General features: G+C 39.6%; 16 protein-coding genes, 1 long non-coding RNA gene and 1 pseudogene across 23 annotated transcripts; 11 read left to right on the plus strand and 7 right to left on the minus strand.

Annotated features, from left to right (window-relative positions):
* The first annotated feature begins 8,202 nt into the window (after nt 1–8,202).
* Nucleotides 8,203–34,600, plus strand: naa15b (N-alpha-acetyltransferase 15, NatA auxiliary subunit b). The gene is made up of 20 exons (XM_084715818.1): nt 8,203–8,387; nt 18,975–19,059; nt 19,167–19,271; nt 20,895–21,052; nt 21,828–21,962; nt 23,580–23,733; nt 24,366–24,485; nt 24,613–24,708; nt 24,860–24,966; nt 25,174–25,246; nt 28,124–28,293; nt 28,392–28,544; nt 30,032–30,160; nt 30,302–30,515; nt 30,638–30,831; nt 30,977–31,085; nt 31,184–31,282; nt 31,430–31,573; nt 32,648–32,745; nt 32,935–34,600. Exons 1-20 carry the CDS (start codon nt 8,334–8,336, stop codon nt 33,130–33,132), a joined length of 2,595 nt encoding a protein of 864 aa, XP_084571944.1. The 5' UTR covers nt 8,203–8,333; the 3' UTR covers nt 33,133–34,600.
* Nucleotides 34,601–36,620: 2,020 nt separating this feature from the next.
* Nucleotides 36,621–42,622, plus strand: LOC146330299 (ras-related protein Rab-33B-like). Its single transcript, XM_084715819.1, has 3 exons — nt 36,621–37,048; nt 39,802–39,980; nt 41,964–42,622. Exons 1-3 carry the CDS (start codon nt 36,830–36,832, stop codon nt 42,292–42,294), a joined length of 729 nt encoding a protein of 242 aa, XP_084571945.1. The 5' UTR covers nt 36,621–36,829; the 3' UTR covers nt 42,295–42,622.
* Nucleotides 42,623–46,938: 4,316 nt separating this feature from the next.
* LOC146330300 (uncharacterized) lies at nt 46,939–56,346 on the plus strand. Its single transcript, XM_084715820.1, has 4 exons — nt 46,939–47,125; nt 49,964–50,064; nt 51,087–51,159; nt 54,658–56,346. Exons 1-4 carry the CDS (start codon nt 47,053–47,055, stop codon nt 55,170–55,172), a joined length of 762 nt encoding a protein of 253 aa, XP_084571946.1. The 5' UTR covers nt 46,939–47,052; the 3' UTR covers nt 55,173–56,346.
* Nucleotides 56,347–58,080: 1,734 nt separating this feature from the next.
* Nucleotides 58,081–62,164, plus strand: LOC146330301 (uncharacterized; annotated as a pseudogene). Its single transcript, XR_014769860.1, has 3 exons — nt 58,081–59,369; nt 61,642–61,704; nt 61,991–62,164. The product of XR_014769860.1 is annotated as an uncharacterized LOC146330301 (transcript).
* Nucleotides 62,165–64,537: 2,373 nt separating this feature from the next.
* Nucleotides 64,538–85,479, plus strand: elf2b (E74-like factor 2b (ets domain transcription factor)). 4 transcript variants are annotated; one of them, XM_084715822.1, is made up of 10 exons: nt 64,538–64,725; nt 73,566–73,723; nt 73,832–74,084; nt 79,508–79,621; nt 80,463–80,654; nt 81,018–81,104; nt 81,228–81,420; nt 82,342–82,755; nt 82,855–83,032; nt 83,331–85,479. In XM_084715822.1, the coding sequence occupies exons 2-10, from the start codon at nt 73,649–73,651 to the stop codon at nt 83,934–83,936; spliced, it is 2,112 nt and encodes a 703-aa protein (XP_084571948.1). In that variant the 5' UTR covers nt 64,538–64,725; nt 73,566–73,648; the 3' UTR covers nt 83,937–85,479. The 4 variants fall into 4 exon arrangements, with proteins under 4 accessions (XP_084571948.1, XP_084571947.1, XP_084571951.1 ...); XM_084715821.1 differs by having other exon boundaries at nt 64,539–64,725; nt 81,225–81,420; XM_084715825.1 differs by lacking the exons at nt 64,538–64,725; nt 73,566–73,723; nt 73,832–74,084 and adding an exon at nt 76,303–76,767.
* Nucleotides 85,480–87,156: 1,677 nt separating this feature from the next.
* Nucleotides 87,157–107,239, minus strand: LOC146330303 (nocturnin-like). Of its 2 annotated transcripts, XM_084715828.1 has the most exons (6): nt 107,118–107,239; nt 101,128–101,393; nt 89,833–89,963; nt 89,567–89,726; nt 88,044–88,375; nt 87,157–87,960 (listed from the first exon to the last, which is right to left on the minus strand). In XM_084715828.1, the coding sequence occupies exons 3-6, from the start codon at nt 89,953–89,955 to the stop codon at nt 87,439–87,441; spliced, it is 1,137 nt and encodes a 378-aa protein (XP_084571954.1). In that variant the 5' UTR covers nt 89,956–89,963; nt 101,128–101,393; nt 107,118–107,239; the 3' UTR covers nt 87,157–87,438. The 2 variants fall into 2 exon arrangements, with proteins under 2 accessions (XP_084571954.1, XP_084571953.1); XM_084715827.1 differs by lacking the exons at nt 101,128–101,393; nt 107,118–107,239 and adding an exon at nt 92,690–92,893.
* On the minus strand, nt 104,344–107,124 carry ccdc175 (coiled-coil domain containing 175). The gene has a single exon (XM_084715826.1). The coding sequence runs from the start codon at nt 106,697–106,699 to the stop codon at nt 104,483–104,485; it is 2,217 nt and encodes a 738-aa protein (XP_084571952.1). The 5' UTR covers nt 106,700–107,124; the 3' UTR covers nt 104,344–104,482.
* A 992-nt stretch (nt 107,240–108,231) lies between the features above and the next one.
* Nucleotides 108,232–119,093, plus strand: LOC146330305 (uncharacterized). Of its 2 annotated transcripts, XM_084715829.1 has the most exons (8): nt 108,601–110,591; nt 111,820–111,950; nt 112,396–112,727; nt 113,732–113,796; nt 113,980–114,137; nt 114,248–114,766; nt 115,917–117,397; nt 118,359–119,093. In XM_084715829.1, exons 1-8 carry the CDS (start codon nt 109,483–109,485, stop codon nt 119,037–119,039), a joined length of 4,476 nt encoding a protein of 1,491 aa, XP_084571955.1. In that variant the 5' UTR covers nt 108,601–109,482; the 3' UTR covers nt 119,040–119,093. The 2 variants fall into 2 exon arrangements, with proteins under 2 accessions (XP_084571956.1, XP_084571955.1); XM_084715830.1 differs by lacking the exons at nt 108,601–110,591; nt 111,820–111,950 and adding an exon at nt 108,232–108,590.
* A 1,445-nt stretch (nt 119,094–120,538) lies between these two features.
* Nucleotides 120,539–134,013, minus strand: slc43a3a (solute carrier family 43 member 3a). Its single transcript, XM_084715831.1, has 13 exons — nt 133,835–134,013; nt 129,299–129,651; nt 127,985–128,114; nt 126,590–126,636; nt 125,789–125,865; nt 125,578–125,670; nt 124,683–124,822; nt 124,454–124,593; nt 123,679–123,822; nt 123,438–123,545; nt 123,153–123,339; nt 121,877–122,000; nt 120,539–121,631 (listed from the first exon to the last, which is right to left on the minus strand). Exons 2-13 carry the CDS (start codon nt 129,486–129,488, stop codon nt 121,482–121,484), a joined length of 1,530 nt encoding a protein of 509 aa, XP_084571957.1. The 5' UTR covers nt 129,489–129,651; nt 133,835–134,013; the 3' UTR covers nt 120,539–121,481.
* A 1,692-nt stretch (nt 134,014–135,705) lies between these two features.
* LOC146330307 (uncharacterized) lies at nt 135,706–140,920 on the minus strand. The gene is made up of 3 exons (XM_084713632.1): nt 140,630–140,920; nt 138,616–138,710; nt 135,706–137,145 (listed from the first exon to the last, which is right to left on the minus strand). Exons 1-3 carry the CDS (start codon nt 140,850–140,852, stop codon nt 137,056–137,058), a joined length of 408 nt encoding a protein of 135 aa, XP_084569758.1. The 5' UTR covers nt 140,853–140,920; the 3' UTR covers nt 135,706–137,055.
* Nucleotides 140,921–148,120: 7,200 nt separating this feature from the next.
* On the minus strand, nt 148,121–149,194 carry LOC146330308 (uncharacterized). Its single transcript, XR_014769281.1, has 4 exons — nt 149,034–149,194; nt 148,804–148,902; nt 148,557–148,689; nt 148,121–148,207 (listed from the first exon to the last, which is right to left on the minus strand). It is a non-coding gene; the product is annotated as an uncharacterized LOC146330308 (long non-coding RNA).
* A 9,983-nt stretch (nt 149,195–159,177) lies between these two features.
* LOC146330309 (CD209 antigen-like protein D) lies at nt 159,178–161,625 on the minus strand. Its single transcript, XM_084713651.1, has 5 exons — nt 160,988–161,625; nt 160,800–160,898; nt 159,688–159,762; nt 159,453–159,598; nt 159,178–159,352 (listed from the first exon to the last, which is right to left on the minus strand). Exons 1-5 carry the CDS (start codon nt 161,163–161,165, stop codon nt 159,239–159,241), a joined length of 612 nt encoding a protein of 203 aa, XP_084569777.1. The 5' UTR covers nt 161,166–161,625; the 3' UTR covers nt 159,178–159,238.
* Nucleotides 161,626–167,202: 5,577 nt separating this feature from the next.
* Nucleotides 167,203–209,068, plus strand: ctnnd1 (catenin (cadherin-associated protein), delta 1). The gene is made up of 23 exons (XM_084715833.1): nt 167,203–167,277; nt 178,645–178,792; nt 183,442–183,516; nt 183,600–183,725; nt 184,814–185,088; nt 185,735–185,825; nt 186,032–186,222; nt 186,528–186,780; nt 190,702–190,773; nt 191,633–191,783; nt 192,931–193,132; nt 195,322–195,439; nt 196,735–196,891; nt 197,853–197,870; nt 198,164–198,229; nt 198,560–198,687; nt 199,249–199,399; nt 199,508–199,703; nt 199,805–199,998; nt 202,897–202,944; nt 204,707–204,789; nt 205,834–205,888; nt 206,935–209,068. Exons 2-23 carry the CDS (start codon nt 178,652–178,654, stop codon nt 206,991–206,993), a joined length of 2,850 nt encoding a protein of 949 aa, XP_084571959.1. The 5' UTR covers nt 167,203–167,277; nt 178,645–178,651; the 3' UTR covers nt 206,994–209,068.
* A 139-nt stretch (nt 209,069–209,207) lies between these two features.
* On the plus strand, nt 209,208–221,365 carry LOC146330311 (uncharacterized). Its single transcript, XM_084715834.1, has 8 exons — nt 209,208–209,347; nt 211,142–211,257; nt 211,378–212,387; nt 214,282–214,381; nt 214,577–214,597; nt 216,522–216,989; nt 217,262–219,142; nt 220,790–221,365. Exons 2-8 carry the CDS (start codon nt 211,149–211,151, stop codon nt 221,182–221,184), a joined length of 3,984 nt encoding a protein of 1,327 aa, XP_084571960.1. The 5' UTR covers nt 209,208–209,347; nt 211,142–211,148; the 3' UTR covers nt 221,185–221,365.
* An 886-nt stretch (nt 221,366–222,251) lies between these two features.
* Nucleotides 222,252–226,953, plus strand: timm10 (translocase of inner mitochondrial membrane 10 homolog (yeast)). The gene is made up of 2 exons (XM_084715835.1): nt 222,252–222,470; nt 225,574–226,953. The coding sequence occupies exons 1-2, from the start codon at nt 222,400–222,402 to the stop codon at nt 225,767–225,769; spliced, it is 267 nt and encodes an 88-aa protein (XP_084571961.1). The 5' UTR covers nt 222,252–222,399; the 3' UTR covers nt 225,770–226,953.
* Nucleotides 226,954–229,240: 2,287 nt separating this feature from the next.
* Nucleotides 229,241–242,633, plus strand: unc93b1 (unc-93 homolog B1, TLR signaling regulator). The gene is made up of 13 exons (XM_084715836.1): nt 229,241–229,252; nt 231,027–231,143; nt 231,310–231,451; nt 231,538–231,691; nt 233,214–233,375; nt 235,662–235,791; nt 235,915–236,008; nt 238,329–238,453; nt 239,319–239,501; nt 240,409–240,682; nt 240,772–240,893; nt 240,998–241,120; nt 242,107–242,633. Exons 1-13 carry the CDS (start codon nt 229,250–229,252, stop codon nt 242,371–242,373), a joined length of 1,896 nt encoding a protein of 631 aa, XP_084571962.1. The 5' UTR covers nt 229,241–229,249; the 3' UTR covers nt 242,374–242,633.
* Nucleotides 242,634–247,000: 4,367 nt separating this feature from the next.
* Nucleotides 247,001–256,010, minus strand: cryba1l2 (crystallin, beta A1, like 2). The gene is made up of 6 exons (XM_084713664.1): nt 255,932–256,010; nt 255,555–255,631; nt 254,035–254,153; nt 249,355–249,496; nt 248,977–249,119; nt 247,001–247,235 (listed from the first exon to the last, which is right to left on the minus strand). The coding sequence occupies exons 2-6, from the start codon at nt 255,627–255,629 to the stop codon at nt 247,088–247,090; spliced, it is 627 nt and encodes a 208-aa protein (XP_084569790.1). The 5' UTR covers nt 255,630–255,631; nt 255,932–256,010; the 3' UTR covers nt 247,001–247,087.
* An 8,304-nt stretch (nt 256,011–264,314) lies between these two features.
* On the plus strand, nt 264,315–270,500 carry crybb1l2 (crystallin, beta B1, like 2). The gene is made up of 6 exons (XM_084715837.1): nt 264,315–264,431; nt 266,200–266,294; nt 266,777–266,895; nt 267,651–267,783; nt 267,892–268,034; nt 269,753–270,500. Exons 2-6 carry the CDS (start codon nt 266,205–266,207, stop codon nt 269,922–269,924), a joined length of 657 nt encoding a protein of 218 aa, XP_084571963.1. The 5' UTR covers nt 264,315–264,431; nt 266,200–266,204; the 3' UTR covers nt 269,925–270,500.
* The last annotated feature ends 17,858 nt before the right edge of the window (nt 270,501–288,358 follow it).

A 288,358-nucleotide genomic window follows, 5' to 3' on the forward strand; every position in this document is an offset into this window, starting at 1 on the left:
GGGTCTCTACAGAAACAGCCACCCCTGCATACTTCAAGTGGGTCATAAGTGATGACTGAAAGAGATTGTTTAAAGGAGTCTATACACTGTTTTCTTTTGTTTCTAGGAAAATGTTGCAGAATATACCTTTAATGGATCACCAGAGTGATTATAAATGTTTCTGAGGGGGAGATGAACCAAATTTCATGACAATCCATCCAGTAGTTGTCAAGATATTTCATTAAAAAAATAAAAGTTTCAGCTGCACTTTGGAGCTGGAGAGAAAATCAGGAGAGCCACAACTTCAAAATTGAAACAAGAATATCAGTGCCATGTTTTATGACAATCCATCCAATAGTTGTTAAAATAATTTAGTCTAGAAAGGGGTCTACAGCTCTGAGGCCGCATGCAGGTCTTTTGCCCCTCTCCACTCTGACAAACAGTTATATAGAATTTTAATTTTCATTTGTCATTGTTGTAGGTCTAAAGTGATTCCATTCTTGAATTGTAAATCGTGTTCCTGCCAGACTAGAGAGTACTCTGTCAATGTACTGTACACGGTACTTCTTTTTTGGCTCTTCTGATAGCAAAGATTGTTGACCCCTGGTCTAGGCCAAAGTGGAGGACCGACTGAATGCCATGGCTAAAAAGCTAAATAAATTTGCAGTGCTAAAGTGCTGAGTGATTTTTGCATGAAGAAACGCACCAGCAGAAAGTCTAACCAAGCCAATCCCTGCACAGAGCGGGTGGCAGGTAAAAAGCCTCACACACACACAGACACACACTCACACAACTGTCCTCAGTGCTCAGGAGATCGTCTGTGGCACAGACACAAGTCCAAGTTAATGACAGGCAGTTTCCTCCTGTAGCCAAATACTTACCACACACACACACACACACACACACACACACACACACACGCACACACACATATTCACACTCCAGAGGCACCGTTATGTGCTCTAATCAGAACGACAAATGATGTGTCACAAAGAGTGGGAGATGAGTTAGAAGAATCATTCACTCTCTCTGCCTCTCTGAAGAGAGTAATAAGGTGAAGAAATGTAGCTGCAGAAACGTGGAGTGGAAAGACATACGGAGGGAGAGGGAGCAGGGGATGGGAGAGTGTGGAGTGAGAGAAGAGAGTGTGTGTGTGTGTGTGTGTGTGTGTGTGTGTGTGTGTGTGTGTGTGTGTGTGTGTGTGTGTGTGTGTGGTGTCAAGGTGATGAATGTGGTAGCAGAAGCCATTGTGGTGGTGGAGGAGTAGGAGGCCACCAGATAACAGCAGAGCAAGGCCTAAGCTGTCTCACACCATGAATAAAACACCATGAAAATCTCTCTCTCTCTCTCTCTCTCTCTCTCTCTCTCTCTCTCTCTCTCTCTCTCTCTCTCTCTCTAACACACACACACACACACAGATTTATAATTACCTTCTTCAGATGACTTTATCTTTCTGTTTCACTGAGTTATTTAAATTAAAGTATCGTGCCGTGGGGTAACTGCTTTGTAAGCTGCTGAAGCTTGTTTAAGATAACCAGCACATGTATGTGAACTGTATACAGCACAAATACACACACATGCTGAGAGAAATGTACATTCTCCCTTACAACTTAAAAGTAGTGCAAAGTTTGCTTGTTGGCCATTAATAAGCACCAGATTGGCTTGTTGGGAGCAGCGACATGGTTTCACCACTTTTCTGTCAATATGGCGCCCTCTAATGGACGTTGGCTGGAACTGAGAAAAACTTCCTCCAGCTCTCTGTACTGCTACACTTACTTTCTCATCTTACAGTTTATTATATATGCATTGGTTTAAATTAGTTTGTGTAGTTTATCATTATTATACCACATCAACAACAGTTTTAAAAAGTGAGATAAACCTATCCATTACACCATCATTACATTATTACATTATTATCCATTACACTGTGGAGTAAACCAATAGGGGGCACACCACAATTTTGCACATCAGATTAAGTTTACAGGTACTACTCTGCCTGCAGTGGCAAAATAATAAAAAGGGGACCAACTATAGCTGGTGGGCACAGCACAGTGAAAATTATTATGCACTTAATGAGAAAAAGTTCCAGTTCCTGGTTTAGATCAAAAGAAGTGAAGTGCACCCTACAGACCACAATTTGCCCACTAGAGGGGCACAACAGTGGGCATTTTGTCATGTCACCACATTCCACTGCAAGGGCATTTTAGACGGCACCTTACCACATTTTGTCCTCTAGACAACCAACAGTTGTGTAATGTCCTCTTTGGCTCTGGATGAGCTTTTCACAGTCTGAAAATGATGCTGTCAAAGTGATAGCTATCAGGGTTATCTTGACATGGACTGGAGGACAGACAGGCAGTGTTGCAAACTCAGGGGATTAAATTTGAAAGAGAGGGGTGTTAACTGTCAGTGGGGTGTAACAAAAAAAAAGAGGCCACTGAGTTACAACATGGTCAGTGTAGGATTCAGTGTTGTAGGAGTTTTGCCCACACTAATGGAGTCAAATTTAGGCTAGTGTGATGTCCACTGCATCAACAACCCTGTCTCCTTTAACCTGTCTCTCTCATGAGATCCACAACTATATGTGAAAGTGCCGGCACTCTTTTAAAATATGCAATAAAAATATGATCAATATAAAAAATAACAGAAAAACATAACAGTGTTGGTTGTCATAAATATTCATGTGGTTAGTTTGATATTGTACATGAGGATTTAGCAGCACATCCCAGCTAGGAACTGTACACTCCTGAAGGTGGTTACAGGAGAACATTCTCATCTGACCTACAGAGAACCATATGGGCTCATTTTCTTTATGTCCTAGAAGTCCTCTTTGTAATGTTGCCATGTGACCATAAAATAGTCAAAATGGAAGGTGCCCCTGAAGTTATGTAAGGAAGGTTATTATATGACCCACAACCCATTTGCTAACATTATGATTAAGTCCTCAACAAAACATTCTCACATGATCATAAAATAAAGCAAAAGGGAACATCCTTGACCAAACTTACAGGAGCACAAAGAAGACAAATCAAAGGATGATTAAAAGCCAAACAAAATGAAAACATATTGTCAGTGATAACAACACCAGCCAAGACAAAAAAAAGAAGTTGAGAGGATAAAAAAAACCCTGCATGGATGTGTGTGTTTGTGTTTTAGAGGGGGAGAAAGATGGAAAAACAAGACAGACTCTAACAAACAAACAGAACTTTTTCCACAGCAACCGTCTCAATATGAAACAGTAGGGTAAACACAGGTGTTACCAAGGATACTGATTAAGGTCTTGCTCCATTCAGGTCAAACAGGGTCAGTGTGCTGTCTTGCCTCACTGAAAAAAAGCTCTGCCACGCTAAATGGAATGGGACCTTAATAAGTATCATTGGTAACACCTGTGTTCACTCCTTCATATCAGTATGGCTGCTGTGAAAATGGTCTGTTAGTTAAAGATGTATTATCCAGGACTGTGAAAAATAACTTCCATTTAATATTACTTTAGTATGTTCTTACGTACGGTCCCTCTTCATTGTTGAGTCTGTATTACTCCCAGTTTTGGATTATGGTGATTTAATTTATAGACATGCAGCTGGATGCAATATACCACTCATAGTATATAGTACCAATCATTTGTACATATTTGGTATATATTTATCTATAAAGCATTCCTAAACAAATTAGCAACTTACATTACCTCACTATTACACTTCAAGACAGGAGTTTATCAAACCTACTCTGAGGACTGGATTATTTCTGTCACTCCTGAACATGAGAAGACTGTTTTCAGGTTTAGTGCTCTGGACTCATAGAATAACTTAAAATGCACTTTAGATGCTGAGTCCCTGATAACTTTGGGAGACTAAACTAAAAAAGAAATCTTAACATTTTTACATGTAATTGCGTTAACTAGGAATTATCCTAACCAAATGTTGTTATTGAGCTCTTACTGTCTTATTTTTATTATCTTTCAGTTTTTTTTCCTGTTTTTGTTTATAATTTATTTCTGCCTTTGTTGCCCAATGTAATTTCTGCATCACTGAAAATGAGAGTAACCCCGATGAATCCCTGAGAAGTAAATAAAGGCTAAATGAATGAATGACTGTTCTTTCATACAGGATTGTCTTTGCCATTCTCACTGAGAAAAAGCCACATTGTAACCTAAATGAAAAGAGTTTATCCTAGAGTCCAGAAGTCTGTCAGGCAGACATGCTTACTTTCTGGTCTGGAAGGTTAACTAGGAAAGTTTATGGATAAGGGCCACATACGAGTGACCTTACATGGGGCCCATTCTCAAATGCTGAAATGCACATTAACACACTGCTATTACATTTAGAGCTATCTTACATATAACTGTCAGCCTTTGACAGCTCAAGCTGTCAACTGAATTACACTGAATACTGAAATTACTGTAATTAAGTAGTTTTTTGGGGGACTTTATCAGTAGATTTTCAAGTCTATACTTTTATTCGTACTTGCATTACACTATGTAATCTACTTAGTTACTTTTAAAATCAGCATACTGAGTACAATTTGAATTAATATCCAAACCTTTCATCTGCCTTTTTGTAGCCAATAAGGTAATCTGATCTCAAACAGGTCATGATGTCTTTTTCTCCAGTCTCCAGTCTTCAACTTCTTTTGTCATTCAATTCTTTCTTTTCAGACATCTTCATCTCCTTCTCCACCTTCTCATTTTGTTCCTTCTCCGTCTTTTCTTTCACCTCTTTCTCACCCTTTTTTCTCATCTTTTCCTGGCTGTCTTTTATCAGTTTTTTCTTTTTCCTCCTTTTCCATCTTTCTTTTTCCTTTACTTCATCTTCTTTTTCTCCTCTGTTTGCAACTTTACCTTTTCTTTCTTCCTCTTCTCCTCCTCCTCCTCCTCTTTCATTTTCTTCCCCTGCAGCTTATTTTTAGTTTTTTTTTTTTTCCTCAGCTGCAGCACCTCCTCTGCATTGTTAGTGAACTTCTGAAAAGAGAAAAACAGTTCATTTCTGTTTTACTTTACAATGCAAAAAACTGATTCTGGACCAATGTAAAACAAAACGTGGTGAGAATCCAACGTGTCATTATTGTGAAGTAAAGTGATGAGCTGAGGCGGTGTACCTGAAGGTGGCTGGGTGTAGTGACAAATCTCCCCATCAGAGTGAAAAACATGCTACTCCACTGCTTGTCACTCGTCTTCATCTGTTTTTCTGTCTGAGCCAGCAGGCCCAGGGTCTCCACATGGACTCTGGTTCTGGCCCGCCTTTTCTTGTTGGCCCTTTTGAGGAGGTCATCTTTTTGTTTCAGCTCCTCCTGGATCTGCGTCACCTCCACCTGTCTGTTTTCCAGCAGGCCAATCTGCTCCTTCAGGGCTTTATTTTCGTTTTTGAGACTTTATCTCAGTGATGACAGAGTAGAGACCATCTCTGAGTCCCTGCACAGCTGAGGGACAGCTGAGGGATATTTTCGATGGGGACAGAAATGATATAAGGTCCTAATAATGGCCAAATATCTAATAATGGAAGGGTCAGAAGTATTCTGTATGGGGCACTTAAACTGTTAGTCACCCTCTCTGAACTGTCATGTGATGAACTGGGGGCTAATTTTCTGTTGGCAGTGTCCAAAAACTTGATGTTTTACGGTACATCATGCATGATTCATACAGGTTGCAATGATAGTAGCAGCAATAGTAGAAGAACAACAGCATAAACAACATGAGAGCAACATGTTGGCACAGAGAATAACTTAAGTTCATACATATTTAACAGACTTTTGCATCTGAAAGTAACAGCAGAGATGAGACGGTGTTTCTGGACAGATTTGTATCGTGTATTACTACTTACACACCTGAGGACCACATTGTTAAAAACTTACAGCAAATCAGGAAGCACAACCAGACATAAAGATCAAAACCATAATAGCCTTCACTTCAATGACTGTTCATTAGAGGTGCACAGAGGCCTCATAATCTCTATCTGTTTACAGACTGAAGACCAGAAGAGGGCGTGGTTTATATCGGGAGTCACATTAAATCAGATAAACGTTGCATTTTCAGTGTTGATGTGTTGGTTTAATATTGGCAAATAAATGACATATTTCCACATCCTCATATCATACTTTTCATCTCTCTCTCTCTCTCTCTCTCTCTCTCTCTCTCTCTCTCTCTCTCTCTCTCTCTCTCTCTCTCTCTTTTTCATTTTTATGTTTAACTTAACTAAGTTTTATGACCTGAATCTCATCACCTCCACATTTCTGTGTACCCTCTGGGAACAGTGAGTAATAAGAAACTGTAAAAAAAAAAAAAGTTTAAGAAATTAAAAGATTCTGTTTTGTATTGGAAATAAACAATCAATTCCTTCAGTTGAAGAGATAAATCTTAAACTGCAATGATACTGCATTTAAGTTTCTTGATGTGTTAATTTTACTTCAGTTCATGGTTAATATGCTATACTATATTATATTATTATAGTATTGAATGCATACTTACAGTAGATAAATGTAGAAAGCAGCACTCTTAATATTACTGTGTTACATTTTGATTTATTTTTTCTCCTGAATAATCACGAGCAACTTTGGGTAGAAGAAATATCTGTTTCCAGTGTATTATTTATGACTTGGGTGCTCAAAGTCCATGATACAAAGTTTGACACTAGAAGATTGTTTTTATTTTTATCTGCAGAGGTGGGAAAGTTTCTCTGTGCTCATATTACATCTAAGCAGGTTTGGGGAATAATGGATTACATGTAATGGGATCTTGTAATTAGGATATAAAAAAGATCACAGATACATTTCGTAAATATGGGGATTATTAGCATATTACTATAGATTTTAAAATACATAACGACACACTACCATGCATTCACACATTACAACATTTCACAAGCCTCATAACACCAATCTGGCCTCAAGAGAAACCAGCCAATCTCTGTCAATTCGTTATTTCTGAAAAATTCTTTCATTGGTGGAAGTTTCACCATTATTTTGTCTTTAAACCAGGAAAGAGGAACAGCACACCTCAGCTGTGAAAATACATCTAACTAAAAATAAACATTTAACATTAATGTTACAGACAAGATTAACTGTTAACATTAACTACACAGAAATACAGTAAAATGGCTAAACTGTCAATACTAGCACTACTACAACTGAGAAATATTTTGGAAACTTGAATCCTCCTTTTCAGGGAAGCAGGAGACATCTTGTGTCCAGCAGTTAAATGCACAGTATGTGATTTCTGTCTCACTAGAAATAGTCCTTGATGACATTGTGAAAAGTAAATGTCTTTTCAGCCCCTCAGATTATCATTAAGATGTAGGAATTTACAAACACATAATTCATATAATTCTTTTGTCACAAATTCCTCTCACAGTGGCGGCTGCACTCTCTGTCATCTGGTTTAATACATAAAATGACCTCAACAATCAATGATTTATGACAGCCTAATCAGTGCAACAGATGAGCGAAAACACAACAGCAATAATATGTTTACATATTTTGTTAAAATTGCATTTTTCAATAACTACAATGACAATTACACCCACATAAGTGATCTGATTGGGATATTTTTTACAAATTCACATGTTGTTCATTATCTATTACTATAATGGTTAATTTCTGGGACAAAAATGAAAGGGACAGCTGCTTGTAATGAGGGACAGTCTGGGGCATCTGCTCAGCCTATGGGATTAAGGGAGTTGTTGTCTTTATTGTCATCACCATTGTCACTGCAAATCTATTTGTAACTCAGGCAGAAATCATGTTTATGGACGAGGTAATGTATAAACCATAGGTGTGACAACTGGTTTCCATTGATAAGTGAAACATACTTTTACCTTGAATAAAATTATGTATTTCTCATAGTTTAAACATGTTGGAAACAATGGCAACTCAATAAAATATAGTATAGGTCTAGTCATATTTATTTATTATTTTATTGCTAAAATGTGTAGCTTTAAACTTTCCAAATGAACAATATTTGTATATTATAAGTTTCTGGGGGTTTTTTCAACTTGGGAGAGAGACCAGGTGTAATGTTACTACTTTTAAATTAACTTTTTTTGTGGAAAACCCATATCAGGCACAAATTCCTGGTCCAACTCTTGTTTTATATGTCTTTAAAAACATATCTGTAAGATATCTGTAACTGTGTTCGTCTTCCAGCTTCTGCTGTTCAATAGCCAACCGCCGCCATTTTGAAAGGTATCGGAGCTTCCGTCACCACGTGAGGAGGAAGCGGCTGAGGAGAGAAGACGGAGCAATCGAGCGGAGCGGCAGAAGCAGGCGAGCCGGGGCCATCACTCAACTCTACTCGTCTTGACTACCTGGGCTAACTTTAGCTACATGTGCTGAGGTCGAGGGGGAAACTGATCTCAACTGCAACAATGCCGACAGTTACTTTACCGCCGAAGGAGAATGCTCTCTTCAAGAGGATTCTGGTGAGTGGACGGTTAAAAAGATGCATAACGGTAGCTGTCGGTGATTCAGACAACTGACGGTTTAAATCATCGGCGGCACTCTGTGTGTCACTGTAGCTGTCCGGCAGTTAGCGTTAGCTTCAGTTTGTTAGCAAAATGGCATCATTGAATGGGTTAGTGCGATATCACTGTAACGCAAAGCCAAAATGGTTGTTCGTGACTTTGTTGTGATTCTAACAGGCGTGTTCATGCCCAGTAAAACACAGCACCGCTGAAATACTCTGGTGGTTGTTTAAATATCCTAACTTGGCTAGTTAGTTGCGATAGGCCTCACCGCTTGTCAAAAACAACCAGTGGCTTAACGCTAGCTAGTTTCCACGATGGCTAAGTCGCTAGTTAATGTAACGGCCATGTATACTGCGAAGTTAGCTTATCAAGCTACTTTTATATATATATCATGGCATTTGTTTGTTGATAGTGCAATGCATGGTAGGTGTCTTTACCGGAATACGACTGCACGTTTTATTTGTGGGCCATGCTCACCTGCTAATAAGTGAGCTCAGCCCACTGGCTGGCCATTTGACGTTAGCTAATAGGCTAACGCTAGCCAACTAGCGGTAGATATATTGGTTTAGCAGACTTAGATAATTGTCAGTCTCAATCTGTCAGTGAGGGACCTCGGCCTGTATACATCACCAGTCAGATTGGCTCAAACTGGTAGTGCTTGTGTGAAAACGAGGGGAAGTAAGGGAAGGACCGGTGTGACTGTGTCAGCAAATCTGTAGCAGCTTCAGGCCTGCTGTGCTCTGGCAGCTAACTGCCCACCCATCCATCCCTCTCTTCCATGTTTTAGTCCTTATGTCGCCATGCTGTTTATTTGCGATCCACACACAGTTCAGTGTGGGTCACAGGAAAGGTTGAACAGGTGTGGATGAGGTCTAAGGATGTGATCTGTTTATGAACTCAGTGTAGTTTGCTGCATGTCAAGCAAATCCCCTTCTTCTGCCATGCTTATTGGTTGTCAGTGTGTGTTGTTAAACATCTCTGCATGGGCACAAATCTGCATCCTTTCCAGGTACTGTGTGTGAAGTACGTGGGTAGTGACCAGTTTAATGTCACTATCTGGCTCAGATAAACAACACTGTTTAAAAAGGCAGGGGCACTCCTGGGACTTAGTGGATGTTTATCAGCATGTGGGCAGACGGCTGGCATTCAGTCACCCTACCTCTGGCAGGAAAAACAGACCTGTGACCTGCACCTGATCTTGAAAAGTTGGACCCTGCTGTATTTGCTGCATACCTCAGAGGGAGTATTGCTTTTCCTTGAACTGTTGTTAGTTGAGGGACACTGTTTCTGATCCCACACTTAATGAGAAAAAAAAAACCAATAAAAAAAGCTTATGGCAAGTTTTATGTCACTGTGCACAGTTTATGCAAACACTACAATTCACTTAGTGAATAATAGCTATTAATAATAGCTGAAGTTTTTTGTATTGGGCGAATAGGGATGGGCAATATGGCCCAAAATAACATCACAATATTTCAGGGTTTTCTGTGATATGGCAAAATACTGATTTTTGGTTTAGAACTCATGATAGCTGGTGAGCTCTCCTCACAGGGATTTTGGCTCTCATACTCAATTGGGTGCTTCTGTTAGAGGTGGTGAAATAAGTTTGTTATATCAACTCCTTTGTTGTTTAAAGTCTTATTGCCCTTCTAGCATATTACTTAAAGCATCACTGAGCTTGCTCTCCTCTTTTGGATTAACTACTCTAATGTGGAGCTTGTAGCAGTGTTAATTTTGCTTTAAGCCAGGCTTGTTGTTGCTGAGTATAACAGTGGGAAGTCATTCTGTTAACAAGTCATAATATTGTCATTGTCACAATATGATTTTCTAAACTTTCATGAGGGAACAGTATGAAATAAAAGCTTTCAACTTCACACTTAATAATATACTGTTTAACTTGTGCAAATCATTGTTTGATGTATGATACTGCAGGTTCAACAGGCTTCTGATAGTCTCAATATCTACACAGATGGCATCTATCAGAGATGAATGCATAGACCATATATTAATCAATGGATGAAGCTTCCTGGTCTAAGAAGTGAAGCCAGTGCCCTAAACCTGCATTGTTTTGAATGGCCAGTGGTGGCGTGCGTGCACCTTTTAAGGAAAAAATGTACATGAATTCTCACTTGAATTATTACCTCAGCAAACAATTGAATGAGTTTATGGTCTCAGTTGCTAGTTTCAAATGTTCTTCGATACAGCACAATGTTCAGTTTGTAAATTCTGATTCTACTGAGAGTAAAATAGACAGTGTATGCTTATGGCAGGGTTAACGTGTGAATGACAAGTCATTCACACGATCTGAATCTGTCCAGTGCAACACACAGGGCTTACAGAAGTCAGATAAAACTGTTATACTTTTCAGAGACATATTTTAGTGTAGTGTTTAGTTGCATTGTCCAACTCAGTTTGTCACCCACCATCTACACTCTCATCAATGCGCATGCTCTGGTTGCAGTTAATCTAGATGGTTACCCCCATATTGACTAATTCAAGGCCTTTAAACGCTAGTTCACCAACCAATGGGTGATGCCACAGGTGGTTGACACTTAGTTAAATGTCACTTTTTTCAGTTAAATATTATCATTCAAAACTTCTTCTTTAGGTTTTGTTCCTAGTAGGGTTGGGTGATTTCTACCTAATTGGCATATGATTGTGTCTACAGTCAGACATTCCAATGGATGATGATCTCGTTAACAGTGGCCTACAAAAAAGAAACACTGGTGCCACCAATGTAACTGAGTGTCTTGGGTTCACTCAACTGGGCAGCTTTAATAAGAAAATAATGCACAGGACATGGAGATGTAAAGTTAGTGCCATAACTAGGGTTCAGCTATTGGATGAGTATACCGCCCATTGACAATCCATGTCAATGGCTGAATCCATCAGCAGTTGGTTTTTTGGGAATTTTGGGGGCGATATTTGTCATTTTATCTCACAAATGTTATGGTCTGCAGAGTGATAGGTGCTGCTCCGTGCAACACACTCATCCAGCACCACAGTACACACCCAGTCAGCTGGATGGATGAGGAGTGAAAAGAAAACAGCCTGACTTAGACTATTAGGCCTCTTTTCATGCAGTGAATTAAGAATTTAATTCAACCAAACCAGAGTTGGGGGTTTCTGGAAGAATGGACAGACTAACAAAGACAGTTATGGTGAGTTTTACATGGTTTTCTGTCGAGTTTGAATAAAGTGTGTGTTATGAGGAGTTAACGAACTCATTAAGTTCATCTTAGTTTGGTAATATAGAGAAACTTGAAACTAGAAGGTGAACAGTAGTATTTCTCTGTTTTGAAAAGGAAAATAGTTGAGAGAATATTCAATTTCTTGTGAGTTTATTTTGTTTATTGGGAACAGTGAACATACACAGCGTATGTAACCTACTGAACTTGCTGCTTGCGCACATCTCTCAGCTGAGACTCAAGTGGGTGGGAGGGGGGCGAAGATATTACCAATCACTGATGGATGGGCTGATGTTGGTCAAATGGAAAATTTTAACATGTCACCCAACCCTAGCCATGACTAGCAGCTACAGTTTTTTTTTCACTCCCACGTGTCAGAAACAGGAATTTACCAACAGCTTCTGCCTTATGACAACTCTGAGGGGACACACTACTTTAAATAGAGAAGACTTTTAGTTCACTATGTTACAGTGGTAGAGGACTCAGTGATCAATGACTGCAGGTCTGACATCAAGGTTTTTTCCTACTTGCCCTACAGGGCAAGTACTTCTCAAATCTACTTGCCCCATCAAAATTTCTGCTTGCCCTGCTTAGGAGGTCCTTTTTCTGGCTGTGTGGTGCATACTTTCACTTACAACTTATTTCTAACTAAAATCCATTGACTGTTGACTGTATAAAACACTACACAACACTTATTTCTTTAGAGAGCAGTATTTATTAGCTATATTATAGCCAACAAAAAAGAGATTAAAAAAAAATAAAGAAATTGTTAAGAACAGATGGGGTAGGGCCAGAAATGTCTTTTTTTTTAAACTTCCTCTTACCCCTATTGAACATGAACAATATGTTCTGTCAAATTTGAAGTAAGTGTGTTTTCTGAGGACTTAGTGAGCCAATTAAGCTCATCTTAGTTCGGTAAAAGAGAGAAACCTGAATTCAGAAGGTGTATGGTTGTATTTCTCAGTTTAAAATAAGTGTGAGAGCATGTAATTTCTAGAGAGTTTGTGACCCGAGAGGACAGGAGGAGGTGGGAGAGGGACGAAGTTATCGCCGATAGATGGGTTGACAATGATTGTTGGGAAAATTTAAACATATTGCCCAAATCCACCAGTTACACCCTCCATGCCTCTCTGAACAGGTGAGCCACTTGTTTAACGCTTTCATTGCTGTGGAAAAGATCCATTTTTATCAGCTTTAGCCGGGAACTCTCTGCGGACAGTGCAATACATAGCCAGTACTGTAGCATCGAACTCCACCTACAGATGTATTTCTTTCCACAAAGGGACAAAAGTTCTGCGTCTCGTTTTCTGTCTTGTAAGCTAATTTAGCTAACTTGGCTGCGAGCCTTCTGCCATGATGTTTGCATGAATGTTTGCACGTTAGCAGAGACGCTCAACCATTGGAGGCAGGTGTACACTGTAACTGGCCACTCCGGGGCTCTATAGTAACAGAAACGAGAGAGGAAAAACATATTGATGATGATAATTTAAAAAAAATGAGCCGAGGCGGCGCTGGCCCGATTGGGCATGTATCCGGTTAATGTTGTACCCTGGACTGTCAGCCATCACGATGGACGATGGTATCATCTATTTGCCTAATCCTAGTTTAGAAGAGATCTGAAAGCATTTCGTCTGGTTGATGCTGTTGTTGTGTGAATTAGAAAACTGAGAATAAAATTACTGTCATTAAGCTCTCTGTACAGGGGATATGATAGGATATTTGAAGCAGTTTTCTCTCTGGCTGTAGTCAGAAGTAGGCCACACCCTTTTTATTTCTGCTTTCCTAGACTGAGTGCCCAAATGCGTTATTAGAAGTTGGCTGGTCTCCAAGTTCTGCATGGCACTGGTGGTGGGTTTCCATGTTGTTGTTCTGTGGTAAAGGTAAACACCTTTTCTTGCTTGTAGCTCCATCTAAAGTTGGACCTTGCACCATTAATCTCATTAAAAGTGTGATTTTCACAAATAGTGCATTTCAGTGTTCTTGCATGAAAAATTTCTGCTGTATTTGAATTTGCAGGGCAACAAGTTGTAACCAGGTGCATCTATTTTTTTCCTTAAGCTGCAGTAAGGAGTTGACAGTTCACAGTTTTGACATATGATAAGGCTTCAGAGTGAAGGATGTATGCTAATTCTTTCAACTGGACTTCCAGGTATTTCATTATCACCTGTACCTGTAGCAACACGCCCACACCAAAGGAGAGCCAGCATGCTGTGGGACAGGTTCAGTTGAGTGGGACTGAGTCTTACTGTTGAAGTACTTTATACAGGATTGTCTTGATGTATTATGGACAGTATTTTGTGTGTAGAACAACATAGCTGCCAGGAGCTCTAGGCTCTTACAGAAGTGTTGATTAGGTTAAAATACTCTTTTTATTGAAAGTTTATGGACATGAATGCCCTAACTTAGCCGAAGCCCACCTCACTTTTAATTGAGCTACTTTCTAAGGTGATAGAGTAGGTTGACACCGCAATACTGGGTTGAAAGTCACAGTGCAGTTTTTGCACCATCATCATCTTCAATTGACCTTCACAAATGCAAATGCTTGCAACTTGAAACCACAAGAATCTTGCTCGTCACTACCTTCCCTAAATCATGATGCGAGTGTGGTATCAGTGCTTCAAAGTGTTTTCCCTAAATCTGACATTTGAACTCCTCGCAGCGAGCCCTGCAGCTCGGAGCCTCTGCTCTGACAGATTCTCTCTGTAACTCAGGGGGCTAAGTTATTTTGGGTGAGGAAGAGAACATGCTGGATAAGCACAGCTGGTGGTGTTAATGTTGCTAAATTTACATTAAATGTAAAGTACTGTGTGTGTGTGTGTGTACCCACTAGCATCTGTTTACATGCATAATGTATGTGTAACATTTTGAACTGACACTTGTCGTAGGCTTTGCTGACAGCATTGTCTCTTGTTGCTGGTGTCGAATTGTGTTGAAATAAATAGTGTCACAGCTGCCTCTTTCATACAGTTTACACATGCAACTAGGCCTGGGCGATATAGCTGAAAAACCTATCACGATAGTGAAGTTTCATATCAGTCGATATCGATAAATATTGATCATGTAAGTTATGACTGAAGATATGTTGTGTACTCCAAAGGGTGGAAGTGGCTGAGGGGATTAAATAAATTTGTTGTATTATATTGCAACAAAATTACAGGGATGTCTATTGGTGCTTTCACAAAATGTGAGATTATTTTATAAATAATCATCAGTAATGTGGAAAACAGTCTGGTAAATTGTCAAAATTACATCACTTAACTGTAATGCAGCATTTAAAATCAGGAAAAGACAACACTTCTGACATATCACGATATAACGATATTCAGAATCTATCACAATATCTAGTGTCATATCTCAATACAATATAATATCCATATATTGCCCAGCCCTACATGCAACACATCCTTGGAATGTTAAGGATAATTTACTGCATGGGGTCATGCTAGGGCTGAACGATTTTTAGCATTATTGCTAGCAAATAAACTGCTTCCAGCCTCACACCTTTCAACCAAATCTTTATTGACAATATCAATAGCGGAACGGTCTGCAGGGGTTGACAGGCCATTTTATTTTAGATTTTACAAGTACAGTGATGTGTGCGATTAGTCGACTGTGCAATTAAATGTCCTCCCTCTCGCTAGTTGGCACTAGAAATACTAGTCATTTGAACTATTTAGAAATATTTCAGTCATGCATAATGCAAGTTAAGTAAAAGTAATACTGTAAGCACATATACCCCCCGGATGTTTATATCAGCAAAGTCAGACAGATGACAGCTCGTAAAACCAGCACTGTTTGTCAGTATTTTAATCTGGAAAATGGAAATAATGTTGAATGTAGACAGTGACAGAATAAACTGATATATAATTACTCGACTGGAACAACGTGACCACATTAAGGACAGACACAGACATTAACCTGCAAGCAGAGCAGCTGCTGTTGTTAACTCTGCTAACTTTAGGCACACTGTGTAGCAACTAACATTAACTCTGGGTTGTTTACTTGCAGACACTGTGATCCACTTCGGTCTGAAAAGTGAAAGGCATTTAGTGAGTTGTTGTCATGTTTTGTAGATTAATGTGTAATGTTTGTATTGCACAGTGCAAAGTGGCATGCATTTCATTAGCATTTAAAGTATGATTTGGTGATTGTAAACTGATTAACAGCTTCAGATGGCTTCTAATATACATAGTTTTCGCAGATAGTGTTTAACATAATAAATTGACAAATTCTGATAAATTTTAACTGCTTTCTGAGTGTTTTCTTACTGTTAGACCAGTCGACTAGTCAAAATAAAATTTTGCATTTAATTGACAGGGAAATTAGTTGCCAGGAACATCCCTAGTACAGTGTGAGCACATAAATTGTGAGCTTTGGCTTTACATTGCACACAATTGATTCTTATAGTAGGAGTTGGAATTAAACAGCAGCATGTCTAATATCGTTCAGTGCATACCCAGCTTAACCTGTCTGATGCAAAACTTGGCATTATTTATCTTGATAATAGTGAAGGTGAAGTGGCTTCACCTTCACTATTATCGAGCCACTTATCTAGCCCAAATATTGTGAAATTCCTAGTAGTTTCTCATGTTACATGACATATCTTCCCTGTAGTATTTCCAGTTGTGAACAAGTTGTTGTTTTTGTGTGTTTGCGCACAAAGCAGGAGCTCAGTTTTGTTTGTTTGTTTTTTTTCAGTAATGGGACAAAGAGTTATTGTTAAAGACTCAATGCAAAGCTCAGACTGTATGTATGGCTGTCATTGTTATGTTGATTATGGAATGAATGAGGACAATGTAGTACTGAGCTGGATACATCCTAATGTATCCAATTACTCTCCATTAGCCCTTTGACTCCCTGAACAGATGCAACTGTTTTGTACCAGTATGCCAATTTTGCATCACAATGTCATTTATACAGTTCAGTTAGAATACAATATGTTTATAAAGCATCACCACCCAGCAACCAACAAGATATGAGCCTGTGTTGTCTAAACCCACGTCTCTACTAATGGTACAGTCCTCCACTCTGTTCAACAGTGAATTGCTTGTCATTTCATAACCAACCTTGGCACTCGTATGTGAAGTTGACATCTTTTTTTCATCATTAGTGAAGTCTGCAGTGGGACAACGAAGTGCCATCTGCCGGCTTGACTCTTCCATCTCTCTCTTATTCAAATACACACACACGCACACACACACATGCACACGCACACGCACACACACAAACATACACATACACTCTAAGTCATGACAGTCAGTGATCAGCTTAAAAAGAGAGGTGGTGTAGTTTTGATTGTGCAGCTGCATACCTAAATATAACTTGAGGGCAAAAAGCGGTAATTCCTTAAAGGTGGTGGTTTAATACTTTGTGTGTCCCAATAAAAAGTCTGTTTCAGGCTTTTAAGCTTGGCTGTGTGCAGAGGGCTGATAAATGTTAACAGTGAGTTTTTGGAGGGGCAAAAATTCTGGAGTACATGGACAGATAATGCATTGCTGTTGTAATAACATCATTGCTGATGAAGTTAAACTGCTGGTGTATTTAATAGACTGTCATTCCTTGTTTTGTTTTTTTTTCAAGATCTTTAAGGCTAGAATCCTGCTTCCATGTACCATGCACTGTCTTGCCATCAGTATAGATCACTAAAAAGTAAAATTAAGGCATATTTGCTAAGCTGAGCTTGTTGTTGCTGCAACTAAAGATTATTGCCAATGTTAAAATTTCAATCAGCGTTTCCTTAAGCACAAGATTATGTACTCAAATGTTGTGTTTAGTCCACAGCCCAAAGATATTCAGTTTACTATCACAGGAGTAAAGAAACCAGGTAATATTCACATTTAAGAAGTTGGAATCTGAAACTTTTTACTTCTTTATCTTTCAACATTGCTGTAACCGCTTATAGTGTCCTGCACTGGGTCATGTACCAAAGGGGACCCTATGGGTGACCCACAGAAAAGCTATGTAAGTAAAAACCTATATATTTATAACATTTGACCCTTTGCTAAACCCCACCCCAAACAGTACCTGTCCAATCACAGGTTAGCAACCGTGACTAAAGCTGACAAGCTTTCCATTTCTCTATATGTTGACGCAGTGTGCTGGAGGCTCTGGGCAGCAACATTCAGCGTTTCATGAGTCTGAACAGTGGGGTCTTTTTTGTAGTCTCTCAAAAACATGAAACACAATAGCATGAGTGGTAAATGGATTAAACTCTGTCTTCACCTGCTCTAACATAAACTGTTAGCATGTCTGGCTTACTAATGCTAGCTTACTAGCTGCAGTAACTTTACTTCCAGCCAAACTTGTTAGATACCACTGCATCTGCATTTGCTCTGTGGGGACTTGAGGAGGAGGAAGTGGGCTGATGCAGAATCAAAGTGGGTCGACGACAATGCATTTCTCTCTGGCTCACTGGCTCAGGTCAAAGCCAGGTTAGCTTAGCTCTTATCCTGGCTCTCTTCCAGGATCGTGGTTGGCTAGTCTGGCTGGGTGACCCGTCTCAAAGTCTGCTCCACTGATCGAGTCCCTGCATATCCTTTTCCCATGTTAATGAGTGTTTTACTGTCATCTATCATAAATATACCTACTATATTTCACCACCTGACCAATGTTTGCTGAGATGTAAGCTAGCTTTAACCTTGTTTAGCATTAATGTTATATCATGTATGCAGCTGCTATATAACTTTACACAAACACTTTCACAGGGACCTTTGACCCCACATCCTGTCAAACAATGGGGCATCACTCTTTGATCTGATAGTAATGTAAGCTAGCTGCCGGCTAAAAAGGATGACATAGAGGCAAAAATAGCCAGTGGAGTGTACCAAATTGTGGACAGTACATAATTGAAGGCCAGATCAGACATAATGTTGTCAGTGACTTTGCTGCTTTTAAAAGGTTAAAATATATCCCTTTTGATAGACACAGGCTAGGCTTTTTGTCACTATGGAAATGTATCAACAGCTGCAAGAGCACAGACACTGCACCAGTTGAGAACCCAAGTCGGTCACAAATGAGTGACTGTGTATGTGTGTTTAATCACAGGTCTGCTTGAAGACTTATATTCATGGCTCTGTGTGGGTGATGTTGACTTTGAGATAATTGCTGGTAACAGGTCAGTTGTGTTTCTCAGCTTCACGGATGCAGGCAAGGCTGGGTTTGCAAAATTGAACCTGTGCAGGACTCTGATCACTTATCACAAGAGTTGATGATTGTTGTACTAATTTATTAGATTAGGTAGTTGTCAGTCGGAAAAAGGCAGTGAACCTCAGGATTAGTTTTATTCTTCTGTCTATCTTTGTAATATCAGTCATGTTCTCTTGGTCTAATGTGATCTCTCTGCTTCCTTTGACAGCGATGTTACGAACACAAGCAGTACAGAAATGGGCTCAAGTTCTGTAAACAAATCCTGTCCAACCCCAAGTTTGCCGAGCATGGAGGTAAGCAGCAGACGTCTGGATGTTCTAATGGGCATGAAAAAGTTCTTCTGTCATGGGCAATATGCACTGTGTCTCTTACAGTCTTCTGTGCCATTGTTTGTCTCCAGAGACGCTGGCGATGAAGGGCTTGACCCTGAACTGTCTGGGGAAGAAGGAGGAGGCCTACGACCTGGTGAGAAGAGGCCTGCGCAATGACCTCAGAAGCCACGTCTGTATCCTTACTCATGTCAGGGCGCACATCATTCATGTGTTAGTGTAGGACATATGCTCTGTGTTCAGCTGTTGACCTTCAGCTGGTGTGCCTTTTGTAAATTGGGTGAATGTGTCATAGAACCTTGAGATGCCACACATTGTGCTGAGAAACTCTTGTCTTTTGTGGAGTATAGTCAGCACATCCTCTTGCTATTGCTCTCTTTCTCCCTCTCTGTGTGACTCCCAGGCCACGGTGAAATCTGTGCACATTTCCAACAGATAAGTGCTATCTCAGCCTAAGCCCTAAAGTCAACATATCTGTAAGCAGGCAACACACTGCTATCTCTTTCTGCTTCAGCAGTCACTTCTTATCTTGAGAGTTTGTGGCAAAAACTTGTCTTGTTTATGTAGTACTTTGTATATCAGCACCCTTCTGTCAAAGTGCTTCGTTTCAATGAGCAGCAGCTTGACGACAAATTATTTGAATTCATAGTAATTTTCACTTATCAATTGATAATAGATTATTGTAAACAAATTATAGTCTCTGTGTAGATATAATTTACTCCTGTCTTTTTTCTCTTCTTGCTCTCCCTTTATTTGACTCAGTTTCAGTACATTTTCTGGACAAGCTAAGCTATTCATAAGTAGAGCTAAAACAATTAGTTGCTTAGTCAATTAATTGATTCACCAAAAAATGTGAAACTTTAGTCAGTTATCAAGCAAAAACATTGAAACCTTCCCTGGTACCACTTTTTCCAGTGTGAGGCTTTACTGCTATTCTTTTTATTACATAATTAAAAATGATAAGTTTGGGCTTTAGACTGTTTGTTAGACAGAACAAGCAATTTCAAGATGTCAGCAGTAACAAAGCAATTAATTAACATATAAAACAATGAAAATACTAGGTATTTGCAGTTAAATTTAAAACCACCTTGGACATGACAGCACCCACAGCATACTGCCAACTTAAATCTATGCCACTGTACTTTTTATTTTTTTTCCTCCGACTAATTACAAAAGTAGAAATTCCACCAGGCACGGGTGCATCATGTTCTGGCTGCGATGTGCCTGCCAGAACTGAATGCATCCATTGAAGACAGTGCTTCCGAGTCCAGCACACTTCAACTACTGTTTTTGACAAACACAGGAATGGCAACAAGAATCTGGCAAATTTTCGGAATTAAGCACCCTGTGCAGAGTCCTGATGGTATAAACAGACATAAAAATAAACAACATAAGTACATAGCCTATTTACCCATGGTAGAAGCACAAAAATCAAGGAAAATGACCAAATCAACAAAATCTGAACAAGTTGACAAAATCAGGTGCGTTTTTTTCTGAAATTTAACTGATGGAGCATGTGGAGGACAGATAAAAACTGCACCATAGACACAATGTCATCACTGTTGCCGGTGGAAGCAAGGTGTACGTTTGACTGTAAGAAAAACTGAAAAGAATAATCATCAATAATTGATACATTAAGGATCATCTAACCAGGAGAGGCTCATCTGGTCCCATTTACCTCACCAGTAACCTCTTTGTCTTTGTGCACATCGTTATACATTTGGAATAGTAGTTTTGGATGACAGCAGGTTCTTTGGAGGAGATTGTTCCTATGTTCCTTAACTCCATGTGCCTCCCAGGCTGGCATGTATATGGCCTACTGCAGCGCTCGGATAAGAAGTACGATGAGGCCATCAAGTGTTACCGCAACGCTCTGAAGTGGGACAAGGACAACCTGCAGATCCTCCGAGACCTGTCCCTGCTGCAGATCCAGATGAGAGACCTGGAGGGCTACAGGGTGAGGACCGACAGGGGAGCTATGAGTGGATAGTTTTTATCTTATTAAATAATTATCATGAGCTACGTTTTGGATTATCATTGCGAAAACCAATTTTCAGTCATCCTGCCCCTCCGGGGGGGGGTCACGACACATGGTCAGCCCTAGTGTCCACAACCAGTTGTGAAAAGCAGATTTAAGAAATATGCCCACTTTTCTTTTTAATACAAGAATAAAACAAACTTGAATACTTCGTGGGCAAAGAACTTTCCAGAATCCTCACTCCCATCTGCCGCTCTGCCTCGTCCAGGATGCAGCATGGCACTGATTTTGAGAGGACAGAGCCTATCAGCAAGTGGATATCAGGTTGCAGTCAGTCTTCACAATGTAGAACAGCTCTCCTGGGACACAGCCTGGGATTTAGATGCTTATTTAGTGAGAGGTATGAAATGGCAAGATGAAAGTCTGGTTGAGAGGATTAAAAATATGGATGAGAGAGGGGAAGGGAGGGGCTGTGTATTAGTTTTTTTTTAGTGCTGCCTTAGCTGGCTAGCTACAACCTGGTGTTAAAACCATGAATCAGCAAAACGTCTTCTCTCCACTTTGAGTTGCCAGCCGTGCTGCCTCATCTCCTCCTGCTTTATCTTCCCAACTATACATCACAATATTAATTCATTAGGCCTCATATGAGGGAGTGATATGGAGGACCTGAGCTGAGTTTGTGCTTTTTTCAACATGTTGGTTTTGATATTAATCTTGCCTAAACAGACCTGTGGTTGCATATTGTTTTCTGTAGGAGACACGGTACCAGTTGTTACAGTTGCGTCCAGCACAGCGGGCCTCCTGGATCGGCTACGCCATTGCCTATCATCTTCTTGAAGACTATGAGATGGCTGCAAAGATCATTGAGGAATTCAGGAAAACACAACAGGTTGGAGCAAATAAACATCTCAGCATTTCTCTTACTCCTTCTCTTTCTCTAGGCGATTGTCATGTGGTAAAATCAAATTCTGGTGACTGACAAAAGTTCATGCAGTACTTCAATGTTTCTCATGTGTATATTTATATTCTTTGGTGTCACAGAGAGCTCACACAGAAATCAGTAGTATTGCCAGTAATATTAGACTGAAAAATTCCTGAATAATGACTAACCACAGGGACACACAAGAGGCAGAGGTGCTGCAGAGTGCTGCATCACATCAATTCTGGAGTAAGCAGCAGCATAGCTGAACACAACAGCAGCACAATGCTCCGCAATGAGCAACAAGTGATTCTCTCCACTGTTGTTCTCTAATCACACTTAAGATTGATCTTTATAATAAATTCATGAATGTATAGCTTTTTATGTGTTTGATTAAAAAGCCAACCATCGTCTTGTATGATGATCCGTGAGGAGGGACTTCCCTCTTGTCTGCTGGCTCTAATGGTCTCTCTGCCTCTCTGTAGACACAACTGACAAAAATGCGCAATAATTACACAATTTAAAAAATCACAACCAGAAACAGCACTGATGCTATTTCCAGTAAATATAGTGGATGGGCAGATGTTTTTTTAAATTATTCTTGGAACATTTTATGCCTTTATTAGCTACGACAGCTGAAGTTAAAGAGAATGAGGGGACCACATGCACCAAAGCGCTGCAGACTGGAATTGAACTTAAGGCCATTGTAGAGGACGCAACCCCAGTACATGGGGTGCACACTATACCAACTGAGTTCCAGAGCATTCCTGGATGGGCAGATATCCATATTTCTTCATGTGGTGGTCAAAAATCAGCTGAATTCAAGCTCCAGGAGAAGAGCAGGGAGAGAGGAGAGAAATAACAAGAGTTGAAAAAAAAGAAATAACAGCGCCGACATGATTACCAAGTTACCATGGTTACTAAATGATTCACATAATGCATGACTTATACAAATCAATTACAAGATCGCTTCTTGGTCAGATTTCACATTCCAGTTTGCAGCTTTCACCCCAGCCAAACCGAACTGTATTAACCTGGTAAATGCACCAGGATTCATTCTAACCAAACCAAATGGGTCAACTGTGAAAGCATCCTCATCCTTCATACATGAACTGAGATGTGAGAAACGTACGTAACAAAGAGCCATGAATATAAAGTGTTTTGTGTATCGCAGATGCAATATGTCACACTGTAAGATGAGCAACTGAATTACTCACATTTGTCACATAGTAGTGAGTTACAGTGGGTGCTTTGAGGTCAGTCAGTCATCAGCAGAGGTTCAATATGGTTGTTGTAGTCTGCATCAGTCACAACTACAATAAAGATCACTTTCTCTCTCTCTCTGACTGGCTCCTGATAAGACCAGTCTGCTTCCTGTCTTTGTGCCATGTATATAATACAACAAGCTGGTGTGACCAGGCGACTACACATACACACCAAAAATGATGCAGAGTTTCCTGAACTGCGTAGCTGCAGAAGTGTTTCCTGAACTGTGTAGATACAGAAGTCCACTCACCAGCTCCAGTAGCTTTTCCATTGTTCCCTGTAGAGAGCGTTGGGTTCACTAACACCTCTTTGTTTGACCAGACGTCTCCAGACAAAGTGGACTATGAATACAGCGAGCTGCTGCTGTACCAGAACCAGGTGCTAAGGGAAGCAGGCCTGCACAAGGAGGCCCTGGAGCATCTGTCCAACTATGAGAAGCAGATATGCGACAAGCTGGCTGTGGAGGAGACTAGAGGTAGGTCACTGTGCTCCAAAATTACTCTGTCAGTGTCCCACCCAGTGTTGCACGTCTCAGAAGACAGTAGGCAGTAATCAAACCAGGGCCACTGCAGAGGACTCCACTGACAAGGGGTGTGCACTCTATCAAGTGAGCTACAGGGGTGCGTGTCAACAAAACTCATAGGTATTTCAGGGCTTTAATCACATTTTGCAGCCATTTTTGAAGACAGTGCTACTAAATTTTATAACTAGGAGCACCGGTGCATCTTGAAAATATTTTTGTTTTGTCAAATTATCACCAAGGTATCAAGTGAAACATGATTTTGATTATGTGATTTTAACATTGTTCATAGGTCAGGAGGGTGCCTTAGGAGAATTGTGCTTATTTCACATGTTTATATAAGTGGTATGCCTAAATTTTGTGCTAGTGCTCTAAAAGTTTTCAGCAGGGAGCCCCAGTGTCAAAAAAGTGTATTCAAGATATCAATAAGGTATTCAACAAGATTCATAGGAGTTTATTATTTATCAAGGTATCAGCAATTTGCAGCGTTAAACTTCTCCAATTTTCTCTTCAACTTTAAACTGTGGGTTGTCTGTGACTCTTTCCATGTACCTTGACACCAGAGCTCTGCACTCATGTTTCTACAGGAGAACTACTGTTGAAGTTGGAACGTCTGGACGAGGCAACAGAAGTCTACCGTCGTCTGCAGGAGAGAAACCCAGAGAACTGGTCCTATTACCATGGCCTGGAAAAAGCCCTAAAACCAGGTATGACACCATATCATCATCATCATCACTGGACACTTCACTATTAAAATATCCAAATTCATTGTATGTGCCCCAGTACCCCAGTTGTCAACACTGCTGAATATTTGTTTTGTGTTTTTCACTCCAGGCAGTGTAGAGGAGCGACACAAAATCTACGAAGATGCCTGGGAGAAGTTTCCTAAAGGACTGGTTCCTCGCCGACTGCCCCTCACCTTCCTCTCTGGTGAGGCCAATAATATGTCTCCTGTCTATTTTTGTTTTTTACTTCGCTTTTATTTTGTAATCATTTTGGATCATGAATGAAGTTGATAGAACTGTGATAGAAGTGGAGTGAAGTTTTCTGATCTTCTCCATCTGACTGTATTTCTCTGCAGGTGAGAAGTTCAGAGAGTGTCTGGACAGGTATCTGAGGATGAACTTCAGTAAAGGCTGTCCACCCGTCTTTACCACCCTCAAATCACTGTACAACGACAAGGAAAAGGTGACAGCACTGCTGCCAGACATGTCAGACAACTGATTAGAATCTAAATAACAACACTTTACTTCCTTCACTTTATACCAGCTTATATAATGCACTGGAGGTAGAGGTCAATCTGAGGAAAAGATTCAAGTGTGCTAGATTACTTTCACAGATGTGTGCTTCATACTGCAGGTGAGGTAATGTACCGTTTCCTTTTTCTCTTTGCAGGTGGCAATAATTGAGGAGCTGGTGGTCGGCTATGAAACCTCATTAAAAAGCTGTAGAATGTTCAACCAGAACGGTGAGGAAATCAGGAGGAAGATGATAATGACTTTGATGTCTTTCTAATTTGCAATGGAGTGTGCAATGTAGTGTAATGGACAGTTTTTACAGTTGTAGTCCTAATTTTTCAGTCCTGGCTGGTATGGCGACACCAGTGATTACAGGTGGTTATAACAAGTGCAGTTTAATTCTACAGTAAAAACTCTTTGAGCAGCTATTTTGTCAGAAATACAATAGAGGAGTAACTGGTGTATCTGTTTACAGTGCAGCCAAACAAATTGCTGTTCTGTAGAAAACTACTTGCATTGAGTGAAGCATGTATAATATGAATGAAATTATTCTCCACTGACTTTCTTACTAAAACCTGAGAGTGCTTAGAAGTTGGTGTGCAGCCTTCTGCAGCTTGTCATTTAACAGCTCACTGTTGCTGCTCCTGATGTTCCCTTTATTCCATGCAATATGTGAAACTCATCCAACGACAAAAAATGTAGAAAATTACAGTTCTGTTAGGCACAGTTTGAATTTATGATTATAGTCAGCCCTAATTGCAGTAGCAAACACATTGTGGTTCCTGTGGCTGCTTCGCAAAGAAAGGCACACTGAGTTTCTCCAATTGAATACTGTGTGGCAACAGCAGAGAGAATGTTAAGTTTGCATTAGCGCTAATTTAATACAGATCTGAGAGCTGTGAGATCTTTTGTGTTTATTAGCCACAAACAGCCAGGATTCAAAGCTGTAAGCTCGCGAGCAAGGGCAGGGACAAAGATGTGTGTTCAGACACTCCAGTTCTGTTTCCCTCCAGTCTCTCTTTTCTTTGCCCTCTCCTCTCTGTCTTGAAGATATTCATGAAGATATTTCCCCTCTAGTCAGGAGTTAACGTGGCCGGCTTGCTGCTGCAGACAGATTGTGAAGCAACAAATCCATATTTTAAGCCAAAAAGTTTTTAAAAAATTAACTCGCACAAATTTTTTAGCCACGTTGAACGTTTCCAACTTTAACGAATACCCATTGTGTATTTGTCCTGCATCATTTGCATTGCCAGCTGCAATTATTGCATCTATTCACATCTTTGCATTGACTATGTACGTAAATGCACTGCTTTTCTTCACTTTTGATGCAAACACACAACCACCATAACGCAAGCTAATAAATAAAAGAGGTAATTACAAAATGTGAACACATTGAATGGCTATTGCAGAAAAATATCCGCTTAAAAAAAGAATCCAAAGTAGGCTTTGATTTAATTAAAATTGTCAAGATGGTAATTTTAAAATGTTATTAAACACAGTGTCTTTTTTTTGTAATAACTTACAAGTTTAATTGTTGCAGTCTAGGGCTGTCAAAGTTAATGTGTTAATAACATGTTAAAGCAAATTCCTTTTAACGCCACTTTTTTTTTTTTTTTTTTTTATGCACGATTAACACACATTCTGTTATATTGGCTGACCCATAATTTGAATCAGAAGCGAGCTTCCCTGTCACCTGACAGTTACAGGCTTGTCTGTTTAGGCAATTGGCTCAACGCAAAGAAACACAAGTATAGGAGGAGGGAAATGAGCGAGTGCTGATTGAGTGGTAGCTCCACCTGAAACCAGGTAAAAGTAAAAAAAAGGCTGACCGACAGCAGAGAGAGAGAGAGAGTGTGTGAATATGGACAGATGTGTTGTGGTGAGTGATTTTTACACCAAGGCTGCTTTTTGTGTTTTTAAATGCTTAATTATTTCATGCTGATTGATCACAACTGTGAGAGAGGAGAAATGAGCTGCAGAGAGGAGGGAGGGAGAGGAGCGAGTGTATGAACTACCGACCAATATAAAAATTTTATTGATGATGAATCCTGATGTTACTGTGCAGTTCTGTGGTTTAAACACTACAGATAAAAATATCTGGCGTTGCAAAGAAAAGACCAAACTGACGCTTGTCTCCTCCACAAAACATTTGTCACTGCGCTGCATTATTGTAAGTCATATAAAAAATAAATAAAATTAAAATAAATAAAATTTTATTGATGATGAATCCTGATGTTACTGTGCAGTTCTGTGGTTTAAACACTACAGATAAAAATATCTGGCGTTGCAAAGAAAAGACCAAACTGACGCTTGTCTCCTCCACAAAACATTTGTCACTGCGCTGCATTATTGTAAGTCATGATGAAGAGTCCACACTCTGTCTCTCCTCTTCGTCTCCTTGGTGTGTGTCGGTGTGCAGTTTGCTGTCTGCTGTGGTCTAAAACATCCTCACTGATGTAAACTGTCAGAGTGACATTGATGTAAATAATGCTGCTGCCTTAATACAAAAACATGAATATCCGTTTCGTCATTATATAGACTGAGCTGAATATAGTTGAGGATTTTTCTACTCAGTTTATTTCCTTCATACAATATTTTCCTCTATTACCAATAATAATCCTAAATAAAGAAATAAATGCATATAAATAGCAACCTTTTCTTAAAATACTGCTGGTTCTGTTGTGTTTGAATTTTAAATCTGAAGCCTGTAGTGCACCATAGAAGCTTCTATTGACTTTTCTATTTAAGTTCTTAGTGTGTTTTGGCCTTAATATTAAATTGAGCAGGTCAATATGCTCATCTGTGCCTGATGAATTTTTGTCATGTTGTTAGTTGAGCATATTTTTTTTATGCCAAATGCAGTGCCTTTGAGGGCCTCTGGACAATATTTGTCATCGTTTTTGGTTAATGTATTTTATTTAATAAAGTTACATTTGAATTACATTTTAAATACTCGAAAAATGTCCCTTTAAGGTACATTTGGAACAAATAAAAAATATGTGATTAATTGTGATTAAATATTTTATTTTTTTTTTACAGCATTATGGTAGTCTTTTGTTTGTAACCCTGAAGATGTAAACTCACACTGTCTTCCTGTACTGTTGTAGATGATGGTAAGGAGGAACCACCAACCACGTTGCTCTGGGTGCAGTACTTCCTGGCACAACACTACGACATGATTGGCCAACAGACGCTGTCTCTAGAATACATCAACGCAGCCATCGAGAGTACACCTACGCTCATTGAACTCTTCCTTATCAAAGCCAAGATTTACAAGGTAACATGCGCCACACATTTGTACGTGTGTTGACTGAAGTGAGGAACGTTGTGTCGCTGTGCTGTTCTGACGACTGGTTGACCTTTCTCCTTCTGCAGCATGCTGGGAACATCCGAGAGGCTGCTCAGTGGATGGATGAGGCCCAGGCTCTGGACACTGCCGACAGATTCATCAACTCGAAGTGTGCCAAGTACATGCTGAAGGCTGGCATGATCAAAGAGGCCGAGGAAATGTGCTCCAAGTTCACACGGGTGAGACAAACTGTGTGTGGGTGTGTACACACTGCCAGCTGAGGAGCTGAGGAAAATGTTTAAAAGCGTCAAAACAAAATCATGTTTGTATTTGCTGTGGAGTTCATTTTCAACAATCTGTTACAATCTGTGGATCCTGTGATGTTTATGCATCACTATCATATAACCCTACTACGTGAGGGTGAAATTCTGTCTTTACAAATAATTCACTTACGGTAGATTTACACAGTATGAAAATTGAAAAGCAAAATAGCAAGTCATTTACAATATCTAATATTATATTTACAAGGTAGTAATATTAATGATAAGAGGACTCTTATCTTGTTTATTTACTGTATGTGTAGGTTGTGTTTGAAGTTGTAAGATTAGTGGTGTCTCTGTTTATTGTGTGGGTGTTTGTTTATGCGTATGGTTGCAGGATATTGCAGGAGGCTGAGAAGAGTAAGCTAAGACACAAAACCAAGTGAATGATAATATAGTAAAGAAGAGACATTGACTTGTAAGATAAACATCCAATTACTTGGTTATTTATTGAAGGTAAACATAATTGATCAAATTTACTTGAATACAGTTAAAACTGGGTAAATAAATTGGATTAAAGTCCAACCATTATGGAACTTCTGTGACTGATATCCATTTCAGGGGAAAACTCACAGTTTACCAGTATTGTGGCCAATACAGTAAATTTTTGAGCTGGAATGAAAGTAGACCTCTTCTATTTGGGTTGTGCACAAGTACAGTAAATGTGGTTTGGTAAAGGTACTCAGAAGACTGTTTTCATTATCAAATAACTTTATTATAGAATATCATATATTTTTTTAAAATGTTAAATAAATTAACATGTACAACCAAATGTAGAAAGGTAAATAAAAGAAATGGCTAAAAAAACATAAGTACTGTTCAGTCTGTATTTAGTATTTTAATCCTGTTAGTCAGTAAAGGACAGGTTATAAAACAAGAAGCAGCTTTTCAGTATTTATACCTGCAAGGTAGTTTGTTAGCTTTTGATCAACATTTGTCATTTAAACACTAAGGAAAATCTCTAAGTACCTGAATCCAGATTTTGTCAGTTGAATTGGATTTGGATGTTCAATACAAATATTCAACTCTTCTCTTCTCTGTTCCTTTTTTGTCCTACTGATTTGAGCTTTCAGGGGGCAGCCTTAGAAATTCTAATTTCCCAAAGCTAAAAATGAGTCATCTTCTCTTTCTAAAAGTCTAAATATGAAAACATTCATCTCTTGGTGCCTTTAATGAAATAAACAGTCATATCTGCAAATGAGTTCACACACACAGTGAACTTAAACAAGCCTAGTCATGAGTGACAACATAATTCTAGAAATAAATCAGTAAGATTTGTAATTACACTAAAAGACTAGTCCAGTAATTTGTTAGCAGCAGTTGATACAATAATTTAGCACACTGCCTGTCTTTGTTTACTTCGCTCATACATGTCTCTCTTTTGGTGTTGCGTTGTCTTCACCCAGGAGGGAGCGTCAGCAGTGGAGAACCTCAACGAGATGCAGTGTATGTGGTTCCAGACAGAGTGTGCACTCGCCTACAAGAGCATGAACAAATTTGGGGAGGCCCTCAAGAAGTGCCACGAGATTGAAAGGGTGAGCTGAGCTTTTAGTATCAGGGATTATACTTGGTGTATTATTATTGGCCATGTTTAAATGAGACTAGCTCCCCACATTAAGTCCATTTATGTTCAGGTTCTCAAATTCCTGATTGTTTCTTCTCCTCACTTTCTGTAGCATTTTGTGGAGATCACAGATGACCAGTTTGATTTCCACACCTACTGCATGAGGAAGATGACGCTACGCTCCTACGTGGACCTACTGAAGCTGGAGGACGTGCTCCGGATGCATCCCTTCTACTACAAGGCTGCCGTCACGGCCATCCAGATCTACCTGAGCCTCCACGACAATCCACTGACTGACGACAGCAAGGAGCTGCAGGCTGACACTGGTGAGGGCCTGAGAGTGTGGACATGTGTCTGTGTAGAAGGAGACACACACGGAGTCCCTTTTGAACCACTGAGTTTTCCAACCATTAACCCCCTACTTTTTTTTCACCGCTCTCTTCTGTAGCTAACCTCTCTGACAAAGAGCTGAAGAAGCTGAGGAACAAACAGCGGAGAGCCCAGAAGAAGGCCCAGCTGGAGGAGGAGAAGAAGAACGCAGAGAAGGAGAAGCAGCTTAAGAACCAGAAGAAGAAGAAGGAGGATGACGACGAAGAGATCGGAGGTCCCAAAGAGGAACTAATTCCTGACAAACTGGTCAAGGTTAGAGAGAGAAACATGAGGAATTTGAATTATAAAAACTTAATTGTATGTCACAAGAGGGTGGAAAGTTGTCTTTGTCAGAATCAGTCAAGGTGATGTTAACCGTTTTCTTGTGTGTCCCCTCTCCATCACCTCCTGGTTACAGGTAGAAAATCCACTGGAAGAAGCTGTCAAGTTCCTGATGCCTCTCAAACACCTGGTCAAGGACAAAATAGACACACACCTATTGGCCTTTGAGATCTACTTCAGGAAAGGTTGGCAAGAGTATTCATACACCTAAATCATACTTCACTGACTGTTCTTTACTTTACCATGTTGTCTCTGTCTCTTACAATCCATCTTCTCTTTACAGAAAAATACCTGTTGATGCTCCAATCAGTGAAGAGAGCGTTGGACATTGACCCAGACCACCCATGGTTACACCAGTGTCTAGTACGCTTCTTTAAAGGAGGTACATGATAGACATTTTTTAACACGCCTTTGTTCTTTCATTCATACATTCTTCCTCGTTCTAACTTAATAGCTAGTTCCTCCTTTTGTTCCTTTCCCCACCTCTTCCTTGTTCCAACATTGCTCACATCTCCTCATCTTCTTTCAGTCTCGGAGAGCAAGGAGCTGCCAGAGGTGGTCAGGACAGTGCTGAAGCAGGAGATCACCCGGCTGTTTGGAGACAGCAATGCTAAGAGCTTCAACCAGGCCTACCTCACCAAGCACTCGATCTCCATACCACACCGACTGGCTGGTAGGTCTCTCTCTCTGTCTCTCTGTCTCTCTCTCTCTCAGTCTCTCATTCTCTCTCTCTCACACACTCTCTCTTTGCATCTAAATTTTGCACTTGCACCACCTTACTCTTGCAACTAATTTCAAATTAACTAAACAGTCTTACAGTTTGATGCCTATTTGCCTTTGCCTAACAAGTTCATACATATAGTTTTTTAAATATAATATATAAGAGACAATACATTGTTTTACTGTTATCACCTCTTTTTATTTTTAGTTTTTTAGTCTTTTTGTCTTTCTTTTAGGGTTGTGCCACCCTGACATTTGAGAACATACACATTGTTGGTCAAATGTTTTTCAATCATTCCAACAGCTTTAAATCTAAGAGTATTGTATCTAGTTTATTTGAAAGGATTCAAACATGAAATCATGCCATAGTATTTTGAATTTACTAACATTAAAATAATATTTGAAATACTCTACTCAGTCTGTTCATTTGCTTTGTCGTACCACCTGATACTTTGAGGCTTTGAGATGTCAAAACATCAAATAATATGTATTATTTCAATGTACTGAAAATGTATTTAAAATTAGCACGTTGTATAGAATAAATTGATACATGTCATGAACTGATTATTAATTATTTTAAAAGGAAATAATACGGTCAGACACAAAGATATGCATGTCATGTCACTGACCAATATACACACACACGACTGGTTCATATGTAGTTGGTGAGATTTTTGCAGCGCTCCACCTTTCCCCATTTTTCATGAAACTTTACACTGTTGAATTCTCAGTACATGTGTGAGCCTTTCACTGTCACAGATCTCTTCCTTCTACTTAATGAGCCATCTCCAGCATGCCTGTAGTATTGATGAGTCTTTGTCTTGAGTGAAGAATAATGAAGAATCTGACTTTATTACGGCATTTAAAATTTTTTTACCAACTCTCTTCCTGTATGCATTAAGCTGTCTCTCACTTTCAGATACCCCAAAACAGCCTTAGCTGTCCAAGTCATTTTGTCGTTAAGTTTTTGTCACAAACACACCTGCTTTCATTCAGACTCACAAGAACTCTTCTCTCTCTCCCGCAGCTGCTAAGATGATGGTGTATCTGGACTCATCAACGGAAACGAAGGCAGCAGAGCTGGCCACTGCACTAGATGAGTCGCTTGAAAATAGAACCATACAGGTACGCATTTATGGAATTGTGTGCTGTGATGACCATTTGAAAAGTCTGAATACATACAGTATCACCCCTATATCCACCAAGAGTATTACATGACGCCCCAAATCCATTTTATCAGAAATTATATTGGATAAAAATAAGAAATAAAACCCTGTAAAAGTGTTTTTCTTCATCCTTTCGTTCTGTCTTCAGATCTGCACAGAGGTCCTGGAGTGTCTTCGGAGCGGCGTCCTGGGCGACTGTAAGGAGCACGTGGAGTCGTACCGTGCTGAGTGTCACAAGCTTTACCCCTACACGTTAGCTTTCACGCCCCCTGGATACGAGGAAAACACCAAGATCGCCAATGGAGATGTTTCCACGGAAACAGAGGAGCTAGCCAATGAGATGTGAGCACGACAGAACAACAGCGGATGAGAAAAGGAATTGGGCCGAGCATGGAGCCTTGTGGTACGCCTGGCAGCCATTTTGTAGAGCCAGACACGGGAAGCGAAAAATGTGGGTGTTTCGTTCTTTGGCTCAGCTTAATCGGGTCTGACCTGGCATGACTTGGCTCTCTCCCACATGGTGAAAATCAGGACTGTGTGTGTGTGCGTGTGTGTGTGTGTTGAGAGTATGTGTGCGGTTGTGTATATTTGTGGGAAAGAGGGGGGAAAAGAGGAAGATATAACAGAATGGCCATTTTACTTTTTTAATAGAGCTGACAACAACGCTGAATATGAAAAAAAACAATAGTTATTGGCAAACTGTCGGGAGAAACTGTGACGGACTGACACAGACTGTCGGTTCCCTCAGAAAACGATGCCGGCATCCACTCAAGTTTGACTCAGTGCTGCTCTGACACACGCCTATTGCATACTGTGTTCCCCTTATTTTAAAAAGCTAATTTAAATGAAAATAGGACACAACTGTCACTGGGGGACAGGAGGCTGAGCTGAGAGGATCTGATCGGTGACGGATCTGCAGGAAGCTGAGCAGGAAGAATTACTTAGGACCCGAAGTAGACACAGGACATCCAGCGACAACAGGTGTTATCTGTATCTGCTGCGACGCTCCAGGAAACCGCTGATCTACGTGTGGTAGTGCAGTGGAGAGAGTGAGGAAGGCCCGATCTCTGCGAGGGCACAGGACGAAGAGAGCCGCCTCACATGTGAACAGTTTTTGGTTTGTTTTTTTTTTGGTCAGACTGTGCTTCCCTCACCATTCCTGGTTAAACTTGGGAATATGTAATCCTTTGTCTGTTATTATGGAGCACCTTGTAGCACAGATAAAAAACTGTAAAGGTTGTGTGTTGTGCTCCATTTCAAATACACTGCTACTCTTAACGTTTTTACATAGTTCTAGAGAGAGTTGGATAGATCTAAGCAATACCATAGACACCTTCCTGTCCATAATGGATCAACAAAACTCTTCTTATTGATGATAATGATTTGTAGATCTGGTTGAAGTGGTTACACTGAGCCTCCTGGCGGAGTCACTTGTGTTGTTGCTGTTGTCACTGTTAGAAACGGTTTTATCTGCATGCACACAGGGACTCTAACAGTCAAAGTGGAAATGAGCCTCCAGTGCATCCTACTTCGGAGGGCTCTTCTCTGCCAACAAATGACTCCTCTAAAGGTCAGAGTTCAGCATCCAGGCCCGTCACCTGAGGTGACAGAAGTGAAAATGTTACAAGGCGAGTAAATGTTCGAGCACCTGGAATTTGTTGTTTTACCTTTTCTGTTCCCCCACTTTTTTTTTTTCTGATAAACTCTTTTCTTCCCCCTTTTCCTCTAATTTGGGTTCTAATGTGAAAGGTGAAATCTGAGATGGCGATGTATGATATCTCTGGATTTTTGTATTAAAACCAAATGAAAGAAAACAGTTGACTTCTTTGAATCTGTGTGTTTTAAGAACGAGCTGCCTCCTCTGAGCGAAGAATGGGACTCGGCTGCCATCTGAGAGCTGATTTCCTTTTTTTTCTTTTCTTACTCATATTTTTTCTTGTACATTAATACAATAGGATGATCTTCTCGCCACACTGCTCTTAAGACACCTGCAGTACAAGTAATTTAGTGCTGCTAAACCTCGTCCACAAATGCAAAACAGTTATATTGGTGGGATGTTGAAGTTTGAATTTGATCGAAATCTTCCCATCATTATGCTAGTAATTACTTTGTAGATGAACTTCGCAAACTTGATGCTCTAACCAAAAAAAAGAGGAACACACAGCACTTAACTTGGTTGTATCATTTTTTTTATTACACTTTATGTAACAGATTAATTCTGTTACCTGTTCAGTTTGGGTTTCTGGGATTTCTTTTATAATGTTTTATGTCAAAGACACAAGAATCCTACAGTTTAATAACATCTGTTCTGATTTGTTGAGTCACTTGAAATTTGGATTTTTACAAACTGTTTCACAGGCGAAAACAGATCTTTACTGTGTCCTTTGCTGCCCTGCAGTTCATATATTTGTGAGCTCGATGGAAGGAACTCTTTCAAATATTTTTTTTAATGGTAACAGTACCTGGCTGTATCAAGATATTGGCACTCAATATACAGTATAACACAAAGTTACTACAGCGTTGTTGCCTGCTGGGATGCACTCAGTCATAATCATTCCTTGGCTCATGTTTGATTTTGTGATCTTTTGTGTGGACTGTTTGTAAAATGCCACAACTTTACCTTAAAATGTTGACCCTCATATAACTAGATGTCTTTAAATTTTCTAGAGACAAAGTTGTGGTCCTTTCAAACAGAGGAGCATCAACTGCTGTCAGACTCAAATATGATCTCTTTCATAGACTTTATTATCAATAGTCTTCATAATTAGCTAATGTTGTCACAAGGTTAGCACCACCACGACAAATGTATGACATGAATGAAGACACAGTGCTGCTGTTGAGCCAAACATGGTTTAAACTAGGGCTGGACAATTTAGAAAAATACTTATTTGGTTATTTGGACTAATGTTGACTGATTTTTATACTTTCCTAATTTTCATTGAAAAATGCATTAAAATGATTATGGTGTACGTGGATCTGTACCAAACTGTTTTGTTAAGTCTGTAGAATATGACATGTAGGCCATGACAACTCTGCAGCACAGTAATGTTTAAATAATACATTTTGCCTTTGACAAATATTGTGCCTCCTGCAATTTCAAAATTGTGGTTGCCCATGTTGCAATTTCAATTAATTGTTAAGCCTTAGTTTAAATAAAATGTATGAATTTGAAATGACACCTTAAAGGAGAGCAGAGCCTGAAGGGGTTAGTGGGACAGCAGGATTGGTCCAATGTTTAAGACATGAGTAGATTTATTGGAAGAATATGTCAGAAATGGACATAAGTATGTTTTCATAAGATAATACCTAGTCTCATATCAAGACACTCACCATTCCCAGTTTCTCCTACAGGTTTGGAAGGGTAAGGTGAGGCAAGTGATATTCAGTTGGCTGCAATCTACAACCTCAACACTGGATGCCATTAAATCCTACACACTGGTCCTTAAGACAGAAACGTGGCTTTAAAGTAAATTTACCTGTAAGAGGCAGCAGCCTGTTCCTCTGACAGGACAACTGAGTGAATAATGGAGTCACTGAGACTGATTGAAACAAAAAATAGTGCCATACATACAAAGTTTCATTCAACATGTTGGTGAAAAATCTCAGCAGCAGCTAATAAGTAGAACTTTCTGTTCTTCTGCCTTCTGACATGAATTAAACTCTTTTTTTTTGTCAAATTAAAGAGTTTGAGGATTTGTAACACATGTATATTTTCAGAAGAGCTCTTCGGGTTTATCTGCCTAGAAACAGAGGCCATATGCTGATGCCTGATGGTCATTTGATCAACTCTCCACCCTCAGACACCATCATCACCATCCTGCCAATGACACGCTGGAGACTCACTCTCCTGCTCTCACTCAGCGCCGTCAAGGGGCATTTAGGCGGAGAAGTTCCACTAAAGTATCAGACAACAGTGTGTGTTTTTCTGTTTCTGTTCAGACCTGGTGAAGCTGCGTCTGGAGGAAACTTCCCTGAGAGCACCGTTTTGCGCAGAGCGCGTTTTGCGCTTTGTTTTCCGGTGAATCGAGTAGACAGGTAAATACATGGAGTCATCTCTGGAGTTTTCCAGCTCTCTGGGCAGCGTGTCCTCACTGCTCACTCGTTATCGGACCTTTAAAGTGCTGGTGATCGGAGACTCCGGGGTCGGGAAGACCTGCCTCACACACCGGCTCTGCGCCGGGGAGTTCCCCGGGCGAGTGGAGGCCACCATCGGCGTGGACTTCCGCGAGAGACTGCTGGACATCGACGGAGAGAAAATTAAGGTAACTGGTGAAGATTTCACATTTAAAACAAAAGAAACAGTGGACAAATGAACAGAATGATTGTACGCAGGACCGTGCGCCGAACAGCTGTTTTTACGCACAGAGCCAACTTGTTCTTTCGTTTTCTGATGTTAATAAACTGACTGCTAATAAAGTTATCCACTGATGTTGGCATTTTCAGGTTGTATGTCTGTAAGGTTGTTTATGTCAGCCTGGACAAACGAAACAAAGTCCTTCAAAACCACCAGGGACTCCATGTGTAAAGAAGTCAGAATATTCCCGACCTGCAACCATTAATCGATTATCGACTATTAAATTAATCGCCTATTTTGCTTATCGTTTTTTCATGGAGTCATTTTTTAAAATGTCCAAATTTTCTGATTCCCAGCTTGTCAAATGTGTATAATTTCTTTATTCCTCTATGACAGTAAAATGAATATCTTTGGGTTGTGGACAAAACAAGACATTTGAGGACATATTCTTGGGCTTTGGGAAACACTGATCAATATTTTATGGACCAAACAAGTAATTGATTAATCAAGAAAATGACCTACAGATTAATTGATGATGGAAATAATTATTAGTTGCATAATATTCCTCTTAGACTCCTGCAGGTTTCTGACTTTCTCATGATTTATGCTGCATTTTATCTCCTCTGTTGACTTTAAATATTCCCAGAGGTTCCTTCAGTGGTTTCGTGCGCTGCAGTGTGGTCTGCAGAGTTCCCACAGAGTTATTTGTTCCACACTGAATGACAGAAAATTCTCTGCATGTCAGAAAATCAGCAGACCCGCCTGTCTTGGCAGAACTAATGCAGAATGTAAATCACTGTGAAGATGACATGCTTGATATTAGTAGCATGTTTGCTGTTAACATGAAGATCCTCATAACTTCATCTGATTGTGAATCCTGAAGTGTGAAGTTTGATTTTAGCAGTAGTGGAATGAAACTACAGTGAATTTACTCATACTGTACTTAAGTACAAATTTGAGGTACTTGTACTTGAGTATTTCCATTTCATGCAGCTTTATACTTTTACCCCACTACATCTCAGATGCAAATATTGTACATTTTTCGCTCCACTACATTTGTCGGACAGCTTTGGTTACTAATTACTTTGCAGATTTCAGTTTGTCATACTTTTCTTGTCCTCTGAAAGCCATGTATCCCCAGATTTGGTGAATCGTCTCTAGGATCAGCTGGAAAATGTATTGTCATAAAGCTGAAAACAGGGCTGTTTTTCTGACACCACGGAAAGTTGACTTTTTACAGATACTATGACACTATGAACATATGATCTTGTAGAATATGAAGCATTGCAAATGTGCTCTAACTTATAAACAACCTCTGTGGGTGTAAGTTGGTTCATGCTGTTTCCTGAGTGTTTTGAAACAACCACATGACAGAGGAAGTCTGTCTGTCAGTGGTGACAGAGAATGTCACTGTATGCCATTGTTTATAATTGGTTAGATGAGGTTTCAAGCTTTTTTTTTCAGTGTTAAATTGAGAAGGAAATCAGACAATCCTGTGTGTCTGTTGTTCAGAGTGAATGAGTAGTTTAAAGGCATAATATACAATTTTTCTAAAAACAAACAAAAAAAAAAGTCAATGTCTAGACTAATCATAATTCCTTTTAATCGTCACATATGACCGACTAGAGGTGTGTGGTGGTGGCTGTACCTGCAGTAATTCTGTCCTCTGAATTTTCGGAATTTTCTTGTTATTTTTCCGTGCTTGAGATGCTTTACCAACCCAAAATGTTGGTATTTGATGTGCTCAGAATGAAAGTCGGCAATCAGGTTTCTAAAAAGTTTTTTTTTGTGCGTGTGTGTGTGCAAAGTAACAGATCATTTTATAGTGTGTATAGTTATGTCTCAAGTCGATCAAGTTACATCTAACATTGGTCAACATCAGTCAAAAGACAAGTCTCAACTTAACCAAGTCAAATCTCAATCAAAATAAAGTCCAGTCAATCAAGTCTCATGTCTAGCAAGTCAAGTCTCAAGTCCAAACCATGCTTGAAATCAACAAAAACAAGCCTCGAGTTAATCAAGTCTCCTGTCAATCAACATACATCCCAAGTCCTTTAAGTCTCGAACCAACCATGTCTCACATCCAGCAAGTCAAATCTCAGTCCAAAACGTGTCCCAAGTCAATCAAGTGGAGTCTCACGTCCCTGGCGGCAGGTCCAACTCAATCACAAGTCTCCATAAGCAAATTCATTTTTTTTCCAGTCTTTGATGGCTGGCAATTAAAATGACTTAAAAACATCTGAAGACTTTTCTTTCAAATCTGTGTCCACAGTGTTTTATACAAAGCTGCAATCGAGTCCTTTCAAAGTACAGATCTGATAATCAATTATTTTGAGGCATGTGTCCATGCAATCAAGTGTGTCAATTATTTTAGAGGGTCATGTGGTTTACTGTTAATTTGAATTGACATTTAGATTTATCTTATTCAGACTATTACAAAGACCGGTAGAGAGATCAGACTTCCTAACAGATAAGCGTGTTTATTCCTTTTCTTTGTTCCCTCTCAGTGATGACTCATGGCATGTCTCTGTGCATGTTTTTCTTTTTTGAGGTCTTTCAACACATGATTTCTTTTCCTTTCTGTGCCTTCCAACTCATTCATTTCCTCTTTTCTCACTTATTTGTCTCGGCCCCCTTCCCCTCACCGTGAGCTGTCGAGAAGGGCCAATATGTCCGTCCAGTCTCTCACTTTCTCCTCTCGTTTCTCCCCCTCGCCACAAGCTCCAGCTTTGGGACACGGCGGGACAGGAGCGTTTCCGAAAGTCCATGGTACAGCACTACTATCGTAACGTGCACGCTGTGCTCTTCATATATGATGTGACCTGTCCAGCCAGCTTCAGGGGCCTGGTGTCTTGGGTAGAAGAGTGCAGGCAGAACTCCCTCGGACAGGAAATACCCAGGTAACTACCTCAGCTTTCTGTATGTACTGGTACTTACTGAAAAAACAGTTTTGCATCATAACGATCATTTCTAGTTCAGTCAACATCCTGAGATCATGTGACTTTTTTGTGCATACAATATGTAAGAATTTTAATTTAAAACATTCAAACATTGCCTTTATTTAAACTTGTATTAAACAGTAGATAATTGTCATTAATATATATATAAATCATTCTGAATTTCTTTTTTATCACTCTAATTCCTCAGTTTCAGTACCATACATCGTTACATGTAGCATAGATCTCCAGTTATATTATTTCTGTCTACCATTATAGGTCTGTCTTCTGTGCTGTACTGTTGGAAGAAGCTTTAAAAAAGAAGATTTAAGTGACTGAAAATAATTTTCTAACAGACGCGCAGACGAGCGCAATTTCAGTCTCCAAAATGACACTTCATCATCATCATTTGCTGCTCAAATTAGATTTAGAAGAGAATAGCCTTATAATAAAATCAAATAAATCAAATACATATATTTAAATATAACATTTTTGACGTCACATCATAAATGCCTATGTATTGTGTTGCAAAGATATCTATTAAGGTTAACATACTGACCAGCGAGCTCCAGCCCGTCCTGTCTCGTATTAACTCGTAGTAGCTTTGTACCTCAAGATGCAAGAGAGAGTCACTGTAACATCCAGTCTGCCCTCAGTCCAACAACTCCAGGGTGTTTTTCTTGCCAGGTTTGGCTGCTGGCATCGCAGTGGAAGCCCTGCTCAGAGGTCCTGAGTCCTGGTTGGCACTGCTGTAAATCACCTCGGTACTGTATTCCCTGTCACCAAACTGGCCTCTGTAGCTCCTGGAGGCTGTGTTTAGTAGGGATGTTCCCATACCAGTATTAGAAAATGCCTCTGGTACTGACTGAAATGTGGAATCGGGTATTGGCAAGTATGTGAGTCTATGCCCTGATCTGATGAATTGTTATGTATTAGTCCCGAAATGGGACACTGCTTCCTAGCAGCTTTAGCACATCACATTGCAAAGTCAGCGTTATTGTGGCCATCTTGTGGTGAGGAGAAGGTCTTTGGAGGAATAATCTGGTGGATTGTGTATTTCCCAGATGGAGTTTCTCATGGGGATTTTTTAGCTAGACTGGGTACTATGAGTACCTAGTGTATATTCATTCATCATTCATTTTCTGTAACCACTTATTCCGTAAGGGTCATTGGTTGCTGGAGCCTATCCCAGCTGACATTGGGCGAGAGGTGGGGTTCACCCTGGACAAGTCGCCAGTTCATCGCAGGGCCCTAGTGTATATGTTGGACATAATTTCTGTTATTGAAATATGCTGTCCTTTCAATCTTTATTTCCTGATTTTGTTTGTTTTTGTGGGAACTCTTGGTAAAACCCTGAGGGGACTTCCTGGGTTGTCTTCCTTTTGTGATTGTGAGCTGGATTGGACAGAACTGCTTTGTGGTTTTGGGGAAAACACTGGTTGGATTGAACTTTTTTTTTTAAACACACTGGTATCTGATCTGTACTCTGTATCAGCTGATACCCAAAGTTCAGGCATTGCAATCGGTATTAAGAAGGAAAAAAACTGTATCAGAACATCTTTAACGTTCAGTCATGTCCACTGGGATACTCCTCAGCACAAGTCTGTTGCCTGCTCGCTGGGTTTTGGTGCCCATTCCAGCTTCGACACTCCCTGCTGGATCCTCCACACCACGGACCTGATAACCTCCTCCTCCCGGTGGTCCAAAGCTCCTGTGATAGCACTGTAAAGTAACTACACTGACTAAACTAAGTAAACCAGCTAACTGTGCTAACCTTGCTAACTAGCTACTGGCAACTACAGTTTACAGAAGTTAGTGGTTACTCTGATGAGACACTGCCCCCATTTGTTTTGAGCAGAAATTCAACAGAGGGCTAGTTCTTACATGTTGCACTGTTAATGTCATTTTCCTTCATTTGTCCCTTTCCTCTGCCCGTTGTCCTCTCAGGTTCCTGGTGGGGAACAAGAGTGACCTCCGTGACCCCCGCAGGACTGACAGCCAGGTGAGCCAGGAGCGGGCGGTGAGCTTTGCGAAAGCCCATGGCATGATGTGTTTTGAGACGTCCGCGAAGAACCCGCCAAACAAATGCGTGAGCGGTCGACAAGGAGACAGGGAGGGTGCATATCAGCAGAATAAGGTGGAGGACATTGTTGCTGCTGTTGGTGCCAAACTGAAGAGACAGAAGAAACCCTCAGCAGCAAACGCCCTGACGTACAGCGGGTCCTTTAAACTCCTGAACAAGAAAAAAACAGAGAAAGACCTGTGGATCTGCTGCTGACAGAGACAGAGGGAACGGTGGCCTTTACAGATGGAAGACTGTAACTTTTTAACTCTATGAGTACATGACTGTGTGTGAATGTGTCTGTGTGTGTGTGTGTGTGTGTGTGAGAGAGAGAGAGAGAGTAAGAGAATGACCATAGTTGGCACAATGTACATTTTTGACCAAAGATCAAAAATGCAAAACTTTTACATTTAAAATACAGTTGCTGTCATTCGCATTAATATTTATACTCTTAAAAATGTGAGCTATCCTATTTGGAAATGTTTTGTATATTTGTGATCTTACTGTTTACAATACATGCAAAATAAAATACTGTGAATGTGAACATTATTTGGTGGAGGCTCTGATCCAAGTGACCTTTTAGTGCAGTGATTGTGATTGTCTCACTGGGAATTAACTGTGGCTGTTCTCATAGTGTTTGGTCAGGCTCAGACACTTTACTTTTTGTAGCATAACAAGCATAAATCACCCGATTGTGTTTTTTCTCACAGCATCTAAACATTATTGGATCATGTGAGGGCTGAAAATACTACATTAGCAATGCAGCTCTATAGCCTATGACACACAGCAAAGGGCTACAGGCTGGACCCTAACCGTAACCTGGAGGATAACAAGATAAATTAAACGGTTTTCATGAGAAAATGAGCTTTGTTATGTCGAGATAACAAAATAATTAACTTAAATAAAACAATAATTGCAAGTGCAGCTGTTCTCAGCTTCCATACTCCAGTGCACCAGGCTTTACTTACCAAACGTTTGTGGCTATCTTGCCTTCCCAACAAATTGATGGGGAGCTAAAAGCATCAGATAAACTGCATCAGTTTTCACCTGGACTGTCTCATGTTTCACAACCAGAAGTCTGTGCCTTCATAATTATATGAACAGCACTAAAATCAAGAAAACATTCAAAAGCTTTGAAGTCATGTTGAAATGCCAGTTAGAACATCTTTAGCTTCTGTTATTTGATTGTTATTTGATATATTTCTGATCATTTTAGTAATTTTAGGTATATGTTCCTCATACAGATTAAATGTTCGTATATACCCCTGAATGCAGAGTCAACAGAAGTAGTTCCTCTTCCTGCATTTTACAGGAACCGAAAAGAAGATTAAAAAAAAAAAGTGTCTCTTCTGACATTGAGAAAGTAAGTGTTACTGCAGGGAGACAAGATGAAAACTTGTGTTTGAAAAAGGAAGAAAAAAGTGTTCTTTTATGTACAAATGAATTAAAAGTTGTTTTTAAAATGTCTTTATATATCTTTGAAAATTTAAATGACGACAGTTTCTTCACTCACTGACAGTCCTGACTCACTACATCCTGCTCTGTATACAAGTAACTTTTAAAACAGTGGTGTTCAGACAGAGTACAATCTGATCCTGGCTGTTGAGGGTTTCCCACCACAAGACTGAGCCCAGATTCACAAAACATCACAGCGGTCATGCACCAGTCTTGTGCATGAGCAGTGTGGGCGATGCTGGAAAGTGTATCACGTGTTATGATTGTGCATCCAATCGATGATTCAGAGGTTGTCACATGATTCTGCTCGATGGTCTTGATGACTGTAGATCCTGTAACACACAGAGGCACGGGCTGCTGAGTGTGTGTGCGCACATGCATGTCACACTGATGCAACATTCAACAACCAAACGGTAGATGACTTTCTCTGGACTCAGGAAAGACAACTGGAGGAGCAGCGGTTCATTTTACTAATTTGCCAAAGAAAAAATCAATAAATAAAATGCACTGTAGATTAAGTGGGAAAATGGGAAATAACAACAGAACATATAGACAATAAAATGTTAGTGACTGTTTACCAACAGCCTGCTTAAAGGGGCATTCCACCAATTTTATGCAACAAGATCAACTGACATAGCAGAGAGAACACTGCTTAGCTTGAGAAAAGAAGACCCAAAGTGATGTCTTTCAGTTTGGACATTACAACAGTTGAGCATTAAGTTTTTACAACAGTGGTTTTCAAAAAGACGTTTGTGAAAAGTTGTCATTCATTAAAATGATCATTATTTTTTACATTTTAAATGTATTTATTCATTACTTTTTTGCAATAGGCTTTATATTTCATTATAATATTTCATCATAATACTTTAATTTTAAAGTCTAAAATTCATAATTCATAGATTATTTTCCAAGGTAACAATTCATACCACTTAATAAATATACAATATACAAATATAACTCTCACTAGTTTTGCATGTGTCACAAACATGTCACCCATTAAAGGTGGAAACTAGCTCTCTCTAATCTAGAAGATTGACATGAGGGGGTCCCTGTTATATTCTCTATCTTGTATGGGGTCCTTGGCTGAGACACAAATTGAGAACCTCTGCCTACAAACTGAGTGTGTGGACTTGAAAGACAGGAAAGTTTACCAGACAGGGAGGGATTTTTGACTACACACTGGAGTTGCATTTTGGGAAATGAGGGGATCCAGTTGATTGCTGAGTCTCATTCCCAGGAAGTCAAAGACAGATGTTTTGGGTTGGAAAACCATCCCAAGGACAAATAATGAGAAAATAAGAGGGTCTCTGCAGATGCAGGCGCCACCTGCATCTGAGAGACACTTTTGGTTTTTGAGAAAATCTGGCATTGTTTGTCTTTATGGGAGTGCAACACTAATGGATTTACCATGAAATCAGCATGGATTAACTCACTTTAAATGACAAGTGTGTAGGATTTAGTGACATCTAGCAAGGTGACTGCAGATTGCAATCTCTTTCAGAGCGTGTAGAACCTACAGTGTCTGCAGAATTCAATATATGCAATATTGCATATGTTACATACTCTTACTTTAGAATTACTTGAGTAAGTGTGAATGTGCTAACCAAATACAGTAAGAACAGAGTTAAGAGGTTGTCACAGATGGCTGCATTCACAAATGCATCTGTTGTATACACTACATGTGTAATCTGTTGGTACATGTTGTAATCGCCTCCTGTCTGTTTAACCACTAGAGGGCGACAGAGACACTGCATTGTATTTGTAAGCAATCTGGGTCTTGGATCAGCTGTATTCAAACTAACAAGTGCAGCTTCTAAAAGTTGATGTTTAGACATAAAGAGAGAACAGCATCTAGTCCATCTAGTTTTGCCTTTGGCTCTTTCATTTCAGAGCCATACATGATGCAGGCTCACAATAGCTCTGGAACAGAGTGTGTTATGCAACCACTGTTCACCGTCTCTTTCCATGCAACCACATGGGACTGTAATCCACTTGAAACCAGCGTGAGGGATGTCTGATCCTCCCCACAGTCACAGCAGTGTCAACATGGTTTCATCTCTTTTTAGGAGGGACTACATCAACTGGATTATACAACATGTAACTGAAAAACTGCTAGATCTGACCCAGAGAGGTCTAAAAACAAGCTCTAAAAATATATCACTATAAATTCATAACAGAACAACAATGCTACTTACAAATACTTTCTAAAGTGACCACCGGCAAAACATGCAATTGTGAAAGACCAGTTTCACCAGTGTGATGTGGGTAAAAAGGTCCTGTGAGTGATTATAAAAAATCTTGTGTTAGAAGGCTACCTCAGAATAATGACATGTCACTATTTCTCTATATTCCTCAACAAAACATTACATTGTTTGCTAGCTGGCTAAAAAAGTTAGTTAACCTATTTAGACTCCTCATTTTGGCTCTAATTTCTCCTCCTTTTACAAAAAAAAAAATGTTGGCTAAATTATTAACTGAAGTGATAAAAAAGAGTTTGTCCTTAACTTTCTTCAAGAAACTTAATTACTTTCTCAATGCATCTCAAATAGGCAGCTATTTCAAAAGCTGAACATCCTCAAGGCTCAGTTTAAAGTTAATACTGAATCACATTTTAATAAAAGTTTAAACTTTTGGTGCAAGAGAACTAAGTTTAATCTAGGTTTAAAGTAAAAACTTAACTGAGATTTGAGTGAGGTTTAAATTTAACCTGCCTTAATTGTAATCTAATTTGAAAGTGTGATGCAATGCAATGTAATTTAAAGTTAAACCATGACTTAATCAGGTTTAAAAATTAATCATCATTATTTTGAGAAAGTTGTTTTTTTGTTTAGTGACTTTCAGGGTGTTTTTTAATCAGATTTGCAGACTTCATTTTTTAAAGATTAATTATTTCACATTTCCTTGTATACAAGTAGCACAAGTAGTACAGTAGTATAAGAAAATATATAGGAAAAATAAAGATTAAAACACAACAAAGAGACAATGCCAGGGGTTACAGACAAATTATGATGCAGACAAATAAACGACATACAATAAAATTGTAATAACATCCTAAAATTTTGAACACAAAATTATAGTTTTCATAGCTTTTCTGCTGTTTGAGGTACATAAAGTTCTGATGTAGGACTGTGCTTCCTTTTTAAAGGTACAGGAAGAGGGGTTGATTTTTAACACCTTACTTTTATGGATATAAAACTTGTCCGGCAATACGATGACATCACACAGAGAAAGTTTTTCTTAAAACTTGTAAACCCAAACAGTATTCTTAAAGTAAAGTACAAAAGCATCATAGATAATGTGTAAAGACTTCATACAGACTTTAGCTCTTTAAAGCCTGACATCACTGTGACAGTTCTCCTGTAGGGGGCGCGCCAATCAACTAATCCTTTTTGAAAGTGGGTGTCTCTTTGCAATCAGCAATCGTCTGCAGCTGAGTGCTCCTCCTCAGTCATCTTTATTTAACCTGCTGCAAACTCACGGTCACACACTCGTTTACCTGCTACTGACAACCGAGCCAAGATGTTCTGCAGACGGGCATGGCAGAGAGTCGGGCCGCTGGCACGGAGGGCTTTCCAGCCAACATCCAGAAGCGGTGAGCCAGGTTATCAGTTAATCACTTTTTAATGTATTTATTATTTAATTAATGAGTATTTAAAAGTGATGTAAAGGCCGCTGCCTCGTGCGTTTTCAGCACGTCTGGATTCGAATTAATGGACAAATTTAGGCGTTTTTTTGTTTGTTTTTTGACTTGGTGTCTCCTAGATTGTAAAACTGTCCCAAAGCGTGATTATGCGTGTAAATTCAATGACCACAAACGTTACAGCAAACAGTCTTTGAAATCTTTTCATTTTCTTTATTTTAATTTTAGTTAAAGTGTGTGAAAGTCCCATAAAGAGCTACATTTCATTGTGCAGTCATTCAGTCAGGAGGAGGTGTGTCCTGCTTTGGGAACACGCAGTTCTCGCACTTCGGTTATGAAAGAGCGCATCACACACTCACGACCAAAACTCCTCTATATTTACGGCTTTTAAAACTGGTTGCATCAAGTGCGCTCGGTTTTAATGCAAATAACTGCAGTCTAAAGCGTTTAGTCCGGTTTTTGTGTAGAAATAACATTTTCCGAGCGATTCTTTGTCATGGTTACACGTTGTCCCAGGACACTTTATGTGAGCTGGACCACATGGAGCTCAGCTGTGCACTGCAGGAGTTTCAGCTCTCCTGAGTGCGAAAACCATTTTAAAAAATGCAATTAACGTCGAATATGAAATATGCAACAACCCTTTACACCTGAATCAACACAAAACATTATTTTTGTGGCGCATTTTTGCTTTAAACCTCCCTCTGCAGGGTTTGCATGCAAACTTAATGGGATTTAGACTTGATCCTTGTATTTTTAGGACGTTTTTCATGCGTCTCTGCTCTGATCATCCTTTCTCCAGGATCTGAGCATGTGGAATTCAACCAGAGGGCAAAGTGCTGCTTTAATTTCCTGTTGTTTACAAAAAAAAAACAAAAAAAAAAACAAAACAAAAAAAAAAACCCTTGGTGCAGAGTAATAAATTCTGCAAGATCTGAGTTGTTCTTGACAGGGTCACAGCAGGCATGTCCTGGTCGTCCTACATGTCTGCATATTCTCCTCCCTCATTTTGAGCACATGGCAGTTGACAGACAGTAGCAGGAGAGCACATGTTCATCCAGCATAGTGTACATCTCTACACACACACACACACACACACGTCACTGCTACCACAGCAGCCATCTTGTCTGCTGTTGCCTGACATGTGTGTCCATTTTTACAGGCTTGAACCTCAGTGCAGGGATTAACTGATTACCTGTCCAGTATAAATAACCTGTACTTGGCCTTGTCCCTGCATACTGCTGCTGTGTCATAGGTATTAGAAGAGGCAGCTCTTAGTGACCCCTTGGCTCAGCATCCACAACTGTTTTGGTTTCATACACAGAAGCTGTGTCTATGTGCATTTCCATCGCTTGAGGCTTGTCTTTTTCAAAAAAGTTAATGTGCTTAACAGGAGATGGAAACACTTTATTGATGTAGCATTTAAGTCACATGATCAGCTGTTTAGGCTCTGACAGTCTCCTAATTGCTCCCGTGGCTCTATAATGCATTTACGGTTGCTCCACACAAATCTGATGGCAGATAAGTTTCTCTGCACCACTGGAGGCAGGAAGAACTCAGATTTTGCAGCAGAGGAGCTGTTTTCTGGGCTGCTGTAGTACCACTGAGGATTTCAATTTTCCCTTCAATGAGGGTCACAGAATATGGTAGACTGTAACACTGTACAGTTAAACAATGAGTTGAAAGTTATTATAAAGCTTAAACATGTGAACGCAACAGGTGCACAATCATCTCTTCATATAGAAACATGTGGGCAGTGTAAAAGTCACAGGATGAGTTATGGACACTGAACACACACGAAACACTAGAGGGACAAAAAGGGGAGGAGTGCTGTACATTGTGTTCCTTCACCGCTTCAGATGCCGACTCAGCTGCTGAGTAACCATGTGCATGCACATACACACACACACACAGGGTGTAAGTCATGCTAAACATATATGTACTGTCAGTGTGTGCATGTACACACTCTTTAGAGTGTGTGTGTGTGTGTGTGTGTGTGTGTGTGTGTGTGTGTGTGTGTGTGTGTGTGTGTGTGTGTGAGGTCTGAGTAGGAAGAGATTATCCTGAGGCAGTGTTTGGGATGCAGCGTGGTTTTATTTATGGCCTGTTTTGCATGCACCACTGGCAATCCTTTAAACACCAGCAAATCTTTTCACAGGACGTACGGCCGCGCTTACCTGTCCACCACAACAACCACAGCTTGTTGAGGAGCATTTGACGCATCCTCAATTAAGTCCTGATGTGTGCTGAGGGGCTAGTTTACATAAATGCAAGCCCAGCAGATCATGTTGAGATTGTTTGTTGATGTAGATCTGATATGATGGAGCAGGAAGTGTTTGTGTGTTCATGTTTCCTGGGGATTTAATTTAAGGGACAGTTTGGTGTTTAGCTTGGCTGCTGCTAAATCTTTCCATCTCCTCTGCTACAAATGACCATGGCTATATTGTGTAACTGGATTAAGGGATGAAGACATGTTGACGCTATCAGAATGCAGTGGTCTTTGTGGCAAGTTGTCCTTCTGATGGGACACTTTAAAAAAAACAAAAAAAAACACCCACAAATTATCAAATGTATCATACTTTTCTCTGATTTTCATCATTCTGGATTTTATTACACAGAGAGCAAATGTTCAGTCAGCAGTTGAACAAGGGTGCAATTAATTATTCATCCTTGTCCAGAATTACAATCCATTCCTAATTTCTGATGATATAAATGTCAGTAAATGTAAACCTGTTTGCTTCCAATCACATGTCCAAACTCACACTGTAACTCTGCTGTCCTGCGTCTCTGCAGCAGTTCCAGTGCGACACATGGCCTTTGGGATTCCTGGTGGCTCTTCTAACATGGCGTACTTTGTTCTGTGTGGAGGAGGCCTCACTGCTGCTGTTGTCTATGTGAGTATCTGAGTTGAGACTTTTTTTGTGGTCTATGACCTGCATTATTACCCTGTTTGTAGTTGTGCTGTGATCTCAAAGACCATCGTGAAGCATTATTCCACATAATGAATGACATTCATAGTAAATGACTTTCACACTTTTTTGGCTTCTGAAGAACAGCATGCCAGAAAGTTTGTTAAACATAATGCAGATTATTTTTGTATGCACCATTTTGTGCATATTTGATACCTTTCCTTTTTTGATTAAACTTTTTACTGCATTTTCTTATCTAGCTTTGCAAAACAATATTACACCTCAAGTTCACCCACTGAGCATAAACAATTACATGATGCACAGCAAATAGAGGGCATCACCATGACAACTCATGTTCATATGTCCCATCTCCATCATTTCATTTTAACATTAGTTCCGTGTTGGTAATTCAAGTTTAACTCTATTCTAAGTTTCTTAAACTGTAAAACGTGCTGCCTCATTACATATCTAATATCTGCATTGGCTGCAGAAATCCAGTATCCACCAGCCTTTAATGTATACAGATTGAGAGTTAAATTTGTTTCAGTAAAAAAAAGTTGCAGTACAATTTGTTAGTAGTGAAGAGAATGGAAAAACTAAATGGTTTGTAAAGAGATCATTAAAATAAAAAACAAATGGGAAGCAATGCATACTGTCTTTACTTTTGTATAACTATTTTGCAGCAGCTTTCTGGCTGGTGTAAAGAGGGAGCCAGTTAACATGCAGTCTGAGGACAGACTAGACTCTGTGTAGCAGACATCACCACAGCTCAGACTCACAGGGGCCTTTGTGCTTTCTGCACACAGCAATTGTCTGGGCACAGTCATTTCTGTGGACTGTCAGCCTCTTGGCCAAGCTCAAGTGTACAGTGTATCAGCTGAGTTGGTTCATGTAAGACAGAATGTCAGAGAGAGGTGGCATTTTGTAACACTATTACTGTTTTGTACTGTTATCATTTGACGTGTGCTGGAATGTAATAAGTGCATATCTGCCCTCTTTTCTCTCAGGCCTACAAGACAGTCAATGGAGATAGTGAGCGCTATGAGGACAGGCTCGCCAGCATGGGCTCCGCTGCGAAGGGTCAGTTGCTGCCACACAAAACAAACACAACACACAGTCAAGGTCTGAAAACAAGTATGAGCAGCCCATATTACCTGCACAGGCCTTCAGTACAAGAAACCACAAATCTTCATCTCATCTTTGTTGCTTATCTTGTAAAAAGTAATTAAAATATTAAACAATCATGTCTACAGTGAAAATTATAGGTTTATATATGCGATGTCCCACTTTTTTAGTTAAAATACTGGCTAGCTAATCTACATTAATCATAACTAGCGACTTAGCTAGTGTTGGGTTAAATTGGCTAGCTAGTTAGCTAGAGTTTAGCTAACATAACATGATCCTTTACATGAGTTTTACAGGAAAAGTAGAAAGTTGACCAAGGTACCAAGCTTGCTCAACTCTTACTGTAGCTCGGAGCAAAAAGTAGACTTCGGCAAGTAAAATTAAACAACACAAAGGGCACAAACATGGTTCATGGTTGAGATATGTTTACCATGTTCAGAAACTTAGTTTAGTTTTTCTGGTATTTGGTTATAAACTAATGTAATATTGGTGCCAATCAGCAAATGTTAGTATGCAAAAGTCTTGGACTATTTTTTTTCACTGGATGTGGTAGTTTATAAAAGTGAAGGGATAAAGCTAAAATGGTTCATCCTCTGGGGACGTTGAGTGTTTGTACAAAACTACATCATGACTTATCCAATTTATTGTAGAGCTGTTTCAATCTGTACAGATATCGTCATCCTTAAAGCCCTGCTGCTTGACCGAAAATTAAGACACACAAATATTTCTGCACTTGGTTGAGGCATTTCACCCCCCACCCCCACCACCCCCAAGATTACAGTTCATTCAGTCTTTTTTTCTGTAATATTTTTTAATTTATCAATCTGAAAGGATTGTCATGCTCTAGATGTGCAGTTATATTTGTCTTGTAAATAATATAAAACTATAATGTAACTGGACCAAAATGGCTCTGAGAAACAGAAAGCAGAGGGGTTTGCTGTAGTTCTGAGTTGGTTTCTGGCTTCACAATCCAAATAACAAACATGGTGGAATGATCACTCTCAATAGCTTTATCTTGGCTGTCTGTTTTGATTGCTGTCTACAAATTATTTGTCTATTCAGCCAGTTTGAGCCCGGAGACATCATGGCTCTGCGCCCAGAGCAGCAACTAGTCTGTAACTGGGATGAGCAGCGGCTGCCACTGGTTCAGTGTGCATTCTGCCTGCAAGCGTTGTTCTCATCACAAATGGGGCATAAAGCTGTGCTCACTACAGCACAGGGCATTGTACTGTACTGTACTGCATTGGCTTTAAACTGATCAAATTATGTAAGCAAACTAAAATTTCCAGGAAACGAAGTCAGAAACATCTTGATGCATGTAGTAATTATGACCAAAGTGACTGAGCTCAAGAACCATATTGTCCTAACACATTAATCTGAGTGTACATCACTGTGTATCATTGCATTGAATTGTTAGTTCTCGAGCAGCCCAGTCAGTAGGGGCATTTGATGTAAAGACAATTATAATGGGCCTAAATAGATATTCAGCTACTGTGTCTCAAGGGCAGCATTAAAAGTTGAGGCAGACATTGACACAGGACTGCAGCAAGAGCTAAATATGTCATATTTCTTAGGAGAGGTTCTGAACTGTAGTATCATATTAAAGCCTGGTATCAAACCAAATGCTTGTGAAGTGCTACGGTTTCCAGTAATAATTAAATCCTATCAATTGCTACTAATGTTAGTAATATTTAGCATGCTGTGACTTTCCATTCTGATATCATTTGCTGTACTGTACTGTTGTATTTATCAAAGGATGAGGTAAATCTTAGTTGACCCCACAATGGAAACTAGGTAAATCCATCTTTTCCTAACACACATGGACTTGGTTCATGTGTAAATTCATTAACTGTTATCATTGTCATTTCACAAACAAGACATTGGTTGGACATGTATTGCAGCCATAATTGATTAACTTTTTAAAAATTGCCTGGGGTTTTTCTCACAACTGTACCAAGAACTAGTGAAAGTTAGAATTAGTAGAAGTAGGACTTGTCAGATTCATTCGTAAATGCACCATAAAGATACTTTATTGCTGTGTCTCATTTCCATGATGCCAAATACAGATGTTCTGGGTTGGTAAAGCATGCCAAACAGCAAAATGATGACCAAAAAATGACATACAGGCACAGAGCAATGTCTCTGCAGATACAGACACCACCACACATTTCTAGTAGGTTGTAAGGGATGATTGAAAGGGATTATGTTTGAGTCTGTACATTGTTTTATTAGGACAGTATTGCATATTATGCCTTAAACCACCAAGTTGATCAAGTGTCTCCTGAAATCCCTAGCACTCACTACTTCTGCTTAAAGGTCCCATGCACAAAATTTATGGGAATTTATCAGAGAATGGCAGAAATTGAATATAATATTCATAACTGTTGAGCATAATGACAACACTTTGAGCTATTTGCTAACCTCATCACAATAGCAGTGCTAACATGCTAATATTTAGCAGGTATGTTAACTGTGGTCACATATTAGTTTTAGTATTCTTTATTAGCACTAAACAGTGCAGAGAAGAGCTGAGGCTGATGGGATTGTCATTGATTTGTTTTAAGTTTGTTGATCATCTGACTCTAAATCTAGTGTCACCATTAATTTTGCTGGTATTTAGTCAAACTCTCTTCAGTTGGCTCTAATGTGTGTAGCAAATTTCATGAAATCCATTCAATAGTGGTGATACTTCAGTGTGGATCAGCACAGTCATCCCTAGAGTTATGTTGGCATCGTTGTAATTTGTTTAGTCTTCTCTGCACTTCTATCTGCATGTTTAAAAAAAAAAAAAAAAAAGCAAACCATGTTTGGCTTTATTTTGCAGGTATATTCAGTCATGGCACATTTCAACTAAGATTAGATAATATGTGGGGCTGTACTTTTGCACAGCTTTTAGCCTGGATTTTGTTTAAGCCATTAAACTTTGACTAAAGAGAAAAACTTGCTTTAGCTCCAAAGTGCTCCTTTATTAGTATGTACTAATAACTCTGCAGTACTTACAGTATTCTGAATGTTATATATACTTTTTGTCTATTCTTTAAGGATAATGGGATCTGCTGTAGTTATTGAGAACGCTGATGTCAGCAGTTATATTTCTGTCTGAGGATGACATGTTGGGATTAAGGATTATCCTTCACTTCACACATATTATGCTGCTTTACCTTTTAGACCTTTAAAGACCTAAGCTTTTGACCTTTAACCCTGTTACCTGGTGTTGGGCCAAATTCAAAACTGATAACTTCAGGTGTGTTGCAGCTGTGACCAAATCATTACCCATTGAACTACAGGGGTTATTTGCATGTCTTGACAGCCAGCATCCATGGTACATTGCACTGGCTGTTTTCTTTAAATTAGTTTGGACTGGATTTTCCTGCTGCACACTGATTAATGAAGAGAAATGAGTCAAAGGTTGCGGTCATTGATTCTTTTTGTTCCCAACATCTTGATCTACAGCACCAGAAGCAGCGGCACCAGAAGTAGCAGCACCAGAGGCACCAGCCCCTGCAGCTGAGACAGAAGCACCAGCCCCTGCAGCTGAGACGGAAGCACCAGCACCTGCAGCTGAACCCGCCCCAGTGGAGGAGGTGGCACCAGCCACCGAAGTCGTTGCTGAGGCTGCGCCTGCTCCTGCAGAGCCAGTAGCGGAGACTGCTGCTGAACCGGTTGTAGAGGCCGTTCCAGAAGAAGCGCCTGCCGTGGTTGCCGAGGTGGTCGTCGCTGAGGCTGCAGCTGAGCCAGCAGTTGTGGAAGAAGCTGCCCCTGTTGCAGCTGCAGAGGTGGCTCCTGAAGCCGCACCGGTCGCCGCGGAAGTCGCCGCCACAGAGGAGACGCCAGCAGAGGCCCCCACAGCAGAGAGCGCTGGTACGGCAGCAGTAGACGAAGTCCCTCCTGCTCCCCCCGCTGAGGCAGAGACTGGCTGTGCAGCCCCGGAGGCTGAGGCCGCCCCTGCTGCAGAGGTGGCTGCATAGACCTGTGATGCCTCCGTAGTTCGCCCAGAGAGGAGGGCTGGGAGTTAGCTGTGCTGTGTCCCACCTCCCTGGGCCAAGGAAAAACGGACTCATGAACCCCAATTTTTATTAAAGGGGGGGGGGAGAGTTGGTTAATGAATAGCAATTAGGGGTTCATCGGTCCAGTTTTCAGGTGCCTTCCTTCCCTTACCTCACCCCAACCTTCAATCCCAAACCTGAACATTTGGCATTAGGCTGTCTACTTAGATTCAGTGTGGAAAATTGTTTTTCTATAGGAATTCTTACATCCAGAGCAAATCCAAATCATGGTTTGGCTGCTGTACAGTTAATAGACGAGTGTTGAACTAGGTGATATGAGGGCTAGAGCCAAGTTTGTAACTAATGTTCTCTGTAAAATGATAATCTGGAGTGCCCTTAAATCAGGACAAGCCTGTTTTCTTCCTTTACTTATGTAAAAATGTCAGCGCAGTGAATGAATGCAGCCCATTGATTGTTGAAGTTTGTCATCATTTGCACTTAGTCTTCCTGCTCAGCAAATGCTTAGTCTCACTTATATCCCATGAGTCTTTGCTTAGGTTAGGATTATTATGCAAACAGAGTCGGCGTGCTTCATTCAGTGTCAACTGTCTCAATGTCTCAAGTTTGACCAAAAATCCAGTGAGCTTGTCCTCCAGCTCTTGTCTTGACTCATGACATCCTTTTTTGCACATCTCTTCTCAGAGTGAGACAAAGTTGATAATGTTGGTCTTGCCCTTTTTTTACACATAACCATATTTTTTCTTGCACTTTCAACTACTACAAACACTAACTGACCCCGTTTCAGCATCGGTTCAGTTTTACCTACCATGTACAAGACTGTTTGTTAGTGTTCAAAGGTAATTCTGGAATTCATAAACCTTGGCCCTATTGCATATTTTACATATGTCTGAATTTGGCTGCCATAAGTGGGCAGCCATAACTGCAATGTAATCCCTGGGGGCAAAATATATGAGCAAAAATAGGGCCCAGGTTTAAAAATACTGTAATTGCCCTTTAAACTCACTTTTGCTGTGTCTTCACTCTTTAAATGTGAAACTTTCAGGGAACACTCCAGAGAATTCATTCACCTGTTTGAGAAAGATGTCATTATAATAATACAGTTATGTGTTAAAAGAATAAAACCTCACTGGTTAATGTAAGACAATGTTTCTCTTTTTTTCTTTGCTAAATATTGCATTTTTGAAATGTACTCATTTGTTTTTTTTGTGTTCAATTTCTGCAGGTTGTTAAATCACTTTCAGAATAGGTGTCTGATTTGTGTAGGGCCAAACGTGGTCTAGAGTTTATTTGGGGATTCTCTCTGCTGTTTGATGCTCTGACTGTAGACTGTGACATACATATTGTAATAACTGTATTGTGGGTATAGAAACACCCAGTTCCTGTAGAAATGCTCCTTTCCTGCAGAATCCCTCTTCCTTGTTCATGCTCCTGTGCCTTCAAGGTGAACAGTGACATCGGCCTATTGCCCTCAATACTGTGTTCACTAGGATATTGTTCAATTGAGCATATAGTCACTTTCACATTGATAAGCAATGTTTTTTTTTTCTGTGCAACATAAAACAATCTACCTACTCTACCAATGTGTCTAATATTGGTCCAGTGGCATAAGGTAGTTATGATGGGTCCTAGTGCGCATAGAAACTAGTTACAAAGCGTGAATAAACACCCAAAATTATGTGTAGGATTTTACAGTTAAATAAGTTACTGAGGCTATTAGGAAAATAGAGGAGTCAAAGAAAAAGCTATCAAAACAAAGTATAAACTCTGGTGGTCAGTCATCATATGATCAAATAGGCTTGACATTGGATACAACATAGTACCATTACATCTATGGCAAAAAAATGGCAATAATTTTTTAGTTTATGTAGATAAGCATATAATCTTGTCATACATTGCTACTGACTTTTAGTTTTTTTTAAAAAAAAACATGACAGAGATGAGTTTGAGTTCTTTGAACACAGTTGTACTTCCAAGGGGATAATCAGAATCGCATCCAAGGGCCTGTTCTCCGTCTGACACTGTGGCCTGCAACCCCCTCAGGCCACAGTTCACCTGCACTGCATTATGTATATTTATACCCTTGTATTGATCTGCATAAATATAGCCAAAATGTGCAACAGGTAGAAAAGAGCTGCAGGTAGCCCTCAGTAAGAAACTAGCATGTCCTGCTCAACAGGTTTTTTTTTTTTTTTTGGGGGGGGGGGGGGTTTGCACATTCTACATGCATGCAGCATTTTCTTTTTTCTTTAAAAAGTTTACATCAGATTTGATTGTTAAAGCACAGATTTGTATTATCCTTTTATTTGGAGTCTTGTTACACATGCTGTTTAAAGCGGCCTCAGACAGGTTAAGACTAATCCTAGATTACAATGCTTGTTTTAGGGTGTTGTGGTGGCTTTCCAGGATGGGGTGAAACACAGGCTCATGGGACACTGAGGGTGGCCACCCAGGGATGTTTACTGATTTTTCAAGTATTTCACACTTTTCTAAAAAAAAAAAAAAAAAAAAGGTTACACCAGCAGAGGGAGCATGAACTGAGCAGGTAGTCTCCTGTAGAGTATTTCCTGAACCTGTGGTGACTGTAGAGCATCCAGTGGTAGACACTCACTCAAGGTAAGTAAAATTAACACAAAGTGGCACAGCGAACCACTGTGTATACAAAAATTATCTTGGCATTTCTGAAGTGCTGCACATGGCTCGTGTTCACAGTAAGGTAAAATAATTTCCAAATTTCACATGAGGAAATTCACTGGAGATTATTTTCATTATTGGATAAGCTGACTACTATTTCTGACCATTTAATCAGCTGTTTAGTGTGTAAAATGTCAAACAATGTTCACATATTTTCAGAGCCTAAGAGATGTGTATTGTTTTGCTAACCAACAGCCCAAAACCCAAAGATATAATTAACAGTGGTATAAAACACCAGCAAATCTGTACATCTGAAGAGCTGCAAACTACAAATTTGTCATTTTTGTTTGATTAACAAACTAATTAATTAGTTGTTTTTACAAATCAATTAGTTGACAAATTGTTTCAGCACTGAGGTAAACAGTTATGGTTGCTGTGTAGGAGGATGTTATAAAGATAAAAACATCCTATAGTATGATGCAACAGAAAATTCAACACAGTTGTATGGTATTGGGCTTCAAATATAGTTTAAGTTGATATTAAAGTGGTTTTACTGTACATGAAGCTCATGTCTAAAGCTGTTGGGATGTGTAAACTGTATTTCAAATCTCCTGTCTTCCCTCTGTCCCTCAGAGTCAATACCAGATCTTCTCTCAGCTGTGAAGATCTTGGCAGGGTCCACAGTTGAAATTGCAGCGGCTTCTGTTGGTGAGACGAGTCTGGTGAAAGCTGTCCGGATAATAGAGGAAGATGGGAAAGTTTTGGACTCCACACTGGAGGTGGGGGAGCCAGAAGTCCTGGAAGCAACCACAGAGATTGTGGCTGAAGAGGCAGCAGAGAAGGTGGCTGAAGAGGTGGCTGTTGTGGTGAATGAAGAGGAGCTAAAATCTGTAGAGGCTGCAGAAGATGCAGATGCTCCAGCTGCTGAGGAGGAGACAGCTGCTCCTATAGCAGCAGCAGGAGAGGAGGAGAAAGAGGAGGGAGCTGCATCTGTTCCCGAGGAACCGACAGCTTCAGCCCCGACAGTGGAGGAGGTGACTGAAGTCGAGTCTGAAGATCAGGCTGCAGTCCCTGAAGCTGCTCCAGAGGAGTCTGTCTCCTCTGCGGAGGTCTCACCTGAAGATGCTGCTCCTGCTGAGGAAGCAACACCCGCTGAGGAGGCCAAACCAGCTGAGGAAGCCACCGCCGTCACTGCTGACGAAGCACCTGCTGCTGAGACATCAGTGGAGGAGGCAACAGCTGAGCCTTCAGCAGAGGAGACGGCTGAAGCTGCAGCGGTTGTGGACACGATTCAGCTGGCAGCAGCCTCCTTGGGGTCAGACCTGGAGGTTCTTTCAGCTGCAGAGCCAGAATCCACATCAGAGGCTCCAGCACATGAGGCCAAGCACTGCCATTCCTGCCACTCTGCTCAGTCAGCAGCAGAGGAGGTGGCACCACCTGCTGCTCTGGAAGAGCAGCTGGCCAGTGAGGGAGCTGTGGATATAACACATGAAGCCAAAGAGGCAGTGTCACTGGTGGAGGGACAAAGTAAGAACACATTGTATGAAGCTTTTGCACTCCCATTCCTACTTTACATGATCTATAATGCCACATAATAGCTACATTTGTTTCCTCATTTTGTTAAATGTAAAGTATATGGAAATAGTTTGGGATAATAGAACTTTATGTTTTATTTTTTAAAAGCAAGACCTCTTTCATTGTCCCCAGTGCTGAATAATAGTTAGATAGTTATAAACATCGGGCAAGAAAAGCAAAAGACCCGCAATATATGTGTGTTTAATTCTTCTTCTTTTTTTTTTTTTTGAAGAAATACATAGTAGCACCAACAAAGACCAAGTTAGTAAATCCAAGTTTATTGATGCAAACCAAAATCAAATAGTTTAATTAGTGTGGAGATGTTTTCTAGCCCAAATAAATTAATAAAAAAAATAATTTGAGTGCTGTTGGGGCAACTGACTGTTGCAGATCAGCTGGAGGGTAAAGAAAGAAAAAAAGCATTATAAAACTCATTTAGGTTGAGTTTGTCCCTTAACCTTCTTCACTAAGCCTATTACTTTTCTTAACCCATCTCAAATAGGAAGCCATTTTTAAAGTTAATCCTCCTCAAGTTTAAATTTAATGTCAATACTGGATTACATTTTAAATGGGAGTTTTAAGTTTTGGTGCAAACTTTATGTATTAACTCTATGTTTAAAGCAAAAACTAAACTAAGGTCTAAAGAGAGGTGTAAATTTCTTTCTTAATTCAAAGGTAGGGGTAAGATTAAGCTATGATTTGAGGGTTAAATATTAACTCTTGTTGGTGCAACCCAGCCTTAAAGATGAATTACACCCAAAGTCTCAACTGGTGTGTCCACCTGTTAGATAATACTGAAAGAATAATTGACAAGGTAAGTAGGTTAGGGTGAGGAAAGGTTGTCCTTAGATCTGAAAGACAAAATAGTCTGGTATCACAAACTGTAGTGTGGGCACAGTGGAAGGTGCAGATGTAAAACGGCAGTGCAACAGACTTTTTTTCACAGCAGCCATATTGATATGAAATAGTAGGGTAAACACGGGGGTGTGAGGTCTGGTTTCATTCAGTGTAGCAGAGCCTTTCCAGTGAGCCAACATGCATGATTGACCCCTCCTGCCACTTTTGGAACCTTGGTCAACATTCTCCTTTCCTGTTTCCTTTATTTATAGATAGTTATATGGCGTTTTAACCAGCTTTTAACCAAAATTCAGTTTTCTTTTCTACATAGACAAGCCTATTGCATAGCATATAAGTGCAATAAACAGGAAAAGAGAAAGTTGACTAAGGTTCTGCACAGTACTTTACCCTACTATTTCATGTCAAAATGGCTGCTTGTTATGAAAGTCTACAAATGTTTGTACCAACACATATGCTGATTTGTTAAACACATGCGCAACTAATAACAATCATCACCTCATTCCATTAATGTGGGCCAGTGTCATGGTTCTGGTACTGTACATGCTGGCTCACCAACATCGCTTAATGATACACTTGACTGGAACTGACCAGTTGTTAACATCATTAGTTCCACCTGTGCTTTTCTGTAACTAAAGTAATGGTGGACATGGATTAATGTCTTACAATAATCAATATATAAAAGGCTTACAAATATTATACACTAAAAAAAACACAAACATAATTATTAACCTTTAATAAAGGTTTTGGTGGTCCCCTCTTCCAGAATCAGAGTGGAGGTGGGCAATTTCTTATGCTGACTTTTCACCTGTGTTTCCTGACAGCTGACATTTACCATTAACCTAAGACCTGAATCTTACATAACATGACTTTTCAATAGACCTTTTTCACGTCAGGTCCTGTTCCATTTAGTGTAGCAGAGCCTTTCCAGTCAGCCAACATGCACAATAGCACCCTGACTCTGTTTGACCTGAACCATAATTGGTATCATTGGTTATACCTGTGTTTACCCGTGAATCAAGCTCTCAGATCCTTTAGCAGTGGTTTATGACAGGCAGATGCGCTGAGCAGACCACCTCATTAAACCCAATTAAACATATAGACTGAGTTTACAACATAAAAATGTAAAAAAAAAAAACTACGTTTTGAGTCATGAGACGATTAGGAAATAAATTTAAATGCTACAAAAATAAAGAGTAAAGGGTTGCTAGATTTCTAAATTCACATAAATTTGAATTATTGAACATTGTACAATAAAGAAAACACTGTGGTTGAATGATTTACCACTTTCAACTTTGCATGTGAAAAATACATTAAAACCTTCCCTGTATTTGGCTCTGATCACATGTATTTCTGCCTATATCCACAGAGCCAAAGATGTCTATCTGGACTGTAAAAAGCTGCTCAGTGATGTAATAGTACAGTTAATAAGGTAAATGGTTAAAAGCAGCACGACTAGAACTAGAGACAGTAGAATGGACACCTTCAGGGTATGCATAGATACCCACATTTTAGACCCTCAGAGTTGATGAGAAGGGCAGTGTGACTACTACTTACTACTTACTGCTTTTCTTTGCACTCTATTTAGATTCTACATCAGGTTCATTCTTCCAAATTAATGATAAAATGTTCTTATTTAAAGACAAGTATGTTGCAGTATAACATGTAAAGTCATGCTTTTCTGCCATATAAACCAGTGTTGTGTTTATTTGTTGCAGCCACAGAGACTACGGTGGTGGTGACAGCCCAGTCATGACATTAGAGACAGTGTGCCTTCCACAACACTCGCTTATCTGTCAACCGAGCCAGGACGACTGATGAAGACAACACGAGGAGAGCTAACCACAGGTTTAACTAGCTGATGTGTCCTTTTTGAAATGTTATCAGAGTTTTTTTTTAATGTTTGTTTCTGACCCATCCGTTTTTAGCATTTGTAAAATGATTCCCATTATTGTCCACTAGGTGCCACTGTTGTAAAGCTTTTCATGACCAGTTGAATTAATCAAAAGTTTCTTTAACAGTGTTGTAGTAGGCAGTGGCAGTGGTTTCTTGTCATTGTAATGTGATAGACTGCTTTCCATAGACATCGCCAATATCTACAAACTGGTCCAAGATTTTTAATGTCAGGGTGCACCTGTATGTTTTGTTTGAGCTCATATCAGGTGATATAATGGCATGAAGACATGCATTTTGTTGCTTTTATCATAAATGCAGGTGCACACTGATATACACTGATTTGCACCCTTTCACTTAAGAGCTTATCTTCAACAGTAACATGCCTCCAATTTTCAATCATAGATGGATGCTTTCTTTTAAATATATTTGTAGGTGCACTGCATAAATGATCATATATTAACTATATATTATATTAATATATTAAATAGTTAATATACCAGTGTTTATGTAGTTAATTATGATGTTTCTGTTGTCATAATGATGTGCTTACATAGACACTTTAATAAAGAGATGTATAAACATTTGAACTCCAATTTCCTGTGGATGAAATTATACTTGCATTACTCAGTGTTATGAATCAACATGATAGTGTGTGAGTTAAAGTCAACACATTGACCACCAGAGTTATTATAGTATTGTATTTTCCATTGCTTTTATTTTTATTTTGTTCTTAATTTTTGTTTTCAATTCAGTTTAGTTTCAGTTAGTTTCAAAAGTGAGTTTACTCATTTCAGTTTAGTTTGTATTGTTTAAAAAATATTTAGTTTTAGTTTAGGTCTCATTAGTTTCAGTATTATTTTTGTTTATTTCATTATAATATGGGCCTATTTAATATTATTCAGTTTGTTTTTTTCTAAAGTCTGGATTTTATTTTATGTCAGTTAACTGAAATGCTTTTTTTTGTTGTTAAGTTAATTACAATATTGACCACTTGGTGGAGACAGATACCTGTTATTGGATCATAACCTTATGCACTGTAAATCATTAAAAACAAGTTCTGCAGCCATCTAAAAATGTCAATTAACTGAATTCAGGTTAGATAATTACTTCAGAGTTCAAGAGTACTAATTCACCAAGTAAACTCAGTTCTGAGGTGGTTTGAAAATAAGAACTTGAACTTTCAAGTTGAATTGAGATAAACAAATCTTATATATTTATGTTAAGTTCATGAGAAAAGAGTAGTCAATTCCACAAATTCCAGTATGATATTTTAGCTATTAGCTTTTCAGGAACTTTTTGGGATAACTTGTGACCATCATGACATCTTCTTTGTTGTCTCAAAATAAAGAGGAGCATGAAAACAACATAACAATATCTAACATTATATAGATACATATATATACAATGTATATATGGTGGGACAAGAGATTGCATAGGATTGTTTTCAAACAAACGAAAAACTGTATCATAGACAAATTACACTGAACAGGATGAGTTTATTCTGGTGAGCTTTTTGTGTTTTAAAATCATATATACTAACAATTCAGACGTGCTTTGCCATTGGTATTCTGGGGACATTCAGAGAAAAGAAAGTAGATAAATTAAAAAACATACAAAATTAAGCAATCATCTAAATAAATAAATATTAGTTTGAAAAAAAAAAAAAAATAATATGGGATACATAAAATTTGTAAACATGATAAGAGAAAAGAAAATGGGGGAAAAATGCATTCATTTTCATGGAAGAGACTGTTGTATTAATTATAAAGTCTCAAATATAGTCCTTGAATTCACATAAGAATTTTGCAAATTTGTGTGTATTATTATCCATTCTGCACTTGTGTATATGGAATTTGCTGTTCAGGATCAACAAGTTTTCAGTAAAAATCAACTCTACAATCAACGTGTCCAGAGAATATAATGACATTTCAGAGATATCATTTACATCATGGTAACTTTTTCTCAAAATAGCCTAGAACCTTGCATGTGTATTCAGTGTCTACACAATGTAAATACAAATTAGTTGTATATATATTGTGTAAAATCTCGATGTGTACTATTTTTATTTATTCTGGTGAGCTCTGGTTGTTTATTGAACGGCGTGACGTCATCGATGTAATTTGCCTGAACGAGCGGAGTAAACTGACGACCAGCGGAGTCGGTCTCCATTAACAACAGAGGTGCCTGAACCGACGGCTGCGTGTTTATTCATGCGCTGTCCCACAGAGGACACCGAGCTCCGTACTCCAATACAAACAGCGAACGTTACCGTCGATTAGCCGGCGCTAACGTTAACGTTAGCAGCGGGACTCTACAGCCTGTGACAGTCGACAGCAACAGAACCTACGTCCGTCCGTCCGGAGAGGAGGAGGAGGAGGAGAGGTTACTGGATGTCACACACGTACAGTACTCTCTCTTTCTCTCTCCCTCACACACACACACACACACACACACACACACACAGAGTAAACTCTGATTAGCCAGCCAGCTAACGTCAAGTTGCTGCCTGTGAACTAAGTTGGTCAACAGCGGAGAGCGACGGAAGAGTTTCAGCACGGTGAGTAAGCTGAACTGACATTAGCCAGCATTAGCCACATGGTTTGTTGTGTTTCTCTCCTGACAGCTTGTTCTTGTCTCAGGGCTAACTTGGCTAGCTAACGTTAGCCAAGTTCATGTGCATATTCACTTTCTGTTTCTGTGTTGTCTATGACAGTTGGCTTCTTGTGTTCTCACATATAACAGCTCTTAACATGCGTTTACCCCACACTTTAATAACCACCTCGGCATACTAATATAAATAACTATAAGTAAATGATGCAAGAGCTGGCTAATAATTCATTGATAAGGTTAGCCGCTCTGAAGAGCAAAGGTATCATTGCAACAGTGAATTCCCCCTCCTGTGACTCGCCGTACATGCCCGACTTGATCTGATATTTGCACTGAATCAAGCGGTCAGCCAACTGTGTGATGCAGGAGAGGGTTTATAATCTTCATTAACTCTGATCTTGGTTGCTTTTTTTTTTTATGTCACATGATTCACCACAAACGCGCAACACAAGTAAGTGCTTATTATTTTATCACTGCAATGTGTAGTATGCTTCTGACATGCTGTCTACATGGTTGAGCTAAGGATTTACTGCCCTTCCACTAGGGTGGCAAGAGTATGAGATTTTTACGGTATACTAGCCAGCTCAGAAAATATCAGGGTATATATTATTACACAATTATCACTTCCACTGACCCTGAAAGCCATGAAAACAGACACAGCAAGTCCCGACTGGAATGACACTTGGTATAAACTTGATTTTTTTTTTAATAACAGTAATATGAAAGAATTCAATAGTGCAGATCAAGAAGTTTAATATTTTTTTGTGCCCAAGACACACCAAAGGGCAAACCAAAATCTAAAGTCACACCTATATAGGGCTACACATACCATATACTTTTCCCAAGAGGGCAAAATCATTCCCTGCTCTACCAGAGAACAAAAGAGGACTGGAGCACACTGATTAATTGACCACCTTGTTTTTAAAAACTCATTTCAACACTACAGTGCCTTCATCAGAATCCTCTGATGGGTGTATTTTGCAGTAATCATGAATGGCTGTCACAAAATCTCAAGGCACAACTTTACTTGTCTTACCACACACCAGTGTACCTCGGCACACCAGTTGGGAGCCACTGCTGTTAATATTAGTCAAAGTGTCTTGAAATTGCTTACCTAGTTGACTGGAAAGCAAGACATTATTCAGTGGTCAAAAAATATTTGACATAATTTTTTTTTATTACTTTTTGATGCATTGTAACAGATAAATTATTCAAATGATTAACCAGTTCTTAAAATTAGAGTCAATTAAGGTTCTGTCAGTCAGCTAATCATATAATTAAGTAAGTTAAAAATGCAAACAAAAACTTCCAACTTGTTCATCAGCACCGCCACCTAGCCTACCTCTGTATCTACCTTTGAACACACTGTAAATTTGTATAATCTATTACTCTCTAATACTTAGTGTAGCAGTCCGTTTTTGGTCTGCAGTGTACTTTAGTGGCTGCTGGTATTTATAGCTTTTGATCTTGTGTAGTGAAGTTGTGTTGTCTAGTTCATGGAGACCAGAGGCCTGCTGTCTTCATGGTAAATGATTGACCAGCCTGTCTTTTGCTCAACTGGTATATCCTGCAGACTGAGCAACAGTTGAACTATTGTCTGAAGGTTTCCACCGGGCGGCCACAGTCATGCCTGAATGTTCCGTAATAGGGCTAACTCTCCTCATGAGAAGCCTGTCTAGAAAGGTCCAGATACAGATGGTTCATGCACAGTGACCCACACAGTGACCCACACAGTGACCCACACAGTGACCCACACAGTGACCCACACAGTAACGTTATTGCCGTCAAAGAGTGCTGGTCACAGCCACACACATGCTAGCATTTTGTCACCATTAAGAAAAGCGATAGACTCCAAGAACAGGATAAATATAATCGAGACAGTCTTCAAATCTTACCTCCAGTTCTTGCTGAAGAATAAATAGCCCATGTTGACTGTCTCTCCCCAAGCATTTTTTATCCAGACTCATTTAGCATTCTGCTCTTGTTTTTTTTTGTTTTTTTTTTTCTCACTACAAAGCATTACTACAGCAAACAGTTTGTACCATGTGAATCTCTGGTTTGAGCACTTTTATAGAAAATCTAAAAGTTATTAAATACTCAGTGTTTTTATTATCAACATACCATTTAATTTTCCATTGAAGAAAACTTACAAAAATGTTTCTGTATTCTGTCAATTATAGTTCTTAGAAAAAGAAGAAAATCAGAAATTGGAATCGGCCAAGAAAATTGCAATTGGTGCATCTCTACTCTTGACCTGCCATGGCTAAAGACAATGTCATGTCATGTAGTTAAAATAATATTTAAATTTGTTTTAGATTACTTGTTGACATATGTTACTTATGTATTATTACACAGTTTGCTGCTGTTCTTGGCTGTTTGATGGTTTCCCCCATCTCTTTCTAGTATATCAGTTTTGAGATATTAGGCAAGACTGTTGCATTTTAGAACATACTGTGAAAGATCAGCCTTATTTTGACACCAGATGCTAATAAACTAGTATTGCAAATTGAACAAAGGGAGTGTTTGACCTAAAAATGCTAACCCACATGAGGCCTATTTTTCAAATCACTGAATGGCAGGAGATTGAAGGTGACATTATAACACTGCAGAGAATTTATGACACAATTTCATGACTTTATCACTGTAGCTACTGGATTATAGTTGAACTTGCCTGTGTGTGCATGTGTATGTGTGTGTGTATGTTTATGTGCATGGGTTGGGTGGATGTCAAGCAAATCCTGAGGTCATTCTTGCCATGTATTTGCTCGTTGTGTCATCACTCTGTGTGTGTGTGTGTGTGTGTGTGTTGGTAGAGGGCAGGGCACAAGGCAGGGCGTTGTATCCACCAACAGCCCCAGTTACTTGGAACAAAAGCTCTGTTGTTGAAAGATCATGTGATTCTGTGTGTGTGTATGTGTGTGTTCCACCCTTGTCATGTGATCTGAGCTCAGGGCAGGGTCTGAGAAGTGCTGAGTCGCTCTGAGATGTTCCTTCCACCCAGAGAACAGGCAGACAGCATGCAGCCAGGAGAGGAGATGGATGGTCAGAGAATGGATGGAGGGATGTCAGACAGAGAAGAGATGTGGGAGAGAATCAGAGACAGAGGAAGACGCAGATAACGTTCTGTTGCTATCTCTTACCATGGCCAGACAGCAACAGTTCTTTCATTCTTTCATTCTCCCCCTCGTCTCTTTGTGGATTTTTAAGCGGCAGCCAAGTAAAAATGCAAGCCTGCATTTTGACTCACATCAGCTTTTCTGTGGCAAGGCAAGTCTGGACTTCTTTACTTTTAGTTTGGATGTGTTTGTCGGGATCTTGTGGTGGGAAAGTTGACCTGTCATGATGACTCTGCTGTATCATGTGAAGTCTCCAGGCTGCTACTGACTCACCATGAACTAGAGAAACATTTGTAGAAGAAGCTAGCTACTCGTCTGCTCTTCCCCTGGTAATCAAAAGATAAAAAAGAACTGAATTTGAGGCATTTGCAGTGTGACATGTAGCTCGAAGTCTTTTCCAGAATGACTTTCATTGCAGCAGAAATGGTTTCAATTCCTGAAATACCAACACGACTAGTAGTTAACAGTAAGAGGTGAATAGGTCTGCTGACTGCTTTTAACCTTTAAAATCATTAAATTTCTTTACTTGTAAATGTGACTGGTAGTCTCTCAATGATGTAGTTTGTTGAAATGATAATAATGCAGCATCTTAACTCTGAACTTAATGTTTGAGCTAAGAAGCAACAGGGCAGCCACGTGTTCGCAGTCGTCCAGTAGGACCTGTAATACTTGTTTGATTCAATGCAGCCTGTTTAAGAGACTCAACTCCAAACAGATCTTGTGTGTGTTTGATTAATGCGTGTCTGTCTGCATGGGATTAACCCATTTTGGGAGTCTGCCTATAGCATACATGTCACATATTCCAGGTCTGTATTTATCCATTTAAACATATTAGGTTCTCAGTGTCTTAGTAAGTGAAAGAGAAGCATTTAAAGAGAAAAATAGCATGTACACAGCTCTGCAATGAGATGTTTTTGTCCAGGCTCATCCATACTGAAGTGTGCTGTCAGTTTAGTGCCAGATCATTGTGAAAGTGAAAAAAGGTATTTTCACACCTATAGATAGTTCGCAATGGCCCAAATCAGTTTGTACCCCTTGATTTGGTGTTCTTTCACACAGAAAAAAATCCAAACACATCCAAAATCACTAAAAGCGATGTGACAATGTTGACTCTGCTTATTGGTCAGATGTGTGTGGGGTGGGAGCTGGAAAGTAAATACAAGAAGAGGGTCTGTGTTCTGGTAATGACCGAGATAATATACCAGGAAGAACTATAGCATTGGAATAGTAACAGCACTTCAAGGAATACTATGTTGCTGTATACTGCTCTGCTACTACACTCAGCTCATTCTCCGGCTAGCTGGCTGCAACTACTAATATGCAAGCTGCTAAATTTTGCATTAGGGTTGAGCGACTGGTTGTCAAATTGGCATATTATGATGTCCACAGTGAAACAAAAATGGACTGTAATATAGTTGGTGGGTTTAAAAGGGTCTTTGTCTCCATGCCACATATCTGTAATTTAGTTGCGTTTAATAAGAAAATAATACATGGGGCATGGAGATGTAGTGCAATCATCAGCAGCAGCTTCTTTGTAATTTCTCTCCCATGTGTCAAAAACAAAACTTAGGCAATAACTCTATGGAAACTCTGAGTGGACACAAACTCAATACAGAATGCTTTTAAGCAACATCACAATGGTAGAGGACTCAGTGGTCAATGATTGTTAAACATCGCAATAGAGTTTGGATACTATGCTGCCTCCCAGAATGCAAAGCACACCTGGCTACTGTTGTTTACTGTTTGCAGAGTAAACTGGTAGTGGGGTTGAGGTTGGATCACATTACCACTATTTAAAAAAAAAAAACACTCTAGAATTCATTAGTTGTCCAGTTAGACCAGTAACCCATCCATCTATCCATTTTCTGTAACTGCTTATTCCCGAAGGGTCGCGGGGGGCTGGAGCCTATCCCAGCTGACACTGGGCGAGAGGCGGGGTTCACCCTGGACAAGTCGCCAGTTCATCACAGGGCTGACTCATAGAGACAGACAACCACTCACACTCACATTCACACCTACGGGCAATTTAGAATCAGACCAGTAACCATTCACTTTAATTTAAAAGTCCCAAGATTAAAAAGTTTATTTAAAAAGTATGCCCTGAATCAATTCATTTCACTTCATTTCCTGAATCAATTAATGTAATGGTATTCATTCTCAGCAAACTGACACTTAATTCCCAGAACCACTTTGTTTGAACCAATACAACACCATCCAATGACTTTGCAGGAGAGAACCATGAAAAACTTTTGTTACTGAGCTTAAATTGTAAAGAACGGTAAGTTGTAACTTAATTGTAATTTGCAAAACAATGATTTAGTCCCACCCCTGCTGTGTACTTATTTGCCCTAAGAAATTGCACCAAGGAGAAGAACGAGCCAGAGTTCGGTTTAACCGGACTAAAAAGCACAGGTGTGAAAACAACCATACAGGCATCACAGACAGGACTTTGCACTTTGTGCCTCCCTTTTACTCAATTATTGTCTGATTGACAAGGAGTTAGATGGCCTTGATAGATTAAAAAAACCCAGTGTGTCACAATCTTCAGCTCCTCGGTGAACTTGCATAATAACCTCTGTCAGTTTAACAGCAAAATAGCAGCACATACTGCAAGGCAGGAACACACCTTTCTTTGGTTAGGCTGTTTCTGTGCCAGAGAACATGATGCATGAAACCTACTGGTCAAGTTTGAAATATTTAAATTATACATGAAGGATGAGAAGAAACAGAGATATGAGGGATCTGATTTAGCTTTAACATCAGAAAATGAAACTGCTCATATAAAGTTTCTGCCAACTCTGTCCTGATTTCCTGGGTCTCAGGAGCAGCACAGGCCAGTCAGATATCCTTCTGTGAGATCCGTGGATGTGTCACATGGTGGTTAAACAATACCCCATGCATAGTGCAAAAGTAAACCCGCCCCTCCAAGACAGAACGTACAGCTCTGTAGATGAGCTGTATGCTATTGAATAATTGAACAGAAGATTTGCATCTGAGCTCATGATCATGATGGTCTCTGTAGTGGAGGGAACAGCGAGTATGGCTCTTCTATTATACAACAGCTAGAGTAACTGAGTATGCTCTTAACATGTTAGAGAACATATGGTCAGTAGGTTTGTACAAAATTGTGCCCTGGATCATGCATGAGTTTTACATGTGTTCTGGTTATTTTTAAACATTACATTTTGCATTGAAAATGTGGAAAAATCTAAGTGTCATGAGAAAGAGTTACAACCAATCCTTGTCTTTGTGTCTTCAGAAGAATTTGAAGAATTTTGTGCAGGATTATCTTTAAGCAGAAGGTGGGCTCCCTTGGTTGGATACGTGGTGAGATGCTGAGGTCAGTGAGGAGAATAGATTTTGTTCTGTTTGGGGTATCCAAACGTGTAAAGGCAAAAGTGTTCATAGCTGTTTTTAATGGTCAAACTTGAAGCTGGGATGAAAAGCCTGTCATAATACAGAGTGCACAAACGTGAGGAACTGAACAAATCTGTATGTATAAAAAGACTATTTATATTTACCTTTCAAGACATAGTAACAAAATGCTTAGCAATAAAAACAGAACATTTTAAAAAAAGAGAATAAAATGAACTAAAAGCCTTAAAGAGTAATCATAAAACACAAAGAAAATGAAAGTCATTTCACCTTGCAGAACACAGGATTTGTTCGTTTCTGCTGTCTCAATCAATTAGTTTGAGTTATGGTGTTACTTTTGTGTTTTAAAAAAGCTTACTTTTGGATTCACCAAAGTAACACAATAACACAAACGGACTGAGGCAGCAGTAGACGAGCAACTCCTGTCTTCTGCGACATAAAATTACTGCTAATGCCAAGAAGTCTGGTGACTTTGAAGATATTGATATTCGGCTTTAATAAAACAGTGGTTTCCTGTTGGAAAAGGCTATCTGACAGCAAGATAAAATGGTGAAAATATTCTAAATATAGTGTACACTTAAACTAATATTGATTTTCTTTAGGCGAGTCTTTTTTTTTAGGTGCCTAAAATATGTTTTGCTAGTGACCCTTTTTTGGACATAACCTGTAACCCCAAACAAAACAAAATAATGTAGTATGAAATGCTTCTTGGCCTCGGAAGGGTGGTTCAGAAGACATTTCATGATCCAATAAACACGTCTGAAGTTTACTTCCACCTTAAGTTGCATTTACTCTTCTCCGTTCTTTGAACACTTACCTAACTCCACAGTGAAAGAACAGATCAAATTCTAGTAGGTCAGTGTTCAAGTCAGGCCTCTAAAAACTGATTAAAAGCAAGAGTAGGTGGAACATCGTTTAAACAGTGTCATGCAGTTTGTTTATATCTGTCTGCCTCTCCATGCTCCTGCCTTGCCTTTGTCTTATATCCTATTGTCACCCTGCAGAGTAGCACAGGAATAGGAACTAAGGGCCCTGTGGTTCTTAGCAACTGTTACCATGGCTCCAGTCTGCCCTGCCTAGATTTTTCACTGGACACTGTGTTCATGTTTGAGGGACTGAGTAGGCTTCCTGTCAATTCATTTCTTCCTGTAATAGCAGACAGGCACTTCCTGCAGACTAAAGCCAGAAGAAAAGAGATGAAAGAGATACAGGAGATTTCTGCCTTTGTTGGGGACTTGTTCTGCATCCAAAATCACATACTATGCAGTGCACTACATACCTAAAATGTGCACAGGTGCACACACAGTATCCGTATTTATATCTGTTAAACCAACAAAATTCAGAAGTAGTTGTGTTTTATACTGGATGTCTTGTTAAATAGGGTAATACTCGTTGTAATTGTTCTGCCTTCAAAGCATCAAGTTAATATAATATTGGCATATAACAAAGTATCAAATATAATCCCACATCCTCTTGCAGCAATTTTCATCTCTCTCTCTGTCTTTTATTATTATTTCTAATTAAACTAAGTTTTCTGAACTGAAACCCACCACACCCCCCTAATGAGAAGAAACTGAAATAAGAAATGTTTTAGAAATTGAAAGATTATGTTTTGCACAATTATGTTGCATATTCAGATAGCAGATCACATTATTTATGCTTTCTCCAAACAACTTATTTTGATTCTGTTGCATCTGTACTAAATAGCACATAAGTTTGGAATTTCAGACAGCCATGGTCTACAGCTAGGACAGATGAAGGACAGTGTAGTTGCATCTCACCCATGTGTGTTTTTTTTATCAGTTAAAGAATTCATGATACTTTTGAAGAGTTTGACATTTTGGGAAATGTCCTGTTGAAAGGTACATGAGGAGAGTGGATACCAATGCCTTGTCTGTATAGTGACTCAAGCCACAGCCGGCAGCCAGTAAGCTTAGCTTAGTATAAAGACAGCTAAGAAACAGCCACTCTAGCTCTGTCCAAAGGTACAAAAGTTAAGCTCTAAAGCTCTCTAAACATGGGCAAGAATGCAGATGAACATTGAACAATAGATGAACAATAGATGAACACTTCAAAACATCGAGCAGTAAATTTTTCAAAGCACATTCATTCAGACAGCAACAACTGTGGACGTGTTGGCCTTTCGTTCAGGGACACAGCAGAAGGCTGACAATGGGAAATGAGCAGACTTCTGTCATCATCAAAGTCACTGTGGACAAAATATGATCATATGCCTTTCTTGCATCACAGATTTTATTGTGTTAAAGCTTTGTTTACCAAGTGTGTCGTTTCTCTCCAGGGGCCTTTATTTACCAGACTGGTGGAGGCCACCAGACGGAAGTACTGTGGCGAACCACTGGCCGTGACTGAGGAGCATGAGTCATGACCTCAGTGGTGCTGGTTGACACTGGTGGGACGGTCGTGGAGTATGTCACAGCAGAGGAGGACCCTCAGCAGGTGGGTTTGGAGACAGACACAGTCTTTCATCTTCTCTCATTTCTGTCTTATTCTCTTACTGAAAACATTTTTTGACTCCGTCCCACCCTCGGTCCCCTTGCCCTGCAGGAGGGAGAGTGTGAGGTGGACCTGGAGCTTGAGGGAGAGGTAGAAGGCGAGTGTGAAGCTGAGGAGGCCTATGAAGAAGTCCAGGACAGAGAGGAGTTCGAGAACTACCCAGCAGTCATAGTGGAGGAGGTACCTGGCGCCCGCTTGGCAGGGGAGCAGGGTTACTCAGCCCATGTGGTGGTGTATGGGAATGAGGCCTACCTGATGCAGGAGGTGGGAGATGAGCAAGAGGTGGAGACAGAAGGGGAGGCAGGTGAGGCTTAAATATTCCTCTATTGATCAGAAATTTGATTCAGTGGTATTCCTTTTGGCACTGTAGATTAGTGCAGGGGGCTTAATTACAGAAAAAATTCTTAACTGCTTGTCCTGTCTTGACTTAAGTTTAGGAAAAATCCTATCCTCGTATTACAAAAGCAATTCCTAAATTCATGGCTGTGTCCTATTTCAGACCTTGTATCTTGTCCTAGGAAATCTTAACTAGAACAGAAAACCTTATTCCTCAATCAGCACTCATCCTGTCATTCCTGTAGCTGTGTTTAGGATGTACACAAGTTTACCAATAGCCATGACAACAGCTGTCTCATGTCACTTGTCACTGCCTAGCTAACTTGCTAATATGGATAAGAAAAGAGAGTTGTTCAACTTTAGCTTTGATGCATTGTGGCCTTAATGGTGGAGAGAAAACCCCACCTGTCTAAGATGAAGTATTTTTTCCTAAATGCTGCTAGGGAACATGTTTCTGTAATGAGACAGCACTTCAAGCTTTGGAGGTTTCTGTAATGAGGATGGCCATCATACAGTTGCAAGACATTCTTAAATAACTACCTGGAATGCCCAGAGTAAATCTAGGTATTTAATCAGTGTGTTTTACCCTTTTACCCTTGCTGAGAAATTTGAGTCATGTTTCATTTCTGTGTCCTGTTTCTATTGCCGATGCACAGTTCCCACTCAGAGCCACTAAGATATTGTATTATTAGTAAAAGAGAGAATTTTTACCTGCTGTTGAAGTGTTGACATTTATGGGCTGCATATTTCAGGAACTAGACATTGGTTGTAGTCTGTACAGAGAAATGTGTGAGTTCCCACAATTCAAGATACAGGGTCCACACATGGGCTTCTAAAAATCAAGTGTTTTTGTTTCCTGTGTTTCAGCTGACATTGTTATGTATGTGCATAAGTAGTATATGATTCTTTTCCCAGCACCAGTGACAGTCTGGTAAAGTAGGCTATGAGGGTTGCAGGTCTCTGTGTTAACACACTGCCATCTTGTGGATATTTTTTGTACCGGAATTGTTTCACGACCAGAGAAGTTATCCAGTATTAGCACTCTAAACATCCATTAATCCTTTAGTACGGTGACAAATGTTTAATTTAGTGCAGTGTTCATAAGCGTGAAACACACTTAATGACAAAGCCAATATTATTTTGAATTTATAAAATCTTTATTCATGCATGCTGCTCTGGATTACATCTTTAAACTCTATTCCACATTATCTGAATGCGATATTTCTGTTGGTAAAATGAAGAATTTGTCATAATTACCAAGAAAAGTTTTTCAGCCACCATGAATAATTACCCATAGCTGAATAAACTAGTGTTCAAAATGCCCCACTAAAAATACATAATTATTGTTTTTTGCATAATTCTTTACACTGTGTATGTTTATAGAGACAAAAAGACAACACCTAACAAAATATGATGCAGAGATTTTAAAAAGTTTGAAAATGCTGTAGTAGATACACACGCCACACTTACACAAAAAGTATTTTCACTCTATTAGTGCAAGTTGCATGTGCTACACATTAGTGGGAAACAGTTCTCAGAGTTTGGGTCATGTCTTTTGAGTCTGTTTAGGAAACACATTAATGTTGCCTCAGCCCTTAAATTATATTTCACACAAAGTTCTAGGAAAAACCTAAATAATATTTTGCACTTGTATTTTGTAATTGTTATTTGCACTTCAGTAGTTATTTATTTTGTGTTGGCTGATAATATTTTAATTAACATAATTTATACTTTACCTCCCTCAATTTACAGTATATTTCACACATGTAATTAAGATTGTCAAAAGTATTCCTACTTAGATACTTTTTCTATACCATGTGTAAAACCAATACCTTTCTAAAATCTGGCCTGCAGCATAGCAAAATCAAAACAAGTTTGGTAACTTTATCTGCACTATGTGCAGGTTATTCATGTATTAATTGAAAAACAGTCATTAATTATTATTATTTTGTGTAGCCAAGACTTTTTTCTCTTTTTGCTGTGGTATTGCAAGAGGTATCAAATGATGTTTTTTATGCTAGTTATTGTATCTTGGTTTGAAACTATGGTATCACGACAACTGTTATGGAATTGATAGTGACCTATACTATATTAGATTTAGTAATTAAATTTGTTGGAGCGCATATGTCTTGTACAGAAATCCAGAACAGAAAACAAGTAAAAAAAAAAAAAAAAAAAGACAGCAACAAACATAATCAGTCATGATAAAACGTGTTTTGTTTATTGTTTGGAACTGAAGTGTGTAAGATATCTCGTTTAAGTTTATGGTTCTAAACAGTCGTTTCTCAAATTGCAAATTTGGTGAAATATTGACGAAATATTTTTTTCTGTGTGTTTATTAAAAAGCAGTTAGCAAGTTAGTAACAGTAAAGCTTTGTTATACAAGTATCTTTGGATTCACGTAGTCACTACGCAACTGAGGGAGGGCTAAGGAAGGATTTCCTGTGTCGGCGGCGGAGGGATACCTTTCTGCCGCCGTAATGTGTCTCGTTGAATTCGAGGAGATTTCCCATTAGCGGCGGAGTGATACGAGCTAGTAGCTTCCTATACAATTCAGTGAGAAGTCAATGTGAATCTGCAGCAAGGGGAAAACATGGCGACTTCGCAGCATGAGGGACACGCAAACCAGCTCGATCTACTTATCAGAGCCGGTAATGTATCTTTGTGTACTTATAACCTCGACCCGGGAGCCACGGTTAACGCACGACTTGTGTTTTTAAGCACGACCGCTGAGTCTCAGTCCGCTGAGTAGTGTGGTGAAGTAATGGAGGGCAATCAGGAAGTGATCACCTTGGTAGCAACCTGCATGGCGTTGCTACACGGTTTATCAAACCCGGTTTAAGAAGTGAAAAACTTTCCCAGGGCTCGCCAGTCTGCACAAACAGATAGTTATCTGCACGATGTGTGTTTTGCATTTTGGAGCAGATTTTTCTCACCGCATTGTGGTGTAGAATAACGGTTTGCAGGTCGGCTCTGCACAACCAGGAAGTGTAAAGATGTTGTCTTTCCTACGTCTTTGCCACGCTGTCTGAGTCGGAAGGACATGTGGGTTTATTTTTACCAGGATAAATCCGGTACACACTGTCAGATATCACCTTTGTTGTTATTATGACTGGTGGATGTCGCAGTATTTAACCGTGGCTGGCTTCAGCTTGTTCCGTATGTGGGAATTATGTGAAGTAACAGTCTTCACACATTGTCCCCCAGTAACAGCCTGAAAAATAATGGCCATAGTGTCGTATTTTTGTGACTTTGAGGAGTGGGAGAACATTTTACACATTTCCAGCGTCAGGGGAATTTAAATCTCCGTTTCATGATTTCCGTTATCGTGTTGTGCAGCCTGTGATTGAAGCGTGGGATGGCCTGGCTCACTCGCTTTCTTCCCTGTAGTTGTTTCAAGTGCGGCTTCAGCCGTCGACCGCTAAGACCTGAAAATACGAATATGTGTGATTGTACTCGCTTTTTAACCATGTCTGCTTAATGGATACTGTATTTTCAAGTCACCGTGTCGTTTCCACGTCTGTTTAATCGCAAATTTCAAAGTATTTTTGTCCCATATCGATGGCGGAAGCATTGGAGATGTAAGAGGGCGGGGTGTGTCTTTGATCGACTTGGCCGTTGGTCCAATAGCGTGCACGCTGTTTTAGAACGTCAGCAGAAGGCCAATCAGATTTAACTGGGGGCGGCGTGTTAATCGAGGAATGAGCCAATAGTTAGTGAGGCGGGTGTTGAGTGACAAGAGGATTTGTGAGCTCCTTCGAAGAGAACTGGAGGGAAAGGATGAGGACTGTAAACACGGAAGTTATCAAAGGCAGCACTACTTTTTGTCGGACTCGCTTCTCTTCTTGGCGCCGTTACATAGTTGTATAGGTTAATAATAGGCATTTTGTTCACTTATGGAAATACTGAAATACTTAAACTAGATGACACCCACACGTAATGCACATTTGTTATAAATTGTATATATTTGTAATTTTCTACTATTTAATAATTAAACATAAATCAAAATCCTGATATTCTGGTCTAGAAATGAGGAAACTGTCTATAAGTAGTTATATAGGTCAAGCTAAGCTACAGCTCTCTGACTTCACACCTTTTGGTGGTCTTATTTCAGCACGGCTGTCTGATGTCAAGGGCAGCTCGGTGGGCTATAGGGTCTCTCCTGTGAGGGCTACCAACCAGCATGTCCTGTTTGTTTGTGAGAGGGACTGAATGAGTGTACAATCTAAAGATAGTCCATTTCACTCCCCTATGCAGTGCTGTTGCCTCAGTGAGATAGCCAAACATGGACAGGGCAGGGTGTTACTGCGTCTCATGTTTCCCACCATTGATTGACACCAACAGCAGGTGTCCTCTGTTCCCTCTCATGGTCCTAGATGGGCCACGTACCATTTCCTTTACAACAGGCTGAATCCCCTTTTTGGTTTAAACAGCACTGTGTCTTTTTGTGCTAAGTTTTAACACATTTGAGATAGTAAATCAAGAGTGTAATTTAAGGATTTAGGGTTCTTCTAGCTGCCTATCAATGACATTTCTGCATGTTGATATTCAAAGGCAGCTGTAGGTGTAGTTGAAGCATTTTACTTGATCTCCCTGCACTTTTCCTCATGTCACACCTGTTATCTTACAACTTCACACAAAAACAAAGATGTAGTGTGACACTATTGGATAACTAGTTTAAGCTACACAAAGAAGCAGATAATGAAAACATTTCATACTGTTAAGGTTGCATTTTATATCAAAGCATACTATGTCTGGATCAAAGTGAATATTTTGTCAGCTGAACTTAATATCAGTGGTCTAACAGCAATTTGGCTTTTCAGTAGGGAGTATATAGGTTGTGATCGACATGGCAGACAGTTTATAGAAATATTATATTATATTTTTGGAAAATTATTAGGGCTGCATGATATGGTTAAAAAAATCGGATGGCAATTATTTTGATTGATATTGTCATATCATTCACATTTAGTGGGAACGATCACTTTTGTGTCACAATTTTAATTTTAACTGTAAAAATTCATAATATTGTTGTAACATTTGTTGGGGCGCTTCATTATAATGCTGTTTGGCCACACATTTTCCCTTTATCAAAAAATTACAGCTTCTGTAATTTTAATATTCTACTTGGCCATATTATGATTTTGATAATATTTCAATTAATTATATTGTGCAGCTGTAGAAGTCATACAACTAACTGTGTAAATCTAGAAATTATGTATTTGAAGCTTACATATATGAAAAAGCAAGGTTGAGAAGTATTTTAGTGTTTTCTCTTTGGGGAATAATAAAGTATAACTCATGTATTTGGGTAAACAGACTGTACTTGGCTTAATCAGTAACTTTATGATTCCTGAACTATTTGCTAATTGATTCTGTGTGTATTTTCAGTGGAGGCCTCTGTTCATGGCACCAGCATTCAGTGCTCTGACAAGACCTTTGAGGCCGCAGAGGCTCTGCTACGCATGGATTCGCCCTCCAGCCTCAGAGAAGACCGGAGCCCGGGTAACACTCACTAACTAATGCACACAAAAATATTGGTATTCACACAATTAGAAGTGGTTACACTTGAAACTGAAATTTGTAATGTTTCATAATCAATGCAATCTAATTGTATTGATCTAATGGTGGAGCATGGCTAAAATAAAAATCTGATTGATGATTTGATATTTTCACTGCTCTGTTATAGAGCTGCAGTGATTAGCTAGTCTGGTAAGTTCAGAAAATTACATCACTTTACTGTGTTGCACCTTTAAACCCGGAAAAAGTCATATCACAGTATAACAGTATCCAAAATCTATCACAATATCTAGTCTCAAATCACAGTATGATAGAATATCAACATGTTTCCCAGACTTAAGTACAATAAAGACATAACTTTGAGTTCTGGGATATTGTGATTCAAAAAGTTTGACCCTTTGCACAAGTTAAATTGTGAAAATAATCAGACTAATTGCTAATTAAAATAATCGTCAGTTGTAGCCCTACTGTGTTATTGTTGTAGTTTGACCATGCAGAAAGTAATGTATTCTAGCTTAGACATTTCTTCTTACAGCCTTTACAGAAAATCCTATGAATTATACAGATCTATTTTCTTAACCTTTAGTAAAAATCAAATACTATGAGCATTAGTTAATCACGTTGATTCTTATTGGTATTGGTCATTGGTACATGGTGTAAAGGGCCAAAATGCTAACAAAAATTATTTTTAAAGCCTTGTTTCCCTCAATGAGCTGTATTCCTTAAGTATCAATATAATGTAACCATGAAAATTCAACCAAACAGTTACTAAAATGTGGCTTCAAAGCACAATTGTAACTCTTCCCTCTTTAATTCCTTTATCCAGAAGCTTTTGTCCCGCCTTGTGTAGTGACAACACCAGACTTCCTTCACGCTGCCATGCGTCCTGACATGATTGCAGAAACCGAGGTAGAGATATCGACAGAGGAGTGCTGTGATGAGGAAGATGAAGAGATGGTCACCCTGCTTGAGGAGCCAGAACCAGAGCTGGGCCACGAGCCTGCTAGAAAGAGGAGAGGTAAACAGAAAGATCTTGTTTGTGTTTGTACCAACCCAGAATTCATCAATAAAGTGAGGAAAGTGAACACTCAGTGGTCCAGAGCTGTGAAAAACATAAAACTGTTTAAAACTTAATTTCAGAGTGTGTAGAAGAACTGTGTTTTGACTGTTTTAAACCAAGTTTTAAATGGAAAACATCTGGAAGCTCTGTGATTATCTTGACCATACAAGCCAGACCACAAACCTCAAACCAAAACCTCAAGTTACACTGTAAATTACAGGTACTGAGTTTATCCAGGAGCACCATCTAGTGGTAAACTGTTACTGTTACGGTTTACATTCAGTCCCACAAGTGAGTGATCTGAATGTTTCCTTTCTTTAGCTGGAAGGAAGCCAAAGACACATCAGTCGGCTATTTCCAATGGCTCACCAGACCTTGGCATCAAGAAGAAACCCAGGGAAGGAAAAGGTACTTGACAGTAGTACGATAAACATAGATGTATACATAAATCTATCTCCATTTGAATGTGTAAAGGACCAATTAAATGGGTTGCCATTTAGCAGTCCATTAAATTCAGTTGATTTCTAGCAGGGAGCACCACCTACCTATGGGAGTTCCTGTTGGACCTCCTCCAGGACAAGAACACCTGTCCCAGATACATCAAGTGGACCCAGAGGGAGAAGGGCATCTTCAAACTGGTCGACTCAAAGGCTGTGTCCAAGCTGTGGGGCAAACACAAGAACAAGCCAGACATGAACTATGAGACCATGGGACGGGCACTCAGGTGAGGAGACTCTGTCTGTGTTGGGAGATTATGGATTGTTATTTCATTTTTTTGTTTTTAAGTTCAGCGTTGTAACCAGTACTTAAAATGAAGGATGTCTTGTGCTGGGGACAATAAAAGACACCTGGGACACCAAGATATGGTGTCTAGGACAATTTTGGGACAGTAGATGATTACAAATGAGAATATTACGTTTATGTGTCATGGAATATATATCATTTTAATTGTTGGGTGTTTATATTCAGCTCAACACTACATGACACACACACTTACACACTCACTGTGTTTAAAATGGAATTGTGACATATATTCATAGTGTGAAAGTGTAAATTTCCTTCACCCTATATCAGTCTGAAACAGGTTTATATTTGCACTGTATTTTGCAATAGGGACATTAATGATTAATTAATCGATTAACCACCATCAAGATTTAAATTTAATTTAAACTGATTAAAAATGTATTATTCAGTAAATTGATGTCTCAGAGCTTTTTGTTGAATATTGAAACGTAAAAACTGAGAGAAAAACAAGAAAAAAAAATGGAAATGAGAAATTACGGAACTGTAGCAATGCATTCACTGATCAAACTGTTAATAGACTAACAGTAACTCAACCTATGACTAAATGAACAGTGAAACCTGATTCTGGCCCAACACCCAGGATGAGTTAATTTGTTATTATTTTTTTAATATAGTGAAGTGCACGGAACAACTAGCAGAACTTCCATCGTGGCCCAGAGATGTAATCATGCAGGTTACTGAAACAAAGTTAGAAACTATATTTAATATGTAGAATGAGAAAAAGATCTTCAATTTGGGATGGATGTAAAGTCTTAGACAGTTGAAAGCAGAATTCAGGACACTAAGGAAAAAGTAAATTTGGAGCCCTGATTGTAACTCCCAGTAATCTTTCTTCCCTCAGATATTACTACCAGCGTGGCATCCTCGCCAAGGTAGAAGGCCAGCGGCTGGTTTACCAATTCAAAGAGATGCCCAAAAACATAGTCATCATTGATGATGATAAAGCAGACATGCCTGCCCCCGATGACCTGATCGGCTCAGAGACCGCTGCATCCTACGAGCGCGTGCTACCCTCGCCGGACATGCTGCTGCAGGCAACCGAGCTGTCGACCCCCAAGAAGCCCAACATCCTGCGGGGCGGGAATAGGGCCAATGTGATCCATGCTCCTGTCGCCACAGGCAGCAAAGCGGTGCCAGGAGGTGGTACGGCGGTGACGGCGGGGATGCCAAGGATAATGTCAGTTTCAGGAACACCAGATGGGAGTCAGAGCCAGCAGTCTCACACGGCGATCATCTCCAACCCCACTGGACCCAGGTTACACTCCTGCAAAGACCACAACATTCAGTTTTACATTTAAGGCTATCTCAAGTATTGACTTTTGACACTCTGTCCTGTCTTACCTCTCATCTACAGGACAGTACGGGTGGCAATGCAGGTCCCTGTAGTCATGACAACATCGCTGGGTCAGAAAATCTCCACCGTAGCTGTGCAGCAGCCGGCAGGAACAACGGGCACACCTGGCCACACCACCCTCCTCACCAACACTTCGGCTATCGGTGCTGCCACTGGTAATTCAAACTCACAACAGAAGGTGTGTACCAGCTACAGCAGCTAGGAAGCTCATCATCTCCTAATGTACAAAAACTGAAGTGCTACATGTAGTTAAAAATCCGCGTGCTGTTATACTCTATATCATGCACTCCAATCAAATTACTTGGTTAGAACTCACAGATGTATAATTAGTCTGAAATTAAACTTGGTGAACCCTACAGAATGCCTGTACAGGCTGATAAATTAAGGGGATTGTTTAGATGTTATATTTTTGGTTTTTATTCTTTCTTTGTTAACTTTGAACAGTTTTTAAACTTTTTTTGTTTTTTGCGATGCAGGTTGTGATCCAGACCATCCCAACCATGGTCCCAGCCACAGCAGAGAATGGGGACAAGATCACTGTTCAGCTGGCCAAGATCATCACAATCCCCGCCCACCAGTTGGCTCAGTGTCAGCTACAGACCTCCACAGGCACGAACAAGCCCAGCGTCGGGGTCTCCACGGCGGGCATCAGCCTCCTTGGGAGCCCCCTGGCAGTCCGGGCCCTGGCACCTGTCAACGTCACCCCAGGTACGCAAGTGATGAGGCTCACCGTACCGACACAGACGCAACAACAGACTATGGTGGTGTCGCAGCCGGGTAGCGGGGCGGGGGTCGTGACGGTATCGTCGGCCAGTCAGACGGCGACGGCACAGCCTCGGCTCTTAAGCGGCGTCATTAACGGTTCTGAGCTGGTCATAGGAGCGGCAGCGAGTGGAGCGGTGGAGAAGCTGAAGGCTGCTGGAGTCCAGGTCCAAGCTGTGCAGGTGCCGGTGGCAGTCCCACAGAACCAGATGAGCCCCAAAACTGTCCAGAACGTCCAATCAGAGGCCATGGATGCCGAGGTGGTTATCAAAATGGAAACACCCGACATGCCGATAAAGACAGAAGAGCCCGAGTGTTGAGATAGACATATCTACCAATACTCATCGTCTCCTTCTTAGCCAGAGATGGTTAGTTTGTACATGTCTGACATCATTTTTATTCTTGTAATAACCAGCAGCAGTCTGAGAGACTTAAAAGACTCCTGAAGGTTGTTTTTAGTCCTGAACCTGTCCTCACATCTTCCCTGTCGCTGCCTAGAACTTTGCTCGACTAAGCCAGCCTCCCTCAGAACCACACTGAAACCTATCTGAAGTTCAAACTAAGGAATCCACACAGACTGATGGAACTTGTTGGGAGGGGGAAGGGGACCAACCTTGATCACTACAATTGGGAAGTGGGTAGGGGGCGGGGGGGAAGGAAGGAACCTTGAAAAAAAAAAAAAAAACACTACAAAATGAGGCAAATAATTATGACTAACCAAAATGTGAACTGTCAAATAAAAACCAGGCAGTGTGGGGTGTAATGAAGCTTTTGTAGAGACCATTTGTTTAGAATTTTGCCTCGACGGATGCTAAAACCAGCAAGTTTTTTTTTTACCAATAATATCACTGTGCAGATCAAGTGTGGGTGGTGCTACGTGAGTCCTAAATGAGTGCGAGAAAGAAAAAGTGGGGTTGCAAGAAGCTCTAACAAGGAGCGATATCAGACAGAAAATGGTCATGTATGTACATCTATATAAATATATACAGTATATTATCTACTATACAGTTTACGGAGCTAAAGTTAACAGAACAGCCTTAGATTTAATTTTTTTTCTTGTATTGTCTGAACAGTAAGCTGAAAAATTGTTTTTGTGTTTTGATACCTTGTACCAAGCACAGTATTATTTGAAATGAGGGGAGCTGATAATTGTATTATTTTTATTAGTTCCTCTGTCTCTTATCAGGCTGTTAAAGTAGATCGAGTCTTACAGAAGAAACAGCAACATGTTGTAAATCTTTGACCACATTGCTCGCAGTGTGTCCTCCAGCACCTAGAATAATCTCTAGGCTTGAATTTCAAACTTATTTGACACAAGGATTTTGGCTATTACTCAATTCTTTATCTATATCTTATCCTTATTTTTTGACAAATGTTTGCTCTTTTCAAAATCCTGAGCAGTCTGAAATGCAAAGAAATATGATTGAGCTGAAGCATGAGCTCTGAGCTGTGCCATGTCATGAAAAAAGAATCCAAATAGAGAAAGGAATGTATGTAAACTCAAGAAATAAAATTAAGCAATTATTTTTAATAATTAAAAGACGTTCAAATCACAAGTTTATGCAATATGGCTGTGAGAATATGACGCCACTGTGGATCCCAGATCACTTCACTTATGGCTTAAAACAGAGGGTCAATTTGCCAGCATATTTTTTTTAAAACTGCCCTTGTGGCCCTGCCCCTATCATTATTGTTGTTTTGGGGATTTTTTTCTAAAAAGAGGGAAGGTGAGAGAAAGATGTTTGTGTTCAGACTGAACTGTTTGTATATTCAACATTTGAAGTATATTATATTTTGCTGTACTCTTGTTTCAAAGTGTATTAGATTTTACTGATATATAAAAAGACATTTGAAACCTGAAAATTGTTTTCATCATGGTTTTATTTTGAATGTTCTTACATTGAAGCTCAGAGGTTACTACTAAAACAGAATCTGAGGGTCTGATGGCAGTAACCTACATTTATTCTTCCCAGTGAATCAGAAGCACACTGAGTGCAGATTGTTCTTGTGGTTACATTGCACATTTCATCACATCCGGTTACTTGAGTTAACAGTACGTATTGTTCCACTGGAGAAAGGGCGATATTTGGCCGTGCTGTACCTGAAAAGATCATGAACACAGTGGAAAGAAATTGTTCTTTTAAAATGGTGCAATTGTTGGTGCAGCATGTCTAGTTAAATAGACCTGTTCCCATGAGAACCTTCACCGTTAATGAGTGATCATCAATGCTGGTAACATGAGAGAAAAATGGTTGCATGTTTGTCACACCAGCTGATTATTTTATTACTGATGCTAGTGTTCACACATTTAATATCTGAGGTGTCAGTGTGATAGTCTTCTGTACCTGAGTGGGTACTGGAAGTTGAGCTTATAGTATAGAGGCATGACATTTACACAAAATGTTTACCTGCTAGCGCCAGTAAGCTTTAAAGGGTCAGTTCACTCAAAGTACAAAATGCATTTCCTGGTATTTAACCATCCAGATGATTTTGGTTTTACTTGTGCAGAATGTCAGATAACCTGTCTGCCTCCACTCTGATAAAATTGACATGAATAGAATTTTGTGTTGCTCAAAGCATTGAAAAATTGCATTTGTTAAATTCAACAGCAAGATGCCCTTTCAGAAAAAATAACTCAGGTAATGTGGATAAAACAGAGCACACTGTTGACAGTTTTTACAGGCACCATTTCTTCCAGTAACCAGGACATTATTTCTTAATAGACAAACTGCAGGAAATGTTTTTACAAAATTGAATTCACCTCCATTCAACTGGGATGGACCCCTACAGAAATCTCAAAACCTGGATAAATGAAAACAGAACTATGCTCATTGCAAAGATATCCCTTATCCCTCATGTCTTCAAGATTAAGAATATGCTTGACTTTGAATTTAGGTGTGTAATGTGTAATCCTTGAAAAATACTTGATTTTCAGTATAATCTGGTGCTTCATCTACACAATCACACATGTAAACCAAAAATCTTTTAATATCGTTGCTCTTGACCAGAAACCTTCTGTGTCCCAAACCACTGCTGTTAAAATAATTTAATAGTGTCAAAGTTGGTAGTTCTTTGTAAAAAAGTTTCATTGTTTCAATATTTGTAAAACCCACATATAGAAGTAAAGTGTGACCAGTGGCACTGTCTGAGGAAAAATAGACAAAATGCAAATATAAGGTTTCTGTCTCACGATATTTTAAATGAAACTATTCCGTCATCATCATTTGTTTGTCCCAGCGTCAAAATTAGCAAGCATTAAATAATCTTGATCAACATATACAGTCAAAGTTAATATGAACAGCTGGTAAACTAAACAAAATGCATTATATGCATTGATTGCTGTGGATATAAAGGAATTTTATAGTAACAAATAAGGAGCTCTGTGATGTTTAGATGTGAAGATAAAGGCTTAGAGTTTTTGGAAATGTTTGGTTTAGGTACCGTGGAAGGGCTTGAATTTTAAAAAACATGAACCCTAGATACTTTTGTTAATTTAGGTGAAATTACCCTGTAATTCCAAAACCACCAAATGATCAGCAAACCAATGACAGCGTAGTTAGAGAGAGTAAATCTATGTAACACTACCACAACAGCCATCAAACCCACAAAAACACTAGATTCTCAGACGCTCTCTTAACACTTTGGCAGTGTGAACTCGTGTCTCTTGGCATCCTGTCTTCATCATTTTCCTTTCACTCAAACATGGCGTCTCCTCTGTGCACCTTCTTGTTGAGTGAAGCCGACCAGGAGTCAGTCTCTTGTCTCGACTCTTGTCTCCTCATAGCGTCATCCCTTCCTGTGTCCTGGCTCTTCATGTCTGTCTCATTCTTTCTCCTTAAAGCTGAAGTCACAAACCAGAGACAGATGGTCAGACGGATAGCTAAAGGACGGAAGCCTGTTTGGCCCGATTTGTTCCTCAGTGGGCATGTCCAAAACTTTGTCCACCCTCAGTATGTCCCGACTGTACCAGATATAGTCCAGAGTGGTACAGCACTCCCCTGTGGGACGAATCTTCCACGTCGTGTACTCCGGCTCAGTCGAACCATCCTGGCCCAGTTTCTTATAGGCCGAGTCCAAACCGAGCTGCGATGCTGCGAAACGTCGGTACACCTCCTCGGTTGGGACTGCGTTGAAATCCCCACATATGAGCAGAGGAATGTCGGGGGAGGGGGCACCCGAGGGCCCACTGTCATGTTTCTGAACCAGATTCTGCAGGTGTCGCAGGAGGTCAGAGCCCTGGGCACTGCGGAGCCACTCCCAGCCGGAACGAGCCTTCAGGTGGGTCACAGCCACACACAAGCATTTCCCTGTGCTCCGACAACGTAGCATCGTCACCACGGCAACCTGTGACAAAACAGCAGCATGTTAGAGGTGCTCATAAGGGGATTTTTATGTGTCCAAGAGTGGCTTAGACAGATTCTACCCACCTGGTTGGTTGGAATCCTAATGGCAGAGAGACGGATATTCACGCTATCCAGGAACTCGAATCGAGCCTGATCGAAGAACAGCGCGCAGCCGTCGGGGCCATTGTTGCCCTCCACGTCCAGGCACGGTGACCACGGTTTAGGGCAAAAGTTGCTGCTGTAACCCAAGCCAGCCAGGACTGGCTGGAGAGTGTCGTAATAGTGGTCGACTTCCTGCAGACACAGGATATGAGGTTGGTAGGTGAGGATCTCTTCTAAGATGAGGTACTTCCTGCGGGCCCAGCTGAGGGCCTCTGGGGGACACTGGACAAAACTGTCCAGTCCCTCACCCAGAGCTGAAGGACGGGAGAGAGAGAGAGAGAGAGAGATTTGACTTCAGTATAGAGTTAAATTCAAGTAGCTAAACAAGCTCCATTGTTTATATTTGACCACCGTTACAATTTCCTACTGTCTATGTTGGGTTCTCAAAGTTTGAGTGACCGAGTACCAGTTTAGGAAGCCAGCATGTGACTGAGGACTGCACAGGAAAACTCATTCAGTTGTTGTAGGATTTGTGGTTAGTCTCATAACATTCAACATTGAATTGACAGGTTAACAGATAAGGCAAAACACTATTTGTCCCAAGGTCCGACGAAGTAAAAATTCATCCATTTTTCTTGAAACCCTCTCATCTTGTCAACTGTACAGTGTTGTGTTGATTCTGTGATGGCTTTTCCATCTCACTTCAACAATACTTATTCAAAACTGCAAAGTTGCCCAACAATATACAGCACTTGCATTGGAGGCCAAATATAACTTCTGCGATATTCACAAGTGGTCACTATTTGCCATGCAACCAGTAGTTTTTTACAACTTGTCATTCCTAATCTGACAGACAGGGGGAGTGCAGTCTGACACAGTAGTTGAGTAGTGTTCACATAATTAAATATTAGATAATGGATGGATGGATGATTGACAGCAGAAGCAGCTATATGCACAACAGCACCTTGTAACTTTATACAATGGACATGTTAACAAACATGCTGCTTTTTACACAACCTGTAGACTCAGAGCAACATTAGCATTCTACCTCAAAACAGAGTCATTTTGATGTCCCTCTGTTATTTTTACTCTGCGCCCCGTACACCTGTCCTCACTCTGTGTATCTTTGTTGGCCAGGGTTGCGATATGTGCGAGTCACACACCACCAACTATGTCACTGCTTTTGGTGAAACTGGGTCATATTTCATGGAGAAAATGCTGTCTGGTTTTCCATTTTGGCAAGAGCTTCAGGAAATAAAAGGCAGACGCCGCGCTGTCCTTCTTGCTGTTTGGTATCCCTACTGTTTTTCTTCTACTAGTCAAACTGCAAAAATACCAATGCATGTGTAATGTTACTCTAAGCACTACGTTACTCTCCACCAACTGCTGATGGAAAGATCTGTTTTTTTTAGATCTTAAGTTTAAGCTAGTTTATCTAACTGCTAACTTTGTCTGCCGTTTGGTGCTGAGTGGGTTGTGTACAGTGGGATTGACAAACAGTCTACCTTGGGCCAGTATGTTCCACTGCATCACCCTGATGGAGCTGCTGGGGGCGCTGTCTCCATCACTGAGGAGAGTGAACTTCCTGTGGAGGCGAAGTGGTCTGTCCCTGAGGGCCTCCTCACACTGTCGAAGCAGCTCCACTGAATTGGACACCTTCTGCTCCTGCAAGAAGGACAATATACTTAACATTTATTTCACCTCACCAGGTGGATTACTTATGCTACGTATCTCCCGAAATCTCTACTGTGAACAGAAGAGAAGAAGTCACCTCACAGAAATCTGGATCCAGGTTTGTATCAGCAGAAGGGTGGGATGGTGGAAGTGGGAGAGGAGAGCTGCTGCTGAGGGTCTGAGTCAGGGTGCTGTACAGCCTAGTGGCCCCTCCACCCATCGGACACACTGATCAGAGAAAAAAGAAAAACAGGGTGAGGTGTGTGTGTGAGAGAGGATGGAGGAAAATGAATTATTGAGCATATTTGTAACTCTAATGCCAAATCTGTGATGGAGTAACTAGAGTTATGGGATTTTTTTATATTCCAAACACACATCTGTAAATTAATGGCAGGGGATACCTCTGAGGAGCTGTTTTACAAACCCTCACATAGTTTTCTTTTCACTGTTTGTTGATCTTCAGTTCAGATTATGAGACGAGTGGACACCTGTCACAGACTCGACTGTCTCAGCTGCAGGGTCCCCTGTAGTAGCCTAACTGTGACAAACTCCTGCTTTTTTATATTGCACGATGACTTAAATGTTCCTACTTCACATCCCATAATGACTCCATGGGTGCAGCTCAGGCTGCCTTTTGTCCCCTTTTAACATCTGTCCACACACATGTGAACCTAAAAATAACACTGATGTTTGCCAGTGACGGTCACAGACTGTGAGCATTAACAGCTTTAACAAATGACTTAAAAATAAATTGTGTTCCACATTACACTCTGAACTCATCTTTGCATGGATAGATTAGGAGACAAGCCTCTTTTTACACATTTGCAAAAAGCCCCCTAGCCAGTCATTTTGTGTCCCTTTGTAATCATATGATTGACTTTTGCACAAACATTAACATTCACTTCAGACTGACTCTCTGGCCTACTGAGCACAAGCCCAGGGGCCCAAGGTGGCAGGGGGCCCCTGTGTAGATGCTTGCCCAGTAGGCTTGTTTTGTAGTCCATCCATGCATCATTGATGGAGAGTACCTCTGCCTCTGAGATGACACAACTTAAACCAGCAATAGTTATTAGAACACTGACACTAACCTTATGACCTTCTCTTGGCTAATGTGTAACAATTGGTTCTTACCACATCTAGCAGATATAGAGCAACATTAGGATTTATTCTGAGCTGTGTTTCTGTCCAGTGTTTTGATAGAGGTCCAGCATTCACTCTTCTTTTAACTCAGTTTTGGTCTTCATTAAGTCCTGTCCTGAGGGTTATACTGTATGTGGCTTTTTAATGCACTAAACTCACCAGCAAGTTGCTCAGTTTGACTATTAGCCATTTGGTGCTGAAAAACTGTAAACAGGATTTTTATTTCTAGCTTTGTCTCTGAAAACAGCAGCCTGCTGTGCCTAAAACACCCATGAGACTAAACATTAAACTAAAATATTTAAGTTTCAGGCCTGAAAATCCAAACAATCAACCTAAAGAGGATAAAATGCTCCACAGAGCTGAGGGGAGCTGCAGAGTGTAATTAATGTGAATATTAAAAATGTAAGAACCACGATTACAGCAGTGTTAATGAACCAGTGTGTAGAATTTAGTGGCATCCAGCAGTGAGCTTGCAGATTGCAAACACGTCACATCACCTCACCCTCCCCCTCTAGAGCCGGTGTTTAGTTTGTCCATTCTGAGCTACTATAGAAACATGGCAGTACAACATGGCGGACCACATAGAAAAGCACCTTCTGTAAATATAAAAGATCAAGCCTATCGCAACAAAAACACAATGATAATTATTTTCAGGTGATTATACACTAATGAAAACAAACTTTGGAAATGTAAATCTTAAACTGTCATGAATAAACTAATGCGGTTACCCAACCAGGCACTCTTTTCTTTCAACAGCACCAAAGGGCGGCAACTTTCAATTTTAAATGACAGGTTTTAGTTTGCAGAGGTCACACCCTGTTGATAATAAGCACTGTCACATGTGCGCAAAGCACACGTGCACACACACACACACACACGCACACACACACAGGCACCATCTGTTCCTCTAGTTTATGTCTCCACCAGTATTTATCATGGTGGCTGTTTGTTTATGAGAACTTAAAGTGCAGCAGGTCAAACCAAAGTGGGTCAAACTGGCTGCTGGTTTTGCCAAGAGACACCAGACTTGTTCAACTCCAAATGTTGCAGACAGTAAACAATAATATTAAAAATACTTGAGCTATTTTGAATTAAATGTTATAAATAGTATTAAGTCTGCTACTGTTCTCATTTTCACCAAGGACATTACAAACTGTCACCCACAAATACTTGTGTTATCTAGTTTGTGCTTTCATCTTCTAAAAGCACAAATATTCCAACCAATTTAATTCCAGCTAGTGTCCTCTTTTCAAACAGTATAATGCACACTTCTCTGTAATGCTATGCCACTATTTGCTTAAACAATTTATGTTCTGCAAGTCTGGAGGAAAAAAAAATGTGTGTGTTAATATTCGCAAAACTGAGAGTGACCTCTGCTGTCAAACAATTCAGACCAAATTCTCCATGGCTCCGCTGGACCAGAACTATATGACTATAAAAGGAGAGGACAGACCACTTTGACCACTGATGTTTAGGACTTGTCCAATTCTATGTGTGTCTGAGAGATAACAGGACTTCAGTGATAAGAACCAGCCACCACTCCTGTCCATATATACAACAAACCTCAGTGCATCTAGATAAATGTAATCAGACCCTCTGACTCTTTCAGACATTGTTAATAATTATGTGTGTCCATGTTTATCCATATATAAACCAGCACCAGCCAGACTCACTATGGAGATTAAATGCATGTTTTCTGCTCCACGGCATCACTGTAACACCTTCTACCGCTGATCTTCAAAATTACACCTGTCATGTATATTCAGGAGAAATTACACCTCAACAACAATAAATAAAGAATAGCTGCCTCTTACCCATAGTCTCCATCACTGTCCACAGCTATGTCCACTTTGCACTAGAGTAAATTGTCCTGATCGCCTCCTTTTGACGCTACTGTCACGGATACTGTGTGTTGCTGTCAGCTGATTTAAGCTTCCCGTCTACACTCAAAGTGTTTTCACTGCTGAAGGAGACAGTGACAGATGTGTTGGTCTCTGTGTGAATGTAGAAATCTGACGTCTCACTGCTCCCTTTAAAGCCTCGGGGAGGGGGAGAGAGAGAGCGAGAGAGATTAGGAAGCATGGACGTCATCAGGCCATATGGAGTATTACAGGTCATGTGTTGGTGATAGAGGAAGAGGGATACACTGCGCAATCCAAACCGCTGCTCTCTCACAGTCACACGCACACACAAGCCGAGTGTGTGGCAGATGTATTACAGATAGATATACTGCACTGACTTATCTGGAGATCATCTCACCCTCGCCTAAACAAAAGCATTAAAGCAAAGCATCATGGATGTCACATCCTCACAAATACAGGATCAGAATGGCGAACAAGTCAATTTCAGTGGTTCACAGTTACTGATTTCCAATAGTAACTACAGTAAGAGTCTGCGTGTGTGTTTTGCAATAATAACTTCCTCAGTTTGCATGTTGAAACAACACCCTGGTGACTTTGATCACAATTTATCGTCACTTAAGTTACATCAGTGTTCAGTGTTCTTTTCCGTGCATGACACTGTACTTTTCCCACACTGAACTAAATTTATCAATGTTTTGGGCACGAATCAAATTTGTACAGTGAGACGGTGTAATTACAATATAAAGCAGCAGTTCCCAACATGTGGTTCAAGAACCCAATAAGGTTTCATGGCATAAATGTAAGTGGTCATGATATTATGAAGAAATACCTGATGTTTAAGCCACGTTAGCAGTGTGGCTCTGGGCATGGCAATGTCAGTCAGTCAGTCTACCATTTTCATAGATTAGGGATGTTCTTAAAATAGAGGTGTCACAGTTTCAATATGAAATCAAAAAATGATCAAAATGAACTTTTGATTTCAATAATCAAAATCAAAAGGCATAATCAACGATTCTCATAGTTGATCAGCCATTTCTAACTCTGTTGATGTAAAGTTAAGGTCATTTTCTTGAAAACAAAAGCCCACTGCTCTGAAAATACAGTCTGGAGTCAGAGTTGAGTGACTGCCTGCCTTATTTCCAGCCAAACCCCTTTAACATATTGCTCAATTTCAATGTTATAAGTATCTGCTTCTTATAAAAGATTATTAATGATTTCTTACAACTCAGAAACAGACACTAACACACTCAGTGAACATTAAATATAATTTGATATTAATTTTAGCTCTCTTTAAAATTAATAAATGGGAAATAGACAGTGTGTAAACTAGAGAAACTCCCGCACACTGTCTCGCTTTCTACTGATATATTTACTGAATATTGATGTTTCTGTCTAAACGACCTTTATCGGGTATACTGGGAGCATCCAAACATTTCTACACATATACAAACAGAGAGACTGCCTACATTTTCAAACGCCCAATCAGAGGTCTGCTGTGACTGATCAACACCTGAAACAGATTCATGTGTCATCAGCCAGACAACAGGGATGAAAAAAACTCACTAGATCACAATAAATCTTTAATATGCATTTTATCTTCTACACCCCACAAGTAAAAAAATAAATAAAAAAGCAAATGTCATCATATATCATCTTGACCATCATCCTGCAATAAATATACCTATCTGGAAAAAAAAATTAAATGTTTTCAACATTTTTGAAAATCGGCAGTGTGTGAAATCAAATCACCCTGGCCAAAACAAAGCAGATGCTCCTCACCAGAATGGAAATTTTAAAGGAGAACATGCTGCTTGTAGCGTTGTTGAAGCCAATATTTCAACTTAGCACATTTCCACAATTTCTGACATCATGGTCATTTGAGGACTTAGTACAGTAAATAAATTACATATTTGTCCTTTAATTTGCATGCAGAGATATTGAAAAAAAAAAGTCTTGTGAAGAATTATTTACATTAGAGTTTGTCTTTATTGACCTTAACAGCTTATTGTCTGCAAACTCTTGTTTAATGCAGCTACTAGAGTGTCATACAGGTGAAGCCTAGATGTGAGTCCTTTGTAGATCAAATGAATGCCAACAAAAATGTAGATTTTCTGTAGGTGATTATGTTGAACCAAAATGTGAAAGTGGCGGTTAACAGTGTTTGGGTCTAAATCAGCATTCTGCAGAGACCTCTGCGAAGCATCCACCTGTTCCTCTATGAATATAAACGAGACAAATTCCTGCACTCAAGTGCTCTCCATGATCAAGATAACGGATATGTTATGAGCAGAGACAAAGCCATGTAGCTTCTCTCTGCCTGGATCCCTTAATCCAACAGAACAGATTCAAGGAGCAAATGTTTTCATGCTTTGACGTCAGTGTGTCAGCCCACAGGTGAGCACACATACTAAAAGCTGTAAGACTTGTGAGTGATGACTCACGTCTGTAGACACAAGGCTCAGGCTGTGCACCACGCGCTACTACAAGTCACGACACAGCAGGGCAGGCACCGGTGTGATACTGAAATACTGATTTCTACAGCATGCGGGTTGTTTTTAAACAGCAGGAGATCAAATCATCTTCTACAACAGCCACAGATGTCTAACCAGGGTGAAACCTTCATTAATAATGTATGCATGCGTATGTTTGTGTGTTCATTGTGTGTGTGCATGCTGCTGTGAGGGCAGTGTGACTCATATCCTTTAGACAACCTCTTGTGCATCCAGTCAGAATACTTTACTGTAGTGGAGTGATTAGGTGCATGAGATGAGAGCAAGAGAAGGAGAAGTGTTTGCGTGTGTTTGCGTGTGTGTGTGAGGGGAAAAAGAGAGAGAGAGTGTGTGTCACTGTATCCTTTAGTGCCATATTGACATTTCCACATTGAAGGGCAGCTGCCTCATTACATTACAATGTGTGTATGTGGGTGGGTTGTGTGTGTGATGTCACAGCAGCTGAAAAAAAAATTCACCGCAATATATATGGAAATATTTTTGTCACATCTTTTAATATTGGTGCTACTGTATCCAACAGGTCATACAATTTTTGTTCTGTTCATCAATGTTCAACATCGTCTGCTGTTGTTGTACATGTTCAATTATGCAGTTATATAGAGTCATAAGTATATGTACTGTATGTGGTCAGGTATATTTATGTTCAGATCAACACATAGCTGCAATCTGAGATCTACAGTAATGCTAGTAGCTCTGTGAAGTTGTACCATAGACTCTAAATAAAGATGGACAACGCGTCTCCACTTCCTCCCACTGTACAAAAATGAAGCCAAAATATCCCAGGTATGCCCTGCTATCTTGCACTGGTGATGTTATTTGGAGTCAGAGTCTGCACAGTAGTGAACAGGGTTGAAGCGGCACTTGACTCAACTGTCCATCATGATGTTATTATTGCATGAAATCATTAAAACCAAACTTATCAGGAAAATGAACACTTGAACATGAAAAATTTATTTGATGTGTTCTTTGATTTTTTTTAGTTTGGCCCACGCCTCCTTTGCTGACACAGTGGGGGGGCCCTAAACACCAAGTCCCGCTGAGGCTAATGAAACTGTCATTATTTTTTAGGTATTTCATCATTAATTAAGGTATTGGAAAAATTAAAATTTGACCTGATGGTGGCGCACGGGGAAAAATCAGAGGATCACCAATTCATCTTGAGTGGGACATCTGAATCAAATTTCATGACAATCCATCCAATAGTTGTGAGTACCGTGTTGAAGTCCATAGCATTTGTCTTCTGGGAAACATACACTGATCAGGCATAACATTATGACCACCTGCCTAATAATGAGTTGGTCCCCCTTTTGCTGCCAAAGCATCTCTGACCGTTGAGGTATGGACTCCACTAGACCCCTGAAGGTGTACTGTGGTATCTGGCACCAAGATGTTAGCAGCAGATCCTTTAAGTCCTGTAAGTTGTGAGGTGGGGCCTCCATGGATCGGACTTGTTTGTCCAGTACATCCCACAGATGCTCGATTGGATTGAGATCTGGGGAATTTGGAGGCCAAGTCAACAACTCAAACTTGTTTTTGTGCTCCTCAACCATTCCTGAACCATTTTTGGTCAGCATGGGCACCCTGACTGGTCTGCGGCTATGCAGCCTCATACACAACAAACTGTGATGCACTGTGTATTCTGACACCTTACTATCAGAACCAGCATTAACTTCCTCAGAAATTTGAGCAACAGTAGCTCGTCTGTTGGATCAGACCACACGGGCCAGCCTTCGCTCCCCACCTGCATCAATGAGCCTTGGCCGCCCATGACCCTGTCACCGGTTCACCACTGTTCCTTCCATGGACCACTTTTGATAGATACTGACCACTGCAGACCAGGAACCCCACAAGAGATGCAGTTCTGGAGATGCTCTGACCCAGTCGTCTAGCCATCACAATTTGGCCCATGTCAAACTCAAGCTCAAATCATTTTCTTGCTTCTAACACCAACTCTGAGGACAAAATGTTCACTTGCTGCCTAATATATCCCACCCACCAACAGGTGCCATGATGAAGAGATAATCAGTGTTATTCACTTCACCTATCAGTGGTCATAATGTTATGCCTGATTGGTGTATATATTTGTACCAAATTCCATAGCAATCCATCCAATAGTTGCTTACATATTACAGTCTGGCTCAGAGGTGGAGGGGCCATAGCTGTTAGCATGTCTAATAAAAAACAAATCTGACATTTTTTTTTGCTGAGCAGTTAAAAAAGTGTTCACATTTGTCATATACTGTAAGTCAAAACTGGGAGTAAAAGCATAACTTGGATTATATAGCCTATTAACCATGCAATTAAAAATCAATTAAAGCCATTTTTACAACAAAGAATGACAGTTCTCCAAAAATTATGCCACCTCATTTCAATATTTTTTTCTTAAATTGTACACTAATGTGTGTGTGTGTGTGTGTGTGTGTGTGTGTGTGTGTGTGTGTGTGTGTGTGTGTGTGTGTGTGTGTGTGTGATATCTTGCATAGCCCAACATCAACATCATGTACTGTATGTTATTGAATTACTGCTTCACTCTCTGACCTTTAGACAGACAGCCTTTTCCAAAGTTCCAAAACTAACTACAACCTAAAGGAGCCACTCGGTGCACATGCACATGTTGTATTAGTAAAACTGGCAGCAGCATGAGTTGGAAACAAACAGAAACTTGAATCCCATCTCAAAGTACAGTTTGAAACAGTTCTGATAAAGAGTTTACATACACTTGTAAAGAGCACGTATATCATGTCAGTTTTGAGTTTCTAATTATTCTTCTAACTCTTAATTTTCTGTGATGAACGCCTGAAAAATGTGTGTCTTTGTCACAAAAAACAATCATGCATTTTAGTTCTTTCATAAATGTATAACTTGTCTTCTGGAAATATAACAAAATCTGCTGGGTCAAAAATATACATACAACATGAATTATCCGTTTTGGTGATGTAGAAAGTTGCGCTAATCAAATTTTCGTAGTGGCATGACTTTTTAACTTCTTCTGAGTCATTACGATCGACTACAGATGATGATTTTTCTGATCTAATTTAAATAGGGCCCATTTCATACTTATTGCACTCAGCCACAAATGCTATGAAGGAAAAGTCTAAGAGATCAGCACAGATCTGACAAAAAACAAATTACTGACTTGGACAAGTCAGAAAAGTCACTTGAAGCCACTTCAAAGCAGCTACAGATCCCAAAATCAACTGGGCAAACAAATGTTTATAAGTATAGAGAGCATGGCACAATCGTCACTGCCACGATCAGGAAGAAAATGCAAGCCATCACCTGCTGCTGACAGTTGGTCAGGATGGTCAAGAGTCAACCAAGAATCACCAAAACGCAGGTCTGCAATGAGTTAGAAGCTGCTGGTGTTAGTGTCCACAGTCAAGTGTGTTTTACATCGCCATGGGCTGAGAGAAGAAGAAAGCTCTTGCTTCAGAAGTGGACGTGAGGCCTTTAACCCCAAGAGCACCATACCTACTGTCAAGCATGGTGGTGCTAGTATTATGCTCTGGGGCTGTTTTGCTGCCAGTGGAACTGATGCTTTACAGAAAGTAAATGGGATAATGAATTCTTCAGGAAAACCTAAAATCATCAGCCAGAAGGTAAGGTCTTGGATACATTTGGGTGTACCAACAACAAAATTATCCTGAACACACATTCAAAGTGGAAAAGAAATGACTAAATCAGGCTAGAATTAAAGTTTCAGACTGGCCATCCCAAGGTCCTGACTTAGTCTTTGTCAGAAAGCCAACAAATTTAGTTGAACAGCACCAATTCTGTCAAGAGGAGTGGTCAAATATACAACCAGAAACTTGGGGATGGCTACCCAAAGCACCTAATTGTGGTGAAAATGGCCAAGAGACATTTAAGCTAATATTAGCATTGCTATATGTATATTTTTGACCCAGCAGATTTTGTCATATTTCCAGAAGACCTGTCATAAAATCTGTTTTTATACAAAATGTATGATTGTTTTTTGTGACAGAGACACGTGTTTCAGTCATGCCATCATAGAAAACTTAGAGTTACAGGAATTATTGGAAACTCAAAACTGCCATGCTCTTTACAAATGTATGTAAACTTTTGACCACAACTGTTAGTTACAAAGAATCACTGTAAGATAACAGCAGTCTGATTAAATTTGTCACATCATGCAAAATACATGTCAAGGTCATTATTATATTGGAAAGATACTTAATATTTGGTATCAGAGCCGAGACTTGACCCTGTCAAATGTAAACAGAAGCATCGACCCATGACCCAAAATCAGAATACAAGATGGTAACCTGATATCACTGCCAAAGTGATCGCTTTAATAACCTTAATATCTGCAGTGTCCTACTTACAGTCACCAGGAACATCAGTGTTGCAGCTTATTACAATAACTTTAATCTTGCAGTTATAATAAAAGTAAACAATGTAACCATCTTTACGGACTGACTTTGCTACATATGAAGAAGTGCTGCAAGACAGTATTGTGTTCTCAACCATTTTTCAGAGCCCGCTTAATATTTTTTGTGAGATGAGAGGACACACTGCAGGCCTCTAAAATTTGAACGGGTATAAAATTCACAATTCACATTTTCTGATGTGCAGAAGCTACATTTGAACTACCTGAAATGCAGACACGGCATAGGTGTTTAACTCAACTACAACTACCTCAAACAAAGTATGGGGGAAAACCGGTTGTCATGGGCAACTGCTTCCTAATTCTCTAAGATATAACATTGAGGAACTACTGGGACTTGAATGAGGTCAACCAATGCATTGACACACATCACTCAGGAAATGAACTACTTCATTGTGATGTAGTATAGCGTTAACATGCCTACAAGTACTAGGCTCACAGGAGACAATTAGTCCACACTGTCAGACCCTAGTATGGCTTCAAAAACACTGGATCCTATGAAGCATTGTTTATTAGACCCTTCCTGTCCTGTAAACCCCAAATTTGTGATGCAGGCTTTCTTTCATAAATTATTATTTTCTCAAATTATATACCTTTCACAGACTTGAGCAGCACTCAACATTACTAGTAAACTGATTCTTGTTGTTGGCTGTGACAGGACGATGTTAAAAGGGATAGTTTGTATTTTTTGAGATGGGGTTATACTGTTGCTTGCTGCTCCCATGTTCTCCAAGGTAAAATGACATGGTAAAATGTAGTCTGGTTGCTTTGGAGAGAGCAATATTTGACTTATATGAATACACTTCAAATGATATTGATTGTTTTTAGGTGGCTACGTTTTGCTGCTGACTCTGTCCACAGCAGTATATTGTGTAAGTGTGTGACTGTGAGTGTGCCAACCACCATCTACTGTGGCTAATACACTGACTATGGACTATCCATTTAAAATTCATGAGAAATGATGCTGTGTTACTGTAATGGATAAGGTCAACATTCAGAGACCTAAAGGCTTTGTATATTTCTCAAAATACTATTTAAGACTAAAAATCAATATGAAAACTGGTTCACTGGCATCAAAAAAGGTCACAATGCACTGAAAAGCTGGAGTCTTTAAAATGCTAACTTTTCTGAACCTAAACATAAGCTATCTTCATCTCAGCTAAGGTTTTCAACTTGACAGTAGCATGTGTTCTTTAACTCAAGATAACAAGAGGCAACCAGCAGCAAAATGCACTGATGAAGAGCTGTGTGTGGTGGGAAAAAACAGTCGTGCTGACACACGCTGATATAGTAGAGCAGCCACAGCCAGCACACGGTTATAACAATCCAAGTCACTTACAAACAAAAACCAGTTTAAAACTTGTTTTAAATTACAGCCTAACCACACCGTAGAGCCACAGCCTCTGTAGCTACCAGATCACATGACACAAGGGAGTTCAAAGCAAAGTTTACTTTGTGTTTTTCTAATAACTTACCTTGTTTTCTATTATAAACTTTGATTTCCTTTCAGCTCCACTTCGTTACCTGCTGCCTTGTTCTTCAGCTATCTTTCTCTGGTCCTGGACGGAGGGAACGTACGTCTCTCTGCATGTGTCTGGGTGTTTTTCTTCAGAGGGAAGTGGGTGGTTGCTTGACCCTCTGGCTACAGGGCAAGGTCACAGCAGAGTGAAGCCTGGTCCCTTCTGCCATCTGCTGGTTGGAGCCACACAGCAACCAAGTGTCCAACTTTATACAGTGAAGGCTGAAAAGACAGTAGAGTTGATGGTCTTTATTCTCTGGGTTCAATTATATTTACCCACCAGAAATTAATGTGACTGCTAGAATTAAAAAAACCCTGATGGATTAACAGGCAGCAATTACAAAAAGTGACTTTTCACATGCTTATTTTTTTTACTGTTCTCCTCCTTCAAACTACTTCAAACCAAACAATTATCTTCTTTTCAGTTTTCCATCTTATTTTGACATCATTATATCTGTTTGCTACACTAAAAGTATTTCACAATAAATATATTGCAAAAAGGAACAAGCAGGGGAGAAAAGCAACCTGCAACCTGGAATTGTATGTATGTATATTCTGTGATACTAAAAGTAAATTGGTAAGCAAGTAAGTACAACTAAAAGCAAAAGTCTCATTTGACCAACTGAGCATTACAATTACAGCAGAAAAAAGTTAAAAAATAGTAGCAGTGATATAATCTTGTGATGCCATTTGCAGATCTGCGACAAAATTGTGATCCATTAATAAAAAGAGACAGCAGCAGAGTGGAGAAAGCATCCCAAAATGCTGGGTTTATCTAATGAAGTCAACCACATTAGGTTAAAGGGATAGTTCACCCAGCAATGAAAATTCAGTTGTTATCTACTCACCTTCGTGCTTGATTGAGAGTCAAGAGACTGTTTGTCTGGCATCATCCAAGTCTCCTAAAGCACTGACATTCCATTTGCATACCATCACACTACATACATTATACACTACTTCAGGCTAAAAACATGGTGTAAATAACATTTTTTTGTCAACTTGGCATGTTGGGGCTTTAGGAGACTTTGATTACACCAGATGAGCAGTATGGAATCATTTTATGTTTTTATTCTGTTGTTTTTTAATGTTTGAAAACTGGACACCATTCACTTCCATTATTTGGGAGATTCTGCAACGCTGTTTTCCTGTAAAACTCTAGCGGTGTTTTGTTGATTAAAAACTGAACCTGACTTTCAGTTGCAATGAATGTGAGTAGATACTGACTAAATTTTTATTTTTGGGTGAACTGTCCCTTTAAGTGCAATAGCTGCCAAAATGTTCAAGCAATGAGTTGGCCAGTTTTACTGGCTTTATCTGTGCACAGAGAGTGAACATTTAACTTTGAAAAGTGGTTAAAAACACTTACAGGTGAGCGTGTCAAAAACCACAACACAAGTATATATATTAGTCAAAATGGACACATTCTACTAATTGTGATTTATGACTGACAAATTTGGTAAAAAATTAAAAATACCTAAGCATAGACTTTAAATTAATAGACCTTTTTCCCACCATGTTGGCATTAATTAGTCAGGTAAACACAGGTGTTAATGATGATACTAATTTAGGTTCCATTCGGGTCAAACAGAGTAAGTGTGCTGCTATTGTGCATGTTGGCTGACTGGAAAGGCTCTACTACACTAAATGGAATGATCCCTGAAGTCAAATCACTGGGAAAACTGTGTTTACCCTACTATTTCATGTCAATATGGGTGTTGTGAATAAGGGCTACTGATAAAATAGTAAATGATTAAACAGGCTATTTTTACAGCACAGGTTTTGACTTGTTATGGTAGGAAAGACATGGGTGTGACATGGATCTGTTCTGTTCAGGTGTCCAAGCCAGCATGCACAAGACCAGGAACCTAAGGCAGCTAAATGGAATTCAGCCATTCTGCCATTGTAACTGTATTATTTACACATGTGCTTGTTTTGATGTGTTAAAATGTCATGGATAAAAAAAAATGCTAAGTCACACAAAATCAAGTATGATTAAAATTCTCACTTGAACCAGTTTTGTCCACCTTTAAATAAAACATATTCAATTTTCATATGCATAAAATTGATTGGGATCTAGCAAAAACAAAACACAGGTTATATTAGTATTCGGAAAATCACAGGCAGAACCATTAACATTAGCAAGAGCTCTGTTCCAGCAATTAAGGCAATGCAGAAATCAGGTATGTTATTAGGGACTTGTGAATTTGATAACAAAAGAATGAACATGTACCTGTTTGGAAGGTTTTTTATCCTGCATTCATGTGGTGTGGAATAATTGGAAAATTTAGACTACATTCACACTACAAGCCTTAGTGCTTAATTGTGATTTATTGCTCAGTTCTGATTTCTTATTTTGGCAGTTCACATTATCTTTTAAATGTGGGCAGTATCAGATTCCAGTGTGAACTGGTCAGGAAAAACAACAAAGACTTCACGCACAATAGCGTGCAGAGGTAAATAGGCCAATGAAGTTCACAGTTTCATTTATAAGTTGATGTACAGTGGACGAGAAGGACAATGGTGAAGAGAAAGAGAGGCAGCTTTTCATTTATGGCTCGTTGTGGAGCAATGACTGCTACTTCTGTACGAAGGTGTGAATGTAGCCTTCGTTCCTGACCAGGAAAATTCATGTGAATGACCCCCTTAAGTTGGAACAACCATTTGGAAAGTCGGCAAAAAAAAATTTTGGTATGTGATTTGCAAAGTTGCTGTTTGTTGACATCATTTATGTGGATACATGTCAGACGAAAGGGAAAAAAAAGTTTGATTGATAACTTTTTACTCAATTCTTACTTGTAATTTGTAATATGGCATTAGATTGTAACTGCTAGTAGCTGTTCACATGTAGAAATCTAGATTAATTATAAAAGTTATCTATTTGCATTACCATGATAACAAATCAGGCAAAGCAATATTTTAGCAGTTTTAGGGAATGTGCTGGTGCAGCATCCATGTTATTTCCACCACTGAGAATAATTATGCATTGTATGCTTAACCATTCATTTAGTCGGCAGTATACAGTACTGATTGAATATGTAGTAGGCAGTATGTTAGCGTGTGATTCCAAACACAGCATAAGACTTCAAAGGCCATTAACACATCAACTGAAGATTGAATTTTATGTATAGGAGCCTGTATTAAAAATAAACTTAACAGACATAACTTTGTGTCATTTTGTTGCTGTGAGCTTTATTTAAAGTTTCAGACACAAATCAGTATCAGCTCTGTTCCATGCATGCAGTTAATCTGAATTCATATTAGACACTAGAGGTCAGCAGATATTTAACTCTTTCTGACACAGAACTGTCAACTCAACTCTGCTGTTGTTCAGTTGCTTTATCTCCCAGTCGTTTGCTGAAGTCTAACATTACTTGGTGTAGGAGTGTCTTCACGTTCCCTAACTGTTGACTCCTGGTGTTCACATGGTTTACCAAGGCACTTATTTGCTCCAACAGCTCACCATCACTGCTTTGACACTCCCGAGTTAACAGCAAATCCTCCCTCCATGCCTCCTGTAAAGTGTCAAACAAAGCCTTTGTGTCCTGCTTGAAATCGTGAGTCTCCTGCCAGTATCTGTCTTTGTCCTTCCTGGCTCTACTAACACCCTCGGTCATCTGTCTGATAGAGAGATGCAGCCTGCTGTTCTCCATGCTGACCTGCTCCAGTTTCACCCTACTGTCATAGATGCTCATCTCTATAGCTCTCAGCTCCAAGGCCTGTTTGTTGAGTACATCCATGTAACTTTTTCTCATCTCTTGCAGCTTGGCCTTCATTTCCTCTTTGGGCTGAAGCAGAGAGCTAGTTTTCTCCCGCAGCCCCTGAATCAACACTTCCAGAACCTCCTTCTTCCCTCTCAGCTTGGAGGACAGCGTTTTCAGCCTCTGGTGCTTGGACTGCTCTTTGTTCCACTTTTCCTCCACCTCCTTCAGAACCTCCTCTTTTTCCTCAACCTCCCTCTGCTTCTCCTTGTTGCTCCTTGCGATGCTCTCGGTCTCTGCGATGCAATTCTCTATTTCCTGACGGTGTTCAGTCTCTTTTTGTCTATACTCCACCTCACACTGAGTCACATGGCTCATCAGCAGGTTAGCGTCTGCACTCTTGGGCTGACGCTGCTGGATTGTGGCCTCCTCTTGTAGAAGCTCCTCATACCTCCTCCTGGTGCTGACAATATCAGAGGTCATTTTGGCCATGTGCCCCTCCTGCTTCCTCTTCGTCTCCTCCAAGAGCCCAATTAGACGCCTTTTCTCCTCCTCAAAATGGCTGATGTTCCTCTTTTCTGCATCCATGTTATCGCAGATCTCTTCCTGATTCCTCTCAAACACACGCTTGTTGATGGTGTCCTCTTCCAGGAGGTCTGTAATCTGCTTGTCCATCTCCTTGATCTCCATGCTGTGCTTTACTATGAAGGCGATGGACTCCTCCAACTGCAGCTTGGAACGCTCCAGCTGCTGTGAGACAAGGAAATTCTCTGCCCATACTTCATTCTCTTCATCGTGCTGGTGCTTGAACATCTCATAGATATGAGCCAGGGAGTCTTGATGGAGCAATCTTGACGCTTGGCACTCCTTTATATTACCTTCCACTGAGGCAATTTCTTCTTTAAGATTCTGGACAGCAACACTGAAGTCTTCCCCTAACTTATGCAGCTCCTTCTTCAGCATTTCTCTCTGTTGTCTCAGTTCTTGATGCCTTTGGGTCTCCCCCTCCAGCTGTTTCTCACACTGGCACCGAGAGGCCATCAGTTTTTCTACATTGCTCTCCAGCTCGGTGATGTGAATAGTGAGCTCGCCCAGATTGGCATGGGTTTCTTTTGTCTTGTCTTTAACTCTGTCCAACTCTCTTCTCCTCTTCCTGGTTGCTTGTTTCAGCAGTTTAAGCTTCCCCTCAACCTGCTCCAATTCTTTCGACAGGTTGCCTTCTTTCACAATGTAAGCCTCTCTCTCCAGTGCCATGTTTTGCCGCAGTGTTAGTTTGTCCTGTTCGACAGCAGCGACGCAGGACTTCAGCTCCTCTATCTGCTCCCATGTCTGATCCAGTTGCATTTGCAAGCTGTACTTTAAGATGATTTGATTGTTCAGAGCAGCAACAACACCCTCATGTTCAGCCGTTACCTGCTCTCGCTCTGGATACAACGCTTCATTTTGACTCAACAGGGCTTCCTGCCTTTTCACAGCTGCTTCCTGCAGCTGAGGAACAGTGTTGAGGTCTTTGTGCAGCTGCTCTATCTCCTCGGCGTTAGATGCCCGTGCTGCTGCTACATCAGCCATGATCTCCTGAGTCACCTTTTCTCTTATATTGTTAATCTGGTGTCTTAGCTTACTGTTTTCTATGCTCTCCACTTCTAAATGTTCATGAGCTGCACGCCGGTCCGCCTCCAGTTCAGTGATAGCAGCCGTTATCTCTGTCAGGTGGAGGCTGGCCTCAGGTGAGAAAGGTACTCCGTCCTCTTTCAGCTGCTTGTCCAGCTCCTTCAAATGCTCCAGAGCGACTGTAACAGCCGGGAAGTCGGGCACCAGGCAAGAAGCCATTTTTTTTTTTTTAAATCCGTGAGGGTTTTGTTTATAAGTGTTTGTTTGTTTGTGCTCGAAGGTATGTCTTCCGTTTTAACTTCAGTTAGTTTCTGCAAACGGTAACTTGTGAGTGGGGTCGCCATGGCAACAGCTGCCCCACCAAGACGGCATGCTACGGCAAGTCAGCCAGGCCATTAGAGCTATACTGTTAGCAGTGGCTTCCCATGAGCTAACCGCCAGTAGGTAAAATCAATCAGCTGCGATCACTGAAATATAACTAGCCGCAATAAAAAAATACTCAAAAGCTGTCTACGTTTAAATAAACAGACGAGTCGGATGGCATTCAAAATATGAAAGTAAACGTTACGCGTGGTCCTACCAGAGACTTCAGTCTTGAAAAATATAGGGATATAAATGTTGGAAGCTTAGTGCTTACCTGAAATATGTAACCTTAACTTTCAGCCAAAACACTAGATGATATTAAGGAACAACCTCCGTCTCAAGATGTATGTATGAGCTGAACACGCAGGTCAGACTCGCTCTTTAGTTGACAGACTTCACGTAAATCAGTTAAAAAAAAAAATGTGAAGAGGTGGTATGAGATGTAGCTCTCTGCTGCACAGTTTTATAGTTTTGTATTTTTCATTAGCTTTTATTTGTTTGTTTTAAAGTCTGATTAGTTTCCAGAGTTTAGTTTTTATTCTTTTAAAATGTGTAGTTTCAGTAATAGTTTTAGTTGTTTTTTTTTAGTTTGTTTTTGTGCAAAAATAATAGAGATACTACAACTAGATTTTAATTAGTAATCCATTATGATTGGTATTTTCTGTTTAATATAACAAGCTACCTTTCTTTAAGGTCAATTAATGTTACTGTAATTTCCATAGTTTTTTTTCTCCCCACTCGGCAGTACTGGAGAACAACACATGAATGAAATGTTCCTGCTACACAAGAGGCAACAGAAAGATAAGATGGATTGTATCCTGGTGTACAGAGCATAAAGTGATGAAACTGAAGCTGCTGGTGGGGATCTGTTCAAACGTTTTTTCAAAACAGCATGATTACAAACTTTTCAGATTATTATTAATACATTTCAGGTGTGACAAAAATGAAAATTAATCAGAAATTATTGGGTTTGAATTTAAATAGGACCTGAAGGTTTGTACAGGACCATAGATGTATATACAGGACTATTATCAACAGGACCTGGCAACCCTGACCCGTCGCAGTGTGTTGTCGTCGGTCTACAAATAAAGACGTAGAGCGCATAGATATAGGGCAGGTAGAAAGTGCACCATCAATTCAATGGTTTTATTATGTTTTTTTGTTGTTGTTATTTTGCGAAGCCCACTGATAGTGTTTGGACTGTTTGTTACAGTGTTTGTTATTGGCACATGTCACAAAACTGAATACAAAGATATATTACTTTACAACAGCAGACTTTTATTTTAATATGGTCACAATTATGCACTGGGCACGATGATGTGAATTTCAGTCTCGTGTTTTGTCTCATAGAAATTTCTTATCATTATTGACGTGATAATACATTTAAAATGGCAGATACAAAAAAATGTGTGTAATTTCCTTCAGGGTGTCTTTTCTATCCACTGCAATTCTTGCAGCTGTGCTGCATCCAGCGGACAGCCTGCAGAATAGGGCCACCACAGAAACATGGATCTTATCAGTAAACCAAGAAGCAAGTCCCTGGTGTGGCTGTATTTCGGCTTGAAAGCAGATGAAAAAGGACAACCTTTGAACTCTGGCGAGGCTGTTTGTCGTTTGTGCCGAAAAATAGTGCTTGCAAAAGGTGGAAATACCACGAATTTAAGAAGTCACCTGAGACGTCGACATCGTGCAGATTTTTTCGAGACCACTTCTTCCACGACCTCTGGAGCTTTGTTTGAGCCTCAAGGTAATAAACTGCCAAACTCAGCGGTTTCAGCAATAATAGTGTATCTTAAGTCTGCATCAAAAATTGAGTACTTGCACGACTGCATTCATCCGCCCCCTTAAAACTGATATAATGCACTTGCAGCGGAGCACTATTACGGGTTCTTTAAAACAGCAGTGCTTTGGGGTGCAGTTAAGGGTAAAAAAAGACAGTACCTTACTAATTCTGTTTTTGTATGTGCCTACGCTTTGTTAATTTATAACCATCTCTTACTTTAGAGCGCAAACCACATGGTATCGTATGACGTCGTTTGAGTACACCGACCAGCAAGTTTCTATTATAATGCTTGCTATTAGCAAGTTCTGTCACACATATATTCACACAATACTGATAAACTGTACACTATATAATATAGTGTTCATTTCCGCCATGTTGTTACAAACAAAACTTTGAACTACCTAAAGATTCGTGTACGCATGCGCAGAGAGAATACGACCCCAGGGCTAGAAGTCTGTTTTACGGCAGCTTCATACCGCTGTTGTTACCATGGTATCACCTAAACAGTCATTCACCCAGTCCATTATAGGGAGCCGACGAAGGCATCTGAGGATGTTTTGTTATTTAAAATATCATTTGCTATGAGATGTGGTACTGTTATCCCGGTATGATAGGTCGTAAATAACGACAGTTATGCGTTTGGTGCAATGATTGGCCAGTAGAGCCGCCATTTTTAGCGTGTTAATATCCCTTTCTTAAATCGACGGACCCCGTCTCTTCAATACAAGCTGATAATGGCTGTGGTATAATCGCCATATTGCACCGTAAACCTGACTACTGGAGCAGTATTACTCCGCTTTGTTTACACGGTCAACCTGAGCTCGCTTCATTTTACATTTATCACAAAGCAGCGCTGATGGAGCTAACAGCTAACAATATGAATGCACATTTGAAGGATTCTCCTGAAAAAATGGATTTGTTTGAACCTGATTTTAAAACTAAAGAGGAGATCATTCTGAAAGAAGAGGATGAGTCACCAGAAGAGGAAGAGTGTGAGGTGAATATCACTGACATTTCTAGACATGCAATGTTATCTGACATGGAATTAGATGAACTTGAAGACAGCAGGGGTGAAATAAGTAAGCTTACAAAGAAGCAGACGACATGGGCAGTGAATTGCTTCCTTGGCTGGTTGGAGTCACAGGGGCTCCAGGTGGACCTGCCTACAGTGGAGAAGACTGAGTTGAACGGGCTGCTGAGACACTTTTATGGGTCAGTGAGAAACAGCAAAGGGGAGCTGTATGGGATTTCTAGTTACATTGCACTGAGGGCTGGACTGAACCGTTACTTCAAAGAACCTCCTGTCTGCCGCCCCGTGAGCTTAATGAGAGACGCTGAGTTCAACTCAGCCAACAAGGTCTTCTTGGCGATGCTCAACAGAATAAGGAAGTCTGGCCGAGACAGAACCTCACACCATCAGGCACTGTCCCCTGATGATATCCGCATCCTCAGACACTCACGAGTGATGGACACCAGCACTCCAAGGGGTCTTCTTAACAAGGTCTGGTTTGATATACAGACGCATTTCGGCCGCAGAGGGAAGCAGGCCAACAGGAATCTAAAACCAGATTCATTTGTAATTAGAAAAGACGACAGGGGACTGAGATACTGCACTTTGTCCTTTGGAGATGAGGCGAAAATTCATAACGAGAAGGACCGATGCTCAATGTTTGAGAGGCCAGGCAGTGAATTCTGTCCCATTAATTCTCTTCTAAAGTACCTCAGCAAACTCCCATCCAACGCAACAGCCCTTTATTTGCAACCAAAGAAGGAGGTGACAGATGAAATGTGGTACAGCCACATCCCTCTAGGAGTCAATTATTTGGGCTCAATGCTTGTTCGCATGTGTAAAGAAGCCGGCACATCAGTCATCTACACCAATCACTGCATCAGAAACACACCCTTTCTCCACCTGTGTGATGCAGGACTGGAGGGGAGAAAAATTACTCCTGTCAGTGTGCGCAGGTAGGATGTGTTCATTTATTGGGGCAGTATTACAGAAACTTCCTAATTTGTAGATCCTGTCTTGACTGTTTGGTTACCATAGTGATTAGTTAGTACCTGATTTAGCAATAAAGCCATTACAGATGAACACACACAAGTCAATGTTCCTATCCTAAATTCATTCATTCATTCATTTTCTGTAACTGCGTATTCCTGAAGGCTCGCGGGGGGGTTGGAGCCTATCCCAGCTGACATTGAACGACAGGCGGGGTACACCCTGGACAAGCTGCCAGTTCATCAGAGGGCTGACATATAGAGACACACAACCACGGGCAATTTAGAGTCACCAATTAACCTAGCATGCATGTCTTTGGGCTGTGGGAGGAAGCCGGAGAGAACCCACGCAGACATGAGGAGAACATGCAAACTCCACACAGAAAGGCCCTGCCCCAGCCAGCTGGGGGATTTGAACTCAGGACCTTCTTGCTGTGAGAGAGCAGTGCTAACCACTGCACCACTATTAAAGGAGAAATAAGTGATATATTTACTGTACTACATGGATACCCAACTTGCTCTACTCGGGGGCCACGTTTGCAAAATGAAAAGCAGCAGGGGTCAGTTAATAAACAAACATTAATAATTAATGATAATTACTTGTCCTCCACTGCACCGCTCACTGTCTGATCCTCTTACATTCTGCACAGCCCGAAAGGTCATCTCACAATCATCAACCATCTCTGTTGACTGTCTGTTATCTTAGCCCACTCTGTTTCTTTCATTTCTACAGTTAACATTACTGCACATTACATCTTTAGATTTCTCCACAGATATTGACAAAAGTTCTGATTCATCTCTTTTGAAGTTAAGTGCTCATTGTTGTTTTTCCTCCACATTTTGTATGTTTAGAGGCAGTATGTGTTAATGAGGGGAAAAAAACAACACTTACAAAGAGGAAAGTAGCTAGTAGCTGTTGCTAGGTAACAGATGTAAAAGTTGGACCAATGATGGATTGAGTATTTAGGGTTTCCTAACCTGAGATAAGATAGGATGAAGTAAGATAAGACAGAAGTTGTTTAGGATTTGCTTCTTTAATACCAAATTGGGAGAAATCTGACCTCAGACTCTTCTTATGTTACCATAAAATTTAAGATGGGAAGTTTCTGTAATACGCTCCATGTTGCTCTCTGAATTTACATGTATCTCATGACACCTGCTGAAATGACTTAAATATTTTTAACTTTTACGACAGGTCTGAAAGCTCCCTCCAAAGTCAACAGATTCCATCCCTCGGGAGCTGTAAGCAGCCAAGCGAGATATTACCAGAGAGAGCTTCAGCTGGCCCAGCAGGTCTGCTGGCCCAGCAGGTCTGCCACCAGACAAGTGGGCACCCTAACAGAGGCACACACATTCTGCACCACTGCTGAAATGGATTCATTATCTTAGTAATTACAGTCTGAATGAAATGTTCAGATAAATGTCTACAGAAAATAGAAAGACGTAATACTGGATACAAGACACTAAAGAAACACATATTTTTCTTGAGAGGGAATCAAAATAAAAACAATTAAAACAATCTCAATGCTTCCGTCTTCACTATAAATAATGTGTAAAATGTGTGTTTACTATAATGCAATATGTCGACTGTTGAATAATAACCATTACATTCTAATGGAGAAGCATCCTCAAAAGGTTTTGTCTCTATTTCCTGTTTTCATTCCTTCCAACAAAGAAACAGTAAACATGTCTCCTCCACTGGACTGTCAATGACAATATCTCATTTAAATTTCATGTTTGACTGTCTATTTTTTTTTTTTTGCCTCTCCAGGTTTGGATTTAAACCATGAAGAATTCTTTGAGGATTTTCCGTTTCTCCAGACTGCTTCAAACCAGAACTATGTACCAGATGCCGTGCTCCCGCCTGGAGAGCCGTGGCTCCACAGCGGCCCCTCCCGGGCGGTGCTGTCCCTGCCTTCCTGCCTGTGTGTGTGCAGGGAAGTCGGGTCTGGGATGTCTGGTCCAGGATCCTCCGGTGAAGAGCAACTGGGAGAGATGAAGGTGTACGCCAAGTGCCACCTTCAGCAGAAAGTCATGTTTGGACCATTTTTAGGAGAAGTGTGCAGAGGACAAATGCCGACCAACCTTAAATATGCCTGGGCTGTAAGTAGAAATAAAATCAATTTATGTTGTTTTGTAAAATGTTTGATGTAATTTCTGACTTGTGTTAATAACCAGCAGAAATTCTATTAGTGTTTGGTCATATATCGATATCATGATTTGAGACTAGACATAATCTTAGATTTTGGATACTGTTACGCCGTCACATTGCATACATGTTGTCTTTTCCTTGTTTAAAGGCTGTATTACAGTAAAGCGATGAAATTTTCTGACTGTTCTAGCTGTTCTGTTACATCCCAGATATTTAAAAAAGTTGAGACACTGTAAACTGTAAATAAAGACAAAATGCAGTAGTTTACAAATTATTTTTGACCTATATTCACTTGAAAAACAAGAAACAAGATGGTTAATATCCAAACTGATAAACTTTATTGTGTTTTTTTGTAAGTATACACTGAATTTGATTAAAATGCAACATATTCCGAAAAATTTGAAACAGGGGCAACAAAAGACTGGGAAAGTTGTAAAATGTTCAGAAAAACCCACCTATTTTTAACACACCACAGTTAAACAGTTTAAGTTAAATGGTTAAACTTAAGCACACAGCTGCAAGTCTAACACTGCATCTCAACTTTTTTGGAATCGAGGTTGTATTTGCCTTGACACGCTTAGTCATTATATTGACATTGCAGATGATTGTCAAAAAATTAATTGTGTTAATATTTTGTGAAAACACCAGTAGTCATGCCTATAATATTATTTCAATATTGATCAAGGTATTTGATCAAAAATATTGTGGTGTTTGATTCTGCCCATAACACCCAGCCCTGTCTATTGGATAGTTCAGTCTATATAAATGCATCATATTCTACAAGATCATCATAAGTTTGTACTCTTTGAAAATTTACAGACTGCTATTTTACAGAAAAAAATGTATATTGACATATAACGAGGAATAGCCAAAAAATATCAGCATATAATTTACAAGCCATATCACCCACCTCTAAATTAAAAATAGCTAAAATACACATTGCTCCCCTCTCCAGATCAGGGATGATGCTTCCTTTATCTACGTTGACGCCTCTGATGAAAACAAATCTAACTGGATGAGGTGAGCAGTTCTTACTGATTCAAATGAACTTTCTCACAAAGTAGTTTTTCTCCCCGCTATATTTTTTATAATGCAGTCTGAAATTCAGTCTCTTTTTTTTTAACACAGCATTTGTTTGACAGAGAATGGCTCTTTCTTTTCTGGTCACAGTTACATACTGTAGGTGTTTGCTCTTCGTTTCAGGTATGTAACATACGCCCGCAGTGAGGAGGAACACAACCTGGTTGTCTTCCAGTTTTACCGTCACATCTACTACAGGGTTTCCCAGCCCATTCCAGAGGGAACAGAGCTCAAGGTCTGGATTGGCAAGGATTATGCCACCTTGCTCGGCCTGGGAATGGGTGAGTTCACTCACAGAAGCATGGAACAACTTTCACATTTCACATTTCAGCTGACAGTAAATTTAATTTTGCTAATATCGTATGTGTTTGTTTTTGGTTGGGGGACACAGGTGACAGCGTGAAATGTGAAATTGGAGACAAGGAGACAGTTCTGCGCCTCTTGCAGGATATCCAGCTGGTCACCCTCCCGGAGCCTAGCAGCTCTTCCCTTGGTTCAGACCACAGCCAGTCACAGAGCCCCATGCCTGTGATCAGTGATGTGACGACAATGTCCAACCCGGATGCAGCCAGTGATTCAGGCTTGATTTATGGCTCTGCCTTCCCCTCCTCCGCCCTGATACCCTTCCCGTCCCCTAGCTCTCACCCTGTGGAACGTACGTATGATTTTATACCTGGAACTGAGAAACTTCTGAGTAACCCAAACGTCACGCAGCACAGCCCCTGGTACTTTTTTGGGTTTGAGCCGGACCCAACAGGTCGGCCTCTGGACCGGAGCACTGTGGTGTGTAAGCTGTGTGGGGAGCGTGTGGGCTGTGGAGGAGGAGCAGTTGATATCCAAAACCATCTGACCACCAAGCACCACATCAAGACACGTGACGGTACCAAGGACCGGACTCTTCTCCCAATAGGTAACTACTGCTGTCTGCTGCCTGTTGACATTGCACAATTAATAACAGTATGTCCAAGTTACAGTATTAAAAGAAAGTTCTCGTTTATTACAACTTGGGTCAGGTTGTTATTTTCATAGATTTCACAATCATTTCTATCAGTTATGATAACTATGTACTCACCAGAGTAATTGCTGCTATCTGGAAACATACAGTAGTAACATATTGACCGCAAAGTCTTAACAGACCAAGAATTACTTGGAAATTCTTGTTTTCTGGACACATGATCCACATTGTTAGATCAAGTTTTTAAACAATGTATATATAATTATTGTTAGAGTTATCATTTCTGGTGTGGATGGCCCATTACACTGGAAAGTAACTATGACAAGTAGAGCAGGTCAGAGTTAAACCAGGAAGACTGTAAACTGTGATCTATATTTAGAAAGTATAGTTTTGGTAATCATTTTACTGTTTATCCTCGTTCTCTATTCCAAATAAGTTTAGTTAAATTGGGGGTGTGTTTACAACCTGCTCATGTTGTATGTTCAGTCAATATTTCTTTTAAGTAGTGTTTTCTCACATTTCAGTAATTAGTTTTGTGAGTAAAAAATTATAATTAACAAGTGAAATGATGGTCATAATTGCAAGACTTTAGAGTCTACATCCATACCAGCCACCTTTGACGCAATGCATTGAGCTAAATGCTAACGCTATCATGGCAACATGTTCACAATGATGATGCTGACATGCTGATGTTTACAATGTTTACCATATTCACCATCTTATTTTTATGTGTTAGCATGGTAACAATTACTTACTCATACACCATGACACTGAGTAACCAGGGGGCATGCTAGATGAGTATTTTTTCATGTAACACTTTGTTTCACCCAACCAAGTAATATCTATAGGCTAGCGTGGGTAAACACAGCAACTTGGGCGTGGGCATCAGACTCTTGCACGCAATACATCCTGGTACACTGTTTCAACTGACTACATTTACCATTAACACTGATTGGATATCTGCATGGTTTAGTTCTACATCCACACAGGTTTAGTTTAGTTCAGAATTGTAAAAATGTATTATCAAAAAAAGGCATTGTAAAAATGTATTATCAAACTGTTGAAGCTTATTTACTGATCAAAAATGTATTCTTTTTCACCAAAGCTCAACGCCCACAGGCAATGATGATGAACAGCGGTCTGGTCAGTACGGTCCCCCTGGTATTGTCTGCTCATGTGACTAACGCCATCGCAAACTTTCTCATCATGGATCTTCAGCCCCCAGCTCTGGTAGAGGGCAATGGCTTCAAACAGCTGATCCACACCCTCCTGCCCTCTTACAAGGACCTGCCTTCACCTTGTCAGCTGGAGAACCTCCTGAAGGAACACCACGCTAAAGGCAAGACAAACCTAGCTCAGCTGCTGTGGAGGAAAATGGGAACTGGAGAAACCGAAGAGATATGCGACTACACTGCTCCAATCGAGTTTGAGCCCAGGAGACGTGGGCGACCCTCCTACCATCGCAGTGAAGTTCCTCACTTTGTCACTTTAAGTGTGGATGTTTGGTTCCATAACTGGCAGGGCAACACTGAGCGGTACCTCACCCTCTGGGCTCATTACATAGACTGTAATTTTGATTTTCAGAACCTGGCCCTGGCAACCCAAAGACTGACAGAGAGTGGGACAAAGGACTACAGCCTTCGAGCAGTACAAGCTCAAGTGAGAGTGATGGCCCAGGAGTGGGGAGTCTCACAGCCTAACATGGTCTTGCTGGGAGGGGAGGGAAGGAACAAGATGAGGATGGGGCCACTGAAGAGCGAGAAAGGTGGCGAGGCCACAGGAAGCGTCCCTCACCCGAACTCAACAACATTTCTTGAGAGGGATGACTCTGTGTCTCCCGAGGAACCACATGGCTCAGAACACAGCCATTCTAATGAAGGACAACCGTCTGTGCCGTGTTTCTTCAGCGCTGTGCAAGGCTGCGTTGAGGAAGTGATGTCACACCCCGTCATCTCCAAGGCCCTCAGCCAATTCCACGATATTCTCTCAGCCCTGTTTCTGCCGCCTGCTCAAAACAGAGGCTTTTATCTACACCACACCCAGAGTCTGCTACAGACCCTGACCAAGCAAGAGCAGGCAGAGCTGAAGTCCTGGGCTCATAGCCGGCCAACGTGGAATAAGCTGTACCCTCTACTGAGCATGCTTATCAAACATAAAAGCCTTTTCTGTGATATGATTAAAGAGATTAAAGGTGAGGGCTTGTCAAAAGAAGACACTTCTTCAGAGTCCAGTTCATCTGGCAGCTGCCATGCAAACTCCACTTCAACAAGCAGTGCAAGTTTGCGATCTGAGTGGAAGGTTCTGGAGGAGCTGTGTTTGGTTCTCAGACCTCTGGATGTGGCATGTAGAACTCTCGCCAAGGAGGCCTTCCCCCGTCTGTCCCTCATCAAACCCATTCTCACTGGCCTGCTGTCTCGACACCTGGTGTCACGACCGGGGGAGTCATCGTCCATCCTAAAGGAAGTGAAGAGGATGATGAGGCGGAACTTGACGGCCTGTTACAACAACCCTGTTGTCAACAAGGTTCTGTGTGTGGCGTGTTCCCTCGACCCCCAGTTTCATGGGCTGGGATTCATGGAGGAGAAGGTGAGCCAGAGAGTTAACATGCAGGAAATTGAGCCTGTTTAGTTGCTGTTGATTCATATGTTAAGCTTTCTGTTCTTGCAAAGCACACTCTGCAATGATAACAGTGGCAGATTTCCTATCAAAATGATCAAAGGGAGAGTTTACCCCTCTTCCTCTGACCAGTAGTGCAATGTATCCATCTAGATAGTTTTGGTGTGAGTTGTCAAGTTTTGGAGATATTGGGCATCCCATGTAATGCAATTACAGAAATAAAGACACAACCCTCCAAATGGTACGATTGCTAAACTACAGCTGGACGATCACTGTTTGGGACACTAGTTAAGAGAATGATCATAATTGGTGGGTTGGGTATTATACTATACTTGAATTTCAATACAGATGCCAAAATTGCTTGAAACTTACAAGAATAGAAGCTTGTTTTCCTACAAAATCTTTCATTTAATGAAGAAGCCAAAGTTGAGTTTTATTTATGTAGCCCCGTATGACAAGTCACAAAGTTGCCTCAAGGGGCTTTGCAGTTGTTGCAGTAGATACCAACCATCCTTAGGAGCTAAAGCTAATGTCTCAACACAAGCACTGTATAAGAAGTTTGCCAAAATAAAATAGTCCTATCTTGTAGATATTGTAAGTTTAGATATTAATCTGGAACTATGTGATCACAGATATCCTGCTCTGTGAATAGCTCTTACCATGCCATACCATGATGCACATCTGATACTGAACAATAAGTTATAACATTAAGAGGTTTCTGTCAACTTCTCAGACTAATATGCTTGAACATCATTGGCGAGGTAGACTGAATAACAAACTTTTGAGCCTTCCTTCTTGATCTGTTCTTCTAAAAATTCTTCTATATAAATTGTCTAATCTCTTTATTAATCCCCAGTCATAGTTATAATAATGTGCAAAGCAAAACTACTTTGGAGTACAAATTGTCTCTTTTTGTTGTGTTTACTTATAGGAGCAGACAGCCACTTTTGATTGGCTGAAGAAAGAGGCCGTCAGGATAGTGAAGGAGGACAGGAGGAGAGGCCAAGTGATGAAGCAAAGCCAGATCAAGAGGAGCCCCTCACCTGCTTCACCAGAGTCAGAGAGTGACTTCCTGCGGAGGTCCAAGCGCCTCAAAGAATCCCGCCCAATCAACTTCAGAGAGATGGAGTTATATGAAGATGAAGAAAGTGATGTAGAAGAGGCTGATGAGAGAGAGCTGGCAGATCCTGGCTCTCAGGCCGGGCTCTCTGGTATGGAGTTCCTACTGGGAGACCTGTTCAGCTCCGCTCCCAGGAGCAGGCAGAGCTCCGTGGAGGAGTCCGTAGACATGGAGATGTCCGTCTTCAGAGCCGACAAGGGGACTTCTTTGGGAGTGGAGCCGCTGCAGTGGTGGAGGACAAAGGCAGTTCAGTTTCCACTGTTGGCCACGGTGGCTCGGGCCTACCTGGCCGCCCCTGCAGTGGCAGGTAACGCTGCGCAGGACTTTGTGCAGGAAGGAGCGGGAGCCACATACAGGAAGAGAGCCAACATCCCACCAGAAAGTTTAGACTCAATCTTGTTTCTGCACCACAACCGCATGCCCACCACTGAGAGTGGACAGGCAGCTGGTAGGAATGACGACAAGAACAGTGGGATTGAAAAGGTCCCGTAAACACTCGCGCAACATTCATTCCTTTTTCTGCAAGCTCAGAATTTCACCCTCTTAGCTACACCCTCATCCAAATTTGAACCTGATTCAAACCGTTAACCAAAGTCCTGACACAAAATTAGCCTGATGAAAAAAGAGGAAGAGCACAATATGCCCACCTGACAGATACTGAGGTTGGATGCAGTAAATACAGAGGTCAGATAAAATTGTAAAATAAATGCATTAGCCAAGCTTTACATTGTGAAACTTTCACAAAACTTTAGTTGGCTGAAAGTTGCTGTTGAGTTGCATAGTTTCATGCAACAGCCAGTCAAAGAGCTGATAACGTGTCAGATGGTTAAAACAGTTTCCCATTTCAAACAAAAAAAATACAATTATGTATTAAGCTACAATTTCACACTAATGCCAGGAGGTGGCAACAAAGAGCTATTTATGTATTTATTTATTTATTTTCCTTGAATCACAGTGAGGATGCACTCACCAGAGGTTCATTGGATTAAACTCCTTGAATACAGTGTGAAACCGCCAAATTGTTATTATCAGGCAAGAAAATTATACAAAATCAGATGACAATGGCACTTCCCTCTGGATATAATATAGTGAGATAACGGTTATTATTAAAGAAATGACCAAAGTAGCTAATTTTAGTGAAATTAACTGTTAAATTGTGTTGCATGAGACTGATTACTTTTTAATTGCTTCATGTAACTGTCAAGTTGCCTGGAAATTATTTTTCATGCAGTTTGCAACTTGCAACTGTTTGCTTTAAAGTTTCACTGTGTAAAGCCAGCCTTAGGAGGAGAGTCTTTGAGTGAGATTGACGGTTGAGACTAATGATAAGATAGAGACGGAGATAAAGAAAATATTTTTTTTATTACTGTGTATAGTTTGGACTGTTATACTTACAGTGAACTTTGCTCTGTGTATTAAGTACCTTGTAGCGCCTAGTGCCTTACCTCTTTTGAATATAATCATACAATAGACTGGTATTAGGTATTCCTAATTTTTATTTTTTATCCTTAATGCTGATTTCTAATATATGTGCATAACTGTGATTACAAGTGTGTAGATTGCCTGTTAAACCGTTGACTGTATAAAGCTGGACGGCACATCTCCACTTACTCCCACTGTACAAAAATGAAACCGAAATACCCTTGATACAAGCACTGGTGACATCATTTGCTGCCAGAGTCTATGCAGTAGTGATCAGGGTTGGAGCCCGGGTATCAAGGTCCCGCCCATACACCCAGCTGACTCAATCGCAAGCAGGGCTCAGCTGTCAATCCTGATGTGAAACCTGCCTTTTATAGCATCAAGTAACGAATTAAAACCCAACTTATAAGATAATCAAACACTTGAACAACCATCAGCATGATAAGAACTATCTATAATTACAGAAACCAGCTTTTGGGAACAATTTATTCGATGTGTACTTCAGTCTTTTAGTTTGGCTCATGTTCCCTCTGCTAACATGGAGCAGCAGGATTTATGACCTCTTTTTTTTTTTTTTTTTTGCTTCACTTTTGGGGAGCTGTCATGTCGTCCATTTTTATACACAGTATAGTGAATGGTCAAAACATAGGTGGAAGTTCTCCATGGTAGCATTGTGAGAAACTACCATGTGCCTTTGTTTTTGGATTAGCATTTTGATTTCTGCATTATGATTCAGTGCATTAAGAAAGAATACTCCAAAGACTGATTATTTGATTACTTAATTCTGTTTTTTTTTTTTTGGTCAGCAAATTACTAACAGAATTTAAGAAAGTGTTTAGTGAAACCTAAAATGTTTTACATAGTATGATCCACTTTTTCAGCACCATTACATTGTACACTGTTAACACAACGGATGAAGCTTATTAGCACAATGTCTGTATTGTCTTAGACTGTGATGTTCGTATTCATGTTCATGCAGACTAACTGTTTTTTGTTTTGATGTCTTACTGTACTGTAAATATATATTATGGCACATACTTTTTCAAATTAAATATACACAATTTAAGCTGCTCTTATTTTAATCATTAATAATATCCTGTGTATCAACATAGCACACAGCACAGTAGTGTTATGTGCTCTGTGATTAATATATAGTACAGTATCTAGTATACAAGATATTACACCTCAGAAAAGTCAGTAGAGTACTCAAATAATTTGTAGTCCAGTCACTATACTTAGTTTAAAATTTTTAATAACTACACTGCCCTCCACCACCATATATTTTAGATTATACAAAACATTTTAAAAAATGTATCTGTTACTCACAAATATTAAAATGCACTTAGACTTTAAAAAAAGCAGTAGTTGTACAAAATACTGCAATATCTATTTTCTAGTTTAAAAAAATCTGAACAGAAAGAGAAAGGCAAATGAGATGTGTTTTCTCAGTATATAACAAAGTGTAAAGTAAAATTTCTAGACAGAGACTAAAACTCTTATTTATCTTTATAACTACAACTTAGCGTCAGCCATGTTGGAGCCATTAGTGACCTCAGTCTGTGCCTTGTCCTCTCTGTGGCGGGCTGCTCTCCTGCAGTGGATGAAGACGTAGACAGGATGGATAAACACCAGCAGTGTAAGAAGAGTCAGAGCAATGTCCACCTGTAACAGATCAGAACAACAGGTTTCCATTTGTCTAAAGTCAGTTACATTATCAGACTACTCTTTAGTTTGACATTTTACATGTTGACATACTTTGAAATGAATCCGCTGACCATAACAGTGGGACAAACTAAGATTGTAAGCACTCATCAAAATGTATTCATGTGTCCACCGCAAGGATATCCATGTCCATATCCATGATATCTACCCATTGGTTTGTTTGTAAAACTTTCTTGGGCACTTACATAAAAGGGGTCTCCATTCAGAGCTCCTTTGACGAGGGCAAAGCAGGGGTACTGCAGCAGAGAGACAACAGCAGACATGGTCATCACCAGGCCGAACAGTTTCCCGAAGTGACAGGCTGGAAAACTGACAGAGAGAAAGAGACAAAAGTTTGGATACACTTCTCATTCAGTGTTTTTCCTTATTTATTATAAAAAATGCTTCACATTATATGAACAGCATGTCATCAAAGCAAAGGTGACTACTTTGAAGAATCTAAAATATCAAAGGGGAAAAACTTTTGCATGCTTATAGGTTGACAGGTGCGTAGAAGACCATGGGTTGATAATAAAAAGCAAAAAGAATCTTGCACAGTGTCCTCTACACGTTCAATCAAAGATTTAATAGCAACGATGATACTGAATCTTGAATTGCAAGTGCAGAAGACAGTGTATAAGACTATTTTATGTTTTTAATTCCAAAAAAAAGCAAAAACACATTTTCTGGAGGTTTTTTTTTGTTTGTTTGTTTTTTGTTTTGTTTTTTTCATTTTTTTGCTTACTACGTAATTCCATATGTTATCTCATAGTTTTCATCTCTCCAGTTTTAACCTACAGTGTAGGAGAAAGAAACACTGAAAGAGAAGATGTGTCCAAACTTCTGACTGGCTTGCTTGATTGTTTAGGTTATTTGTGTTGTTGTGTGACTTTATTGAATCCAAGTTCCCTGAAGACACCAAAGTCACACAAACAAACCGACACATCAAGGTAACGGTAGCAACTGCCTAAGAGCTAAAATGACAAATTTCCAAAGGAGTACCGTTGCTTTGAAGAGAGAAAATATTCAAAATGTAATGTAGACATAAAATGACATTGCCTTTGTTAGGTGGCTGAAATACATTAGGTGCTGATCCTGCCCACAGAAGTACATTGCTTAGCTTCCTGCAAAGGTTCTCTTCTCTCCTCCAAACTAGGGGCATGATATCTGCCATCCACTGTAGGTAATACACTGACTATTGATGTGTTCCAAACACACTTCAAATTACCCAAACTATCCCCAAGAGATACTGTATGACGATATATAGAAAAACTGCATTATCAAAGAGAAACACTGTTCATAAGTCACCTCTGAAAAATATTAAACTGTAAATGTAACAACACTGAAATGACCAAGTCATGGCTGTCACATCTGACTATTCTGTTGTAAGGTTTTTGTCTTATATTGTCCATCCCCTCTGTGTGTGTGTGTGTGTGTGTGTGTGTGTGTGTGTGTGTGTGTGTGTGTGCGATTGCTACTCACACAATGCTAATGAATGCTGCATTTCCCCCATAGAGGAAGGAGCGATTGAGGACTTGCAGAACAAAGGTGAGGTACTGCAGTGGGAGGGAAGGAATGGAGGCACACACAGAAAACAGCAGGCACTGTAGGGAGGTGATTAACAGGGACAGAGAGGAGGAGCGGAGGTCTGCCTCCTGCTCTGTTTCTCCTGCAAGAAGAAGAATGGATTAAGAAGTGATCGGTAAAGATGCTGTATTTGCAAACACACACACACACACACAGTTGTAACAGCGTTCATTTATTTACCAGGAGCCAGAGGCTTTCCCTTGTGTCTATCCATGATGAGTCCGTTCCAGGGAGCACACAGCACCCCGCACAGCTGGGTCATGGCGAAAGCATTGGTGTACTGACTCACTGAGGAAGATGGGGTTGGGGTTGGATGGTGAGGATGAGAAGACGGAGTAAATATCAGTCAGTTACAGAACAAGGAGAACGTTTTAAAGGAGCAGTCATTGATCAAGAGTCATGAACATTTCTGATGAGTTACCCAGGTTGGGGTCATTGTCGGCCAGCCGGTTGAGCATGGGGTTGAGCGTGCCGATGAAGAGGTAGTGCCTCAGCTGCATTATGGACAACCACAACACGTGCCACAGGAAGAACCAGGACAGCACACAGCTCCGGAAACTCGCCACTAAACACATGGCAAGGCAACTCAGTTATTGTGGTCACCTTTTCACTGCTCCGAAAACTACAATGTCCATTAAACGCACAATATGTAAGCTCTGCAGCCAGGGGTCATGGGAATTGTTTTCGTCTTAGTTAAACAACCACCATAGCGGATAAAAATCTGTCTGGCGTGACTCAGTCAAGGACAAGGTAATGTTTTAAAGTTTTATTCATGCTGCATTTAATCACACCCACTGACTTCCTTCCTCACTCTCTGATGTACAGTATGTCACACACCATTACCTTGACTAATTGACAGATTTCTCTGGGTTTGATCCTTTTTGGAAACTTTTGGGATAATGTAAGTAATTAAAGTAAGACATTAAAGTTTTGCAAAACAATAGACCTTTTTCACAGTAGCCATATTGGTATGATATAGTACAGTAAACACAGGTGTTACCAATAATACCAATTGAGGCCCAGTTCCATTTAGTGTAGCAGAGCCTTTCCAGTGGGCCAACATGCACAGCAGCAGCACCCTGACTCTGTTTGACCTGAATGGAACAGAATCTTAAATAGTGTCATCGGTGACATCTGTCTTTACCCTAATAAGTCAGTGTGAATGTGGAGGTTACAGCAGCAGGGAGGATAAAAACCTTTTCCCGAGTCTTGGGCTTCTGTCTCGTCCTCAGGTGTATCGTCCCTCTCACTGGACTCCTGTGAAACTGTCATCTCACCGTCCCTCATGTTCTCAACCTGCTCCGCATTGTAAGTGTTGCCCTGCCCACAATTCAATCTGTGCGTCGGGAAAAGTGAATGTCATGTCTGATCTGTGAAGATGACCTTTGTGAAGTGATACAGTAGCTGCTTCAAAGACAAGCTCACCCGTAGGTGTAGTGCTGTGGCAGAGAGTAGGGGATGTGGGTTCTGGGCATCAGCAGGAAGGTCCTCAACAGGTGTATGATGCTGCAGAAGGACAAAACAAGGAAGGAGGTGCGAAGAGAGACTCCCTGTTCATACAGAATCTGAAAAAGCAGAGAAAAACTGCATTTAAAAACAAATTATCTGGCATGCCAGCATTTTTGCCTATTCTCTTTTCCACAAAAAAAAGATATGATAGCAATCACTTGGCCACTGATATTCTGCAGATATTCCATCATACCCATTGGGATAGAGAGGTACTACAGTTTCTTAAATTTGAAAACATTCAACTAATTTATCTGGTTCCTCAAATAAATTTGAAAAGATATGCAACTTTCAAGTCAAGAGCTCTGTCATTCACTGTCTTTGAAAGTTTTTTGGCTTCTGAAGGAGGGTCTGCTAGAAAAGGTCTGGGAACCACAAGTCTAATTTATTGTGGTTTTATACTTTATATATGTTTGTATTTATCATAGTTGTTTATAGGTTTTTTTTTGTAACTTCAGGGGAGGTATGCACCATGGGGAGAGGGGATGTGGTTATGTTTGCAATTTTTTATTGAGTGATTGCACTTTGCTTTTTTGTAATTTTGTGAGAAAATCAATAAACAAAGGGTGTGTTTGATGTTGAAATGTACATGCTTTTGTTATTTTGAGAAAAACTACTGCACCTCTTATGATACCTGGTAGAAAAGAAAAGGATTTGTGCTGAAAATGATCAGTGACCAATTGCAACCATCCTGCAATGTGAATATATTATACTGATATTATATTTTGACAACTAGCCATCTGGTAAATGATTTAAAATGTGGCCAGAACACTGCATCATAATGGCTCTACTGGCATATGTGCACTCCTTTTACCTTGATGATGAGAAACACAGCAGAAGACGAGTCAAAGGCACCGTTGTAGAGGGTGATGATGGTGGAGCGATGAGCAGCGAACAAGTTGCCAACCTTACCGCCACACAGAGACACAATTCAGCCATACAAAAACATTTTAGGAAATGTTAAAGGGGTTTGAACACACAGTATGTTCCTATGCCAAAATATCTAAACAAAAATCAGAATTCACCTGCATGTTAGTCAGGAGGAGCAGGATTCCTCCCAAAGCGATGCAGGACAAGGCAGGAAAAAGCAGCTCTGAAAGTACTACATGACAATGGAAGATTAAACTTCAATCAGCACCTTCAGACTTATGGAAATGACATGATTTACACATTGCATCCAAGTCACCTGGGTTTTTAGTATAACTGCCATGTTTTTTCCTGTGCTGAACAAGGAGCCATTAACTTCACACTGAGGATGGGAAACCATATATATATATTGCTCTATCAATTAATGTATCAATCAATGTGTGAAGTAACTGTGAATTAATATTCCTTAACTAATTGTTCCTTAATTAAATGTGGTGTAAATGTTATTTTATGCAAACTAATTGCATTAATTTGTCAGTAGTGGGCAACAGGAATTCATGATACATCCTGCGTTACTTCATGCATTAGTTAACCCTTTCCAGAAATCTTGACCCGGTTACTAAAAAATAATCCAAGGACCTTGTTGTGAGCAGTTTCATGTAGGGAACTATTTTATTTTCAGTACAAAGCCAAGTGCCATTTAGGCCCATTATAGTGGAGAGAAGGCAGACATTGCTATGGTCAGTATCTCCAAAACTCTTTAGTTCACACCAAACCAATCTGGATTGATAAATAGCACTATAGGCTATCGTTAAAAATATGTGTTTTTGATTTGGGGGTGAACTGTCCCTTTTAAATGAAGTTATTTACTTGCTTTTAATATTGAAAAGGTTTCGTGAACTGCCTGAAAACATCTTGATTACTTGATGTATGCTGTGAATGTTTGTGTATGCACCTACCCGCACTGGAGAAGGCCACAAGGAGGGTTCCAGTCGTGTACAAAAATCTGGAGAGAGAAATATGACTGAATTTAGAGCAGCTACATTTATCCACCAAACCATACATACACTCAGACACAGTAGCTGAGAAGTATTTTCACAAAAAATAAGTACAACATTAAAATCATAAGTACACTATGATGTGTATTTATTATATTTTGATGGGCAAATCTCACTTTCATCTGACTGGCATGAGATGAAATAACTGACGCATTCTACGAGTGAAAGATTTACTTAATTTATTTAATAAATAAGCAGTAAGACTTGAAAAACACGTTATCTAAGTGTGGGCTCTTGATAACTTCTATCACATGGTCTAAAGATATGCACCATGCTCACTGAAAAATAAATAAGTAACCTAAATTGTCAATGTGTAACACTGAAGCTGTAGAAATCAAAATTCCTGACTGTCTCAGAAAAGCGAGAACAAGTCCATGTGTGATACCATAAAAAAAATGTCTGATACTATTATTGGTATCAGTGGGACATATTTGCTTTGAGGAGCTTTTTATGCACCAACATCCATGTGAATGTGTCGCACATCTGCAGGCACGTTATCAGTGAAATGTATGATTTATGAACAGATGGCTGTGGGTCAAAGAGAACTTTGTTTGCCAGGAAAACGATTAGTTATATTGTAAAGTGATGATATTGTCAGTGTGAATACAAAGGCCAAACAGGGTCAAAGGAGGTGGGCTCTGCTTGAGTGTAATCTCTCTACCTCTGCTAGACACTCCCTACTTTTATCTCTGTAACTCTGAAAGATCCCCCTTCACCCTAACTGTAAACTGCTGCAACAACTGAACTGAAGTACACTTTTGAGCTCATGGTTCCCGTACGGGTATCATCATGAGTTTAATCACACGTTAATAAACCCCTTGTTTTGCCTGCCGATCTTTAAAATCTTTTGTTTCATTATGCAGTCTTGGGCCTGACTATTGTCTCGTAAAGTACACACAAGGAAAATATGAATGAAAAGCCATTTGCCAGTTAACTATAACCTGGACTTTAAATGTTAATATAAAAAGAGTATATGAAAAAACTCTCTAGGTGTGATATTAGACTACAAATCTGCTGGAAACCTCGTATAGGACATCTGCAAGTTAAGCTGGCAAAGAACATTGCAGTTCTGGGAATAAAGGTGCATTCTTAATCAGAAAACATTGTACATTCTGTTTTGTTTTGTTTTGTTTTAGGTTTTTGTTTATTATTAATGTATTTTTCAACAGATTTTTTTAAATGTTTGATATAAAACTATTTCACTTAAACAACATGCCCATGGCACTGCAAAAATGGATCCTGGCTTGGTTGTCAATTGCAGTGTTGCTTGTAAAGAGAAAAATAAGATGAACTCACATTCCCAGCAGCCTCGTCACCATGGTGCCAAATCGATCAAACAGGTAGCCATTGACCAGACTTAGGAAGTTGTTGAGGAACGAGGCGATGGTGAAGACCAGGGAGAACTGCTCATCCTGTCTACTGCAGTCTGTGAGAAAGAGAAACGGAAAGAAAGCTTGGGACGTTATGGGATGTTAAGAAAACTGGACCTGAACTGATGAGAAATTCCACATTGAAGAGAACACCTCAAAAGAGCAGTTTTCACTCAGGATATTGGCAGTGCTCAGCATACTACTTCATGTGTATACTGCAATTTCTAGGTTATTTTAAAGTTGCATTCTTATCATTAAAATGATGAATTAAATGACATTAGACCCTTTTCCATACACATGTGCTCGCTTGGCCTGACTTTGTTTGACTTGGCAGGTTAGTCAGCCAGTGCCAGCGTTTTTGACAAAATTAACTTTTTTTCAACACCCACAGAATATTCAGTTCTATGAAAACTTTAGAAAGAACAAAGAGAGTGGATTTTAAATGATGACGGGCTTTGCTTCTGTCAAGTAAGTGTAAATCAGTGGATAAACAAATGTCATTTCCTGTAAATTATTCACAATAAAAGCCCCCCCCCCCCCCTATTATTTTGTTGTGATAGTTTTTTTTTATTATGAAGCAGCAAAATCAGGAAATGTTTTCATCCGCAGTAACTTAAAATGACTCCTATCAGCTGAAAGCAAGTTTAAAACAGGGAAATCCACTCTGTTTACCTGCATGTTAATGCTTTAAAGGCTGGTCCTTTAAAACACAAACATGGAGTGTGTAGGATTTAGTGGCATCTAGTGGTGAGCTTGCATTGTAAACATGTTGCCTCACTCTCCCCTTCCAAGCATGCTGGATAATAGACATTATATGTGTACAAAGACATCACATTGACCACTTTGGGCCATTGCTGCAATACGTCAGTGTCCCTGCCATATTGGACTGGGCAAGACTAGCCTGTGAGCAAATACATGTAAACTGAGGGAAACTGGGGAAAAAATCACTATGACGTTTACATTTCAATAAGTCATGTTTTATTCAAACGTTCATGATCTACTTGAAAAAGTTAGAAAAAATAGTGATGTATGATCCAAAGGCCAATGCAGCATCTATGTATGCATGTCTATGTGTAGGAGAACCTCTGGAGCGAAAATGAAAAGTGAAAGGTGATATCTAGAACCAGTGTTTAGTTTGTCTTTTCTGGGCTACTGTAGAAACATGGCAGTTCAACATGGTGACCTCCATGGAACAGGACCCCTGCCCTGTGTAGTTATAAATGGCTCCAGAGCTGCTCACCTCTACTGGCCAGGGTGCTGTTGGTATCTGGGACATCGTCACACATGTGACTGAAGTAGCCGTCCTCCTTCAGCACAAACATCAGAGAGGCAAAACCAAACACCACACCGGCAAAACACAGACATTCCAGCATCCCTGAGGCCAGAGTCAGCCTGTAGCGCAGCCTGTTGCCAACCTCGGATCCCTGCATGCTTCACTCCCCTTCTCCAGGTCGCCAACAAGTTTATTTCCAGTATGAGTTCAGTCTGCAGAGGAAGTTGGTGTCGTCTCTCTTTTTCTCTTCAGTTTTCTGTTCCTGCGATTCCTCTTAAAGCAGTTTTATTAAGCAGAAGTTCCCTTTAGCAAGTATGGTGCTGTGATTAATGATTAAAGACAGAGAAACAAAAACAAGTGTAAGAGATTTTCAGCAGTACAATACAATTTGATGCGACATCTTGTTTCATGCCCACACAACAGATGCTCCAGGATTGAGAAGCATTAGTGAAGCAGTTTCAAAGGATAAATACCACACTCAGTGTGCTGGTGTAATGGAGTCGTTTTATTAGTTTCAGTTGTGAAAATGACCCTGAAACAAGTTCTTGAATTTTCTGAGACCACTTAAGCCAAGACACGTTGGAGGGAGATAACAATGAATCAGTATGTGATAAGCAGAATTAGTGAGGTCAGTGTCCAGTTTACACAATGTCACACCATGTATGTGGCCCTAGATACAGTAAGAGACTTCACTGTCTCTGTTCATGCTGGTAATTTAATGTAAATAGCGTTCAGATTTAAGTAATCTCACCTCTCCAGACCGTGGTGACATGAGCTTTTAACCCACATGCCCTTTAAGATCAAGTGAGTAGGATTTGTCTGAGCTGTTTCCTAAATGTATGACATCAAATATCAACATTTCTTGCTGGGGAAATGTCCAAAATAATGAGAAAGAAAAGAAAATACAGGCAGAGGGCAGGGTTTCTTCAGATACAGCCACCACCAACACTTCTAGTGGGTCATAAGTGATGATTGAAAAGGATTATGTTATATGAGTATGTACAATGTTGGTTTTTTGGAAAATGCTGCACATTATACCTTTAAATTGTTTTATAAATAATTTCATTTCAGATTACGCTCTTGATTTCACAAGAGACAAAGACATTAGCTCTCCTTTGTTCCCTGTGCTCTTGAAAAGATTTAGAAATGACTTATTTATTTTAGGGTTTATGCTCTGTTATGTTTGACACATTTCAGGATGCACTGTTTTGTGAAGATGAGTTCATGAAACAAGAAGTTCATAAATACAAACTGTTATTGTAAAAAGTCACCCCCCATATTTTATTTAATGTAATTGCCATTTAATTTCATTTAATTGTAATTTAATTTCATTATAGCAATATAAAACACACAATGTTCCAAAGGTAAAATGTCCTGCCTGCCAAAATCCTGCATATCAAGACACAAGAGGGAGCATCTCTTAAAGTGAGCATCTCTGCCAGATGTAAATAAAGGCACACGAAGATACTTGGGTGTATTGTGTTGCATTGGTTAGAGACTAATTTGTATAAAAGCCAGATGTAAATAAAGGCACACAAAGGTAATTGTGTGTATTGTGGTGTTGCATTGGTGAGAGACTAATTTGTATATGGGCCAGATGTAAATAAAGGCACACAAAGGTAATTATGTGTATTGTGGTGTTGCATTGGTTAGAGACTAATTTGTATATGGGCCAGATGTAAATAAAGGCACACAAAGGTAATTATGTGTATTGTGGCGTTGCATTGGTTAGAGACTAATTTGTATATGGGCCAGGTATAAATAAAGGCACACAAAGGTAATTATGTGTATTGTGGTGTTGCATTGGTTAGAGACTAATTTGTATATGGGCCAGGTATAAATAAAGGCACACAAAGGTAATTATGTGTATTGTGGTGTTGCATTGGTTAGAGACTAATTTGTATATGGGCCAGATGTAAATAAAGGCACACGAAGATACTTGGGTGTATTGTGGTGTTGCATTGGTTAGAGACTAATTTGTATATGAGCCAGGTATAAATAAAGGCACACAAAGGTAATTATGTGTATTGTGGCGTTGCATTGGTTAGAGACTAATTTGTATATGAGCCAGGTATAAATAAAGGCACACAAAGGTAATGGTGTGTATTGTGGCGTTGCATTGGTTAGAGACTAATTTGTATATGAGCCAGGTATAAATAAAGGCACACAAAGGTAATGGTGTGTATTGTGGTGTTGCATTGGTTAGAGACTAATTTGTATATGAGCCAGATGTAAATAAGGGCTCTTTGTGCTGAGTTGGACAGAGGTGTGTCAGAACGTGATGTACTGTTTCATCTGTGTATTTTCAGCAAACAAGCTGGAATTGTAAAGGAAGAAAATCAAAAATCACACTGACTCTTTATTCAAGTGTGCAACAGTTCTAAAACAGTTTTTATTCTGTTGTACTCTGCCTTGAAAAACTTTAACAAATGAAATCTGAAACTGTCAGAGAAATCCTGGAGCTACTCAAACACTCATTAATATCAAGTTTATTTGACTAGAAAAGTCACCTCAACTTGTCTTTTCAAATTTAGCCAACTAAAATTTTAAGACCAGACACTGACTTTTTTAGGTTAAAACATTTTCCCCACAATGTTTATACATAAGAGCATTTTATTGTTAGCTGTCAATGTGGAGGAAATCTTAGATCAGGCATATTCAACTAAAATGCAAAGTGGTCCAGTTAGAGAAAATTTCCTAAAGCAAAGGTCCAAAACATCATAATATCTAACTTGTGTTATGAGAGTACTGAAGTAGTGTAGTAGTTGTATCGACGTCTACATCAGGGGCGTGTCAAACTCATTTTGGTTCAGGGGCCACATACAGACCAATTTGATCTCAAGTGGGCCAGACCAGTAAAATTTAAGTATAATCTATCAATTATTCTGCCGATTAATCGAGTAATCAGATATGAAATATTGCATGTTCTGCATTTTTTTCTATTACTTTTGCTTTATTTAAGAACAATGGTAATATACAAAAGAGAAGATAAGACAGGTCTATTAAATGAACAACTAAAAATTACTAAAGTAAAAATACTCAGTAAAGTAACTTTACTTTTACTGTAGATTTATTTTTACTGTTTTTACTTTACTTTCTACTTTTACAAAGGTAAAAGTAAAGGTAGTAATGTCTGCAGAAACCGCAAACAGAAGATGGAACTAACTCTTTTAACTGAAACAGTCACCAGAATGTTTTGTTCACATGTTAAAATCACAACATGTTTCTTCTGGAGCAGGACAGACGCTCCCAGACTACCAGAGGACAGGGGACTGGTTTACCAACATGCCACCTTTTTCTCCTCTTACGAGTTTGCAGGTCTGTATTTAGTCATCAAAAAATGCCAATAAGAATACCATTAAAGTACAACAACAGCAATAAAAATGTTGATTTTTCAAAAAAGGAAACAATAACATGCAAGATTTTTAAATTGTAATTAAGTAAAAACACTAATACCACGGTGTAAAAATACCTAAATAAAGAATCTGAGTATTTTTTCCATTACAGCAGGTCACATTAAAAACATCGACACCACGACATGATTCTCTATTTTTGGAGCTGCGCACCTTTTTCGGTCGTGTCTAGAAGGTAACTCTTTATTTGCACAATTCTCGCGAGATTTGTGTTCGTTATTTCTACTAAAATAATCAAACTCGCGCGATCTTTCGCGGGTCTAGGATTCCCTTCTAGACACGACCCTCTCTGTCTCTCTCTCTGTCAAACTAATGACAGCAAACTGTCTGTAAACAGCACGATGTTTCAGTCTGCAGTGTTTCACACAAAGACTTATTTGTGTGGACACCCAGGTTTGGTTTGTCACCAATTTTGTCTTTTTTTTTTTTTTTTAATCAGTCCGAGGGACTGTTAGGGACCCCTGTCTTAGATGCTTTGTATATTACTGGCTCGATTAGTAGTATAATACCTGATAATATATTATCATATAATGTCAGCGCAAAATAAACGTAGTGGAGTAAAAAATACATTATACAGATTTACCTCTGGAATTTAGTTCAGCCTAAGTATTAAGTCGCAAAAAATGTAAACAGACCTACAATTATGTCAAAATTGTAGATTCATTAAGAACAGTACTTGAATAAATATACCAAGTAGGTTTCCAACGCTGCTTAACATACACTATCCACAAAAGAAAAAAAAAAAGTTTCTTAACTTTTTCGTCTCATGTCCACCTCACAACATGAGGACAAGTTGGACAGTTATCGCCAGGAGGTGCTGACCATAATCCAGATTAGTTCATTTAATCTATGCGCACATGGCACAACGTGGACACAAGACACAACAAATTACACCGTAATAACGGGACCCTCACATGGCTTTTTATCATTTATCAGTAAACACAACATGAGTGGACATTTGTTACCGTAAATATGAGTATAATGCCTACAAACAGTCTCTGTGTGAAGACATATTGACTCAACTCACCTGAGTCCCGTAACCAAACACGCAAACACCTGCTTTATGATTGATATTTAAAATGATGTTTACCTTGTATCTCCAGCTGATCCAGACACCCGGTATGTAGTTCTCTTGTGCAGGGGACTCAGCAGGACAGTGATGATGATGCACCTCACACCGACAGAACCGCAGTTTGTCTGTCCGGTGAGCAGAGTTGCACCTCACTGTCCCAGTCTGTCCGAGATCCATGTGATAATGACAACAGGTGGACACAGGGCGGGAACACACATTAACATATGGGTCTATTATACGCACTAATTCTCACTAACAGTTTACTTGTGGATTACGGGATAACTCTGTGTATATTCTATTATTCATCCAGATGATAATATGGTGGGGAATTCTTCCTTTTAGTGACAATTGTGATAAAGTAATAATTTTATTTAACTTATTTTCATTAATCTTCATTTGTTAATTAATATTCTTTTTCTCTCCAGCAGCTCTAGCCTCTGCCTGTTTTATTACTTTACCATTTTATTATAAATTTTTATTAATATTAGTAGTAGTAGAAGTAAAATAAAACATTTGGTTTACAATACAACCTCACTGAGAACAGGAATATTATGAGTAGTATCTTTATAATAATGATGGCATTAGAAACATTATGATGAATTTGGCTTTTTTTTTTCTTTTTGTAATCACCCTTGTGATCCTTCTCATTCATGTAGAAATAAGTTTGATATGGAATAAATGTGTAGGAGAAATCAGTTACTTATGTAAGAATATTTCCTGAACAGTTCGGCTTCAGTCATTTAAGTTTGTCAGGTTTGTCATGTGCTGGAGAAGACTTAACACAGCAGACTGACTCTCCCATCATCAATACAAGATATTGGTGAAAAATTAATGCAACTCTGAGTCTGGACAGAAATTAATGTTGTGACACTGCATCAGCTTGTCCAAATGATGCATGGCAAATGTGTGCCATAATCAAAACTAAAGGCGGTCCAATGAAATAAGAGTGTGTGACTTTTTTTTGGCCAGGCAGTGTATAAAGCAATTCTTGGTCTGCTCCCACACTACCCTTATGTCTTTATGACACAAAAAGTGCCGGACAGAACTGTTTGAGTCCAAACAGGCAAACATATCAAAAAAGCTTTGGTTAGGAAATCCAAGGATCAGGCACGTCAGTCAGACAGACATAGTCCTATATTTATTTATCCTTTATCTCTTTGCAAATGACAGGGGTTTGTGTCAAGTTTCTAGATGCTTGAAAGCCAGGGTTGTTAGCATATAGCTTAGCAAAAGAAACAGGGGGAAATGGCTCACTTGTTTTTGTCCAGAGGTAGGCTAGGCAGCTGCTAGTGGTAACTTCATATTTACCAAACAGACAGGGGTGACGCTGCCACAGGGATGAATACAGGCAACAGGGATTGGACCCAAATGAAGTCAAAAGGAGGCAGACACGATCAGTTCAGTGAGTCTCAAGGCAGATCAGGGTCCAAACCAGGAATACAGTCCAAACAGGCAAACATACCGAGAAAAGGTTAAGCAAAGAATCTGTCAGGTAGGTTAAGATAATTCTTTACTCCTAAAGGTGACAGGGAAGAATGGTTAAAAAAAAATGCAAATAATCTCGTTTCTCAAAATATCAAACTCTTCCCTGACAGCTGCCTTAATTTACTTTTGGTCACAGGATCAGTAGAGCTGTGTTTTTCATCTGATTCCACCTGATTAGAGGATGAAAGTCTAATATTCACTCTTCTTTTAGCTCTGTTTTGGTCATCTCCTGACAAGTTATCTGGCTCTTCAATGGCTAGTCACTTACTTTTTCTGCTATTTTGTGCTGAGCAGGGTTGATCAGAGAGAATATCTGCCTGTCACTGATGGTAGCAGGGTGAGAGCAGCACAACGTACACAAAGCAAATATTAAAAACAAAACAAAACATAAAAAAATATATAAATACATGGTAAAAAATATTTATTTATTAAACATTTAAGAGCAAAAAAAACAGATGAGATACAGCTGAGCTGTCTGTCATTAACACGAGCATGATGGTACATGCACAATTCTTATAGCAACTTGTAGAAAGCCCTTTAGAAGCAAATTAGTGCTGGTTCTTGAACCTGTTACTTTGAAGATTCTTGGAACCTTGCTACTATCTAGTGAACCAGCACGTGTTTTCACCAGTTTTGAGCGGAACCATTATAATCAAGTATGTCATCAATGCACAACAACCTGTAGAATATGACAGGCCCATTTTGGTTCCCAAGGGAAATATGCTGTTTTGGTTTCAGCTCGGAACAACCTACTGAGTTCAGAACCAGGTTATTTTTGGTGGAAGTGCTCAGAAAAGTTCAAAATTAGGCACAGGAACTGGAGTGGAGCAGGTTCCATGCTGGTGGAAAAGGTGTACAGAGATCTCTTATGTTCACCTGGAGTGGGTCTTCATGTGTGCATTGAGGTGGGTGCTACGAGAAAACTTGCGGCCACATATGTGGCAGATAAATGGCCGGATGTCCAAATGCAGCCTCTCATGGCGTGTCAGGTGGCTCCGTCTAATGAAACTCTTCCCGCAGTGTCCACAGACCTGTGTCCTCTCCCCTGTGTGTGTGAGCCTGTGGCCTTTCATCATGCTCAGGAAAGGGAAACCCTTCCCACAGAAATCACATTGGTACCTGAAACGCCCAGTTATTCGACTGACACCAGAGGCTGTGATATTGCAGCTTCGGCTTCCCCTCTCAAGTGGGTTTCCTTGGTGGCTGGATGTGTCTCTGTCTGCAATCTGCTGCCTATTTAAGGAGAAGCCAGGGCTGTCCAATGTTTCTGAGATGTGCTGGTTGTCTGATGGGTGTAAGCTGCTGGAACATGTAAGTGCTGGGGTGTCTGGCAGACTGCTGCCCACAGGGAGCCCTCCACAGTCGCTGTAAATCTGACACAGAAATCCTTGTTGGAGCTCAAAGCTCATACTCACATCTTCACTTGGAGTCTGAAGGTCTGGACTTTTTGATTCGCTTTTAATATGAAATCCAAGATCAATGAACTGATCTCCACTTGGGGAGATACTCAACTGGCACCGCGTTTCCACAGACTGCTTGCAGTCTGTGTGTAGATCTTTGCTGCCCTCTGTAGGTTCACTGCAGAACTGTGAAGTCTGCCCTGCTGCATTCTGATGCTGAGGATGGTCTCCCACCTGAGAACAGGCGGCTGAGGCTACAGGAGAACCTACTCAAAAGAACAACAAAAGGTAATCACAGTCATTAGAATGAACATTACTGAGGCAATAATGTTATTTTAGCAGTAATATTGTATATTAACCTCTCAGCTCTGGTTGCTCTTCAGGTGTGTCTTCATGTTTGACAGTAACTGGTTCAAACTTGCAGTCTGCAAATCTGAGTGTTCTCTGTGGCACACAACAAAACATATCATATTGTTTTAATTGTCCCACAGCTTACAATGACCATATTAAGACTATATCAGCTGTGGATATGTTATACGAATGGTCAGTTAGTACAAGTCACTCAATAATTATGTCAGTGCATAAACTTACCAAGCAAAACTTAACTTAACAATTGCATTGCATGTGGTATTTTGCTCAGCAGACTTTCCAAAATCAGTCTTGATATGCCAAGAAACAGATTTGATCTGGCAGTCTGAACAAGGCAACACTGCACTCATTTACCTTTATGTGTACCACACTAAGACCTTGGAGTCACTGAGAAACCTGTACTAACTTTTAACAGACATACTGTCTTTCTTCTAGACAGTAGATGCAGCTGTCTTCTCCTTTCAGATATATGGGGGAACAAGTTGCAACAGCACCTAAGGTCAGAGTCCTGTCTCTCTGATCGGAGAAGACGTAACTGTTATCATGTCATGACATTTCTGTGTTTGGATTTGCAGACCAACTGACTAATTCTATATGCGGTAGATGTGTTGGGTCTAACCTTATTTGGGCATAGATTCACCATGACCCTATCTGTGAGTGTTTAAAGAGTATCCCGTAGGACTGAAACTCCAGAATTGAAGGGAACAACAGGACAAAGTGTGCACTGATTATTTCTTCATTCTCCTTGACCAAGTATTATTTAAACCAGTGTCAGCATAAGACATATTGAACTCCCATCTACATCCTCATTTTGATGTATGAGCAAAAAGATAAAAATCAACAACAGAGGGTATAGCTGAAAAATGTGTCACTATGAAATGTAAATGTTTCTGTTTTTGTGTAACATATTGATGGTGTAATTGAACCTCACTCCTGTGAAAAGATTGGCTGTTTGTGTGTCACTCGTAGCATGCTCCATTATCAACGGATATGAAAAGCTGCTATGAACCAGGGTGCATTTGTTGTGTGCTTCAATTGCAGTTTGCATTTAATGAATTTAAGTGAAACTACTGAACATTATTCATTACAGGGGTTTCCAAATTATTCATATAAGGAACCCCATAACAGATGCACATTAGATCATGGGCCTCCAATTTGTTGTCCTAAGGAATCCTTAATTGTTAGGCTTGAGGATACTTAAGTCAACATATTCAATCAATGATCGAACTAGGATCACTATAAATTACAGTCAATCTAAACATCCACAAGGTAACAAAGTAAAAGAAAGTCTTTTTCAGTACACAAGAGAAGTCTAGTTAGCAAAAACATCTGGTGTCACAAGACATTTCAGCCATAAAAGGACAATTAACTTTGTTCACAGCCAGAAAGCTGAAAAAGCAATAATCAATTGTACAGTTTGTCCTCATGAGATCTGATATCTTCAGGCAATGTCTCGGTTACGTCTCTGCTTAAAATTGACTACAGTGTGTAGAGTAAGAGAGTGAGAGTAAATTTAGGCCTGAATGTCTCAATGAAAAGCTTCACCTCCTCCTGCTCCTCTGCAGTTTCTTCTTCATTCCTCCATCCTGTCTTGGTCTTCATCTGATCTGCATGCAGCTGTGCTCCTGCATCACCGTGTCCTTCAATTTGGAAAACAAAAACTAAATGAATGAAAATGTGTGTTCCACAACAAATCCCTGGATGACATTTTTAGGCATACCAAAACACAACCAGTTAAAACCAATAATCAAAAATACACAGATTAACATAACATAGTATTACATAATCAGAGTATGGAGCTTCAATCTTATTGTCACTTATATACAGTTCATGTAGCTATTTCTGTTTGTCATGAATTAAATAACAGCAGGGTCAGACCTGAAAGAACAGTTGAGGAGGCAGATTCATTTCCTGTGATTGGGTCCTAAATGTCTATTTATGACAAGTAAATCAGGCAACTCACTTACCCAACCAGGCAAGTGGTAAAAAAAAAAAAAAAAACTTGAATAATCGATTAATAATTTAAGTAATTTTTCATATGAAATGGTAGAAAATGCTGTTTCTAGTCTCTCACATATAAAAGAGATATAAATCAATAAATTGCACTGCTTCAATTCAGCAACCAGGCCATTAAAGGTGCTTCAGTCCTTCAATTCATCACAGATGGAGACAGAGCCTGTGATTTAAGTATTTGTACTCTAAAATCAACTGTTTCAGAATTAAAAGTATTTGTAGGCCTTACTGTGGACAGTGGGGTGGAGGTGTGGGGGATATGGCTGTCGTAGGCATAGTTTGCGGCGAGGAGCAGGGGACACATCCCCCTCAATATTTAGAACACATGCATTTGTTTCCCCTTATATAACCACTGAAGTAGCAGAGGACTTTTAATTTTGAGGAACAGCTAGAACACTACTCATGCACCGCATATACAGCTGGTATTAAAATAATGCCACAATTTTTTATCAATCATTAACAATAATTGAGGAGGGAACTGATAAAAAAGTCCAAAGATTCAAAAGCTGAATTTTAATGAAATAAAAGTTAGCAGGATATAATCAGAAACTCTTATTTATTTCTCCTACATAGATTATAATCAATTAACTTTGTTTCACTGTTTATTTCTCCCCTGGTCTGCCATGGCCCTCCTGCAGTGGCTCACCACCCCCTCAAGGGAGCTAGCTGCCCCAGTTTGGGAACCACTGCAAATCCAATCCAAATACAGATCACATTTTAATAAGTAAATGAGTGGAAAGACGCCACAATGTCTCTGGTAAAGTAGGTGGTGATTGTGTGCAAGTCAAACGCAATCTGGCATAACACAGAAAGAAAGAAGCAACTATACGCACGGTTGATGACTGTCGAGGAGCCAGAAAGGAAGAATGAAGAAGTCAGATATTTTTTTTCTCTAAAAGCATCAAAATTAAATAAGCTAAGGTAAGAGGGTGTCTAATGAGGTACCAGGTAATTATTTTTTATTTACTTTTTGAAGCGTTGTATGATAGTTTTCTAACTGTTGCTGTAGCTGTTGACCATGCTGGTTCACTGGAAAGGCTGCTACACTGCTACACTAAATGGAACAGGACCTTAATTAAGTACCTGGGTTTACTCTGTCATATCAAAATGACTGCTGCAAAAAAGGTCTTCTTAAAATAATGAGATTTGATCAGTGCTTTTAATCACTAAACCAAAATGTATTGAATTCTTGTTTTCAGTGTGCTTCAGTAACATAGTTCAGATGATTTCTATAAATCATTTCAAAACACAGATATGCCAGATATATGTTTTTCTGCACAATTTAAAAGAGATTACATTCCAAAACAGAAGGACAAAAAAGAGAGAAAAGTAAATCATGCCTAAATGTGTATTGACTCAGCAGGGATAACAAAAACAGGCTACAGAATACCTGAGAGCCTCATGTGGTGTCTGAATATTGTTTTATGACATTTCCACGATAAACTCATGCAAAACCAGCCCAGAGTTGAAATGCAGTCTGCCCTTTATTTTTTTTCATTATTAATCATTATTGTCTGTGTCACAGTGTAGCGCACATACATCTTACCTTCGTGGCAGGTTTGTATGAATCCGTTAACTGGACGGTGCAGCTTCAGCTCCTCTCTCAGCGCGCTGTTGTCCTGCTTCTCTCTGCTCAGCTCCACACGGAGGGCGGCACAGTACTCACACACTAACTGCTTGATCTCCGTCACGGCACAAACGAGCAGTTTCTCCATGATGGAGGACAACTGAGAGTGAAGCACAGTCATTTCCTCCATAGCTGCTAACATATATTACCAGTCACTGTCTGTTTGCAGAGCCCTGCTGTAAAAAGAGGCTGCTGCATGGATGCTTGGCTGCTGCTGTCTCCAAGACAATGAGAATCACTTCCTGTTGACCCCTTTACCGTAATTACACGTGTGATGCGCACCAAACTAGCAGACAGAAGCAATAAAAAATATAGCTTTACTTGGCTCCAGCATTTCACAACTCTGTGGTTGTTTACTACAGTCAGTTTTTCATTATGATATTTAAATGTTTTGTTGTATTGAAGTGACCAGTGAACAGCCTGTTATGTTTGGTCCAAGGCAATGAAAGTGCAGGTCCATGCTTTACAGTTAACATGGTAATCTGATGAGAAGTTGTTGTAGGTCAGTCTCATTTAAAGGCACAAACTGTGAATAAAATGTAAACACATGAACAAAAATGAACCAGTAATACCCTTTTAAGAGCAGACATGTTCCCGTGAAATAGTAAACGCAGGTGTTACCAATATAGATCCAGAAAAGGGACATTAAATGGGTTTGTGCTTACTGTGTTCTCAAGAGGAGTCCACATGAACATGTCTTGTGGTATATGTGGGAAATTTTCTGAAAGCTCAGCATTCAAGAGTGGTGTTGTGTACATGACCTTCAGTGTCATAGTCACACATTCTGTTTTAAAGTGTGAACCAACCATGACGTCACCCACTAGTTTATGGGGGTTGTCATGCAGTGTTGCCACATGGAAATACAGCAATATTGTACTGAGACTTTAAAATTACAGTATTTGAACAAAAGCTATAGTATGTACTGAAACAAAGGGGAAGGGGCCGGGACTGAATGACAAAACTTGGTCAATTGCACTACATCAGGCTCAGTTGTCTGAAGAGGACAGTAACTCTGTACTGTTTCACACAGAGTTAACCACAGCCCATGATATAAACACTCCTTCAGTTGTTGTGAAAATAGAAGCCCAGATCTGCACATTGTGGCACTGCTTTACCAGCTGCTTGATCAGTGCAGTGCTGATATGACTGGTTGCTCTAAAATCAAACAAGGTTTTGTTGTGGATTTCATGAAATGGTAAGATTATTGCACATTCACGCTTGTTTTGGAATTATTGATCATGTATTGTACAGTTGTTAAAATAATTTTGCATATATAATTATCAAACATCTGGCAACACTGCATGGTACTGATGTGAGCATGGAGCTGGTGAGAGACTTCCGAGGAGTTGGGTCTTCCAGCGGGAAATAATGGCAGCCTACCTGGTCATGATGTTGCTTGTATTACAGGTTGTATACTAATGTGAGAAATAGGCAATGTAGTGACAGTATATTGATCCATATTTGATCAACACTGCCTAGTTTGACAATTTGATCTGAGTTTCATGAGCCCTGAGTGCTGCACTGGAGAGACTTACTGAGATGACTTGTCAAGCATGAGGTTGCTCAACCCAAAAGCATACCCCAATTTATTTATATTTTACTCTAAATATGATCATTATCATTATCATTATTCTTGCTGGCATTGTTTACATTGGAATTGTGTACTTTTCAGCAGTTTCAAATAGTTTCTAGCTGTTCCCACAGCGGACTTTGACTTGGCCAGTCCATCAGTTCCAGTACTCCAGATTCCTTTTTCTTGGTCAAATAGTCTCTGCACAGCTTTGAAGTATGCTTGGGGTCATTGTTTTGTTGGTATATGAACCCACGACCAATCAGATTCAGTCCAGAAGGGATTCCATGATGCCCTAAGATGTTGTGGTAGACAGTCTTGTTCATGATATCATTGATTTTCACTAATTTGCCCATGCCGTTTCCACAAATGGATCCCCATACCATAATGGAATCTCCACTGTGTGTCACTGTGGGTGCAATGCATCTGGCATCAAAATGTTCTTCAGCTTTTCTGCAGACATAAACACGATGATGCTGACCGAAAAGTTCAAACTTGGACTCGTCTGTCCAGAGTACCTTCTTCCAGTCATCAACAGTCCAGTGTTTGTGCTCCCTGGCAAATCTGAGGCGTTTCTGGATGTTTGCAAGCCTCAATAATGGCTTCTTAGCAGCTAGTCTTCCCTTTAAACCTTGTTCTGTCAGTCGTCTGCTTATGGTCACTCTGGAAACTTTCTCAGACTCTGATCTAAAAGCATTTATCTCTGACTGAAGATCAGCAGTGGTCTTCCGTCTGTCTCTAGTACTTAAAATCTTGAGGTGTCTGACATCTGCTTCAGTTAACTTTCGTTTCCTGCCTCTTTGCTCGGCACATTTTGTAAGTACCAGTCTCGGCAATTGACTCCAAAGCACACTTGACCACACTGTGAGAACACTTTATGTCTTTCCCTGTTTGTCTCAGAGACCATCCAGCATCATGAAGTGCTTTAATGAGGACTCTTTCATTTTCAGTGAGCTCTCAGCGTTTGAGAGAAATCAGGAATTTCAAACTGAATTCACCTTTTTATACCCAAATTTGAGCCATTTCACTGGGCTTTCTGCCTTAATTAGTTAGTTTGTGTTATTGTGTGCCTTTTATGTTTTAATTCTTTAGTTTGGTTCAAAAGTAAGGTCACTTGCAATGGTAGACCAGCAACTCCTGTGTTCTGTGACATAAACTTGTGCTCTTCCTATTTTTGGCAAAGGAGTCTGAAGTGATATAACAGCTTCAGTTCTCTGCTGTTGAGTTTGCTCAGACTCAAAGAGGCAGATTGAGTGGGAGCAGAGAGGCTTTGTTCCTCCCTTTGCTGCTAGAGTCTATGACTCTTTCTTTTGAGAGAGGATGAGCTGAAGTGTGGGGACGAGCTGGGTGTTATTTTTGTTGCCACACAAAAGAAAAAAGAACTCCCTGTAATGTTACTGCAACGTGTTTATGTACTCTTTAAAAAGTCAGGCTAAAGGCAGTTAAAATAGCCTGCAACCAGAAGTCTCTCGGATGTGTTTGAGAGCTGTGGAGCTGGAAGCCCCTGCTATAGTAACAAACACAATCTGATGACTGACCACCTCTTCTTTTGGTCGTGGACTGCCATGAAGTTAGCTCGTAACACTGGCTCTGCTGCTGCATACACACATTACATAAACAGGGACTTTTTATTTATTTTCTGTGGCAACAAACACGACACAGTCTTTCAGTAACTATTATACTACAACCTGAGCTACACACTCTTAGTCTCAGTCAACTTAGCCTCAGCGTTGATCACAGCATCTATAGCAGTAGCTATTGTTGTTATTACTCCTCCTTGGTTCCAGTGCACAGCTTGAGATTGGCCTTAATCCTACCCTGTGGTGCTGATTGGCTGATCATTAATCCCCCTTCATTTTTCATTTATTTTTCCAGTTGTGAAACCGCTGTTACATGTCACAATGCCAGACCAGAGAATCAGTCAACTCAGAGGACTGGACAGATTTGAAGGTATGGACCCAGGCCCAGGCTCATCACAAAATCTGGCCACTTACATAGAGTGGATCACCGTGCAACCGGTGCTGGATGAGGTGTTGGACTGGAAATTGGAGAAGTAGTGCCAGAGCTGTTAGTGACATCACCAACCCTGATATCGTCCCAAAATGAGACATAAGAAAGCTAGAAAGGAGAGGGAGACAGATGAGAAAATATTTAAGAGGGAGAGGAGTGGAAGAACAAGGGATACAAAAAGATATCATTGAATGACTTTACTGTTCGTTCTTAGGTGTGGTGGAATTAAGAAGGATATGCGAATGTACGCAAAGCTGATGAAGGAGTAGTGGCCTGAGTGGGTTAAGGAGCTGTTGACAACCTGCAGGATGAATGTGAAGTACTGCAGAGGGAGGATGGGACAGGTGAAACACACACAGAAGAGGAAACACTGCAGGGAGGTCAGGAAGAGGGCAAGAGAAGATGAATGCAGGTCAGCTTCCCACATGATCTCTCCTAAGAAATAGACAAAAATAGAAAATGGTGCAGTTAATGAATGCACAGTTTTTTCCCTCACCAACCAATTAATGAGTTGAAGAGCAGGTAGAATTTAAGTCGACCAAGATATTCTGACTAATGCCCGAGATACAAGATCCCGTTAGCTTTGCTATGCATATTCACTAACCATTATTTGTCTGTGCAGTTGCCATATTGTCAGCTTACACGTTAATATATTATACAAAAAAGTTGAACATCAACAGGTCACATGATCACGCCTGAGGCTGCAAGACAACAGCACCCTTCATGGCTTCACCTTCACCTCAATATCAATCTTGTGATGCTATTGTAGGGATGACTATTGGTGGTTTCATAACATATTTGCATACACGATTTTTGATAGACAGTCATTAGTAGTTTGGATATGATGACCAAAGGCTAGAGAAAAAATATTAGAATGGCTGCAACAGTTTCAAAAGTTCAGAAAATTGCTTGTGTCGAATAAGTAGAATACTCACCTATAGATGGTGGATAAATCTCGCATATCTCTCTGGCTGTACAGAAGAAAACAGTAACCTGAAAGAACATAAAACATGATGCAAGTCAGGATTAGGGCTGGGCAATTTGGAGAAAATATCTATTTGCAATTTTTCTGACTAATATTGTGATTTGCTGTGTAATTTAATTTTAAGTCAAGCTTCAGTTCAAGGCTGTCAAGCTTTTGATGAAACAGAAAAACAGGAGTGCTGAGACAAGATCAGGGATCGAAGGCTGTGGTGAATATCCGGAAATCAAGCAAGGCAGGAGAGTCAGAGACAAGCAGGGTAGGCAATAGAGAAAACAAACCGGGAACAAGGGCTGGAGAGTCTTGGAGGGAAATACTGAAGAACAGTCAGGCAAGGAGTGAGAGTGCTGGGGAGGCTTTATACTGGGCTGATTGAGGATGAGCTGCAGCTGAGCTCTCAGGTGGGTAGAGTCGGGCTGATGAGGGGAGTAGCTGGCAGGTAGAGTGGAAAATTACTGAGGCAGAGTGAGAGGAGGGAAACTGGGAGAAGAGGGGACAGGTCAAGGGAAACTGGGCCTGCAGAACTGTGACACCATCTATATGACTTACAGGCTTTTACCCTACAATGCAGTATTATGTTGAGAAAAACAACGATTATAATAGGAAGGGCTGTAGGATACATCGAAAACATGAATCATATTGCAATTATCTTGACGTTGTGATATGACACATTATCAGTGTTGATCTTTTTTGCAAGACAATTTTCATTTTCACACACAAAAAAAAGTTTCAGTCATGATGATGTGACATTTTTGGAGGTCTGTACGAGGATTTTTAGGCCAGGGCATCTCTGCAGCACTACTCTACTTCATTATAATACATTCATAATAAGGTGCTTCCTGATAAGCAATTTGTAGATTAGATTTTGATGATAGAAATGACTCATTTGTGGTAATTTTATGTAGTTTTATTTTGTTATGTAATGCTTAATGTCTTTGGAGGAGCACCTCCTATTGCCTCAGATGGCATCCCAACCCAAGCAGCACCACATCATGGGGAATGATGGTGAAAAATATTGATCAGTGTTTCCAAAAGTCCAAGATGACATCCTCTTGTTTTGTTTTGTCCACAACTCAAAGATATTAAGTTTACTGTCAGAGAGGAGTAAAAAAAAATCAGAAAATACTCATATTTAAGAAGCTGACCATAATATATGTATTATATTGTAATATGTAATATATATGATTGCCTTGGATTCATGGATGTGGGTTTGTTTGTTATTTTTTCAGACACCTCAGGAGCACACAGTCTGAGCTGCTGGTCCAGCTCCTTCAGCAGCTGTGGGCTCTGCTGCAGTTTCTCCATCTAATGCTGCAGCCTCTTCTTCTACAAGTCACTTTGGACCCAAACTAAGCCTTCAAATGGCACTTAAAACTGCTCTTCTCTGAAAAATTAAATCAAATCAAAATCAGAAGCTTACACAATGATTAAGTTTCACTTTTTAAGTACATATATTTAGCTTTGGTCTGCACATATCAGTGGTTGTTTAATTTGTGATATTTTATCATTCCCCAGTTTGTCAAGTGCTGCACTCAAACCTGACCTCAGCCTCTCCAGAAACCTCAGGTACAATTCCATATATTGGCTTATGAATGTGGTAACCATTTTCTAATGTTATTTACAATACTTAAAGAAAAACTAGGATCTGCTGTTGTGAATCTCTTCCCAATTCTGTGAATCTCATAGTGTCTGGTTTCATTTCACCTCACTTTATTATCCCTTGAAGAGGAATTTTCTTATCTTATGTTTTTTTATTATCTTATCCATTGTGATACATGAAAGTTTATATAATATGGTAAATGACTTTGTACTGATTTTTTTAAAATGTGTTTGAATAATTTGTATTGTTATGCCTCTCATAGAATGTCTCATTTTGTATCACACCATATATGTAATTTCTCTTTTCTCCCGGCCCCCATCCAGCACCGTCACCATCTCATCTGACAGTTTGACCTCAACAAATCCCAGTGTCCCTGGGACAGTGTGGACAGTTTGGGACTGCAGAGACTGGGCACAGCCAGTATCAGGAAATAAACATGTTTTAAGACTTATAAATTATTAATGATTAATCAATTGTAGGATAACACAACATTTGCAACCCTAGTCTGGAGAGGTGACATGTCATCAACAATTAAAAGTAACTAATACTCTGAGTAGTTTTTGCAACAAGTACTTTTACTTGAGTATTTTTCTACTTCTTCTTGTAATTAAGTAATATTTTAGCAATGCAACAGTACTTCTATTTGAGTAAAGATTTTCAGTTCAGTTCAGTCCCATAACCCATTTTTCAGACAAATAAATTCAACACAAGAGGTACAAAAGGCAAGGCAGATTTATTTACAATTATACAACACAGGGTTGTATAGCGAGGTTTTGTTGTAGTTGGATGTTGCATGGCAGAGAGGAAGAAGCTGCTCCTCAGTCTGGGAGTACAGGAGCAAACACTTCTGTATCTGTGAACAGGCTGTGCATTGTTCCTGTAGAATGACACACATGGTTTCAGTGGTGGGGGCACAACATCATTAATTAAATTATATCAGACACATATCTTTGCTTCTTAATGAATGTAGGATTAAACTTAAGAATCTAATATATTAGAATATTACATAGAATATTATTATTCTAGAGGTTTAAAGGTCCATATTAAAATAACATTGGTTCTCTCCGTGTTCTGCTTGGAGAGAAAAGAGGCAGATCTCAGAGAGCTGAGCAGAGGCACCTTAATAAAAAGACAGTGGACAAAAGAAGAGAAAGTGAGACATACAGGCCACTTCTCAAATCAAAACCATAATTTCTCAAAATGATGCAGAAAATATTAACATTTCACAGGTAAGGCTTTGGCATACTTACGAGAAGAATAGTGGAGTGGAGCACAAAGATTTGGCAAGGTGTTGATGGTGATGATGATGATGATTGGTGCCTGTTGTGGCATCAACTGTGGAGACATACAGCACAATCCTTATAGTTTTTCTTGAACCAAAAACATTATTTCTCAAAACGATGCAGAAAATTTAACATTTCACAGGAGAGGCGTTTAATACTTACAGGAAGAGGAGGAGGGCAGAAGCTCATAGTTGCCAGTTGTGGCAACAAGCTGCTGTGTTGTAGTATGTGAGCACAGTGAGAGAGGCGTTCAAGGTGGTACCTTAAAAAATGGTAGAATACAAAGAAGAAAGATAAAGTGAGAGATACAGTCCAGTCCTTAAGGTTTCTCTTAAACCAGAATTTCTCAGAACAATGCAAAAAATCTTCACATTTCACAGGAGAGATGTTTAGATACTTACATAGGAAGATGAGGCTGAAGGCTCACTGGACACCAGTGTCAGATGATGAGGAGCTGTCAGATGTTTTGAGGAGCTGTAGCTGCTGTCTTTGCTGAGGCAGCGGGTTTGGTGAGGGAGGGATTCAAGGAGGTGCCTTAAAAATTAGAGTGGACAAAAGATAAAGTGAGACATACAGCCCAAAATCTTAATTTATCAAAATGATGAAGAAAATTTTAACATTTAACATGAGAGACTTGGAGATACTTACAGCAGCAGGAGGAGGCCAGAGGCTCACAGGAGCTTGTTGATGGATACCAGTGTGAGAGAAGGTCAGCTGAGGTGTTTGTGGAGGAGCTGTAGCTTGTGTCTGTGCAGAGAAAATGGGTATGATGAGGAAAGCCAGCCAAATCATTAAGATGTTTCTCAAACCAAAACCATAATTTCTCAAAATGATGCAAAATTGTTAACATTTCATAAGAGAGGCATTAAGACACTTACAAGAGGAGGAGGAAGCCAGAGGCTCAATGGTGCCTATCGCTGGACACCAGTATCAGAGGAGGCCTTGATGTGTATTCATCAAGGTCAGAGGAGACGTTTACAGAGGAGGCATAGCTTTGTCTTTTCAGAGGCGATGGGTATGGTGAGGATGGCATTCAATTAAGTACCTTAAGAATTAGAGTGGACAAAAGATAAAATGAAACATACAGTCCAATCCTTTTTTTTTTTTCTCAAACCAAAACCTTAATATCTCAAAATGATGCAGAAAATCAAACAGAAAACAGAAACATTTCATTGGAGAGTTATTTTAAGATACTTACAAGAGGAGGAGGAGGCCAGGGTCTCATTGGTGCCTGTTGCTGGACACCAGTATGAGAGGAGGCCTTGATGTGTGTTCATCAAGGTAAGCAGTGACGTTTCCTGAGGAGCTGCAGCTTGTGTCTTATTAGAGGCAAACGATATGGTGAGGGAGGAATTCAAAGAGGTACCTTTGAAATTGAAATAGACAAAGAAGAAAGATAAAGTTAAACATACAGACCAATCCTTAAAGATTTTCTCAAACCAAAAAGATTATTTCTCAAAATTAGGCAGACGACAGAACATTTCGGTTCTGACATACTTACAGGAAGAAGGGATAGTGGAGTCTCCAGAAGAGCTGCAGCAGTATGACTGCAGCTGCAGAGGCGATGAGGAAGGAGAGGCAGGACTTTATCTTGACTTTTAACAGTAGGAGAGCATGTAGTAGGACGCTGGATGGATTGCAGTTTCTGTGGTTGCTGAGGTGAGAGCTGCTTTGTTCTTTGTTCTGGCACAGAGGTAGGCCTTTCTTCATAGTTGGTCGGTGGTAGGAGGATTTGTCCGACCAAAACGCCCTTTATGGCCTTTGCCTTTGATCTTGGAAGGCTTTGAGGTAGAAGGCCTTCATATGGTCAAGGCATCTCTAGTGCCTTGCAACCACTCCCAAGCCCGGGCATTTTTTTTTTGGTAGTCTATGCCTTACCAGACTACACTTTGTGAGTGAGAGCACAAGGTAACTGAGGAGTTGGTACAGGATATATCTTTGCCAAAGCCAGCGACTGACCTGGTGCTGGAGAGGCTGGCGGTGGGAAATTAGAAGCCAGCAATTAATTAGACAAAATGCATTAAACCTAGCAACCCACTGGATCAGCTACTGGCTTGACTGATCACGACTGGCTTGGCCGGTCACTGTCTTCTGAGGATGGTCACAAACAAGCCAGGATTAGGCACCTGTTGAATCAGCTACTGGCTTGGCTGGTCCTTAGCTCCCGAGGCTAATGGTTGCCTTCTTCTCTTGTATTCATGAGAGCAGGCATCGTTTCCCTGCTCTCATGTCTGTGAAGATTCACAGTCACCCAGGTCATGGCATCACTGTTTCTCCTCTCAGATGCTCCATCGTCCCGCCTTCATCTTCACCAGTGCCGCCAGCCGCCAGAGGGGTCCCACCTTCGTCTTCGCCTTTGCCCCCGGCCTCCTGCCTGTCCACCTGAGGGGTCTCGCCTTCGCTGCCGGTCTCCTGCTCGTCACCCGTCTCCAGAGGGTCTTCGCCTTCATCGCCAGCCTACAGAGGGTCTTTGCTTTCATTGCCGGCCTCCAGAGGGTCTTCGCTCTTCGCTTTTGTCACTGGCCTCCAGAGGGTCTTCGCCTTCATCGCTGGCCTACAGAGGGTCTTCGCCTTCGTTGCTGGCCTCCAGAGGGGCTTCCCTGAAGGAGGCCAGCACTGAGACGATGGAGCATCCGACACTGATCCAACGGGTTGCACTTGCTTATCATTGGCCAGATCAGTAGCTGGCTTTAGCCTTAATTTTTTTCCTGTACCTTGTATGTCATACTTCCTCTGTTAACCCTCCATTTAATCCCTTTATTCTGGGTGCTCTCCTTTTTTTTTAAAGAAAGTCTACCGGGCGTGTAAATAGTTAGTGGGAGTGGTAAAATTTAGGCCTACCTCTGTGCCAGATCCCTGCTCTCCTCCTGACTGTGTTTACAGTCTCCTCACGACCGTCCAGCTCCATTGCTCAATGTCCTGCTCCTGGTTAGTTGTGTCAGCTGAAATTAAAAATGTATGAAATGTTAAGTCTGATGTTCAGTTGCACACCTGCACCTCAAACCACAGCAAATTTGATTCTCTTGTTTTGTAGCAGGTCTATTAAGCACACATCAAGAATGTAAATTCAAATAAAAGACATCCCAACTCAAAATCAAGCAGCCTGCCAACAGCAAAAGACTTCAATATCAGACAGCCAGCAGTAAATAAACAAAGAAGAGGAAAGATAGCAGAAGCAGCACAAACAACTTTGACACCCTGAAGAAAGCTGTTTGTGTCACTATAAGTGGGATGTGACCCACCTCCATTTTAACCTGTACAAACATTTTCAAGGGTTTTAGAATTTCACAGTGAAACAGCCCTCTGAATGAACGCTTTTTAACTTTTTGCCAAAAGAGTGACTTGGACCTTTCTTCTTTTTTGAACTTTTGCATTTAAAGAGCACCTTTGTTAACATTTTTAAAAACTTTTTCTTTGTTGAAGTAACTGAACACTTTTAGAAAGGCTGCAGGGTTCTCTCTGGCACAGGTTAAAAACCCACAGGTCTGTGCTGGGTACAGACACACTGAAACATTTTGGAAGCAATTTCTTTTAGAAGCAGTGTGTTTTCTGGTTAGTTGGGCTGGTGGTAGATGGGCTGGTGTTGTCCCAGGACAAAGGGCTCTCACCCCTTTGCCCGGGTGCCCGTGCGGTGGTGGACGGGATGGTGTCCTCTGGAGGCAAAGGGCTCTCACCCCTTTGCCTTGGTGCCCGTGCGGTGGTAGACGGGCTGGTGTACTCCGGAGGCAAAGGGCCCCCCCCCCCTTTGCCCGGGTGCCCGTGCGGTGGTAGACGGGCTGGTGTACTCCGGAGGCAAAGGGCTCTCACCCCTTTGCCCAGGTGCCCGTGCGGTGGTGGACGGGCTGGTGTCCCCTGGAGGCAAAGGGCTCTCACCCCTTTGCCCTGGTGCCCGTGCGGTGGTAGACGGGTTGCCATCCCATGGCAAAGGTCTACCACCCCTTTGCCATGGTGCTCTCATGGTGGTAGATGGGCTGGTGTCATCGTCCCAAGGCAAAGGTCTGCCACCCCCTTGCCTTGGTGCCCTCACAGTGGTAGATGGGCTGATGACATCACACGGCAAAGGTCTGCCACCCCTTTGCCAGTGTGCCTTCACGGTGGGAGTTGCGCAGATGTCATCCTCTGGCAAAGGTCTGCCACCCCCTTGCCAGTGCGCTCCCAGGGTGGTATAACAGTTTGAGCCTCCACGAAACAAAGGTCTGCCACCCCTTTGCTCGTGCGCCTTCATGGTGGTAAGAAGGACGAGGCCTCCAGGACACAAAGGTCTGCCACCCCTTCCTCCAGGCTCCTCCATGATCGTAAGAGGGCCGAGGTCTCCTGGAGACCGAGGTCTCTCAATGGAATGGAATCCAGAACTCATGCTCTTAGTACTCTCACGAACCGACTTTGAAGAACTGCAAACACAAACACACACACTGATTATTTCACTGATAAACAATTTGCAAACATCCTGCTTCACTTTCCTCTTCCAACCTACAGTGACTGTGAAACAAGTAAAAAACGAGACAGGTAGTATCTGAGGCCAGTGTTTGTTTTGTCTGTTCTGGGCTACAGCAGAAACATGGCGGTACAACATGGCAGCCTCCACGGAAGAGAACCCACAAACTCTGTACATATTACAAATGATTCTTATGTTCAGGTTATAATACCCTAATGATAACATGATTTTAAAAAACATAATACAATTTTTTCCCAAGGAAGTTCACAAAAGTACACTTTTCAAATTTATTTAAATGCAAATCCTAATAAGACACAGTCCCAAGAATTAACAGCACAGCTTTGAGGCAGCTCTGAAAGAGTTTTATTGAGGTGAATTAATCTGTTTCAGAGATATTATAGATGGTGGCTATGGTCAAAGCAAATTTCTTCATTTATATTATTGAAAAGGAAATAACAAAACAAATCGGTAGAAAACACTTTTTATGTGAGATAAGCCAGATTTTACTATACGTATAGACCTATTAATCATGCACAGACTGTTTTTAAAATACTGGCAATAACAGAATTGCATGCATGAATGCATTCTACAATATTTTGTCATTAAAAATAATAAAAAAAATAAAATATAAATAAAATAAAAATAAAAGCATATTATGTAAAACAGTCACAGTTGACTACATTTTTAAAATATGTTGATAATATTAGTCTGTCAAGTTTCAGACTATTCTGTGAGCTAAGTGGAGCCAGACACTGGAAGAAACACTAATACAAACAGCATTAGTAATTTTTAATTAATCAAACATGAAAATCATTGAAAAACTGCAAACAGGGATTTAAAATTCAAATTTTGGAGTAATATTTACTTAAATTTTCTTCAATTCATTTCACTCAACATGAAATAGCAAATAAAACAAGATTACTAGTTTAAGTTGTGTTGTGTGAGACAAAAACTGCAGTTACATTTCTGTGATTACAGACAAAAAAATGTACATTTTGCTGCAATGTTATTTGGAAAGCAACTCATAAAAATGTATTTACTTCACATAATGATGCAAAGAAAATACATTTACTCCTTTGTGAGCAGAATACAGTTCAATAAAACCAAAACACACGAGCAAAGAAAATCAGGTCTTACCTCATCAAAGGTTGGTTTGGGAATGAGGCCCAGAGTTCTTGGAATTCTATTTGCAAAAGGTTCCGTAGTGATGTCACTGACCCTGACGTGATGTCACAGTCAGAGTTCTAATTCCTTTTAAGGACCGGCAGCCATCTTGTCACAAATCCATATAAAATATATTTATTTTTTAAGGACTTTTTAAAGTGTACTTGCTATATTAAATCAGTGTTCCCTGACCTTTTTCCCTTCATCTGTCTTTGAGTAAACTGTCAGCTCCTGACTAATTGACATATTTAAGCGTGTTTCATATTATATTCAATACATAACACTAAGTAGATATAACAACTGTTTAACTTTACAATTAACCAAAATAAAGAACACAGTCACTGCAGGAAGTTTAAAATGAGAGATTTTATTGAAATTTGAGCATATATTTTCCAGTGAATATTGCATCAGAGATGTTTTTTTCCCTGACATCGTAGGAACGTTTTCTCCAATTCAATAATGTTTTTGTTTTGTTTTTAGGCCTTAAAAACTTAGGTTAATAGGCCTATTAAGTATTTTTAGTATATTTTCTTCTTACAAATTTAGTTTTTTCTTTTTTTCTTCTTTATTTTCTACTGTTCTGATGCAGGATGAGGCTGTTTATCAGAGTGTGAAGGCTCTGTGAATATAGTTTATGTTCAGGTCTGCACCCCGTCTTTATCCTTTTAGATATTTTTTAAGTTTATATCTTAAGAGTGCACTTTAAATTTTAAAGATAAATTAATTGATTTGTCTTCTCAAGACAACGGCAAGTTTTCCCTTTAAAATCAAGAAGACCTTGTTACCCTCTGTGACTCTTTGGCAGCCCATAGTGGGGTTCAGGACCCACAGGTTGGGAACCAGTGTACTAAATCACCACTGTCAGTGTCTGAATCAGTAGCTTTTAAAAATGGAGTCAATAGTTGTCTTTAAAGGGCTAGTTCCCCCCCAAAATAAAAAATTCATCACCCAATCATGATACTCGACGTCCAATGTCAAATTGGAAGGAGACCAATCATGCCACGGGGTGACATTGGACGCAGCCAACATAACTTCTACATAGCCAACTTAACTTCATTTTCTTTGTGTACGTTGCTGCTAACAGATGGAAAGCTGCCCCCAGCAAGTGAATCAGGAGACAACTCAACGTCAAAGTTAGTTAATTAACTACTTCATGTTTTCAGCCTAGCTCTTAAATAGTCATAAATGTTATATTTCCATCCATTGGTATTTTTTTTATCATTTTGTTTGAGTGCCATGTTACTGTTATATGGCAACCACAGCATCGTTAACGCTACCGTTATCACTAATATTAAATAACTAATAGCCTGCTTTTTTCTTCTTAAATATTTGGCCACATTATGCAAGTTATCTATCTATCTATCTATCTATCTATCTATCTATCTATCTATCTATCTATCTATCTATCTCAGAAAGTCGTTTTATCATCTTCAGTCAGCAGACAGCAACCATTTTCGCTAGCTTTTTGGTAATGCCCGCTTTTTTCTTTAGAAATAGTGCCTGTCACATAAAGTTGTTTTATCATGTAGTTGTCGGGTGTCACAGATAGCTATTGTTAGCGCTACTAACCTTAATACTTGTAATATTACTGTGAGTGGACAGCCATGTGTAACTCTTAAGTTACTGTAACCGTCAAAGTGTTACCATAATTCGGGAGACTCTGGTTCAGTGAGTTAACCAAGAGTTGTGGCGCGGACAGTCACGGACTGAGTGTTCGTTAACAGTAGCGCCAGTAAACTTGCTAAGCTAACCAAGTCAGTTATCCTGGTAAAAAGCCCGATTATCTTTAATAACCTCTTATCCAATGAGCTAGCGTTAATTAATCACCTGAGGATGTCGGTGAAGTCGTCAACAACTTGCGGTACATTTAGTAGGGATTAATTTACACGATTTATGTGTGTTAGGTGCAGCTGCTGCTGTGGAGGATGTTGATACTGTTCGCTCATTAGCTTTTAGATAAACTGTATTTTCTGTTTGTTGCCTTTGCCGTATTGACAGGAGCGAGTGCTGCTTGCGTCAAGTTTTGAAAAGTTGCGACCGTTTTCGGCTCCGTCGTACTTACTGCCCACTCTGTGCCTGAATACCACTGTTGGCTCCAACACGTCGCTCTCTGTCACCCTTATGCGCTCCTGCACATGAATTAGTTAGTTAGTTAGTTAGTTTGCAGTTATCTAATTGCAACATTTCATATTGCGATTTCTGAAATTCTATTATAGTTATAGTAATAGTTCAGGATAGTACACGCAAATTTCACCAGACAGATAAAATATACTTCAACTTAGCGTGTGATTCAGGATTCAGATGGATGATCCTCGATTTTCTTGTAAAGTGCAGCATTCAAATAGATAATCCTCAAAAAAAAAGTTTGTTGGCTTCGACTGTTCTGCCCGCCACCTACAGAAATACAGTAGTGTTCTGTATTTGTGTGGCCTCTTTAACGTGATTTCTGGATCACTCTCAGAATGTAACGTTATTAATTTAATGGAAAACAGTATGTTACTGTCAGAATTTGACTGTTTTCTTACAGCATTTTGTTACAGTGTAGATTTGATCTCCCTAAATGCCACTTTTTTTGTGTCCTTCAAATCAGGCATTTCATTAAATCTAAATATCCCCATTTCCCAAATCACCCTCCCAGGTCCCTGATTCGCTCTCTTCTCACTTTGGATCCTGCCCAGAAGTGCCTCACCTCGGTTATTTATAACTCCATTGGCACCCTTAACCCCAATCTGACAACCCATCTGAAGCAGATCTAGGAGCAGGAGTTTGGTGTGTCAATACCTGACAACCAGTGGGGTCTTATTTTTGACCTGGTACACTCTTCTTCTGTGTGTTCCAGCCATGGCTCATTGCAGTGCAAAGTTCTCTTCAGGGCACATTACACAAATACCCGCTTGACAAAAATTTACCCAGATACTAGTGAAAGTCTCAACAGGTGCAAACAGTCACCTGACAACCATACTCCCATGTTTTGGTCCTGTTTAAAATTTAACAGATTTCTGGTGTGAAATATTTAACACACTTTGCACAGCGTTTGGCTTGAACCTTAACCCTGAACCTCTCACAGCTCTATTTGAAATCCCACCACTTACTGCACCTAATTTACCATCCACAACTGGCACGTTCTGGGATTTACAACTCTGTTAGCTAGACGCCTCACTGTATTTAAGTGGAAACATGCTCTCCCCCACTCACACAACAGCTGGCTCAGGGACACTCTAAATCACATCAAACTTGAAAAGATTAGATTTTCACTTGCAGACTCACTTACAAGCTCAAGTAAATTCTTTGACAACACCTGGAGGCCCTTTATTGAATATTTGAAGAAGGCTATCGTCCATCCAGATGGCAACTAGCCCCAACCCTTTTTTAATTATTTATTTAATTTTTTTACTTATATTAATATTTATTTATTTCTGTTGATTTAGTTGTTTGTATTTTGTTTTGCTCTAATGTTTGCCATTTTGGCTGTCTTGCCTGAATGTTCTTATTGCTAGTTGGGGGTAATAAGGGTGGGTATGTGGTGTTGGGATTGAGTTCACAGAAGTGAAAGTTTGTTCCTGTTCTGGTTATTACTAATACGCCCTGTCTGTGATATCAGAGACCAGTACACTGTGGCATCCTGGATTTATTACTATTTATTGTCTGTTATACTGGTTGAAAAATCAATAAAAACATTTGAGTAAAACAAGCAAAAATAAATAAAGAAATAAAATAAAATAAAACAAATGAAATTAAAGTTGAAAATAGAGTATACAGAATACATAAAGTCAAGGAAAATATAACATTTTGAAATAAGTACAGCTGTGTGTAAATGCAAAGCAAAATGCAAAGCAGAGTCATCGCTATAAGGCTGAAGTGAAGGGATACATTGTTAGCTTTCTTTTAAGATTGATATAATATGAATAGTACATTAATTATATTAATATTAACAAACGTGTACTGTTGTGGTATTCACCTCCAATTTAAATTAGTTCAGCAGATTTTGTTCTTGACATAAAAAAGCACATAAACAGAGAGGGTCTTTGTCTTAATCAGTCTCTCTTGCCATGTACTGGTCTAACTGAATCAACACTTCTGACACAGTCTCGGTGAGCACCAACATTATAAGCTTCAAAAAGTTCATATTTATTGCATTGCTGTTGTATTGTACATTTTATTTATATGATAATATCACCCTCCATAACCAGGACTTTTCACTCTCATTCTTCACCACACCCTCTGTCTTTGCTCCTCCTCAGCTGACTACCAAATTAAACTCTAACTACTTTCTGCCCATGTCCTCAGCAGTGAGTGGAATATTACACACACACACACACACACATGCACACACACACACACACACACACACACACACACACACACATGCATGCACACACACACACACACACATGCATGCACACACAGACACACACCTGCCACAGTTGCTACCACATGATTTACAAATGAGGATGCAAGCATGATGTTACATTGCAGCTACATTAACAAATTATAATTTATAGTTACGTTAAAAACTATTTGTTTCAACTTAAAAAGCAAGTGTCTGGACTGTCTTAAAATCTTAAGTTGACTGAATTTGAAAGGACAGTCTGAAGTAATTTTATAATGATTCAAACCCAATTAACTTTTCTAGATAAATAAATTTGATAAAAAAAAAAAAAATTGGGGCTCTTTATTTACCCATTTGTAGTCCCTTACAGTAGTTACTTCACATAGGTATAGAAACAGAGGCATCAAACAACTTCACAGTTAATCCCAGCACCCTAACAAATAATAATTAAAATAAAAAAAAGAGCAATAATAATAATAATAATAACATTCACGGGAGTGATTGAAAAACAAAAAGGAGAATCAAGCGAAAGAAAGAAAAAACAATTCATTATATATGCAACTTAAAAAAACATACAAATGAAAATAAAATGAAATGAATTTTGAGTAAAACAGAATGGGTATTTGGCTCAGGGCATTTTCAAATACAGTTTTTATAGTCTGTATCCTCTTCCATCCCACATCAAAAAATGTATTTAAATTCCTAATACAGTGATTTATTTTCTGTGTTTTATAAATTTCATTAGTTGTGTCCTTCCATTCATTCAGTTGTGGCACTGCTATTCGTAGAACTCTTGAATTTTCCAAGTGTATTCTCTCCAAATTAGTCAGCTTGTAGTTTCCCAAGAATTATTACTTATGTCCGTCTAGTGATATAATATAATCTAATTTAATCTAAGTCACTTTTTCACAGATCCAAACATTTGTTGTGGCACAGTCAGCATCATTCCAGTTTCTCCCCACAATGAACTCAACACAGTTCTCCTCCGTTTCTTCATATATCCAAGTGGGCTGATGGTCTGCCCAAAACCTGTTCAAACATGGACAATCAAATTCCAAGTCTTTTTTTTTTTTTTTTTTTTTTTTTGCAGAATCCATAATGTACTATTAATCCACTAACTGGCTATCAAATAGTACTGGAGATGAAAAAATGTCTTACCCTGTGTCTTTCAGAACTGAACCATCTACCCATTTCCATGTTCCGTTTTCGTCTATGTCATTCAGACCAATCCAGAATTTGTCCTTTGAGACAAACTGACTGATGAACGCCTGCAACAGTACCCAAAATCAACAAAACTATGAAAATGTGTGTTCTTGTGACCAAACTAAACACTCTGAGGGAACAAAATCTTGAACGTGTTTCTTGTACCTGCTCTTCTCTGCTGTTCACAGTGACCAGATCTGCCCCTTTGTCTTTGCAGTCCTGTCTGCTGTCGATCCAGTTCTTTGCTCCATTTGAAGAAAAGGAGTAAAAACTGTTGTTGAAATATCTGCATCCATCCTTACAGAACATATCTGCAAGTGATGACACTTAAATGAGTAAAAATGTCCATTTCAAACACACAGAAATTCTCAGATGCATATGAGCCAAAGTCTATACTCACTGAGGTCAGTCCAAGTCTGTTTTCTCTCTTCTGTGCAGCTTTTGTTGTGGGTTTGGTTGGATGGTTTGATTTTACCTGCATGGGGCAGTAAATCCATACAGTTGACCCAGTGTTTATTTAAAGCTATAATATATGACATGAATGAGGAAGGAAGTCTGTGAATGTGATGAAACATAATATGAATAAAACGTTAACACTGTTTGGTGCATGAACATGATTTCTGCCTAAGTCAGGCCAGATTTTCATCTGTGGTGGTTGTTAAAAAGTGAAGAAACCAACTCCCATCATCCCACATTACTTCACAGTGTCATTAAACTACATCTTTTGTTATTGTTTTCATGTGAAAGAGACCCCTAGCACCAGAACTTACATATTGTACATTTATATGCACAGGATATCTAAAAACAAAACTCATCTGCAAGTAAAGACAATTTAAGAAGTGTCAAATAAGTGTCAAATTTCCATTTCAAACACACATAGAAACTCTCTGTGAGACACACACAAACTCTCTACACTCACAGAAATCAACCACAGTGTTTTCTCTTTGGGTCTACAGTTTGTGATCCTGTCTGTATATAGTAAATTTAATCTGTGAGACTCTTCTGATCCAGTGTTCATTTAACTGCGGAGTACAAATCTAAAAGCAATTGCTGAACTGAAGTTGGTGAGTGGATGAGGCAGTGCAAATCTTGCTTTCATAACCCTTTGACATGCGTGCCAAGAAATTGTTCTCCTGGCTCCACATTTAGCAACATTTCATTTTTTTTTTCTCAGATGACTCAAGTCAACCAGTTGATTGACTTGCACAATCAGGGTAGTTCTAGGTATGACTTAACAAGTATTAGGCATTAAAGGATTTTTTTCCCCCACTTGTGCAAGTAAACTTAAACTTTTTCATATTAAACGTTACAGACTCTTGGATGACTCCTGCTCGTGGCAGTGCACACATGAGAGAATTTAGCCCTTATGGCTTTCTATCAGTAAGAGATTCTTAGAAACTTGCACCAAACCAAACTAGATGAATAAATAGCACAATAGGTAGAGGATAATGGTATATTTTTTATTCGGGAGTGAGCTGTCCGTTAAAGAGAAACTTAAAGTAAATTTCTTACAGTAGAGTGCAGTGCCTATGACAGCTGCCAGGAGGAGAACGCAGAGCAGCACCAGGCAGACAGTCACAGTCCTGACAGAAGTCCTGACAGAAGTACTGCCTGCATGGAAAATATCACAGGCGAAAATTATAAAAAGTCATTCAAACAACAAAGGAAACAAAAAAAAATTGTATGTTTGAGTTACTCACCTGGCTGTTGATGCACTGGGCTCTGCGTTTCAGCTCTGAGACCCCTGTACATGTCTGAGGTCTCATAAATATCCACTTCCCTCACCTCAGCCTCATCATTCTCTCCAGTTTTGTTAAAGGTCATGTCTTCCATTTGCTTTTCTTCATCAGGATCATTGTCATAAATGGCATTAGACATCTCTAAAGCAAGAGGAGAATTTAGATGGTTTATCCCCAAATACCCAGTTTGGTTTTGTTGCTCTGACCAGTATTACACTTCCTCGTCTGCTGTGCCACAGTTTGTACTTCTCTGTTAGACCTTTTATTTTTTTTCTTAGCCTGTGCAAGACAGCCCAAGAAGCTGACAGGATATTTCAGCAGTCTCTGTGAAGTTAAGTGGAAATAGTTATGACAACATCAGGTTCAAGTGATTTCATACACGTCATACACTATGCAATGTAAATACATTAAATAATAAACCCAAAAGAAAATATCGTCAGCCTGTTGATAATTATCTTTACATTTTCTGTACACAATCAAGTGTGGTATCACCTGAGGTTACTGAGGAATATGCAGTTTTTGCATACAGCACTAAAATGTACTCATGACCGCAGACTGTAGTTGAAGTAATTTTGTAATTATTCAAAATAAAGTTTTCTAGTCAAATAAACTTGATATTGTACTTGTGAAAAGATGTTCAATAAGCTTAAGATGTTAAGTTGAACCAACAACTTCTCAGTCACAGTGACAAACAAATACAACTTTAAGTGAGAAACACACAACAAGTTTCATCATGTTTTCTTCAAACTACACACACACACACACACACACACACACACACACACACACACACACACACACACATACACACACGTCATATCCTGTTGCCAGTAGGTGCCACTATGACTATTACAGAATATTGCACAGTTTGGTGCAGATTGCATTATTTGTACAAATGTTATAACAGTTTTGTGTTTCATGGTGAGTCATTAAAACTTGATGCCCTGCCACAGCCACACTGATCAATGCTGACCAAATCTTTTAATAACTTTTGATCACGAAGTAGTCTAGATGGCACATTCTGATTTTGAAATCAATCAGATTTCGGGAGAAGTTCCTCAAAATATGACGCATGTACAACGCCAAAATTGACCACAAAATGGCTGACTTCCTGTTGGGTTTAGCCAAGAGACTCCCAATGACCAAACTCATCTTAAGTTCGGGCCTAGACTACTATTGAACATGTGAAGTTTCAGGCAGATTCAAACAAGTAAACTTGTATGTATGAAGTATGTTAATGCAACTTCCCGTGTTCTGGTGAAGCACTGACCTTTGCCGTGCCGTAATGGCAAGGCTGTTTGATGAAATGTCAAAATCTTGACAATATAGTGTTAGCAACAGGGCCGTGCAGAAACCTTTGGAGGGGCAGGTGCTCAAAGTTAAAAGGGGGCCACGAATTTGCTCCATGGTGCTGATTAATAATCTGCTCTTTATTATTCGTAGTGCTAATAATAAAGTAAAAAATAATTAAATGATATAGAAATCATGTATTTAAATGTATTTGTGCTTTCATTCAGTTTGACTATCCACTTTGCACAAGACAGCAGTTATAAAAGTTATATATTTTATATTTATGCATATTATATTGAATTTGTGTGTATATATACAAATGTTATGAACAAGTACTGATATGTTTAAATGAGAGGTTGAGAAAATCACTATTCAAATTCTTCTAAATATTATTGTTATTGTTGTTGTATTTATACTGTAACAGTCCAAAATTATGTGACTATGCATGTACATTGCATCTTTTAGTGAAATAACAGTCTATGCCTCATTGCCTCTAGAAACATAGGAAAAACACTGCAACTCACTTGACAGTAAAATGATACATCTCTCTAATGCACTTTGCCCATGACAAAAGAAACATATAGAAACAAAAAGATGCCTGACATACTTTTCCCCCTCAGCACTGTGTGTGGTTAACTAGCGGCTATAACTTATGAGAGGTGTGTGCAGAGTCAGACACACACACACACACACACACAGGATGCTCACGGATCGTATCACGGTTTTGAGTAACGGATCGGATCATTTTTCAGATCAGCAAAAAGAAAAACAAAGTGGTGGGATTAGGGTTAAATTATTTTAAAAATGCACTTGTCTTTGATCTTTGTCTGTCTGTAATTATCATCATAGTTATGTAATGTAATAATAATAATAATAGTAATGATAATAATAATATTAAAAACTTCAAACTTCTACAGTGCTGTACTATGTATACACTATACATATATTAGATCATTATACACTGTACAGTCTGATACACAACTACGCTCTGTAGTCTGGCTCAATGTCCCGCCTACAGCAGCACATCTGATTGGTTAGAAGTCATGATCAATCAATCAATCAGCAGACACACTGTGTCACAGGCGGGGCGAGACAGAGCTGCACCGGTGAGCAGAGAGGAGCTGTGTACAAGTTAAGACAGCTGATATCACCACAGTTTCAATGAACATCACAGTTTTATGATCTGTTTCTTTGGTGATAGCAGAGTTACATCAGTGAAAAAAGTTATGGTCTGGATTTCACTCAAGGCGACGTGACGTCGCTCTTCACAGAGATGCGCTGCACACAGCAGCATCTGTCCTGTCTGTTCACTGCAACTCTGCATTGAGATTTCAGGTTTTATAACTTATACAAAAGTAACAGTGACAGTAAAACTATGATGCTGACATGTGGTCCGCGGATCACATGCGTGCCGAACCGTACTGGACACGGGTCAACTGCGATCCGTTGCTTAGCAGCGCTTAGCTACAGGGCACATCTGGGCACGTCAGGGCAGTGAGGGCACGTCTACGTGGATCATGTGACCAACCGAGGGTAGATCTGAATTATTGTTATTTTGTTTTATTTATTATTTTGGGCCACACAGACAGACTTTCACACACACACACACACACACACACACACACGCACGCACACACACACACACACACACACTTACAAAAAACGAACAAAAAAACACTTTGACAAAAGGGCACTTTGGGCATCAAGGGGCAAAGGGGCAGGTGCTCCAGCAAATGATTTATTTCACTGAGTAACATCTGATTTAATGTTTCAATAAAGTATTTCATACTTTCCTTTTTAGTTATTCTTGTTGTATCTAACATTAGTCACAATTATCAAAGATGATATACTATGAATATAACATAATAGCAATGTGTATAAAATCAACATTATATGATGATTACCTGTCAATTTTTTATTTCTTATCTCTTTAAGAAAGCACCTTGCATGTTGTACATTAATCAAGTCACACAACTTACAGTGGCTGTATTTCATTTTCACAATAAGTTCTGAAATGTCTCAGTTGCTGTCTCTCAGTGTTTTGTTTGCCTACTTACCTGACTCACATATCTATATAGATATAGATATATATCGCACGACGCCAAGGAGATAATGACTGAATTTTCATTTTTGCGGGAACTTTCTCTTTAGGACAAATAGCACAGAGTTAGAACCAAACATGAAATCAATGGTGGTTAAGAATTGAAAGGGAAGCTAAAATTTAACTATTCAAATTAACTTAGACATAGACAGGTTCCTTGTTTACAAACATTACAGGGTGTGCACGCATTCAGGGGGCAAAATGGCTTTGGTTGCTGGTCAAAAGAACAGATGTAATCAATGTACATTTAACATGGTTTTGTGAATCCTTGTTGAATCAATGATAAAATGTCATTTCAGAGTTGGATCTGTTTTTGTCTTTCATATCATATTAATATATTATATAAAATGTTACTTATCAATAGTTGACTGTCAGTATAGTCATCAGGTCTCTGAATGAAATCGTCCAACTAAGTTTGTTATTCAAATAAATGTTTAGCTAAAAGGAGCTGAATCACAAAAACTTTATGGTTTGCTGACATGTCCTGTTAATTTTGTTCAGCTTACCTGGTTTTGCTGGTTATTGATCCTGTTTATCCTCCTTATTTGTTCATATCAGAAGCATTGTTGTAACATTAGTGTCAATAAGCTAATTAACTCAGTAAAAATGTTTATGACAAGGCTACTTTATGGCCACACTTGACAGAAATTTGACAGCTGCTGTAAACATCCTGTGGAAACCATGAGACACGTGTGACAGGCAGCTCGGTCTGGACACTGATGAAGGCTGCAGCCACTGTGAGACAAGTTGAGCTGTCAGGGAGCAGAATTTTCAGTTCAGCAGATAAATAATATTAGGGATGCACAATGTGGATATTTTTCATCTGATACCAATAACTGATAATTACCTGCTTTTTATGGCTGATATTGATAAGATAACTAATAATTTCACATTTTTGTGTTTTCAAAAGAAGAACAAATATCAATACTGATAAATTACTGACTGATATTGGCCTATGACAGCATATCAGTCTATATCTGTATTGGCACATATTAGCTGATAAATATTGGCTCTAATAATGTCTGATTTGATAACCGAACATTTGAAGAGTCAGAGTTGTTCAGTCAGATTGGGTTGGGATCAGAGAAACTGCAAAACTGCAGGTTATATGAACTTTAAAAAATGTGAAGCAGGTAATTATCACATCAGCTGAAAAAAGTCCATATCGTGCATCTCTACATACAGTATAACCTGTAGTTTACAGACAGCTGAGGGAAATAAGGGTCAAGATGTAGAGAACAAGGAAGAACGCGGGCGGTTTTCGTGTTTTGGCCCTTCTCCAATCGCAGCTATTTTGGAGGCAGCTCTTTTCATTTTTTATTTCATTTTTAGTTTCTGCTACTTTATACTCCTATTCTACTTTGTAGATTTATTGAAATGAACAAACTACAAATGAATTATAAACTGCCCAGCAATATACTCTATAAAGTATTTAGGATCAGCTGCAACATTTAAGTGATGAACACATTGTAGTGCATTAATAACTAGAGTCCAATAATATAACATATATTATACTCATTACACACAATGATTAAAACATAATCCATGATTGATCCATTTAAAATGCATACAAACATAGATAATAAGACAAGCATTTATATATTGTATTGCCTATAATAGTTTGGCTGCCTATTGTAATTGTGCCTCATCTATAATTTTAATAATTTATGTGATTATTATGACTGATGATCATTAGCAAGGAGACTGGAAGTCAGTTACAGTTGGAGGGTGCAGAGAGAACATCAGTTAAATTAAAAAAGTCATAATAAATGATGCACGAAATTCATGTTTTTTGTATTAATTTGAATGGGCAGGATAACTTATCTTGATAACAGTTTATCTCAGAAGCACTATCTCAAAAGACTGATTTATCTGAACATATTTAGTATTTTGATTTAGTATTTTAAAATAATGATTTAGTATATTTCAACAATTATTTAGCACATTAAAAAATGTGTAGTATTTATTATTTTGAATCATTATTTTGAGATAGTAACTTACTAGTTGGAAAACATTCACATTATAATGACTTACAGAAACTTGTTTTTTTTCCCATATTGACAGAAATGGTCCTACATATATACAGACATATAACGCAGATCTGTCTTTTTTCTTAAACAGACTCCGGCAACGTAGTTTATACACTTAAATAAGACACCTCAGAATTATAGAGAAACATCAGGCTTTGTGATCAAAAACAATAATTATTTGTTTCCCAATAATGACCTGCTTACTGTACATTATCCCTTGCGTATAGCATAAAATGGAAATACAAATACAGTACCTCAAAGTATCTCAAATTTTCAATGGTACAGTCCTTAAGTGTTTGTACTTCTGCAGTTTACACCTGAGTACAGATGATGAATTTGCTACCTCTCTCCTCTGTAATAGCACTTCCGTGACCACATGAGGGCAATATCTGAACTCCTTAATGTCAGAGAATATTTCCACGTCCGAAACAAATTTAATGTGAAATGTTCTGATTAAGGGCTGGAAAATGAGAAGAAGAGATAATGGTGAATGGAAATGATTGAGAGTAGGTTTAATTAATTAAATTTTAATAACTATAAACCCTGAAACGATAACAGTTTTTCCTTTGCAGTGGAGGAGGCTAATCAGATTTAACGATTTAATCTATTTTTATTCACTGGTGATTTAATCATATCAAAATAACTTATGAAAAAAATCAGATTGCCTGTATGCACACCCTCATTTTACCCCCCCTCGCCTCTCTCTCCCAGTATGTTGCCTCTCTGCGCCTCACCCCCTCCTCCTCCTCCTCCTCCTCCCCCCGAGCGTAGAGGAAGAGCAGAGACAAGTGAACAACAAGCCAAGGCACAGAGGATTGGAAATCGCAGAGGTGGGTGTTTTCTCCGTCTTCATTGTGAGTGCTCTCGCCCCACTGTGGACAGTTTACTCGTTCGGCTGTGAGGTATTCGTCTGTGAGACCACGCAGGGGTGTTTTTGTTGTCTCATCTCAACTCACTTCTTCTTCTTCTGCTGCTGCGGGTCGAGCTGCGGATCGTGTCAGCAGCAGCAGCAGCAGTCGGCTGGGTTAGGCCTGAATCCACCTCGCGAATACTTATGGACTTTTGAAAACAAGCCTAACAGTCTCCGCAGTCGGTAATGGTCTGTCTTTTGCTGTTTTGTGTTTAGTACAGCTGGTTGGGATTTGTTGTAGGTGGAAAAGAGGCGTGACCGTTTAATTTTGGGAACTTGGTTGTTGTAAACGCAGCGTTGTCAGCGGGCTAGCCACCAAGCTAATTTAGCTAGCACTGCTCGTTAGCTTGATGAATAACTTATCCAGAGTGAGACTTCGGGGGGGAAAGTTTAAGAAAAGCAACGCATGCCGTAGAGTCTAGTTCATATAAACACAGCTAAAAATACAAATAATCCAGCTAATGTGGCGTTAACTGGCTAACACAACAGTTTATCACATGAATGGTCTGGTTTGTGGGTGCCTGGGAGGTGTAACGTTTTTACACGTTGAGTCTTATTCTGTTTGCTGGCTGCAAAACACCAAAGCAGCAAGATTTTTACCAGAGTTTTCCGCCAGTTTTCCCCGAGCTGCGAGGGGGGTATTCAGGTGAGAGTACGCGGAAGTGTCCAGCCGCGTCAGAGACCGTAAGTTAGGAGTCAAAGTCCAGCCTCGGCTTACTTATCAATTTCCTATTATGTATTGTACCTGAGAGACGCCCACTCTCTGCGGACACTGCAGCTGCTGCATGGTGCTTTTCAGGTGAATTATGCTTTGTATGGTGTGTGTCTTTCTTCGTTATATTGCCTAAGACCTTTGTTCGTTTTTGTGTGTTTGGAAGTACACAATGTTTAATGTTTCAGCAGCTGTCTTTTGATGTGGTCTGCCAGGTAGTGGAGGAGGAGGACAGGATCAGAGGTGGTGGTGGAGCAGCAGAGAGGGACAAAAGCAAAGAACCTGTTGTGTAGGTCTGGATGTATGGGGTGTGGTAAGGTGACAGGCGTGTTTGTTGCTTTATTATTCATTCCTGTGTGTAAGAGGCTTGCAACACGAACACCTTCTCGCCTTACAGCTCGTCAGTGGGAATGGATCCTGGATTACTCAGAGAGATCAGTGTAAATCTGTTCTTGGAGTAAGCTTTGCTACTTCCAGTTTGTAGTCGCGGGTTTGTCAGAGTTTGTATGGGTGCGTATGAGTCGGATATTGGCTACTGAGTTGGATATTGATTGTATAGGATGGCAAGTGTGCTTACAGAGAGGTGACACATTTTGAAACTTGAAACTTTGTGTTTTCCTTTGATTTGTCACCCTTCTGTAGAATGCTATCACAAAACAGACACATTTTGGTTGTTTATAGCACAGTGACATCTGATTTAATGTGGTGAAGAAATTAAACCACCATTTTGAGTGTATGTATGTAAATTACAACTGTAATCTGCTGGACTAGCTTGAAAATGCATTTTAAAATTAGCTTCAGTTAGACTTTTGAAAAAGTGGTGAAACTCTGTCTTGTTGTTGTTTTTGTGTGTGATGTCAATCATTGCAAGAAACTAGCCTGAGACATGTTTCACGGCTTGTCTAAAGTAACTGAATCATTGATTTGAGTTGGGGCTAAGCAATATATCAATATTTGACATATAGCTGCTATGATTAGTTAATTAATCATTTAATTGATAGAAACAATTAATTGCCAACTGCTTTGATAACTGATTCATTGTTTCAGTATTTTTAAAGCTAAAATATCAAACATTTGCTGGTTCCTGCTTCTTAAATGTAACAATTTGCGGCTTCTGTTTGTATAATGAAGAGTCTTTGGGTTTGAGACTGTTGGTTGGATATGGCTGGACTGTTGTCTTAGATTTTGGATATTGTTATATCATGATATGACCTAAGTGTTGTCCTTTCCTGGTTTTAAAGGATGCATTACAGTAAAGTGAGTGTTGCCTTTACCCACTTCATATTAGTCATCATATCCTTATTACAGATGCTCATTTTTAAAATCTAATTGTGTTAATATTAGGACTGCAACTAATGATTATTGTCATTATTGATTAATTTGTTATTTTAAATGTCATTTTCTCAATTAACCGATAAGTTATTTGGTTTGTGAAATGTCAGAAAATGGTGAAGAATGTTGATCACTGTTTCCTAAAGCCCAAGGCAACATTGTTAAATGTCTTGTTTTGTCCACAACGCAAAAAGATAATAAGGTTACCATCATAGAGGATTAAAGAAACCCAAAAATTTTCACAATGAAATCAGAGAATTTCAGTGATTGGTTGATTATTGAAATAGTTGGCAAATTATTTGATAGTTGACAACTAATCGCTGATTTGAGTTATCATTGCACCTATATTATTTCCTACAATTGTGTGGCAATATCTATCAAGATATTTGGTTAAAAATATGTATTATTTAATATTTGTTTTTACCCATATTGCCCAGCCCTAAGTCGTAGTCTACAATGTCTGATTTTAAAAGTCGTTGAACAACAACATTGTACAGACCAGCCTGAGACATGTTTGACAGCTTGTCTGGAGTAACTGAATTGTTGATTTTAGTTGTTACAGTTACTGTTACTGGTTGGTGAGTTTACGTGCAGAATGGACATGCCTTTCATATTCCTCCTCTTAATACCCTGCGGGCATGTCTGCTTTGACCTGAGATGGAAGAGATTGTGAGCATGTTTGGACATGTTGTTTGCTTAGAAATGTCCCTTCCGTAAATGTTAGAAGAAGGGGTAAAAATAAATCATAAGTTGGACATTTCTTTTGCTGCCTAGAATTTGTTCATAGCCATGTTGTCTGTGGGGGCTAAAGTCTTGCTGCTCAGCCAGTTGTTTTAGCCAGGGCTATCATTTGTGAGCCTCGGTAATGACTGGCTTTCAGAGTACACCACGGGTGTGTCCCTCTGACACACAGAAGCTGGGGTTTTCTTATATTTGCTCCTCCTCCCTGTCTGCCTTCTCTCCCTCTCTCTCTGCTTTTATCACTCTTCCTCTCTCTACTTCCAGCGGTTACACCTGCAGTCTGTGTTTTTATTTGAATGGTGAGCACGTCAGCTTGCTTTCCATGCGGGGGGAGGAAGTGAGATGTGTGATAGTACATACAGAGTGAAATCAAAGTGCACAGATTTGTAAAGCTGTGGAGCAAAGCTGTCGCACAGTACCCTTCCTCAGTCTGCTGGTTAAATTCTTGGAAAGGTTGAGTGTCCGTTTGTTCTTTTGTGGTCCTCATTGCAGCACTTTAACCACCTTCCTTGTTAAGAGGTGGTCACACTGTGAAGTCACCAGTGGCAAAACTTTACAGACTGCTGCAAGTTGTTTTTCAGTTTGTTTGACAATTTTCATTGAGCAATTGACCAGCAATGTTGATTGTCATATTTGTAAATGGGTTTTGAAATATTTTGTACAATATTACAGAATTTCTGTGTCTTGTGATTGTAATAACATGTTATTATTGACTGAAGTTGAAGTGAAAACTAAGATGAAGTACTTGTCAATATGTACAGTTGGGCTGGCCCATATAGACTAAATCAAACATGACAATACCTTGCAGCCTACTATTGCCATTTTCAGTGGACTCATATGATTGAAAGATAATCTGTGATTGTTTGTATAAAATTCTGTTGTCAAAATTAAGTATGTACCTAAACAAAAGAAAAACGGTTAACTTAAGCTAACTTAATTCAAGTTTTTCATGTGCAGGGATTTTTTTCTGATGTTGAGCTGCAATGAATTATCAATTAAGTGACTATGAATTGATGATTAAATATATTGCCAGCTACTTTATTATTCAGTCACCCTAATTTGAGCAACTTTTTTAGGTGAAAAAGTAAAATTTCTCTTATTCCAGCTTCTTAAATGTGAATATAGTCCGGTTTCTGTGGTCCTCTATTACAATATCCTTGGTTGTGGCAAAACATTTTTGTTGTAATTTTTCACTTGCAAAGTGATTAATTACAGATTTATTGAAAATAAAAATATTAATCAGTTGCAACCCTAGTAAAATGTTATCAGAACACATACCATTGCATTATTAACTACTCATAAATTTGATTATTATATGCTGATTTTTGATTGACTTCACTTGTGATTATAAGTAGTGTGTTGATACGACAAAATCATGATATTGAGTTCAACCAATATCTAGTCCTACAATATGTTTGACCTGGTACCAGTGTTATTATTATGATGGTATTATTATAATGCCTTGATATACACTGCCTCGCCCAAAAAAAATTCACCGCCTGGATTTAACTCAGCAAATAGATAAGAGCCTTCCATTGGATAATTACTGCAGTGATTAATATGTTTCAGCTGGCAACAGGTCATTTAACCATAACTGATGCAGTGAGTAGCTTCTCATTTCTTAAACAACCATGTTGGAAGACATATTCTGTGGTCATAGAAAAGATATAACTCTGTTTTGGAAGGGTCAAAATATCTATCTTGAATGATAGTGATCAGAGATCACTTAAACATTTGGTGAAATCATATCTTAAAATATCAACAGTAGAACTCAAGGCCATGTTAAATAGTGAAAGTAAGAGCATTTCCACAAGCACAGTGTGATGAAACTCAAGGGATTGGGACTAAACAGCTGTTCACCCTTAAGAAAAACACTTATCAGTGAGGCTGATCAGAAAAAAGGCTTCAGTTTGCTAGGGATCATAAAGATTGGACTCTGAAGCAATGGAAAAAGGTCATGTGGTCTGATGAGTCCAGATTGACCCTGTTCCAGATTGATGGGTGCATCGGGGTAAGAAGAGAGGTGGATGAAGTGATGCACCCATCATGCCTAGTGCCTACTGTACAAGCCTGTGGGGGCAGTGTAATGAGCTGGGGTTGCTTCAGTTGCTCAGGTCGAGGTTCATCAACGTTATGTCCCCAAAAAAATGCGGTCAGCTCTCTACCTGAATATACTGAATGGCCAGGTTTTTCCATCAATCGATTTTTTTCTTCTCTGATGGCATGGGCATATTCCACGATGACAATGCCAGGGTTCATCAGGCTCATATTGTGAAAGAGTGGCTGAGGGAGCATGAGACATAATTTTCACACATGGATTGGCCTCCACAGTGTCCAGACCTTAACCCCACTGAGAATCCTTGGGATGGAGATGATGTAGCTGTCCAACTCTTCCATCATCAATACAAGATCTTGGTGAAAGATTAATGCGACTCTGGACAGAAATAAATGTTGTGACATTGCATAAGCTTATTGAAATGATGCCATTGTGAATGCATGCCGTAATCAAAGCTAAAGGCGGTCCAAGAAAAATTAGAGTGTGAGTTTTTTTGGCTAGGCAGTGTATTTACAATAACTTGGGGGAAACTGTTTAGCCGAGGTGGTAAGCGACACAGATACTAATGGATCTCAATTTGTGATCAATGTAGTCAGTTGATTATGACCCAACCAATTGCCACAATGATTAAATACAGGCATTTGTTGTCTGAAAAATGCCTTTGCTCTTTTTGTAAAACGCTGCTAGTGTTAAGAGGGACAGTGTTACTGAGGACAAATGTTCTTTTATTGTCTCTTTTTTTTTAGTAAAACAAGAACTTCACAAATATACTTTAACTTTTATAGACAATTGTGCCTCAAATTAAATCCTTTGACATAATATGCCACATCAGATATTCACATAGCCAGAATTCATTGGGTATAATGCCTTTATTGTAATAGTGAATAATAATACAACTTTCCCATTACTGAGTAAGAATTTATCTGCCACAATAGTTTTCATGCATATTTAATAAATACTTAAATTATTAAGCAAGCAAAAATACTTAATTTAAGTGTACATATACTTGAACTCCTTGGTTCATTTCTTGGCTTTTTTGCCCTCTGAGTTACAGTAGCCTCCAAGTTTCCTTCCTCACTAAGAATAGTCACTTGGCGTCCTGTAGATTAGACAGCTGGCCTCATGGAGGTCCCTGAAAAGTCTGCATGGAGCGTTGGTGAGTGAGTGAGTGTGTGGGTGGGCGTGAGTGCTGTGCACTCTCTCTGCAGCTACCACACTGTGCCCACACTGTAGGCCACATGGGAGAGTGGGGTAGGGGGGTGGGTTTCATAGTTTCAGGTCAGGATGGCAAAGGCGGTAGTAGTTGGATGTGAGCCAAGGCCAATGCACAAAACACACAACACTCACACAGAGGCCAAATCTCTGTGTGACCATTCAAATGAGGCTGAGTCAGCGGAGCACTTGGCCAAGCCACAACAGCATTTTACCATAGCTTCACCTCAGCTGTGTGCATTTGTGTGTGCAGACTGGAACAGAATGCATGTCATCCTGCCCCAACCACCAGTGACTGAGTTGCTAAAATAGCAATGATAGCATATGAAAATGAGGGAATACACTGCAGTCACAATATTCAGTGTGCACTGGGTGATAAAGTAGCAAAGTTGCTGTTTGAGTGTACTTCAAAGTTTTGACTGAGTAGTGGACACTGATAGTGTGTGTACATCTGTGTTGTGTGTTGGCTCACAGTTGTAAGTGGCTTAGCAGTGTAATACCAGGGCTATCCCATTAGCAGATACGATTTAGCGTTGCTGCTAATGGCCTTACAATAGATTAATGACTAATGCCCAGGCTCTAAGTGGCTAAAGCCATTTAAAACTCTCTCACAAGCAACTGCTCCCTGCCACAAGAATGTTAGTGGTGGGACTTGCATAGCTCCAGAGGTTGTGTGGGGCTGGCTGTCTGTTGCACGAAGGCACAAGAGACCGCCTTCCTCTATGCCCTCACAAAAGTGTTGACGTTTTGACAGAGTCACAAAGAACAACCCAGAGTGTGGTATGTTGACTTATCTGATGTATGCTGTCAGTGCTCTGTTGCCAAGTTGAAGTCTTGGTCCCCAAAGTAAAACTTGACAGCTGCTATAGGCAACGTTCATGACACAACAAATATTTGTTTGTAGCTTTCTGCCACATTTAGTTACTTGTTTTATTTTGTGCTTGGGATCTCAGCAAAGTTTTGTCATTGCTGAGTGAAGCTGAGGTTTAAAGGAGCAAAATATATCAATTGCACATCCGAAAAGGAGTATGGCAGTCCAAATAGCAAGTTGGGGCTATATATAGTATATTAAATAGGTTGAATCCCTATTTAACATACAGTCTGTGGAGACTGCGAGTTGTTTCACCTCACTGTCTCCTCCCCAGACTTGAGGAAGCTCAGGCAGGCTGCAGGAATACTGCAGGAGTGCAAAATGAGGGCAACATTGTAAATTGTCTGGCAAAATAAAGTTAGTCAGTCATTAACAGTCATTCTGGTCTGGAATAAAAAGTTCAAAGGAGAACACTGCAGCTCTAGTATTGGTGTCAGGGAAGCGAGTATTTCAATTCAGCATGTTTTCTTAATCTAACATGATATATTGTAGTCATTTATGATAAATTACAGTAAATATATTACAGATTTCTCCTTTAAGTTTTAATACAATCTCAGCTTTACACAGGGGTTGGATATACCCGCTTGAGATCATTTCAAGCTATCTTTCAATCTGTGAGGTTTATACACTGAAGAAACACTTTGTTGGTTTGTGGTCAGATGCCGTGATTGGTTAGAGAAAGTAACGGCACCCACGCTCTTTTTCCAGGATTGAAGTGTCTGGCTGACAGTAAAAAAAATGTTGTGAGAGATGGATGAGAGCAGCACAATGAAAGAGTGAAGGGCTCCCTTATTAGGACAGCTTCCAACAGCTGAGACAGGATATGACATGCAAAATCTCACTTTGGAATGTATGACAATGGTGGTCCGTGTGTTTCTGTGCTGATTGTTTGTGTTTCTGTACACAAATGTATGTTTCTCCCTCCCACACGAATGAAAAAAGGCTGCATTAACTTCACCAAAACTTACCACAGCTCTGTTTGAGTATTCAAGGATATAACCAACGTCACACACACACATACACAACACATGCACACGTGTACACACGCACACACACCCTTACACTTACCACCTTTATTTAGTCTCTGACCCATATACACAATCACTCTCACACAGATGTGTGCACACACTCAAACTTGGGCTAATACAGGAGCCTTTGTTCACTCAGCTTGTCCCGTGTGCGCTGACGGAGAGCAGATCTGATCTACATGAGTCAGTGAACTTTGAAGTAGAAAATGTTTTTTGCCCTGGTTTGGAGATGAGCCACGCTCATGTCATCCCGTTATTAGACAGACACTGTTGAAGTAATTTTCCTCAGATTCCTCATTCCTCCCTCACCAGCGTCCCTGCTGAGGAAGGCTGACAAAAAGCACTTTGTCATTGTCTTAATTTGGCCTCGAGTGACATTCACTCATTATCATGCCTCTGTAATTTAGGTTTAGGTCATCTGTGCCATGAGTTTAGGCTGTACTAAAATCCAAAAGTCCAAGTTGAGGATTTACAAAACAACCTTTCTGCGTCCTTTCTTTGGTTTTTCTGTTGCTGTACAATAGATCATTGGGTTTTGTCACAATTTATTGCTACAATAATTAATGTGTAATAATTTGTAATACATTAATAAAATGTAGTATGGCCACTTATTTTGAAATGAGTGTTCTAGTGTTTTGTGTTCCCTTGAAATTTCTGGTGTAAAACACCCCTTTTACATTTGAATAATGATCACACTACCCATGTCAGGAAAGTAAATGTTCTAAAGGAAGAGCAGAGAGGTTCTATTAAATTATGAAAAATTGCAACATAAGTAGTATGGAAAAAAAGATTGGTCCATGTATCTTTTGGTAATTGGATTTTCCATTCAGAAACAGATATTAAAAACAAAAAATGAGTCGTTATTTGATTTTTGTTTTTAAACACAAAAATTAAAATTGAAATTCAGTTTTCCTTTGTCATGGTCAAAAAGGAATAAGAGAAATTTTAAAAATGCTTTGTAAGTAAGAGACAGAAACGAAAAAAGTCACTTAAGACTTATTAAACAAATTTTGTTTGTTTAAAACATGAAGAATTGTAAAATATCACTTCCACAGGGCTGTTCAGTCAGACAGTGACAGATCACAGACTGAACTTGTCATTTCTGTTCGCATGCAGCCTCAGCGAAGGTCAAGCTGCATGCAAGTCATGTAAAGTTCTGAAATCAAACTCCATCACTGCAAAGTAGTATTTAAATTGTTAAGTGAACCATCAATTAACATGTTCTGGTTATTTTGTAAGATAAATCACGCAGAACCAGTTGTTTTAGATGAGCTGAAACAAAATGTTACCTGGATGCTGACGTAGTTAATCAGAAAAATTTACCACTAAATAATATCGAGCTCTAGTGGCTCTTGGTGCAGAGACCGGCACCTGGAGTCAGTATTACTGTTACTCTGGTGAGATCAAACCCAGCCCAGCGCGATCTTGCAAATATATCTTCTTTAATTGTTGTTCTCATAACTGTCTGTCATGTAGTACTGCTTATACAATAATTTTCGCCGCAGTAGATATGAGATGCGACTGAAAAATCACCAGTATACATGTTTGTGAATGTGTGTCAAATCTGGTGACAGGAGCACACTCAGCTGCTGAACAAAACACACACACACACACACACACACACACGCACACACACACACACACACACACACACACACACACACACACACACACACACACCCCGACGGTAGCCAGTTAAAAACCAGAAAACCAGAAGGGATACAACACCGACACACATATTTGGCGCTCTTGCTGATGACCACATCTGGTCTTAGGAAATGAAAAACACGGACCTTTCGTTTTGTTTCTGTCTCTTGCTGATTTTATTTTTTGTTATTTTAAATAGAAAATGAAAATCAAAGCATTTTTAATATTTTGTTTATCCCTTTTTGATCATGAAAAGGAAAAAACGATTTGTATTTCAATTGTAATATTTGTATTTTAAAATGAAAATCAAATAAAAAACAAAAAATGAGTGGTTAATATCCGTTTCTGAACGTGAAAGTGAATTCTTCTTAGAGTCTGAGATCACCATAGTTTGATTTGTAAACCAGATTGAGGTAAAGTTTGCCTTGGAAATTCTGCCCTCAAAGGGATAGTGATGCATTATTTCAAGTGGGATTGAATGAGGTATTTATTGATGGTCAGTGTATTACCTACAATAAGTTGAGGTTGACACACCCCCAGTTTGTAAGGACTGTAAAATGAGAACAGCACACTTGCTGTGTGCCTGTGAATATTGCGCTCCATGAACCTCTGAGCATATTGCCAGTGACTTTTGCACCATAATGAAGGCAGAAAACATAGCAGAGAGTGAGTGGAAACACATGAAGCTCAGAAAAAAAAATTCCATAACAAAAGTCTCAAAATAAAAGCGAGAATTACATTAAGCAAAAAAAAAAAAAAAAAGACAAAGAAAATGATATTTTCCTACTTTTGGTTGTTATAATGCTGCTGTAGTGCTCATTAACTCTGGATCACTGACTAAATGTATGATGCTCCAGTTCTTCATATTTCTTTTGTCAGGCTATGGAGAACTTGCTTGCAATAAATGTTGAAGACAGCAAGGAAAAAGAAGCCTGCCATCTCTTTTCCTGCTGTGGAGAGCACACCCTCTCAATTCAAAACACCTCTGGCTTTTCAACTTTGGTGTAACTTGACAGTGCGATACTGTCTCTTGATAACTCTTCTTAATGCTTTCACATGTACTCTTTTTCTTCCTCAATTTCTCTGCATCCTTGAAAAGAAGTGCTAACAAGCACCACATGCTGCAGCTGAAAACATGCTGTAATTGTCTCTCGTCATGTATCTCACTTTCTTCTTATTTTTAACCCTGCCTAGCAGAAGGTGAAGAAACACACTGAAAGTGACGGCATTCGCTTCTATCCCTTCCCCGCCGTTGCTCTTTCCACCTTGAATTTGAACTGAATAATCACTTTTGGAGATGAATTCTCGAGTAGTGAGCTCTTTCTTTTTGCCTGCTGTGTGTACTCGCTGTGTTTCTTGCTCTCGTTCTGTCTGTAACCACATTTTCTCTGTACCGGCTTCTTTATCTCCCTAGTTCTTCCTCTTCCCTCATTCATCTTCCCCAGCTTTGCCTTCCCTGCGTCAGCTCCTGCTGGTTTTTTAACCTCTAAATATTAACTTCATTAGCACTCTGGTGTGTGTATTCCTAGATGTACACTGTGCCAGAGCCCCTCTGTCTTTTAATCTGTATACTGAGGTGATTCAGTCACGCTGTGTGTCTGTTCTTTAATTAAATCCTGGTGTTGGTTGAATCTCCTCTACTCTGTGGTGTTGACCCTGTCCTGTCCTGTCCTGTGCTCTGCTCTCAGCGTGTGAATGGAGCAGTGTGCGAGTACGGCCTCCCTGCTGGCCTCGGTGCGGGAGCAGGAGAGGCAGTTTGAGATGCTGAGCCGAGCTCTAGAGGAGGAGCGGAGGTCGTGTGCCGGCACCCTGCCCCGCCCCCTCCCCAACATGCAGGTAACACGGAACAAACCCTGCCCTCGCTCCCTTTCCCACCCATTGTCACGCACGTTTTCCATCGAAAAGTCCCTCGGATTTACCCTCGATCTGAGAGAATTCATCCACTGTCATCTCCATGGTCACTTCCATCCCAACCGTGTGGACTGGCTTGACGGCAGCAGAACCTAAACCAAACTTGGGGGGAAAAATACCTCCTCGGTGGGTTTTAGTTTAGGCTGAAACCTTGAAGTGCTGATCGATTTAGTTTTGGAAGTTAAAAATTTCCACTTCCAGCATAGCCTTCCTGAGGAGGTAATTTACACCCTCTGTTGCTCCTCACAGCTTTTGCCCATGCATTTTTTCCCATCATCCTCCATTGGTTCCTCAGTAATCGTCTATGTCTCATTCAAAGTAAAAATCCTCCCATCATCTTCACATCCTTCCACCAGTCAAGCTTAACAACCCAGTATTAACCCATCATGTTTGTCTTGACCTTTCCATGGGAATTTGCATGCAGAGCGATGTCTTGCTTGACATTTTATTTATTGTGATATTGGGTTTTTCCTGGACTAATGAAACAGATGTATAGAATATCAGCCAGCTGGTTTATTTATAATTTCAACTGAAATTGTCTATGAAGTAAATTCACACACAGCAGCAACACTCAAAGGCACACACACACACACACACACACACACACACACACACACACACACACACACACACACACACACACACACACACACACACACACCATCACGCATCCACAAAAAGCAACATGAACAGTTCCAACATCTGACCTACTACTCTTGTTATTAAGTTGGCTTCAAATGAGGCTGTAGGAATAGTCACATAAACAATATACCAGCGCCAAACTTTTTAGCCTCTCAGTTCCTGTCCTTTAAGGCTGGGGATTAATGTAATGATTAGGGGTGGGAATCTCTGGATATCTCATGATTTGATTCGATTATGATTCAGAGGACAATGATTCAATGATAAAACGATTCTCAATGCATCAGAATTTAAAACTTTTAAGCCATGGGGTGCCGGTTGGATGTTATTTATCTGTAGCTGCTCACGTTCAGTCATCCTCACAAAAACTTAAGAAGTAGCCTAATTTAGAAGTAAACATGATGCATATGATACCTAGAATCTTTTTCTCTGATTGGATTCAGGATCTGTTTTTGACTGAATAGAAACGGGGGCACAATATTTAGTCTATTGCTCCAGTTTCCCTGAAATACAATATGAAACATAACAGGCAATTAAATTTTCTGCAGCCTTTTTTAAAGTGAACTGCATTAATTAATGAATTAATCAATTTGAAAGAATCCTACAGTCACCTGCCTGTATGACAATAACAAAATGAGGGGCAGCCAGACTGTTTCGCTGTCTGATGTGTTATTCACGTTCTGTCTCCAGCAGTGCAGAGCAGCCTCTCTGCTACACTGTCAGCTCTGAGGAAAGACCTCACTGCCCAACAGGCAGAGCGGGTACAGAGTTTTTACGGTGAAACAGACTGAGTAGAAAGTTATTTTCTTCACCGCAGAGTTGGCTGAAGTTGTTAAATGCTGCGGTGTGTGTCGCTCAGCCGCTCTTGTTTGTTACAGCTGATCACCGCTCCGCTCTGTGAACGACATAATGTCTTTGGGCGATGGTAAAAAGTACTCACAATACACCTCACCTTCGTCTCACAAACGCAACTATTTAGGCATTAAATTAAAACACGATTACAACTGCTGCCTTTTGAGAAGATGAAGTACATCTCCCCGTTAACTGCTGTTAACACTGGCATATGCGTACTGTAGACTGTCCGGGTGCTGAACTGCCTTCACAGCTGATTTCCTCCTTTTAGCTCTGTTAACTTCATGTTAATTGACATTTAGAAAACTGTTTTTTGAATTTTATGAATCGATTCACAATCTTCCACATCTGTATCGCGATACATCTAAGAAGCGAATCTTTCCCCCCACCACTAGTAATGATCTGTGCTGGTACTTTGGCAGGTCTGCATATGTCCCGGCCTTGACAATGTTGGATTAAGAAGGGCTTCTCTCCTTAAAATAACACCATAGCCTGTACAACCAATGAGAGTTTGGTCGATCAAAAGCATAAAGACCAACCAGTCATCAGACCAACCAGAAGGTGTCAGCCCTAGTAAAAATCCTGAGTACTGAGCCTGCCTCATAGTTTGAGTGTGTTCTGCTGTCTGATTACACACCCTCTTCATCATGCATGAGTCAGTTACCTGGAGAGACTGGGCCGAGACTGAGAGTGACTTAATGCTTACCTCACTGACAGACTTGCAGACACACTCACTCATTCTTTCACTTCCTTATTGATACGCTCGGTCATTAGTGTGCACACACATGCGCACACTTTTGGCCCTGAGGCAACCTTTGAAACACGCTCTCATAAACAGCCAAGCTCTCCCGTTTGTTCACTGTCCCTCTTTTGTTTGATGCTCTTGCATGTAGCCGGAACACGTCTTAGTCCCAAGTAATTCTAGTGGCTGATAAGGAGCAGAAATATAGGTGGAGTAGTATGTGCTGTAGTGAGAGCAGGACAGAAATGTGGCCTGTGCTGCTTCTTATCTCTGCTGTGTGTGTTTACATAGCCCAAAGGCTTCGGCATGCCTCTGCCACTCTCCCAGGCAGCGCAACACGACCTCAGATTTTACTGACAGGTTCCCACACGCTCAGGTCTGCCCGGCACTTTCTACTGTTCTCTCTGCCTTAGTCCTTATCAGAAAGAAAGGAAAGGGAGAGTGTTCATTTGTCTAATGTATGTCTTGTTTACGTGATGTGGACACTTGAAGTGAGTGGCACTTAAAAAGGTTATTATATTGTCTTATTTCCTGCTTGCGGCAAGTTATTGTTGTTTCTTAGATTTGTAAATGCAACCTTTCCATCAGCATGAGACAACTGTATCCCATCTCTGAATCACTGCTGAGCATTTTCCTCCCCTGGCTGTGCACCCTTACCCCGATAGTAGTGGCGATGGCGGTAGAGATGTGTAGAGCTCCCCCTGTGGCTGGAATAGGAAGTGCACCACACCCATCACCAGTCCTGGACAGGCAATGCTGGTGGTGTCAACTAATGAAAGAAAGTTTCTCATTGTTTGTGTCTCTCTATGTGTCAGTATTCATTTCATTCCTCACTAATAGATGTTTTTCACCATAACAGGCATTATCAGTCATACTAAATAGAGGGACAGTTCAGCCCAAAGTCAAAAATACATATGATGGCACACAGTGTCCAAAAAACAAAAACAAAAAAAAAGATTGTGTCTGTTGGATTTTTGAGTGCAAAAAGAGTTATCGCAAATAAATGGAAGACTGTTGGTAAAATAAATGAGAAATTGTGGCTACAAACCTTTAACCTTTAAATGATTAAGTTTAGAACAAATGTTTTACTCCATATATACTTCCATCTACAAGACTTGGAATCAGATTAATGTCCAAAAACATAACCAGCCCAGATGAATAAGAACGTGGAACTTGCGTTGGTGACTTGAGCTGAGCTTTCATTTTAGAACTTTTTTAACCACTTTATCATTTTTTTCCCTTTTTCAAACCAATATATTTAAAGCTTTGAGTTTTGTAAAATAACTTTTCCATGCATATGAAATCAGTCAAACAATTAAAATAATCTACTTTCTTTTTACTCGAAAGAAAGTAGTTCCTACATGAAGCTGCTCACAACATGGTCTGTTGATTATTTTGAGTAATGGGATCATGATTTTTGGAGACATTGCTGTCTCCAAAGAGGCAGACTTCTAAAGGGCCAACGTCTCATAAACTCTGAAACACACACCAAAACAATTTAGATGGATAAATAGCATAAATAATAAATAGTGGAGAAAAAAAATTTATTTTTGATTTTTGGGTTGACCTTTAAGGGCTGTGGAGCTTGATGGCTTGATTGACTTTAATTTGTATCTTTGGTAACACCTGTGTTTACTCAACTACTTCATGTCAATGTGGCTGGCGTGAAAAAGGTCTATTATTTCATCCGTTCACTCCATCATCACAGTTCATTCATCAAGTTTGTTGGATTATTGTGTTCCATCCACCTACTGTGTTGTTTGTGTTTAGGGGTGAAGAGTGCATACATGAAAGCCTCTGTGCATCTGTGTTCATGATGTTTACATACCTTTGGAGTTTGCGTGGTGTCATTAGTCCATGCAGACTTTATTTTGGCTGAAAGACACAGCAAAATATAAACCAAAGCACTCAACTGTCACTGACTTTCAATTTTTAAAAACGACATGCTTGTTCTTTTTGCAGTTGCCTTTCATTAGCTAGTTGCATCACTGCATCTTAACATATGAAAAATAATTTGGCGTGGTTCTATTTTTCAGCTGCAATGCAACTTAAAGTGCCTGAGCTTCATAAGATAAAGCTGGGTGCCATTAAAATTCAAATGAAAGTCGAGAACGGTTGCTGCTTTCACTTTTGTTCTTTCTTATTTTGGTCACTGCTGTATGAGTAGCTCATCACTCTGGATGGCGGGAAAAGTTCAACTGCTCAGTGAGTCAGTGATGTGATGTGTGTATGTGTCCATAAATGCATATCCATCCTTTTATTTTAAGCAGTCGGTGCGTGTGTGTGTGTTTGTTTGCTTGCTTGTTTGGATCACCTCATGTGTGTTTCTTCCTTGCTGCAGAACGGCCGCCTTCCTTGTGATGCGGACATAGAGAGGCTGACGCTGAACGAGGGTTACATTAACGGGACACATCACGTAAGCATCTTTTTCTGTGTTAGCTGTTAAATTCTTTACAAGGTGAGATTATCCCATGTGTTGAGCTGTGTGTGTGTGTACAGTTCAGGATGGAGCCTGGTCAGGTGGTGCAGGAGACGTACACAGTGGAGGAAGACCCCCAGGAGTTACCACCTGTTGTCTCCTTGGAGACCAGTGAAGATGGGACCACACGGCGCACAGAAACCACGGTAAGACTAGTTGATGGAAAATGGAATGGAGTTTATAGCACTAAATGACAAAAGAACCATTTAGTGATGCAAACATTTAAAGGAAAAATATGTGACAAAAGTAGGGTTGGGGCTATTCATCAAAGTCATTAATTATGGAAATATGTTGATTTGCATAACGTGCGTTGATGCGGCGCAGCAAACTGCTGTGGTAGGTCAAACCATGGTTTCACCCGGAGAATGAGTTGCAGACAGATAATCTAGAGTGTTTCTATAAGCGCTTTTCTATAAGCTCAGCAAATTTACTTACTTACTTAAGTAAGTATTTATTTACTTACTTAACTTATCACAGCAGCACAACTGCTCTGCACAAGCACTTGTAGAAAAAGCCCCAGAGTGCTTTGTTAAGCAGCAGCAGCAGCAGCAGCAGTAGTGAGACAACAGCATCCTGTTAACTTTTTGTCAGCACCCAATCATTTCTGTCAGTTCTGTCAAGTGTCAATTTCAACATGTTTTCTTACCTCTATATTAATTCAGTGATGAAATTAGTCAATGTCACAACCATTTTAATTTTTTAGTCAAGTAAAAACACGGATTCTCCAGTTCAGGTAAAGGGTTTAAATTAATATTTGTCTCAGCAATGTTTTTGAATTTTAAGTCCAGTATTTTGCTGATCAGGCTTCTGACAAACACGTTCTATTCAAATATACCACAATTGTCATTATTCTAATCTTTCTATCTTTCAGTATTAAGAATGACTGAAATATTGAGACAAGTTTTGATATCTCTTATGGGTAAATTAATTGTTATATTAATTGAGTTTTTTTTTTTTTTTAGAATAATACATAAATTTGTCATTAGACTAGTTGACTAATCGATTTTTTTTAAAAAGTAAATTAGAGTATATATTTTTTAAATATATATATTTTTAGGCATTTTATGCCTTTAATGACAGGACAGCTGAAGACATGACAGGAAATGGGGAGAGAGTGGGGGAATAACACACAGCAAAGGGCCGTGTGTGTGTAGCACAGTGACAGAGAGATATTTAAGCTTGTAAAAGTAAAATATTTAATCTTGTTTCCTCCTCCCTTCTTTTGCTGTTGAAGGTAAAGAAAGTAGTAAAGACCACCACCACTCGCACAGTCATCCCCTCTGTGTCAGATACACTTTCCCTGGATGGTGGGGGTTCAGTAACAGGTATGCCAGCCTACGCTGCACCCATGGCATACAGGCAGGCACCCCCCATGGACTACCCCACCCACACAGTGCCCCGCAACTACCACTACGCCCCTTCAGGGGGCTATGATGATTATCGCACTGGACCCCCATCTGAGACCTATGCGAGTCTTAACAGGGGGGCTCGCATGGATGATCGCTACAGGTACTATGCTTTTTAAAATTCGTGTTTACATTAGTCGTGCTCATCTAGGAGGCTGTTTACACCTGGAATTAACATGTGTCCTGTGTGATTGTATCACAAGTGGACAGCTCTGAGTACAGGTGTGAAGGCATCCAAGACGCATTGAGGATGCATTGAGATCCAATGACTCAGACCACATTCATAGGTGATGTGGGCCACACATGACCACAGTCTTTTAGCAGTGTATACATGATGTGTCCTGGGCCACATTGATGGACTGCCTACATAAATTCTGAAATATATAGGCTTTTTGTAAATTTGGCAAGTGTTATACTTTAAGGTATTTCTGTATTTGTGTAAAAAAACCAAAACATTGTGTCCGTTTGTCCAAAACTGTGCTAATGTTTATTTGCATGTAGAGCGGAAAAATGAGATCCAAGCACAGGTTGTCACTTGAGATACATGTGGAAACAGTGTGATGCAAGGTGTGAAGTGATGCACTCAGAGGTTTCTACTTGTGAATGAATCAGCCAAGATGCATATTAATACCAGATTTAAACAGAGCGCAGGATTCAAGCCATCAAGTTTGAGTAGACGTTCATTTTATGGCTAATATTACCTCTTTTCCTGGTCTCATGCTCAACTGCCATGTCTCTCCCCTCTCTAGACCAGTCCATCCTGATGGTTACAGAACGCTGGATCCAAACTACAGAGCTCACAGCAGGAACCAGCTGGACCCTTATGCTGCTCAGCCACAGGTATGTTCAACAATTCCTATATCATCTGCTTTGATGCTTTCACTTGATCAGGATTTTAAGTTGGTCCACTTTAATATTCACTTGCTAGATCCGGAGGCTGTGTGTTAAGAATTGAATAAGATTTCAAATTTAGTTCAGAAATTTACATGGCATAGCATCAACATTTGGTATGTAGCTTGTATTATTTTGGGCCTGTCTCTGTGTAGGTTGGTCGTATGGGAAGTGCCATGGAGCTGTCCGCCATCCCAAGGTTTATCCCAGAGCCATATGGTCTGGAGGATGATCAGCGCAGCATGGGTTATGACGAGCCTGACTATGGCATGGGACCCCCAATGCACTACAGCACCGTTCCCCGCAACCACCATGCATTCCCCCATGGGCCCCCACGCAGGACTGGGTAAGTTCTGTGTTTTAGAAGTGCGTCATCCATGTTTTAGGGATGAGTAATGCATAGATGTTAATTCTGTGTGTACTGTCATCTTTAAGAGTGATGTTAATGTGTGTTCTTTCCACAATCATTTAAATTTTAGAGGAAAGATGAATTAACAGCAAAATATATTGCATTGTTATTGCTTTGATTTTCAAATCACCACTATTATAAGTACTCTCGGGCCTTTCCTCTCTGTTTGTATTGATGGATGTCTGTGTGTCTTCAGAAAATGTAAATATTCATTGACATCTGTCCTTCTCCTCCCTCCCCAGGAGTTACGAGGGCACCTTGGATGGAGACATGAGCGGTCCGGGTGACATGTACTACTGGGGCGGCGCACCGCTGGCCCAGGGTGAAAGGGGTAGCATGGCTTCATTGGATAGCACTCTGAGGAAAGGTCCCGGCCCCAGTGGCTGGCGTCAACCAGAACTGCCAGAGGTCATCGCTATGCTCAACTACAGGCTGGACCCCGTCAAGAGCAATGCAGCTGCATACCTGCAGCATCTCACCTATAAGAATGATAAAGTAAGAGATGCACATGTGCAAGCATGAATTTTTCTTATATAAAGCCTTATTTCCAGTGTATTTTATTGTTGAATAGCCTTTAAATAAAAGCAGTTAGTTGAGGAACACAAAGGTCAAGGCGACATTTCTCAGGACTAAAGATGATTTGTGGCGCATGTTTTCTAGGAATGATTGAGGCATCTATGATAGAAGATATGGTAGAGCCAAACAGAGTAATAATTCTACCAGTGTGGTAGTATGGATGGTTGGATGGGTAGAAAGTTTAATTTCAGGAAGTAGATAGAGGAGACCTGCTTTTTTCTCAAGATTGAATATTGGATATAGAGCTTTTTTATTTTATTGGTGCTGGCTCCAAATGTAAAACTGAAAACATGCTTTTTGATGTTGCTCATTTATCATTGAAGTTAAAAATTTGTAGAAAATCTGCACGTGTGCATCAGTTAGCATTGGTGGTTGTTTAACCATGTGATAATACTTGTATTGTGCTTACAATAACATCAGCCATAGAAAGCCAGGGATAAACGCTGATATTTTTGAACACCAGCCCCACAGGCCACCAAGCCCTGAAATTTGGTGGCCAAGTACATTTTTGTGATTCACATGAAAAATTATGTAATAACAACACAGAAAAAGCAATTTAACTCAGCTTAACACAGTCTTCCTTAACTGTGACACTTGTTGTTTGCATTTCCCATTAATTGCGATGTGGTTTTTCTGAAGAAAAATGAGCTAGACGTCTTGGCTAGTTCAGTAAACTGGTGGCACACACTGCAGTACATTATATTCTGACATGTGTCACATTCTAGCCAGTGAAACTCCTAAGTTTTCATTGCTTTTTTGTTTTTTCGAAGTTGTTCTATTGTGTTTCTGGTTCCTGTGTACAGACCACATTAACAATTTGAGTAGGCTTTGTAAACCTACTTCCATATGGATCCTCTATTCCCCATTTCACCACACACCTCCACAAAAAAAGGGCCACAATGGAAACAAGCCTTTTTTAGGCTTTATTGTTTTTATCCTTTTGATGCCTGGGGCATCTCTGGCTAGAGGGGCCACTTGTATATCAATGATCAGTATTGATAATGATCAAGAACTTCAATCAGTCAGTCAGTACTGTCAATAGTGTATCTATCCTACGACAAGTACTGTTAACTTCTTTCCTAGGATATGTTGAACTTAAAGGCACAAAGAAATTGTGATGTTTGTGATACTGTAACATTGTGTTGGTGGCCACAGGGGGCTACCTACATAGAATATTTGATGACTTTTGTGTCTGTGGTCCACTGGGCAATGGTTAATGTTCCACATTAACCATTTAATGTTGAACCCTGGAAAGCACGTACAAGTATAGCACAGCTTTACTGTAGAAGTCTCTCCAAAAGCTTGGCAGAGACCATGTGTTTGTATTGATCGTCTTCATCCTCTTCACACTGTACATTTTAATCTCCTTTCCTGCAACTTTTATGCTCACACTGCACAGATCAGTAGACCAGCCACAATGTGGCTGCTCGCACTGAAGTGACAGTGAGAATTCCAGTGAAGTTTGTTCAAACAAGACGAATACATCCACAACAGTGTTGACAAAAAGAGAGAAAGGCAGCGTTACATTGTGCAATTCTACTATGAACAGAAAGAAAGGGGATTTAAAAACCTGGAGGCGCAGATGGCTGGAAGATGCAGACAATATGGTGTTTGTTCTACAGTGAAGTTCAGTTTTGTATGACAGCGATCTCAAGATGTTGAGACAGTTTTATCTACAGCATGTACTTTACTACTTCAGTAATATTAAAACAGGCTCAATACGGTTCATAATGGATGGTTTGACAGCAGACGTGGGGAAATTGGACTGTGGAGCTGCTGAAGCTACAAGACAGATGACTAAAATTTCTGTCGTGCTAGAGATCCAAGCAATTAATCAGGCGTCATGACCCCCACTCAACCTGCTTGGCAAAAATTCAAACCAGACTTAAAATTAGTTAGAGGTGAGAACTTCAGGGCTAAATCTGTCTGAATCTGCACAGTGTCTGTCTGGTTTTATATGATGAAACATTTTCTGCTGCTGTCTGTACAGTTTCTGATTTCATTTGTTTGTATCTTATACTTCTCAAGTATAGTTTTTTGGATGCACCAATACCGATACCAACATCAGGTATCAGTCCGATACTGTCCTCACGTACTCAGACTCGTACTCATAAAACTACTCTAATACCTCACACCCAATACCACGTCGCGAAAAGCAGCCGCTCGACACCAGCAAACATCTAAAGAACCACCATGATGCCGGAGTTCAAGGCGTTTGCTGATGCTTACCCTCTTTTTTTGGTCATGTTGTCATTATTAGTGAGAGACTCAACATCATCCACTAATGACTGTAGTGATTTTGGAAACTGTCTTTAAAATTAAAGTGCTGTAAATGATAATGAAATAATTATAATTTATAACACCATTTGTAACAGTAAACTTAATTCTATAATAATGTGAAATTATTATGCAGAAATTTATCATACAGACAGTAAACTGCACAGCTTAATAATAATAAAGTAATTTACTACAAATAAGCCAAAAATGTCATATGTATAGTTAACTGTGGTTACACTTGTAGCAAGAAAACGGCAACAATGATTTGTTACATTTAGAAAGTGATTGTCTAATGGAAATAAAACATGTCTTTTAAGTTACTGTAAGAACTTAAATGACATTATTAAGTACTTGTATCGGTACATGGTATCGGCAAGTACCCAAATGTAAGTACTTGTACTTGGTCTGAAAAGTGGTATTGGTGCATCCCTAGTATATTTACTGAGTATTGGGAGTTTTTGTGTACACAAATAACAAAGAGCTCAGCAAAAATGTAGGCCTACACAACAGGTATTAATATTAGTTGGAAAAATACCTAGGTGCTCTTTAGAAAAAATAAATAATTAAAATAAAACCCAAAATATAACAATCGAAGTTCAGATGACAAAGAGGCATTCTAACTGCAATATCTAAGTACAAATGGGGTTTGGGTCCATAGTCAGTCAAATACAATGCTTGCAAGTGTTGAAGCCACTGTGGAGTTGGAAAAGCAGAGGTATGGAGTCCATATTTTCATGAACTGTCCTTTGGATGAGTAGGCATGTCAAGTATTCAAGAGGAAAACACTCCAAGATTATCTTATGCCAGTTCACTTTGGAAGCAGGTTTGTCATTTATTGATGACAAAAAGATATTCTTTTTATCAGTATATGCAAGGATATTGCACAGTCTGCGAGCACTAGTACCAACAATTACATCTTGATTTGGATGCCCAAGAAGCAAAGAAACTGCATTCATATACAAAGCTGCACTGAATATTTTTTCTATATCTTGCATAATATCCATCCAGTATGCTTGAATTTTGGGACAGGACCACACACACATTATGTGTAGGTCCCCATAGAGATTTTGCATTTTAGACACAAAGCTAAAACCTGGGGCTTCATTTTGAGATTTACAAGCAGTGCAAGATTTTAAATTGCAAGAGTCTTGCACGGTTGCACACAGTTATCTTCTTTGTATGATCCCATATCACATCCCATTCATCCTCATCGATATTTACACCAAGTTCATTTTGCCATATCTTTGCAACATCCTGCCTATAAAGCACATCATTTTGGCTGAAGACACTGTAAAAAGGAGTTAAAGATTGTTTGGTTGGACCAAGGAGAGTAACTGCTCTATTGCTGATGTTATGGCATTTATACTGAAAGTAGTTTTTCTAGTTATGAAATCTTGAATTTGAAGGTATTGGAAAAAAAAATATGGGGAAATTATATTTAACTTTTTTAATCGATTGATGTTAACATGTTTGATTTTCTGGGCTGTTTAAAATCAGTAACCCTGACTTTACTTGACCTCCATCCACATCACCACTGATGTGATTTGTCCTTTTAATTACCAGGTGAAATCTGATGTGCGTCGTCTGAAAGGCATTCCAGCGCTGGTCTCCATGCTTGACAACCCAAACAAAGAGGTCAGTTTGCTGATTTTCTCCATGGCTTTCTGTTCATTCTTTACTTAACTAGAAGTGTGTTTTGATTATGATTATGAACTCGGTGGGGTAAAAGTGAGGCTTAAGGGATGTAGTGCATGTCTTATGTAATACAAAAACAGTTCATTGGCCTGAGTCAAGGTGAACTTGAGACTCACCACTAATACCAATTGAAAGGGAAACAGAAATAAGCATTACGTATTTGACTTCTCAAATCCCATAGGTCAACATTTGGGCTAAATATGGTTTCGGCCAAAACATTCTGTGGTTTTTCTATGATTCCCTTTCATTTAGCACAAGCTGTGGCAAAGTTTTGCTGATGTTTGTGTGGGCATTACCAGACAAACCACATCATGCATTCCACTCTGGGGGAAAAGAAGCATCTTTATTTCACATTTTATGCTTTGCGGCCAATGACAAGTTTGAAGTCCGGTGTGTGTCGGATGACTTGCTGGCTGGAGAAATGGGTCAAATAGCGTCTGCATCCTCTTAATGCTTTTAAGTGGTTCCAAAAGCTCCACACACTTGGTCTGTCTGTGCTGTGTGAAAGACTATATAAGAGATATAAAATAAGACAAAGTATAGTGTCATGAAACCATTATCAACCATTTAAAACAAAATGACATGCAATATTGATAATATGCCAACTAATTTACTATTAGTTATAGGCAATTACTTGCATTAGGAGCAGTTCTGAGACCCATGTAATTTTCTCAGAACAATCTAACAGCCACAAGGGTATGACATTGTTTTCTATTACTACACTTAATCCATGTGTGTGAAATCAATGCTCTCTTGAAGACTAACAGCTCAATAAGCAGTTATTGTTTCTTGGTTATAGGTTCACTATGCAGCCTGTGGAGCACTGAAGAACATCTCGTATGGCAAAGATCCAGACAACAAGATCGCTATCAAGAACTGTGATGGAGTGCCTGCTCTGATCAGGCTGCTGAGGAAGACCCATGACCAGGACCTCACTGACACTATCACAGGTTAGAGGCACATAACACACAAATACATAGGCTGTGTAATCATGACTTTGACTGTTAAACAACCCGTTAAAGATATTGTGCTTCTGTGGGACTGTGGTCTGATTGGTCAGTTGAACTGGAAATATTAGGTTCTATCTGTGTTCTGAGTGGTTTTGAGGTATTGAGCTTCAAAGTTTTTGCATTTGAAACAGCAAAAATGGTTTGTAGGACAAGTCTTTTTCATTCATGAAAATGACAGGCCCCTTGAATGTATTCTAAATGTACAATATCAAAATCCTGTTAGCTTTTGAAGATGTTTTATGTAACAGGTCAAATGCAGATAGAAGCTTCTAATCTTAAGAACTATAAGGTTATTTCAAGGTTAGAATTATAAGGTTCTATCTTGCAAAACATAAAACGAAGCAATGATTCTCAAGGAACACAAACTGTTTCAACACTAATTGTATGGTTTAAAACTAATTATGAGTAAATGGTGTCTATATGTAAAAGAGAGTTTAATTTGGTGCTTTCTATTACATTTTTTCAATCAGAATGTTACTTCCAATGCACCAAAATATCTGCTCTGCTTTTTTGAAGTGGATAACCTTTATTTCAGTCACAGGCAAAACCCTGAACATATCCTTTAGCATTTGTGTGTTGGCTGCCAGACTAACATTAGGAAGGTAGCATTAGCTGGTTAGTGTGGTGATTACAATGAAAATAAACCATCAGCAAGATATAAAGCAATAAAAAAGCCTGAACTTTCCTGCAATGTGGACTGCCATCCTTTATAAGTCCATCAATAAAATCCTCGATCTTAACGTTTCTTACAAACAAAGAGTTGTGTGAATTTTCTAATGTCTTCTCTGCTCCTTTTCCCCACTGTTACTGAGTAGTGTGGTGACATAGAAGCAGAACCTTAATGGTCCTCTCTTATCATTTGATTTTGCAGATAAACCCTTTTTGTTTTCTAAATAACAAGTCAAAAAATGCATGCAACTTAAAAAAAAAAACACCTCACGTAATGTTAACAGGTTGTTACAGAATAAGGAAATGTAGATAATATATATAAAATATATAAAACATTGCAATTCCAATGTGATGAAATGTAATTTGATAAAGTGACATATGGCAAACTTAAAATGGCATTTCTCCACTTTTTCCCCAGGGACGCTGTGGAACTTGTCGTCCCATGATTCTGTGAAAATGGAGATTGTTGACCACGCACTGCACGCCCTCTCTGATGAGGTGATGGTGCCCCATTCAGGCTGGGAGCGAGGGAGCAACGGAGCGGGAGGAGGCGAGGAGAACTGCAAGCCCAGACATCTTGAGTGGGAGACAGCCCTCACCAACACAGCAGGCTGTCTGAGGTATGGAGGGAAGTACATGTGATGATATGGAGGAGATTGAAGGAGGGAGGGTTGATGTAGACAAGAAAAGAAAATGGAAAGATGCCAGCTCAACAGACTGACAGAGCAGTGGGATGTATGAGGGAGGAAGGGAGCAGTGACGAGTTAACGGAGCAGAAGAGAAGGAAAAACATCACGGAGGGGGCTCAATGAAGAGAGAGGAAAGAAACTACAGTATCTTCATGTGAAACCTTTTATTATACAAATAATCAGAACAGTCAAAAATCAGATGCCTAATGCATTCTTCTCAGTCAGAATAAACTGGCCCATTTTACAAGAAATTTATTTTTAGTTTTAACAGATAAAAATGTGTCATCATTGCTGCCACTTATTACTTTTGTATTTTTGATAGTATCCATATAGTAACCGCAGAAAAAGTATTCTAAAAAAACTTTCAGATCAAAGAACTAAACCAATTATGGTCAGACGTTTGTAATGAGTGATTGTGCATGTCAGAATCCTGTATTCTGATAACTAGTACACATAAACAGGACAATTAATTTTATAAAGTGCTCATTAAAAGATTTTTGGGTTATTTATCGAAGAAACCTGGGGGCTGAATTGAAGAGAACTGCGGCCTCACAGTAACTGAGATCAGGAGGGTGAAGAAGGGAATTTCAGAGTGTACAGGGAGGGGGCGAGCCGAGGACAGTGGGGCATTGACACATACAGTGTAAACAATATGTTCTGGCCTGCTGGTCTGTTATCTATGCATTCCCCTTGACCACACGGTTAATTATAGTTTTCATTTGCAGGGATAGAAAAGTATGTGTAAATAATTTGGACATCTGGAATTCTTAAAGTTTGGTATTTGCAGAAATCAAGTTCTGAGATTTTTAAACTGAACCCATTTTGGAAACCTAATTGGTTTATACTTTTATTAACTTCCAGAAGAATTTAGGTTAGGAATTTTTGGTACTGATCACTAATCACTGAATCACTGAATCACTACTCAAAAAAGCAAGAATCTAGATAAAAATCACTTTTTAATCCCAAACGTTAGTCCCAAAATCAGTGTGAGTGCAGTGTTTCTTCAAACATCACCTGTTGCTGGTTGGAATAGCATTCTGTGGCTCTGTCCATTTACAGAGCTGTGTAGAAACTTCAGGGTTTTTGTCAGCATACACACAGAACGAGGAGCTAGAGAACCGTGAGGATATATTAACTGAAATATGGTAAAAAGTGGTTTGGATTAGAATAGCACACCCCACCTTTATGGGAACATTCAAGTAACTGTAAACTATTGATCCTGAGGGCAGGGGGCATGAATGTGTGTAGCTAATTTCATGGAATTTTAACATACATCTGTCTGGACGCAAGTGTTATCCATGGAGCCACTGTAGTAAATTGATCACTCATTTTTGCCAGCCTTTATAAACAGACAGAAGGTCTAACACTGATAAATCCATCTATATCTGATTGAAGTATTCACATTCTGTTTAGAAGTTCTGTTTTTATTTCGTTCTCTTCCTGTGCACAGAGACCATTCACTGCCAGTGATAACGCCTTTTGGTTTAATTCAGTCTGGTTAAAATGAAGAGTAAATTAAACCAGTTTGGTTTCAATTTAGTCTGCATTGTATGTGGTGCAGCATTTAAATAAACTTCCTGAACTATGCAGTGAAGTGAAATCAGTGCCCCCTACTGTGGAGGGGAATGTGTCCTGGTATTGTGTGAAAGGGTGTGCCTGTCACTAGGAAAAACAAAGCTGCACAAAAGAGACCAAGACTGAATATCATTCCAGAGTTTTTTTTCCCTAATGCTCCTTTCTTTACACATCTTCTACATCAATGAATGAAGAACTGGGTCTCAGTTTCCACTTGTTTCCATCCATCCAGTCCTGTTAGATCTCTAAGTGGGACTGAGTCAGAGAGCAGCTGAAGAAATTAGTCCAGAGCTGTAACGTGATCTCCCCAAACTGTACTCTCTTTGTAAACCAGGACATTTAACAGGAGTTTCATTCAAACAACTCTTGGGGGTGTGTTCAAGCAGTGCATGCTGGAATCCTTTTGTAGTCACTTAAATTGACTCTTTCCTTTCCCCTTTAACCTCATAACTGCCTCTTTTATTTCTCCAGCCATTCAAACTGCTAATCCTTGTTTTGTTTTACATTCCTGTTTCTCCTCTTCTCAACTTTCCACTTGTCTGAAGAAATGTGAGTTCAGAGCGAAGTGAGGCGAGGAGGAAGCTGAGGGAGTGCACAGGGTTGGTCGATTCGCTCATGTACATCGTCCAGTCACAGATCGACTGTAAAGACGTCGACAATAAGGTAAGTGGAACTTTGATTCGCTTTGTAGTGATTTTACACAGCAAAATCTGTTAACAGATGTAGAGGAGTTCTACTGCATGTGTCAAAAAAGTTCTGATAAATGTCTTCAAATGACGTCACATGAGTCAGCGTGGGTTGGGTTTTAAGACCACAAGGTTGAAAATGAAAAAGATTTCGGTGTGTGGAGTTGGGAAGAAGTGAGCTTACCATACCCCTGTAGCCAGCTCCTCGTCTCTGACTTACACTAGTTACTGGAGGCTACGTTATTTGCTACTAGCACAACACACCCGGATCTCCGATCAAACTGTCAGCAGGTGGATTGCACTGTGAGTAATATACGCACCAGGTTTTGACAAGGATGAAGAATGGGGGAAAATAGACAATGGGCCTCATACATGAACACACAGTTCTGGTCTAAAATTTTGCGTGTTAAGCGTGCCCTCAACCACAGGTAAGCCAGTACAAACCTAACCAAAACCAACTTGCAATTTGGGCTGTAAAATAATGATTGGTTTCAGAGAGAGTGTGGTGATACATGAAGTCTTTGTATCCCAGTTCACTGATAAACCAGTATTAAGGTTGGATTTTCTCCCAAATGGATGTGTACAAAGATGGCGGCGGAGACCATGAACATGTGTGCTACTCAGAGTTCTTCAACTAACACCACTGTACTCACTGTATTATTTTACATACCACGTCTCAGCAGACACAGATAAATCAACTGTACTCGTGCACATCAAGGCACCATCTTCCTCGGTAAAACAAGCAAAACAAAACAAAAAAAATAGCCATTCAATAAATATCCAAGAATATGAGATCACATATCAAATGCTGTGGCCAGCTGGTTGGGGGGGGGGGTGCACCTGACTGCAGCAGAGGAATGTCTCCAATGGTGGCTTCAGTGTTCTTGTTCTTGTCTGTCTAACGTTTGGAAATCTTAAGCTAATGCTAATTGCAAATTCCCTGACATGTGCTATATTTTCTTATTTTCCTCTTAATGCTTAGTGCAAAAACAAATAAAAAGGAAAAATAAGAAAACATTCAAGTTGAGGTCCAGTGTTTGCTGCATCAATTTTGATCCTTTTTTTTTTTAAAGTGTTGGACAATGTTAAGTCTTTTTTTTTTTTTTTTTTTTAAGAGTTTGTAATGAGATATTTGAAAACATGTAGGTGTATGATGCCCTGTGTGGGTGACGAGGTCATGTGATGTACTTATAATGTGAAACTTAGCATCTTGGCTTCACTTTCCCTCTCATCTCTTTTCTCCACCCCACCGTTTTCCCTGCATGATTTCAGTTGATAGAGAACAGCGTGTGTCTGCTGAGGAACTTGTCCTATCAGGTGCATCGTGAAATCCCCGGCTGTGAGCGCTACCAGGAGGCCGCGCCCCTCAACCAGGGCCCCGCCCCCTCCAGCCAGAAGGGCGGCTGCTTCAGCTCCCGCAAGAGCAAAGGTCTGTGCCAGACATACTGTATTTGTTCAGTCAGAAGGAGGAACGTTTGAGGTGATGTCACTGTTGACAACAGTGTCTCACTCGACTGATACTCACACACACACACACACACACACACAAACACTGAGAGGCAAACAAAACCACTCGCTTGCACAGGAATGTTAACAATTTCCCTGACTGCGAGAAAGCTCATCCTCTCTCCTGCTGCTCTCTGTTTGTGTTTCACTCAGAGTATTGATTTTTTTTTTCTCAACTACACACAGCCATACTACTGTTTGGTGGCTTTCTCTGTTATTATAAAATCATTTTGAAGTGACAATGAACATCATTATAATGCTGTGCTCGCCTTGCACCCCTGCAGTGTTCTTGCAGCCTGCCTGACCTTCCTTGAGCCTGGTTAGGAGGGGGCGGGAAGAAATAACTTGTTTCAACCATAGATAATGTGTTAAATATGATTTCAGCTTATTTAATATGCTGTCTATAGCTCCAACTCATTATTTGAACTGCAGTACTCATTTTTGGACACCAAACTGTTACATATTGTTTCTTTAAAAAAGGATCAGGTAATCAGTTAATCAACTAATCATAGGTGAATGGTTTTCTGTGTATTTATCATTTTTGGGTGTGTTGCGTAGAGATGTATCACAGTTACATATTCTCAAACCACAGTAACTGTGTGTGTGTTTATATATAAAATGATTACATCAGCTTCTGTGTCCTCTGATTAGCTTTATTCAGCTGTCATACTTGGCATGTCACATTGCTGATTTGTGTGGTGGCAGCAGTGCTGTTGGGATGTAAGCAGGTGTTAACTGGGTGGCTCAGTTATGGCTGCTTTCCTCTTACTTACTGTCCATGCTCTCTCTTCCTGCTGTTCTGTCGTTTTCTTCTCCCTCTACATCCCTTCTTCCTCTTCTCCCTCCTCTATTCTTCTCTCTCCCCTTTTCGAGCCGGGCTACAGATGAGTGGTTTTCCAAAGGTAAGCTCTTCACTTCTGTACAACTGCACTTTGCTTCTGCTGCCTGTTGTTGTTGTTGTTGTCATGGTATTAGTGATAGAGTAGCTAACAGGTCCGTGTAACTGTCTAAGCACTAACATGCACGCTTTCCTCGCACTGTGAAAGAGTTGTAGTGAAACATGCATCTCTGTTTTTGGTCATAGCACATGTCTAACCAAACTAGAACAGATTTACTAACAGTACAACTAATTCTCTTAAATAAATCTGTCATATTTAGATTCTTCTAAGGTTGTGATGTTAATGTTTGATTCCAGGTAGGAAAGATGAGGATGCAGCTGCAGACATAATAGACATTCCAAAGAGGACCACGCCTGCTAAAGGTAAATAAAGGCTTGCTTGACACTTTCAAGATACAGTTTGCATTGTTTGAAGCAAGGTTGTATGAGGTACTATCTACTCTAGATAATACACTGACTATGGATAAGTACCTCATACAGCCCTCATTTCAAATTATCTGAATTATCTCTCTTAGTGTATGCATCATACAGTAAAGAAAAACTGTTTTTTTTATAACTTTTATATTTGCCCATCTTCACCCCTCTGTTTGTTCTGCATATTTCCCATCATTCACTCCTGCTGTCCTTACTTGCTCCTCCACACTTCCCCTCCTCCCCCTGCCGTCTTCCCCACTCCCTTCTTCTTTCCTGCAGGCTATGAGCTGTTGTACCAGCCGGAGGTGGTCCGCATTTACACCTCTCTGCTAAAGGAGTCCAAGAACCCCACCGTGTTGGAGGCCTCGGCTGGAGCTGTGCAGAACCTGTGTGCCGGACGCTGGACTGTAAGAACCGCTCTCCATTATTCCTCTATTAATTCCATTTCACACCTCTCTGTGCTGAGTAAACACACTAGTTGAAGAAACACGATTCTTCCAGGACACTACAGGACCAAACAGAGCTTCTGAGAAGTTAGTATTTCAAGTCTAATGCAGCTTTGGGATTGGACAAAGGCATTAGTACACAGTTTCTTCCAAAGTGGTTACTAAGATAATGATCATGTGACTCTCCAGCCAGTAGATTTAAGTTCTTGTCAGCACTACTACTCCCACCTTCATCGCTTCATATTGTTCTCCCACTGCCCTCAGTTTCATACATCCCTGAACACACACATTAAATTATTCTTTATGGATAGACTCAGAATACAAATAAGTGCTTTCACTTGGAACTGCTAATAGTGGTAGATGGCACTTGTATAACATGGCGACATTTTGAGGAGAGACTGGTGTGTCTATTCAGGAGAGAATGTGTCGTCAAGCAGTAGCATTGGATTGTTTGTCACAAAATTGCAGCAAAACTGAGATCACAGTCGTGATTTTAATGAGAACAAATGTGTTTCTGTTTAGTACGGGCGATACATTCGTGCCTTGCTGCGCCAGGAGAAGGGTCTGCCTATGATGACAGAGCTGCTGGCCCATGGCAACGACCGTGTCGTCCGTGCCATGTCTGGAGCTCTCCGCAACCTGGCCATTGACGCACGCAACAGAGATCTACTGGGTAAGACTTGGAGCGCTCTTTATCTTTAGGGCATGTCTTTATATTATCAAGAGGACGGCATCAATAGTTGGTTTCCATTTTTAATGCTCCTCTTGTACTTGTACTCAGGTAAACATGCGGTGCCTCACCTGGTGGCCAACCTGCCCGGCGGGGGTCAGAGTCAGCCAGTGCGAGCACTGTCAGAAGAGACAGTGGTGTCTGTATTGAGCACTCTCCATGAGGTGCTGGGATCCAGCCTGGAAGCAGCCAAGACCCTCAGGGCCTCGCAGGGGATTGAGAGACTGGTGCTCATTAACAAGGATGGGTAAGGCTTTAGAAGATTTTTTTTGCTTGGTGAAACTGCAATTTTGAATATTACCTTCCTAATAGTCCTGTCATTCCCTCTCTGCCCCTCTGGTCCACCAGGAACCGTTCTGAGCGGGAGGTGCGTGGGGCTGGCCTGGTGCTGCAGACAGTGTGGGGCTACAAGGAGCTGCGGCGCACTTTGGAAAAAGACGGCTGGAAGAAGACGGACTTCATGGTCAACCTAAACCCTCCCAGCAACAACACCAGGGCCAACGGAGGATACGAGGACAGCACTCTTCCGCTCATAGACAAAGGTCAGGAAGTCAGGAAATATGTGCATGTAAAGTGTACTGCTCTGTAAGGCCACATTTCTGAGTCTAATTAATGAAAGACTTAGTTTCATTTCAGTTCTCAGATAAACTCTCTCTCCTGTCTTTAAATCTTTTGTCCAGTTCAAGTATTGTGTGTATTGCGGATATACTGATTCTGAAATTCTGGGCTGATAACTGATGTTTAAAATAACAATTTGTGTTTTTAGTGGCTTTTTATTTTGTTTTTGTTGTTATTTATTTCCCCATTTGTCCGAGCAAAACAAAGAAATCTTCATTAGAAAGAACATGGCACCTTTTGGCCTTTTTATATCATCTAGTCAGTGGTCTTCTCTCTGAAATAGCAGCTGGCTATAGTAACAACTGTTGTGAAAAATCTAGATTTTTTTCCCAATACATATCGATTCTGAATATTGTAAACTTTTTGAATGCTCATTTTCTGCAATATGGATACACTAGGACCAGCTGAGCAACAGCTGCACAAGAGATGTTGTGAGTGGGCTGTGAGGGGGACGGGGGAGTGTTGGAGAGCCAATTGATAGTGTTAACTAAATGCATTTAAAAAATGAGATCGACATACTGTGTGAATACTAGACATCAAATGTTGCAGTAATTATTATTGCTGTTATATAATGCAGAAACCATTTGAAGTCTGTGTAAGGTATTAATAAATAGTTGTCCAGAGTTTGTCACATCACAGAATTAACCACTCAGCCAAATTTGAATGATTAAAAAAAATTTAATATATATATGTTTAAAAATTCTCAAAATCATGAAAAAATGAACTGTTTTCTCTGATCTGAAATGCTAGGGGTGTGTCTGCCACCACTGCTTCAAGTTTCAAATTCCACTACAACCTGAAGGATGGCTGCCCTTACAGCAGCTTTTTTGGACTTGTACATACATGTTTGAGCCACCAGAATGAAACAGAAACAAACCTGTGAATGTCAAAATAAAACAGAAACATTAGGGGTGTAATGATTCACTCATGCGTCCAATGCATCAGACTTTAATCTGTAAGATATGAGTACATCGGTTCAGACGGCTTGTATCGGTAAAAAGCTGAACATCGGAATCAGACAAATCGATGCAGCACTAGCGTATCAATACATCTCATTAGGATGTGCATACATTTAATTTTGGGATCAGGGAGCTGCCACTGTTAACTTTCCTCCGTCTTCTTTCTCCTGCTGTCTCTGCCTGCACCGCTCTCACTGGACGCCTGCTGCCGCGATCACAAAAACAAGCGCTCCCTCCTCCCTCTCCTGTGTCTCCTCTTGTTTTACTTAAAACAGATGGTGCTGAAACAGCGACAGAAGTGACATTGTACCACGTCGCACCACCAAACTTTCATAACGTGCAAGTGTAGAATAATTTGGGTTTTATAAGAAAGATGAGAAACGCTGCTGCAGATCATTTATGTAAAACGTGTCAGACAGCAGAGAACAGAGACACGACTCTGACCCACAGAGACGTCATGTCACTGTGAGAGCAGGTAACACTTCACTGTTCCTCCACACTAATCAAAACCACAGCATTCTTCATATGAAACAGAGCAGCAGATCATCTTACTGCAGAAATACTGATATTTTAAACAATTTTAAAGTTTGTTCACAGATTGTCATTTAGGCTACAGGATCTCATTTACACATGAGACTCATAATAAGATATAAACACCACTGTAATGTCTCCTTCTCTCTGTCTCTACTGTTACTATATTTAATAAAACTATCAGGATTTTTTGCCAACTAACTGCACTCTACAAATGTAGCATTAATTGAATCAAAATGTAAATACTGACACACTGCATTGTCTTGTATTGCATCGTGTCGTATTTTATCGTGACAGAGCTGAATCATATTGAACTGAATCATTGGCCACTTAAAGATATGTAAGACACATCATATCGTTGAACATGTATCGAGATACGTATTGAATCGGTCTCAGTCAGTGAGATACACACCCCTAATAAACATATATGAAATATTTTGTTTCGAATGGTTGGGAAAATACTGAATTTTGATAATAACATTTTTTATTATTTTGTTGATGTGAAACAGAAAAAAGCCTTACTGCTTTTGTGTTAGTAAAACTGCATATGAACTACTACTAAAAGTTAAATTGTTAGGGTTCAGATGTATGGCCTTAAATTAAATTTGTTTTATTCCATAATATGTTTGATATGTTTTTTTTCCAGCACAGATTCATCCTTATCCTTTTACTTTACACAAGTCTAATATGGAGTGTACACTTGTAACAGAACTTTATGTAGGACATTCAGAAGCTCTAAGTCAAGTGTTTTTGAGCAACACAAGTGTTTTATTTCACTTAAGCTCCACAGAGCTCTGCTCCAGATTCTACAGATTTTACTGTGGCAGTGTATCAAAGAGTCGGCCCTCCTCACAGTCTCTCTGTATGTTTCTGTGTACTGCAACAATAAGTTGTTGGCTGTCTGTAGACTTGGGAGAATTAAGTAGGGGTTTACATAAATACTGGTGTGTTTGTCTCAATCTGCTTGCTGTACAAGATGTTCACTCCAGTGGGACATTTTTAGATGATGCCAACTCGCATCGTTAATCGCCATGTTTATGTTAAGTTTCCTTTTTAGTATGTTCAAAAGCCCCTTTAAGCTCTTTGGCACCAAATTTAAAGTTTCCAATCCCCACCTGTCACACACCAAAGTAACGTAAACTTTACTGTATATTTGTTAATACTAGCTGGCTAATGTCTGACACTTGAAACACTTAAAAAACACTCCTACACCTACACACTGTTCTATCTTTGGCAGGAGATGGTGTGGCTGTTAACACTGCCTCTCTGAGCAAACAGTAACATGTAACAGTTCATGCTGGCGCTCATTCCTTTTGTGTCTCTCATACACAGGGGGAAAAGGGGACCGGGAAATGATTCCAATGAATGACTTGGGACCAGGCAAGTGTGACAACTGAAAACACACACACACACACACACACACACACACACACACACACACACACACACACACACACACACACACACACACACACACACACACACACACACCTGTGTTCTGAATTGATACAGGCTGTGTAAACCACATATTCTGTTTGGATATTCCGAAGAAGGCCTTATTCTGAATGTACAATTTTACAATGAAAAGATGTGGGATAAGCTGGTATTATTTAGGTTTTAAAAGCTGGACCGTGCATTCAAAACATGCATTTTAACTGGAGTTTTTTACACAGTTTGCAAGGCTTGGGTAGACATGCACCAAAAAAGCTAGCATTCCTGGTTGGAAGGAGAAACACACCTACTTTAAAACATTATGAAAGACTTGGATGTAAACAGGTTTTTGAATATGCATAAATATTACAGCAGCAACCTTTGAAGAAGGTGGTTGAATGAATGAAAGAGGGAGGCCAATTTCCATGATTGAACAAGTCCGCTGCTGGTTGAAAACTTAGAGAAAATCCTGTTTTGGATTGCAAAGAAGCAAAATAGCTGAAGCTGGCCCAGCTGTTTGCCTTTTCCATAATGGGAATAAATATGACTGCATGCATGTGAGTTAGTGGGATATTCGGTTTCATTAGCCATGTAAACAGCTTAGTAGAGATATTGTCTTTTTCAGAATAAGGACAAAAAAAACAGAATATTTTTTGCATGTTATCTTATACATAAGATAACCTACCCTTAACCTAAACCTTAAAACCATGTCTGAACCCTTAAACAGCTCTTTTAAGGTCTGTCCAAAAGTGATGACTGGCTGAAATGTGCTCATTTTCCAAAACTGTCTTCAATCCCAAGGTCTGAAACTCAAATTGGGTCTCACAAAGCTGATGTACAAGTACTTAATTTAATCCTCTTTGTCCCGAGTGGGACATAAGTCCACAGCAATATTCTGCAATCAAGTTGTTGCAGTTTCTGTAGCATAAGCTTTTTTACTGGGTGAGGTTGCCAGCCTTGCACCCAACCATCCACTGTTTGTTTGGAATGGATTTGTTAGTCCTCTCCCCGGGCCTTTTGTCCCCCAGGTAATGGGTTACAGCATTGATACTTAACTCGAGGAGCGTTGGCCCAATCTGGCCCTGTGAACATTTTCCATTTCACTTTGAAAATAGATTGATTCACACTGTTTTTTCCAACGAAGGAAGGACAGATATGGCAGTTTTTTATGATGGGATAAATTAGGCTGTTACTGGAGATGGCCTTCCACAGTACACTAGGATCAGATGGTGAGCTGTGCAGGGGAGGACAACTATTAGCTGAAGAAGAGCTTAAGTTCCACAGAAATTAAGATAATTCTGATCCCAAAATTTTCAAAGAAAGATGGGTTTCGGGCCTTTGGGTGTTTATTCATTTTATCTGATAAATAATTGGTCGCTAGTCGTATAAATGTTTTTTGCTGGGGTTTTGACATTTTTAGGGCAGGACTCGCCTCCCCAGGTGCACATCTTCCACCAAATCAAACCAACTCAAGCTGCTGTGCAAGAAAAGCTATAAAAACAACTCAGCATAATCCAGGTTATGTTTTAGTATGTGGTCCCAGCAGCATGTGGCTGTAATGTACAAACACATACACAGAAACTGCCCAGTAGCACACTAAGCTGTGGTACTTTAAGTGTTACAGATGAAACTCATCAATGAGTAGTTTTTTTGTGAGATCCTTGCATTGAAACCACACACCTCCGGTTTAACATATGTTCCTCCTCTTCAGATGCCTACTCCACACTGGACCAGAGAGGGAGAAGGAATACTCTGGATAACACACTCGAACCTGCTGACAAAGATGCAGTTCAGGTAAACACTGGCCACATGCTCACACACACTCATCCCACACACATTACCTTGCATGACTGCACTTACTGAGCGTTACTTAACTCTTCACTCTGTTAGATACATCTTACAACCCTAGCTCAATAAAACTTCTAGAGCAGACAGACTATTAGTAGAAATTTGCGAGTCTGTTAGTGCAGATGTGATCATAATTTTCAGCACTTGTGCTCTTTCAGTAGAGCAGTCCTTCATAGGATGTTTCCTTTATCATCTGCAAATGCTGTTTTCAGGGTCCAAAATTAACACCCATCAAGGGCCAAATAAAGTTACATTTTGGTTTGGCTGAAAAATTAAACGTCCCGGAAAAAAGTTAAAAAGTTAATTTTTGACCCTGACTGTTGACGTCTGCATCATAAATAAGTCCAGCTACCTCAGGAGGAAGGAATGGTGATGTTTTTATGAACGATGTTTTTTGGGTTTGATATTGATCGCACATCATCACCCAGCTTAAAAAGATGAAAATTGTTTGAGAAATTTAACTGGTTGATCATGTGCATCACACACACACACAGACACATGCACGCACACCCACACCCAGACACACATGCCCACACACTTTTCTGAGGTTCCATATTTCAGGTCTGATACACACAGATTGATATCCTCACTTCCTGCAAAAAAAAAAAATTACCGTGTGAACTGCTCTCACACACACCCACAAACAGCATGTTGATGCATGTCTTGCAAATAATTTCTCACCAGCGATCCTTTTTCCCCTTCCTGAAACATGACCTAACATTAAACTAACCTTTTGTAACCCTTCTTTCTTTTCTCATCTTATGTCCTTATTTCCCTCCACTTTTTTTCTCTTTTCTCTTGCTGTTCTTTTTTCTTCCTTCTCCATGTTTTGTGCCTCCTTTTGGATTTTCACACTTAACCCTCTTGTTTCTTTATTTACCCCATCCTTGCTGTGTGTCTTCTTGTCTCTGTGTGTCTCTTTTGGCCTCTCTCTTTCTCTCTATCACACACTCCTACGCTCTCTTCTTTTTGTCTCTCTCTTTCTCTCAGGGAGGGATGTATGGGGAGAGGCAGGCCTCTTTGCCTCTCATGGATTCTTACGATGGTTAGGCTACACCCACTGTCACACTGCATGTCAGCGCATGGTATGTGTGTCCCACCGGCTGCTCCTCTCCACTCACTGCATGGCCTAGTATTGTACTTGTGTATTAAGAACTGTGACTTGGTGTGTTTGACTGTGACCACTGTTGTCAGTGAGCTTCCATTGTACTGTATTTGGACTGTTTTTGCTCCCCCTGCTGATGAAAAGTGTCACTGATTTTTGTTTCTACTGAGATGTGATTGTATTTTATTTCTCTCTGCACAGTTTGTGTAATTTTCATCTAACACGTGGTGACTTTGTTGCCAGCCACCACTGTTTTGTATAGAGGGTATGCAATGATGTCACTCTCCCACAGGGACACGCCCCCCCAGTCAGACAAAGGTGCAAAACATTCTGCAACTGCGAAACAGAGAGTAAAACAATCAAACATCTGCGTGCGATCTGTACAACTTACTAACGACACAGTGGTTCATGGATGCTGATTTGGCCAGAAATCAGGTTTCCTATCATTTATATGTACCTGATTTTGACACTGTGGAAACACACAAAGTGAAGAAGACATGCACTTGATGATGGGACACCAAAGGATATATTGGTTATACGTGGACATTATTGCTTATTGTAATCTTTTTGAGCTGGCCTGATGTGATGACTAAGAGGTTTCCACTGTAACTAGGGTCTACCACATAACTTAGGGTCTGATTTTACCCAAAAAGCCAACACACCTGACACAAAATGGCAACTGCAAATTCACGTTTCAGTGCCTTGATTCCAGTTGTTTCTGTGAATTGCAGTGATCTGTTTACTTCTCCGTTCTTTGTGGAAAAGGTCACTTTGATTTCTTGTTGAATCTATTTGTTCAATCAAACTGCCATGACCCTGCCTGCTGTGACATCATGCGCATACCCTCCATTGTACTTTTTCTTTTGAAAGCCACTGCTGTGAAGCTGAATTTTAAATGTGTGATTCTTCCTGCCTAGGCATGAACGCCTCACATTCGCAACCCCACGTGATCATCTCCCACACTTGTGCCTCTTCTTCTCTTGCAGAAAAACTGATTGTGTGCATCACAAGACGACAGCCTCCTCCCACCTACTGCCCTTGCTGAACTGACAATGGGGGACCACCACACCACACTACACTACCGATGGGGACTAAAACTCCATCCATAACACTCAACTCTTCTCTCTTCACTCTCTTGCAGCCTCTCTTCTCTCTATTTCTCTTTGTTACATTCCTCCATTGCAGCTGGCAAACCACGTGGAAAAAAAAATACTGGCGTGGATCTACGCTCCCTGTGGACAAAACCAGACGAAACACTATGACCACTTTGTGCTCTGCGAGTCCCTTAAACTCCAAAACACTATCTAACCACTCAATCAGATACTGTGGCCACGACACTACATCTCCATGCAGCAACACTACAACTGGCCTGGACAACACTAATCCTCTGAGACTGTGGCTTCATCTGAGAACTTTTCTACTGCTTGGGGGTCGGAGCATAGACTTAGACTAATTAAGCTAATTAGAAAAAACTGGGGGGATCAGAACAGGACATTTTTTGGTGAAATTTTACATAAATGGCAATTACGCTATGTTTGGAAGAAATCGAGGGAATGTGTTGTTTTTTTTTCCTCTCTTTCGCTGATTAAACACTAAAAAAAAGTTTCCTACCACTGAGAACCAATGTTTAACGATCTAATCAGATATGTGCAAAGCTTCTGCTTCTGTTTTGGTAGTGGTTATTTCTCTTCTTGCTTTGCTCTGTACCACAGTAATGCACATGTGCCAAATGACACTGCTACTGCTGTGACTGCCAATGTTGAATGCAAAGAACTTCACACACTCAGACTTTTTACACTGAAGACTTTCATCTGCTTTGTTTTTGTGCGCAGTTTGTGTCGGTGACAGTCCATCACCAAGATGCATGGGGACGCAGCATTTTCTGTATTTGTGATCCATAGATAAAAGAATGGACCTCCTAGCATGGATGATTCCTACAGACAGAGACAGATATTGTCTATTCCGTCTCTTTGGAATGGACAATATAGTCTAAAGCAATGTTTATGTTAAATGTAAGCAGGCCCCTTTTCTTGGGAGATCTCACAGGATTCAGTGGGGGCATTTCTGATTATGAATGTGTACATACAAGACTGTGGGCTAAGTGGAGTGCCTCACTCATTCAGGATAGGTCTGATGGGTTTGTCCAACATGACAGGGCTTAACCAATCAAGGTGTCTTTTTCTCAGCAGGTAACTGTATGTGGAACTCAGCAGTTTCCTTCCTGTTCTGCAACATGATGGAATATGTGAACTTGTATGTATGTAAGAGTTAATTCTTGTTATTGGGATTGGTTTTTTATAAGGTATAAAACTCTCTGAGTTCTGTATAATTTACTGCTACCCATAGCCGACCTGGCTACAGAACAGTACATGGGAGAAGACACAGTATTGTCTGTTTTTGCCTGCATTTCTTAATTACAGCGCTTGTTCTGTAGAAGAATGCATATTCTTAGTGCCGAGTGAGATGTAGATACTTACTGAGTGGATGATTAAAAGAAGCACTAGGGGGGTATATAATGTGTGTTTTTCTTTTTTCCTCCTTTAAAAAAAAACTTTCCTGTATTTGTTTTCCATGCCAATTGAAACACGACAGAGGATTGCCTTGTTTTCTCAGTGTAACAAGTTGCCTTCAGGAGTGGACTGGCTAAAAAGAGGAGAATAGAGGAGAGCAAGGGTTTGTGTTAGAGGATATCTGTGTAAGGAGGCATAGACCAGAATCTGCTAAAAAAAAATAAAGTGGAGAAAAAAATAAAAGCACATTTAAACTATATATACAAGAGAATATTTGTTAATTTTAATGGTTTTATGTATTTCTTTTTTTTTATATTGATTTGGGTTTAATTGTTTTGGGTGTTCTGGGTGAAAGCATATGCAATCAGTTTTTCTATTTTGATTGAAAAAGATTCAGTTTTGTCTTAATTAAATGCAAAACGAGTTAGCTAATAAATAAAATCCTCTGACACAGTCATCATCAGATACTGGAACACTAACGGAAAAATCTGATTCTGGACTACACCATAATCTCTTTGCCTTGGCTCTTAAAAGTTGCACATTCTCATTTATGAATGAATTATGTAACTAGCAATACTGTTTTTAATAAAAAAGAAAATGATTTCTCAGAGCCTGTTTCTTTTGCTTCTTATTAATCACACTATTGTATGATAAATCATTGAGGGAATGGTCCTTTTTGCTCGTGCTCGTCATAACAGGTGTTTTACCTCGCTGTCATGTGACAGAGCGGCCGGCAGATGTCGCTGTTAGCGAGTCACTATTTCACAAGCGACCGCAGTGTGGAGGAAATGTGTTTTAACATTTCATTATGAGAGTTTGATTTAGCGCAATTGTGTGAAACGCAGTTCAAATGTCCACACACCTTTGCAGCTGCAACAGAAAAATACTGGTAAGTAATTACCTTGCTAATGCTAAGTTACCTCAGTTTAGCTGTGACGAATCAACTTTACTGTTCGGTTAGCTAACATCAACTTAACTTGACCTATTTCACACTGAGTTGCACCGCGGTGTTTTTTTCTCTATTCAGGTATATTTCTAAAATATGGTTTGTGAATGAGGTTGACATTGCATATTTATTTCTCTATTTAATGTTTTTTTTTTAAATTTATGCTAATAATGTAGTTTGGTTAGCTGATAGCCACATGTGGCTAAAGCTAGCAAGAAATGAAAACAACATTTGATCCTTAAAAATCAAGGAAGAAATAATTTGCACAATTGTACACATGTCGCAAAAAAAAGACGACTAAGGTAATCAGAAAACACAAAGGAATTGGGATAATAAAAACTAAAATAATCAAAATCAGAAAAGTAAAATGAAAATGTCAGACGGATGACGTTGACGAGCACATCCAGCAGATCTGCTCGTCCACGTGCAGCAGGACTCGGCTGACACTGACTCAGGGTCCGGTGTAGAAAAGGCCTAAGAATAAACCAAACCAGCTGCTATGTTGATGAGAGACGATGTTGCACGGTTGCAGAGCGAGTTCACATTTGTGCACACCACCTCCTTTTTGAATACAGGTCACATCACGCGATTTTGTCTTGAGCCCTGAGGAAATAGCTGCTTAACAGTAAACAAAAAACAACCAAGAAACTACAGACTGTAAGCATTTCATTCATATTGGAAGTTCAAGGTGCTTTTCAAACTGCAAAACAAACTAAAACTGTGCACTCAGTGGTGTGCAGATCACAGCCAGGCAACAATAACAATATTTGAATGTTACCCCCTTGTTTTGAAATTGTGCATCTTAAGCATGGGGAAGATAATAATAAATAAAACAGGATAAAAAACGTGTAACACATTCACGAGATACAATAGCGAATACTAAAAACAAAGCAGGGACCAAAGTTCAAATAGGCAGCAGTGAACAGGTAGGTTTTAAAGGGGTAGTTCAGGTACTTAAACATAGTCAGTGTATTACCTGCAGTAGATGGTGTCTGATTTGCCTTCAATAAAGAGAAACAGCAGGAGCATCAATGTGGGAAGCTTACTAATAAGCGTATACTATTTTTCAGGTGAAGGGCTTATTGCATGGGTCAAACAGTCCCAGTAAAAAATCAAAAATGCAAAGCTCCTTCAAAAACACACCAAAGGCACACTGTAAGGTTTGCACAAAGTTAAAAGGCCTTTATTTTACATGGCAAAAAGAGTTAAAAAAAAAAATGACCAACGCATATCAATCAACACAGGTCTTCATCAGGGTTGGAAAGGAGTGGGTATATTTAGAGGTGTATGCGATGTTTAGAGTATTTTCGCTGCTTTACTTTACCATTAGACAGACTTTTCCGGTGCAGATTATGTTGTATAAGCCAGATACCGCTGTCTCCAAAGCTACCAGACTCCATTAGTAAAAATAAACTAACTGTTCGTGGCAGTGGTAGACCAGCAATTCCTGTGTTCTGTGAGGTAAAATTAATGTTGAGTCTGGTTGCTTAGTAGACAGCGATATAACTTAAGTTTACTGTCAGAAGTGGTGAAAATATTCTAGATAAACTCTTTCTTCTTCTTTTTTTTTTTAGGTGGGCCTTTTCTAAAGTTGCTAAAATACATTTGCTGCTGATCATGTCCAGTACACTGCATAGCTTGCAACATGGGTACTCCTGTTGCTTCTTCAAACTCGGGTTGTGTTGACTGGCACCTACTGTGGGTAATACACTGACTTATGTCCTTCCTTGCTTCCAGTACTTAAATGGACATGCGGAGGTACCGGTGGCCTGATTATGAGATGCAGCTTCTTGGAGAGCTGCAGAAGCAACAAAACAATGCCCAGTTCTGTGATATCCTGCTGGAAACTGAGGGTGAGCTGTACAGCTGATTGCAGTATTGAAATGAAAACACATTTACAGTTTTAAATAGAAGTGAAATAAAAGATAACCATCATTATTGTTTTTTTTTTATTTCTCCTACTGTTTGTTCAGGTATTTCAGTACCAACCCACAGCTGCATCCTCGCAGCTCTCAGTCCCTACCTGTCTGAGAAGCTGTCCGCCTCCCCGTCTCCTTCGATGGGCCAGAAGTGCCAACTCCAGCTCCAGGCTGTGAAGGCCCAGACCCTGCTGAAGCTTGTTGGTCTGCTGTACTCTGGGGAGCTGGAAGTCAAAGGCAGTGTAGAGCAGGATGATGTGCTGTCTGCGGCCCGCCAGTTTGGGATCACAGAACTTGTTGAAGGATGGAAAGATGGTGGGATGATGGAGGGAAGAGAACCCCGGAAAACGAGTTGTGGTTGCTGCAGAGAGAGGAATGAAAGCAGGAAAATGCGGGATGCACAGGTCCAGGCTGAGATGGTTGAAAGGAGAGCTGCAGGTTGTCCAGTTGAGAGGAAAAGTTGTGTCTCCACAGGCACACAGACTGTGAACGCTGGTGAAAGGACAGCCGGTGGTTCTCTTACTCCCTCCGGCCAAATGGAACCAACTACCAGAGAACCTGTTCCCTCTGTAACTCAAAGCATGGATTTCTCTGTCACATTACAACCCCAAAACAAAATCAAACTTGATAAACATTTTAATTCCACTTACTTTCCACCTGTTCCCACCGAAGCTCCAAGCGACGGAGAGTCGACAGTAGATCGATCCACTGATAGTGTAACAAACCCCACGTCAACTACTGCTTGGACCAGCGATGAGATGAGCGACCCCGTTTCTTTTAATAATGATGAGTCAAACTTCCCGACGCATCAGGAGGACAGCTCCTACCAGCAGTCGTCTGTGTCTGGGGACAGGAGTGAGACCGAACTGGAGGATGAAAAAGCAAACGCCAAGATGGCTGACAAAAGACAAAATTCAGAACAGTCCGACCTTGACAGCAGAGACGAGATAGTAGGAGAGGAGAAAGGAAACTGCACAGAAAAGAAGCGTGTGCATGGAAAAATAGGGAAGAAGCGCCTGGCTAAGATGAAACAGATGATGGAGACTGCACAGATTTCTATCAAGGTAAGCAGAAGTGGTCAAAGTTTCACATAGAAAATAACCTGGAATAAGTTTTCTTTTATAGTAGGATGTGGGCATAAACCCTAAAAGCTATATCAGATGAAATTAACTCAGCACAACTTTATTTATACCGTGGCTTTCATAGACACATGCAGCCCGTAAGTACTTCACATAGCAAAATTAAAATAAGACAAAGACAAAAATTAAAAAAAACAATAAATGAAAAAAATTGCACCAATAGAAAGTAAAACATAAAATCTTAAAATCACTCAATTCAATCAATCAAATCAATTAAGTCAACAGGATAAAGTTAAAGAAACACCAGGGACAAATCAAATATATATAAAAAAATGATTGGACCTTAAAAACTGAGGTTATAACAATATAACATTATTAAGGTTAGACTGAAAAGATGCAGGGTGGAGGGGCAGAGGTGGGGGACTTAGACAGCTGCTGACTTAAACCTTATAAGACCTGACCTGACTTGGTATTCATGACTTGGACTTGAATTAGATATGAGACAGATGACTCAAAAGTTCTTGAATCTTTTTATTAAATATTTGCATTTTTCTAGAAAATTAGAAAATATGTTTTGTATTTGAAACCTGCTTTGTCAGATTTCTAGCGCAAGGCGTGCAAAGCAGCCAACCCACTAGTTTTTAGCACCGCGGCAGATCAGGAAAGGCAGTGAAGTAATTTTAAAAGTTTTCCAAGTTGGTGATGTAATCCACTTTTCAACTGAACTGATCAAAGCGTATGGTGACAACAGTTTCTGTGGCTTTGGTTGATTTATATCCGTGATTTGGTTTTATTTGTTGTTTTATTTGTTTATTGGAAACTTAAACCACAGTAGTAAGTGGACATGATGAGTCTCATGATCCCACTCTCCATTGTTAAGATTAAGATTAAGATTATCAGACTTTCTTATGACATGACTTGTGAGTTGCTTGACTTGAGCAATGACTTGACTTGCTTGGGACCAGCTTGAGAGGCTGAACACTTGTTTCCGACTTGTGTCATGGACTTTTCTATTGCTTTTGTACTCCACATACTGTATTTTAGTACTTTAGTACTATTTTCTTTTCCTCTTTCTTTCTTTTTTTAAATTTATTAAACTTCAGTCTCTAGTACATTTTTACATTTGTAAATAGAATAAATGTCAGCACCATGTAGATAGACATAGTGAAGTAAGAATTTTATTCCAGTGATAACTTGTTTATTTTCCATATGACTATAAAGCTTTTGAATCCTGTGGAGTAAGGATGCCGACCATGGCCCACAATGTCCCCATTTGATGTTCGGCCAGGGATCTTATCGCATCTCTCTCTCTCATTCCTTGTTATCACTCTACTATCTATAATAAAGGCTGAAAATGCCCAAAAAAAAGAGCAAAATATAGTACAGCCAGAGAAAAGCTGAAAAATCTCCGACTACCTTTGGGACAGCAATCATAGACAAACTTGTTCTTGAAAATGAGGCTGCTTTGGGCATTTTAATGATGTTGTGTCATGCAAGTTTTCATCTCAGTATTCAGAGGTTTACATTTAGTGCAGCCAGTGTGTGACATTTGAGGCTATTGAGTGATTAGAGATCATACCGTTGGGTTGCAACTTCCTACTGTAGGGCTTGATTCATCTTCCGTCAAACAGATTTCTCTGGGTATCACAGTCACTTAGCTGCTGCTGCCTAAGATTTTGAGTCATGTCTCAACTTTCCCTTGGCTGTAAAAATGACTCATTTCACAAAGACAATAAAGCAAATAAAAATTTGGGGGTGTAGTTTCATGACAGGATTGTCACATGTCTCAGCTATGATGTGTTCATGGTGTCTTCAGACTGTCACCACAGGGGTGTAGGAAGCTAACTCATCATCTGTGGATTTTCTTCCTGCTCTGCAGGTGAAGCTGAGGAGGAGGACCAAAGGAGAAGTGTGGGAGGTTGTGAGTGTGCAGGATGCAGATGAGACGTTGTCAGTTCGTACCTCCTTGAAACAGGTAGATAAGTATGATGATGTCTTTATATGCAGACACACTTGTCGTTCATTTCACTCAGATTTGATTGGATGTTTTGATGTGTAGAGAAATTGAATATAATGCAGTTAGAATCACTTAATCTGCCAAGTGCAATAAATACCCAATTTGTCTTGGTAATGTGTGGCAGTGTAGCTTTAGACAGTAATTTCACAGTATTGACTCAGCAAACACAAGGCAGAACATATTATTTAAAGGGACAAGAGCTCATAAACATACACTGTGTAAATGGGGGCAGAATATTTATGATACACAACTTTTTCTTTGGAAACACACTGTAACAGCAATCCTGGATCATATAAGCCATTTAACAATAGTGTATCTGTCTGCCCTGATTATTTTGGCAGAGACTGATGTCCCTGCAGTTTGGATACAATTAATGTGGTTTCTTCAGACCTCCGTCAGTTGTCTCATATTGTCTCAAGGCCTGTCTTTTTCATGAAATTTACCAAACATGATAACAAATTTACTTTATTAGCCCAGTGTGTACAATCTACAAGTATTTATTGACAGAATATGGCAGAAATGGAACATCATATTTATATGTAATATATATTTTCATCAGTGTGTAATCACCTGAAAATTAGAATTGTGTTTTTGTTACCTCAGAATTAGAGCTGTGATGATAACAAAATTACCACATTACTGTGGTTGTATAAAGCCTACCACAGGGTTACCGCGCTTTTCCAATAACTCCAGAGCATTGTTAAGTCCAAAAGTGAGATTTTATTGAAAAAACATGCATAATATTTATGTATATAATAATTTCCAAAATTCTTGTTGTCTCCACAGCCCAAAGATATTCAGTTTACGTTCCTACAGGATTAAAGAAACCCCCAGAATATTCACATTTAAGAAGCTGTAATCAGATAATTTTGACTTTTAAAAATAAAGAAAAAAATGTATCGATTATCAAAATTATTGGTGGTTAATTTACTAATCGATTAATTGTTGCAGCTCTACAAAATTCACAGCTTATTTCTATCTAAAAAATATTTTGTTTTAATCCCTACTTGTTGGCATTAGATTTTCAAAGGTAAAGCCACCATACATTATATTTATATAACCACAGTAACAAAACAATCTATAATACAAATAGTCTAACTCATTTAATTTAATGAATCACTTTATTCAAATTGAGGATTTTGTTTGAAGATATTTTTTTTTATATGATGATGTCATATGATGACAGACAGTTGAAGCTCCATTCAAAAACCTCAGTAGTAAAAAATACTTTTGGTACAGCCTTAACAAATACAAATTGAAGTACAAAGAAATTAAATAAATGTCATTACATTTATCTGGTTTCATCATCTGCTCCCAGAATCCACCTGAGTTCAGCAGCAACACAGGCGTGATGGTAATTAACAGGAGAATCGGAATTAATAAATGAAAAGACAAAAAATAGAGGATTATAAAAAGTGAGTGTGTATTTAATAGTCCTGATATAAATTGAGTAAACGTAGCTTTTTTGTCAGCATTTTCTAAATTTAGCCTTAGTCCTGTGTCAAATGTCCCCACTAGTTTTTGTTATATTTAGTCAACCTGATCCTGTTTTTTTTGTTTGTTTTTAAGCAAGTTTTAGTCAACTAAAACAAATCTAGTTTAGTCTACTTTTAGTTTATGAAAACTGTTGACATTTTATCTTTTTTAGTGATAAGATCATTTTGAACATTTCAGTTTCATATAACCAAAACCAATATCGAGAGATTGTCTGATAAAGAACGCAGGTTTAGTGATTAATTTTTCATTTCGGGTGTTTCATTAACTTCTTTTCTTTCTGCCTCTTCACATTTGTGGAATTCTCACCAGCTATTTTATTGCCATATTTCTTCCCTTTGATAAGGCAATGCATTTCCATTTCTCTATCTCACACACACACGTATATGAATATGCATATGAACATGAGAATTTAAATTTTTTAAAACTACATTCTATTCTTCCCTTTTTCATCTATAATATTGCACGTTGATATAGTCACAATTAGTGTTTAATGACGTCTCTGCTGTGTCATCTTAGTCATGGAAAAGAAAATCGTTGACACACAGATTTCGTCATAGTTTTTGTTAGCGAAGGATTAACAACGTGACCTCTGATTCACTTTTCACAGACAGAGCCTACAAACGGTGAGTCCTCCTCTGTCCAGCCTGGCCCAATTCATAAACCAGAGACCACGATTCTTCAAACTGTTGCCACAGACTCCTCTGGACGACTACCTGAGACCAGCACCCCCTCTGACTCCCAGCTTCTCTGCAGTGAATGCCTCACACCAAGTGACGACCTCGAGTCAGTTCTGCAGGCCCCACCTCCAGGCCCTGTGGAGGAGTCTGACGAGCAGATTGAGAAGCTGCTGGAGGACATCATGATGGGCCTGAACATCCTGCCAAACTTAGAGAGGGACTGCAAGAAGTCTCATCACATTCAGCCGAGCCATGACGGAGCACCGGCAGCCTGCCAGGTCCCAGTTACAGAGAACAAACGGGTACAGAGTCAGATGCATGCTGGTGCCAGTGAAGCAGGAAGCGTGTTCTACCAGGACTTTGGGACACAGATTGGTCACTCCTTAACAGATACAGGTATCTAAATGCATTTTTTTTTATTATTTTTTCCCCAAATAAGATGTGTAGACTGATGTCTCTTCTGATTATCTTGTTACAGAAATTGTACATTAATGTGCTGGTGGGCAAAAAAAAGAAAAAGTAGCCATTTTTAATCAAAAGAGAGGGAGATTTGGATAACTAAAGAGAAATATCAGACATGCTTTAGCTCAAAACCCCCACCCTAACACCAACTCTCACCTTTGTTCATTGAAAATGGATTGATGGCAGTCTCCCCACCTGTTGCACAGGTGTCCATTGTTGCTTTACAGCTCAGAACCAGTCCAGCTGCTCAAGCCTCACATCTGTACTGTCGGACGCTGTGACAACCCGGCAGCAGAGCTCTCCTCAGTATGACACATCTGTCACATCCATGAAACAGAGAGATGGGATGAGCCACCAGGGCGTGCCACTGTCCAGAAGTCAGAATTGTCCCCATCGTCAAACACCCACAACAAGATCAGTCATCCCCTCAGCTTTCAGCTCCTGTGGGCAGAAAATGCGTTACCCAGGGTGTCAACAACTGTCTTCACAAAGTAACCAGAACATCTTGGAATTTTTACCCCTGTTGAACGGAAGTGTCACGCAGTCCTCTCATTCTTTTTCTTTGCCTTACATGAATGAGTTGCGTCTTCCTCGATGTCTCTCTCCATTAGAGACATTCGCCTCAACAGCGACAAACCGTAGAGATAAAATACAGCCACAGCCATCTTTTCATGGTCGATCCTGGCTCACAGAAAGCCCTGGATTGCTACAGTTCCCTATCACTCATCCAGAGGACACAAACCACTGCTGTTGGTCAAAGCGATGGAAGAAACATCCAGAGTTTAATCCACATAACAGGGGAAACTTGGCAGAATCCTGTACTGTGAAAAAGGTGGAAGAGGGAGGAACAATATTTGCTCGTCAAAATGCAGCAGAATTTAAATCTAACCACAGGAAGTTGAAGAAAGTTTTAAGAAGTAAAGAAGGGGACACTAACAGTGATGTTGCAGCACCTAAAAAGAGGAAGAGGAAGTGCCCAAGTCATCCACAAGATGCTTCTCTTTTGGCATACAAAGACGTCAAAGTCAGCGATGGAACAAAGAATCAAATCAACCTGAGCGTTTGTACAGTCAGGTTGTCAAGCAACAATGTGCTAGCAAAGGAAAGAGAAATGGCCACCAGTTGTTCAAACTTGCCAAAGAAATGTTTAGAGAAAACAGATGAAATGTCAATCATCACAGAAAGTCAGACAGAACAAACCAGAGAGGCTGGGGATCTCAAGACTGACCAGACTCGCATCAGGACGAGGGGCTTTTTAAAGAAAACTCAAGAGACGCCAGTTAACACAGGCCAAGAGAGTTCTTCAGTTTTCAAACCTGTGATCCATAGTACTAAGATCATGTATAAAGAAGACGACTCACTCCCCAGGCGAGAACGTGGAAGGCCACGGAAAAAAACCCTCAAAGACACCCCTCTCGCCACCAGTGAAAAAAAGAGCGATGATGTGGAAGATGGGCAGAAAATGGACTACAATTTACCCAAGGAGGAGGAAGAGGGTAAAAAAACAAAGAGAAATTGTAGGAAACGGAGGAGAGATAGAAGTGAAGTGGAGATAATTCAACTGAAGAAGACCGTAAGTGCAGATGGCACAGGCAAGAGCGAGACTAACGAAAACACTGACATGATACCAGCAGTGAGAAAACTGGGGACACCTAAAAGACCCCGGATGGTTACTCTGAAGGAGTTTCAAAAGCTCATCAAGCGCCAGCACTCAAAGACAAGGAAGTCAAAAGAAAGCCAAGACAAGGACACAAACGAAACTGCGAGAGATAGAGAAAATGAAGAGAGGGCATGTGGAAACGGATGTGAAGAGCCAGGTGTGGAAGTTACTCAGCCTCAGAGCAGGGATGCAACTAAAGCGTCTGATGACATCTTCAGTGTCACAGTTGATCAAAATCACAATCAGATTTTCAAAAAATCAACAGCTGAGTATAGAAAATCACAGCGAGAAGATGCCAACAACTCTACCAGTGAGGACATCAGTTTTATCAGTGACGAGAACCATCCAATGTTCTCCTTTGATTTCTTGGAACGAGAAGTAGCCAAGCTAGCAGCTGAGAAGGAGCAGGATCATCATACCCATGAAGGTAAAGTGTTTTTCCTCTAGTCATGGTAGATTACTGGCAGGTATCCATTTCCCTTTTAACTGTATACACTGAGTAAAACTTAGCAGGAAAATGGAAAAACTTCCAACTATTGAACTGTCAAATCTTTTTTGTTGATGTTTTGTTTTGGGCTGGAAGAGATCATATTTTCTTAAAGCCACTGCAATGTGTAAGATTAGAAAAGTATTTACTTTGGCGCCATCTGGTGGCAATATTAAGAATGACAGCGTGACACATCAGTAACTGCAAGATGCTAAAAATATCTGAATAATTGTAGTGTTAAGATTAGCTCTTAAAATAATGTGAAATCATAACTCTGTTTACATGCTTAGTGCACACATATCCTTTACTTTTATTAAAGTATCAATAAAACAATGTAAAAATACTCCATGACAAAAAAGTGCTACATTCATAACCATACATAAGTGAGAGCTCATAAGAGTGCAAAATACATAAGAGTAAAAAAGTACTAAATTCTAAATTCTTTCCCATTCTTGCTTGATATATGACTTCAGGTACTCAGCAGTCTTGTGTCACCACACATTTTCAGCGGCAGGCAGGTCTGTACTGCAGACAGGTCTGTACTGCAGACAGGTCTGTACTGCAGGCAGGTCTGTACTGCAGACAGGTCTGTACTGCAGACAGGTCTGTACTGCAGGCAGGTCTGTACTGCAGGCAGGTCAGTCTAGTACCCAAACTCCTTTTACTATGAAGTCACACTGTAGTAACGTGCAGAACGTGTCTTGGCGTTGTTTTGCTGTAATAGACAGGGACGTCTCTGAAAATCAAGTCGTCTGGGTGGCATCGTGCAACTTTAGCCATTAATGGGATTTTCACAGACTTGACAGTTACCCATGATGCCATGGGCACTAACACACCCATACCATCACAGGTGGTGGCTTTTGAAGTTAGTGCTGGTAATAATCTGGAAAATGTTGACTCATCAGACAACATCACACTTTTCCCCTTTGTGTCAGTCCATCTCAGATGAGCTCAGGCCCAGAGAAGTCTGCAGAGTTTCTGGATGTTGTTTTGTTATATGGCTTTCGCTTTGCATGGTAGAGCCTTAACTTGCGTTTGTAGATGCAGCGACTGTGTTGGCAACAGTTTTCCAAAGTATTCCAGAGTCCGTGTAGTGTCCTTTAATGCAGTGCCGCCGAGAGGTCAAAGGTCACAGGCATTCAGTGTTTGTTTTCATCCTTGGCCTTAATGTGCAGAAATTTCTCTGAATGCACTCAATCTTTTAATGATATTATGGATTATAGATGATAAAATTGCTAAATTCCTGTTGAGAAATGTTCTTAAACTGTTGAACTATTTGCCACACAGGTTTTCACAAAGTGGTGACCTTACCTCATCCATGCTTGTAAACAACTGAGGCTTTTGAGGATGCCTCTTTAATACCCAATCATTATACTGTCACCTGTTATCAGTTAACATGTTTACTTGTTGAATGTTCTTAACAGGTGTTTTTGAGCCTTCCACAGTTATCCCGTCTTTTGTTGCCCTTGTCCCAACTTTTTTGAAATGTGTTGCAAATTTTCCCTTAAGCGCAGTGGTATTTTACTTTTCACCACTGCCTTGCAGACACTCATTACACTGTATAACCTATTTTTCTTCCGTTTTTAGCACAAAAAGCCTTTGATGCAGGAGTGTCAGCTACAATGCAGCAGACTGCTGTCAGTGATGAAGGCTCATCTCACAGTGACACCCACACGCCACCTCAAGATGACAGAAAACCTTTGGAGTACAAGTTGAACCTCCAGACCCCTGAGAGAACTGCTCCACCTCTGTGTGACACCGTCAGCTTCGTGAAGAGCTCAGGCTGCGATCAAGAAGAGGAGGAGGAGGAGGAGGAGGAGGAAGAAGAAGAAGTGGAGGTAGACGTTCTGCTTTTCTCCCCAGATAAAGTGCCTCAGTCCAGACATTGTGAGAATGGACTGAGCAACATGGACGTATCTCCAGAGGAAGAAGAAGATGAAGACGTGAATGACATCGATGTGACCGGAGATGAGACAGAGTAACCTTTTTTACTCTGCTGTGTGACTAGTTCAGCACTTTTTGTGTGTCAAGCCTTAATGTTCTCTCTGTTCTGGTTTTATGTATGTTCACAGAGACGCCAGATGAAGTCCACTTTGCTGTCAAACTATGTATAATAGATTTTTATGTCCTTTTTCTGTTTTCACCATCAGTGTCTGGTGATTACAAGCTGCATGCTGGTTTTGAGCTTCATTTAGTTCCTTATGCAAGGTTTAAATGGATGTTTAATTTCCATTAATATTATGCCAAAGCGTTGATTCAAATAAGGAACAAGTTCTTACTGTTTACATTTACCTTTTATATTTGTCATTAGTGAAATTTGAATCACCAGACTGATTAAAGTTAAAGCACTTAACTGGCATTTTGTCTCTGCAGGTAACTTAAGTAATGAAAAAAGAAACCTTGTTTTGAGCCTGTATTTCTAAAGTGCATTGTGTTTAATGCAAATTACTTAATTATTGTTTATTAAAAAAAGTGTCTTTTCATGCATGTCACACTTGTTTTTCTCAAATCATTTGGGAAAATACAGGAAACAAATGTTTACATTGCTAAAGCAAGTGGGGAGGTGGGGTTACTGAGTGTGTGTGCGTGTGCTGTGTGTGTCTAGGTGTAATCTATTAACTTACCACAGTAATTGAATAAATAACCAAGGTAATCATTTAAGATAAGAGACAAGATAAAATAAATGGTTATATTTTAAATGCAGAAATTAGTTCCACAATGGGGAAATTAGCAGTGTAGTGGATAGCAAAAATATAAAGAAGCACCAATAAAAAACATTATTAAACAAGCAATATAAACAGATGTAAGAAAATAGGTACAATATAAATAAGTAAATACGAACAGTTGGAACGTATAGAATAAAATATAAATATATAAAATAGGAACAATATATACTATATTAAACAGCAGCTGAAGTTATTCATTTATTAAAATGACCTTACTCATTTATTTTGTAATTTTTTTATTTATTCTACATAACACTGGCCAGCAGAGGGCGCACTGTGTGTCGTCTCTTTGAATCCAACTTTATTAACAGTAGAGGTGTGAGCGGAAGCGGTATACACGTGCTGTGTTGCAGATTTGAAGGTTACAGAAGAAGCAGCGGGTCGGTTTATTGTCGGCTATCCGCTGGAGAGGGTCACCGGGACGGTGTGTTTGCGGTTGAAGCCGGGCGTGAGCAGCACTTAAGCAGAGACATGGATCCCATGAAGGCGCAGCAGCTGGCGGCGGAGCTGGAGGTGGAGATGATGGCTGACATGTACAACCGGTAAAGACGAACACAAGCTAACCATGGGGCTAGCTGTCTCCAATTCGTACTATCTGTCTGCTAGTAATGAACTGTCTCATGGCCTTCATTCATGGTCTTTATGACACTGCTCGTTATGTGGTGGTAAAGGGTCGTCTAATGTAAGCTATGCTCATTGAAGACGTAGCCAGATAACGGTCCTCCTTGATGCTAGCTACATCCGATTACTTACCTACTTAATAGTAACTCTACCTACATGTGACAAGAGTGTCAGTGATGCTCATGTGGGCCGACACTGAGTGCGACTGATTACTACAGGACTGAACAACCAGCAGTAACAAACAGCGCAGAGTCAGTCAGTCATGTTCACACATACACACAGTGTATTAGTTTAAATCATAGCCACACATGACATATCATTCGAGCGATATCACAGTTGTATCGGTATCGGCATACAGTGTTATCCCATGTGTGCCTGTGTAAAAACCTGATTTTTAACAAACATAATAGAGACTGTTGTTGTTTGTTAGTTTTATGATGACATTTTATGTATTTGATCCTTAATTCAGGCTTGATATATTAATTTTGCTCAATTCTTCTTCTTCTTCTTCTTCTTCTTCTTTTTTAATTTATAGTTATTTATATATTCTAATGAAAGTTTACTGTTTCAGTGTCCCTATATCATTTTGGACAATAACACTTATTAAACTGTAAAATATTTTGCCTCCATTACATCTTCGTCACAAGTCACAATCATTTTTTGTCACAATCATTCTTATTCCTTATTAATTCCTTATTAATCATATTGGCATCAGCCTCCTAGAATCCAGCATCGATTGGGCACCACCTTTTTTTTTTTTTTTTTCCAAAGATTATTTTTTTGGGCTTTTGCCTTTATTTGGATAGCAACAGCTGAAGATATGACAGGAAAGGGGGTAGAAACGGGGGAATGACATGCAGCAAATGGGCCACAGGCGGAAATCGAACCAGCGACTGCTGCAGAGGACCGACAGCCTCAGAACATGAGGTGAACGCTCTACCAACTGAGCTATGGGAGCACCACCTTGACGTCAATGAGTGTAATTTTTGTTGCCTGAGAAGTGGGTAGAATTTGCAACGCACCTGCCAGTTTTGGTTTTGGTCTTGCAGTTTTTGCTATACAAATTCTTTTAGTGGAGAAAAATCAGGATATAGAAAGAAAGAATAATCAGAACAAAAACAGCGGGGGTCCTCAGCGAGTGACACTACTTGGACCCCTTACAATTTGAATTAAGAGGAAGGAACAGGTCAATGGCTGTAAGGGTAGAACGTAGGGAGTTTCAAGTTGAGGTGGCCACAGCATTCAGGATGACCTGGAAATGAAGATTACAAGACAGTTAAAACAATGAGTTGGTTTGCGAAGAAGAGGGAAGTGGAGAATGTGGACAATTGTGGATGTGAAAGAGTGCCTGCACGATGGTCTTACAGCTACAGCATCAGCTTGTGATGAGGTCATTTGTCGTGTCAAATATTTTCCGTTGTTACAGCAAGAAGAGCACAGGTATTAACTTTATGATGGCTGTGTTTAATTTAAGTTACCAGTAATGTCTGTCCAGAGCCCTTGAACTGTGTGGCATAAATGTAATTTAGCCGTCTTTAACGATATTAGTAATATCTGCATTTGTCCTGCTGTGATGTGTCAAAATGTTTACTATGAAAAAGACCAGTTTAATTCCATCAGTCATAGCCTTTCTCACAGTGCACATTTTGATTTGACACACTCAGGCGTTCTTATAACAATAATGTCTGTATTCCCCTGATACTAATTAAGAAGTAAATGCAGCAGAGCCTTTCCAGTAAGCCAGTATGCACAATAGAAGCACCCTGACTCTGTTTGACCTGAATGCAACAGAGCCTTGATTAGTTAACACCTGTGTTGATCCTGTTATTTTCATGTCAGAATGTCTGCTATGAAAAAGGTCTGTTGCTTACTGACACATGTTAATTGAGCTGAGTCGGGTTTATCATCCGTAATTAAACATGCTTTTTCTGCACAAGTCAAAATATGTGCGTTATAAAGTAACTGAGTCCCCAGGCCTTTTTCACAGCAGACATTTTAAAATAGTAGGGAAAGCACGGGTGTAAATAATGAAATGAATCATAACTGGATTCCATTAACTGCTTCGGTTTTGTTTTCAGCATCTTGATTGTGCATGCTGGTTCAGCTCTCACTTTGTCATGGATTACTTGTGTTATGTTATTTAATAACGCCTGTGCTTTTCTTACCAGGACAAGTCAAAATGTCTACTGTGAATAAGGCATGTTAGTTGATTAACCTCCAATTAATCTAGTAAAAAATCTGGTAAATCTTCTAACATGCGTAACTACCATGTTAAAGCACCAAAGTCATGTAAAAACACAAACGAACTAAGTGGCTAAGCTAATCCAGGCAGTGGTAGTCCAACAACTTCTCAGTTCTGTGAGGTAAAATCTCTGGTTTTGTCAAAGGAGTCTGGTGGCTGTTGAAGAGAGTGATTGAGCGGCTGCAGTTCCCTGTCGGAAAGAGCTGTCTGAAGAGGTCTCTCTCTGTGGAGCTACTTTTCCATAATGTTGTCAGACACTTGAAATAACAATCTTAAGTGGAATAACACTTGAAGTGGAAGTCCTGTGGCAATCTACTGAACTACTTCCAACACTTTTTGTACCTGTTAATCATTTATATGTAAAAAATAGAACCCAGGTTTAAAAATATATGAATTACCGCTTAATGGTTCCAGTTTCTCAGATTCTCAGATTTCTAATTAATTGAAATATTTTGGTTTTCAAGCGTTGGTTCAGTAAAATAAGACATTTGATGACATCAACTCAGGTTCAAGGACACTGATGGACATTTTTCAATGTTTTGTGATGTTTGCTGGACCAGACAACTAATCACTTGAACAAGAAAATATAAAATAGTTGTCAGAGCAGTTAAAAATTATTGTTGCAGCTCTGATGTCAGAATGCCCTGACGTTGACTACATGGTGGGGCATGATATTAAGGTGGCAGAATGAAATAACCTTGTTAAAGTGTTTAGACATGGAATAATATTGATCTTACAATGTTTTAAAAATCTGACTGGCTCCTGGCTTTCTTTCCTCCCAGAATGACCAATGCCTGCCACAGAAAGTGTGTGCCGCCACACTACAAGGAGGCGGAGCTGACAAAGGGCGAGTCGGTGTGCCTGGACCGCTGTGTGGCCAAATACCTGGACCTTCACGAGAGGCTAGGACGCAAGCTGACAGAGCTGTCTGTCCAGGACGAGGAAATGATGAGGAAGGCGGCCGTAGGGAGTGGATAGAGATGCTCGCGCAGGGAATGAAGTGGAGCATTGTGGGGGATTATTAATGTGGGACGGGGTCGCCATGTCTGGTTTCTCTAAGATGAGAGACCTGTATTTTATTGAGTGGGTGGGTTTTGTGGGTGAAATGAAAAAATGAAATGAAACTTAAATGCTGTTGAGGGTCCACTGAATGAAACTGCCTCCTCCACTGCGGTGGAGGACGAGACCGGGACGAGACGGGTGGGATCACTGGAGCACTTGGTGGAAGGACAGCACGAGGACATCTTCCAGCCTCTCTGGATGTGTCAGATTAGTTTTACTTTCAGCTCGGCCTGGTCTTCAACAGGTCACCTGAAAATTGACTGGAAAGGAGACAGCCTAGTAACATGAATATACTTTCTACAGTCATACTCTGTGATTGTTTTCAGCTGCTCTGCAGAAACTTCATTGAAGCTTTGTTGTGCCGAACACCTGGTACAGGTACAGGGGCAGGTTAAAACAAACACTAATAATTATTTGCATTTAAGTATTTTTTTTTATTGTTTTTTTTTGAGAGGGGTGAAAGTAAACAGGCCCTCATCATCAGAAGGTTGCAAGACAACATGATCAGGTAAAGACAAGTTGTTCACAACATAGAAGCAACGTCCCTCCCCTTCATGTGTGCCGCATGGGACCATACATCTGAATAAGAATTTGTGAATAAATAAAAAATAAATAAAATGAATAAATATGAATGGTAGTTAAGAGCAAGAGACAAAACATTTCTAATCCAATTTGAATTGTCACATATTACACGTTTTTCAGTTCACAGGAACATTTTACAGGAAAGTTCCAGTTTGTTGTAGTTCGTTTTTTGTGAAACTTGTCAGTGAACTACATCTCTCATCTTGCACAACATCACTGTCTTTTGTAACATTATCTTACTGACAGTGCTTTATGCAGTCAGTCCTTGTCTTTTTATCAGCAGAGAAGTAGAAGAATGACTACGGCCTGTTACGAGTGTGACTACATCCCACAGCAAAAACACGCAACACATTGTAGCTTCAGCAGCTAACATGAGCTTCTGGAGAGAGAAAGTCAAGACATCACTAACATGAGTTCTGAATGTGTAGTCTCTTTAATTATGTATCTTTACAGTGACTTACTTGACTTGTAAATTATTGTTTTTATTGTGGCACAATTAAAACAGGATTCAAAAATGATTTGTCTCTTATCATTGCCTGCCGTTCATATTTTTTCTGCACTAAGGTCCCATGGTGGTCCAGTGGAAGGGAAGGGGCTTCTCCTCTCTATAGCTCTATAATCTAGTTGTCTGTCATGCAGACAAAACAGTAATGTTCAGTACAAGCCTTGATATGCAGTAAATCAAATATATGGATCAGGGCATGCACTGAATCACAAATGGCAGTGTTTTTTTAAGATACTATGCATCGTTTACTGACTTGTTTTTCAGCCCTGGACGGTCGGTGCTGTGTTGACAACTCCCAGCTAGACCACTCTGGTTGTGTTGGACTTGTGTTGAAGATGGACTGAACTTTGCTCGTTTGTTGTGCTTCTTTTAATTGTTTTGTGCTGTATGTAAGTGGACCATGTTTATGACTGTGAAATGTTCTTGTTTTGTTCCTGTGCAAACCACTGTGTCAGTGATGCAGCCTTTTGTCTGCATATTGGAGAAGCTGAGCAGTGTTTTTGTTATTAATTACTCTAATAAAACATTGTCATCTTTTATCTTAACATAGTGTTGTTCCAAGGGCCCACACACTTTTTTTGGCTTGCACTTTATTTTGCAGCACACTAAGAAGACATAACAAGCTTCACCTTGTATTAAACATTAGTCCATATACTAACAGAGCTATACCCCAAATACACCTAAGGGTACATTAGTAAGATGTAACAAGGCATCAGATTGGACAGGAGGGTAACTGAGGACACGTTACAACAGAACTGTACTGTAAACTGAACTGAAATCATACATCTGCTACTTGAGACACCTCATTTGGCTTGCAGTAGCCAACACTGATACTTCTTTGATCAAATCATGTCATGTGCCTACAGTATTACAGTAGGTTTGCCCAATCACCCATAGACAAAATATTCCCCTATCTATATTACTATATTCTAATGTTTCTCAAATGACCTTCTAATAAAGAGTAATAAGGGTCTAACAGTGAGAAATATAATACAGTTCTATTGTAGGGTGTCCCATATAACTCTCTTATGAACTCTAATGAGGGTCTAATTCAGGGGTCCCTAACTGGCGGACCGCGGTCCGAGTCCGGACCCACATGCCGTCCTATACGGACCCGGACCTATAACCAGTAATTTATTAAGAGATTTTAAATTTTGACGGGACGCTTCTATTTTAACTGGCGCAACTTTTCTACTATTTCCGTAGCTGGTTTAGCTGATCAGGAAACACACAGACCAATTGGACACAAATCTCGCGAGAGTTGTGCAAATAAAGAGTTACCTTCTAGACACGACCGAAAAAGGTGCGCAGCTCCAAAAATAGAAAATCATGTCATGGTGCTGATGTTTTTAATGTGGCGGCCGCCATAAATAAAACACTGTTCACTGATCACTAACCTGCTGTAATGGAAAAAATACTCAGATTCTTTACTTAGGTATTTTTACATTGTGGTATTAGTGTTTTTACTTTATTACAATTCAAATATTTTGCATGTTATTGTTTCCTTTTTTGAAAAATCAACATTTTTATTGCTTTTCTTGTACTTTAATGGTATCTTTGATGACTAAATACAGACCTGCAAACTCATAAGAGGATAAAAAGGTGGCATGTTGGTAAACCAGTTCCCTGTCCTCTGGGGGTCTGGGAGCGTCTGTCCTGCTCCAGAAGAAAAATGTTGTGATTTTAACATGTGAACAAAACATTCTGGTGACTGTTTCAGTTAAAAGAGTTAGTAACATCTTCTGTTTGTGGTTTCTGCAAACATTACAACCTTTACTTTTACTTTTGTGCTTGAAAAAAAAGTAAAAAGTAAAGTAAATACAGTAAAAGTAAATCTACAGTAAAAGTAAAGTTACTTTTCTGAGTATTTTCACTTTAGCAATTTATAGTTGTTCATTTAATAGACATGTCTTATTTTCTCTTTTGTATATTACCATAGTTTTAGTTGAATACCCCTGGTCTAATGCATTTTGATAAAAGGCACGTTTTTAGTTGATACAAAGTACCTTGTTAGGTCTTATTAGTGCGGTTTAAACTAAAGAGCGCTTTGAGCTTTTTGTTTTAATGGCGCTCCGTCTGCAGAGAGGAGAGTGTCTGTCCCTTTAAGACAAACGGTGGGACAGACTGGTGAGGAAGTGAAGACAGCGAGTTTCGTTTCCCCCGCAGAACTTGTATTTATACTTGCATCTGTGCAGTGAAAAGGAGAACTAAACACTTCAGAGACAGAAAGTAACAGAGGGGACAGAGGTGGTGGTGGACAACCTGCTGTCTCTCAGTCCGGTCACCGTGAGTAGCACCGCGCAAAACAAATGGTAAGTGATTTTTTTTTTCAAGCTGTTGATAAGTGGTGAAAAAGAGGGGTGTGTTGTTAGACAGTGTTTCAAGTAAAGCCTCACACTCAGTGTCTGAGATAAGCCTGAAACATCTGAATTACAGAGGTGAAACTACCCTTCAAAACAAGATTTTAAGTTAAAGGTTTCATCAGGTGCTGTCAAATCCCGTCTAAATATTCATGGGAGTTTCAAAGACCGTGCTGGTGGGGACAGAGGTCATACAAAGTGGAAAACTGTCTGTCAATAACCCAGTGAGAGAAAACAAGATGTTAATAAAAAAGTGTGACATTGACCTCGAGGCCAAGCTCTGTCTGCATTCACTGTTAACATTTGCAGAACATGTTCAGGACCATATCCTCTTTTATAGAAACGAAGGTTGTCGAGTTAAAATGAAGGAGAAAAAATCATACAGAGCATCACTGTAAATCACCGAGACGAACCTCCACTTTGAAGAGATTTTGTCTTAAGGAATCCCAATTTTTTTTATATAAGGTCCGAAGAGAATAAAATTATCAGAATTAATCAATGATCAAACTAGAGTTGTAGGAATTAGCCAATGGATCGATTAGTTGTCAAGTATTAACTTCATCGCCAACTATTTTAATCCCTCCATTTTATTTAATATTTCATTAAAATGTTTTATATTAAAAAGAGATCAAAGAGCTACATAAAGAAACATGGTTTCATATAGACAAAGGTTATACAGCATTTTCACCATTTTGTCGTATTATTGTGAGATATTGGAAGAGTATTGCAGATTTGTTGTTGTTATTTTTTTTGCTTTTTTGATGTGAAAGGTAGTGTCCAAAGAAAATATTAACTCTGGGAAACAAAATGAAAGATTCAGCAACTGTTGGTCAACATATAGACTGTAAACCTTTAACTTATCTATGACACCTATCTATGACTTCCTATACAGTAACTATTATTTCAGGAACTCAAATGTTTTAATTGGAGGAGAGATACTACTATCCTAGTCCTATTTAATCAATTTAGAGTACAGTATCAGGGTTGCAATTAACAATTATTTTTATGATTATGCTCATCACAGTTTCCCAGAGCATTAAATGGTCCTGTGACCAATCAACACTCCAAACCCCCAAAATTCTTCCTTTACTGTCATAAATAACAAAAAAACAGCAAAGCTTTATATGTAAGATGCTGGAAACAGCAAATGTTTGACATTTCTGCATGAAACAAACAACTGAAAAAATTGAAAATAGTTTGCAACAAATTTTCTTTCTGTCGATTACAATTGGTCAATTGCTGCAGCTCTAAATAACATAGCTTTGCAGAGCCTTACTTTTATGACAGTTGTTGGCATATAGTTATTGACATGCTGTTTAATGCCTGCCTGGACCGTGATGATATTTATTACGGTTGCAATAGATGATCTAAACTACTGTTGTTTTTGTCTGATGTGCTTTTAATGTGTCTAAATATTCTGCGCTGTACCACAAATTGCCACTCGGGAGACATTAAAGTTTTCTAAGCCTTAAGTCATCCTAGGACCATGAGTTATTTGCTCCATTTCATGAAGAAAGTAAGTTATTAATTTTAAGGAATAAGTCTGATTAGTATGCACAGTAAGAGATTTGACAACTGTAGTTCCCACAGGCACATCATAATATCACAAAAAACAAAACAAAGACTTTTAATTCTAAGTGATTGATTAATTTAAATGAATGTTTGAGGTGCTATGAACCAACTTTTAACCCACTGAACCAACTGTATTTTTCCTTTTGGTCACTAGATGGAGGCAACTGACAGAGAAGAGTTTATCGGCGATGATGATCAGCTCATAGTGCCTCCTAATGGTGCGGTAAATGAACTGCTGAATGTGGGGGAAGAGGACAACATGCAGGGCCAGGTGAGCCCCCTGTTGTCCTGTGAAAAGCTTTATATGCAACTCCAGTCTCTGTGATTTTCAGGTTTACAGTGAAAGATAATACACTCCTCCATGAGCGTGACAACATTCCACCACTTTTGCTCTTATCAAACAGTTGAATAACTTTTTTCTCCCTCTCCATCCTCAGATGGAGGAGTTTCTTGGCCCGCAGGCAGAGTACAACGAGGAGGAGGAGGAGAGGAAATACTACAGGAGGAAGAGGCTCGGCGTCATCAAGAATGTTCTGGCAGCCAGTTTTGGAGCCATGATCGTGTACAGCGTGTACATGGGTGAGTTTTGATTGGAGAGAAGACGTGTAAATGGCTCTGATATGCTCTTTTGAATTCATTTGTGTGCATGTGTGTGCGTGCCACAGGCCTCCTGCAGATGCAGCTGATACTTCACTATGATATGACATACCGTGAGGTGAAGTACAGCAACCTTGGCCTGGAGGACATCGACCGGAAGATGCTGATGGGCATCAACGTCACACCCATCGTAGGCCTGCTGTACACTCCTATACTCATCAGGTGGAAACACACACAAACACAAATTATGAAACCTTTTACTTTTATCTGATTGTACCTGTTCTGTCTATAACTCCAATTCTGAAAAAGCTGGGACATTGTGTAAGAAGTAGATAATAACAGAACGCACTGATTTGCAAAAACATTTTGACCTGTGTTAAATTGAATACAGTACAAAGACAAGATATTTAATGTTTAAACTGATTAACTTTATTGTTTTTTGTAAATATGCACTCATTCTGAATTTGATGCCTGCTACATGTTCCAAAAGGTTTGCACAGGAGCATGTTTACCACTGTGGTACGTCACCTTTTCTTTTAACAACACTCACAGTCACACAAGACACTAATTGTTGAAGTTTTTAAAGTAAAATTCTGTCCCATTCTTGTTTCATGTACGACTTAAGGTACTCAGCAGTTTGGGATCTCTCATTCTATTTTGCGCTACATAACGTACCTCATGTTTTCAATTGGAGGTCTGTATAGCAGGCAGGTCAGTCTACGACCCAAATTCTTTTACTACGAAGCCACACTGTAGTAATGTGCAGAATGTGTCTTGGTGTTGTCTTGCTGAAATAAGCAGGAACGTTTCTGAAAACGATATTGTCTGGATAGCAGCATATTGTGCACTAAAACTTGTATGTAACTTTTAGCATCCGTGGGACCTCCACGGATGAGAAAATTACCCATGATGCCATAGGCACTAACACACCTGCATACCATCACAGATGCTGACTTTTAAAGTTACCATGATTTTCAAGAATCAATCTGAAATGTGGATTTGTCAGACCACAGCACACTTTTCACTTTGCGTCAGTCCATCTTAGATGAACTCAGGGCCAGACACGTCTGCAGTGTTTCTTTCTCTTGGCATGTTAGAGTTTTTATTTGCATTTTTAGATGCAGCAATGAACTGTTTACTTTCAGCAGTCTCCCCAAAGTGTTCCCGAGCCCGTATACGTCATGCAGTCAATGTTGGTTTTCAGGCCAGAGATTTCTCTGGATTCTCTGAATCTTTAAATGATATTATATATTATAGATGGTGAAATCTCTAAATTCCAGCAGTTTTGTGTTGAGAAATGTTCTTAAACTGTTGGAATATTTGCCCGCACAGTTTTTTACAAAGTGGTGAATCTCATCCCATCCTTGCTTGTGAAGGACTGAACCTTTTGAGGCCCCTTAATACCAAATCATGATACCAGCCCCTGTTACCAGTTAACCTGTTTGCCTTTTCAATGTTCCAAGAAGTTTTTTTGAGCATTATTCAACTTTCCCAGTCTTTTGTTGCTCATGTCCCAACTGTTTTGGAACATGTTTCAGGCATCATATTCATGAGTGTATATTTACAAAAAAAAACCCAATAACGTTTATCAGTTTGAATGTTGTCTTTGTGCTGTATTCAAGTGAATACAAGTCAAAAAGTATTTGCAGATCATTGCATTGTGTTTTTCTTTAAATTTCACCCAACGTCCCAAATTGTTTGGAATCAAGGTTGGTCATAAACTGTATATTTATCTCTCGCACAGGTTTCTAGGTACTAAGTGGATGATGTTCCTGGCTTCGGGAATCTACGCACTCTTCGTCTCAACCAATTACTGGGAGCGTTACTACACCTTGGTTCCATCGGCCGTAGCTATCGGTGTGGCCATTGTGCCGTTCTGGGCCTCTTTGGGAAATTATATAACCAGGTAAAGAAGATGACGTGGAAGGGTGGGTGGGGAAGATGTTCCATAAGAGGCAGAGTCTTGACCCTCGTCACGTCACACTCACACAGAACGTACTGAAGGTCGACCAGCTTAGTTAGCTGAGGTCTCAGTGGATAACCATTCTCTCAGATTGTTGCTCTGACCTTCACTGGACCAAAATGATACCTACATTTAAACTTCACTAACATAAAAGACGACTCCATCTTCATTTCAAACTTCCCCTAAGCTGTTAGCAAAGAGCGGTGACGTAGGTCACAGCGCTGATGCCCTCCTCTCCCCATCCTCTCTCCTTTTTGAATGGTGACGCTGTTTCAAAATTGCCTCAAATGTGGATTTCTGCTGTTTCAATTTCTTGTTACTTGCGGACCGGGAACGATATACATACACTCAGTGTCCACTTTATTACACCTGTCCACCTGCTCGCTGATGTGAATATTGAATCATGTAATCATGGTGAAAAGGTTCAGTTGTTCATCAAACATTAGAAGAAATGATGATTGTTGGTTTGAATTTCTTTACAAAAGACTGTAAAGTTCACAGAGAATGATGTCAGAACCAAACAACATCATCCAGTAAGTGGAAATGACTTGTTCAAAAGAGAAAAGCCAGACTGATTCAACATGACAGGAGGCTGGCCTGTTGAGGCGTAAAGGAACACTGATCATCAGTTGACTCTGGGAAAAGGGAGCTGGTGGACAGTTGGAGACGCGAGGTCCTGAGGGAAGTGGAAGCGGGGACAGAGAGACAGAATGAAGTGAGGCAGATGTTGTAATGGCTGTTTGTCTGTTGTTATCTTCTGAACTTTTAACTGTGTGACCAGAAACTACAGTCATATTCCTTGTATGTGTTTCTCTTCATTCCTTTATAGCCAGTTTATCATCTTCCGACGGCTCCATGATGTAAAGCACACATCTCTATGACACTGTCAGCCAAAATTCATCAGTATAAACAATTGGATTGGATTGAATTAGACTGTAAATCAATCGATCAAATCAACTGAAATAGGCCATTGAAAGTGAAATTGGCTGGGCACTAATGCATATATCTTACAAATCTGTTAAAAAAAAACTCTGTTTTCCTTAGTTGAGCCTTCACAGCCTTTTATATTCCAACGCTTTCATCTAGAACCGATCCTGGGGATCCAAAAATAGCTTCTCACCTAGAACCCTCTTGTCTTCTCAGGGTTTCAGTGCAGAACCATATTGTATTCTACTGATGACGCATAATATTATTGAATCCAGTAGACTGTGTATCGTGGTCATCCATCATTTTAACAATCTATGCTATAATTACGATTGTTTACTAAGAAAAAATTCAAACAATTTTAATGAGTAAAACAGATAATTGAGCATAAATTGAGCATAAGACGAGTGGAATCAGCAGCATGACAGATGGACACCAGCTTTCCACAACCCTTGAGGAACTTTCATTCGAAAATGGTTCTCTGGATTTAAAATGACCTTAATGGAACCCTTACTTTAACAAAGAACACAGGAAGTTCCCACCCACAAGTTATACATTAGTTTCACATTTAAAAAGCACATTTACATTGTTAAGTGTAAATGCATGTACTTGAGTATAGTCTTTTACAACCCTCAAGTGAAATGAGAGATTTTAGTTACAAAGTCTTGTTTTGTCAGCTGGTAGCAAAGAAGCACGAAAAAAGCATCATTTGCCGCTTCAAGTGTTTTCACATCTAGTCACAAAGAGAAGAAACAATAACAACACCCTGAATTGTTTCCATCAATGCGACGCTCGCAGAGCAGTCTGCCAGGCACGCTTTGGTTGAAATTCTGTTGGACTGTGCGGTGCTGTCGTTATCAAGCTGAGATATTTTTTGTCAGCACATTTCTTTTTGTGATTTTGTAAGAGCATTGTTTTGTTTTGTTTTTGTGATGCCATGCTGTTGAGAAACACAGTTCCCTCAGGCCAAATTCCATGTTTTTATTCCTCTAGTATGCAGTAGCTCTTGTATAAAGTTAAATGCTGGAAGCAAAAGAAAATGGACATGTAAGGCACATTCTAAGGCTCTGTCTTTGTTATCAAATCAAACTACGAATTTTAGGGATCCTTCCACCCCTCCTGTGCATCAGGAGGGGTGGAAGATCAGTATAAAACCCTCATACATACACAGAAACGGGTCAGTCATGTGATTGTGCAGACACACACAGGCAAATGCATACACACCCACACAGGCCTCAAGTTAAGACACACCTGTTTGTATGTGTGTGTGTTTTTTTTAATGAATGTGTCTGCAAACACGTGCAGGATGGCGCAGCAGTACTACGAATATGTCAACTACAGGGAAGATCACGTGCAGGAGCACAAGAAGCTTCCTAGGGGAGCGTGCCACAGCTACATCATCGTCTTCCAGTCAATCTTCAATATCATCTTCCATGTGAGTCATCAGCCATTTTTTGTTCACTGATGTTTCAGTTCGTATCGTGTGTGCTGTGACGTTTGCACCGCCGCAGAAAGAAATGAGCACAAGCCCCTGCCTTCTCTCTCTCTTTCTCATTAGCTGAGTTTTGTCTTCGCGGAGTTCCCCATGGTCTTTGTCCTCAACCGTTACCTGCATGACAACAAACACATTCTCAGCAACGTCAAAGGCTGCGGTAAAAAAACACATCACTTCACTTTCACTGATGTCTGATTACAGACAAATAAGGTCGGCAAAGCAAGGTGTGATCATTCAGTGCATTACATTTATTGAGATATGCAAAAGAATAGCTTGCCAAGACTTGGATGAGAAGATTATAGCACTCTCATGTCTGTGTGGTAAATATGAAGCTACAGCCAACATTCCTATGTTCCCAGGGTCCTTTGTTCCAAGGGTCCTATTATCAGCAGTTCTACATATTTCCTCTCCCATGATGGTATGTTCCACAGCTCTTTGTAACACATGAAGAGGGGTTAGTATAGAACACAGGACCCTGGAAACATAGGGCTTTGGGAACTTAGAAACTTGGGGAAATAGGAACCTGGAAACTTAGAACGCTACCAACATAGGACCTTGGGAACTTAGGACCCTGGGACCATTTGCAACATAGGAGCTTGGGAAGTAGGACCATGGGAACATATGTTCTTAGAACATAAGACTCTTGGACCTTGAGGCCTTGGGATCTCAGGACCCTGAAAACATAAGACCCTGTGAAGAAAGACACCCTCCTGCAGCTTGTTAGTTTAGCTTTGTACAAAGACTGTAAACAGGGGGAAACAACTAGCCTGTCTCTGTCCAAAGGTAATAAAATACACCTATCAGAACCTCAAAACCTCTTAAGCCCTTTTCAGTCATAATGCTAAGTTAAATTTACTAGCTGCTGGCTCCAGGTACATATTTACTGTACAGACACAAGGGTAGCAATCTTATTCACCTCCCCTGCAGCTCTACAGAGTCTTTTATCAGATCTTTGCTTGTTATTTTGAATGTTCCACAAACTTTGCTCTTATTCATCTTCTTTTCAGCAAGCAGACAACTATTTGCAGCAAAAACAAAACTCTGAAAAACTTTCTGTAAACTACCCACCCGACCCCAAACAGCAGACAGACAAAGTTAAAGAGTAGCTGGTGAACATATTGGAGCATTTAGCAGCTAAACCACCAGATAAATTTCAGTCAGTATTTAGTGGAAACCAGAACAGAGAAGAATGACTAGTAGGCCCTCTATGTTGCTTCGTGTCTATAGGGAACCATTTGCAGAGACGCTCAGCACAACCTCAAAATTTGATAATACATCCACTTGTGTTTTCAGCATGTTCTGCTTATCCCAAGTGGCTGTTTGTAAATTCGGTTTCATTTCCCTTAATTGAGTTTTTTTTTTGAATAACCACACCGAAGCAAGGCCCCTCAGTTTCCACTTTTGCATTGCTCATTTCTTATGTTTGTCCTAGACCACCATGTGTGAACCGTCAGAAGCATTTTGTGTAGCTTTCAAACATGACATGAATTGAATGCATTATAATTTAATCATCTGCATTCCAGTACTTAAATGCTTTCACTTTCAATAGCTTACCTTTAACACAATATTTGTCTACTGTGCCATACTGTGCTCCCCTAATAAGCACCTGTCAGATTAGAAAGCTACTGGCTGCATGGAAACTAGTTTTTAAAGTTAGTGATTTTGGTGGACAACTTGTTAGTTATATGTGGAAGTAAGATGGAACATCCACCATGGAAAATATGCTGTATGGTTGAGGAGAAAAAGCAGTTTCAGGAAAAAATGGATCGAGTCTTACTTTGTTGGACCTCGAGGGACATACAGTCTGCCTTATCTGCACACAGGTGAATGTGGTGCTCAAAGAATTTAATGTAAAATGCCATCATGAGACAAATTACAAATCAAATCCTACAACAAGTTTTTCTGCGGGGCCCTTGGATCACATGGTGGCTCTCTAAACTGGCACTCCGTTATCAAAACCCTGAGAATCCCTGTCCTAGACAGATGGCTTCGGTAAAAACAGTTTGTTAGGTGTGCATGAAATACAAGTAGATGTGCAAAGCTGACATACTGTATACCTTTCATTGACTGTGCTTTACTAGGCAGCGAGGTGTTAAAGGAAGCATCAGTTAACCTCTCAAAGCTGCTGTGACATTAGTGAAATGCAATGCTTCCACTGAAAGCTGAAAAGTTCTGTCTGCCATGTTTAACCTTGAAAATGATGCTAGTTCTGTTTACAATGATTCCTTTTTATTGTGAACAACCATGGGAGGAAGTAAAACTGTACAAAGCTTCACACATCACGTGTCTCACACGTGACCTTCAGAAAAGCAAGCCATGATCACACTAGCATCCTCATTTTCAGCTTTTTTCAATGTACATTTGAGCCATTGGTTGCAGTGATGCAGTCACGTGTGAGAAACATACAGGACTGAAACCTGCTGGTTGCTTCCCCTCACCTCCTTTCTGATGGCTGAACCCTCCTCTTCCTCTGCCAGGAGCAAACATCAGCGGAGTGATCCCTGGCTTCAACACCACCGTGCTGACCAGCCTGCCTCGCTCCATGCTGCTCATCCAGGTGGAGAGCGTCCTCATGGGCTTTGCCTTCCTCGCCATGATCATTGTAAGATCGAACCTTCCAGTTTGGGGCGTCACAACAAACGAACATATTCACACAGTGGCTACTTTGTTACAGCAGATACAAAAAGCTAATGCAGTCGAATTGAACAGCTCAGCCACTAAGTCTACCTTTGCAAAGATGATAATGGTCAGTTTTGATTGACAGTGTCAGAGAAGTAATAATTTAACTGTGTTTATCACTGAGGCTGTAGTTTGCAGTGGAATTGAATTGGACTGCATTATATTAAAAGGTATTTCTACTGTTGTGTTTAACCCATTTACGAACATGAGGGGAAATAATATTCACTGCCATGTCATTCACACCAACCCAAACAAACCACACCAAGACAGTAAACGCTCCAGAGTTCAGTTCAACCAGAGTAAACAAAGACGGGTTGAACCCACCCCAGAGGTTCATTTTCTAAAATTTTGTGAAGCAACAGCTGAGTAAGAGCCAGCAGAAGTAATTCCAGCATGAAATTACCTTCCATTAATTTTAAAAACTGTTCAGTCTGTTCATGGATGCACTGGTCTTGAGCCTATCCCAGCATGCATTGTGCCACAGTCTATCACAAAACATAGAAAACACGCTTTCAAATCCACACCCTCATACACTTCAGAGCAATTTGGAAGAAAGGCTTGAGAAATTGATTTTTGTCAATCGAAATCTATAGAAAAATGGGTTGTTGTTAATACTGATCTCAGTAATTTAAGACGGACCCAGAGGCATTCAAGAGTTCTCTTATTGTGTGCTGTCTTTCAGATTGATTATTTTTGTCCTAACTGCCATATTTTTCAGAACAAAGCACACACAAACTATAGCAATCACTCATAAATATTCCATTATTCCTGTTTGCTGCTTCCCACAGTTCCTTGTGCTGTGCGGCGCTGCCTACCGCCCGACTGAGGAGATTGACCTTCGCAGCATCGGCTGGGGAAACATCTTCCAGCTGCCTTTCAAACACCTGAGAGACTACCGCCTGCGACTGCTCTGCCCTTTCTTCATCTACAGCGGATTTGAACAGCTGTTTGCGGTCACAGGATTCTCCCTGGTACTGTGCTGTCAATGACCTGTACACTCTGAGAAATAATGGTTCCAAAAGGGTTCTTCCTGAAGGGCTGAGGTTCTACCAAAAACCATTTGCATCTAAAGAACCCTTCTTCAAAAGTTGTTCAAAGTGTGGGTTATAAAAGATGCTTTCTCAAATTAAATAATTTAACTGTAACATAGATTGCATTCCTTAAACCATCTTCTGAGGGTTCTATGCAGAACCCTCAGAAGACAAGGGGGTTATAGGTGAAAAGCTGATGAAATACATATTGATATTAGGTCCACCTGGGTGGGTTCTACACAAAATCTATGGACCCTTTTATATTTAAAGGATATCACATAGAACAACCAGGTTGAAACCCTTTGAATATAAAAGGGTTCACAGTTGAACAACCTTTCTGGGTTCTAGATGAAAGCCTTGAAATATAAAAGGTTTCTTGATAGAATACCCTGGCTGGGTTCTACATGAAATTGCTGGAAGAAGTAGCATTCTTGATAGACGTGGCTGAGTTCTAGATGAAATTGTTGAAATATAAAAAGGTTCTCGATAAAAAAACCCCCAAAAACGGCTGGGTTTTGTTAGCACCCTTAGAAAGTGAAAAGTTTCTGGATAGAACCCCTAGAGAGAGTTCTGAGTGGAACCATGTACACCATAGAAAGGTTGTCTGTAGAACCTCTCAGGAAGCCGAGAAGGGTTCTCCTTTGGGGACAAGTGGAAGAACCCTTTATGGTTCTAGTGTGCACTTTTATTTCTTAGAGTCTTGAGTAGCTTTGACTCGCATTCCTTAATTTTGTTAGCGTCTTTGTGTAGTTAGAAATGCAAAATTGCAGATCACAGATGACGGGGACAGTTAATATATGAAATATGTTTCATATGTTTTACCTGATTTCTTTCTTTGCCTCTGCAGTCGTACGGCGTCTGTGTCTTGGGCCTGAAAAAACTGTGGCTGCTGATAGTGGTGTATGGCCTCTCCTGCTCCGTCTTCTCCTCCCTCTCCCTCAGCCTCCTCCGCCTCCCACGCTGGCTGTGTCTGGTTGCGGGTGCTTTTGTGCACGGGGTGCTGCTGGTGGCTCTCATGGCGCTGCCTCTGGGATGGAACAAACCCGAGTTGGAGGGTCCTCTGCTGGTGATCTCTGTGCTATGGGGACTTGGCACCGCCCTGAACAAGACAGGCGTCAGCAGTAAGTCACAGCTGTGGCTGAGGTGTCTGTATGTAGCCTTCACTAACATGACATATGTCCTCATGAACACCTCTGTGTGTTTCTGTCAGCTCTGCTCGGTATGCTGTATGCTGAGGAAAAAGAACGTCTGGACTTTGTCTACACCATCTATCACTGGTGGCAGGCCATCGCCATCTTCATCGTCTACCTCTGGTCCAACCTGCCAATGAGGGTATGACTGTGTGTGTGTTTAGACAGTGTTTAATGTGTGTGTTAAATGTAGTGCCCCTGAAAAAAGACTCATCATCTTCACCCATTTCTGTCGCTCTCCTCCAGGCCAAACTCTCCATCCTGTTGGCCACTTTGTTGCTGGCCTGCTACTGTTACTGGACGATGGAGCGTCGCCTGGCCAATAAAGTGTCTTACAGACTACCTCGCATCCCTCGGCCACGGCACAAGGTAACCAGTCATGATCTGTCACAAATGACTGCCTTAATCTGATTCATGCTGTCAGGTTCAGACAGCAGTTTACTTAAAGGGTAAATTCTGCATTTTCAACCTGGACCTCATTTCCCATGTTTTTCCATCCAAGTGACTAAGGAGGACAACTTTTTTACAATTAGTTCAACTCACTCAACTCACTCACCAGAAACATCTTTTCACATCTAACATGGTGAAAAAAACTCAGGAAAGGGAAGAAGAGCTCAACTCGGGCTGTCAACAGAGGAGGAGAACTGCTGACCCTAGCTAGGACTATTATATATGTATATACTGTATTAGAACTGCTACACTGAATTGATTATTTGTCAATTATTGAATTAATCATCAACAATTTTGTTAATTTTTTAACTGGTCTCAGAATTTTTTAAAAGAAGAAATGACAAAAGTCAAGCTTCTTAAATGTGACTACTTTCTGTGTTCATTACTCCTCTATGACAGTAAACTGAATGTTTGGGGTTGTGGACAAAACAAGACATCAATTGAGAAAGTAATTTACAGAATAATTGATAATGAAAATAATCTTTAGTTGCAGCCCAAAGAAAATATGCGACAGTTCAGCAGCTTTGCAGACAATCAGATTTCACTGTGCAACAGAGATCTGCAATTTCTTCTTCAATTCTTAATGAGATAAGAGTTTTCTGAAGCAAACAATAGTTTTGCCTCCAGCATGTAAGCACTTTATTCCCTCCAGGAAAAGTCAGGAATTTTCCGTTGAGACCTGGTGTGTGATGAGATCTAATCTTGTACAAACAGTGATTTGTCATACGCTCTACCAGCCCTCGATGGAATAAATCCTTCAGCTGTGCAGGAATGAATGAAGTCTTATTATAGTCGGAGCTTTATTGTAAAAACATTTAACTGCTGACCAAAAGGTGAGTGCAAACACATTAAAGAGCATACTCACTTTTTCGTATCAGTCATCAGCATAATGTTTGTATCCGCAGGTCAAAGGCTACCGCTACCTCGAAGAGGACAACTCCGATGAGTCAGACTCTGAAAGAAGTGAGGACGATGAAGAGGAGGAGAAGGAGGATGAGGAGCATGTGGTGGAGGAGATGGGAGCAGAGGACAGGGAGGAACGAGGCCAAGACGCTGGGGTCCTGGGAGCTGACTCACCCGGAACCAGGAGGAGAGGGGCAGAGGGTCACCGCCGCAGACGGGAGGACGCCCATGAGAAGGAGGGAGAAAGAGAGGAACATAAGGGAGAGTGAGAGGGGGGGGGGGGGAATGAGGGGAGATGGTGGACAGATGATGGATATACACAGGAGGAAGAGACATGCTGGATGCTGTTGTGTTCAAGACTCATTCATATTTTACAGGTATTTTTAAGTATTGTAATTCTTATGGACCACACTAAACAGATTTTGGTCGCACTTTAATTTAGAGTACACCAATAAGAGATAACAAGCTGTATGTTCTATGAAATTAGACAAAAAACAGAAATAATATGTTCTTTATCAGACAGTGTTAAAACCCAGTTAGACGCCATACACATAACAGTGCACTAATATATAACAAAACAAAAACAACAAATCATACTTTGTATCAAAATGGATGAGAACTAGAAATAATGTATTTTTTATGAGACAACATTATACCCTTTTTTTGGACCTTCTATTAGAGGATAATTAGCGTACCACTAGATGTATAATAACATAATTAGGGTGTAACTACTGTTTATCATATTATTTATAGTTTTTGTCTAATTTGATACAAAGTAGAGCTTGTTACATCTTATTAGTGAACTGTAAAGTGCAACCTACATTTTTTATGGCATGAGCTTTAATTGAAAAGCTCTAATTAGCTGTTCTGTAATCACAACGGTGATCCAGAGGAAAGGGTACTGGAACTGGAAATAGTTTATTGCTATATATTGCTATATATTGCTATACAAAAGGTCGTGCACAATGGATAAAACAAAACCATAATCAGAATGCAACATGTTTTTCTTTTGCTGCACAGTTTGTGGCTCATTTTAAGAGAATGGTGCGATAATTATAGCGGGCGTTGTAGATGCTTTGTGCTTCATCAAATAGATAACATATTCTGCAAATGGCTTTATTTAAGAAAAAAGATCACTCGTCTGAAAAGGGAGAACTGAAAATGACAGAAAAAGAAATGAGATATCGATTTTCTGAGTTCATCCTCTTGGGTGAAGTGTGTTTTCATAGTCATTTTTAGAGAGTCTGGTCCTGCTGGATGTGAACAGCCTTAGCTATATTTTATCTTCTGTCTTTGTTTGCCTTCAACCCCTTAACTTATTGACATTTCTCAGACAAAAGACGCTGAATCAAGCTATTATCGGAAGCTCAGACGCGTGTCTGTTACCTCAAGCATTTCTTGGTTGATGTTAAACACGTTTTGTGCAGAAGTTTAATATGAACATGAATGTATGAATGCATGTGAATGCTTTAGTAAAGCTCAATACAGGTACGGGTGACAGTCATGTGTAACAAATGTTAGTAAGGTATGAAATTGGGTAAACAATTACCTAAGGGATATATTACAGTTACTAACATGTGGACTGTCTCAGTTGTTTAATAAGGTAATGTACAATACAATACAACACAGTAAACAAGATTAAGAATATACAGCCACGCTAGCTGTGATTGCTATTGCTAGAGTGCTAACATGCTCATGGTAACAATGTTAACATGTTGATGTTTTAGCAGCCATTGCTGCCTTTAAAGGAATAGTTTGGATTATTTGAATCAGATGGTCGGTGTATTAGCTACAGTAGATGCTGGTCAACAACAAAAGGTATTTCAGTCTCTTACAAATGGCCCTCTTAAAAACATCAATATCAGTTTAAGTGTATAGTCTATTTTAAATATTTTCAGCACCTTACTTTGCCACCAGACAGCATTTGCCGACGGGAAACTGCAGTTATATGACCCAAGTATGGCTCTTTCCAAACCAAACAAACACCTTAGGTGAAATTAGTAATATTGAGTAATAATAATTTATATAATATTTATAATATATATTTTCTACATTGCTGAGGTTCATACACCAGTACTCCTGATTGGTCTACAACCTGGGGGCGACTATCAATACTTACTTCATACAACCCCACTTCAAATAACCCAAACTATCCCTTTTAATAGGGCTGTATACTGTATTCATGATAAGGGGCTACGTGAATACCCTCCTCTTGTGGTATTCACAACCTCCAAAGTGGGAATTTTCTGGAAACTCCAGTATTGATGGGTTTTTTTTATGTTTTCATGGAAGTAAATGTGTAGGTTGATTTGTGAATATGTTAAAACATTTGTTGTGTAGAGTATTATTCATAATTGTATAATATATTTGAGTAAAATGTTAATATTTTGCATTTGCATTAGCTAAATTGTTAGCCTTGGTGGTGTCTGGACGCAGACAGTTTTGATGTCCATGTTCTCATGACTTAACCACTTGAATGACAAACATATTGTGTACATGACTTCCCGTGTCGTAAACTCACAAGTTCCATTTGAAGGCGCCAAATGTTCACTCATTTAAAGACTCATTAAAAGTTAAACCATGCTTTAATCAATTGTAAAAATTAATCCTTGTTGGTTCAACCCAGCTTTGATGGAGGCAGCAGCATTAAGAGAAATGTATTTCACAGTTAAGACTGCAAGCTGTCGTACTGATGGTAACACTTTTGTAGGTGCTGTACTGGTTCAGTTCACCTTTTAGTTTATTCTGTTAAGTAATCACAGTCATCTCTATTTTAGCCTCCTGTGGGAAGAAGGAATAAAATCCACATTCTCCAGTAGTGAATATTTAACCTTTAAGTTGTGTAATCAATCACTCCTGACTTTTTGGTGAACTAATGCCAAAGCTACTTGAAGTTGCTTTGAACCAATTAACTCCTCACAACCTTCAGTTAACATATAGGAGTAATTAAGAGAGGTTCCTGTGAACACTTCAACAAAGAGGCTCTGTTTGTTGTTTACCTTGACTGATGTGTGGTATTATGTTAAAGGTATGTCAGTCAGTTGTGTCATCCAAACACTGATCGCCATGGAAATAGCACGACTAAATTAATGTTTTAGTGGAGTTAACTGTGACAAAGTACATTTATATAACCACACATTTATGTTGACTACATCCTTGAAAGCTGCTTCTGTTCTTTATTTATGTAAATGTAGAAATACTATAATGAACTAAGCATCAGAAATACTGTTCACATAACAAGCAACTCTTTCTAGTGTGAAGTTACTGACGCGTAACTTTTTCACCAAAGTTTCACCAAATAAGAAATACTGTAAACACTGTGACAGCACTAGGGTTTCTAATACCAGTACCCGAAATTCCTCCAGTACAGCCTGGATTGGGTATCAGCAAGTATGTGAGTTTAACCACCAGTCTCATATCATGTCATTTATTAACCCCAAAACAGGACCCTGATATTTCCCAGCAGCATCCAACAATGATCGCAATCAGTGTTCAGGTGTAATAAAATACAAAAAGCTGTTTAATTAAAATACATTCTATATAAACTGATATTATACAAACTGATATTATCAGATTTTAGGTGGCCTCAAGATGGGTCTGACCTTAACTCTTGAAGAGATGACTAAACTGATGCTGACTAAGTTACTTAAGTTACATTTCCAAAGTGACGTCCCTTACAAAACCTAACATACATTTTTTAAAAACACAGACCATGATTTTCCTCAACCTTACCAAAAAGTTTTGGTGCCAAAACCTAACCAAACTGCAACCAACTCACAATGTTAACCACATGCTTAACATGACGGGACTTGTGTCACATGAATCACTTCATGTACTTCAGGTCTGGTACACCTGTCACTGCCACGGTGCGCTAATCGCTCTTTTTGTCTGTTGCATTTTTGTGTCACTGGTAAACTTTTCTTCGCTGCAGTAAGTGATCATATTTTGATTATTTATGTTCAAGACACAGCTTCGTTAAATACTAAAATCTGATAGGTCAGTTGATTGCACAGCACGCTAAGGAATGTTATTTCTGGATAACAGAATGATGCCATGAAGAACAGACTTGTTGTGGCATAATGGATACTGTGACAAATAAACCCCTTTGTCTAAATTTATTTTGCAATAATGACCTGCTCACTGTATAATATCCCTTACTTATCTGAGGGGACATTTGCATCAGACACCAAAGCAGCCTCTTTCTTCAAGCTACTGGTCACAAGGAACAGAAATGACATGTCACATAATTAACTTATATTTAGTTAAGACAGTGATAAGGCAGTTTTTTTTTTAACTTTTTTTTTTTCCCCCCTGCAGTTTAAACCTGGGTATAAAACTGTCTTATTTGAGAGTAAAATAACATCCTAAGTGATGTATTTTAAAAGTATTACAAATACGAACATATTACAAATTACAAGACACTCAACAGTAATTAAATATGCAGTTTAAATATATTGAAATATTGCCCATTTCTAACTAGACAGTACATCAAAACTGCACTTTTGTACTGCAGTAAATGTACTTGTACAGCAGAGTTGTACAAACTTTTGTTGGGATAAATTTTCACACACATGTAGATTAGCATGTGATTTACACTTATTGTTCTGTGACCGTTCTGTCTGTTATGTCCTCTCACGTTACTTCCTGTTATCTGAGCACCAAAGTCTCAGCTGCTGATTGTGCTGAGAGACTTACGTTCACTTCACAAGGAAACAATGCCAAACTGCATAGCGCACTCACACAGGAATTACAGAAAGGACTTGTCAGGGACTCATTCTGAACTTTATTTTACTTGTACTAAGACAAAATGAGTATTAACAGAAATATGAATATGAGCTGGGATAAAGAGGTAGCTGCTACGTCACTGATGTTTTGTGTTGTAGTTGCGGTCCTGAAGTTCAGGCTTCTGGCTCATAGTCAGGCCCCTAAAGCACAGCGTCCGGGTGTTAGCCGTCACTGCTGCTCGTCCTGATCTGCTCCTCCTCAGTGCCTGATGCGTCTGATGGACTGGATCTTTGGAGTCTGGCAGTGGGAGCCCCAGTTCCTCCAGTGCTGGTAGTCTCCGCTGTGTTTTTCACACTCCATGATGTACTGCTGGCCCCTGTAGCCTGGGTACTCATAGCACACAAAGCTGAAGAAAGCAAGGAAGAAGAGGGGAAGTAAGTGAAAGAAGCAGTATGACATACCTCACATAAAGAAAGTCTCCACCATTGTGAAAATTATTCACATGAGAACCTGACTGTTACTGGATTTCATGTCATATGCTGGATCATTTTCATTTAAGAACACTTTTTATAAACATTTTGATGACATATTAAGGAATTGCAGTGGCAGTAAATACATTGTCAATACTCTGGTGTGCAAACTATGAAATGGTGATAAGTGTTTCTACATCACTGCAAACATGTTGTTCATGTTGCTTTGCAATGTGAGGTTTCCAGAAATACCCAGTTATTATTCATTTCATGAAAATTACTGGAACACCACAGATGCTAGTGGCTCTCTGAGGCCGTACTGCTCATATTGTTCATTAAAAAACAAATTACAAGATGGAAATTTGGTTTTGAGCCGTAGAAATAATGGTGAAGTTTATTTGAGTGATTATAATGCTATCACATGCTCACAAAGACAATGTTAATAAGTTGATTTTTAGCAGGTAATGCATACTTTTTAGTGTGTGTAGCATGGATGTGGGTGTAAGAAATTCTTGATACACTTGAGTACTGTGATACTATGTTCTGTGATACTGTATCGATTCTCAAAAACACTATCGTGATATCACGACACATGCAAAGACTTGTGGCTGCAATTCATTTTATGTTGTGTTTAAACCCCCGACTGTTAGATACCAGTGCTGTTATCTATCTTTGTTGTTCTGATTGCATAAAAACAGTAAACTTTTTTTAAAACTCAAATTTAATGCATATGATGGTGTGCCTTTTATATCATGACATTTTTCCTAAAATTAGATTATGAAAATAGTAATATATCACCTTATTCACAATATCGAAATATATATTTAATTGTAACCCCTGTATCATGACAAGTATCATATTGCCAGATTCTTACCAACACACAACACTACTGCTATTTAGAGCTACAAAAACAAACAAAAGGTACAGCTGGGGTTGTTGGGAATGTTATTAATTTTGCTGGTATTTAATGATAAACCAATTTTCTTTTCCTTTGTCTCTAAAACAGATGCACATGCGAGTTAACGCACCAATGCATGTGCAGCATTTACTAGTTCCAGGTTGGATTTTAACAGCAATATTTAAATATCACTAAGGCAACAAATTATAAAAATTATAAAAAAAATGAATTTATACAGGGGTGCACATTTTGCTGTTTCCTATCACTATTTTTTTGTTATGAGAGAGCTCACTGAACTTGGATAGTATGCCCCACATACTTAGATGACCTCATTAATACCAAAAAAAAAAAAAAAAAAAAAAAAATCAGTTAATTTTTTAATTGCTCTTACTGTTTACTAAATTGTTTATGTTTATGTATGGGTGATTATATATTGGTTGGAATGAGGTTAATTGTCTGTCTGTGATTCCTCTATGAATAGATCCCAAATAAGATGGACTGATGCAATACATACATTTGCTATGGGACCTATATTATATACAGTATTTATATATATTATATGTTTATATGTGCAAAAAGTGCAGAGTGCAAAAAAATCCTTTTACCTTGTTTTAGCCATGTAATCCTCCTGAATTGCTACTGTTGTGTCTGCTCTTATTTTATGTCTGTACCTCAGAACCATTGTAAATGAGGGTTCTCGTGTTTTCTGAGAATTTAAATAAATAAAATAATGATGATAATAATGAACTAGAGTGTGCTGGGATGATGCACTGACTTACGCTCCACACTGCACGTGCATGGAGCCCACCTCAGGCCTGAACCAGCCCATGGCCTGCAGGGAGGGATAGTCGTCGCACAGCTCGGTGAAGCGGCCCATGAAGTTTTCCTTCTCGAAGATCATCATGCGGCTGCTGTAGTGAGACTGTGGAGTGGAAGGGGTGTGACACAGAGTCGGTGTGAGACAGTTGCACAGAACAAGCAGTCACTCTGCACTGACTTGTCTTGTTTCTATATTTGAGCTGTTTCAGTCACTCTTCTCGTCACTCCCTCCTCCCTTCTGTCACTCACTAGCTCTTCATTTCCATTTGCCCTTTCTCGCTCTCACACTCCCACTTCTTTCCTCTCATTTCAGCCCTCCCCACTCTGCAGGTACTCACAGCGCAGTAGATGGGGCGGAAGGACATGAAGCGCTCGGTGTGGTAGGACAGAGAGCCGCTGTAGGCGTCCCAGTTGGGGTACTCGCCCCTCTCCAGGATGAACTGCTGGCCCTGAAAGTCATGGTGCTCAAAACCAACCCAACTGGACACATGAGGAGAAGAAGTAAAACAGTTAGACAGCTGAAAAAAAGGAGTAAACGTCTGAAAAAAAAAATCAGTCTGAACATGAAACAGACAGATGACATGTGACACTTGACATGGTGAGAAGAGTCAAAGGTACAGAAAGAGAGAAGCAGATGGGAAATTAAAACAGTCCAATCCCTCTAGTGGTCACAGGAAACAGTGCACTTCATGAGCAGGATAACGAGCAGGTGCATTAAGTTGTTGGTGTATTGTTATTCGTTTTTAATGAGTTTTAATTTTAAATTAGTTTAATGATGACATTTAACGTTTGCACAGTGCAAAGTTCCCAAATGAGACAGTTTAATACCATAACATTTTTTTTTATAAACCACAAACAATACTATAGTTTCTCATTGGCCATCATGCATTTTGGAGATTATTTTTGTTAGTTCTGAAACCCTGAGAATTTTGACAGTTTTCTCAGCAACCACTGCAGAACAATCTGCCTGAACTGACAATGTGATGAAGAAATAAAACAAGGATTTTCAGGGGTTTTGGCCAGACAGCCAGTGACATGTTCCAGTCAGGGTTCACAGAGATGAGGAGGAGTGCACATTTAGTTTAGGTGGAGTGTACAGAGGCAACTGTTGTGGTGTTGAGGAGTAACATGTAACGACATTAAGTCATTTATTTAAAGAGACTAAAATATGTACTCAAATTACATTTACTAATCAAAACGTTGGTGATTACAAAGGTAAAAACTTATAATGTAGAATATAAAATTAATTGTTTTGCTTCGCATCTTTTCAGCGTATGCCCAGATAACATTGTTAATGCTATAATGCTCTCTTCTGGCCCCATTCACTGGGCAGTTTGCACTCAAATTTTGAGCTCTGTTTTTGATTGGTTCTCTTATTCGAATATGCACCACCTCTTGTCAAATCACAGTCAGTCTAGTCTAGCCTAGTCACATCCCACCAGAAATATATCATTGGGCCCCAGTTGCAAATAATTAGAGAGATAGGAAAATGCCGAAAAGCTGCTGTGTAACAGGTTGCGAAACAAATCAACATACAAATCCATCACACTCTCTGGTTCCTCATCCATCCTGGAATAGACAAGCATTCCAGAAACAGAGCAGTAAAAATGTACAAGCCTCCAGAGAACGGTAACTGTTTATTTTGGCAGCAGTGTTAGTTCCTTTTTGATGACAATAAATATCACTTAGCTAATTTATGCTGAATACGAAATTAGAAACAACGGTCTTCATAACCAAAGCTTTCACACCGAGGCACATAAAACACATGAATATTCACTGTCAGTGTATTAAACAGCTAAATTATGCTGGTGTCAGTTAATACTGATGGAGAGCTAATGTTAGCTTGAGTGGGAGGCTGCTGGAGTTTAGTCATAAGATAATGTTATAATAAAGCAGCGTCAGACTGTTTTCTCTAAATTTCAGTTTAGATCAACGGGCGTCTATTGACAGGTTTTGTTATTTACAATCAACATTTAGCACAACAACGGGGAGGAGGGGAAAGAACGAAGGGACGTGACGGCTAACCAATCAACCTAAATTTATTACAGCGTCAAACACTCAGGTTCAGGCAAAGTCACAAAATAATTATTAGACATGTCTATAAAACAAAGGTTTGATTAACGTGACATTAATTCATACAACTGTCTATGGGGTCTTTGGTTTTCTGTCCTCCAAAACGGGGCACGGCCATAAAGTTACAGCGAAGCATCCTCAATCTGATGTACGCCTGTGGCCATCCAAGCCATGTCATTGGACAAGAACACATTCAGTGCTGGAAATTCAACTATATTATCCTTATTAGACACTAATCTATTATTAGAATATATTAAAACTAACCCATTATATTTCAAAACTAACCTTCCCAGCACTGGTCCTGGTTGCTCATTTGGCTAATTTGGTTCTGAATTTCGCCTGTAAACTCTGAGGCTTGCCATTTGTCCACTAAATTTCTACAAAGTACCTTGACTTGGTATTCAGTGTCTGTTCCTCCTTAGTCTGCAAAAAGTTTGCTATCATTATGTAATCATATAACTGTAAAAGTTCTCACCACTTTTTGTACTGAAAAGGCATCAGCATAAACATTCCCGAGTGTTAAAACATGTTCCTTCAATGATTTAAAGGTTTTCTAACCCTGAGTCACCAGAAGACAGCTGCTTGAAGCAGACAGAGAAAGACACTGCTGTCTTTGTGACCAAGAAGAGATGTTGTGGAAATGTACAATGACATGCAGTTGGTAAAAATTAAAGAGGCTTTTAATGCCTACACAGGAAGAAAAAGTTGAAAAGGTCAGTATAACCAAATGCTGTAACTTTAGTCATTTTCCTGATGTGCACATTAAATATTGTTGTTAAAATCACAGAGAGTACAGTAATTATAATGTGCCACCTGGAGCTGAAGAAATGCAATCACTGTTCTGCAAAACAAGAAACAACTGACGCTCCAGCTGTGGCAGAACCTTCACAAAAGTTTATCAATTAAAATGGAAAATATAACTAATGAACTTCATAAACTGAAACCAGCTAATTTAGGACTTCATTTTGATAAATAGCGTTCCAAACAGTAAATCTGATGTTGTGTCAACATAACTGTTGTCTTTGGTAAATATCTTATCAAACTGCCATGAAGCATGTGTAACAGTTGGACACAATGAATAACGAGCTGGCTGCTGGAGGGATTATTCATGACAAATAATCTGCCAATTAGAACAGTTTTTGGTCATTTTAAAAGGGAGAGATTTTGGTTTTCTTGTGTCTTTTTTTCTGTGTTCTTTTCACCGCTTTGGTTGGCAGGGATCCTTTGACAAAAGGTGATGTCATACCTCCATGTACCAATCAGAACGCAGCAACATTTTTGAATCGAAATATAATGACTATGGGAGCCACTGTCAATCAGATTTCAGTTTTTAGGGGTTAATCTCTTAAAGGGACAATTCACATTTTTAGAAGGGGGGTTGTATGAGGTACTGAATAATGACTAATCAAAGGTAATGAATAATCAGTGTATTACCCACAGTAGATGGCGGGCGGCGTGTCCACAGTTTTGAGAAGCAGCAGGAGTACCTTGTCAAGCCAAATATCACTATCAATATCATTTCACCCTGCAGAAAACAGGAGTTACTGGCTCAATCAGTTAGTTTGTTTGCATTATTTTGTGACTTTTGTGTTTTAAAAGTTTAGTCTGGATACATCAAAGTCAAATAATACCACTAACTAACTGATAGAGGCAGCAACAAACCAGTGACCCTCGTGTTCTGTGGGGTAAAATTACTGATTTTGGACAGGGTCAGCAGCAAAACCTAAAAATCCACATTGGTTTCAGTGTGTACTATATTTAGAATATTTTGACCTCTTCATCTTGCCATCAGACAGCCTTTTCTGATGAGAAACTGAAGAAGACAAATATTGCTCTCTCTCGTTCAACCAGACTCCTTTGGCAAAAACTTCCATTTTACCTTGTAGATCATAGGAGTTGCTGATCTACAGATGCGTCCATTGTTTAGTTAATTTGTGTTATTACATGACCTCTTTGTTTCAAAATATGACTTTATTATTTTAGATTTTCCAAAGTCACGCAATAACACAAACAAGCAAGCCAATAAATGGCAATGCCAAAGGAGTCTAGTTGTTGTGGAGAGCTTGATATTTGGCTTATGTAATAGCGGTTCCCCATTGGAAAGGGCTGTGTTACAGTAAGGTAAAGCATTGAAAATATTCTAAATGTAGTGTACACTTAAACTGATATTGATTGTTTTAGATGGGTTTCTGCCACTTCTCCAAACAGAAGGTGTGTTTTCTGTCATCTACTGTAGGGGATACATACAACTCCACTTCAAAAAATACAGACTATCCCTTTACTGAATAATACCCCTGGATGTTAATTTCAAAACTTAAACTTTGATTGTTGCTTATTTATATAATTAAACACGTAACATTTCGAAGGTTTTAAAATTGGAAATAATTAGTCACTCGTGCAAAAATTGGACCATAGAGAGAGATAACTTTTGATATCATAGTTGTCAGAGCAGCATTTCTAAAAATTTGGTGGTTTTCATCACAGGGATTTTGACTTTTTTCTCTCATGAACTGTGTGAGAGGAGGAAGTTTCACACCGTTTTATCAAAGGGATAAAAACCATCACGTGACCTTACAATATCCACTGCTGACCACAGGTGAGGCAGCTTTGAATTGCCCCTGCAGAGTGAAACTATGGCAACATGTATGTCTTCCAGATTAGTTAAAAGACCCCGTTGGCTCCTCAGGTGATTGTGATAAAAAAAATCTTTCTCAGCATTTCACCTGAAAAAGGAAGCTGTGGCAAAAAGAAGACAACCTCCCCACTACTGCTCACGCTGGGTGCACGCTACATGTAGGATAGAGTGACCCGCTTTAGTGGGAGCCTGGACACTACGTCATTACCTCTCTGCCTCTGTCTCACAGACACACACTTACATAAACACACACACAGAGTCAGTCAACTGTCCACAAGAGACTTGCAGGCGTACAGGCTGTGTGACTCACGCTCCACTCTCCACTCGGATGGAGCGGATGTTGTCCAGGCCGCAGTTGTGGATGTTGCAGCACTCGGAGGTGAACTCCAGACACTTGCCCTGGAAGTGCTCCCGCTCGAACACAGTGACCTGCATACAGGGGAGGACAGGGGGGAGACGTGGTGTGTGTGTGTGTGTGTGTGTGTATCAGGGTTGGGTAGTAAGAGATTACATGTAATAAGGGTTACATAATCAGATTACATTAAAAAAAAAATCTATAATCAGCCCAGAGTACATTGGAAAAATGTGTGATTGGACAGTCCTGCAACGACAATTAACGCAAATTCAACCAATCCCCATGAATTCTACACGTCTTTGCAATTTTGTTCAACCACTACAACTTTTCCTCAAATTTAACCGATGATCGTAGTTTCCCACATGTTCAATCAATTATACCAGTCCTTCATGCAAACATCATACATGTACGTCTAAATGACCTGACTCAGTGTTTTATTATTTGATATATATATATATTTTTTTTCTTATTTTATCACAGGTACTGAAAAGAACGTTTGTTATTGTTATTGACATTTATCAATGCTCTGTGCATTTTTCTATTTTTCTATTTTGTGCTTTCTGTTTTGTCTGAGTTTGAGCTGAACTTTCCCCCCAGAAACACTTCTTCATTTATAAATTAAAGCATATTTTGTTATATATATTTTTTATAATCCTGAGGCTTTTTTGTAAGGTTACTTAGAGCACTCAGAACAGAGTGTGCTTTTGGTCTCCCTGGAACAAGTTGCCTTTGATTTAAAATAAATCATACAAAATATACATACATATTTTCACTTGTTACAATTTCATTGCAGAAAAGAAGACTATAAACGTTGCAATGTGCATAAAACATTTTCAGAAAAGCAGCTACAAAAGCAGCAACAATCCCAAAAGAGCCTGCAAAATCTTCAGATTATAATTACATTGTCAAGGATTATTTATGTTTTATGTTTTTTTTTATGTTGATTAATGGATAATGGAGTGTTAATTGTTTTTCATTTAGACTGAAAATGGAAGCTTGACATTTTGAGTAAAAGCTCCTCTTGTGTTACACCAGCAAGTCCATTCAGCGACAAACTTACACAAAAGAAACAGCGTCCAACATGTTGGGAGGATACACATGCAAAAGCTGCATGTTTCAAAAGAATATATATGTATACATATATATATATATGTATATATATATATATATGTATATATACATACATATATGTGTGTGTGTGTGTGTGTGTGTATTTGTGGAACAGAATTTTATGGTTGTGTCTATTTTTACATATTTCCAGTGTTTGATTTTGAAGTAAATAAAAAGTATCCAGATTAGATTACATTTTTTGTAATCCAATGGAATATGTTACTCACTACAAAAACTGCCATGTAATTTAAATTAGTAACTGACTACATTCAAAAGTAATCTGACCCAGACCTCTGCGTATATGTGTGTTTATGTGTGTTTGTGTGTGTGTGTGTGTGTGTGTATGTGTGTGTGTGTGTATTCACCTTAAAGAAAGGGGCTATACCCATGACGGGGAAGTACGTGGAAGAGGTCATGTGGGTTCTAGCGACTCTGTTCATTTCTAAAGGTGAATAGAAAAAATGAACATTAAACAGTAACATTTATCAGTACTAGAACACGTTGATTCACTGGATAACAACAGAAATGTTAAGTGAACTTTAATTTAATTCATATAGTTTCCAGTTGTTGTAACTAACAATATTTTCTTCCATATGAAATTTTTTTAAACTTAATTTCAACTTCTCAAACAGTCAAATGGTGAAAAGCTAGAATTAAAAGCTCCGTGTTAGGAGAAGTCAGAACAAGCCGTTAGTCCGCTCGGTCCGCCCCGTGGGAAAGGTGTTTCTCCGGCCTCTCTTACCTGCTCTCGTCGTGCTCCTCACACATCAGATCCTCTTGACGTAGACTTTTGTCTCCACCTGGCGCTTCCGTTTTATACCGCCGTCCACGCGGGGGCCTCGTGCTCGAGCGTGTGCGCGTGTTGCCTCTACATGTTAATTATATGAACGAGGAGAGTTTGTCAAACTACGTGAAGCACCCCTGTGATCAGCATCATACTTCCTGTTGGCCGCTTCAAAATAAAGGTCTGCCACCTGTACAGTGTGGTACAGTGATTATTTGAAGTAACACAGTAAGACAATAGAAATGGAAAATACAATAATCCACGTGTAATATTTTTAAGTTATCAAATTTTATTTTGGCCTTAAATTAACTGTTCAATGAGGTATGTTCATAAAATTGAAACACTGAATCTTTTTTTTATAAGATATATGTCATTTCTGTAAGTTCTGTAAAGACTTTCCTTCAATAAAAAAACAACAAACACAAGAGGCAGAGTAAGGTTTGTTTCATTGGGGAATTTCACTTGAAGCACCCAAGAACCACTTACAGTAACTTAAAATCACATTACAGTGCATTGTAACAGTGATTATAATGCACTGTGTAATGATTAAAATATATTACAGTTACAAGAAGTATAATACACCATTAACCTTGCAGCAATAAATATGAGTTAGCAACCAGGAATATGAGTTATTCATATTTTATGATTGTCATTAATGAAGTATTATGGATATTTTTGAGTGTGTATAACTATAATTGTACAGTGTTATATGGAGAGTTAGAAAGTTATTTTGTTGACTGAACAATTCATTGATTAATCAGGAAAACAACAGGCAGATTGTCACCATTTCATTGTGAAGTGTGTCTGAAACTGTGGAAGCCCAGTATACACGGTAACATGATGTTTGGCCTTTCAATTAATCAATAATGAAAATATTCATTAGTTGCAGCCCTGAACTATTATTTTGAAGGTACAAGGGGAAAGACTTCCGGTACTCCTCTGGCTAATTGTGATTAACATGATGCAGGTGATGGTGAACCTCGCGTGCACTCCCCTGTGCTCACGTTTGTGCATAAAATGCCGCTTGTGCGCGCGCCGGTGAGGCCGCGCCGCTCATGACTCTCGCGTTCTCTGTCTGTCTTTGTAACCGAACGCGGCCTGTCGACTCAGCAGATCATATACACGCAGGCAGAGAGGTGAGGGTGGGGAATGCGGGCCTGTTGTTGGTCTATTCGTATAGGTCAGCAGTGCCATCGTATAGCGCAACAATGGCCGGGGCTATAGGCAGAGAATGAGGAGGATTTGGAGGGCCATCCGGGGAGCATGTTTCAGTGGTGGCTTCCAAAAGTTGAGGAAATTGGGACAGAGGAATTTAATTGGTGACAGCTGTCATTAATTGATAATAACATTATTGTAATAACATGCTCTTGAAATGAAAAGCTCTACTAGAAATGTGATTTGGGAGAACCTCTGTTTTGCAGTTGTTGAGAAAACTCAACATTTCATTTTCAACCACCCAAATAATGGCAACTCAGGTCCCCACTGCTAACAATTTTTGAAATACAATCTTTTTTTTTTTTTTGTAAAACTCAAAGATTTAAGTTATCTGCATAAAAATAAAATATCAGAACAAAAGATTATAGGTTAGCAAAACTGTCTTTAGGTTATTTCAAAACTTAGAGTTTGAGTAATTCAAAACTAGAAAAAAAAATCTAGTGAAGGCAGCTGACTTTAAAGGTTTCTCCACCTTTTTTTTTTTTTTTTTTACAGTGTATTGAACCATATCATACAAAACTGTGAGAGTTTTACATTAAACAGCATAAAAAAGCAAAATGTGCAAATAAACAAGAGACCTCCATGCGCACGCACACACACACACACACACACACACACACACACACACACACACACACACACACACACACACAGATGTAAAAATACATATAGATACACACATACAAACAAGCAGTGCATAAAAGTGGTTCATTTAAGAAAATGCTCAAGTGAAAAGGAAGGTCTTTGGTTTTGAAAGAACATAACATCACAGCAAGTCTAAGATCAGCAGGCAAGCCGTTACATTCTTTGGGTGCATAAATACTGAATGCCATCTCACCAAACCATGAAAGTGCTCTAGGTCAGGAGTTTTCAAAGTCTGAGATTGTGGTCCTCCCCTCAGACTAAACTTGGTAAAAGACACACTCTTAGTTTTACTTGCTTAGTTTTCCTCAATTATTTATGTCTATGGGATCATTATTTTGTTTTCTGACCCCATTAGATGCTCAACTCTTGAGCCAATATAGCCTAATATTGCTGTTTGACATAACTTCAGACTACACCAAATATATAAAAAAGGTAGTCTAAAGGCATTTATTAGTTTCTGACTCTGGAAAAGTGGGAGACACAGTAACATTCCCTCATACTGTATTTCTTAACTATCTCCTTCTAACACACTCATGTAGGGTACTTTATTTGATCTCCTTGGGATAATTAATGAAACTATATTTTTTCACTTCCATTCACTGAGCTTCACCTAAAACTGTTTGGAGCCCCCTTGGGAAGGTCCACCTCCTACTTTGAAAACCTCTGCACTGGGGTCATGGAGGAGATTTCCACCTTGTGAATGCAGAGATCCTCCTGGGTACTGTGGAGTCAGACCAGTGAGTGCTTTGTAAACAAAATGTAGGATTTTAAATTTAATTCTGAATGTGACAGGTAACGAGCAAAGGTTTCAGAGGACGGGAGTTATGTGATCTGATCTTCTTGTCCTGGTTAGGACCCGAGCTCAGTTCTCGATGAGTTGTAACCTATGGATTGTTTTGTTTATAAACACATAAACATGTATAAGTTTCTATGAGCTGGTTTGGGAAAGGAAGCCTCTGATTCTGTTTGTAATCTCATTACATGTTTTTAGTTATCTAGCTGTCTTTGCTAACATAGTTATGGTAGCTCGTATTACATTTGCTAAAAATGTAGCCGGGGGGATGCATTTTACAGGTTAAATCAGCCCAGTTGTACCACCAACTCTTCATATAGGCTACCAGCAAAATGTCACTGCCCCTTGGCTACTCACAAAAATGTGGATGATACCTGTTTGTGGCTGAAACTGACACATTGCATTTGTAAGCGTATGAACTGTATGATATATTAGAGGGAGAAAGTCCACACATGGAGGAGGTGGGGTGGATGTATGAATGAAACAAGCACAGTACTTTCACCCAGGAGACCGGGGTTTGTGTCTTGTGTGAAACTGAAACATTATTAAAAGTTTTAAGATACATGTTACATGTGTCACATGACTTTCATGTTGTGAGTAGCTTCAGTGACTTTCATCACGTGACTTTTGTACTTATGGTAACCCCAAACATGATTTTATCCAAAACCTAACCAAGTATTTTGTTAGTGCCTAAATGTAACCAAGTATTTTTACTGCCTAAACTTAACCAAGTAGTTTTTTGTGCCTAAACCTAATTACGTAGGTTTAGTGCTTAAACCTAGCCAAACTGTGACCCTTTCACAGTGTTGAAAACGGCTTTCTGATTGCATTAGATACAGCAGTCAAAGGGTACCTTCTGCAGACCAGATGCCCAGAGGTGGTGATGTGTTGGGGTGAGAATGTCTTGGTTAAATATAAGAGGACACAAGATGGAGCCCTGTGGGACCCCGCACAATAACTCGGTACTGTTAGAGTGGAAGTCCTCAATTTTTGTCAGTGAAAATTAATTTTGCATGCAAACCACTGTAGAATTGTGCCAATAGCCTTGAGACAAAATATAAATACCATCAGTCTATGAAGCTGCCCTCGTGTCACATCCAAGCAATATTTTGGCACTGATGTCTTAATATAACCCCCTTAGTCCATTACTTCAATTGACAAAAAGGCACAGTTGCCACAGCAACAACCCCCACCACGTCATCTGTGCCTTGGCCCTTGACATTTCATCTAGAGAGAAGATGAAGAGTCTGGCACCAAGTTCCTCTTAAGATGTTCATCGTCATACAGGCACAAAGACATGTGCGGACACATATCTGCAGAAACACACAAAGGCACTGGCTACATCAAAGGACACCAAAGTCACGACCGTCATCATTATCCCACTCACTGCTCTACTACAGCTCTGTACCAACATCATTCTATAATCAAACATTCATATATGGTGGTGTGTTGTTCTTTAAAACATGAATATTTCAGGCAGAGAAGACGAAGAAGTGTCATGTCACTGTCTCCTATATAACTGGGCTGAATATGAATTTTGCAGGATTATACTCTATAATAGCAATCACTCCTTCGTTATACTTCATAAAGTATAAAGATAGGGTTTTCTGAAAACTTTTACCTTTCATTTCACAGATGCATGTATTACATGAGGATGCAACACTGACACAACTGTTGTATTACGCATGAATTGATGGATAAACAGGTTTTAGGTTACGTATAGTTGGTTTAAAATATATCAAACAGGCCTGTATATGAAACATAAAAAATAAGATGTCAATGCAGACACAATGAGCTGCTCTCCATTTCTGAACTACGTGAAGGAAGATCCATCACACTTTTGACTTTGAAAGAGTATTTCACACACTCAGCTGTAGTTTTTCCTCATTACTACAGCTAAGCATGTATGGTCTGATGTATACAAGGGACTGAGACACATTTTGTAGTTTGAATTGCACTAAAAACACTAATCAGCTACAGTAGGACCACTGAGGAAGACAGTGAAGTTCTGTTCCCAGTGTGCCAGATGTTATGTAAAAAATGTGAATGAAAAAAGTCCTATGCCATGATTTCCGTGAATATCTAGGTAGATTAAAATACCTTTCCTTGGATTCTACTCATATATATGCTGCTTTGCAAATATTATATATGTGATTTCATAACTTCTCAACACTGGTCCCTAAGTTCATTAATAAACACATCCTTAAAGACTTAAAGTTTTCTACTTAGAGATTATTAAATCTTAAAACGCATTCCTTTATTCACATTATTTATTTATTTATATATTTTTTTTACTGTTTGTAGGAATGTAATTGGTTTAAATGGAAAACAATATTTCATTTAATGTCTTTCAGTGTCTATTTTAATGTGTATTCTATTCACATAAAGTAAATCAATTTATAGTATATCTATGTGTTTATGTGTTTACGCATGTGCGTTATCCATCCATCTAATCGCCTGTCCTTCGCTAGGTCGTGGGGGACTGGAGCTGATTCCAGCTGACACTGGGTGAGAGGCGGGGTGTATCCTGGATGGGTCACCTGTTCAACAAGTGGCTGACAAATATGTCTCTATATATGGATTCCTACATACAGCACAACTCACACTCACATTCACACGTACAGAGAATTACAGTCACCTATTAATCTGCATGTCTTTGGACCGTGGGAGGAAGCAAAGGCAGTGGAGGAAACCCACACAAACATGGACAGAACATGTAAACTCCACACAGAAAGGGCCAAGGTTTGAACCCTAAACCTTCTTGCCAGCTTGTATAAGGCAGTTTTAAATGATTTGTTATGTAAACAACTTTTTGCTCAGAGCACATTGGTAGCTGAATGGCTGTCACAATCAAATAAAGGCAAACCCCCCCCCCCAAAAAACAAAAAAAACAAATAAAAAAAAAACACTCAAGTGAGTTTTATGGTTAAGATTTTATTTTTGTTTATGGTTAAAATGTTCTATTGCACTTCTTTTGCTTATGCATTGCAATCTGTAATTTGACTGAATCCTCTAGTGAGAGCAGGGAGACAAGGATGGATAAAAAAGAGATGTGCCCCATGATGCCTGTTTAATTTCCCCTAGCTGTGTGACACTTCTCCTTTTTGCTACAATCCATATGATTCCCAGCAGTGACTGAAGGTGTCAAACAGTCACTGAGAGGGGAGTGTGTGATTCACCCCTTCACTGTGTCCTTCAGTAACTTTTCACTGATGCTCACTCGAGTGCAAATTGAATGTAAGATTTAATGAGGCCAACCGCTGAATACAATCTCATCTGGTGAGCAGCTGCAGCTCATATTTCCTTCCTGTCCTCATCTGCACATGTGACACCTTGATATTGCACAAACCATGACCTCACCTGTGCAGCATCCACAAGCAACATTTGTCCAGTTTGCTTGTTCCCTTGTGGGCACTTTGGAATAAGCATCTCATGGTCTTGCAGCTAACACCCACCATAATATTTTTACCCACCCACATAAGGAAAAAGGCAGAGGGCTTTAATTTAATAGCTTTCTCCCACTATGATGAGGAGAGAGATTCAGATTATTGTCCAAGCACACTCTGAACCGCTTTGCTCGCCCAGAGGTGGAGCAGCCGGGTTATTGCTTCTCACAGCTTATTGCTTTTCCTGTTGTTATTTGTCCCAGTGCCTCTTGATTACAGCAGTGGAGGGTGCAGGAGCGGATAATTCTGCGACAGGCTGTTAAAAGTGGACCTGGTCAGTACCTGGACCTGGCTGGTATAACTATGAAACTGCTATTAGAGTAATTACTTTAAAAAGACTTGCACTGTGTATAACAGCTCACCATAGACACGTAAAGGCACCATAAACATCTCAGTTTAAACTCTTATACTACTCCCTACCATTCACCCATTTTTGTCTTTTTAGATGGTGGTAGGGTTTTTTTAGTGGGATATAATAGGTCAACAGTATATGCAACATAAAAGTGTTATGTGCTATGAACCTGAGGATGAATTTGAAATGCAGCTCAGCACTGTGTAAAGTTTTTCTAGTTCTAAATCTGTAATTAACATTATGTCTTGGTTAGGCGCCTATTCACATTTTCAAAGTTTAGACTGTGGGTAAAAATTCTTCTTGTGATTTTGTACCAAAAACCTCTGACAATTTAGAGATTTCTTCCTAAGTCCCACCCCTTTTTATTGGTAGGACAGCCTTAAATTGACAGAACATGGGGTTGAGAAAGGGGGGAAGACACCCAGCAAAGGTCCACGGGTGGGAGTTGACCCCATGGTTGCTGCTGAGGACTGATAGCTTCTGTACAAGAGTCACATGCCCTACCAACTGAGCTACTGCGGCGATCACCTTGGTCAACTCTGACCTTTCCTGTTTCCTGTAGATATGCTACATGCAAGGCTCATCTATGTTAAAAAGAAAAGCACATTTTGAAGATGACCTGTAAAAGCCTCATTGAGTCACATCTTAACCTAGCTATTGTAAACAAATGCTAGCTAACTAGCTAGCTAATCTACAGTGACATTACCAACAGTACCAAGTTTGGACACACTTCCCATGCAGTGTTGTTTCTTTAATTTTTATAAGAAATGGTTCAGATTATGCTAACAAAAAGATTCACACACTGTCTTCCGCCAACATATTTTAACCATCTTCAAAATCTGGTTTTCTTTTCAGCATAGATGAGGCTAGCACATAGCATATCTATGTACAGGAAACAGGGAAGGAGAAAGTTGACTGAGGTTCGGTTGAGTACCAGACTTGCTCAACTGTTATTGGAGCACGGAGAGAAAACGGGTGGGACTAAGAGTCACTTGGATGCCAAGTATATTCTGATGATTGCTCAGAAACCCCCTTGCTGTTAATATACGTAATTTGTGGTTGAAGTTTAATGATTATGATTACTATTGTGATTATCGGAAATGTCACAATAGGTCATTTTATACAGCCAGGTGAAGTTTAAAAAATTGGTTTCATTACAATGAAATGGCTACTATGACTGGCTAACACCATCACCACACATTAATTCAATTGGGCTCAATGAATCCCCAAGAATCTTAACTTTACAATAAGACCCAACTTATGCAATTTCGAACTGTTTGGGGATCCCAGTATGCAGGAATATTGAAATAGAACAGGCAAAAATACAGAATTAATGCTGCATGCAAAAAAACTGCCTGGTTATTGCCCAAAACTGCATGGGATTAGCATAAAATGAGGGCATCTGTAAAGGGGAGCCTCCATAGGACAATTTTCATCCAGATATTTTGAGGCGAGAGGTCAATTGAAAAGTGGCTATGCCAGCTTTCCCCTTACAAAAATATAGCTGAACTTTGGAGCATTATTTAGCCTCTTTCCTGACACGCTCGTATCAAAGGATGCCTTAAGTCACCTAAACCAAGACCCCTACAGCCCACTGAGACAGTAATATCAGCCAGGGACGTGGGCGTCGTAGCAGAGTTGAAGAGGTTAAACTAGCTGCACTCTCTTTTTAGTTTATGGATTCATGTCTTGATCAAGTTATTATGAGGTTAGGTCTTTGAGGACAAATATACATTGATTTCACATTTGCTTCCTCATATTATTCTCTTCTTTCAACGTATATTTCTCTCTCTCTTTCTGCCCCACTGTCTCTCTCTCTCTCTCTCTCTTTGATGATGGGGGTATTTCTATTCTGTGGGGGCTGTGAGCTCAGCGAGTTTGTTTCTGTGTCTATAATCCCCTCTCTCTGGGCGCCAGCGTATAAAAGCTGAGAGGGGCCTGGCGCACTCTCACACAGACCACCAGTCTCAGCCCCGTGTCTACTCCTTTACGCACACACTGCCACAGGTAAGACAGTGGACAAACATCTTACAGAATGAGAAAAGAAAAAAAAAAAGGGAGGTAGACAGCAAGAATAACCTGATGTTAAACCTGATAATCAGAAAATGTTTATCATAGTTTGAGCACAGGATATGGCTGTCAAACAGTGTTGGTGAAATGTGAATTTCACTGTGGACTGTGGAAGTCTTTCACATTAGCATAAATTATGCTAAATATAATTCTTAAATCTAACAAAAACTTAAATTGTATGAGTTGTCAGTTTTTGTTTTCAGGCTCAAACTTCAAATATGTTTATCAAAAGTTTTATTTAAAAAGTCTGTTATGTCTGTTTAAAAGTCAAAAAGTTAGCCTACAGTTTGTCTTTGCGGTTTGCGCGTAATTTACACGTGTAAATTGAATTTACTCTGTTGCACTGTGGACTTCATTTAGGTTATTTTCATGGGGATAGTTTGCAATTTGCATTTTCCATTTTTAATCTTCACATATCAAACAGAATAAGTTACAAAATAGTAATTTGTGTGGCTAAGTCTGAACTGATTTGTTAGGAATTGTATGAAAGTTATTAAGGATGGTGGAGTGTATTTTTTTTTTTTTTTTTTCTTTTTGTTGAATTGAGGATGATTTAAGATTGGTCTGCAGTGATTAAACATTATCTCTCCAGAGAGCATTTGTCACTATGCTTTAGCAGCTACCATCTTCATGTCATTCTGTATTTTAGCAGAAAGCAGAACTACAGTAAAATGTGTAAAATGCAAACATGTTGTATAAAGTGACCAACCTTTGGCCTTCCATCTGAATACGGATACAGAGACAGATAATTTAGTTGGTTGAACAGATACAGATGATGACATCTCCATGCACTTCTAGTAGGGAGGGTGTTGCCATTTTTTTTTCTCAGTAGGAGCAGAAAGGGTCACTGGAGAGGATTTTGCTTTTAAACAAATTTTAACACCTTTTCTCAGCGCAATAGTAGTGTGACTGCTGCAGCAATTACAGTAATCACACTTTGTAATCTTCACTCTTTATTCTCCTGACTCATCTTTATTTTTCTTCTTCTGTACTTTTTTTGAGCGCTTCTTTTCTCCTTTTTTGAAAACAGAAACATACATTTTAATTTTCACATATAAAGCATACTTGTCTCATAGACCACACCCATTGGTGCCCTTAAGTAAATATAAATCATCCACCGTTTCGGGTTTTTGGTTAAGACCTTTTCTGCTTCTATTGGCTCATATATAATTTGATGAACAAAACGTGGTGCATACCATATCTAGACGATTAACTAGATGTATGAGTTTGTTTTTGGTTAGCATTTAGCATTTATAATTGGCACACATTGCAAAAGTGTGTCACATTTAATACAATTCTACCCACAGGTGGTGCTACAGTAACAGTAAAAACATGAGCTTTCTATAGTTCTGCTGTTTTTAATGAGATGACACTGGGTACATGTCTTCTCCTTAAGAATGCACAACATATGGAAGTTTGGCACAGTTAGCTCCACCTTGTGGCCCTTAATAAGACACCACCATATCTCTTAAACGCTTTGCACGATTACCACAGATTTTAGGTGATATCCTCAGACAAGAATCAACAACACTTCTTACCGGGGCTCCTTCAGAAGCTGGGCCTCGGAGCAGCAGCAGCAGCAGATGCAACAATCACATACATTTGCAGCAAATGCAATTATTGAAGTTTTCATACAGTTTCTTACTGTGATATTAAAAGGCAGCTATAAAAAAGTGATTCAAAACATCTTCTCTTCTCTTTTCAGTCATCATGTCTGGAGAGAAATCCAAGTCTGCTTCCCAGACTGATGGGAAGGCGGCTCAGACTAAGATGTCTGAGATGGGCATGATGTCCTACAAGGTACAGCACACACACACACACACACACACACACACACACACACACACACACACACACACACACACACACACACACACACAGATGCTACACCCCACATGTTGTACACTATATGATCAAACATCATACAGTGTTTTTCACATCGTGTGAAGCAGCTGGCCTCACTAACAGTTTACCTTCAGGGCTGATATCTATTATCATGACCTGCTGGTTACAGCTCAGTGAGGGGGCGGCTGACAGCTACAACTTGCAGAAACATACCATGTGAGACTTCTGTCCGTTAAGACGCTGGGGAGAAAGCTGTCATAACAACGCAGCCACTTCGTTTTTCTCTGCCTCTTTCTTGTTTGGTCGGTTTTTCTCATCTGCCAGTCTTTCCATCTTATCTCCACTCTCCTCGGGTGTTGCTCTTTACTGTGAAACAACCTTTGGGATCTCCTCTCTCACTTCCATTCTTTCTTTTTCTCTTTACTCCGACACTCCAGATGTGTGTGTTTGACCAGGAGAACTTCCAGGGCCGTTCCATTGAGATCACCAACGAGTGTATGAATGTGTGTGACATGGGAATGGACAAGGTGCGCTCCCTGCGTGTGGAGTGCGGACCGTAAGTAGCCTGTGCATGTACAACTGCACGCACACATCCACCCACATATGGAAGTACACCTAATGTACCCAGCACCCACACTCCTCTGAGCACAGAGCAGGTGATTTGACAAGTGTTCCTCATCATTATGTGGCATTTCACTCTTCACATTTCAGGCATTTTGCTGATGCTTTTATCCCGAGTCATTTGCACAGAGTGCAGCAGGAGAATGAACTTCAATGAACTCAGCTAACCTAATAATATAACATAGCAACAAACAGTAAAGATTGGAATGAAAGTAGTGTAATGATCATGTAACAATGTGGAGCAACAAAAATCAAAGGAAAGAAAAAGAAGGTGATGAAGAGGAATGGTAGTCAAGTCAAAAACCAAAGTGTTCATTGCCAAATTCACAGTTAAAATGAATTCTTTCTCTCCACTCTGAATGCACTTAAACAAGGAAACACAATGTATAAAAAGTGGAAAATATCAATAGTTGAGAGCAAATAATTGCAAGTAAGATGAACGAAGACAGCAAAATATTATTCCTCAAAACATATGACACCTACATGGGACATGTAGTGATTTAGTCTTGCACTTCCATTAAGTTTGGTGAACTCAAAATGGTCAAAACCGAAGCAGCAGAGGCTGACATATCATGGTTTTTTGAATTTCGGAAAGCTCACAAACTGATTCCCATGTGTAAAATTATTGTCCCCCATACGTAGAGCTCATCACTTTCCTTCCCTCTCGTCCTTGTGACCTCTCCTCCTCAGCTTTGTTGGCTTCGAGCAGATGAACTTCTGTGGTGAGATGTTCATCCTGGAGAAGGGCGAGTACCCCCGCTGGGACTCCTGGAGCAACTGCCAGAAGAACGACTACCTGTTGTCCTTCAGGCCCGTGCGCATGGTAAATCATGTCAACAAAATACTTTACTCACGTTGTTTGTTCTAATTTTCTTCATCTTCTATCTCTCTTCACTTCAACCACTTTTTGTCTTCCTCCAACATCTTCCAGGACCCTGAGAAGCACAAGATCTGCCTGTACGAGGTCGGAGAGTACAAGGGCCGTAAGATGGAGATCATGGACGATGATGTGCCTAGCCTGTTTTCCTACGGATTCACCGACAGAGTGGGCAGCATCATGGTCAGCTGTGGAACGTGAGTATTGTGGCAGCATTTTCTTGTCTTTTTTGAAAGAATTAGTGGAATACCCATCTGGGGCGTGGCCATTGAGATTGTGTGCCCGTTTACAATGGGCTGATTGCTTAGCTCCCATTATTGCTGCTTGTGGCAGTGCCGGGGGTCGTGCCTGTTTGGAGTGAATGAATGTTCATAATTTGTGACCATTCGGAGCAGGCCGATTGCTTGGATCCTAGTGGTGCTGCTTGCAGTGTTTTTGAGAACCAGTCATCTGACCAACTTTACATTGCTCTCCCTTGGGTCCTAAGCAATAAATGTGAAGTTGTTGAGATTAATGATTCATGAGATATGCTAAGGATGGTCAGCCCATCCTCAGTAGAAAAAAAAGTTTAGGTCACATGTGCAAGCTGCTTATTCTGACTTATGCTTCTGTTTTTTGTTAAGCAGAGACCTCTAGTGGGTATGAGAGGAGAGGTTTAGAGAGTGAGAAAGTCTGCATATGGAGGATGTGGGGGATGGGGGGGTGGATGGTTCAAACAAACAGGACTTTCCCAAGGATAGTCCATAGTGAGACAGTTGGATTGGAGTTATTTAAAACTTTAAGTAACTTAAGTATCATTATGTATGTGACTTCCATTATGTCACTTCCATCATGTAACAAACGTTACACTGCTGGTGCTCTCCAGTGGTAATATGTCCTTTTGTGAGTCATTGGCAATCGACCTATTCTGTCATGTGGGTATGGGACAGGGTGTGTTGAGACAGTCATACACACATACAACCATACAGACAGACAAAGTCCTATAAGTGTTTATAAGTGTATGCTGTTTATAAGTGTTCAGATGTGACATATTTGGTAATATATGCCCCCCCAACAGCATGTGAGCAAACTTTAAGAGCTGTAGCAAAACTGTATGGAATATCAAACGACTGAAAATGCAGCATTTTCAGGTTTGGTCCAGAGATGTTCTGCACAAAATTTGTTGACAATTGTTCAAAAAATTGTAAAAGGAGAAGTGAAAAAAAAGACAGCATTCAAAGTGGCATAAAATCGATCAATCCAGAAACAGATAATTTTGTTTCTGAGATTTACTGTTCAAAAAAGTGACAGGCCAAAATGTTTGTTGTTGTAGCACCGCCTTCTATCAAAATTGCACCAGATTGCACAGACTGTTGATTGGCTGAATAATGGTCTTCAAGAAAATCAAAGAACCCAAACACACACATGTACATATAGACAGAGATTTCTTCCTTTACAGTTAGATAGTTTGAGTTTTAAGGGAAATACAGACTCCCTCTCTTACAGAGCTTAGATGAGAAGATTGACAGCACTTTTATGTCTGTATGCTGAAGGGAAACAGTTGAACGTCAGCAGCTCAGTGTCTGTGTCAGAGATGTGCAGACGGCTGTGATTACTTCATTTGTACTTGTCTCTGCTGCCTGAAACAAACAGCTGAGAGGCAGATTGTAGTTTGGCACCTGACGGCATGCCAGCCTTTATTTGTTAGATGTTTATCTTCCCCGTCAACATCTGTGTTTCTAGCATCTTTTTCTTAAATTTTATTTGTCTGTTACTCATCTTTCGACCCTCTGTTTTCTTTCTTTTGATTAAATAATTCTGAATTTCCTCTGTCCAGTCATGCACCTTTTTCCTGCAACCTTGCAAACCAACTCCACTTTAAAAATATACATTTTCTCCCCCTACCCCTCTGCTCTTCCTCTCACCTCTCTCCCAGTTGGGTGGGTTACCAGTTCCCCGGCTACCGTGGCAGCCAGTACCTGCTGGAGAAGGGCGACTACAGGCATTTCAATGAGTTTGGCGCCCGCTGCCCCCAGATGCAGTCCATTAGGCGCATCCGCGACATGCAGTGGCACCCACACGGCTGCTACACCATGTCCTCCAAGTGAAACCCAGCGAGGGCGAGGAAGAGAGGGATTGGAGGAGAGACAGAGGCAGAGGGTGGGCACAGAGATGGAGGGGGAAGCGGAGGTGGCAGGGCGAAGAAGGAGAGGAGGAGGGAGAAGGTGTAATATTCTCTCCTCTGTCCGGAAGTCTCTTGGCGGTTTGAGTGCAGGATGTAGGGAAAACAGTAGGTTGTTACTTTTAGTTGTTGGAACACTGTAATCTAGCGACCAATGAAAAGTTGTTCAAAGGGAAAGATGAGATATTTGCACCCACCGTTGAGACTCTATTTCATAATAAACAATTTCTGTGCTCCCTCTCACACCGTCTGTTTGTCAGCTCCCTTCTCTCCCACTTTCCTCTCTCTCCTTCACTCCCTCCCTCTCTCCCCCTCAAACTTCTCTTCCACGTCACACCAACGTCAGCCCTCGCTCTGCCCATTAGAGCCCGACTGACCGGGGTACCAGTGTGGATTTGTGTGTGTTTGTGTGGTCGGGGAACTGAGTGGTGGTGAATTCTCTCTGTGCTCAGATTCTGCATCCACATCAACCCTAAACCCCAATAAAGTATCTCACATCCTGTTCCACTTGAAATGATGTCTTATTTAATAGATATGATTGCTTTATTTACTGTATGTCCCGTGTACTAGTATTAGAAAAGCCACTTGTTAAAAATCATACAAGAACTTAGTGAAATCAACTAATCTTCTCATTAACTTAATGCAAATATACAAGTTTTATTTGTTTAAGTTAATTAAACTTAAACTTTTTGTATGTAATTTCTGTACTTATAAATATGAGTTTTTTTCTAACTTGAAATCAAATGATGGCTTGAATGAATGGACTGTACAGAGTTCAATGAACTCATTAAATTAAGTTTCTCAATCAGATTATTAGCAGACTTCCCAGCATAACCTGTGTGAGACCCTTGTTTTTAATACTTTGAAATGAACAATATATGAAGAAAACTTGTGCTTGCATAATGCACTTTAAGATGAGTCATGGTTGCTTGTTTTCACAACAATGAAAACACTGCAAACCATGATAAAGGTGAATTCAGACCCTAAGCCCCTTGAACTTAAAATTTAATAAGCAGACTGGAAGCAGCCTCGTCACCAGGTTTTATAAGTTAAATCAAATTTATCTTTACAGTGTGTGCCACTAGTGGCCATTTTCCAATGTTTTGGTGGTATTTTGCATGTTTACTAGGGGTGTTTATCTCACTGACTGAGGCCGATTCGAAACGTATCTTGATACATGTTCAATGATACGATATATTGTATCGTACATATGATTCAGTTCGATATGATTCAGCTCTGTCACTGTATGATACGATATGATGCAATACAAGACAATGCAATGTGTGAATCTTTACATTTTGATTCAATTAATGCTACATTTGTAGAGTGCAGTTAGTTGCAAAAAGAAATCCTGATAGTAGTAGCGACAGAGAGGAGACATTAACATCTTATTATGAGTCTCACATGTAAATGAGATACTGTAACCTAAATGAGAAATTGTGAACAAACTTTAAAAGTGTTGAGAATGTAAGTTGATCCGCTGCTCTGTTTCATATGAAGAGTGCTGTGGTTTTGATTAGTGTGGAGGAACAGTGAAGTGTTACCTGCTCTCACAGTGACATGACGTCTCTGTGGGTCAGACTCGTGTCTCTGTTCTCTGCTGTCTGACACGTTTTGCATAAATGATCTGCAGCAACGTTTCTCATCTTTCTTATAAAACCAAAACTTATTCTACACTTGCGCATTATGAGAGTTTGGTGGTGTGACGCAGTCACTTCACTTCTGCTACTGTTTTCAGCACTGTCTGTTTTGAGTAAATAAAGAGGAGACACAGGAGAGGGAGGAGGGAGCGCTTGTTTTGTGTGAGAGCAGCAGCAGGCGTCCAGTGAGAGCGGTGTAGGCAGAGGCAAGAGGCGAGAGAAAATGGAGGAAAGTTGCAGAGGCAGCTCCCTGATGCCAAAAATGAAACATGCACGTACTAATGACAGGTATTGGTGAGCTAGTGCTACATTGATTTGGCTTTTAATCAATACAGGCCGTCTGAACCGATGCACTTGTGTCATACACATTAAAATCTGATGCATCAGATGGATGAATGAATCGTAACATCCCTAATGTTAAAATTTGCGCTGTTGGTTGAAAACAGATGCTGACCTTGAAGCTGCTGCAATCAATATTTTTTAGTATTACAGTAGTTGCTCACAGTTAAAAACTCACAGAATTATAATCCAACTCAATTATAAATATCTGTTTGCTACTAAGTTTGTAACATGAACTTAAAAGGAAAAAATATTGTGTCTGTCTACAGATGTTAGGGAGAAGGCTCCTACTGCTGATGTGAAAGACGTATAAAGCCCTTTTTGGCTCTAGAGGGAGCTGTATGAAATCTGATAAATATCTTCATGTGATGTCGCCTGAGTCAGTATAAGTAAGACTTTTGAAAAAGAAAGAAATATGTTGGTGTAGCGTTAGAAGGGATTAAGCTAACCAGACCTCTGTAGCTTGCTTGAAGCTTGCTGCTTAATGCTACATTAGTCCCTACAAGCATAACACACCAGAATCTTTGATCAAACTGTCAGCAGTTGAATTACATTTTGGGTGATGCTGATGTCAGGTTTTGACAAGCGGGAACAATGCTTGGAATGAAAAAGATAAAGCAGATATCTTATTTAATCCATATCAGAGAGTGAAGATAAATCCACTTTTCAATCCCAGAAGATTGAAAAACAAATTCTGAGCTTTCCTCTTGCTCGTAAACGGGTCCTTGACTCCTCCATGGTGCTGCAGGTTGAGAAGCAGCTTTTTAATTCCATATATTTGAAGCATAAACTCTGAGCTCCCCTCCTGCCACTAAAAGAGTCAACATCAGGTCTGTACCCGGCTCTTTCCCCCAAAGCTCCCTTGGATCTCAGACGCTATCTGTCAGCTCTGTGCCTCAGCTCCTCTCTGGTCCTTTCCACACTTGTATTTATAGTGACAAAATATTACTTTCCCTCATGGAGGCTACTCGTAACTTCAGGCTGCAGATGCGCTGGATTCGACCATATTGCTCAGTTGTTAGTGTTGTTTCCTTGGCAATGCACACCGACAGAGTAGTCAAACCCCTCAAAAAGTTGAGGGGTGGACCTTCTGAAGGAGCACTGACAGGGAGGGACAGGATGTATCTGTTTGGCTGCTGTGTTATAATATCAGCTGTCTTTCTCCAAAATGACTCACCCACCTTTAAAGAAACCCTACAGACAAGATAGAACTTCACTCTTCAGTGCCATGATTTGCCATTCTCACTGTCTTCTCCTTTCTATTAAGTCTTTAACAGTCTAATAACAACACTATTACATAAAATATTTTGGTTAACAGATCCCCATTACATGCCCCATTTTTGTAGCCTGGCATCATCAAAATAATTCACAAATGCGAATTAAGAGAAAATGAAAATATGAGCTTGGCAGATTCATCTGGTTCCCAGGCTACCCTTTTTGTATCTTATCTCAAAAACACTGTTTTGAATAATAAACAGGCAGGCTCTCTAGTCATATCTTTACCTTTCCTCTTCTGTCTCCTTCATTCTTCTTTCTGTCTAGTAGAAAAGAAAGTAGTTCTGGTAGATTCTAAAGCAGTTTTGCTCACTGCTCACAAAAAGGTTCAATAAGACAAGTTCAGGTTCAGGTTCATCACACTTGTCTGTGTTACATATTTGACCAGAGTTGGCTATAAATTAGTTGTGACGTCACAAACCATGTTCATACATACACATCTTAAACTCAAATGACAACAAATGAATGTGAAACCACCCCTCTTGTGTCAAACTCTGCACACACATCATTCTGCACCGTGAAGGTTAAACATCTAAGTTAAGTAACAAAAAATAAATCAGATTTTTGAGTGGAGGAGGACTTTAAAGGATCGGTAACAAAAAAGGTGTTATCAGGACATCCTCACTTTTGACTAAACTCTGGACTTTCCAGTAATTAATGTAACTAACAGTTACTTCAAAGGGAGAGTCTGGTTTTAGGGCCTCTTAAGGTTATAGTAGTAGAAATCCATCCATGCCAAATGAGCAGGTGGGGCTTCACTGTCTTCTTCAGTGTAACTCTAATCAACTGCAATAGATTTAAGTTGCACTGTTATGAATAATGCTGAAAATATAAACACTTTTTTTTTTTTATCATCTCCTCTTCGAAGATACAAGTACACTTTTATTGACTTATTTGAGGAATCGACTGGCTCACTGGATTTGTTGTTGTTAGCCCACATCTTGAGATAATTTGCAATTTCTTTTCCCCAGTCCACTCAGTGTGATCAATCAACATAATGCCTGCTGCAGAGACGCAGATTTGATTTGTACTGATGGAAAACGATTTGGACCAACATTGCTAATGTGTGAAAGAAGAAAGCACTTCCAGCTCATCTACCATAGCACTCTGTCTACAGCACATTATGTTGTGAAGCTCTCTGTTGAATGATTTCATGCATTCATGCATTATTTATCTTTCTCAAAGAGATTATTGATGCCCGGTGTGGTCTGCAAGCGTCAGCACCAAAATGGACTTTACCAGACATCTTTTTATAAAACACAAACAGTTTGCCAGTGATTGCTTCCTTTCCCTAAGGCTTAATCAAATATTCAAAAATATCAGACTACATCACTCATGATGTAATCTTTGCTTCCTCACTGTATGGTGTGGTTTATTCACGCTATGACGTCAGAAATGATTGGTCTTTTACAGGACAGGGCTTTCACATTGCTGAGAGTGCGTCAAATCATGCAAATACAATGAGGCAAGTTTCAGTAAACTGCATTAGAGTTTTATTCAATCATTGTTAGCCCAGAAATGACCGTGCATTAATATGGTTCACTTTCCTTTCATTTGCTTGTTTTTCTCTCCCATCAACCTGCTGACCAATGCATACCCTTTCTATTTAAACACAACAAAGCATGTACACACTCCAGTGAGAACATATCTAATGTAACACAATAACATGTTTATTCCCACTGTTTTAAATGTGTGTCAGCTCTGCAAAGAGGGTTAAAGTTCACATTGAGTGATTCCTCAGTGCACAGTTTCCCAGTATCAGGTGCATCATTTGAAACGTCTTTTTTATTAACTGCTTTATATTACTTCCATTATGTCACTAAACTCCTGATTATGTAAGTGTACTTATTTCTTCTTTCAGGAAAGTCCATCAAATTTGATGACAAACTGGGCAGCCTTAGACACTTGTTTTTTTACTTCTATATTAAAGTGGGAGGATACTTGAGGTCTCAAGGGTTTTGGAAGCAAACCTGTGGATATTTTTCTGCACAGTGTTAGCACTTCTTCTAAGGCCTGGATGGACATGAAGCTTCCCTGCCTGAATCATCAATATGAAATATGAGCAACAGAGTTGAAAAAAAAATCAGACTCATTGATTGGAAAGTCTGTATACATGAAAACTGTAGGAGGGAAGTTGACTCCTCAGGAGGATTGCAGTCAAAAAAAAATCACTAACTCAGCTCAACATTCTGCGCCTCTAAGGGCAGGTTGAAGCTTGAGTTTATCTTAATAATTAATAGGTGTTGCATTTTACATCAGTTCACTTGCATTCTGGGCCAGTGTTAGAAGAATTCACTAGTACTGCAATATTTCACCCTAGTTGCAGAGACAAAGCCTTCTGAATCTGATACAGATTCATTATGACTGGCTTCTTCTCCAAAGCAATAATAGGGTAAGCAGTAGAATTTTAAGTGGCCGTACGACACAGAAATAAATGCATAAAAATGGGATATACTGTATATATACATATATATAATATTATTGTTTTAGTCAAAATCAATCCTTTCTGCCATGATATGGGGATGATCTCTCTCTCTCTCTCTCTCTCTCACACACACACACACACACACACACACACACACACACACACACACACTACTTCTAATCTAGTCTCATTAACTTTGATACCTATACATATACATTTTATTTATTCAAGTTGATTAAGCTTGTGAATGTACAGCCATTAAATTAATAGTCTGCATATTTGCAGACTTCCCAGCATGCACTGTTTCTCCTGAGACCCTTCTATTTTATAGTTTGAAGAAAACATATATGATGGCAACTTGATGTGTGTCTCTGCTACACTTTAAAACAATTCATGGGAGTTTGTTTTCACAATAATGAAAATACTGCCGATCATAATGAAGGTTAAGTACTGAATTCAGACATAAAATTTAATAAATTTACTGGGAGCAGATTTAAATATTGTATTGGTGTCAATGCTGTAACTTTATGTAATGTTAGTATCTCCATCACGTACAGCTGTGAGTTCTTTGTGTGAAATGAAGAACTGACTCTTCAAACTGAAAAAATGTCAAAGGAAATCAAATTTGTCTGTAATGTTTGACAGCGTGACTTAAGAGCTGTTGGTTCAACTTAATATCTTTGGCTTACTGAGTATGTTTTCTCAAATATGCCTTAAATAATATCAAGTTTATTTTACCATAAATGTTTATTTGCTTTTGGTCATTACAAATTTACCTGAATTTGTCTTTTCAAATTCAAGTAAGATAAGATAAGATAAGATAAGATAAGATAAGATAAGATAAGATAAGATAACCTTTATTAATCCCACACTGGGGAAATTCACTTGTTACAGCAGCTTAAGGATTGAAAGTACAGGTCGTAAGTAAAATAAAAATTGAATAAAATATAAAAAACAAAAATGTAAAATATTGTCATGTCAACTACTGTATGTTTCTATGTTATACTGTGTGGTTTTGAATGTTTTCCTGTGTGTTTTTCTACTCGCTGCAGCACAAATTGTCTGCCGGGACAAATAACAAATAGAATTGAACTGAGGGACACGACGATTTAAATGTAGCTCCACCTCCTCTGCTGTTCTCGTGGGGCAGCAAATTGATTGGCAGGCGTGGGTCATTCAATTATGAGAACAAAATGAAACTCTCAGTTATTACACGAGTGAATGTTACACAATAAAAGGAGACTTCCCAGAATGAATGGAGACAGCTTTAGCAGGCAGGCGTCACCACACACAACATGTAGGAGGAGGGAACTACAGAAATAGCAAAACCAATAAAAAGAGAATCAAAAGAGGTCCTCCAGCTGAGAAAAACTGAACATCATGACACTAATAGAAACATGGTCTCACTGTATCAGTGTATGATGTTCCCTATGTGTGTGTGTGTTTTATTTTTAAAAACTTTCTGCCTTTAAGTTCCATTATAGCTGCACAGGAAACATCTCTTCATGATGTAGCACCATTTTTGTTTTCAGTCATCAAAAGTTTTTAGAGGTTTATTTTAAAGGGGTAATCCAGATTATTTGAAGAGGGGTTGTATGGGGTACTTGTCTATACTGAGTGTGTTACGCCTGTAGATGGTGGCTGACACACCCCCAGTTTGGAGAAGCAGCTGTAGTACTGTTGTAGGAAGCTGAGCAATCTACTGCTGTGGACTGAGTCAGCAGCAAAGCATATTTGAGCTACAAAAGGCTCACCTAAAAAATTGTACGCTATATTTAGAATATTTTCACTGCTTTACTTTGCTGTCACACAGCCTTTTCCGATGGGGAGCTGCTGTTATACAAGCCAAATATCGCTCTCACCAAACCAACTAAACTCCACTGGCAAACTCAGTAATTTTACTGCACAGAACATGTGAGTTGATCACTTATTATGTGTCTCTAGTGTTTTAGGTTAGTTTTGATTTAGCAAAGTCACACAATAACACAAACAAAGTAACAGGTCAAGACAATGGTAGTAAACGAAAATTGCCGTTGTTAGTTTTTTGCACAGTTGGAGATGTATCTTGGTTGCTTAGCAACTATCACTGACTGTCTCGGTCAGTGGGACTTCACAAATGGTCTCAACTTTCATACAATTATAATACTTTTTGTGTCCACACATGTAACTCATTGAATTTTTGTGTTAGACCTCTCCACTTTTAAAACAAATTACACTTACCTATACTGCAAATAGTAATGTTTACAGCTTTATTTTAATTTTAATTTTTCCAGTCACATCCCATGGGCTATGATTATTTTAAAATGTTATGGAACACATTTAATTATTTGTTACTGAGTAATTTTACAGAATGAACCATATGTTAATATATGCAATCATTATGGTTTACTATACACAATAGCATGTTGATAAATATAAAATTAAATTTGACATAATTTACACTTCGGTATTTTAAAAATTTTAATAATATCTTAATTTGGTATTTCTCATTAGAGATTATGAGGTTTGGAATTCAAAGGTCAAAATGACCACTTAGTGTTTCTGGGATTCTGGCATTTGTGGCTAAAATTTGTCTGGTTGCTGAATCTATATCCAGCAGTACATACATTGCTTAGCTTCCTTGCTGGTATTCCTCTCTGCATCATCAAACTGGGGGCGTGCCGACTGCCATCTAATTAATTATCATTAAGTACCTCATGTAACCCCACTTCACATAATCTATCCCTTTAATGTGTGATGATGCACCTATTTTAGCACATTCCTCCTCATTTTTTCATGCCTCCTTTCTGAAATACCTCTGGAAAAAAACAACAACAACAACATCAGCACCTGTTTTCATGCAGTCCCACTCCAGAAATAAATTCTCAGTTCAACCTGGCCCGCTTCCTTGCCTCAAACAAGAGAGCGAACGGCACACTTCACCTGTCACACTGGGACCCAGTTTAGTTCCGTCTATAAATACACCGAGATAAGACACCTACAAGGTGCTGTGAGTCTTCCTCACTATGTGGTTAAATATGGATCGGAGGAGTATTGACGTCAGACTGACACGCACACACGCACACACATGCAAATACGCACACACACACACACGCACATATGGACACTCATATGTGAGTAGATCTGAGCACAAGCTGGCGCACTCACACACACACATGCACACACATAGACACACACATGCGGCTACACTTATTTCCAGCCCTGCTTCTGATGTCATTCTGTGAATTGGGACCATTTCAGCAGCAGGGCATTATGGGATATCTTATAAGAGCTTAATGATTCCTTGTGGTGCAATGCTGCTAAATAATGGGTAAAGAGCGCGCGGGAGAGGCAGGAATGAAAAACACACACACACACACCCTCACACACATACATATCTGCCCAATCTCCACCCTCTCACTTCCAATTCCAGTGTTACACTTCTCACTCCATCTGGTGAGTTAGCGGCTCCAACCACCTGATTGGCTGCTCAGAAAACCGCCACTGCTGGTATGGACTTACAGTGTTCATTAGAAGCCATTGAAGATAATGAAGTGTGTGCTTGCGCCTAATTTATCAATTTATGCTCCCCTGTCCCTGATGGGTGAGTCACTCAGGTACCATCCACCCTCAGTGGGTTGAAGACTGTAATAACAACACTTTAACTTTTCAGTCTCTGGAGAGGAGAGGGTGTAGAGCTCGATTACAGTAAGCCTGAAGTTTAATTCGATTTTAATAAGATCATCATAACTAAAGTCCCATCTGATTCTTCTGAGCGTCGCTTTATGGAAGACCAAAAATGAATAAGTAAATAATCAAATAAAAAAACTTAATACAAATACATACATGACTTATTTGTCATGTCTAACATTAAGTTGATCTTTTATTGTAATCTCAAGACTAGTTTCTTTGAACAAGATCGCACACCCATATTTTGCATTTTTGGAAGAAAACTTAATTACGCAATCATCAAGTTTAACTGAATCATCAAAACCATAGTCACATAAGATAAGGTACGTAAGGTACATTAGGGACAATTTTAATTTGATTTAGTCATGAAAATCAGTCTTGAAAGGAAAATTCTGCACATTTCATGTGGCTGTCCAGCCGGAGTTGATGGTAAATGTAAACTGAAGCAATAAATTACATAGTGTGTGCTGACCAAGAAAAATGAGTCCTCCTGCTAGTGGGGCTGAGCTGCCAGTACCTACATGTACCAAGATGCATTGCAGACAAGCTTCTAAAGCTCACGTCCATGTTGCCGTGTTAGTACCATCCTAGCTTATAGCTGTGACTCTGTTGGCCAGAACATAGGTAACAAAAATACTACAAGCACAGCCTCTGGCCACCCAGAAATGGACACTAGAAATGCAAGCTGAATTTACCTGTAGTTCTTCCTTAACACCAACTACATCACTGTGACATCAGTGTGACATCACCGGATGCAGGAAAAACAACAGATTGTGATCAAGCCACATCCATTAGGAAAGTACATTCTGCAAGTGACAACATATATCTGGCTGAGGGAAAATCAAACCAACAAAATGGCAATTTAAGAACTTTTAGAATGAAATTATTACACAGGTATATTTATATATTTATTTCTTTTTTCTCTATATATATTGTTGCATTATTGCAATATATATATGTATATGTATATATATATATATATATATATATATATATATATATATATATATATATATATATATATATATATATATATATATATATATATATATATATATATGTATATATATATTTCTGCCACATCACCTCAGATAGATTTTCATCCATAACAGTGATGTGAGAGAGAACCCTAGTGGTAGAATTTACATATTGTGTGTTTAATTGTGTTTTATATTTAAATCAGATTATTTTGATGTGTATTAATTTGTTTCTTTATTGTATGTTTTATTAGTCCATTAAACATTTACTTGTTTGTTCATTTATTATCACTTTGTATCTGTCATTTTATTTTTTAAATGTATTTATTTGTGTCTTTATTTTCATTTATTTTATTTGTCAGTTTATTTGACCATTCTGTGCATTCATGCTTTCATTCCTTTCTTCTTTGTTCGTCATGTTTGGCCCTCCATATACTAGGCAGAAGTCATTATCTTCTTTCCCACCAACTGCACTGTAACTGTTACTCAGGAAGCTTAATGAGTTTAGTCAGAGTTACGGGCAGATAAAATGAACTCAGCAAGCAAATGGTTCTCTTTAATGCTATCAAAGTCACAGATTTCTTTTGCCAGCAATTGAATGTGTCATCAGTACTAATTTTACCATGATATTTGAATAATATAGTCCTACATCAACCCTTATTAATCATTATAATTGGCACTGATTGAATGATGGTATTACGTGCAGGGACTGTGATGTATAAGTTTGGAAACAGCTTGTACACGTATGTTGAGTAGGAGTGGACTGCCAATTTTAGTGTCATTGTCCAATTATGAGTAATATTAACTCATTATTATAAGTTGGAAGGAAGAGGGGACAGTGACCATACAAAAACTTTTTATTTCCCCTCAGCGGCATGATTCTGAGAAATTACTTTCTGTCTGTATCTGTGCTGCAGCTGCACAGATTATCTATGCATAAATTAATTTGCACATATTTGCACTTTTTTCACATATGCATGAAACACGCACGAGCACATAAACACTTCAACCTGACAGTTGGTGTGCGTCATGCATGTTGATTCTCATTCAGAGCCTCTATGAAAAGTCTCAGGCTGACTGTTGAGTGATGTAAGATTGATCTGTAACTCCTCTTCTTTCTGCTCAGACAAATGAGTGGGTGTGTTGAGCTTTCAGGAAGATAGATGGAGTAGAGCGGGAGAGGGAAGAAGTGGGAATAATACGGCGCTGATTATGTTTTGAGTTTTTTGACATGGTTTACACCACAGCAGGGATTAGAAATTGGGCTGGCAGGTGTTTCAGTGATGTGTGAGAGCTGACAAGTTTCAGGAAAGCTACCTGCTCTGAGGTAGGTGTAAAATGAAGGATGACACCATTTCTGTCTCTCTGTCTCACCACACTCTCAGAAATAACAGTTCCAAAAGAGTTCCTCCTGAAGGTCTCAGGTTCTACCCATAACCATTTGGTTCTGAAGAATGCCTTTTTAAAGAAAGGAACCACCTGAATGGGTTATAGATATTATAGATAGACCCTTGGAATATAAAAAGGTTATTTGTAGAAACTCCTGGCTGGGTTCTAGATAAAACCTTTGGAATATAAAGAAGGTTTCAGTGGAACCGGCTAGGTAGGTTTTAGATAAACCTTTGGAATATATAAAGGTTCTCGGTAGAACCCCATGCGTGCATTCTAGAAGAATCCTTGAAATAAACATAGGCTGAATCCTTGAAGACGTCTTTGTCAAGGGTTCGTTGTACCATGATATAAAAGCATTCACTCTAAAAGGTTTCCAGATGGATATATATATCAAAAAGGGTTCTCCTGTGGTAGCAGCTGAAGAACCCTTTGTGGTTCCAGTGAGCATCTTTATTTCAAAGAGTGCACCTATCATCTCATCCAGCCTTTAACTCAGTCTTTCTCCCTCCACGTCTCCCTAACAAGCCCCACTGAGCCTGCCTGTTCTCCTCTCTCTTATCAGACGCTGTCTCTCTCTGTCTGCTGCCCAGGCCTTTCCCTCTTTACTGTGTCCGTGTTACGTGCCCATCTGCGTCACGCATGAGGCATGCCTGAGGGTTAAAAATAAAAGATGAAAGAGAAACAGACGGATGCAAGGAGAGAGGAGAGGGGGACTGATGACTAGAGGTGAAGATACAGAGGGGAGAGGAGGGTGGACTGGCCTTAGAAGCAGCAGCCTGCAGGGAAGCAACACATCTATCCATTAATAGTTGTTTGTTCATGTATTTATTCAGCAGTTCATCACCTGTAAATGTGGTGCCACTGAGGCGTCACAGAGACTGCTTTCTGTCTGGTGGTGTCAGTGGTGACACAGATCCTAATGAAATGTGTGTGAATCCTCAGTGATGGGAGATAATGGGCAGCAGTACCCACAGTGTATATTCTGGAGAAGTGTGTGCGTCTGCTGTCATGTATTTCTATCTTAACGAGGGCCAAATAATGACAAAACGGAGAGCAAGTTTTTAAATGTTAATTTGGTGTGTGTAACCAGGTGCAACACCATGAAGAGACTCAGCAGAGACTGTCTGAAAATGTGCACTGTTATCCCAATTTCAGCCATTATACTGACAATAAAACTAAAACTAAAAGCTAAAAAGACAAGTGGAGGATATTTTTAATTATACAAAACATTATTTTTCTAATCAAATTAACTTGAATATGTGAAAGTTCTCTCAGTGAATTTATTAAATTTTAGCGCGTAGGGACTGGAGTCACTACTCCTGTACAGTACATTCATTCAACTCATCATTTCAGGTCAAAAGACTTTAAGTTAAAAGAACTGATGTCCACAAGTTCTCAAGTGTCCTAAAAATACGTTCATTAATAAAACTTATATCTAAATAAAACATATATTTATGTTAAGTTATGAGAAAGTATTAGTTGATTATAATGTATTTAATTTTTTTACAGTGCATATCTCTCTTGTCTTGATGACTGCCAGCTTTTCAGCACATATTGGAATGTGGCCATTTTGAACAGCTTCACACACTTGTGCCTTTAGACAGGATTAGTGGTGGACGAAGTATTCAGATCCTTTACCTACCGCAGTTGAAGTATTCATACAACACTGTGAAAATACTCCACACCAAGTTAAAGTTCTGCATTCAAGACATTACTGAGGTAAAAGTATATATCAGCAAAATGCAAAAAGTATGAAAAATTCTCATTGTGCAGTAAAATGGTCCCTTACATATGATGTTTTTGGACAAATATTACTGCTGCATTAAAAACATACTGCATGCTTAAGAGTTATGTAACATATGTAACACCTGACCTGACATGTGTTATATATTATGTTGAGTTGTATATTTACATTATCCCAAATGTTCCTAACAATGGTCAAACCCAGAAAAATCTGTAATTCATTCCAGGTAATGGTGTGTTATCTTGCTAACTGCTAGTTGCTGCAACTCCCAGGAAAATACAGGATATGTCAGATATGTCAGGGAATGTGACTAAAGAACACCTGAATAAAAGCTTAATATTACCAAAGATATTACCTTGTCCATGAACTTGATTTTTGCCACCTCACCTCACATCAGATAGACAATTTATTTCAAAATAATTTATTTAGGGTTCAAAATTGTTTCTAGATGTTGTAGTAAAATGTGTTAAATTAACATGAAGCAGCAGTATATCTGGATTTTTTGGGGACCTGCCCACTTTGCCCCTTTGCTAATCCAGCCTTGTGTATAAACTGGTATTGTTCCCATCTTAATTTAAGGGTTTGGAACTGTGGAAATTGGGGGTAGAATTTGTTTTTTTTTCCAAAGCCTATATCTACTGTATATGCAGTCTCACAGCTTGAATATGAATGCCTGTGTTTGTATTTGGCAGCGTGGGTAACATACAAGGTTGGTGTTGACAGTTTTCACATGACAGTTCTGTCAAAGACGTAGGAAAACGTACTTGGTGCTGTGTCTCTACAGTCTGTGGCAGCTGCTGCATTTGGCAGTGGCACTTCTACCTGCACTCTTACTGTAGGCGTAAAAGTGTAACATCATGCCAGAACAGTAAGGTTTTATCATTCAGTACCTATGTTCTGTGTTTTTGACATCTGTTATTGTAAACAAAAGAATAAAAATGTATACTTGGTAGATGGTGCCAAAACAAGTACATCTGAAAAAAATAATCTGCAGACCATTTTGTGATCAGTTTCATGTAGGTACTACTTTCTCTTCACAAATCTACACCTGCTAACAATTTCACCATGCTACCTGGCTCAGTGGTGCTAATGTTACAGCTCAGCTGAGGAGGACGCCATTAATGTTCACATCCTACGCACACACAAACACAGGCCTCTCATCCATGAGTAGATGCACGCTTCCTTCTGCGCAGTGATGTGGTTGGCAGTTCAGTGGAAAGAAAGAAAATAGTTCTTACATGAAACTGCTCACAACAAGGTCTGTGGATTATCTCGAGTAACTAGGTCATAATTTCTGTAAAGAGACATTGCTGCTGAGTTTTTCACATGTATTTTTGGTGCTTTGAGCACTACAAGCCCAGTGCCTTCTGACTGAACTGTCCCTTTACCAGAAATGGGCGGAAAAGTGAAATAAAATTAACCATTAATTCAAATAATTACTTTTGCTGCTGGGTAATTAGTAAAGAAATGGGATTACTTTCTCAGTACGTAATCTGTAAAGAGTAATATGTCACAGTTTCAGTGTTACTGTGAGTTTTTTTTTTAATCATGGTTTTACAGTCTTTTCTTCAAAGTTGACTGTGGAATCCATGTTGTTTTGTGCTTTTAATTGTGCTTTAATTGCTACTTGCTTACTTGGTATCAGCATTTCCTGATGCTGGATAACAAGAAAACATGTCAAATGACAAGAAAACAAGAAAAACATGTAATATATCACAGTGTGACAGTCTTCTTGACAGTTCAGCATCAGTATAATCCAGACAGATAAACTGTAAAAACTTTACATTTTGGATTTTATCAGTCTAACTTGTTACCAGCCTCCATCAGTTTTCATTAGACTTGTTTGATTTATTATGATTACGAATTTTATGTATAGTATTTGAATTTGTAATTTATATTTTTGATCCGAACGAGCTCAAATATTTAAAAATAGAGTAGCAGTAGTAGAGAAGATTAATAGAGTTATATGATCAAAGAGCAGGGATGCAGATATTTACATTTTTGCTCCCACAATACTCAGTGGGGGTGCAGCTGCTCCACTTGCTCCATTGCTCAGACGCCTATGTACTTGATTCTCAACTCTCTTATTTAACTAACACACATTAAATATGAAATGATTTCACCTTTTCAGTGTGGCAAAAATATTCTTTGATTAAAATGTTCTAAATTGAATTCAATTAGTCCAGACTTGATTATTGTGATGTGCTGTTTTTTTTCTTTTCTAGTATTGACCTCCATAGAGTGGCTGTTGAATTGTCTTTCAACATCGTCAATCGTCTTTTTGCATGTGACTCAACACACACTGTCTGTTGCTGGCCTGTGGACGGGGTTGATATGTTATATGTGTATAATGTATGTCTGTTTTCTCTTTTATTTGTGGTTTATCTGACTTTTTCTTCTCTTTGTCAGTTTTGCTGCAATGTGCTGCTGCCTCATGAGCTGGTTTCCTCTGCATGGGCTAGGTTGTATATTCCTGTATATTCTTGTGCTGTTTGTACTAGTTTTGTTTTGTCATTTAGTTCATTTCATGGCTCCATTAATCCCCTCACATGTTAATTCATTCATTGTCAGTCATTCTGCTCCAAAGAGGCTGTTGGAGGCAGATAGTGAACCAGCATAATTTAATTTCCTTTTCTTTATGCTGCCATACTGTGTGCTTTTGTTCTCAATAAGATGTTATTATTCAATATTATAACAGAACATTTATGTGAAAGGATTGGAAGCAACTGAGTGAAACAGCATCCTAAAGTAGGAGAGGGAATGTTTTTCACATGTCACAAAGTTTGCCCTTACACCTGGAGTAAAGTGTTAATCAGATAATGTATACAGACGTAGACACAGACGCACACACAGCAAACACACATGACATTTGGAGCCGATGGTGACGCGAAATAAGACGCTGTGAGAAATGTGAGAAAAGAGCAAACCTGTGAACTTAAGTTGATTTCATTACATCATTACAGTGTGCTTTGGCACTTTCATAATGATGCCAGTATGGAGACAGAGCAGATGGTGGAACAAGACAAACTGCTACAGATCAGAGGGAAGAACAAATTGCTTATTGCTTCAGCATAGAAGATCTGACCCAGCTGATTATCAGTTTTCTGTCCAATATAATGATTAAACACAGGATAGGTAATCAATGTCACCCTGCAGATGAAGCACAAATGAAAAGAATCAGGCCAAAGTGGAGTGTGTACGTGGTCACTGCACGATAAGAAAAACACTCTATCCTTTGCTGTGAAGAATATTTCTCCCTGTTGAAAAGTTACAAGATAGGATGATGAATTTCCTCTCTGAGGAAAGAATATGTTGTGAGCTTCACACTCTCAGGAGGATTCCAAGAAGAAAGAGTTCTTCAATTTCTTTGTAAGACTGAAGGTTTCATTAAGAACCCTTTTCATCCAAAGGACCCGTTTTTGAAAGAACGAGTTCTTCAAGGATTGTTGAAATCCCTGAAGAACTCGTTTGTCAAGGATTCATCAAAGGTTCTGTGTGACAAACAGACTCTATATTCTACATAAAACCTTTGAATATAATGTTCTAAATAGCATGCCCTGTGTGGGTTCTAGATAAAATCTTTGGAATATAAAAATGTTTTGTGTTAGAATCCCCTGGGAGACTTCTTGGTAGCACACAGAGGGTGGTAAGGTTCTTGATTGAACCACAGAGAGGGTTTGGGGTAAAACCATTACAGTCTCTCTTTAGAACCTCTCATAGAGGGTTCTTGATAGATCCTTCCACAAATGGCAAATGTATAACCCTTTAGAAATAGTATTAGAGGGCTCAAAGTAGAACATTCATAAAAGGACAAACTGCTATCATAGTTGTTCTCTTAGACGTTATTGCTCTGAATGGGAAAAACCCTGCATTATTAGCCTTATATCGCTATATAGTTTTGGAATAAGACACATTGTCTGTGGGAGAATAAAAATGCAATTTGTTTCTTGTTTTTTTTGTTGTTTTCCTTTGGCACTGAGGTAAAGACAAATTTCCATCCAGGTGGCCAATGATCTCTTCTGCTACCAACACAGGATTTGTAACTGTAGGTAAAATAATACTGTATCATTTTTTCATCTACAATGTACAGGATCAATAAAAACACAGTGTCTGTCCAGGTGAATGGAGAGATGCCCCGTGGATTTTTCTTGCAAGTAAAACAAAAGTTCTGTTTTCACGCAGTGTTACTCACTGAATGCATTGCCTGTGTCTTTGAGACCTGGCAATCATGCTGAGTGTATTTCCTTCCCCATCATGTAACATTTGCAGGGCTGATTTTTAAAAATATTTTAAATTGTACACTTTTTTAATCCATGTTTTTATACAGTTTTTAAGTCTGCCTTTCCTTTACTGACATTGCTACATTTCTTTGCACATCAGGGGGCACCAGGGATGGTAGGTGCACTTTTTGTTTGAGCATCAGTGACTTAGCAGATGTTTGTGCTAGATCTGTGTAACTTTGATAACATGGTACCCATATTTATTATCTACAAATAAAAGTCATGGACGTCTACTACGCAACTCAATTAGGTGAGTTGATGTCAAATACAAAGAGTTCCATTGTTACAACGTACCCCATGACTTACTTATGTACCACACGTCTTAGTGTGCACACAAAATAAGTTCAAATGCAAACCACTGTCTGATGTATGAAACATGCACACCAGCCAAGTTCTTACAACACTGCGTGTGTTTGTGAATCAGAATCATTAAAAACTGTCAGGCTTGTGTCTGCCATCTTTAATGTGCATACTGACACACCCCCTTTTCTCTATATAAGGAAATATGTCTGTATAGAAAAGTATCTTAGAGAAAGCAGTGAAGACTTTGTAACATCGCATTCAGACACAATCAGGCATTGCTGCGGTGTGTGGAGATGTTTTTGTGTTTTGTGTTTCG

The sequence above is a fragment of the Lutjanus erythropterus genome, chromosome 3, assembly GCF_056507025.1.
Source record: "Lutjanus erythropterus isolate fLutEry1 chromosome 3, fLutEry1.hap2, whole genome shotgun sequence".
Classification (NCBI taxonomy): domain Eukaryota; kingdom Metazoa; phylum Chordata; class Actinopteri; order Lutjaniformes; family Lutjanidae; genus Lutjanus; species Lutjanus erythropterus.

Coding starts and splice junctions, on each gene's coding strand:
- cryba1l2 (XM_084713664.1), bottom strand. CDS start 255,629: ATGAACAGAGTCGCTAGAACCCACATGACCTCTTCCACGTACTTCCCC. Junction 249,497..254,034: donor ATCCGAGTGGAGAGTGGAGC/GTGAGTCACACA, acceptor TCATGTGTCCAG/TTGGGTTGGTTTTGAGCACC. Junction 247,236..248,976: donor ATGCACGTGCAGTGTGGAGC/GTAAGTCAGTGC, acceptor TGCTTTCTTCAG/CTTTGTGTGCTATGAGTACC.
- timm10 (XM_084715835.1), top strand. CDS start 222,400: ATGGATCCCATGAAGGCGCAGCAGCTGGCGGCGGAGCTGGAGGTGGAG. Junction 222,471..225,573: donor ATGGCTGACATGTACAACCG/GTAAAGACGAAC, acceptor CTTTCCTCCCAG/AATGACCAATGCCTGCCACA.
- LOC146330299 (XM_084715819.1), top strand. CDS start 36,830: ATGGAGTCATCTCTGGAGTTTTCCAGCTCTCTGGGCAGCGTGTCCTCA. Junction 37,049..39,801: donor TCGACGGAGAGAAAATTAAG/GTAACTGGTGAA, acceptor CCTCGCCACAAG/CTCCAGCTTTGGGACACGGC. Junction 39,981..41,963: donor CTCGGACAGGAAATACCCAG/GTAACTACCTCA, acceptor TTGTCCTCTCAG/GTTCCTGGTGGGGAACAAGA.
- LOC146330305 (XM_084715829.1), top strand. CDS start 109,483: ATGGAGCTAACAGCTAACAATATGAATGCACATTTGAAGGATTCTCCT. Junction 113,797..113,979: donor AACAAATCTAACTGGATGAG/GTGAGCAGTTCT, acceptor TCTTCGTTTCAG/GTATGTAACATACGCCCGCA. Junction 117,398..118,358: donor TGGGATTCATGGAGGAGAAG/GTGAGCCAGAGA, acceptor GTTTACTTATAG/GAGCAGACAGCCACTTTTGA.
- unc93b1 (XM_084715836.1), top strand. Junction 240,683..240,771: donor GAACAAGACAGGCGTCAGCA/GTAAGTCACAGC, acceptor TGTTTCTGTCAG/CTCTGCTCGGTATGCTGTAT. Junction 241,121..242,106: donor TCCCTCGGCCACGGCACAAG/GTAACCAGTCAT, acceptor TTGTATCCGCAG/GTCAAAGGCTACCGCTACCT.
- LOC146330309 (XM_084713651.1), bottom strand. CDS start 161,165: ATGTCTAATGCCATTTATGACAATGATCCTGATGAAGAAAAGCAAATG. Junction 160,899..160,987: donor CCCAGTGCATCAACAGCCAG/GTGAGTAACTCA, acceptor TTTTCCATGCAG/GCAGTACTTCTGTCAGGACT. Junction 159,763..160,799: donor CATAGGCACTGCACTCTACT/GTAAGAAATTTA, acceptor TGCCCCATGCAG/GTAAAATCAAACCATCCAAC.
- elf2b (XM_084715821.1), top strand. CDS start 73,649: ATGACCTCAGTGGTGCTGGTTGACACTGGTGGGACGGTCGTGGAGTAT. Junction 81,421..82,341: donor ACCATGGGACGGGCACTCAG/GTGAGGAGACTC, acceptor TTCTTCCCTCAG/ATATTACTACCAGCGTGGCA. Junction 82,756..82,854: donor TCCAACCCCACTGGACCCAG/GTTACACTCCTG, acceptor TCTCATCTACAG/GACAGTACGGGTGGCAATGC.
- LOC146330300 (XM_084715820.1), top strand. CDS start 47,053: ATGTTCTGCAGACGGGCATGGCAGAGAGTCGGGCCGCTGGCACGGAGG. Junction 47,126..49,963: donor CCAGCCAACATCCAGAAGCG/GTGAGCCAGGTT, acceptor GCGTCTCTGCAG/CAGTTCCAGTGCGACACATG. Junction 51,160..54,657: donor CATGGGCTCCGCTGCGAAGG/GTCAGTTGCTGC, acceptor CTTGATCTACAG/CACCAGAAGCAGCGGCACCA.
- LOC146330307 (XM_084713632.1), bottom strand. CDS start 140,852: ATGTTAGCAGCTATGGAGGAAATGACTGTGCTTCACTCTCAGTTGTCC. Junction 138,711..140,629: donor CATACAAACCTGCCACGAAG/GTAAGATGTATG, acceptor TCCAAATTGAAG/GACACGGTGATGCAGGAGCA. Junction 137,146..138,615: donor CTGCAGAGGAGCAGGAGGAG/GTGAAGCTTTTC, acceptor TGTGTGCCACAG/AGAACACTCAGATTTGCAGA.
- naa15b (XM_084715818.1), top strand. CDS start 8,334: ATGCCGACAGTTACTTTACCGCCGAAGGAGAATGCTCTCTTCAAGAGG. Junction 23,734..24,365: donor GGCTGTGGAGGAGACTAGAG/GTAGGTCACTGT, acceptor ATGTTTCTACAG/GAGAACTACTGTTGAAGTTG. Junction 28,545..30,031: donor TGTGCTCCAAGTTCACACGG/GTGAGACAAACT, acceptor GTCTTCACCCAG/GAGGGAGCGTCAGCAGTGGA.
- LOC146330311 (XM_084715834.1), top strand. CDS start 211,149: ATGGACATGCGGAGGTACCGGTGGCCTGATTATGAGATGCAGCTTCTT. Junction 212,388..214,281: donor CTGCACAGATTTCTATCAAG/GTAAGCAGAAGT, acceptor CCTGCTCTGCAG/GTGAAGCTGAGGAGGAGGAC. Junction 216,990..217,261: donor TCACTCCTTAACAGATACAG/GTATCTAAATGC, acceptor CCTGTTGCACAG/GTGTCCATTGTTGCTTTACA.
- ctnnd1 (XM_084715833.1), top strand. CDS start 178,652: ATGGAGCAGTGTGCGAGTACGGCCTCCCTGCTGGCCTCGGTGCGGGAG. Junction 183,517..183,599: donor ACATTAACGGGACACATCAC/GTAAGCATCTTT, acceptor GTGTGTGTACAG/TTCAGGATGGAGCCTGGTCA. Junction 199,704..199,804: donor GTGCTCATTAACAAGGATGG/GTAAGGCTTTAG, acceptor CTGGTCCACCAG/GAACCGTTCTGAGCGGGAGG.
- LOC146330303 (XM_084715827.1), bottom strand. Junction 89,727..89,832: donor TGGATCCAGATTTCTGTGAG/GTGACTTCTTCT, acceptor TCCTTCTTGCAG/GAGCAGAAGGTGTCCAATTC. Junction 87,961..88,043: donor TTAGGATTCCAACCAACCAG/GTGGGTAGAATC, acceptor GTTTTGTCACAG/GTTGCCGTGGTGACGATGCT.
- slc43a3a (XM_084715831.1), bottom strand. CDS start 129,488: ATGCAGGGATCCGAGGTTGGCAACAGGCTGCGCTACAGGCTGACTCTG. Junction 126,637..127,984: donor GTGACGAGGCTGCTGGGAAT/GTGAGTTCATCT, acceptor TTCTCTCTCCAG/ATTTTTGTACACGACTGGAA. Junction 123,340..123,437: donor GGGAAAGCCTCTGGCTCCTG/GTAAATAAATGA, acceptor TTCTTCTTGCAG/GAGAAACAGAGCAGGAGGCA.
- crybb1l2 (XM_084715837.1), top strand. CDS start 266,205: ATGTCTGGAGAGAAATCCAAGTCTGCTTCCCAGACTGATGGGAAGGCG. Junction 266,295..266,776: donor TGGGCATGATGTCCTACAAG/GTACAGCACACA, acceptor CCGACACTCCAG/ATGTGTGTGTTTGACCAGGA. Junction 266,896..267,650: donor CTGCGTGTGGAGTGCGGACC/GTAAGTAGCCTG, acceptor TCTCCTCCTCAG/CTTTGTTGGCTTCGAGCAGA.
- ccdc175 (XM_084715826.1), bottom strand. CDS start 106,699: ATGGCTTCTTGCCTGGTGCCCGACTTCCCGGCTGTTACAGTCGCTCTG.